Source organism: Phoca vitulina, unplaced genomic scaffold, assembly GCF_004348235.1.
Source record: "Phoca vitulina isolate PV1807 unplaced genomic scaffold, GSC_HSeal_1.0 scaffold32, whole genome shotgun sequence".
In the NCBI taxonomy this organism is placed as follows: Eukaryota; Metazoa; Chordata; class Mammalia; order Carnivora; family Phocidae; genus Phoca; species Phoca vitulina.
Window position 1 is genome coordinate 369618 of NW_022589735.1, and position 241749 is coordinate 611366.

General features: G+C 41.2%; 9 protein-coding genes and 1 pseudogene across 15 annotated transcripts; 5 read left to right on the forward strand and 5 right to left on the reverse strand.

Moving 5' to 3' along the window:
* Nucleotides 1-2250: 2250 nt before the first annotated feature.
* SLC35A4 (solute carrier family 35 member A4) lies at nucleotides 2251-5056 on the reverse strand. Its single transcript, XM_032425383.1, has one exon. It carries the CDS (start codon nucleotides 5031-5033, stop codon nucleotides 4059-4061), a length of 975 nt encoding a protein of 324 aa, XP_032281274.1. The 5' UTR covers nucleotides 5034-5056; the 3' UTR covers nucleotides 2251-4058.
* Nucleotides 5039-7931, reverse strand: LOC116645283 (SLC35A4 upstream open reading frame protein). Its single transcript, XM_032425385.1, has 3 exons — nucleotides 7561-7931; nucleotides 6272-6370; nucleotides 5039-5658 (listed from the first exon to the last, which is right to left on the reverse strand). Exons 1-3 carry the CDS (start codon nucleotides 7573-7575, stop codon nucleotides 5461-5463), a joined length of 312 nt encoding a protein of 103 aa, XP_032281276.1. The 5' UTR covers nucleotides 7576-7931; the 3' UTR covers nucleotides 5039-5460.
* On the forward strand, nucleotides 7902-14636 carry APBB3 (amyloid beta precursor protein binding family B member 3). Of its 3 annotated transcripts, none has more exons than XM_032425380.1 (13): nucleotides 7902-8229; nucleotides 8668-8831; nucleotides 8915-8991; nucleotides 9540-9600; nucleotides 9839-9991; nucleotides 10114-10241; nucleotides 10498-10503; nucleotides 10684-10798; nucleotides 10921-11005; nucleotides 11253-11336; nucleotides 11620-11735; nucleotides 11870-12061; nucleotides 14522-14636. In XM_032425380.1, exons 1-13 carry the CDS (start codon nucleotides 8181-8183, stop codon nucleotides 14555-14557), a joined length of 1266 nt encoding a protein of 421 aa, XP_032281271.1. In that variant the 5' UTR covers nucleotides 7902-8180; the 3' UTR covers nucleotides 14558-14636. The 3 variants fall into 3 exon arrangements, with proteins under 3 accessions (XP_032281271.1, XP_032281269.1, XP_032281270.1); XM_032425378.1 differs by lacking the exon at nucleotides 14522-14636 and adding an exon at nucleotides 13349-13826; XM_032425379.1 differs by lacking the exon at nucleotides 14522-14636 and adding an exon at nucleotides 12409-13442.
* SRA1 (steroid receptor RNA activator 1) lies at nucleotides 14599-20532 on the forward strand. Its single transcript, XM_032425384.1, has 5 exons — nucleotides 14599-14685; nucleotides 14815-14940; nucleotides 19336-19541; nucleotides 19855-19963; nucleotides 20117-20532. Exons 1-5 carry the CDS (start codon nucleotides 14661-14663, stop codon nucleotides 20326-20328), a joined length of 678 nt encoding a protein of 225 aa, XP_032281275.1. The 5' UTR covers nucleotides 14599-14660; the 3' UTR covers nucleotides 20329-20532.
* A 955-nt stretch (nucleotides 20533-21487) lies between these two features.
* On the reverse strand, nucleotides 21488-25393 carry EIF4EBP3 (eukaryotic translation initiation factor 4E binding protein 3). The gene is made up of 3 exons (XM_032425386.1): nucleotides 23299-25393; nucleotides 21994-22167; nucleotides 21488-21834 (listed from the first exon to the last, which is right to left on the reverse strand). The coding sequence occupies exons 1-3, from the start codon at nucleotides 23399-23401 to the stop codon at nucleotides 21806-21808; spliced, it is 306 nt and encodes a 101-aa protein (XP_032281277.1). The 5' UTR covers nucleotides 23402-25393; the 3' UTR covers nucleotides 21488-21805.
* Nucleotides 25394-26516: 1123 nt separating this feature from the next.
* LOC116645277 (ankyrin repeat and KH domain-containing protein 1) lies at nucleotides 26517-150562 on the reverse strand. 4 transcript variants are annotated; one of them, XM_032425370.1, is made up of 35 exons: nucleotides 150124-150546; nucleotides 124709-124862; nucleotides 118100-118256; nucleotides 116552-116699; nucleotides 115851-115998; nucleotides 113972-114205; nucleotides 111531-111625; nucleotides 98004-98241; nucleotides 97582-97773; nucleotides 93669-93778; nucleotides 83528-83584; nucleotides 74093-74180; nucleotides 71227-71354; nucleotides 70872-71015; nucleotides 69830-69932; nucleotides 60861-61619; nucleotides 55025-55170; nucleotides 54530-54641; nucleotides 53926-54071; nucleotides 53278-53420; nucleotides 52573-52786; nucleotides 49892-50067; nucleotides 49478-49640; nucleotides 47383-47478; nucleotides 46804-46920; nucleotides 41994-42168; nucleotides 39958-40414; nucleotides 39351-39497; nucleotides 37557-37706; nucleotides 35777-37389; nucleotides 32162-32338; nucleotides 30845-31096; nucleotides 30132-30307; nucleotides 29521-29685; nucleotides 26517-29251 (listed from the first exon to the last, which is right to left on the reverse strand). In XM_032425370.1, exons 1-35 carry the CDS (start codon nucleotides 150412-150414, stop codon nucleotides 29192-29194), a joined length of 7731 nt encoding a protein of 2576 aa, XP_032281261.1. In that variant the 5' UTR covers nucleotides 150415-150546; the 3' UTR covers nucleotides 26517-29191. The 4 variants fall into 4 exon arrangements, with proteins under 4 accessions (XP_032281261.1, XP_032281263.1, XP_032281264.1 ...); XM_032425372.1 differs by lacking the exon at nucleotides 83528-83584 and having other exon boundaries at nucleotides 30845-31045; nucleotides 150124-150562; XM_032425373.1 differs by lacking the exon at nucleotides 83528-83584.
* LOC116645345 lies at nucleotides 43191-43300 on the forward strand (annotated as a pseudogene).
* A 379-nt stretch (nucleotides 150563-150941) lies between the features above and the next one.
* On the forward strand, nucleotides 150942-164207 carry LOC116645242. 2 transcript variants are annotated; one of them, XM_032425312.1, is made up of 3 exons: nucleotides 150942-151271; nucleotides 161245-161325; nucleotides 163900-164207. In XM_032425312.1, exons 1-3 carry the CDS (start codon nucleotides 151079-151081, stop codon nucleotides 163953-163955), a joined length of 330 nt encoding a protein of 109 aa, XP_032281203.1. In that variant the 5' UTR covers nucleotides 150942-151078; the 3' UTR covers nucleotides 163956-164207. The 2 variants fall into 2 exon arrangements, 1 of the variants encoding a protein (XP_032281203.1); XR_004301929.1 differs by lacking the exon at nucleotides 150942-151271 and adding an exon at nucleotides 159299-159340.
* A 12563-nt stretch (nucleotides 164208-176770) lies between these two features.
* SLC4A9 (solute carrier family 4 member 9) lies at nucleotides 176771-188116 on the reverse strand. Its single transcript, XM_032425067.1, is given in 20 exon segments — nucleotides 176771-177064; nucleotides 177679-177852; nucleotides 178106-178174; nucleotides 179604-179676; nucleotides 180406-180584; nucleotides 180732-180893; nucleotides 182305-182418; nucleotides 182549-182737; nucleotides 182964-183022; nucleotides 183909-184171; nucleotides 184351-184484; nucleotides 184647-184821; nucleotides 184992-185108; nucleotides 185306-185460; nucleotides 185829-185916; nucleotides 186176-186333; nucleotides 186484-186539; nucleotides 186958-187071; nucleotides 187346-187578; nucleotides 187846-188116. Coding segments are annotated over 20 exon segments (3051 nt in total). The 5' UTR covers nucleotides 188091-188116.
* A 12972-nt stretch (nucleotides 188117-201088) lies between these two features.
* On the forward strand, nucleotides 201089-212839 carry HBEGF (heparin binding EGF like growth factor). Its single transcript, XM_032425367.1, has 6 exons — nucleotides 201089-201429; nucleotides 201638-201811; nucleotides 204641-204818; nucleotides 210010-210165; nucleotides 210968-211058; nucleotides 211399-212839. Exons 1-5 carry the CDS (start codon nucleotides 201384-201386, stop codon nucleotides 211038-211040), a joined length of 627 nt encoding a protein of 208 aa, XP_032281258.1. The 5' UTR covers nucleotides 201089-201383; the 3' UTR covers nucleotides 211041-211058; nucleotides 211399-212839.
* Nucleotides 212840-241749: the final 28910 nt, after the last annotated feature.

The following is a 241749-nucleotide window of genomic DNA, read 5'->3' on the forward strand; positions in this document are numbered from 1 at the left end:
TAGTCACCTGCCTGAGGTCACACAGCTGAGGACAGGAGGGGCTGGGACCCCGATCTGCCTGATTTTAAAGCCCTGAGCTCAGCTCACACTATCCTGGGAGGAAGGATATGGAATTCTCACTCCTACTATATTCTCAGCAGGTGATAGATTCAACAGCAAGCCACAGTCCAGGTTTCCAGGGAGAGCCCAAAGGTGGGTTTGGGGCTTGGGGTGGAGCTGGGTATCTTCTCCACCTTTACTGGGCTTAACTGCGTTTTCTTCCAGTGGTAGGAATAACAGCATCTCTAGGAACTGGGCTCCACCAAAATCATCCTCTTAGGGACTCTGAGGAACAGGTAATACCTCATGTGCCCCAGAACAGCGGAAGATGTTGGGGGAGTGGCGTTGCAGAGCCCAGTTAATATGTCTACCGCTTCCCTGCCCCAACATCAGGGAGAAATATGGAACTTCTGGCAAAAAGACGACCCGAAAGCCTATGTGATTCCTAAGGGAGGGGCACGGGAAGGCTATTTTGCTACTGGGTCACATTAGGGCTATAGGATCCTTCAGGCCTCCATGGCACCTATTAGCAGAGCCAATACCTCTCCTTTCTCCCTATGACCTCCAAGTCTCTGTCCAGGCTCCTGACTCTTACAGGCCAGTTAGGTCCTGGATGCGTTCTAGGAGCAGTCCTGGTAGTGGGGTTCTGTTGAAAAGTTGGACCCTGAGTCCCAAGGCTGTGAACACACATGGGCTTCTGGCTGAGCCTAGACTAATGCCACCTAGCCCTGGCAGGTCCCAGATGTGGCCCTGCAGTTCTTCTTGGCCCAGGCACGGAGGAAAAGACTGCATGAACAGCACCAAATATGGATCCAAGAGGAACTGAAGTATTTGGAACAGGAGGAGGAGGTGGCAGGTGACCAGGTCAAAGGCCTGGTGGCTGGAGAGGAGGTAAGGAGGGTCAAGTAGGGGACCTGAGGCTTCTTCTAATTGGTCCAGGCACTGTGCTGGGCGCTGGGATCCAGCCTCAGTCACAACAGAGTGGGCCATACCCTCTCTCCTGGTCCTCACAGCTTTGTGGGGGACAGATGAAGCCATTTTCAGGGCTAAAGTGCTGTGATGCAGGGAGCTAAGGGCTTGCGGGAGCAGAGAGATGTGCCGGACCCAGGCTGGAGTGGATCACAGACGATGGCATTTAGCTGAGACAAAAAACCAAATCAGCCAAAGGAATTCACGGGACTGAGCTCTGCTTGGGCCGTCTGTACTTATCACATAGAGGCAGAGTACACATAACTCGTTTGAACAAATTAAGAAAACAAAACTTGTGTCCATGGGGGTTGTGGGGATATGTTCTGAGGACAATACTGTATGAGCAAAAGTCCAGAGGGAAGCAGTGGCAAAGTCGTCTGGGTATTGCAAATTGTCCATCTGGTGGGCCCTGGCAGGTGCAGGTCAGAGGAGAGGCTAGAGACCAGTGTGTGCCATGCCTCTGATTTGGACTTTACCCTAAGAATGACAGTGAACCACTGAAAGGCATGTGTCATCTCAGTTCTGCCCCTCACTAGCCATGTGAATTTGGCAAGATTAGGTCACTTCTCTGATCCACAGTTTCCAAACCTATCTACCAGATTTGGAAAACTAAAATGGCAACTACCTCATATGGTTTTCATTTGATCAAATGAAATAACACACATGAAGTGCTTCGAACAGAGCCTGGCACACGGGTGGCACTGAACAAAGACTATGTGTTATCCCTGAAGGCCTCCAAGAAGAGGCAGAGACGGCCCCAGGAGCAGGCGGTGCTGAGGCTCCAGCTGGAGGCCCTTCAGGCAGAGCAGGACACTGCGGAGCGGGACCTCGCAGCCCTCTATGACCTGCACGTGCAGGCTGCCCGAGCTCAGACACGCCATATGCTGCAGGTCAGTGAGGTCAGAAGGCAGGCCTTGAAGTGGTTCCAAGGCTGACTGGCTGACAGGCATCTCTGAATCTGGGCATAGGTATTCCGAGCCTGGCGAAGGCTGTGGGAGGAGCAGGCCATGACCACAGAGCATCAGCACCGAAGCCTGCTGGCTGGTGTCCTGCAAGACAACATCAACCTGGCCACGCAGAACCAGGAGCTCCAAGCCCAGAACCAGCAGCTTCGGCAGGGAGTAGAGTAGGCTGAAGCCAGTCATTGCCGGATTGCTGCCCTGGGGAGAAATCTGATCGGTAATCCTGCAAGGGTGGCTTCCTTTCTCTTCATTCTTAAGGGGCCTAGAAGGGAGAGGGAGATGGGACTTAATAACCAAGCTAACCTTCGTTATGGATAATTAACAATACTACTAAACCAGGTCTCACTGTCAGTTCCTGTTAAGCGCCTAATATCCACAACTTCATTTTAGTCTCTCCCACTACCCTATACAGTGATAGGTGCCATTTGACCCCCATTTCAGACGTAAGGCAACTAAAGCTTGGAGAGGTTAAGTAACTGCTCAAGGACAGTCAGCTAATAAGTGACAGAGCCAGAATTCAAATTCAAGCCTGGTTGGCCATAGTTCTATACTGCACATAGTGGTTCACAAGATGCAGTGTGCATTGCAATCATTTAGAGAGCTTATTAAAGAACAAGAAAAAAGAAAAAAAGATTCCCAAACCCTACCCTACTTCCTGAGATTCTCCAATAGGTCTCACTTTTTTTTTCTTTTTAAAATTTTTTTAAGTTTACTAGGTACTCTCCCATGGGAGCAGGGCCTCATGTTCCTCTGGCCATGAGGAGAGATGACAGGAAGGAATATCAATGAGGGAACCAGAGGAAATGAGAATCAAAACCATACTGAACCCATGAGTTCTCTAGCCTAAAATCTAGTTTGTCCTGCCAGGCCCAGTACCTTCTATTCCCAAGAATCCCTCCAAATTCCCCAGCGCCCAAGTTTGTGCTTCAGACAAATTTGGAGAGTTCTACGATGGGAACAGTCTCCATTCCCTGGAGCCCTAAAGGAAATAATGCTCCTGGCAACAACTAGGAGAAAAGAGTCTTTCCTCCTAGTCTGTAAGTTACTCTAGCATTAAGACATTCAGGGCACTAGGGGCACAAAATTATGTTTGAGTGAAGATACGCCACACGGAAGACACAGGACTACCATAGCCAATTGTAGGAACCACCTGCACCCCAGAACACTTTATTAAGACTTTATTGCTTACATAGAGACACTGATTGAGCTACACCAAATTTCCCTATGCCTGGTTCCAGGTCACTCTGTGTAGAGCTTCCCTAAACTGTTGAGAGCTGGGACACTGCTAGGCAGGGGCAGGACCCAGAGTGAGAAGAATGGTACCTCCTAGGAGCTGTAGAGGGGGCAGTGGGCTTGGAGAGGGCCCTTGGGGTGAGCAGAGAGGTCAGGAGTGTAGCCTTAAGCCAGGGCCCAGGGGCAACATTCCCTGAGATGAGTCAAGCTCCAGCCCTCTCTGGGGTTTCCAGAACAAAGGCTGGGTGGGTGTGGAGAGCAGCACTGTGGAGGGAGCATGGGGCACCGTCTCCAGGTGCTGCTGGAGCTGGGGGAGCTTGGAAGAGTGGCCTAGGTGATTGATATAAAAGCTGTGGCAATTGGGCTTTCCTGCATTACAGTGAGGGCTGAATGTCTCTAATGGGGGAGTCATGTACCAAAGCTGGGCTGGAGTAGCCCGCACCAGGCCTGGGGGCAATGGGTCTGCTGGGGTGACCACAGGAGGCAAGGAAAAGCCAACTGGTGCCCATACCCCACTTGAAACAACTGCATTCATGCAGGATGAGGCAGGGAGCCTCCTCCATTGGGGGTGGGGTCATTTCTAAGGCCTAGGTATTGATGCTTCCCCAATTCCTTAGTGTGGATGGACTTCTGGGAAGTTAAGTTTCTTTAATCAAACCCAGTCTTCAAGTCTCCTGGGGTAACCCTTCATTCACCCACCTCCAGAGACTAACCTAGCTGCTCTCACCACCCCTTTTGTCACAAGGCACTTGTTACAGGGCTGGCGGCTGAGGAAGGGTCCGGAGGCCTGGGAGGTGGCTCTCATGGTGGTACCCAATCCACAGGGTCAGGAGTCTGGGTGGAGGTGGTCAGGGGCTAGCGGCTGCCATAATACAGGCGCACAGCCAGACCAATGAGCAGCGTGGCCAGGAAGAAGGCAGCAGTGAGCTGCAACCGCAGCAGGGCTGCCGAGAGCACGGCATTGACCACCAGTGAGCAGGACACAACAAACAGGCGTGTGATGCTGCTGCCGTGCTTCATGACGGCTGACATGAGCAGTCCATTTAGTGCCTGGCTCAGCACCACAAGTGCTGCCCATCCGGAGAAACCCTCCAGGAGGCCCGGGCCAGGGCCACCACCTGCATGCAGACCTAGATTCAGGAGCACACCAAAAGTGTAGAGGAAGAGGTTCTGAAGTGCTAGGGGCAGCCTCTGTCGCTTCATAAGCAGTTCTGTGTACACGGACGACAGGCCCGAGATGAGGCAGTACAAGATGAGAAGCAGCAGTCCCAGTGGAGTGATATGCAGGGGCATGGGGCCCGCAGCAGCTGCTGAAGGGGGTCCAGGAAGGGTGTTCCCAGGGTCCTGGAGGCCCCCAGCTGCATAGCAGGCCCCCGCTGCCATCAGCAGCAGCAGTGCTAAGCCCTGGCGTACAGAGAGGCGGTGTCGGAGACAGAGGCAGTAGAACAGGGCCGTGCTTCCAATCTTGAGATTGCTCAGCACCTGGTAGGTGCTGGGGTCCATGTAACGTTGAAGATAGATCACCAGGTTGTTGTTAGCTCCGTAGAGTAGGGCTGATAGTGCAAAGGGGGCAGCCTGGCGCCATGGTGGGGCCCCCCGGGGCCATGCTTGCCAGCCCACCAAGAGGGAGAAGGCGCACAGCAGTAGTTTGGTCAGCTCAGTCAGCAGCACGGCCGAGGAGGGCCGGAAGGGCACTCTGCCGTTCACATGGCACAGTGCCAGCAATGGGGCATGGGCGCCATACATGGCGGTGGACAGGAGCAGCATCAGGGTCCAGCGGGCCTGCCTGGGACGGCCCAGGCCTGGCGTACCCCCGTCCTCTACACTCATGCCCAAACCAGCCCCCGGGTGGCCTGTGTAGCTAGCAAGGAGGCAGCAGGAATTGTAACAAGTTTGGGGAAAATCAGTATGGAGCCAGCTCGCACGACAGAGGAGCCGTGGTACATTGCTAGAGAGAATACTGAGAATCAGAGTCAGCTGCAAACTCCACAGTCAGGGCTGGAAGACGAAGGGGCTGGTGGCCCTAGAAGCCACAGTCTCGGGGCCAGTCCCATGGGGTTAAGGAGGGGAGTCCCAACTGCTGGCTGATAAGCCACTGTTTACCCTCTGCAGGAAGGAAAGCAAGGATGAAGGCTGTGGGCAAGTTGGAGATAGCAAAAGGGTGATAGGTGGGGAAGCCAAATATGGTGTCTGTGGTTGAAAGGCCTCTCCCTGCAGGCCCGAGGTGCTCATCCTTCCTCCCCCATGGGATCCAGAGCTAGTCAGGCCCCTTTCGCAATGACCGAAGATAGTCCCTCAGTGTCTTCTCCACATTGGGCACGGCATATGCCTGAGCTGCGTAGATGCCAGTGCAGGTACCCACAGCAAAGCCCAATACTGCTGATGCCCTCAGTTTGGCCACCACATAGCCGGCTAAGAAGCCCTTGAGGAATGGGGAGGACATGAGCGAGCCATCCTGTGGAGCAAAATGGAGAAAACTCAGCCAGGGTCTCCCTTCTCTATCCAGGATCTACTCAAGGTCGCCCTAGAGCATCCCACCACCTGCTCCTCCTTACTCTAAAAAGCTGCAGTATTCTTTCCAAAGATTCTCTCAAGGTTCTAGAGGCAGAAAAAGAACCTAGAAGTCCTGATCACACAATCTCAGAACCCTGTGGTTAGAAGAGTCCAACCACAGAACCCTACGACCACAAAGCTACAGAGATGTCCCTGAGGAATCTGACCCCTGCCGGCTTTTCCAGCATCACTTCCTATCACGCTCCCCATTACTGTAGCCAAACTAAATTATTGTCACTCCCCATATTCATTATGCTATCTCCAACCATGAGAGCTTTGCATATGTTGTTCCATCTGCCTGAAATGTTCTCTTCTCTCCTCTTTACCTAGTTAACTTCTATTTAAGATGCCAGTTCAAGTGTCGTTTTCTTAGGGAAGCTTTCCTTGGGGGTCACAGAGAACTGGCCCTCAATAACCATTTGCTGAATAAATCTCTATTACCCATTCAAAAGTGTTTAGGGCAATGCAGTCCAACGGTGGGTTGCGGGGGGAGTGGTAGGCAGGTGCAACTTTACCTGGCTCACACCACTGCTGACCTCGTCTTCCACACGCTGCTGCAGGCGTTCCAGCTGGTTCTTGAGAAATGCCAGGTCCTTAAGCTTGGGCAGAGAATCCTAGAACAAGAAAGAAGCCGGCTCCAGCAGGTTAATGCAGCCCTGTTCTCTGCTCAGGTCTATCAGAGGCTGGGTGGGTGGGAGTGTGAGCATGAGAAATCTCTTATAAAAACTTCCTGCGATGATGGTGGTAACGAAAAAAAAGACATTCAAAAGTGAATTCACAGGGGCGCCTGGGTGGCTCAATCGTTAAGTGTCTGCCTTCGGCTCAGGTCATGATCCCAGCGTCCTGGGATCGAGCCCCGCATCGGGCTCCCTGCTCAGCGGGAAGCCTGCTTCTCCCTCTCTCACTCCCCCTGCTTGTATTCCCTATCTAGCTATGTCTCTCTCTGTCAAATAAATAAATATTTAAAAAAAAAAAGTGAATTCACACGGGGGTCATGGAGGGGGTGACAGATGGGATCTGCATCTGTGACAACCCTTACAGAATTTTACATAGCAAGCAGTGTGTAGGGAGGCAAAAGGAACAGCTAGGACACCTTCAATTGGATTTATCAGGCTGACTGACTCGACTCTAGGCTACATGAAAGTGGCAACCAGTCAGTCTTGCCTACTGGGTCCCTAAGCCTAACACAAAAACTGTTAAGTACTTAGTAAATGTGCGGATGGTGCTAAACTTAAGACCAATGGTGAATAATGGCCTGAGGCACTTCCCTGGACGCTCTGGGGTGAACCTGATTTCTGCCTGGGCTTCCCAAACTGAATGTGTGACTGGATGCGCTAGCTGGGGTGGGGGTGGGGTGGCTGTCTGCAGCAGTGTGGGTAAATGAACTAAGTGGCTCTGATCACCTCGAAGTATAAAATTCAGTGTGTGCGCAAGAAGAGTTTGAATGAGAACGTCCGTATCCGTGTGGCTTGGAAACATCGTGTTTCCAGGAGGGAAATTTCGGGGGAATGCAAGAGTGAGGAGTATGTCAGGGTGAGTGTGTCTGAGTGTGTGCCAGTAATTAAGGATCGTGAGGGTCCCGGGAGAGGACACCTGGGAGATGCCCGGCTCAGCTTGCCTCGTGTAGTGCTCCGCTACTCCACTCCCCAGTGTTGAGGCAGTCGACAAGAGTATAAACCCGACAAAAGTAAAAACCCCATAAAGGGCACCCCTACTCAAGAGAGGCTCCAAGTATCGCCTCTCCCAAGGACTAAAACGGTGTGAAGACCACCCCGCACTGCAGATAACCCTCACATTCACTCACCTTGTCATCCGCCATCTTCCCCGCCGAGCTTGTTGCGCAGGCGCAGCCCCGCCTCCCTCATGCTAACTGCTACGGCCATCTTTACTGAGGGCGAAGGCACTTCCGGGGCATTTTTGGAAAGGGTGGAGGTGCTCTCCCGACGGCGGAGCCCGAGTAGTCTCCTTCTCTCAGGTACTCCCACGTGACGCCTTCGGCGCGGCGCAAGCTGCGTGTCCGCGCGCGCTCACGACCTGGACGTGATGAGCTCACTCGTGCGCGTGTGCGCACTGCGCACGTTGGTCTGGCTGGACGTCCGCCCCTCGATGAGCTCACAGTTGCGCCGTGATGTCAGCGGGGGCGTTGGCGTCGGTCGGTGCGCTTTTCCCGGAGCCACGCACGGAAACGTGCACCCACTTGGGGATCTAGAGGCCTGTTTACACGCGCCACCCCTCGGCGGGCGGCGCTGCTCAGGCTCGTCCTTTCCCGCTCCTGGGACTCGGCTCTTACCCCACCTTGTATTTGTGCAGCGCCCGTTGGCCTGGCCAGAGCAGAGAGGCTGGTTTGTGAGCGCAGCCGCTCCGGAGGTCGAGCTGGGCTGAGATTGCGGGCCGGCGAAGGCCGGCGGGGACGCGGTCGGGGCTATGCTGGGCAAGGATTACATGCTGGCCATCATTCTGGTCAACTGCGATGGTGTGCACGGAGGGGCCCGATGGGAGGATGGGGAGCTGAGGGGGAACGAGGGAGTCGACGGGGTATGTCTCAGGGTGAGGACCAGGGGACAAGTGAACCCTGGATCTTTGCGCTGTAGAGGACCTCCTGGACCTCCATCCTAAGGATTGTCCCTTTAGGTTGGAAGGAGTGTTTTTTTTTTTTTCTTTAATTTATTAATTTGAGAGAGAGAGAGCACAAGCGGGAAAAGGGAGAAGCAGGCTCCCTGCTGAGCAGGGAGCCCCATATGGGGCTGATCCCAGGACCCTGAGATCATGACCTGAGCCCAAGGTAGCTGCTTAAAGGACTGAGCCACCCAGGCGCCCCTGGAGGTTGGTTCTGACAGGGTTATTCTGAACACACCAATATGCCTTCCCTCTCCAATCCCGTGATTCCTCTCCCCATCCCATGTTCCTGTAGATGACTTGTGGGGGGACCAGAGTCTTGAGGGGGAGCCAGGACTGCCCCCTGGCTGGAGGAAGATACGAGATGCTGCAGGTACTTACTATTGGCATGTACCCAGTGGCAGCACCCAGTGGCAGCGCCCAAGCTGGGAGACAGGCGATGCAGAGGATCCAGGCACGGTAGGTGGAGTGTGAGGAGGGGGGTCTGAGCCTGTGTGTGGATCTAGGCCTGCTGCCACACTGACCTAGTTCCCTCTCTACAGAGGATGGAGGGGATTTGGGGACTTCGGCCCCCCAAGGGGAGATCCTTCTCTAGCCTGGAGAGCTCACTGGATCGCAGGTAACAGGGATAGGCCAGGCAGAATGAAAGACTTGGGGTTCCATGGCATTCAGAGATGCAGCTGGACTCACATTCTGCTTTCAAGCCCAGGTTCTTGGCTCTGTCCCATATCTTGAGACTTAGTATTTTGAAGTTTGTCCCTTGTTCCATGATCTGTGTTTTTCTACATGTTCTTTCCTATTCTGGGTACTGATAAATCACATTCTAGATCTTGGCCACTGTACTAAGCTCTTTTCTGTGGGGGTTCCTGTCCTGTGTTCTAGAGAGTCTTGTCTCAATTTGGGGTTTTGGTCCAAGTTTTGGATCCTGTTCCATGTTTGCAACTTTTATTCTATGTCCTGTGTCCTGAATTTTTGTTTGAATTTTAAACCTCACTCTGTGTTACATTCATTTAATATGTCCTGGGCCCTCTCCCACTCTGGTTTTATATTTGGGGCACTATGTTCTGGGTCTTATCCCACATCTCATGCCCATCAAGCAGTCAGGGCTTCCCTACTGTCCGTTCTGTAGGAAGTGTGGTCACCTTACGAGCTCTGGCTCTCTTCCAGGAACTCTCTGCCCTGGTATGGTGAGGAGTCCTACATCCAGAGTGTGGAGCCAGGGGCTAAGGTAGTGTCTTGGGCCTGAAGGCCCAAGGAATGGTGGTGGGGGTGGTGGATATTTCCAAGGGAAAGGTCAGGGGTGGGAGTGGGCTGGGAAGAAGTGATGAAGCGTGAAGGGAGTGGGTACCAGAAGGTTTATGTGTGTGGAACCTGCAACATCTCCCATCCTACTCTGCCTCCTGTTCCACTTCCATGTCCACCTCCACTTACTCAGAGCCCTCCTGTCCTTTCCCCTAACCCGTCAGTGCTTTGCAGTCCGCTCCCTGGGTTGGGTAGAGGTACCCGAAGAGGATCTGGTACCAGGGAAGAGCAGCATTGCAGTCAATAACTGCATCCAGCAACTGGCCCAGACTCGCAGCCGTAGCCGCAGCCAGCCCCCAGATGGTGCCTGGGGTGAGGTGAGCTGGCTGGCCCTTCAAGGGATTCAGCCCAGGGCCCAGCAGAGACAGTTGTTGCTGAATTGCCTGTTCTCCGTGGCAATCACCTTCATCTGAGCTCTGGACTGACCTTTCCTTGGCAGGGCGAGAACATGCTGATGATCCTAAAGAAGGATGCCATGAGCCTGGTGAATCCTCTGGACCACAGTCTGATCCACTGCCAGCCTCTGGTGCACATCCGTGTGTGGGGTGTGGGCAGCTCCAAGGGCCGGTGAGGACCCCTACATCCCCCCCTTCAAGTGAGAGTTGCTCCTCCCTCCCTCCTGCAGGCTGTGATCCCCACTGATGCTGATCCTCTGTACTTGAACCCCTGGACACAGATTCTCTGACATGGACCCAAGCTCTGCCTCCCCTGCCTGGTCCAGCTGTGGTTGGGGAGGGTGGGCCCAGCTCAGCAGGGACGGATGGGGGAGAGCCTGAGAGGCTGGGCTGATTCTCTCCTGTGCTCCCACATGCTTCCGGAACAGTGACAGGTGAGCGACAGCCCGGTGCCTTGAGCCCCAGCCCTGACCTCCCTATTCTATCCCCACCGTGTCCCTTGCCTGACTCTCCAGTCTCCTGCAGGCACTACAGGTCCCTGTTCCTACCCAGCCTCTACCCTACCCCAATCTCCACCCCTGCCCCTGCCCCAGCCCCATCTCTCACCCTGCTAGGGACTTCGCTTTTGTGGCGGGTGACAAAGACAGCTGTATGCTCAAGTGCCATGTGTTTCGCTGTGATGTCCCTGCCAAGGCCATCGCCAGTGTCCTACATGGGCTCTGTGCCCAGGTAAGGGCCAAGAATGGGGCAGGAATTGTGGGTATGGAGCTGGTCTGAAGCTTCCAAGGTGGTTGGGTCAGGGAAGTATTGACCCTCTCCCTTTATCTCATGCTGGTTGCACTGTGTTTCAGATCTTGTCAGAGCGAGTAGGTGTCAGTGGTGATTCCCCTTGCTCCTCCCTAGACCCCATCTCCCCTGAAGACCTGCCACGGCAAGGTATGGGGAGGGAGGTCTTGCATTGCAGTAAGAGGCTACTTTAGTGAAAGTTTGGGCCGTTTAGTCATGGTTGTTTAGTACTTCCCTGGAGATGTGGGACTTCTGATGTGTGCTGGTTCCAGGGATCCCAAACTCTGAACTGGAGGAGCATCCATGGCCTTCCTTTTACTAGCTCCAGTTCTCAGAAGGGTGGGTAAGGGGGTCATTGAGAGAGTGCTCAGGCCAACTTGCTGCGTGTACATTTCAGTGGAGCTGCTGGATGCAGTGAGCCAGGCTGCTCAGAAGTACGAGGCACTGTACATGGGGACTTTGCCAGTCAACAAAGCCATGGGTGAGGACTGAGCTGGGTGAGGACTGAGCTAGCTGAGGAGGTGGGCTACATGAGGTCAGGGAAGGTGGGTATGGTAGGATCTACCACCATTTCTCAGAGTGCTCCCATGGCCCTGTCCGGCCTACAGTGTGCCATCCTTCCCAACTCAGGATTCTAAGCCCAGCCCCAGCCCTTCTATTGCCATCTCTCTGAATCCCAAGTCCGTGAGAGGGGCCTAGACACTCCCCGCAGATCCCTTTTTTCTTTACATCTGGGAGACACTATGGTGGGCATGTCCCCTCAGGCATGGACGTGCTGAATGAGGCCATTGGTACCCTCACCACCCGGGGGGACCAGGATACCTGGGTCCCTGCCATGCTCAGTGTGTCTGACTCTCTAATGACTGCACATCCCATTCAGGTACCAGAAGAAGGTGAAGGTGGGGGCTGTGGAGGGGTGGGAGGGATGCTCAGGGGCTCATTGCTTGCTATTGGAAGAGCTCACTGGGTCCAGCCAGTGCCCAGTCCTCTAGTGACCAGGCCTGGTGTGGGCAGGCAGAAGCTGGTGCAGAGGAGGAACCACTATGGCAGTGCCCTGTGCGCCTTGTGACCTTTATTGGTGTTGGCCGTGACCCTCACACCTTTGGCCTCATTGCTGACCTGGGCCGTCAGAGCTTCCAGTGTGCAGCCTTCTGGTGCCAGCCCCATGCAGGGGGACTCTCTGAAGCTGTGCAGGCTGCTTGCATGGTGAGTTACGGGTGGGAATGGGTGGGTGGGGTTGCCCTGCAGCTGCTCTGTACTGGTGACTGGGGCTCAGGATTGGCACCCTCCAGAAATCACAAACCAGTAATCCCAGGGCTGACTATAGTAAACTACTCTTTTATTTGGCCCTCATGCTGTTTTTAATAAGTTCGAGTTAGTTGCTAATATTTAAAGCCAGAATATTTCATGTTATTAATTGCTATTCCTGTTTCTCTTAAAATATCAGAACCTCTGATACTGGGTCCACACATATAAATTTCAACATTCAGCTGAATTGTGTAGGGGCTGTTCGCGGTAGGGTGGGCACTGTTTCTCCTGTTTCTCTCGTTTAGGTTATTTCCTGGCATCTGTGCGCATTGGAATGTGGGATGCTTGCACTCTATGAATTCAGCTTACTCTTTCCTTAACAAACATGAGTGCCTACAGGGTCCTGGGCACCATACTGGATCCTGGGAATTCACTGGTAGAGAAGGCACAGACTTTGCCCTCACACAACACTCAGGTTAGATCAGAGACAGACCAGAAGGGAGTTGTACACCACAGGATGATGAAGGAGATGGCCCATTCCAGAAGGCCACCTGAAAGAGGTGATAGGAAGCTGAGAATTGAAGGTTCAAGGAAGAAGTTTGGTAAAGGGGAATGGGACAGAAGGTGTGCCAAATACAAGGACGCCCAGCTGTGAAGATGAGAGCAATATTGGTGGATTAGGGTATCTAAAAGAATCTAGTGTATCTGGAGGGGTGGATGAAGTGAGAGATGGGGGCAGAAAAAACATCAGGTCACGGAAGAACTTAGAGATTGTGGTCATGAGTTTATTTTGTCCCAAGTCACTTTGAGCCATTGAAAGGTTTTGAGCAGTGAATTTAAGTTTGTGGGTCAGGAAGATCACTTAGGGTACATTGTGGGTAAGTCTGAGCTCCAGTTCTATCATTTTTTGCCTAGGTGACCTTGGGCAAGTTACGTATATTCTCTCTGAACCAAAATTTCCTCATTTGCAAAATGGTAATAACACCTGATAAATAACTTTGAATTAAGTTAAATTATGCGAAGCACTTAGCACAGTGTCCAGCCCTCCTTAAATGCTCAGTAAATGTCAAATTTTCTGTTTCTGTTATTGAGCTCCCTGGGAATGCTGTAGGGGCTCCAGATGGGGCCCACTACCAGCCTCATTCATAGCAGACTGAAGCCATGGCCAGTTGCCTGTTCTGCAGAAGCTTTCAGGGAGTCCAGGGGCAGAAAGGAGCTGGATCCTCACATTCCCCTTTTCCCTAGGTTCAGTACCAGAAGTGTCTTGTGGCCTCTGCAGCTCGAGGCAAGGCCTGGGGTGCCCAGGCCCGTGCCCGCCTGCGGCTCAAGCGGACCAGCTCCGTGGACTCCCCAGGAGGTCCCCTCCCGCTTCCCCTGCTCAAAGGAGGGGTTGGGGGTGCAGGGGCAGCCCCTCGAAAGCGGGGTGTCTTCTCTTTTCTTGATGCCTTCCGTCTGAAACCCTCTCTGCTCCATATGCCCTAAGTTAATCCAGGAGGACTGGGTAAGGAGGCTCTGGGTCCATGCCCAACTCTATACCCCTTCATTCTCCAGGGGCCTGTAGCCTCTCACTCCTTGAAGCCTTCTCTGCCTGCCCTTCCGGCTCTTGCCTACCCTCTGTTTATTGCCCGGTTTATTAAATATTTATAGGGATGACTGAGAGGCCCTGCACCACAACCCAGGCCCCTGGCTGCCCTTTCCCTGGGTCCCTGTGTTCCTTGCCCCTGTCCAGCCCTGGACAGTTGGCTCTACCTCAGCAACACTTTATAGCAAAATCAGTACAAATAAAAATCCCTCAGTGACCTCACTGGGTGTGAGTATATTGGGCCTGGGACAGGGTTGGGGGTTAACACCTGCGTGAGGTGAGTGTCTGTGTCTCTGCTTGGTGTTGGCTGCCTGTAGTCACATGAGGACATGGGTGTGGCAGAAATCTGACTTCATTCTTTCAACAAATGTATTTTCTAAGGTCTGTGCTAGGCAGTGGGGATATAAAACACGGTTCCACCTTCAGAAGGGGAGATGAACAAGCATTAAATAAGGTAGATAATACATAGTACAACTAGGAAATCTCAGCGTTGTGGAGGCTCGAGTAAGATACTTAACCTGACCTAAGTACTGAAGGAAAGTGAATACTAGTTACTGAGCCTAGGGAGTATAAATGTGCAGGGCAGTAGACAGAGGTGAGGTTCTAGAATTCCAGCTGGTTAGATCACACACGGACATTTGTGAGGCAGGAGTTTCTGGTGGTTAAAACTTACTCCTGAGAGCAACTGTGACAGAGTTTGAACCTACAGGGGATTAGGGCTCCTAGAGCGCCGCCTCTTGGAAAACAGGCCCCTTTAGTGCCTTGTGATCAGGGCCCCGATGTTTTATTAGCTGGAGATTTCGAGTTCCTTAGGGAGCTGGGCCCCGTTCCCACAGTGGCTCCCGGCATTTCTGAACAGCCATTCAACGTAGACGGCTCCTGGCAACCGGCCGGCCAGGGGGCGGCCCCGACCCGCTCGGGTGTACGGCCGCCCCGGAAGTGACGCGCTGTGCTGCCGGCCGTGCGGAAGTGGAGATGGCGGAGCTGTACGTGAAGCCGGGTGAGCGCGGCCGGCGGCCTAGGGGCGCTGGGTCGTCCCCCTACCCAAGCTGAGGGCAGCTCCTGCACGGGGAGGGGTGGAGCCGTCGTCTCTCCGGGGCTCGCTTCACATGTCCCCTCACTTCCGCAGGCAACAAGGAGCGTGGCTGGAACGACCCGCCGCAGTTCTCCTACGGGCTGCAGACACTGGCTGGGGGACCCAAGCGCACGTCGCTCACCAAGAGGGTCGCCGCTCCCCAGGATGGCTCCCCCAGAGGTGCGTGGGGGCCCTGTGCGCGGAGACCGGCCGAGAGGGCGGTGCCAGGGATAAACTTGGCCCGAGGGCCCTTTTTGTGCCCCTCTGAGGTCTGAGAGGTTGAGCTCCATAAAGGGGCACAGGGCAGGCCCTTTTCGGGGCTCCTTCTCTACTGACATTTATGTCAATAAATGGTAAGTTTCAATAGAATCTCTCTTTGCTTTCACTGTAGGTGAGCTCATCCAGACCTATGTTGTTTTTTTTTTTTTATACAGTTTTTATTCTCAAATTGTTTCCACATTTTATTTCCAACTTGAATACCATAGCGATATATTCATTTGTCTTGTGCTACATCTTCACTTGGTTCTATGATAAGCATCCAGACTTAATGTGTTCATTCATTCATTCATCCAGTGTTATCTACTGAGCATCTCTGAGCCAGGCACTGCTTGAGGACAAGCTAGACAGCAGTGAACAAGACAAAAAAGGTTTCTGTTTTCATGTCTATCTCCAAAGCTAGGCTACACTTTAGCTTTGGAGATAGACAAATTAAGTAGTGGTAAGGGCTCTGCAGAAGAAACAGGGTAATGCAAGAGTGACTTTGTAACTAAGTTAGGTGGCTGAGGAGCTAAGTTTAAGCTGAATGGTTAAGATCTAGCCTGAAAGCAAAGATCAGGTGTAAGAGCATTCCACATGCTGGAAACAGTGCAAAGGCCCTGAGAACAAGTTTGGCAAATTCAGAGACTGAGGGAATACCTAATGGCTAGAGCATAGGGCTTAGGTAGAGAAATTAAAATCTGAGAAGTAGGCAGGGGCCAGATCATAGTGGGTTTTATAAACCAGGATAAGGAGTTTGTATTTTTGTCTGGGTAAAGTTGGAAGCCACTGAGAAGTTTAAAGTAGAGGGAGGGACACCTTTACTTCTGAGCGTGTCCTGTGCGAACAGCTGGAGCTATGGCCCCCCAAAAGGGACTCAGATTTAGCTCTTTCAGCACCCTTATGTTATCCACACTCAGCACTGCAGAGAAATGACACAAACCAGGGTTTTTAAATTATTATTTTTTTAAAAGAAAGGGTGAGTGGGGGAGGGGCAGAGGGAGCGAGAGAGTCCCAAGCAGGGAGAGCCTGATGCGGGGCTCAATCTCACGACCCTGAGATCATGACATGAACCAAAATCAAGATTCGATGCTTAAATGACTGAGCCACCCAAGTGCCCCACAAACCAGGGTCTCTTAACCTTGGCACGACTGACATTTTGGGCCAGATAATTCTTTGTTGTGAGGGACTGTCCTGTACTTTGTAGGATGTTTGTAGCATTCCTGGTTTCTACCCACTGAGGCCAGTAGCATTCACTCAGTTGTGACAGCCAAAAGCACCTCCAGACATTTGCCCCTGGGGGCAAAATCTCCCCAGCTTGAGAAACACTGATGTACATCTTAAAAAAGATCACTGTGCCTGCTGTATGGAAAACAGATTTTAGCGAAGATGTGGAAAGGCAAATTAAGAGGCTATTTCGGTAACATGGGCAAGATTTAACGATTTGGACAAGAGTGAGAGTATAGCGGTAGCAGGAATTGGATAGATATGGCATATGTTACTGAGGAAGTCAGTAGGAATAGATTTAGGTGAGAGAAAGAAGAATCAATATAACTTAAACTTTTCGCTTGAGGTACTGGCTGATATTGTTCATAGATACGGGAAACCAGGGGATGGGGGGCAATAAAGGTTTGGGGGGAGGGGAAAAGCAAGCTTCGTCTTGGACGTGTTAAATTTGGGCTGCTACTATAGGGAGAGGTCTAGGCCAGAATGACAGAAATGAGTCATGATTGTATGGATGGTGTTTGGTGTGGGCTCGAATGAGCTTACTTAAAAAGAATGTGTGGATAGAGGCCTAAAGAGGGTCCAAGATGGAGCCCCAAGGCTCTCTAGCATTTCAAGGTTGAGTAGAATAGGAATTACTAGAGGGGCTTGAGAAATAGCTAAAGTAGCAAGAAGAAAAGTAAAATTTACCCAGAGTAAAATTTTGACTCAACCATTATGGATGATGCTGAGAGGTCAGGACAGATCGAGAAAAGGGACCATGGGATTTGTCAAACTAAATTAAGACACTGGTTACCACAGAAGCAGTTTGTGATGAGAGTGGAAACCCAGCTGGATGGGCTGAGGAGAGAATGTAAAAAGAAGTAGAGAGACTAACTATAGACTATAGCTCATTCAAGAAATTCTGCTGTGAGACAGAGAAATGAGGCTGTGCCTAAGGATGGAATGTGAGATAAGGGAGGATTTTTGTTTTTAAGATGGTAAACACTAGAGCATGTTTCTATGCTGATGGGATGATTCTCTAGTGGGAGAACTGGTGGGGCAGGAAAACAGGATAACTGCAGGAGAGAAACCTAGAGAAGACGAGGCTGGCATTAGTATAGCTGGAAAGATGGCCTCTGATAGGAGCAGGAAACTTTCATCTATCAGAGGAAGGAAAGTGGCCACAGGTACAGGCAGATTAGTAGAACTGGTGGTGAGAGGAGAAAGTTCCTGTTTAATGACCTCCCTTTTCTCAGTGAAATATGAGTTAGTGTTGGATGTAGAATGCAGGGAAAGGAAAAGTAGGGGAAGAAGATAGAAAAATTCAGGGAGAAAATATGGGAAGAGTTCTGAAGAATGGAAAAGTGAGGCAAAGGATAGGAATTCCAGATAGTGTTGGATACCTTTTAATATCTGTACCCATGAATTTAAAGTGTAACTCAACAGCATGGTTCTGTTTTTCCTCCTAACAAGTGCGGGCAAGTTGGGTTTACCGGGAAAGTGGGACAGTGGGAGGGGATAAAGTGAGGTAAGAGTGTCTATAAGGGAGTGATTTTAATGCATGAAATCTGATTGATTGGGCTGGAAGGATAGGAGAGGTGGTCAGGTTTTGGAGATGGCACAGTGTTGTTGAGAACAAGGCAGAGAGGAGTGAGAGGCTGAGGAAGGGTAGGAAAAATCATCATTGGAGACGAGGAGCTTAAGAAACTGAGAGGCCAGCCTATAAGATGAATTAATCATCCATGTCAGTGTTGATGCCTAGAAGTCAATTGACTTTTCTCTTCTCTTTTTCCATAGTGCTTTCGACCATCCCATTACTACAGGCAAAAACCGAGAGTCATCCTTGACTCCTCTCTCCCAATCCACAAAGTCCTGTTGCTCCCTCCTCCTAAATAAATCTCAGACCACTCCATTTCCCCTCATCTGCTCTCTAGTCCATGCCAGGATTCTCCTTCCTGGACTACTCCATTAACTTCCCAGCTGTTGTCCATGCCACCATTCTTGACCTATTCTCATCTATTTTTCACAGACCATACTGAGTGAATGTCTTAAAAAACAAGTCTAGTTACATCATCCCCTGCTTTTATAAACCTGCAGTGGCTTACCATTAACATTAGGCTCAAAGCCAAACGCCTCCAAAGCCCTATACGGTCTGGACTCCTGCTTGCTTCTCCAGAGATAGCTAATACTGCTTTCTTCAGTGTTAATAATTTCCAGCCATGCAGGGCTGGTTTGTGTAACTTGAACAAGTCAGGACTTACCTGGCTCTTAGGCACTGCCCTTACCTCTGCCCAGTACATGATTCTTTGTGGCTGCAGCTACCTCATCCATTAGCTATTAACGTTGTGAACACTTTTTGTTACACAGTAATCTAGCAGTTGCACCTATATTCTTACTTAATCATCACTGCAATCCTGTGAAGTAAGTGCTACTACCATGATATCCCCATTTTATAAAAAAGGAACCCAAGCTCAGGGGTTAAGGGTAACCTGCCAAATGCCACGTAGTGGGTAAGCAAGGATAAACTTAGAAGTCACCTCAGAAGGTCTTCCTTGAACACTCAGTCTGGGTGGTTCCCTGTACTATACCCCCCTTTTGAAAAGATTTTATTTATTTTGAGAGAGAGCAGCGCTAGAGTGTGCATGAGTGGGGGGAGGGACAGAGGGAAAGGAAGAGAGAATCTCAAGCAAGCTGCCTCCGTGCTGAGCGAGGAGCCTGACTCGGGGCTCCAGCTCACAACCATGAGATCATGACCTAAGCTGAAATCAAGAGTCCAAGGCTTAACTGAGCCACACACCCAGGCGCCCCTACTATTCCTCTTTATTACATCACGTTTTCTTTGTAGCATGCAACATAATTTGGTAATTTTCTTGTGTGTGTGTGTGTTTTCTTTCCCTAGGATTTCTGCTCTGAGGTCAGGAACCTAATCCATCTGGTTTACTACTCTGTCTCTGGTGCCTTGCACATTGTCTGGCACATGGTAGAGACTTCATAAATATACATTTTTTAGTGAACGAGCTGTCCCAGAGAGTAGCCTTCTAGAAGGGATGAAGTTAGAATTGAGCTTTTTACCTGTTTTAGCCATGTTTGCTTGATCCCACTTTACCTTTTCAGTTCCCACCTCACAGACTTCTCCTGGGCCTCCCCCAATGGGGCCTCCACCTCCTTCAAATAAGGCTTCCAGGCCCCCATCTGTGGGAAGTCATCCTGCCTCCAGTGTGGGGCCAACCAATTTCCCAGTCATTGAATCTGAAACTCTTCTGGAAGATGTGCTCAAACCTTTGGAAGAGGCACTGGAGGACTGCCGTGGCCACACAAAGGTAATAAGCCCTGGCACACCAGTGGGGGGATAAAAGGACTGCGGTCCTTCGTTTTCTTACTTGTAAAGTAGCACTCCAGAATGAGTTTCCGAGGATCTGAGAAACTCTGGAAATTGTAAAATTCTAGCCATATATGCATTTTTCTTGGGAGGCGATCCATAAGTTTTGTCAGATTCTCAGTGGGGCCTCTACCCAGAACTCTTAAGTGTTTCTCTGGGCCAGAGAAAGCAGGTCCACTTCCTATTTGGTGTTGCCTTTCCCCTGCTCCTGTTGGGCTAGCAGCACTGACTTGGAGGGGGCTTCTGTCTCTCAGAAGCAAGTATGTGATGACATCAGCCGCCGCGTGGCTCTGCTGCGGGAACAGTGGGCTGGAGGGAAGCTGTCAGTGCCTGTGAAGAAGAGGATGGCCCTGCTGGTGCAAGGTATGGGTAGGTCCTTTGTCTAGCCTAGCTCCCTCAACTTGTCATGGATGGCTCAGCTGGAAGAGATGCCGAGATTCTGGCTGGCTGGGATCAGAGGACTGAGAGCTAGGTCTTTTGCCCCAAGCTGCTTGTTTACCTCCTGTCTTTCCTCAGAGCTTTCAAGTCACCAGTGGGATACAGCAGATGACATCCACCGCTCACTCATGGTTGACCATGTGACTGAGGTCAGTCAGTGGATGGTGGGAGTTAAAAGATTAATTGCAGAAAAGAGGAATCTGTCTTCAGAGGAACAGTCCAATGAAGAGAAATCTACAGCCACAGCTGAGGAGAACCAGACGGTACCAGGCGTCCAAGAGGTTCCATAATCCCGTGGGATCCCGACTCACACCATTTCCTATGCCTTGGCCTTCTCTCACCTGGCTCCCTCTTACCATTTGGGAGACTGTCTGCCTCCTTGGGATCCTTCGCCTGATCTACCCATCTCTGGGGGAAGAGGTGTCAGCCACCTGGGCCACAGGGAAGTCACCTGTTACCCATAACATATCATTTCAATAAAAACATCTTAATAGCGGGCCCTGGGTAGGAGAGAGAAGCCTTTCTTGTGCCAAACTAGTTGCTTGTGGTGTCCTTGACTGCCTTGCTCCCTGTGTACCCTACAAACCTCTCTTCTTCCTTTCATCATGAATGGCTTTGCTAGGCATGACCAATTACTGCCTGCCACTTTCCCCCCAAATAGACGGAAACACACATTCCTTGCTGGGCTGAGTAGCTCTATTTTTGGATAATTTCGTTTCAGCATAAGAACAGAGGTTTAAATAGCAGGGGAGATTTTTCCCTCAAGAAAAGGAGACCGCCCTGTTAGCACTGTCACCTTTGAGATACACAGTGCTATAGAGATTAGAACATAGCGGTGTAAATTGAAGGAGAAAGACTAGATTGCTGAGATATGGGATCATGACTTTTTGGGGGGCTGGGGGTTGGTTAGGGGTAGGATCATGACTCTGTCTGACTCACCAAAAGAGCTGCTACCTCATTTTTGGCCCTAAAGTCTCTTCTAACCCTCTGAGGACAAGAGAGCCAGGTGGAAGGGGCCAGAGAGGTTCAAATCAAGCGGAGAGGGGAGAATATAGGTTTTCAGTGTTGGAATAGGGGATGATACTTACAGGTGGGAGGCAGCAAAGGCATGGGGAGAGAGTGGAGAAAGTTAAACTCTAAGGCAGTGCCTCTTTTTTCCTGCTTTGGAATAGACAGGGAGGGACTGCCGGAGAGGCCCAATTCCAGGAAGGCTGCTTCCTCGAAAGGCTGGAATGGCCCTTGGCAGGGCTCAGGCTACTGCTGTTTATGGTTTGGCGGCTCCTGTAGCCTGCCCCCATAGCCTGGCTTAGGCTCTAACTGCTGCTGGAGGTGGGCCCAATGACAGCTGGGAAGGGACCTGGGACCTCTGATCCTAACCAGATCTGCTGGGGCCCTTGGCTGTGTGGCTGAGATAGGAAGGTCAGTGTTGAGAACACCGGAGTCAAAGCATTCTTTGAATTTTTACTAAGCGATCAGACAGTGACATAACTCCATCCCTCAGTCCCAGCCTCAGCCCCTGATGGTGGAGGGCTGGGGGTTGGGAGGAGTACCTACAGACCAAAGGGAAAGTAGAGCTAAGGGCTTGGCAAGTTGCCCACTCCTATCCCTGGTCTAGCTGCCTCAGAACTAAGGGAGGCCCAAAACCAACAAGTCACTCCCTTCCAGATTATATGAGGCCACCTGGTGTCTGGAATACACCAGGAAGAGGTGATGGCAGCAGCGGTATGAGGGATTCCTCTAATTCCACACAGGATCATCTGCACTGGATTAGATGTCCATTTCAAATTGTGCGTCATCTGGAGAAAGAGAAGGCAGGAGGACTGGTTGCTGGGCTGGGCCACAAGCTCAGAAAGCTTAGCATCAGTGCAGAAAACCCTCTCAGCATTAAACCCCCACTCTACTTAACAGGGGAATTTGGACTCAAAGCATTTAATTTTAGGCCCTGCTTTCCTTACCGGGTATCTCTTCCTCTGTCTCCTTCTGCTCCTTCAGCTCCTCCAGCTTGGAGGGTGGGGCTGTTGGAGGAGTTGTGACCCCGGGAATCTGAGGGAGGCAGCAGGGGGGCGTCCGAGCAATGGGTGAGTTCTTGCACTCCAGCAGGAACTTTCGGTCGTAGATGATCCTGGTGCCTGTCAAGGGGTAGGGACCAGTTAAGAGGCTGGAGCCTGGGTATAGAGCTGTTAAGGGAGTGTCACACACAGGCCTGTTAGGGACCTGGGACTCACACTTCCTCATGTATTAAAGGGCTGCTGCTCTGCAGCCCAGCTGGGACCTCAGCTGACGAGCCTTCAGAGCTCTTAAAGACTTCCAGGTCCAACCAAGATGTGGCTAAGTGCCATAAAGCAAGGGGGGGCATCCCAGCTGCTCCAGGCAGGGGCTTCTGGTTTAGGGAAACTTCAGGTCTCCGTTCTAGGAGCACAAAACTTGGAGAACTCAGGTACTTCGGACTGTTCTCGTCTGGCTCTGCTGGCTCTGGGACTTCCCTACTTTGGTTGGGGGTGGGGGACGTCAGTCCTTCAGGCAGTGAGCTCAGGAAGCCAAGTAGCAGATGTAAAGAGGAGTTTCACCCCCGCTGCCCCCTGGATCCTGATACCCTGCAGGGAGAAATTGTGTTCCTCTGGACAGGGGCTTTCCCCGGGAAACACAGGGACAGACTGTTCTTATCCTGACCCCTCCCAAGTCCTATCAGGCTCAGCCTCACCCTACAGAAACTTGGCCCCAGTTCTGTCCTCAAAGGGCCCTACCCTGTTCTTGCCCCTCCCCTCTGCTCCACGTGGCAGGAAACCCTGGGTCGGGAGCCCAGCAGCTCAAGATCCCAGGCAATCAGCCCAACCAAACAGCCGCCAGCCAGCAAGCCAGCCAGCCAGCCAGCCGCAGATACCCAAAGCTCCTGGCTCCAACTGCCTGAGTCCTGCTCTAGCCGCTTTGTAAGACCTGGTGCTTCCCGCTGAGGCCACGCACTGCTGGGGCTTCGGCTCCTAATCCCAGGCGGCAAAGTCGGGAGGGGCCGGTGACCAAGGCATCCAGAACCAGGCCACAGCGAGGATTTCAGCTCACAGTCACCCGGAAGCTAGGCTTTAAGCCATCGTGCATTACTTTGAGGTTTCAGGGAACTGGGCTTCAGTTTCAAACATCCCCCGCCCCCTGCAAAAGGGCCTGCGGACAGAATCCAAGGCCTGCACCTCCCCACTCCCGCCCCGCGGCAGGACACACGCGCTGGCCTGCCCAATGCCCGCGGACCCCCAGCCCGGCCCGCTGACCTCCCGGGGTAGTGGCGTATAGCGTGCCCCCCGGCGTGGTGCTGTAGCAGTCGGGCAGCCGGTCCCTGCCCCCGGGAATCGGGCAGCTCGTGGATGTGGACATAGCGAGCGGGACGAGCAGGAAGGCAAGCGGCTGGTGCCGAGGACGCGGAGCGCAGCTAACTCTGAAGCGGACTCAGTGGACCACGTGCGGCCGCAGCAACAACACCAGGACGACGTCACGCCCGGGGCGGGCCACTAGCCGTCACTCAATCCGACGGCCCCGCCTTACTCGCGAGGGGGCAAGCCCGACTAGTCGAAAGGTAAAAGGAGTCCCGCGCCCCGCACAGGCCTCCAGTTCCTCCTGGCTCAACACTGGCCAGCCAGACTCTGAGCGCTGCAGCCGCTCAGCTATTTACTGTTTAAACCGGGCGCCGGGGCTCGGTGAGGTATGGCACACATTACTGCCATGTGTTAATTCACCCATTTCTCTCAACGGTTGTGGACAGTAAAGTACTATTATTAGCCACATTTTACAGGTGAGGAAAGGAAAGCCCAGAGAGGTTAAGTCACTGGCTCAAAGTCTTATCTTGTAGGAGGGGGAGCTGGGATTCAGACCTGAGAGTATCTGATTCCAAAGCCTGGAATCAGCACAGCTGGGGACTGCCTCCCATTAATCAATTACAGTACAGGGTAAAAAGTGGCCCTATGGCCTGGTGCACAGCAGGAAGGGGAAGGTCAGGGAGGGAGGGTGGCCTTTTTGGAAGAAGTGATACCTGGACCGAATAATGAATAGATGCTGGGGGATAAGAGAGGCCTGCTCTTTGATTGCTGCCACAGCTAACTAACCTCAGGAAACTAAGGAAGGTGGTGAAGAGGGCTTGATCTTTAGCCCCCTGGAAAGGAAGATCAGTCTGGCCTTAGGGGATTTTTTGATGTAGGCACTGTGATATGAAAGGAGGCAGGAGAGGGGTGGTGGAAGAGAAAGTATTAAGCCCAGTACCTACATATACTAGAAATCTTGATTTGATCAAGTTGTCTTCCGATTTCCTCAGAATCAGTATTACTACCCACCCCCATTAAGTGCAGACCACCAGACTTCATGCATTTAACAGTATTAATGTTACTTCAGTTCTGACTTAATCAGATTTTCCCATAGCTCTGATTTCTCCACTCATTAAAAATTGTTTTATAACTCAGTGCTTCTCAAATTTCAATGTGCACATAAATCACCTGGAGGTCTTGTAAATGAGGATTTTGATATGGTAAGTTTAGGGTGGGACCTGAGATTCTAAGTTTTTCATAAGATCCCAGATGATGCAGTCCCTTAGGTCTGCAGGTCCTTAGAGTAACAAGGATATTTATATTTTATTGTTCCAAATGTTTCTGAACCTCTTACAAAGTGGTGTATATCTAGAAGAAGGGTCCTGACAGTGCTGGAGGGTAAGGCTTGGGAGCAGATTGTGGGGAGCTGTCTATCACAACTCCGTTTTTGAGGTAAGTTTGGTTGGGGGAGTGAGGAATAAGATGGAGGACAGTGAGACTGAAGGTGAAGATTCTAGCATAGTGAAATGGGGTGGACCAAAGGGCAGTGGCTATGAGGATGGAGAGAAGTGGTCAGGATCCCCATACACAGAAGGGGAAAGAGAAGGTGACTGATGAAGGGTGGGGTGAGAGAGAGGGAGCTAAGCTAGGATAATTTCCAGTCTTCTGAAAGTCTTGGTAGAGGAAAAAAAAAAAAAAAGTCTTGGTCATAGTAGTACTCCCTAATATAACAGGGAAAACAAGAGAAGCATATCTTGTATTGGGGAATGTATAGTATCTGTGGAATGCTGAGATGGAACAGCACAGTAAGCAGCTAGATACATAGGTCTGAAGCTCAGGGGGAGAAATCTGGGCTAGTGATTCAGATCTGGGTGGAGTGAAATCCAAGAGTATGGGATGAGATCATCTGGACAGAAGATATAGCCTACGAAGAGGCCTGAGCACATCAACATTTATTTAAGAGGTAGTGGAGGAAGAGGATTCACCAAAAGAGACTGAGAAGTGTCAAAAGTTTTCAAGAAGGATCCCTGTGGAAGTGAGGTCACCTTTCTGTTAATTTCTACTACAAAATGACAGCAGGAGTTACTACTATATACTATATATTATACTACTATAATACTGTGGCCTTGTTTTTTAATAAATACTACTACTACTATAAAACTTTTCTTGAGGTGCTGTGTGCGCTAAGGGCTGGGGAACTAGAGATAGGTTGTTGGCCTTAGAAAGCCAGATACATCATGCATGCAATCCGGATGAGGGACCGAGAGTTTAAATCAGAGGCTCAACACAGATTACCCATTAGAATATGGGAGCTTAAAACAGACAAGCACACAAAAAAGAAAAAAAAAGAAAGAAAAGAAAAAGACCTATGCCCAGGCTCCAACCCCAGAGATATGATTAAGCCTATAAGGGAATATCAGGTCTTTGCTACCAGACAAGCTATTTGGACTTTTACCAATACCATGAAGATAAAACAGGAGGTGAAAGTAATCAAAACAGGTTGGCAGTCTGGTGGTGAGATTCATGATCCTGTTTTCCAAATTAGGTCTTAGATTGGAAGTGGTCTTAATACACATAAGTTCTGGATACTTAAAATCGTCTTTCTCTCACTCATTTGCTACAGAATAGAGTAGAGGTGAAGAATCTGCCTGATGGCAAGTGGTGACAAGTCTTCAAGGATGAATAGAAAATACAATGTTATCAGAGCCCCTCACCCCAGGACAGGGTCCACTGGGAAGACGTCATGACCAACAACACTTCTTGGTAGAAGCGATCTAGGGCTAGGGAACAAGATGTTCAGAAGCTGTTTTTCTACAGGCTTATTTGCCACTTCCTGGGTTTACAATGGGGTCCAAAGGTCTTGAACAGTGGGATAGAATCAAGTATACTAACTACTCCTTTTTGTTTGGCTTGAAACTATAATATGACTAGCCTTTCCCCTTCTACAAGACACCTCAAACTGAGGATAGTCCCCTCATGGGCTAACTTTGAGGATGGGAGGAGGATTTGGCCAGAACCTACAAGAAGAGATGAAAATTGTAGTTCCAAGTCCTGAGATTTCTTACCTCTGGTTAGGAGAGGCCACCATTGGCTGTCCAACTCTCTTCTTCGGTCTGGTTAGCTGAGGTGATGGGATTTCCCCTTTGAGAGCAGGGACTGAAGGAAGCAGACTGGCCTATAAAAGGGCAAGTCAGCACACTGTAGCCACAATAGGTTTAAAGGGTCTTAAAACATCAATAATTTTATTGGTGGTGGAATTTTATTACACTACTACTTGAAATAAGTGGGTCCAGAAACCTCGTTGATATAGTTTTATTCCTTGAATGAGCTGTTATTCTCATGGGGTTTGATCTATGCCTCAACAGGATGTTTCTTAATGACGTGAGGTCTCACTATGAATGTGCAAAGTTTTCTTCTGCCTCTATTAAAATCTCAAAATCAGTACTGTCCCACACAACAGTAGGCTTCTGATTCCATCTGAGAACCAATGGTAGGGGCTCTCAAACCTCAGAAATGTAAACATTCTGTTGGCTTCCAGTATTCCCATCCCGTATATTCTCATTCACAAGAAAAAGGAGAAAATCTGTGTTAGAACTAGTAGACTCTTTTGAGTTCATTTATGTTCAGTTTTATTTTCAGATGAGGAAAGTGAAGCCCAGAAATGAAAAATGACTTGCCTAAGGTCATAGAGCTTCAAGCGAAAAGAAACGAAAACAGAATTTAGGCTTGTCTTATTCCACTGTACCCATGCTGCCTCCCTCCAAATCCCTCGTATATTTTTAAAGTAATTAAGTTCTTACCTGAGCTAGGTTTAATCCAAGGTTCAGGTTGGTAAAAGAGCAGTAAAGTAATGCCAGGAAGAGGCAAGACAGAGGAAGAAGAGATTATAGCAGGAAAAATGGGTTGGGGAGGAGGGATCCAAACAGAAAGAAAAGACGGCAGTGCCGGTAAGAGGGCAAGGAGGCGGGTATCCTGAAAAACCGCCACGGACTGCACAGCTCCTGTTTCTTCCTAATCCTCCCAGGGGTTTCTCCTAATTGTCCCCTCTTCTCATGGGTTCTAGTTCCTGACCTGAGATAAAATTTCTCATTCTGTTATCCTCAAGGTGCAGAAGACAGGGTTAAGGGCTCTCCCAGATAATTCAAATGTATTGTAGACTGTTAAGACAGGAAAACATTTTTGTCCCACTGAATAATTTACTTAATATTATCTCTCACTAGTGTATGTTTCATTAAGAGTAGTTTCATTCATTTCACTAATATTAGGTGATTTTTGTTGTTGTTGTTGTTAGTGGTAAATAGAAACAGCAAGATATATAGGTGATCCAACGGGTCTCTTGAGAATACTTGATGTGGTTATCAAGCACTAAAAAAGCGGTAACTTCAACACCTGTGCTACTTTTCAAATCCATTCAAAATAGAAAACAAGAAATGAGGTTAAAGAAGTTCTCATATGTAAGATGATATGGAAGACAAAAGAACCAGGCACGTCTAAGACAGAACTTGGGTGTCTCATTTAGTGGTGGCTTTAGGAGCCAGGCAGAGAAGATTAAGAACTCCTGGTGGTAAGGAAGTTGAAAAGTGCTGCTGGTTAGGCTCTGCCGCTAGTTACTATTTTTTGTACATTCTTCTTTGCCTTGATATGTGTTTTGACTTCTCTATCGGCCTGCAGCATTTTCTTATTTTCTTTTCTAGAGTGCCTATACATAAAACCAGGAAACTCCACTATATTAAAACATGAAAAAGTTGATGACTGTTCTTTTCAGAGGGTTGTTTTTCCTTCTCTATTGCATCAGATTCTTGGCATAGCCTATAGTTTGGCCAAGGCAATCCATTCTAGTGTTCCTGTGTTTAGCTTGTTAAACATATTGGCTCTTTGTACTTGGGGCTGTGGAACTAAGCCCAGAATTAGCCACATATTTATAAAGATTACTCCGCTGATTCAACAATACCACAGTATTACAGGAGGCACTCCCACCACTCCTATGTCCCAACCCAAATAAAACATAAAACACTGTAACCAAATAAGTCTTTAGAGAAAAGTCAGGAAGCACAAAAGAACCTGAAGTTGAGGATTTGGGTGTCCCTAGGTTTGTTCAGGGTCATCTGATTGCAATCCCATGGTCCTTATTGACACTCATGATCCATAAGGAGCTAACCCCAGCAAAGGCCTATCTGCTAAAGTCACGTAAGACACATTGCAGGGGCTTGAAACTTTCCTACTTATAAAATGATATGGAAGAGAACAAGAAAATAAGGAATGTTTAACACAGAATAGGTAGATAACTAGTCTTCAAAACACTTTCTCAAGGCAGTCTAAAAATGATCTCCAAAGTGTAAAATGTGAGACGCCTGTTAGAAATAACAGTATTAACAACTTGGTTCCATAGGATTGTGGACTGGGTAATACCTGCATGACCACTGAAAGGATCACACCCCACTTCTAAACACTGTTCATCTTTTTATTGAATATTCTGGTAAATATTTCACATTAATACAGGCTACATTAAGTAGAGCCACTATATGACAAGAAATTTACTCAACTTTTTCCTTTTAAGTATGTAAACAATTGTACATGTATTTTCCACCCTAAAAGGTTGAAACATGTAATCATCTAATTCTCTTCTGCATACAAGTAGCATTCAGTATGTTTAGCCAAAAGCACTAAGTTCAAAATGGCTAAACTAACCAGAGAACATAATCAGGTGGAGAGGAAATCACTTTGTTCTTATACAATGGGCAATCAAATTTCCATTGCTAACGCCTCAGAGAAAATTTCTTAGTTAGGCACATTAAAAAAAAAAAAATCCCCAGGGTTCTTCCAAGGTCATAGGTTTCTCAAACAAGGCTAAAGAATAAGACCTTCTAACTTAGTTGACATATTTGAGATGCATGTTTCCAATATGAGGAGCCCACGTGCCAGGCCAAATCTGAAAAGGGGGAGGAAAAATTGGAATTTCTAATTAGGAATCTTCAGACATTTACAAAATGAATATATAAATGCAATGGCAATTCACTGTTTCTGCCTAGGAAGAATACATATACATGAGATAAAATGTTTAGTAGCATCGTATTGATATTGAAAAACTTAATTCAGATGAAGGTGGTCAGATGTCATGACTTGATATTCAGAATTTGCATTACCCAAAGAATTAAAAGAATGACATGACAAAATAAGAGAGCACTAAGTCTATTTTACCTGCTGGGCATCAGTGCATTCAGTAGAATTTTGAATAACTTTTATCATAGGGTTCCAAGCAGGATCTGGGTTGTGAAGTCCATTAAACAGAGGTCCACCTGGAACATCAGCAAGCTGAGGATGAGAGGGTATTATGGTGCCTCCATACATGGAAATTGGCAGACCCTATGAAAGAAAGCGAAAGAAAAGTTTAATCCTGAAGTGAAATGATGATTCCATAATACCAGCTTAGATCTCTCTAATTTCCCTTCATCCACAGAACTCCTGAGGATCCTTTAAAATACAGCATCATACAGTGTTGAAAAACCAAAAGTGGTTTACCTGCATTAGCAACACTTTTCAACAAGAAGAAAATACCCCCAACTAAATCCAGTATCAAATCATCAGGAAATTTCCCAGCTTTGATGAACACATAGAATACCCTCAACTTTTCCATATTTTAGTTTCATCAATCAGCTTGTGCTAAGAGAAGGGAAACTCTACTAAAAGATCTGGCCAAGTCATGGAAACAAACTTGTTACACCAAAAGGGAGAATTATTTCAATACAAACTATTCCTTAACATTAGCTGGCAAAGTGTTAAACAAGTTACAATGATGTTTGTTGACTCACTTTAGAAAAATCCAGAAAACTGCTTGCCATAGGTTGATGAAAAATGTTAGAGGGGGCTACCATTCCAGAATCATCTCTCTCCATTGGTTGATGCTGGGAGAATGTGCTTGGGTCTGACAATTGTTGATGCATTGGATGGTTCCCTATCACAGACTGTGACCAACCTGATAAGCCTTCTGGAAAGAAGAATTGAGGACAGGGTTTGATATTTATTTGAGTAAAATGACAAAATATTACTACTTGAACTTTTTCCATACTAAATTTTATCACACTCATTCCTCTGAAGAGCTCAGTGCATGTTCATGACCATCTTTGCAAATCGAAAAAAACAGTTCCTGGAAAACTGAGTGAAGTCCTTTGAATACCCCAAATACTCTACCTACTCCTTCAAAAGACCAAGTGCTCTCTGAAAGAACATAAATGATTATCCCATTCTGCACTGGAAAGCTTAAAAGGGAAAGGAAGTACACTTTGAATCTTCTACTTCTCATCTATATTTATTTTTATTATATATATTACATATATTATTATGTATAAACCAAACTAACATTCCAAACTCTGAGACTGGATTGAATTCTTCAAAGGTATAAACATTCCTACTGATTGTTAAGTGTAGGAACTAAGCCATTTTGTTTTAAGGAGCTCAGTTTTAATGGCAAAATCCCACAACTTACTGGAGATATCCCTCCAGAAAGAGGACAAGGTAACTATACCTGACATGGCGTTGACTCCAAACGACCAGATTCCACTGTGTCCAACGGGAGCGACAAAACTGGTCCCCACAGGGGCTTGGGCGACAGACCCTCCTTGCCGAATCCGGGCTAGCCTCTCTGTTCCAATGGGGGGAGGTATCTTCCGATCCTGACCGGCGCTGCCTCCTTTTGGTTGGCCCAAAGTTGGTGGTGCAGAGGTGGCTGAAAGAGGTGAAGATGATCCCGAAGAAACAGATGGAATAGGAGAGTCACCTGGTGGCAAAATATTTCTCTATTGTTTTATTACATTAAAAACTAATTATAAGAATATGAGAAACCTTGTTGGAAAGATCTATTCCACAACACAGGTTCTGTAAAGAAAAATTTCATTTTATAAGATCATTCAAGTGAAAACACGGAAGTTCTATGAATATTATCCTACTCTACTTCTGCACATACGAAGCATAAGCAAATAGTCTAAAAATTGTTCTCCAGATTGCTGAACAAAGCTCGAAAGGATGAAGGCCATATTAATTTTTATTCTACTTCTAAATAATCTTCTCAAAATATAACCTGTCAAATTTTAAATTAACTTAAATGAGGCAATATTTGTACAATAACTAGCATATTGTTTGGAAAAGAGCTGGTGGCCCTCTATATTTAGCTGTTCTCTTTTTTCCTCTTTCTACAGCCCTTTTTTTCCATAAGAAAGGTTAAATGTTAGCAAGTATCTTGGATTCAATTCATGGCTTTGTTTCTTAACGGGATTCTCAGGTAATGTTGGTAGTTTTTCTTGTCAGAAGGGCCAATAACTCATTGATTGCCTCACGACGCTCATTTAAAAAAATCAAATCCTGTTCAAGTACTGTGAGAACTTCATCTGTTCTAAATATTGAAAAAACAAAGAACAAAGGCATATGTTCACTTATAAATGGCAATAATATGGTTTCCTAAATTGTAAAAATAAACTAAGAATCATACCAAATTGACTAGATATATAAATCTACTTTTCAGACTTAAGAAATTATTTTGCAATACTACCCTCAAAGGGTCCTTTTATAAAACTACGTGTAGTACCTCTTTTCTTGACCCAACTCCCAGAGTAAACATTTCTGGCTTAGAAGGACAGCTTGACCCTTCTCAAATTTTCTATCCTACAAATGACTGACAATTTTTGACAGAACTGCAATACAAACTTTAAGTATCTGCATACCATCATACCATTTACTTTAGTTTACTAAACTTTAGTTTACTAGAGTTATATGCAGTGTTCCCTGAAACAAATGGTTTAATAGCTTATTCAAGACTCTTTGGGAAGAGTTCCTCCAGGATTCCTACATGAGTTTGAGGCGCTTGTCCAAGGATGGGGGGAAAAATGTTGTCTGTTGAAACTCGGAGTCCCAACAGGAGCTGGCCCTTGCAGGAAAACCCGTGTTCCTGGTATGCCGGAAAAACTTGTCAGAGGAGCAGAAGAGGAAGATGGGGAGCTGCCTGATGGGTCAATGGATGGTAAGCCTGAAAGAAAACAGGTCCAAGACATCCAATTAGCTAAGGCTTTAAAACTGAAAGTCCAAAGTTTACTTAATTCCTTTTTTAAAAAGAAAAAAGCATGCAGTTTATTTTTGTAGATCACAGCAAAAATAATCTTATGTGGCACTGTTTTATGGCCCTAACCCATTTTATTCTTGCAATCCAGAAGAATCATCACAAAACAGCACTAGATAGAAGAGTGAGCCACAGACCTGTACCTCTGAAACAAATAATACATTATATGTTAAAAAAAAAAAAAGAAGATAGTAGGAAGGGAAAAATGAAGGGGGGGAAATCGGAGGGGGAGACGAACCATGAGAGACTACGGACTCTGAGAAACAAACTGAGGGTTCTAGAGGGGAAGGGGGTGGGGGGATGGGTTAGCCCGGTGATGGGTATTAAAGAGGAAGCACTGGGTGTTATATGCAAACAATGAATCATGGAACACTACATCAAAAACTAATGATGTAATGTATGGTGATTAACATAACATGATAAAATTAAAAAAAAAAAAAAAAAAGAGTGAGCCCAATGTTTAAGAATGGCAGTCACCTGGAATAATGTTCTGGATAAATCTCAAAGCTTTCTTCATTGGAGGGGACATGAAATGCAAGTATGTTGTGATTAAGTGGTACCCATCAATAATTTCTGCTTTCCCTTTTGTGGAAAATCTCAAAGTACAGCTGTTCATCAACATAAATATAGTTATTTCCTATGGAAGATGAATAACACGATCTACCAATGTTTCCTTCCTAATGAGGGAAAGCATACTATTAAAGATAATTTCAGTATTCCACCTGATTAAAAAAAAAATCAGCAGTTGCATATGAAAGTTTCTATCTAGTTTGTGTAAATCTGAATTTAGCAGTCTTCTCAAATGCCACTGCTTTCTTTGGAGAATGTATTAGAGAAAGGGAACAAGTGGCTGGAAAAGGATTACAGGTGCTCATTTCCGGAAAAAACAGTTAGTATCAACATAAAAAAACTGTCAAAACTTCTCTCAAGCAGATCTTCACCCATTTAAAGTATGTAATTCAAAGGCTTTTAGCATATTCACAATCAATTTTAGAACATTTTTATCTGCCCTAAAAGAAACTCTGTACCGATTACCTGTAACTCCCCATCCTCCGAACAGCCAATAATATACTTTCTGTCTCTATAGATTGGTCTATTCTGGAAATTTCATATAAATGGAATTATATAGTATGTGATCTTTTTGCGACTGGTTCTTTCACTTGGCATAATGTTTTCAAGGTTTGGCCATGCTGTAGTATGCATCAGGACTTCTTTCCTTTTTACTGTTGAGTAGTAATCCCATTATGTCAATACACCACATTTTGTTTTTGCATTTATCAGCTGAGGGACAGTGGGTTGTTTCCACTTTTGGGTTATTATGCTGCCATGAACATTTGTGTACCAGTTTTTTGTGTAGACATGTTTCTCTTTCACCTAAGAGGGGAATTACTGGATCATATGGTAATTACGTGTAACTTTTTGAAGAACTGTCAAAAACTGTTTTTCTCAAGTTGCTATATCACTTTGAATTTCCACCGGCAGCATTTGAGGTTTCCAATTTCTCCACATCCTTCTCTATTGTCTTCAGTATTACTATTTCTTACCTGTGAACCAGGAGAATTAAACTATATCCATGAAAGAAGAGGATCAACAGAAGAAACCATAAAGGCAGTTAAGATAAAAGGCCAAGCTTATCAATCCTGGACCCCAGAGGGAAGGTCCAGGATTAATGCTTGCTTTTTAAAAAAATGATTATTTTTTATTAGCAGTAAATAATTTTGATGCTATAGATCTGAGTACTTAAGGTCCCCAACCTTGTTTTCTACCAAACCAGATGGATGATTTCTTTTCTTTTTTTCTAGAAATTCACAATCCATACATCTCCTGGGATGCACTATGTGGAGTGCAAAGAGCTCCAACACTGGAATATGAGAGATCTGAAGCCAAACTGGCTAAGGCATGGGGAATTCACATGTTAGTGCCAGTCAAGTCAAAGATTAATGCTTTCTACACGGATTGCCTGAGCACTGGCAATGAATTCTTCTTTCATCCTGTGGCCTTTGAAAACCTCTATTATAGTTTCCCCAAAATGAAAAGTTAAAATACATACTGATTTATAGAAAAAAAAAAAAATAGAAAAATGGAAGAAAAATATCCTAGAGAATATTTTGGACCATAGATGATCTTATGTAGGCTTATACAACTACTTGAAAGATGATATAACAGCTATGTTTTCCTGAAAAGACAAGTAAGTCTCAACATATCTGAAAAGAAAGCTAAGGCTACACCATATCCAAAAACTCCCAAATTTTCAACACCACAAATCAGTTTATAATTAGCAAAAAGGAAGGACGGGCTACAAAAGACAGTTTTCCAACTGAAAGAAAAATGCTAATTGGCCCCAGAGCTTCTTACCCCCATTCCACGTCAGCTGCGATTTCTATTTTTTTCAGAATAGTGCAGAATAGACTGAAATTTGGCTCCTAGAGTCTAGAACACAGACTGGTTTTCTAAATATCTTCAAGCCGGGGCGCCTGGGTGGCTCAGTTGGTTAAGCGACTGCCTTCGGCTCAGGTCATGATCCTGGAGTCCCAGGATCGAGTCCCGCATCGGGCTCCCTGCTGAGCAGGGAGTCTGCTTCTCCCTCTGACCTTCTCCCCTCTCATGCTCTATCTCATTCTCTCTCTCAAATAAATAAATAAAATCTTAAAAAATGTATATATAAATAAATAAATATCTTCAAGCCAACACTAGACTCCTATCTACCTATATCTTCCTTATAATGCCTCAGCAGCTAATTTGTAATTTCGAGAAACCAAAGTGCTGAATCTAAATTGGTCACTTCACAGTAAGAGCCCACAAATGACTAGATCTCTCCAGTCAGCTCCATCTAATGTCAATAGTAAAGAATACTATTAAACATCACTTAATATTCAGTCTGAGGACCCAAGACTGAGAACAGAGAATAATGTAGATTAGGGACTGATACCTAAACACCTTTGTAACACAAACTTTTTAAATCTGAGAAATGCAAACACTCACTATGATTTTAAAAATGTCTATAAATGTGGAATCCTTGAAACATCCTCTGAGTCCCTTCTTAGTAATATCATCATACCAGTTCTTAGAAAATGGACTGACGCAAGGTATAACCTCCTTGCCATGAGGGACGGAGACATCATAAAGACAATATAAAGCAGCTCACTGTATGTGAGTGATTCACCTACAGGTAGATTTCTGCCCACTCCCAACAGCAGTCATTAACAGATCTTTGGTATTTATGACACACTCTCATTTCTTTAAGATCATGCACTATTACGTACAGAAGAACTGCTTTATTATCTTGGAGGATTCAGTTATGCTGGTAGAGCCCCATATTGAGCTGCAGTAATAGTTATGATAACTTACCAACTGGACTAGTAGAAACTCGCTGGGAAGGTGGTCTGAAGCCAGGGGCCTTGGAGTTGTCAGGGTGCACGTTTTCCAAGTGTCCAAGTACAGAGTTACCCAGGAACGCTGACTGAACAGTGAAAGAGGCATCTGCAGCAACTCGTGAGGACAGTGGACCATCTCCCCAACCCTGGTTAGCTGGCACCTGACTGCTCTCAAAAAGACTACTGAAGTGATTGAAAAGTGTGGCTGGGCCGAATGTAGGTGGCAAAGATTTATTTGCTGGGTTAATGTGCATCTGAGAACCATTCATAATGTTCACGGCTGAAGAAAGCTGCACTGCAGCTGGTGGGCCTTGAGGTGGTGTTAAAGGAACTGGATTTGTAACAAAAATAGACTGGGGATCCTGGTGTATAGTTGCATTGGGTACCACTGAGTAAAAAGAACCTCTGGGCTGCATTCGATGAGAAACTCGAGGTGCTGGTACAGCTAATTGAGGTAAATTACTGGTGTCCTGATTATCAGCAGCAACCAATCTGGGTGATGCCAGAGTCAATGGAGCAGGTTCGGAGTTAGATGCAAAAGGCATTGACATAGGACTTAAATCAGATACACCGGATGGCTGCACCTCCTCCTGGGTGCTACCGGAGGGAGGAGCGGGACTACTGGATGGGTGAGTTTCTGGAGCTCCTGGGGTGTTGCTGGCAGAGCTACTGCAACTATTTGCAGTTGAAGAAGGGGTGCACAGGTTGGCCAGGGCCTGCTCCTGTGCGGACACTTTCTCTTTGGGGGGTGGCATGGCAGAGAAAGACTCCATCTTTTGAGAAGAAAGCTGGGCTTGAGGAGTACTCGCGGGCAGAAATGTGGTGGGCACTTGCCCGCTGGGGATAGGTGCAGAGGAAACAGAAGGCAGGGGACTACAAGTGCTGGTCACAGAAGAAATCACTGTTGCTGGAGGACTCGTCTTAGGCACACAGGCAAACAACTGCTTTCTGACTGACGAAGGAGTCCGGGTATTAGTCACACACAGCTGCTGACTGGCAGCCACTACAGAAGAGACAGTGATAGGACAACTGGCAGTAGCTAGTCCAGCAGACTCTGAGGCTAAGACAGTCCCGTTCTGGTTAGGTAGACGGCCTGCGTTATTATGCTTTGGAGAGCTATTTGTGTTGCCAGGATTCACAGGTCTCACTGGGAATGGTCCCCAAGTGTTAGGAGAGGGTGAAAAGGTTCCTCCAAACTGGGCCATGGGTAAGCGAGGATGCCGAATCTGTTGCATAGTTTGAGCAGCCAGCAGGGCAAAATGAGGGTGGGGGTAAGCCAAGGGTAGAGAAACTGGGAAAGAAGAACGTACATTTGCTGGAACGTTCTTGTTAAGTTTATTAGTTGGCTGGAACGTAGATAATGTTGTCGCCTGTGAAGTTACAAGAGTCGGAGCACCCAAAGGAAATGCATTTTTACTGGAAGATGCTGTGGTGCCTACTCCAGAGGAGAAGTTTGCATGGATGGATTTGGTGCTGGCAGGTGTTCTGATATGATTTTTAGGAATCAAGTCTTCCAGTTCCTTAGCAGGATCTTGAATGAGTGCATTGATAAGTTGAACTGCGTATCTTGTTGATTCTGTACCACCCCTGGGGAGAAAACAAACAAAACACAAAAACAAGATCAAAGACATAAAAAACAGGTAATCTTAACCATAAAATAAAATTCCTGATTGTACCATAACCCAAAAAAAGTTTACTTCTAAAGACATTTAATTTGCACACAGAACGAGTAATATACACTTTTCCACAAATACCTTATTGTGATCATTCTCTCGCCATTCTTATCTTTTTGTTTATCCACATCAATATGGGCGCCCGTGACATCCTGTATTGCAGTGATGTTGCATCCTCCTCTTCCCATTATCCTGGAAACCACGGAAGCTGGAACAGACAATTTCTTTGACCTAGAAAATGAAGACTACCCATGAGCTTATGAAAGCAAATGTCTTTATTTAAAAAGATGTCTCGGTGAGTATGTTCGCGGACACCTGTAGAATAATTTTTCTCAAACCTTAAAGGGGAAAGTATTACAAGGTTTTGTTTTAGAAACTGACCTCTTCTCATATTGAATTTAATTTAGTGAAAGTAAAAATTCCTTTCTCATTTAAAACAAAATTATGTTTTAAATAGCTCGTGATCTAAGCATTTAAATCTGCCCCAAACATCACACGTCAACTAAATTGCAACGACCATATGTACAGACTCTTCCTAAATTTAAATAATGCATAATGTACTGTTAAACTTCATACTGAATAACAGAGGCTAGCTTATCAGTATCAATAATTTATACTTAGCAATAAAAAAAACATAGCCTCAGATTTGAACTACATAAAAAGGAAGTCACAAGTGGAACCCAGGACTTCCACTTATATGTGAGCTGAGCAGAGCTGGAGAGAAGACCAGAGGCTGATCTTGGGACCTGATAAGATGGCCTGGCTGTCCCTAAGGACTATCAAAGAAACCCAGTGTTTGCTGGCAGAAGCAGTTCTTAAGCATTAAAGCAGAACCAGATGAGAGCAACACCCATTATTTTCAAGTTCTCAGTGCTGGGCCCCAGGATTCCCCCTTTCAGGGAGGGGACCCTCAAAAACCTGAATTATTCTGTCCAGAAGAATATCGATGGCAGCACTTAAGGTATTTTTCATGATCAAAATTTATCACACCTTAATGCTGGGAAGGACATATTCAGATATTTTGAAAGCTAAAGCATGGACTAGGCTATATGCCATGAGTAACAACACTTAAATCGATCTGATCATCAAGTGTACATCACTTCTCCTATTCTGCCAAGACTTTGTTTTGTTTGCATTTAATGGACACAATCTTTAACAGACACAAATACCAAATAAAAGCCCAGACATCTCAGTCCTTTGGTGATATAAGGCACATTAGCAAATCTGTCTTGTCCTGCTTCCCTGTTGTAAAGCATGAACAGAGGCTAAAAGTATCATCTGGACTGTACAAAACATTTGAAAGCAGTGGCCTGTCTTTCATTCATTTCCCCCTTCATGGCTTAAGTATAAAACACTGTGATTAAAGGTACTTTTCTTTCCTCTTTCTTTTTTGAGGGTGAAGGCAGTTTTATTTTAATTTTATGGGCTCCTTTCCCCCTTGTAGCAATTACATTAGTTAATATCGGCTAACCAATTCTTTAGCATATGCTCTCCAGCAAAGCCTAACTTGATTTACACACTGTATATGGACAAACTTGATTGTTTTTACCAAAATGGGACCATTAAACAAACATCATAGCCCTCACTAATAACACTGTGACTTTGCTGTAGAATAGTCAGTATAGAATCTTCACTTTAGAAGAAGCTTGTGACCATTTTGTATGGTTTGTCTGGAAATGTCTGTAAATACGTTCTGTTATTGTAAAGCCAACATTTGTTGTGTCATATAAAATGTGCCGCAAAATTTACATACTGCTTCTCATTTTACTTTAGCTGACTCTGGACTGAGTATGGCACAAATAATAACCCCATTCAAATTATTTGTTAATTAACTGGGTAACTGACAGTTAAAAAGATAAGACTAATTCTACTTACCTTCGTACAACTTCTTTCCACCCTTCTTCTCTTTTCTGTCCCCTTTTGGGGCTAGTTAGATTCAGCTTTATGTTTGGAGAACTTAATGGCAACGGCACTGACTTATAGCTTGTTGATAAGGAATTAGAATTCGTTTCACCTTCAAGTCTGAGAAGAAAGAATTATCAAGTCCAATAAAACAAATTTTCATATAGAAACTCAAGAGACCATTTATAGACAAAGTTATGCTGAAATATTTGATTTAAAATTTGGAATATCAGTTCAGAAATGCAGAAAAACAGGGCAAAGGGTTCATCATCTACTTCAGTATCTACTCAGAAGCCAGAAGTTGGACTATAATCAATAAAAATGACATAGTGAAAATAAAATCAACGTATGCTAGTATTTTCAACTTCAAAATCAAATCATAAAAATTTCTAATAATCTCACTTCAAAACTTGCACACGATTAGGACATTAGTGAATTTCAGTTTTGAATAACTGAAGACAGATAATGTGGTAGACCGAAATTGTTTAATACAATTTGTGCTAAAAAACATACTCAAATTCTTGTGCCGGTCATGAAAAAGGAAAGGTGGATGTATAGATAACAAATCAGAAAAATTTACCGTGTTTGAGTTTTGGAAGTAGCAGTACTTGTCTTTTCTTCTTGGGAATGGAGTAGCAGTGAGGGGTATCTCCTATCACTAGAGGAATTCACATCCATAGTGAAATTTAACTCTTGGCTTTTACCACCACTGCTACTCTCACTGTTGCAGTCTGTGCTGTCCAAGTTATCTGAGTCACTATTCCCACCAGTACCACCACCTCTGGGTTCTCCGTTTATTTTATTTTTATCAGCTTTTTGCTGTGCTAAGGATATATGTTGTTCTGGTAATATTAAATGTGCAGTGGGAGGGGTCTCCTTTGTTTTGTTCTTCTTATTTTTCCGATTGGTGCTAGGGGTTGTCACCACGTTGGCCCTTTTTTTTCCAAACACATTTGTAAATGTTGCAGATGTTGCAGAGATTCCAATTGTGGTGGTGGTTGTTGCACTAGGAGGTTCTATGGGAACTTCTTGCTCCACTGAAATTATCAAAAGGATAAAAGTCACATTGACAGCCACAGATCTCAAAACAAACTATGACAAGATATACATAATAATTCAGTCCTTTATTTATTTATTTTTTTAAAGATTTTATTTATTTATTCATAAGAGACAGAGAGAGAGAGAGAGAGAGGGAGAAGCAGGCTCCCCGCTGAGCAGGGAGCCCGATGTGGGACTCGATCCCAGGACCCTGGGATCATGACCTGAGCCGAAGGCAGACACTTAACCATCTGAGCCACCCAGGCGCCCAATAATTCAGTCCTTTAAGTCATCTTTTCCTTTCACCAGTATTCACTAGTAAATAAAGAAATCTTCATTGTTAGAACAAATGTTCTAGATGCTATTTTGATGTCTAAGTTGGTATAAAAACATTCACACCTTAACATTCGTAAGATCTGAGGTGCTAGTCTCATAAACTAAGCAAAAATCACAATATAGTTTAAATTCAGGGAAATTTTCGTAGTTTGGCTATTGTTGATAATGCTGATATAAACCTTGGGGTGCGTGTTCCCCTCTGAATTAGTAGCTAGAGAGTATTATGCTAAGCAAAATAAGTCAGTCAGAGAAACACAAATACCATATGATCTCACTCATATGTGGAATTGAAGAAACAAAACAAATGAGCAAAGGGGAAAAAAGAGAGAGACAAACCAAGAAACACTCTTAACTATAGAGAATATACTGATGGTTACCAGAGGGGAGGTGGGCAGGGGGATGGGTGAAATGGGTGATGGGGATTAAGGAGTGCACTTGTGATGAGCACTGGGTGTTGTATGGAAGTGCTGAGTCACTATATTATACACCTGAAACTAATATTACACTATGTTAATGAACTGGAATTTAAATAAAATTTATTTATTTATTTATTTATTTATTTTTAAAGATTTATTTATTTGAGAGAGAGAGAATGAGAGAGAGCACATGAGAGGGGGGAGGGTCAGAGGGAGAAGCAGACTCCCCGCCGAGCAGGGAGTCTGATGCGGGACTCGATCCAGGGACTCCAGGATCATGACCTGAGCCGAAGGCAGTCGCTCAACCAACTGAGCCACCCAGGCGCCCAAAAAAACAATAAATTCAGGGAAATCTTCAGATAATATTTTAGAATTAGAATTCAAATAGAGAACAATTACTTGTCTACGACAAGCACTGCTAGAATGTACAAAAAACAACTCTGAGAATAATAAACCCCAGCCCTGTATAGCTTTGAGCCTGAACCTTAGCTCAAAATTTATTGAGGAACTGGACCTCTCCCCAGTTTCCAAATGGAGGAGGAAAGGGTAGGACAGAACCTGAAGAGAAGGTGGCAAATCTCTTTACTGTATCACATTTAGGACATACATGATGTTTTACAGGGTGACTTAAATTACAACTGAACTCCCTTTCTGTTTCTCTGTATCACTTTACAATGTAAAGCATTGAGAAATATTTACTATAAAAGCCAATTGTCAATTTCAGATTAAAGTACTGAATATCTAACTAGAATTAGAGTAAAAGGTACCCAAAATGAAGTTAAATAAACACAGAATTTTATCACTAATTGGAAGGGTCATTTCTTACCATCTTCATCATTCTCCTCTTCATCTTCATCCTCTGGTAGTTCTGAATTCTCCTTAGATTTGTTTTCCTCATCTTCTTCCTGCTTTCTTTTCTGCTCCTCTTTTTTCTTCTTTCTCTTTTCTTTTCTTTTCTCTCTTTTAGCTGCAAGGGCCTGCTTTCTGCTCTCCTCTCTTGACTGCAAATTAAGTAGGCATATCATTTCACCAATAATGCAGTCATTTAAAATAAAGAATGAATACTTTTGTTTATGATAGATCAGGCTTCCCATGTGTCAGTCTCAAAACACATTTATAAAAGCACCAAAAAAAAAAAAAAAAAAAAAAAGATAAACTGGACATCAAAATTAAGTTTTGTACTTCAACAGAACCATCAACAAAGTAAAAAGACAATGCATAAAATGGGAAAAGAGTTTTTGCAAATCATACATCTGGTAAGGGATTTGTATCAAGAATATATAAATGTGCTAAAACATGACCGTTTCATTCATCTTCTTTTTGCTTATCCCTTTTCTGATTTTTGCTACATATGCATTAACTAGTAAATAAACTAACTTCTGGGGTGGCTCAGTCGGTTAGGCATCTGCCTTCGGCTCAGGTCATGATCCCAGGGTCCTGGGATCAAGCCCCACATCGGGCTCCTGGCTCAGCAGGGAGCCTGCTTCTCCCTCTCCCTCTGCCTCTCTCCCTGCTCATGCTCTCTCTCTTTCTCTCTCTCTGTATCTCTGTGTCTCAAATGAATAAATAAAAATCTTAAAAAAAAACAGAATATATAAAGTCCCATGACTCAATAATAAAAAGGCAAATAACTAAAAAAATAATTAAAAAATACACAAAGGACCTTGAGGCATTTCCTCAAAGACCATATATGAATAGCCAAAACATATGAAGACAGGTGCTCAATAACTACTAGACATCAAGGAAAAGCAAATCAAAATCACAACAAGATAACCACTCCATACCTACTAGATAGCTATAATCAAAAGACAAGATAATAGCAAATATTGGTGAGGATGTGGAAAAACTAAAAGTTCAAACACTGCTGGTAGGAACGTAAAATGGCGCAGCTGCTTTGCAAAACAATCTGACAGTTCCTCAAATGGTTAAACACAGAATTACCATTTGATCTAGCAATTCCCTTCATATATATATATATATACCCAGAGTAATGAAAACGCATTCATACAAAAATTTGTACCATGTGCTCGCTTCGGCAGCACATATACTAAAAAACCTCTAACAATAAAGAGAAGATTAGCATGGCTCCCACACAAGGATAACATGCAAATTCATAAGGCATTCCATATTAAAAAAAAAGTAAAGAAAAACTTATATACCTATGAAGCAGAAATAACCTGAATGTCCATCAACTAATGAATGGATAAATAAAGTGTATGTGTATAATGGGATATTATTTAGCAATAAAAAGAAATTAAGTATTGATACATGTGATAACATGGTTGAACCTTGAAAACACTATGAAGTGAAAGAAGCTAGTCACAGAGGAACAAATATTGTATGATTCCATTTATATGAAAGGCCCAGAATAGGCAAATCCATAAAGACAAAAAATAGTTTAGTGGTTACCGAGGATGGAGAGATTGAAGGGGGTGACACTTAAAGGGTGTAGGGTTTCTTTTTAGAATTGTGAAAATATTCTAAAATTGACTGTGGTGATAAATGCACAACTCTGTGAATATACTAAAAGCCATTGAATTATATACTTTGTTTGTTTGAAAATATATATATATTTTAAGATTGTATTTATTTGAGAAAGAGACAGAGAGAGCACAAGCAGGGGGAGGGGCAGAAGGAGAGAGACAAGCAGACCCCCTGCTGAGCGGGGAGCCCCACACAGGGCTCCATCCCAGGACCCCGAGATCACGACCTAAACCGAAGTCAGAGGCTTAACTTGACTGAGCCAGCCAGTCACCCTTGAACTGTAGACTTTAAATAGGTGAACTGTATGATATGTTAATTAAATCTTAGTAATACTGTTAAAAAATACATTTATGTAGCATCTGTTTATTGCTATATAGTCAGCTATCTGATAGCTGACTAAAATGCAGCTATCATGGTCTTTATAAACTACTAAAAAATTTCACTGTAAAAATATTGACCAGAGGCTATTATAAAAATTATTTTCCTACTTTCTAGAAGTTTTTAAAGCCACATACATAATTCTGATCACTTTTAGGTTTTGCTGTGGCTAGTACTAGAAAATGTCATTTTTTTCAGAAAGGGGAACATGGTAATAAGTTGCTAGCATCACGATGGAAGTTTGTAACAAGTAGAAAACACATCAAGTTATTTATCCTTCTATGGTAATTAAGTAAAACATTTTCCTCAAAATTATAATTTACTATTTTGAGGCATAAATTGATTATTCTTTGAAATTTTTATTTATCCAAATCAGAGGTTGGCAAACTATGGCCTGAATGCCAAATCCAGTCTACCAGCTGTGTTTATATGGCCTGAAAGCTAAGACTAGCTTTGACATTTTAAATGGTTGAAAAAAATAAAATGAGTATTTCATGACACTTGAAAATTATATAAAATTCAAATTCCAGTGTTCAAAAATAAAGTTGTATTGGAACACAGTCACGCTCATTCATTTAGCTATTGCCTATGGCTGCTTTTATGCTATAACAACAGAGCTGAGGACTTAGGACAGACACCATATGGCCTGCAAAGCCTAAAATATTTACTGTTTGGCATCTTATAGAAAAAGTTTGCCAATTCCCTATGTAAATGAGAAAGGACTGAGAGAAGAGATTGCATATTCAGCTAAAAACTGAGTTTCATCACTCTGTTGGCGTAAGAACAAATTGGCTAGCTATTTAGGGAATTGCTGACCATATCCCCGGGTAGTTACACAAAAATCAAAATTATAGACATGAAAGGTACCTTAATAGTCATCTAACTATGAACTCTGCTTTATTTTCAAATGATAAAACTTTTTTTCCCTTCTGATTTTAACTGTAATCTTAAGGTTTACACTTTTCCCCCTATTATCAGCAATGAATGTCCTTATATGTTCACATCTTTTGAGCATTTGTCTAATTATTTACCTTAGGCTAAATTTCTATAAGTGGAATGAATGGTGGGAGTAAGGGTATCCACCTTTTTAATTTATTTGTGAAAGCACACCCATTAATAGTTATAGTAATTTACACCATATATCAAAAATCATTCACTAGAGTGCTAATCTTTCCCCACCCTTGCCATCAATAGCTATTACCTAATCTTTAAATTTTAAGCTTTGCCAATGTGGTAAAAAAAATTTATTGAATATTTGTATTTCTTTTTCTGTGAACTGCCCATTCATGTGATCATTTTTTATTTTGGGCAAGTTACATTTTTCTCATTGATTTGTAAGCAACCTTTTCTTCTGTTCTTAGCTTATATGTTTTTTGTTTTTTTTGTGTTTGTTTTTAGAGAGAGGGGGGGAAGGGCAGAAGGAGAGGGAGAAAGAGAATCTCAAGTAGACTCCATGCCCAGTGTGAAGTCTGATGTGGGGCTTGATCTCACAACCCTGAGATCATGACCCAAGCCAAAGTCAAGAGTTGGACACTTAACTGACTGAGCCACCAGGCACCCCATGTTTTTTTTTTTTTTAACTAAGAAATGGTTTCAAGATTTTAGTATTTCTCAAAATAATCATATATTTTTTCTTCTTTTAATTATCAACAAAATATCTTCATGTTAAGCTATCTCTTGCATTCCTAAAAGAATTCTACTTGATCATAGTGTTTGTTCTTTTAATACGACTTGTGGATTGAACAGCAACACCCTCATTTTTCAAGTAAGCAGAATGACCCTCAGAAAAGCAATCTTGTTTTTTTAACCTTTTCCATTATACCACACAACCTAGGATATTGGACACTCTTTAAGTGAGGATCTAATAAACCACTATGGCCTGCACACATCTTATAATTTAGCACACATCTTATAATTACCAAAAGATTTCCAATGTTTTACTAAATTTTTTCTCAAACCAATGTTAAAACCATTTAAGTAGGGGCGCCTGGGTGGCTCAGTTGGTTAAGCATCTGCCTTCGACTTAGGTCATGATCTTGGGGTCCCGGGATGAAGCCCCATGTAGGGCTCCCTGCTCAGCAGAGGGTCTGCTTCTCCCTCTCTCTCTCCCCCTCCCTGCTGCTCATTCTCTCTCCCTCTCTCAAATAAACAAATAGAAAACCTTAAAAAAAAAACCCACTTAGGTAGTAATGTCATCTGGTAAACTATGATCTGCTTGAAAACTAGTCTCTTACTTATATGATTCAAAATATTTTTTTTTTTTTTTTTTTTTTTTTTAAAGATTTTATTTATTTGACAGACACAGCGAGAGAGGGAACACAAGCAGGGGGAGTGGGAGAGGGAGAAGCAGGCTTCCCATTCAGCAGGGAGCCCGATGCGGGGCTCGATCCCAGGACCCTGGGATCATGACCTGAGCTGAAGGCAGACGCTTAATGACTGAGCCGCCCAGGCGCCCCGATTCAAAATATTTTTTAAGAACAAGAGGTCACAATCAAAAAGTTGATGGTGATTTGACAATCTATTAATCATTTCCTTTGAAAGAGATTTTGTTAAGGTTATTGGTCATAAGGATGGTAAATTTATTCCAGCAAGTTTTCAAAAATTCTTTTTAAAAATTTTTAAATTTATTTATAAGTAAGTAATCTCTACTACAACCAGTGTGGGGCTCAAACTCACCACCATGAGATCAAGAGTCACATGCTTTTCCAACTGGGTCAGCCAGGTGCCCCAATTTTCAACAATTTCTAAAAAGAAAAATTATTTTTCTTACTCACCTTTTCCAGATCAAGTTCCTTCAAAAGAATACTTGCATTCTTATTTGCTTCTGCAGCCTGCTGGTCTTTAGCCTTCACAATTGTCTCAACACATTGGTGACATTTTTTCAAGAGTTCCTATAGTGGAAAATGGAATTATATAAATATAGGAACATTACATCAACAGGCCAAAAAAAACTTGGACTGATGAGCACAGTGAAGTCCAGGACTTAAAGCCCAAACAAATGAAAATTCACTAAGCCAAATATAAGCTATCCTTTGAGTCTAGTCATATATTAATCTTTCACCAAAAAAGGGTACTATTTCCTAAAAAGTTTGTGTTCTTAGAAAACTTTCTAATCAGGCTCATAGTCTAGCAATAACCTTTAGCCACACTCAGTGTGATTATAGCCCATAACAGGAAGGAAATCTCAAAATAATTTATTAAAATTATTATATCCATTCTCCATGGAGAAACTAAAGCAGAGATAGATTAGGTGATCAGTTTCATAGAAGACAAAAGGAAGGTTGCTAACTGCACCCTTTGGCATACAATTCCACAAAGAACAAAAGTGTGCTTCAACAGTATATTAAACCTACCTTATCTGTAATTGTTGCTATGTATCTCATGCATTCTATATCAGAAGGGAACTGATTGACTTCCTTCACCAAATACTGAACAACTTTTACATGACCCTGTAAAGAAGTACAACAAAAAATGCACAAAAGAACTCCTTGAAAATTTGCCCATATGCTTAACAACTTAAGAGTAAAAGGTATGGTAATACTTCCAGATAGTTTACTAAACTGAAAACTGAAATTATGAAAATAAAAACAACATGCTCACATATTTCTCCTAAATTTAATCTAGCATTTCCCCACTGAAAACAGAAAAACTTTTGTAGAAAACAAGTATTTCCTAGAGTAAATCTATTAATAAAAATTGGTGGTGTAAAAAAGGGAAATTGGTACTAAAACAGAGAGATGTTCTAGATTTCAAAGCATTATTTTAGGTCCATCTTACTAAACAAGGTAAAGGCTCATATTTATTTGAGTCTCATTGACTTGAATCTAGGTAAAATGCTTTCTAAATGCTATGATCACAGGCGAATGATGTAATTAATTCTAAGTACCATCTTTTTTCACATAACCAAACTTGCATAGTTTTCCTCCTACCAGGTTCTAAAACATCTTCAAGAATTAGTCTGATGGTGACAAAATTCAGAAAAGTCATTGCCTCTAGGGCAGGGAATTGAGAATGGGCATAATGGAGCTTTCTAGGATTATAGAAGTATTTTATATATTTATGGGGTGTGGGTTACATAGGTAATTATGCATTCATCAAAACTCATTAACCTATGCACCTTAGGTTTGTACATTTCACTATATGTACATGATCCCTCAATTAAAAGGAAAGGAAAAATTAAAAAAAGAATTAAGTCTAGAAAATATTTTAAGTTCTTTTGTTAAGATACAAAACTTATACTGTTCTCTTTCAGTAACTATTTAGTGACTACCTAGTATGTGTCAGGCACCATGCTAAACAATGTGTATAAACAATGATAGTCATGAAGCTTGGTCTTCCTGGATCTTCCAGTCTACTTGGGGAGATAAGCATTGAAAAAGTAAATACATGTTTGAATGTATAACTACAAATTGGGATAAGGAAAATAATAGGGTACTATAAAAAAGAACAAGAGGACCTTTTTCAGATGGGTATTAGGGAAGGACTCTCTAAGAAGTGACATTTAAAATGGGAGCTAAAGGATGAGCAGAAGTGAGCCACTGAAGAGCAAGGGAAAGAAAACCAGTGAGCAAAGGCCCTCCGGCAGATAAAAATTTAGTGCATTCTAGGGTAAGTACTATGGTGAGCGCTGTGTATTGTATAAGACTGATGAATCACAGATCTGTACCCCTGAAACAAACAATACATTATATGTTAATAAAAAAAAATTAAAAAAAATTTAGTGCATTCTAGACCAGCAGCTGAAGTGCAGTGAGCAAAGATGAAGGGTAGCATAAATGACTGCTTTGGGGAGGCTGGCATGAGCCATATCATGCAGGGCTTTGTAAGCCATGTTAAGTAGTTTATAGTTTATCATAATTATAATGGAAAGGCTTTTAAAAATAACAGCAGACAAGCAATATATATATATAGGAGGTATAGTGAGTTTTTATGAAAGAGTCCACTCCTTTTTGTTCCTTCTTAGGTAGAGAAGACATCATCTGCACACTTAAATCTCGTGTTTTATGTACAACATAACAAAACTAGTCAAGACACGAGTGATTATCTTTTTTTTTTTTTTTAAGATTCCATTTATTTATTTGACAGAGAGACAATGAGAGAGGGAACACAAGCAGGGGGAGTGGGAGAGGGAGAAGCAGGCTCCCCGCTGAGCAGAGAGCCTGACACGGGGCCGATCCCAGGATCCTGGACCATGACCCGAGCTGAAGGCTCAACCCACTGAGCCACCCAGGTGCTCCAAGACACAAGTGATTTAACTACCAAGTTGCTTACAAGTGAACTACCATGTAGCTCTTAAATTTGGCCACAAAGAAAGTGGAAAGATAGCAGTGATTTATGTATGGAAATTCAGTCTATTCTCCAAAAGCAATTCATTTTTCTCACACGGTTTTAACTCAGAATTAGTTAAAAATGATTACATTTTACCTTTTTCCCTCCACATCAAATTACCTTGCGAAATGCTGACATAAGAGGTGTGATTTTCCGGTTATCTGCTGCATCCACATCAGCACCTGCTTGCACTAGCAATTGTACCACATCAAAATGACCCCCATTGGATGCCAACCAAAGTGGTGTGTTTCCCTTCTTGTTTCGAACATCAATATGGGCTCCCCTATAAGATCAAAGAATGTTAATATAGTTTGTTTCCTACAAGAAAGGGCTGACTTTCTATTTCCTCTATTTGTCTTTTATCTTTTATAAGATAGCATGCAAATAGTACGTTCATTTTTTAAATAATCTGTTCTTTAAAATGTCAATAAAGTAAAACAATTTGATTAACTGTAAAGGCGCTGAAAAGTGAAAAGGATCATAAGAACTATATAATTTTTTAATATTTTTTATAAAAATATAAAATTTACCCACCTATTAATCAGGAGCTCACAAAATTTGTAGTGACCTTTGTCGGCTGCTATTGTTAAAGCAGTATCTCTTGAGGAAGGCACGGGGGGGGCATTGACATCTGCTCCTTTATCAAGGAGAACTCTTCCAACCTCTGCATATCCTCCAGAAGCAGCTTCCATCAAGGGGGTCAGACCAGTCTGTTTAAACCAAAAATTTATGCAAGTAAATTAATCAAATTTTGTTAACAGACTAAGATATTTGACTTACAAGTGGATTCTATTTCTGATTTTCTCTCATAAAAGAGCTAAGCAATATTCAATCTTCACTTTTACAAAACAAGAAACGAAAATTGTTAGATTGAATTAGACATGCATTCTAGAATGAATTCATTTATCATAACATACCACCTCATATAAAAAAAAAAATTTCAGGGGTGCCTTGGTGGCTCAGTCGTTAAGCGTCTGCCTTCGGCTCAGGTCATGATCCCAGGGTCCTGGGATCGAGCCCTGCATCAGGCTCCCTGCTCGGTGGGAATCTGCTTCTCCCTCTCCCACTCCCCCTGTTTGTGTCCCTGCTCTCACTATCTCTCTCTCTGTCAAATAAATAAATGAAATCGTAAAAAATTTCATAACTTCTATACTGTTATAAATTTACACACGAGACAATAACTTGTCTGCACAATGAATACAGATATGAAAAATGAATAAAAAGAAAATTAAATAAAGCACATTGTTAAATGGGAAAACTTTAAAATATTTATCTGAGAATGTAGTTTGCTAAATAACTCAGGATAAATTCCTTCAATCCTATTCAAACTTGGGAAAAATAGATTAAAATATCACTTCATAAATATTATGCATATGTGTCTTTTGCTCATTAATCTCTAAAACTTTTGCCAAGAGACATTTCCTACTGGTATCATTCCCAAAGTAATATGGATTTCTATAGGACTTCTAATAGATAAGTGGGCCACACTGAATATGTGTAATACAAAAAAATAAACTGAATAGCAGGAAAGATTCATTTTTCTTCGTGCTATGAAAAATCTGAGGAAATCTATACTTCCTAATTTCATAGATTACAAAAATGTAAATGTTGCATTAAATTTTACCAAAGCAGTTCGAGGAGAAAATATGAGACTTTCATTCAAACACTTAAAATTTGAAATGGCTACCAGAATTGCCACTGTCTGACTATAAAGAATTCTACATAAGCTACGTTTTTCTAGGGTTGTAAGTACCTAATAGTTCTAAGCACAGAAATTCAAAACACTGTTATACTAACTCCTTTCTAAAGGCCAGTCATGAATGTGTCAGAATCTGTTATGAGCAGATCAGATTTTAGCTATCTTTTTTTTTTTTTAAAGATTTTATTTATTTGAGAGAGAGAGAGACAGCGAGAGCAGGAACACAAGCAGGAGGAGTGGGAAAGGGAGAAGCAGGCTTCCCGCCGAGCAGGGAGCCCGATGCGGGGCTCGAACCCAGGACCCTGGGATCATGACCTGAGCCAAAGGCAGATGCTTAACGACTGAGCCACTCAGGCGCCCCTAGATTTTAGCTATCTTAATCTTATGATCTCTGTGGTAATTTTCTGATTGGGTTTTTTACCAATGGTAAGCACATGCTTCATTGAAGGAGTTCTTTAAAAATCTACATTAAAGGAACCTACAGGACACCTGGCTTAGTCGGTAGAACATGTGACTCTTGATCTCAGGGTTCTGAGTTCAAGCTCCATGTTGGGCACAGAGTTTACTTAAAAAAAAAAAAAACTCGGGCACCTGGGTGGCTCAGTTGGTTAAGCAACTGCCTTCGGCTCAGGTCATGATCCTGGAGTCCCTGGATCGAGTCCCGCATCGGGCTCCCTGCTCGGTGGGGAGCCTGCTTCTCCCTCTGACCCTCCCCCCTCTCATGTGCTCTCTCTTTCTCATTCTCTCTGTCTCAAATAAATAAATAAAATCTTTAAAAAAAAAAAAAAAAACTCTACAAAATAATCTTACTACAAAGATATTATATTCAAAGATTGCAAACTGGAGAATTAACAGAGAGCTATTCAAGGTTGAAATTGGAAAATGTACAGATTCTACTTTCTTCATTGTTCTTAATAAAAATCATGAATGACGACAGTGTGTCATTGGCCACTGTACATCACGGACCTTGCCTTGGGATGTCATTTTTAACTTAAGACAATTTAAAACAGCATATTCAATTTGAGTTGAAATGCCATGCTAGTTTTTTTTTTTTTTTAAGATTTTATTATTTATTTATTTATTTGACAGAGCATAAGCAGGGGGAGTGGCAGGCAGAGGGAGAAGCAGGCTCCTCACCGAGCAAGGAGCCCAACACGGGACTCGATCTCAGGACCCTGGGATCATGACCCGAGCAGAAGGCAGATGTCCAATTGACTGAGCCACCCAGGCATCCCTTTTAAGATTTTATTTTTAAGTAATCTCTACATCAAACATGGGGCTCAAATTCACAGCTCTGAAATCAAGAGATACACACTCTACTGATTGAGCCAGCCAGGTGCCCTTTTACAAATATATATTTTTAAGTAAACTCTACCCCTGATGTGGGGCTTAAACTCATGACCCCAAGATTAAGAGCTGGATGCTTTACCAACTGAGCCAGCCAGGCATCCCGAAATGCTATGCTCTTTACACTAGAAATACACCCTAAGTAGTTGAAAAGTTATAAAATGCTTACCTTTGCCCTATGTTCAACATTGGCTTTTCGGTCCAGAAGCAAACTCACAACTTCTGCTCGGCCTTGGAAACATGCCAAAGTGAGAGCCGTGTTCCGATTGGTCTCTATTTGGGCATTAATGTCTGAACCCATATCAAGCAGCAGTTTCACTGCAGGAACGTGTCCATTCATGGCAGCCAACATCAGGGGAGAAATACCTAGTTTACTCCCAGTCCTAAGGGGAGAAATGTGCTTAGAAAATTAAGATAATATGTTGCCTATTGTTTTTTTAAAAAGCATAGAGAATATAAAAGATGAAAATGATTCAGTAAAAAGAAAGGTTTCTAACACCAATGAATAAATTTTATTTGTGTAGTCTACTAACTAGGAATAGGAAAATCTCACAATTTAAAACATAACCCCTATTTAGAGGTTATAAATTTCCAACCATACATAACGAAGTACTTTCTGAAATGAGACATCTTTAAAAATAGCAATGTTAGCTGAAATAAGCTGTGATTGATTACCTATAAGCATATTATAGGAATAACTGTGGTCTTGTAACTTTAGTACTATCTCTAAAAAATTTTTTAATTTTTAGTTAAAGTATAGTTGACTTTAGTACTACCTTAATTAATAATGGTATCTGTACAAATATTTAGAGGAAGACACTTAACCCCAAGGTAGTAATTTACTAATCATGAGTAATAAAATGAAGATAGATACCTTGAATTAATCTCTGCCCCAGCATTAAGCAGAATCTTAATTATATTAACATATCCTCCAGATGCAGCTAGACTCAATGGTGTATAATCAGACACATTCCTATGTTCTTTATTTGCACCTCGAGCCAGCAGCAAGTCTACCACCTACAAAGTAAAATATAAACAGAGAAATCCAGTTTAAACTTGGGGTTCAACTTATAATGAAGGAAGCACAAAGAAATGGAACCTATACCTTCATTGTCTGACTATCTGACATTTTAATTATGCCCTAAATATTCAAATATTAGCACTAGAGAAATGGATTCAATTTCATATCAAGGAATTTGGAGCTTTGAAATCCCAATTATACTGAAATAACAAGATGTTACTCATTCTACTCATCAATTGTTGAGTGATGAATTAACATTTCATATGTATTAGGACCGTGGTTCATTCAGCCTCAATAAATGTAAGGATAAACAGAATTATTTTTTTGCCTAAAGGGCAAGAAACAGATTCCATAAAAGGTGATTCACTACTCCCATTAAATTTAGTGTATGGAACATGTCACAACACACGCAAGTTTTATTCATGTAGCTAAATTACTAAGCATATGCATATTTAAAATATGAGCATAATGTTTACAAAATGAAAATTAACATTAACACACCTCCTGACGTCCACCAGAACATGCTAATGAAAGTGGAGTATCCTTAGTGCGTTCAGATTGTGCTTCTATATCTCCACCTTTATCCAAAAGGATTTCAACAACTCCAACATGCCCTGCTGTTGCTGCCAGGATCAGTGGTGTGAAACCTAAAGCAGAAAATAAAAATCTCAATTTGTGTTGTTTTACTTATTGTTTTTAATTCTCTATTATTTCTATAGATGAAGATCTTTAGGGCAGATACTTATAACCATTTAACATAAAACTGCTCTAATCACTAATTTATTAGTGACAAAAACCCAAAAATACATGATAAAAAGGAAATGCTAAGTCACACAAAACTACTAAAGTTTATACTCATAATGAACTCTGATACCTCTGTATGCTCTACTTTTGGATTAAGGAGAAAGGCAACCACAACTTGCTATACTTCACTGAAGATTTCTGACTGAAATATGTTTATCCATCTTTTCACTGAGATAGTCTAGGAACTACTTACTGATAATCAAAAAACATAACTGTTTCCTAAAAAAAAAAAAAAACATAAGAAAAAACTGTTTTCTGATGTAACTACTCTCAGGCTTTACTTCTCACTGACATTCTTTACCTTTTTTGTCTCTGTGCTCAATTTTAGCATCTCGCGCAATGAGTACAGACACAAGTTCTTCGTGACCACCCGCACAAGCTAATGTTAATGCTGTGTCATGATTGCTCTCAGTCTAGAGGGAAAAAAAAAGTTTTTGTTTACAACGGGGTTATCATTTGAAGAGCAAATAATACTTATTTTCACAATGAATGTACAATGATAATTTTCTTTTCCAACAAAGAAAATCAGAATTTGCAAAATAAACAAAGCAATCTAGGGGCGCCTGGGTGGCTCAGTCGGTTAAGCATCTGACTTGATTTCCGCTCAGGTCATGATCTCAGGGTCGTGAGATCGAGCCCTGCACTGGGCTCTGTGCTCTGCGTGGAATCTGCTTGAGATTCTCGCTCTCCCTCTGCCCCTCCCCCCGCTCATGCACTCTATCGCTCTCTAAAATAATTAAGTAAAACCTTTTAAATAAATAAATAAAGCAAGCAGGCCAGCAAGCAATCTACTCACATGTGCATCAATGTCAACTGAAGGGTACACAGGGGGCATAGACTGGGAAGCCACATTGCTTGGAGACTGTGAACAGGGTTCAGGTGTAAGACATTCCGTGGTCTGAGAGGAACTGTTTGAACCACTGGGCACTCTGCTACTCACAGCTGAAAAACAATATTCATATTGCTGAATTCTACTTAAAAGAGTAAAGTCACTTATATACAGAAAAACACAGAAAACAAAATTTTATAGCAGGATTATAATGTAGTAGTTAAATCACAAGCTTTGGAATCAGATGGACCTGTGTTTGAATTCCAGTTCCACCACTTTCTGATCTCAGACAAGTAATTTAACCTCTTAGGGCCTCAATATTCTTCATGTGTAAAATGGGGATGATAACAGTACCTGCCTAGAAAGATTGTTGGAAACACCACTTGAGATAATGCAGGTGAAATACTTAGTAGCATGGTGCTTAATATTCAGTGCATACACAACAAATGACAGCCTTTTATGGTGTCAATAGGGAAAAAACAGTTTATAATAAAAAAATAAATTTTATATCTTAGTCTGTAAGAAGTAATTAGACAAAAATATCCTGAAGACAATGCACAAAAGAGGGGGGGAGGAGAACAAGTTAAAATATTTCTCACATAAATAGCACAGAGTATGTGCTTTTAAAATTCAATATTTATTTTTAAAATTTTCTAAAGTGAATCAATCTCTGAAAATAAAACTATTTTTAAAATCAACATTGGAACTTTTATTAGGGATCTCAATCTGGTGTTCAAGACTGCTGTCTGAAAACTGAGTTAATTGACATTTTATCTTTATGTCTCTACATATTTCTTATGTTTCATAAGAGCCAGAGTTTGCCCCACAGTGGGAGAAATAGGACCTATCTCAGAGGGATGTTACAAGCTGTCTGCTAAGTAAGGTACAAAAAGCATTTAAAATACACAGTGTTTGGTACATGTGAAGTGCTCATTAAATGTAATTATCAGATATTTTATAGGACTTTCAGTAATATTGCTCATTGTGTTGAAAAATAAAAACATTACTACTCACTAAAGAAAAAACTCATAAAAAAACCTATAATCATTAATAATATAAAAAAGACAAAGCTTCAGTGATGGCAATACCTCTCATCTAGACTAAAAGTAAATAAAAAACACACAGGTCTCAAAGGAAAATGTAAGCATTTCAAGGGTTGGAGAATGTTTAGTCTCTAGAATTTGGATATGATTGGATCTCAATCAAGGATACTTTTCATAAGTATAAATGACTAAGTTTAGTACACTATTTCTTTAAATAACTTCACAAATTTTAATATGTTCAGATGTTTCCACATGAACTGTCCCATCCTCCTCCCCACCAATATATATAAAATCATCTTGGCTATATAAATTTCTGTAGCTTCTATCATGGTTACAAATAGGAATTATTTTATATATTTGTTTCACCTATAAGAACATGCACAAAATGGAAACAAAGCTTTAAAAATCTTTGTCATTCAGCAAATTAAAAGCAGACAGTATTTTGTTATACCTCCTCAAAAGAGATGGTATGTTTGGAAAACAGCTCTAGAAAACAAAGACACTAAAGACCGATATGTAGCTCCTCTGTAATAGTAAGATTTTAACAGTGGTCTCATAATGATTAACAAATACCTTACTAAAGAACTACTTTTATCATTATTAATATTGTTTATCCATGTTATCTTTTTGTTATTATGAAAAACAGATACTTAAAATTTTTTCGAAGTTGATTAGAGTACTCTGCCAGATCTAATACTATAAAAGACTTCTTTACAGAGATGGCTTTTAAAAAATATTTCTGTGCATTTAACAGCTCTATTACCAAAAATGTGTTGTTACATCAACTATTGCACATTTTTGTACATTATCCTAGAAACATTTTTTTCCTCCTTGTAATAATGACAATCAGAAACGTTCCACAAAAGTGACTTTAATAGCATTAATTACACACAAAAAGTAATAAAGACTAGAAAGTAGCAAGATTTAAAAGGTACATGTGGAATAAAGGTTTTATTAATATAAAATTATACCAGGACTATTACATTTTCATAAATCCTAAAATGTTTCCTACCTCTGAATGAAATGTCTCTGAAAATGACTCTGACAGATCACTACCAGAAGTCACTATATAATTCAAATTAAATTTATGCACTATCCTAAAATGGGGTGATAGAAGAATTAACTGCAATATTCTGCTTAATTCTTTATGAAATTTAAGATGGTTTTGTAGGCAATATGGAAGATAATAATAAACCTTACCATATAAAAATCTCAGATACTAGGTGTACATAAAGTATGCTGTGAGATTTTAGGAAATTAAGTCACCATAATCTGTTTTATATAATAATAACTTTATTAAATAAATACAAATAAATAAAAATCTATAAATAAAATATTAACATCTATTAGAAGAAATTATTTAAAAAGATATTTTATTGCAAATTCCTTCAAAAATAAGAGGGTTTCCTAATTACCTTTTTATTCTTAAGCTTACATTGACTACTACAGGATTACTTAAAGCAAGATACTTTTGAATTGGAATTTGTTTTAAGAAAACCTATTAAGGTGCCAACAATAGTAACAATGTGCTAGCCACAAAATTATATTAAACCTTACATAAATACCAAATCTTAATATAAAAACAATAAGGGAAATTGTTAATTTTTTTAACAGTCTAAGGAAATAACAAATATCTTTAAGATAAATTCAGAACTTAAACATGAATCAGATGCATGCATATTACACTTAAGGTTCTTAAACATGGCTGTACTGAATTTGAGTCTTGACACTTACTAGTAACAACTGCCATAAGCCTCAGTTTTTCAACAGAAAAATTGAGGTGGGAAAAGGACCTATTTTATAAGATTATTATAAATAGCCCATGAGATAATGTATATAAAGCATTAAGCACAGAGCTTAGTACATGGTAAGTGATCGATAAATGTGAATAAATTGATATTGAGTTGATCTTTAATCAATCTTTATATATTAATAATAAAATTTTTACTAGATGTTTCTGGAACTGCTCAATGGTCAAAGCTATTTTGTATTTTTTTAGATTTCCAAATCTTAGTTCTAGACATTTGAACTGAGAATCACGTGTTATTATGATACCTTCTAAAAGCCCAGCACTTACTTTCACAAGAAAAGGACCTCAAGAACCATGCTCCCAATCAAGAGTTTACATACATTCTGTCTGGGACTATATCAAGTATGACACATATAACACTATATACTAAAATACTAAGCTAATCCAGTCATGACCTTAATAAATTATTTGTCTAACTAACTCAGTTACATGAAAATATTTTGACATAACAGCAATAAATAAAAAATACTCCTATATTTAAAGAGTGAAATTTATTGCTATTATATATGAATATTCTCTAAAACTGTAAGATATACAGTATTTTCTTCTTTATTAAATACAAGGGATGAGAACTAAATTTGGGTAAAATTAATTACATCTTTGGTGTAATCTATAATCATACTGATATATTAATACATCAGGCAATTATAGAATTAGGTATTCAGGCAATTATAGAATTAGGCATTCACCTACTCCATCCTTGTCTAATTTCTTTCACCTTTGATAAAGAAAATTAAGAGAAACTTGGTCTTAATAAAATAACTTTTTAATTTTAAGTGAGATAGTTCATCATCTTGAACAAAGAAAATCTAATTATTGCTATATATTTTAAAACAGGTAACCATAAAAATGGAAATTTTTTATGTGAACATAATTTTTAAAAAATTTTTTTATTGTTATGTTAATCCCCATACATTTGTGAACATAATTTTTTTAGTTATTGGCTGATTTATATGTTAAAGTTTGTTAATAAAAGAATATTATACAAAATGATAGGCCACCTATCATTAGACATTAATGTCTACAGAAACTAAATTTTCTTAGTTTATTAACACTATACATAATTAAATGATGTTTCTAAACAAATTTTTTGAACTTTATAAAAGACCATTTCAATGTAACAAATAGTTCGATGAAATAAATCTTGCCTCCCCTACAAGAACCATCCATAAATACTACCATAAAGTTAATATCTACAAGTTCCTTTTAGAGCGGTTTCTACATTAAAAAAAAAAAAGACAAGTTCTAAGTTACAACAAAACTAGATGAGCAGTAATCAAAACTGCAAACTGAGTATTCATTTAGGAACATTATAATGCTATTTATGTAATCCTAAATCTTAAAAATGTTATTCCCATATTATCGGTACATTATTATTATTCATAATCGTACTTGACGCTCAAATATCTGCTTTTACCCAGATTAGAAATTAGAACTATAAATGAACTCTAAGAGTTTATTCATAATTTGTAACAACTCTCAATACCAACGACACAAAGTTAATTTGAGTTAAATGCTATGGGCTGAAGATATAAAAACCCAAATTAAAGAATAAAGAATCTAACTCCTTAAAAATATTTCCCAGCATTTTTATTTTCTTTATGGGAAACTAAGTATTCTCCTCTGTACAGTGATACTTATTACATATCAGAGGAGGCTTATAGACAGTATCATAATTCTATAACCAATGCAAGTCATATAAATGCCCAATAAAATTCCTGATTTAAGTAAGCTTATTCCACATTTTTAAAGATTCAGTAAAGATTAGGAAGGCTAAAAGCTCACAAAAGAAGAAAGGAAACTGGGATAGTATAATTGGGATGGGAAGAGGGGAGGAGAATATGACAAGAGGAAACAGACAACAGTAAGGAAAAAAATGTTGCAATCAAGAGACAGAGGACTGGCCTGCCTTTGAATATCACTCCAGCTACATCTTAGTTCTTGGTCTTCATCCACTGTCAACAGCCATTCTGGCTGCATTTCTGAACTGGGCTCTCATGGAGGTGATACATTCACCAGCCATCTTTAGGAAGGTAAATGATTAATTGCACTGTTTTCCCACTGCTGCAAGGACAATGAAAGGGAAAGTAAACTTGTGCACCTCATTTCATATCTAGTTGTAATTTTCCACACAACAATAAACAGAAACATACACTTTAAGGTTATCAGGCCTTTCTTTTTTTCTTTTCCTGTGTGTATGTGTGTTGTGTCTGTGTGCTTTCATCAAGATAGTTAATATAAAAATTCCAATCTCCAAATCATCATCCAGTTGATAATAATTTCAATGTAATTTGAATCTTCTAACCACAAATACAAGAACATGGAATGCTTATAGTTTTCTCTGAACATCCCTTTTAATTAAAAATGTTTAAATTGATCTAATAAAATTATAAATAAAGAGAAAGCAATGTAATTTAGAATTATGATTTTCAGACATGAAAATCACTAGCAGGAAAATTTAATGTATAATCTTATGTGAATATCTCTAAAGCCTACAAAGAAATTCTACTTTCAGCTCTCCTACCCAAGATACAACACAGGCTGATGTTTTGCTTTGTTGTTGTTGTTGTTTTTTTTTTTAAAGTAATCTCTACACCCAATGTGGGGCTCAAACTCATGACCTGCAGAGCAACAGCTGCATGCTCAACCAACTGAGCAACCCAGGCGCCCCACAGGATGGTTTTGATACCAAAGTTCTAAAATAAAAGCTCATGGCAACTTTATTTTTTGCCTTTGCAAATAACAAAAAAGAAAAGGGGAAAACACACTTTTATGTGTTAGTGCTGTACAGCTTAGTTAAATTCACTTCCAAAACACCTCAAGGAATAAATAATTTTACAAAGATAGTTCTAAAATGGAAAATACCAAGTTGGTGTTTTTGGAGGCTCGTGTAAAGAAGTTGAGCACACAGATTAAAGAGAAATTATTACAGATATATTTCTTAACCCACCTGCTATCAGGTCATCAAGAGTGTCGGTAAGCGTCTGGGCTGGAGTTGCAACCATTAGTCCATCTGGTTCTTGAACTAACAGCCCCTGATCATGTCCAGTAATAGCAATCTGAGGCTGTCCTATAATCTGATGATTACCTGATACTTTCTGAAGTTCAACAGAATTTGTCCCATTAGAACCTAAGTCACTGGAAAAGTTACACTGTGGAGATGATAAAGGCTGGACTGGGACAAAATCAATTTGTTCTGCCGATGGTGGAGACTGCTGCTCATCATCAACATCATTATCTTTAAATAAGATTGTGTCAACCTGAGGTAACTCTGAAAAGTGATCCTCTGGGAGACTACCATCTCCTTCCCCTTCTGGGAAGACTCCTCTATGAGAGCACTGCTGGTGTAGAGATACTGTGTCTTTCTGACCTTTGGTTTCCAAGTATTCTTTGGTAAATTGCTGCTGTGTTTTCATCTGCAACTGCCTTTCCACTTTCTGTAGTTCTTTCAGTATTTTCTTCTTCTTCTGGACTTGCTCTTCTCTGTTCTTTTTAAGTTCTTCTATCTTATCTTTGTTCAGAGGTTCACCTTGAATTAACTCCAGTGACTTAAGCTGTGCTTTTTCAATAGCACTAATTCTTTGTCCCAGTTCATTCAGCTTGCCTTCAGTCTCCTCTACTATGCACTCCAAAGGCTGGTATGGGTGAAAAGGTGGCAGTACGTCCTGATCTGCTACCTGCAGGGAACTGGACTTCTGCTTGGATGTACCTAAGCACATGAAAAATGTTTGAAAAAGTGCCATGCTAAAAAAAAAAAAAAAATCAGCTCCCCCTCCCACACACACACGGACCTCCCTCCCAAAACCCTTGACTGTTCAAAGATTCACACCAGTGGGAGGTAGATTAAAGACTCATCTATTCAACACAGCACACACTGGGATGTTGTCGATTAAAAAAATGTGGATTTTTAAATTAAAAATCAAAATTTTAGGATAGGAGGATTTTGGAAGTTAAGATGAGGCAGGGAGAAAGGAGATCAAAGAGGAAAGAATCTCAAAATTCTGTTTATTAGATTGGACTTTTAAAGAACATCAAATCTAAAAGAGTGTCAAAATAGTGTTGAGGATATCATTAAAGATTTCCCAATTGTTTCTTCACAATATTAACTGCGCAAGTAAAGATTACTACAGGACACTATAACTTGTAAATCAACATAGTGAAAAGTGTTTTTCAAGTGGCCAAAACCTTTGTCTTATTATATTAAAATATAATGTGAAATTAGTTTTTTCCAGACATATCCTTCTAAAATTTTCCATTAAATAAATCTTAAACATTTCTTTACCTGAAAACTACATTAAACTTAAATCACAAAGGACAATTATTCTAAGTTTAAATAAAGTCTTCACGTAAAAGTCTACAAGAAAAACAATGAGTGTTACCTAGGAGAAAATCAGATTTCTCATATTGATGGCGTATGTTAAAAATCAAGTAAATGTATGTTATTTTAAGATTTTAGATCGCACTTAAATTAAGGTACTCCCCTCATGACAAAATAATTATCATTATTAACAATCCTACCATCTGGACATAAAATGGAGGAAATATAACAATAACTACTTTGAGGCAAACTCAAGGCTTACTCTTCCTGTTTAGGGAGAACTGGGGCTATTCAACAATGAAAAGGAACAAACTACCGATACATTCTACAAGGTGGACAAACCCTGAAAACATTATGCTAAGTGAAAGAAGCCAGACACAAAAGATGACATATTATGTAATACCATTTATATCAACTCTATAGAGAAAGGCAAATCTATAGAGACAGAAAGTAGTGGTTGCCTGGGGTTATGGTATTGAGAATGAATTACAAACTGGCATGAGTGATATTTTCAGAGTGATAGAGATATTTAAAACTAGATGGTGGTGATGGTTACATAATTAGTAAATTTACTAAAACTCACTGCATTGTACACTTAAAATGAAGGAACTTTATGGTATATAAACTAAACAACAGTAAATCCACTTTTAAAAAAGATCTGGGTAAAAAATAGTTGTTTACTCTTCTGAATTGCAATCAACATATATGAATAACATTGGTAACTTAAGATTTTTAAAAGTAAGATCATCCAATGCATTCAGCATGATTCTCAAGTCCAAAGGAAAAACGTCATCACCCATTTGATGTTAAAATACTCTGAATTACAAGAGGGCAATAAAACCACTAGAGGAAAAAAATTAGAGATTCAACTGTTTTTGTTTTGTTTTGTTTTTGCTAGAATAGGAAATCTCAAAAATGCAGGTACCTCAAACATCTGCAACATGTTATTAATGAAAAAGTCCAACAGTTTTCCCCCTAGATATTGACTTTAACAGGTTCAGGATACCACATTTCCAAAACTATTGCAATCACTTTAAGAGACTTAATTATTCTTTAAAAGCAACCTTCAGCAAAATGTATTACCCACATTCAATTTCAAATTTATATCTGAGCAAAGGGATGGGTCAAGACCTTATCCTTTCAGAGCAAAAGCCATCATATTTGTGAGATAAATGTTTTTAAAGATGTTATTTATTTACTTGAGAGAGAAAGAGAGAACACACTAGCAAGGGGAGGGACAGGATGGGGAGCAGACCCCCCCGCTGAGCAGGGAGCTCAGTGCAGGGCTCAATCCCAGGACTCTGGGATCATGACCTGAGCCAAAGGCAGACACTCAACTGACTGAGCCACCCAGGAAGCCTTGTGAGATAATTTAATAACTACTTCTATAAGATCTTACAGGAATCCATGGTTTGATTTATTTGTTCCAAGTACCTAATAACAATCAACAGGTAAGAAAAGGGAGATTTACTGTCACAAATAGCAATGTAGATATCTGCTAATCCAGCAAAGAAATTTTCAATCATGTAATAAATTCAATGACAATTCAAGCTCTGCAAAGACTGAATGCTCCTTTAAAATGTTCATTAATTTTAAAACATGCTATTTAATTTGTATTTAAGATTAAGGAAAACTAGGTAAGAGGTCAACATCAATCAGACTGGTAATTATATGACCACCCTGGACATTCTCAGATCTAAAATCTTATAAACAGTATGACCCAAAATAAGATTGGAATTTTGAGGACAGTAACAGATTGGAATAAGCCCTACCTTGTTAACAAATAAAATACAATAAGCTTAGAGCACAAGATTACTAAAATTAACTTATTTAACTTAATATAAAGACTAAGCCCAGGACATACGTAGCAGGGAAGAACAGGATGCTGAAAATAATGGACAAAAAGCAGTTCTTCCCAAAATAGCTAATGGTTGAGTATCTGTAATCATGGAGTTAGTGGGATTGCATAGATACACATTAAAGCATTAATACAAGTTATAAATCAAGAATAAAACAAGTTGGTAAAAACAAATAATGTCACCTAATTATTCCTAGAAGCTAAAGCAACACCTTCAGTGTTCGGGAAAAGTAGAGAATGGGACATGCATCCCTTTAGCAACAAAATTTTTAGTAGGTAGGAAGGCTATAGTATAAGATGCCAGAATATAAGAGTTCTAGCTTTTTAAAACATCTCCCACTGTCAGATACAAATAAATTAAATCTATTCACTAGTAGCATTGAGTGACATCATAAAGTACTATTTAGGAATACAGGTAAAGCCAACATCTTACACTTTGGTCTGGTGTTTCCCTACTTTCTCAGCTTTCCCTTTTCCTCCATTAATAAAACTAAAAAAGTTTGTAATAGGAAACCATGATATACAGACAGCTTAGAATATAGCCTTTATTTTATGCACAGTGAGGGAATGAAGTGGACATATACTTGCCAAAATTGAGTTTACTATTAAAATGAGTTTAATTCCATCAATCATTTTTGTGTCTAAATTAGTACTTTGTACAATAAAAAATAATGGCCAAAGGGAAAAATACCTGATATACAGATGGATCTAGGTTTGGTTTCATATTTCCTTACTTGTTTTTTGTCTAAGGAAATTTAAACATTGTCCCGCAATTCCCTTGCTTTCTTATATTACCACACAGCACCTGACTAGAATGATTTTTAAACAACACTCCCAACTGGGTCTTAAGTGGAAAAAAAGACTGATGAAATACAGTTGAAAATAACATAATTACGTCAAGTGTGGTAGCATATATATCGTCTAATGGAATTTGTATTTGGATAAATAGATGTATATTGTGTTCTAAGTTTCAATATAAAATATTTCTTTTTTTTTAAGATTTTTTATTTGTTCATTTGAAACACAGAGATACAGAGAGAAAGAGAGCATGAGCAGGGGGAGAGGCAGAAGTAGACTCCCCGCTGAGCCAGGAGCCCGATGTGGGGCTTGACCCCAGGACCCTGGGATCATGACCTGAACCGAAGGCAGACGCTCAACCATCTGAGCCACCCAGGCGCCCCAATAAAATATTTCTTATTATGGTCACAGTAAAAAGTGAAAGCCACTGGCCTAGAAATAACTCATTTTTCCTTTATGCCTAAATTTCTGTCTCAAAATTTCCCAAAGTAACAGGGCATCCTATACATCTTTAACACAGAAGGATAACCAAGAATGTCCAAAGAGAGAGCATCTGTGTAACATGCTAAAAGATTAACTGAACCTCTTGCCTTTTACTGTAAATCTCAGATATTAAAAGACATTAAATTTGGACATATGTAAATTCACATAAGCATGATTACAAAATGGAAATCTGCTAAATTAGAGAATATTAGCAGTAAAATCTCCAGAGGAACACTCAATTTCATTCACTGTACATATAATTTCTATACAATTTTAATGATTTGATATGAAAATGGGAACTTTTCATGTTACCTACTCCAATAAACAATTCTGGGATATAAAGTAGCATATTAATTTAATTCTTAGTTTATATTCAAATTTGTTTTCGATCTTTTCCCAACCATTCTAGAATACTATTTCTTCATTAATTTTTTAAACATCCTCTTTAATTACAATGTCTCTCTTCTTAAAAAAAAATTCTTAATAATTTTCTTTGTCTTCAGAATAATCTAAATTCTTAGCCTGGCACTCATTATTTAACAAATATTTGAACATCTAGTACAAGCAAGGCATAGTGGACCATACAAAGACAAGCAACATAAACCCTGCCCTTGAGGAGCTTACAGTCTAAAAGGGGAGATAAAGATGTACAAAACCAAATACAAAGATAAAGCCAAGGGCTGGCAGGCTTGGAAATGGGACAGAGGGTGTATAATATGGGTAATATGGGAACCCTTATGCATTGCTAGTGGGAGTGTAAACTGCTGTAGCCATTCTAGAGAGCAATTTGTGGCACTGGTCAGATAAACATTATGGAGTCCTATGACAGGTAATTCTTTTTTTTTTTTTTTTAAGAGTTATTTTTTATTTGAGAGAGAGCGAGCACATACATGGTGGGGGGAGGGGCAGAGGGAGAGGTAGAGAGAAAATCTCAAGCCGACTCCCCACTAAGCTCGGAGCCCCAGACCACAGTGCTCGATCTCACCACCCTGAGATCATGACCTGGGCCAAAATCAAGAGGCAGATGCTTAACTGACTGAGTCACCTAGGCACCTCCTATGACAGTAATTCTGTTCCTGATTTTATCCCAAAGAGATTCTCAAACAGATCCTTAAGAGGACTGTAGCAGGATTCTCATCACAGCATTGTCTGTGGTGGTGGGGGATGAGAGGCAATTTGGATACCCATCACTGGAAAAAGACAAGTGAAAAATGGAAGATGTAAAGGATGAAGCACTATGCTGCCAGCAGAAACAGTATAGAGGTAGACACATGGATAGATCTGTAAAACAGTGTTGAGTGAAAAAAGTAAAAAACAAAACATGATCTAGAGCATAATACCATTCATGTAAATTAAAAATACACACAAAGTAGTAAACATTTTATAAAAACTTATAAAAACAAAAGAATTCGCATCAAACACAACAGAATGATTGTCTACAGGGGAAGTATGATTAACTCAACCCTCTACACTTGAAGTCCAAGGGGATGGGAAGGGGCAGGTGTGACCAGAGTCAGAAGGAAGATCCAATAAAGAGCTGTAGTACTCCAGAAGAAAGAAATTACTCCTTAAGAGGGCTTGAGGTGCACACAAAAGATGTGTTTTGTTTATCCTGACATCATTTTAATGTTTTGTGGTAGATTAGTTCTAAGTTGTACAACCTGCAGAGGATAATCACGAGTCCTATCTTTTTTTTTTTTTTAATATATATTTTTAAAGATTTTATTTATTTATTTGAGAGAGAGAGAATGAGAGACAGAGAGCACGAGAGGGAAGAGGGTCAGAGGGAGAAGCAGACCCCCCGTTGAGCAGGGAGCCCGACGTGGGACTCGATCCCGGGACTCCAGGATCATGACCTGAGCCGAAGGCAGTCGCTTAACCAACTGAGCCACCCAGGCGCCCATCACGAGTCCTATCTTTTAGAATCTCTGTAGAACCAGTTACAACAAATAAGTTAGATGTAACAGTAGCTTTAATCAACAAATTTATTTACAAAACTGATTTGGAAAGGCATAAGGTTGATATTACTTATGCATCCTTTCCCAATTGAACATTCAAAGCTATAGTTAATAAAGCTAAAGAATACTAGAAAACTGAGCATATCACTATCACTTGGTTTCACATTTTGTTTATAGAGGTGATCTTGAGGCCTTTGTCAGACGCCACCTAGAATGTCAAATCCTTTGAAAACCAACAAAGGGTAAGTGAGATTAGCTGCCTAAATCAGGAGAATATGGGTCAATATGGATGGAACAAATGGTACAAATATCATGAAAGAAAAGAATATCTGGGTAGTATATATATATAATACCTAGGTAAGTTTTAAGGGCATGAAAATATTTTAGGAGGATGCAGATACAAATAATAAAAAGACTTCAGGCAGAAGTAAAATGTTCTAAGAACTTAAAAGATGATTGCTACGAAAGGAAGAAAGTCCTAGAGAATAAGAACTCTCCCTTCATCCCTAATCACATTTGCAATACAGATATAATCTATGGACTTAGAAGAAACAAAAACAACAGGGTCAAAGAGAGATTTCATCACTCGAAGGAACTTCTTTAGAGACGTAAATGAGAAGTTTTAAGGAGAAAAAGCCACTTTAAGGAGGAAAAAGTAATAATATATCTTTTATGATTTAAGATACGTTTTCCTATCTACCTGGGTAATTCAGTGTGTACATTTACATCATCAACTAATTTTTCCTGAGTCATAGTGATACAATATTCTATGATGCACATGATTTATACTAAAATAACATCTGAATACAGTGCATCACCAGTTTGATCCTACATAAAGAAATACTAGGTTGGCGATGCCACGTGGCATCTGGCAACAGCAAGTACCCAAGTGTCTAAATACAACTGTTAATTTTTTCCTTCTCTTATAATTTAGTAAAATGAAAGATTACTCAAAAGGTTAGTTCATTTTTATGCTATTTGGTAAGTAATAAAACATCAAAGTGAAGAAAATTAAGTAGATACCCAGTATCAGATGGTATTTCAGTAATTAAAAAATATGATTATTCACTTGACCATCAACTTGAAGAAACCCTACCCAAACATTTCTGTTGACTTACATATTAAACCTAAATTTAAAATGTTTTACTTCTCTGCACAGACTCCATGTCCTTCCCAGATTATTTCATTATTTTGTGGCTCTGTTATTAATATATTTTTTGAATCATTTCTTATTTAGTATTGAATTTCCCCAACCAAAGTTACTAGAGTCCTCTACAATGTATAGCCAAACAAAAAACAAAAACAGAGACATTTATGTTTAAATATTTTACTAACAGTAAAGTCAATTAGGATGCTTAGATTCCTTAACAAGTACATGCTTAATTTGCTTTTTATTTGTTAAAATTAAAAACAGCAGTCTTCATTTTCTGAAGAGTCTGAATAGCTAGGTGTCCAACGGAAAACTCCATTATTAGCTTAAGTCAGAGAGATTACAGATATTTTATCTCTGAAATTAATAGTTTAGAAATGAAGTAACCCTTGGTCAAGGCCCTCAATACTCTAAATTACTCAAATTGACATAATTTAAAAGAAGCTTCTGCTTGGTGCTGTAACAGTCAACTCTAACCAACTTTTCTTAAATCAAAGAGAAACTAACATATACGCCTCAATGTGATTTCAAAAATCTAGAGCTTGGTTATCATATACTGAATGAAATATGCTCATAAATTTGTTTTTATGTAATTTTTAATACCTTACACATTACCTATTTTATTTCAGGGAACTCATATAAGACAACTATACATGAGTATCAAGGGAAGGTACTTTATATCTACAAGTGAAAAAGCAGGAAAATATCAGAGTTCATAAACTTGAGTCCTTTAAATAGTATATGCTTCTTAATATTTACTTGGATATTATTTATATACTTCCCCCCCCAATGTTTATAGCAGCAATGTCCACAATAGCCAAACTATGGAAAAAGCCAAGATGTCTATATACTTTCTGATAGTTACTTGTCTAGGTTCACATAATGACAGATGTTAGCCCACCATATTCAGCATTACATGAAAGAAACTAAATGTAATTCTTAAACTTCTAACTCCTTCAGTTGCATCAATGCTACAAAGACTTAACTAGACAGCAAACACACATTTCCATTCCTCATATTGTACTATTTAACAAAAGAACTGTCAAATGGAAAATGAATGTCTGATAAATTTTTGTTACTGTAATATAATCAACAACCTGATATGCTTTTTAAGTATTTTTATCTGTGCCAGAAAACTAACCTAGCAGTATGTTAACAAGATAATTAGAAGTCATTTTTCCTAGTATTTATCTTCTTTCTTTTATAAACAGTCTGTGAGACTTAGCATTTGTCAGAATTACCTACCTCAATTAATCCTGGGTACACATTAACTGTATACCATTAAAGTACTTTTATGAATTCATTAATTAGGTGATAAAATACCCATTTTAAGGAAAATAATTCAATAACTAACCTTTTTGTACTCCTAAAAGGGCAGGAGAGTTCTCCTGTGATGTTCTGTCAGGTTCTTGGGGAGGTACAACCATGGCGAGTGTATGCATTGGTACACGTGGAACCTAAAAAGTTAACTCAGAAAAAATATCATCTCAGACCAAAGAATAAAACAAGGGCCCATAAATCAAATGGAAATTTAGATGTTCTTCATATACTACCAAATTCATTGTTTTGTTTCTAAAAAAAAAAAAAAAAACCAACCAACCAAACAAAAAAAGCCTTCACCAAGGAATAATTTCTGAGAATATTGAATTGGACAAACTCAGGCTATCGGCAGTGAATGATTTAAGCTAAACAGAATTAGTATTACTCTCTTATTAGAGAGAAAGCCTTGTTGGGCCTTGGTTGTTCTGATTATAGCCAGGAGTACACGTCACATATTGACTGGCCAATTTACCCTTGTTCAAATTCTGTATGGGTCAAAAAAAGAAAATCCAACATAGTCCCTAACTGGGGTATTTTAGCAGTTCTCAGGATAACTTTGTAGAAAAGAACTTAAGATTTCACTGAACTTTGTATACTTAGTATACTCTCTATATTCTCTCCATATTTTTAGGTAGGTTTAAAAATTTATCAATTTTTGGTGCATATTTCCTGGTTAATTATACTTTCCTGGTTAACAAAATTAACTATCTCTAGAATAACTAATACTGTCTTGGGAGGTACTAAGGAAGAAGTTGTCCCTTGGTTTAAGGTTATGCTTAATGTATTCATTAAAAACAAATAACCCTAAAGACCTAGCTATAGTAGGTTGGCAACTTGGAAAATTTATATTTATATTTGGTATTAAGTGTTTTTAAAAAAGAAATTTTTTTCAGTAAATAAGGCAATAGGTAATTTTCATGTACTTTTGAAGGAAATAAATCTTAAAGAATTTAGGATCATGTTTATCTCAGTATGTAATAGAAAAGAGAAACAAATCCATTTTCCTTAAAACTAATTTTAAACAAAAACTCCCAATTTGGAGGCTTTATATTTATAAATCAGCTGTTTTATTTTACCTGAGATTGATCTTGAGAAGGTGAGGTGAGCTGAGACACATCTGTAGTAGGAACTGACAGAACATTGTTTGGATAATCCAACAGATAAGAAACAACATTAGTATGGCCACCTTTTGCAGCTTCGATGAGCATCGTCGAGCCATCCTGAGAAAGATGGACAAAACCATTAATCAATTATTTGTAAATTTCTTCTTACAATTGCTATAAACATTTAGTTTCTTAGCAGCCTGTCTAGAATCAAAACTCATTTATAAACAGTAATGAATATGAAGCACTGAGACCAGGCAAACACATCTTCAGTATCTTTTAATAACAATGTATATATTATTCATTTACTTATTTTTAGGTAGAATACCTTGAGTCGATGAGTAGGGTCAGCTCCATGAGCCAAGAGTAGCTCAACAACTGCCAGGTGACCTCCTGCACATGCCAGTGACACTACTGTATGATCATTATTGGCTGTAGCCCTATTCACATTGGCACCTTCAAAGAAATATAAACAGCAGTCTTAGAAAAAGGTGGAATCAAGCAAGTTCACAAATAATAGCACTTTAGAGATTTTTTTTTGAAGTATGATGTAGATACAAAAAAGTGCACAAATCATAAGTATATTGTTGAAAACTTTTCACAAAGTGAACACACCTGTGTAACTAGCACCCAGGTCAAGAAACAGAACATTATCCACATACCACAAGTCCCACACCTTGTGCCGTCTTTCAGTCACTACCCACCCTTCCAATAGTACTACTATTCTGACTTCCAAACTGGTTTTAGTTTTTGAACTTTATATGAATGAAATCATACAGTGTACTCTTTTGTGTCTGGCTTCCTTCGCTCAATATAATATTTGTGAGATTCATCCACAATGTTGCGTGTAGCTGTAATTCGTTCATTCAATATCACTTTTAAAATCGAAAATCTAGAAGACTAAGATTAATAAATATATACAGGTTAATGTAAGCATCAAATAATATCATTGTATCTAACTGTCAAAATGTTGTAAAGACATTTTTTATCTACTTCTAGAATGTGGCAATATAGCCAGGTCACAAAGTAGAGAAAACAGATTTTTTAAACAATATTTAAGAGATGTTTAATTCTTCATATTGTATATTTTAAGTTTCAGAGGGACCTGGATATGGAGAGAAGACAAGAATATCCAAAAATGTTATCTGAAAGGCTATTTAGTAAGTTGTTCAATAGCTTTGTTCAACGTGACCTGAAGAAAGTCTAAATGCAAAACCCTTTCTTGGCCTCCTTTTTGATAAATTGCTTTTGACCCCTAAAAAAAATTACAATGTGCCAAAGTCTCAACTAGATAGTTATTCCTTCTTCCTTAATTCCAGACTTAGTTTCTGAAGAGAAAAAAACCCATGGGCAAAACCAATATAATTAATTTAATTTGCAGAAATATCCAGCTGAACCTAATCCTAATTCACATAAAGGCACCTTTTGGGAAGGGCAAGCAAGACACACCAATAAACATTCTTACATTACCAACATGAGATTATTTTTAAAGTTGTTAATAATAAATTTAGATGGCAGGATTGTTTAGCAGTTACTACAGTCTAGAAAGGCTATATAATCGATGTGTTCCTCCTCCTGACAAGTCTGATTACATGCTTAGCAGGGTTGGTGTTGGCTATGATTAGATAACCCCCTTAGTCAAGGAGCCTGAGAGAATTCCAAAGGTTACCCATCTGTTTATTATTACTTCAGTATGCTTGAGGTGAATAGCTTTTACAGACTATGTTATAACACTATGAAAAGATATGCCTTATTTGGTAGCACAAATGTGCTATTAAGAAAATCAACCTAGTTTGAATCCAATTAAAGAAGAAAAGAAGTATTTTTTTTTTAATTTTATTTATTTATTCAACAGAGAGAAACACAGCGAGAGAGGGGAAAGCAGTGGCAGAGGGAGAGGGAGAACCGGACTCCCCGCTGAGCAAGGAGCCTGATGTGGGACTCGATCCCAGGACCCTGGGATCATGACCTGAGTCGAAGGCAGACACTTAATGACTAAGCCACCCAAGTACCCAAGAAAAGAAGTATATTTAAAAGGATAAAATTTTATACTGCTTTCGTAGTGGCACAAAATATCTGAGTTCTATTGGAATGTAGGTATAAAATTTTATTTATTTATTTATTTTAATAAAATTCTTTTTTTTAGGGGCTCAGTTGGTTAAGTGCCTGCTTTCAGCCTGCTTCTCCCTCTCCTCCCTTGCTCGTGCCCTCTCTTGCTATCTCTGTCACTGTCTCTGTCTCTCTCTCAAATAAATAAATAAATAGAATCTTAAAAAAATACATTTTATAATTCTTATTTTAACAACATGACATCACCCGAGCAGACTTCCCTTGCATTTTACCATCCTACCCCAGGGTCTTTCATCAAATGCTAGAGTACCTCTAACACTAAACACAGAGTTAGGCTGAACCAAATGAAATCGCTGATATTACCATTTTTGATGTATAAAATGACAGTTTTGTGGTTCAACCTAACATGGGTTTAGCAGTATTTCACTCTTCGTTAGTGAACAGTCTTGAACTATCTCTTCACCCATCATGCAAACTTCTTTGCCTAAATATATACATATATTTTTTTAAAGATTTTATTTATTTGACAGAGAGAGACACAGCGAGAGAGGGAGCACGAGCAGGGGGAGTGGGAGAGGGAGAAGCAGGCTTCCCACGGTGCAGGGAGCCCGATGTGGGGCTCGATCCCAGGACCCTGGGACCATGACCTGAGCCGAAGGCAGACGCTTAACGACTGAGCCACCCAGGCACCCCTGCCTATATATATTCTAATAATAGAACCTCTGGAGGAATATAAAAATTATACATAACACCTTGTATATGTGGTTATTTCAACTGTACAATAAACAGTAGTGCCTCCCCACCCCACCTCCCAGCAGAACTGCCTTATCATTAAGTGCTGAACAATAATCTATCTACTAAATATAGCTGGATGTTTTACATTTGGCTTTTCCAACTTTGGGTAGCAATAATATGCTGCTTAGTTGCCAAAATTCAAATTCAAAACTAATATAGAAAAATCCCAATAAGTACCTCATGAACTCTACACTTACTAAATAAAATATAGCAACAAAAGACTAGGATACAATACTTGTGCTGTAGGAAAAATAGCTCTAACATAAATTGCGCCAGTTTAGGATTTTCTTTTTTCAGATATGATAGCCTCTTACTTGTGCTTCCCTTACCTTTGCTAATAAGAAACTGCACGGTGCACAAATGACCAGCTCTTGCAGCTTTCATCAAAGGTGTTCTTCCACCCTCAGATTCGTGTTCCTATTAAAGAAACAAAAAAACAATCCATCAGTGCCAATTCATTAACCATCTATTTTAAACACAGTACAAATGACACGAGAAATAAGATTTAATACTTACTGTAGCCACTTATAATACCTATCTCAATTCCTTCAAAATGTAGGATTAATTTCAGTCCACAGTAGATGGTATAACTTTTTAAGGGCAAGTTCACTTTTGCATACCAAACAACAGCATTTAAAGATATTACTTATGTTTAGGTTGAGCCTCAAAGAGAAATAGCTACATTTTTCTAATCCTAAAGTAAAAAAGATGTTTTCCTAACTATTCACATCAATTGTAAAAAAAGAACCTTAGTCTTACACGTGATTAAGAAGAACCTGATCTTACCATATTAGAAACCGATAAGAACACTATCATAGGACAGAAACCAGTTCTCTCTTTTTTAAAATTTTATTTATCCAGAAACCAGTCTCTAAAGAAGAACACTAAACACTATGGTATTTCAAGAGTAAAGAGAAAAGAAAAAAGGAGAAAACATACCAACAAGCAGACATTTTTTTAGACTAGAAATTAAATATGTGAATAGTGAAAGGCAAAAGAAGCAGTTTTATAATAGCAGAAAGATTGTTATTCCTTCTAGGAAGTTTGCCAGCAAGAGAAGTGAATGATAAAACAGCTTGCTACCATCCTAATATCAAATGCCCCTAAAATGAGCTTGCTAATATGCTAAGTAGTACTGCTGGGAGAACTGTGAACTCTTATTACATTCATCTAAGTATTAAAATGTAGCTGACTGATGAGCACTGGGTGTCGTATATAAGTGATGAACCACTGAATTCTACCCCAGAAACCAATCTTGCACTGTATGTTGAGTATAAACAAATAGGGAGCCTGGGTGGCTCAGTCGGTTGGGCATCTGCCTTCAGCTCAGGTCATGATCCCAGGGTCCTGGGATCAAGTCCCGCATCAGGCTCCCTGCTCAGCCGGGAGTCTGTTTCTCCCTCTGCCTCTTCCCTCTGCTTGTGCTCTCTCTCTCTCAAATAAATAATAAATAAAAATAAATAAATAAAATAAAATGTAGCTGATATACTGCTTCTATGAAAAGTTCGCTCACTTATCCCGTTTCATTATGTATGTAAACATTAATTTCTGTTGTTCTGGTCCTCTTTTGTTACTAAGAAAAACTTGATAAAGGGGCGCCTGGGTGGTTCAGTCTCTGCCTTTGGCTCAGGTCATGATCCCAGACTCCTGGGACTGAGCCCCACGCAGGGCTCCCTGCTCAGCGGGGAGTCTGCTTCTCCCTCCCCCTCTGCCCCTCCACCCCACTAGTGTGTATGCTCTCTCTCTCAAATAAATAAATAAAATCTTAAAAAAAAAAACTTGATAAAGAACAGTGCTTAAGTCAAGCTTTACTTCAGCTCTATTCTAGTTAACTCTGAGAATCCTTTAGCTACCATAGTCAACTTAAAAATAGTGTGCTCAGGGCACCTGGCTGGCTCAGCCAGTGGACTATGCAACTCTTGATCTCTGGGGTTGAGTTCGAGTCCCACATTGGGTGTGGAAATTACTTAAAAAATAAAAATTTTTAAAAATATTTATTTATTTATTTATTTATTTGAGAGAGAGAGAGAGAGAGAATAAGCAGGAGGGGCAAAGAGAGAGAGAGAAAAATCTCAAGCAGACTCCACGCTGAGTGTGGAGCCCAATATGGGGGGGCTTGATCACATGACCCTGGGATCATGAACTGAGATGCAATCAATAGTCAGAGGCTTAACCAGCTAAGCCACCCAGGTGCCCCTAAAAAATAAAATCTTAAAAAAGTATATAGTGTGCTCTGCCAATAGCATACTTTTCAGTCTGTTTATACAACTATACCTAATCTACAACTTAGGCAAACTAACAATGAGAAATAAGTAGATTGTCAACCCAGTGGAAACTTTAAACTGGCCTGCAGTGACAAGAATTGCACTCTAAAAGAGATTTAAAAATTTTTATCTTGATAGTATAGAATCTCTCAACCTCTTATAAAAATTAATTTATGTTTTGACTTCTTGTTATATATATTGATGAGATGACAATCTTTACTAACTTTAAAATATAGAAGATGGTTAATACAGGTGATGCCAAAATCATTTGGCTTTAGAATGGATTTTGAATTTACATTCAAATGTAGGCAAATCTAACATTCTGGCAATTTACTTAAAACAAAATGCAATATACATATGAAGATCTTATTCAGAAAGACCTTGAAAGTTGTTCAGTTTTTCCATTTCACTTTTTTTCTGAATTATCAATGCAATCAATTACATACTGGAAATAAATTGCTCCTTTGGCAATTTGTTATTTCCACTCCTAACTCAAGGCCTTTCTGCTCAAGCTGTTCTTTCTTCCCTGTAACACTTCTCTATTAGCTCGTTTTCATCCTTCACATCTCAAGCCAAGTGTTATTTCCTCAAGGTAGACCTCCCTGAACTTCCTGACCCAATTATGCTTTCTATTACAAATTTTCCTTGACTTATGATGGGGTTATGTACAGATAAACCCATTTTAAGTTGAAAATATCTTAAGTTGGAAGTGCATTTTATACACCTAACCTACTGAATATCATAGCTTAGCTAAGCCTACCTTAAACATGCTCAGAGCATTTGCCCACAGCTGGGACAAAATCACCAAGCACAAAGTCTACTTCATAATAAAGTACTTAAAATCTCATGTTATGAATGAATTCTGTACTGAAAGTGAAAAACAGAATGGTTTTATGAGTTCATAATGGTTGCGAGTGCATTGGTTGTTATCCTTGGCTCACCGTAGCTGCTGCTCATTGCTGTTGCCCAGCATCCTGAGAGTATCTTACCATATATCGCCAGCCCAGGAAAATTTCAAAATTCAAAATTCGAAGTATGGTTTCTACTGACTGCGTATCACTTTTGCACCATCATAAAGTCGAAAAATCGTAAGTGAACCATCGTAAGTCCGGGACCATCTGTATGGACATAGCTATATGAACCACTCCTTCATAAGTTTCAATCATATATTAGTTTGTATAACTATTTGGCTAACATGTCTCTGCCACTAAACTGTAAGCTCCATGAGAACACCAATCGTGTCCATTTTTGCTTACCATTACATACCTAATGTCTAAAACAATAAAGTGAGTGAATACGGTTTACCAAGAAGGAACCTACGTGTAACTGACCTCTCAAATCTTCCCTCTTAGTACTGAGGTTTGAAGTTTTAATTTTCTACTAGGTAAATAAGAGAAAGAAAAGTTAATTTAACAAGAAATTAAGGGTAGTAGCTAAACTCAGAGTTAGACATTCATTATCTGCGTTTGATAATACACTGTTACTAGAACATGGGTGGGCAATATTAACGTCACTTTTTTTTTCCTTTTTCTTTCTTTCTTATCTCTTAGGCCTAGCAGTGGCACCCGGCAGCATATCTAGGTCCTGTGAGTAATGACAAAGACAAAAGACTGTGAAAGCCCTCCTTTAGAATAAACTTTTAAAATAACTGTTAGTTCTGCATATATAAAATATTACTATAGCTCTTATAAGAAAAAACATCATATAGTCCCAAGATCCTCACCCCAAGTTAAATTTCAAAATTCAATATACTAATAAAATTTCTGAAATAAAAGGTGTGAAAAGCTGTCTATTTTCCTTGCATTCTTTGGTTTTGAAAAACATAATTTGAGAAAATGGTAGGTAAAATAATGCCCCAACTTTATAATGTATTTATATTTCATGTCCTAAAATCAATAATGTAAATCCTACAACATATGTAATTTGCCCCAAAATATCTGACCACTAAATCCTTCTCTTAAAATAGGAAATCAGGGGCACCTGGGTGGCTCAGTCGGTTGAGTGGCCAACTCCTGATTTTGGCGTGGGTCATGATCTTGGGGTCTGGGGATAGAGCCCCGCATTGGGCTCTGCACTCAGCGGTGAGTCTGCTTGAGCCTCTCTCTCTCTCTGCCCCCCCACCCCTGCTCTTTTGTACGCACGTGCATGCGCTCTCTCTCACTGTAAATAAATAAATCTCTAAAATAGGAATCAAATTTGTATATACTACTTACTTATGAATGTTGGGTTTGTTAGCAAAGCCAATATTTGTTCAGATCAATCAAATTTTAGGATATAATTTATGGTATTTTTCCTTCATAAACACAGAAAGTTATTTTTCAAAGTTATGAACTTAAATATTGCACATTGTAACACTTCTTCTTTCTCTGTTCTTGGAAACAGCTAGAACAATATAGGGTTTATTTATTCCTTGAACATTTGGTAAAACTCACCTATAAATTCATCTGAGCTTCTTCCTTTCACTGGATGGATGACTTTAAACTACAGATTCAATGTGTAATATACTTATTGTTCTACTGAGGTTTCCTATTCATGAGTCAATTTTGATAAATTTATATATTCACAGAAAAAAATCAGCATTTATTTCATGTATTGATTGTTCATATGATTACCTTATAAATTTTAAAGATCTCTACTGTATCATATAGTTATAACTCCCTTTAAATTTCTACCATTTACCTGTGCCTTTCCCCCTTTTAAATAAAAGTCTGCCTTATTTTATCTATTTCAGTAGTTGTGTTTTGTTGTTGTTGTTAAACCAGCTTTTAAGTTTGCTTTTCTTCCCTATTTTTTATCCCTATTTTTTGTTGTTTTCTATTCTATTAACTTTGTTTTTATCTTTATTAGTTCCTTACTTCGTGGTGCTATTTGTTGTTCTTTTATTAGCTTCATTTACTTTCATTTTACATATATAAAAAAACCTTTCCTTCTAAGGTCCACTTTAGCTGTATCCTCCCACCTAAGTTTTGATGTGTAGTTTTTGTGATAATTTCTTTGTAATTTTTACTATGATTCCCTCATTAACCCATGAATTATGTACAAGTGTTTTCATTTTCTAGGTGAATGGGATTTTTAAAAAAGGTTTTATTGTTAATTTGTAATTTTAAAGCAATAGAGATCAAAGAATTTAGTCCATGTGACTAAGGAGTTTGTTTTAAAGACTTTGTAGCCTAAAACATGGACAATTTTTAAACATGTTCCATGTATTGGAAAAGAATACATAGTATATATAGTGGAAACAGAATGTTAGCTATTTACAAGAGCAAATCTGATTTTTCTATTCTTAACAATTGTTTTATCTGTTTGATCAGCTTCATACAGAAGTCTGTGGAAAAAATCTATCACCACAAATGCAGACCTATCTTTCTTGTAACTTTGTAATTTTCTATTTTTTTTAGAAGGTAGATTATTAGTTACTATTAATAACTGACTGTTATTATCAGTTGAAGGAACATTTATCTCTAAAAATGCTTTTGGCTTAAAATCTCATTTCATTGGATATTAATGTTGCCTTACAGAACTTTTTCCATCACTTTGTCAACCTTCCCCTATCAGTTGCTTTAGATTTATCCCTTGAAGACAGAATTTGCTAGATTTTGATTTTTAATCTAATTCAAAAGTCTTTCCCTTTAACAGCTGTGTTCAATAGATTTATATTTGTTCTGATTACTGATATATTTTGCTAAAAAGAAATCTTTAAAGTTATTCAGTACCTGATCCTCCTCTCCTGAACAACACAGGGACCCTAGCATGGCTTTTCAACCTTCTAACACATCCTTCTGAATTTCATGCTATTGCTGTCTAGAATTTTAGTATTACTTTGGTTTTAAGCATAAAAATCTAGGTTTTGTATTAAAAAATTTATATTTATAATATGTTTTACTAATTTCTTTGCTTACCGTAGCTTCCTGCATCCCACGCCTTCCTCCAGGATATATCTGTCTCCTTATTGATGTACATATCTTTTAGTAGTTCTTTTGGCAAGGATCTGAGGTGGTAAGCTCTTTCATTCTTTGTAGATCTGAAAATAAGCTTATTTTTCCTTCTCTGGAAGAGTAGTCGAGTACAGAATTCTATTTTTTTTTTCTTGGTATTTGGAGGGTATTACTTCCCACTGTCTTCTGTGATTATTATTGTTGATGAGAATCTGTCAAAAATTTGATTGTTGTTCCTTTGAAGTAATGCATTTTTTCCCCTCTAGTAGCTTCTAAGATATTGTTCTTTATCTTTCAAATTCTACAGTTTCATTTGTTTTACTTATTAATTTTTCAATCAAGTATTTATGTCTGGCTTCAATTTCAGAAAATTCTCTATCATTATCTCTTCAAACATTGCCTCTACTTTGTATTTCTATCCTCTCATTCAGGAACTTCAAATGTGTGGTAGAGCTTCTCAATCTACCCTCTTTTTCTCAATTTCTCTTTCATAAAATCTTCCATTTCTTTATCTTTACGCTTTATTGTGGTATTTCTTGTTTAATCACCTGAGTCACTAATTTTTTATTCAACTGTGTCCAATATACTATTTATCCCATATATTTTTTATTTCCACAACTTTCCTCTCACAAAGTTTAAATTTTTTATTTCATACCCATCTGTTCTTAATTCATAATTATTGGCTTTTGTCTCATGTTGTTTTATGGCTACTGGTTATAGTTTAAAATAAGCATGTTTAAAGTCTTTTATTTCAATTGCCTGGGCTTGTATTCTCCAGTTTTGCTGTTTTGTTTGTTTGCTTACATTTTGACTATCTCTCCATGTAGATTTGCTCTTGAGCTTCATAATTTTTTTTTGAAAAGCTCATTTTGCATGAGAGCTTTTTCTTTTATTTCTATCCACAAATTTATCCCTTCTCATCAAATGGTCTGAAAACTGCCTGAATCTGGCCCTAAAAGTCCATTTCAGCAGATCTTTCATTGGCAACTTAAACTTCTGGTCTCCTGGAGTTATTTCAGTTCTGCTCACTAAATCAAAAAATAGTGTATTCCAAGTTCTTAGTTACACTGTTGTCTTTGCATCTTCATTCTACCAAGAACAAATCATTTCTAACTGGAACTGTAGGAAGTTGCTTGCAGCTTTTTTTCCGTTTTTGTTCACAGGTGGGGCAATAAGGTCCCAGTTCCTTGCTTCAGTCAAGTAGACTAGATTTACTAGCCTGCTCCATTTGCGATGCTTTCAGTCCCTATTGCCCTACAGAAATTGAAATCCCATCCCCCATAGCCCCCCTTTTTAAAAATTTTAATTCTCCTTGGGCCTATAGCTTCAGCTGTGGATCCATGCTCCATTTCTAGTCCAGTGTTCTTTAATCTTGTTTCTGACTATAGCTACATAATTTTAGCTTAGTTTGTTTTTCTCCCCTATTTTATTTATTATATCTACATACTTGAAACAATAGAGAGCAGAGAGCTTTCAAAATATACTAACACTGACTTTACCTTCTTGACTGGATGTCATTTGTACTTATATTTAACAAACTTGAGATAGCTGAAAAGGACTCATTCAACATACAATAACCTAGAAAGAGAGAACTTGGTCTTCAAAAAGAAAAGGTATTAGGAGTTTTGTGTATTCACAAATAGCTTTAGATCAAGAAAAAATAGATAAGTTTTCTAGCTTTGAATAGTAAAACTAAAAAAATATGTATATATGTTATTCCTTAATAAAAAGTTAACATATAAAAAGTGGGAGGTCATATTTAAAGTTAATTAAGGTAAGCTAATCAATAATGGTTGAAATATATTGATAAATGGATAATTAGAACTTTATAAGTCCCCTAAAATCTTATCCATGAAAAATACACTGCAAAGTTCTGGTTCTGATGAATAAGCACCTAGGAGGAAATAGATGCGTTTTTTTCCCAATTGGACTTAGATAACAAAATTTAATTTAAAATTAGGTTTATTTTTTAAAAAGTAAGTTGATTTCCTTTAAAATCACAGCCATGGACACCCAAGTTATACATCTAAGGATTTTAACTATATCAGAGGCAGTACTTCTTTGAGTTGGAGGAGGAGATTGTCAAGGGAAAGACCAGAATCACAGGAGAGGGAGGGAGACTGTTTTATACTATATAGGTACTAGAGGAGTCTGATGGTCTCCCCTGGGGGTATGTTCTTCCAATCCACCACTGTATTTTAATTATTACCTTAGTGATCTGCTGTTACTGATCTTATTCATATCTCTTAGGACAACTGAGATGGAAAAAAGATTGAGGTACTACTCTAGGGCTTGTGTTTAGCTCAGTTTCTAAAAATCGCAAGTAACAAAGAGAAAAACCAAACTTACTCGGTTTGGCGGGAGGAAGAATGATGGATTATTGAGCAAAGATGGAAAAGGAAGAGAACTCAACACTGATGCAGAATAATCTACGGACTCTAGCAATGTCTCAAAGTGTGGAATATGGAAAACTTGCCATCAGAATCTCCTGGATATCATTTAAAATGCAGATTCCCCACTTCAGATCTGCTGAATCTGAACCTCTAATAAAAGTGGGCCACAAAAGTCATTTAAAAAAGGTATCCCAAGTTTTTGAGACTTACAGCTTAGAGAGAGAGATTTATAATCATGTTTCCTTTAACCAATCTGAGGAGAGAGAAATATTTTATTTGAAATAACACTCAGCTTTACATTTTTGATAGGAGCCTGAGATACTATACAACTGAGTAAAAATTCATATTTTCACATAATGTTTTGTGAAATATATTTAGAATGAATATAGCAACTTCTCATTCAACAAGCCAATAATGAAGATGCTTAATAAGCATTATGATTAAGAGTGGCTTGATACTGAAAAATTTATTTTAGAAGGCCTAAGCTAATTGTGATACAATCACAATTTATTCCTGATTTTAAAATTAAGCACTGCTTGCTGAGTTTAAACAAATCTCTCTGGATTAAAATGGACACTAAATTTGATTGATTCTTAAAACCACATGAGGCAGAAATTCAAAACATTTTCTAAAAAGAAATGTTTGCTTATGAATAAGCATTTACCTTCTTAAAAACCAGTTTCAAAATTAAATTACAGGGGATAATTTTAACTTTATAGAAATTAATGGTATGAATAATAGAGTAAATGTTTCACTTATTTTTTTGTTTATTTGAGGATTATATAAAAAACAATCCAATATAACTCCCTAAGTCTGAGTTTCAGATATTTGATAAACAAAGTTGAATGCAAAGGACTAGAATTTCTCTCTGTAGTATGTTGAATCTCCCAGTAAGGAAGAATGCAAAAGAACTATCTGAATAAGAAAATCTATTTTCACCTAAGAAATTTTTTAGGAATACCACATAAAAAGAATACTAAGGAAGCAAACTACTAGTAACATAAATCTCTTTTTATTGGAACTTCATAATCTTTTTCAATTGAAGAAGATTTCCTTTGTCACCCAGCAAGGTCCTGGAACTTCTTGGCTGGAATTCAGATATCCAGAGTTCTGGTTACCTACAACATCTATTCCTTATGTAGTAGCTTACAAGCATCAAAGGCCTCCCTCACCTGATGCTTGGCCGGATCTATGCCCTCCAAAATAGTCTTCATGTCCTCCTGCTTGTCCTGTGAAAGGAAAAAGAAGAACTCACGGATCTTATTCCAAAAATAAAAATCACAGTTGGCCATGAAGACCTTGTGACTGGTATTTCAGGTGCTGGGCTTTGTAAACTCAGGATCTCCAACTAAAAAGATTCTCATCTATGGAGACCATAATCTCAGAAGCAGACTATGATTTTTTTTTTTAAGGGTCTGATAATGTTGTTCTCTACAATATAACTTCAATATAAACTTTAACACACAGAAAAATTCTGCTGAATTACTTGAACTCATGCCTTTGTCTTTAAATACAACTAGAGCCACAGAATCAAGAGCAGTGTCTTAATATCTAACCAAGGAAAATAATTAAATCAAAGAATTTGGGAATATCGGAAGTTGGGAGAAAAAGTAAGGAAAATACTATAAAGTGTTTAAATAGTTATATAGTTTTCTCCCTGATTATAAATGTCCTTAGTACTCATACTTTTCAACTAAAACAGGAACTTCCAAAGAACCTGATATATGGAAGAGATCTATTTTCTCTCAATCTAGACCTGTGACAGAGAGAAAGTACTTGAAGGTGAGACAGGGATACAGTAGAAGAAACAGCAATAAGCTTTTCAGTCACTAACCAGGATCAACTAAGTCTCCAAATAAAAGAAACATGGCCTAGAAAAGCTTCACTCTTTCTTCTTTTTTTAAAAAAAAGATTTATGTATTTTAGAGAGAGAAAAAGAGCAAATGCACGCCCGAGCACTTGTGCAAACGCAGCATGCACAAGGGGAGGGGCAGAGGAAGGGGGAGAGAATCTCAAGTGGACTGCCCGCTGAGTAGGGAGCTCACAGGTGCGGGGGCAGGGCTCATCTCATGACCCTTGAGATCACGACCGGAGCTGAAATCTAAGTCTGGCGCTTAACCACCTGAGCCACCCAGGCGCTCCAAGAAAACTTCACTCCTAAGTCACTGCTACCTCTTACTTGGGTGATGTGCTTATTACGGGGATGTATGCTCCTATGGTAGAGATTTGGTGAGAAAGTATGCTGAGACAACTATATAATTTGAAGAAGCTATTCGGATTTACTTCCTCTCCCTGTCCCATCCCCACATGATGTTCAACAAATAGCAAGCCTCATTCCAATACAAATAATAAGCACAGAGTATCCAACAGAGAACCTACTAAGAAATTCCTACAAAAATGGAAACAATAAAATTTTAGTCAAATATCCCCTATACTTCCAAATAAATTAAAGAGAACCTGAACTCTTTAAATAACCGAACAAAGTGATATAACAACAAGAAGAGATCTAAAAGTAAGTTGGAAGAAAGAACAGAAGAAACTAAGTAATAATGAAATAATGAAACTACGAAAACCACATAGAAGCAGAAATGTACAGAAAAATAGTGACCTGGAGGATGGGCTTAAGAAAAACAATTCAGAGGAAAAAAGAAATGCAAAGAATTAGACATAAAGATAAAAGAAACAAGAAAAATCCAATATACGAACAATAAATAACCCAGAAGAAAACAGAATAGAAAAAGAAGCATTCAAGGATATAATACAAGAAAACTGAAGGAGAGGGAGAAGACCTAAGAGGATGACCTAAACTTCTTACTAGTTTCCAGGAAAAATTAATATATAATAATAAACACCAAGACATATTCTGATGAAATCACAGAGGTTTAAAAGTATAATGAAAGACTCTTATGATAATCCAGGCAAAAAAGGGAAGTTACTTACACATAATGGGGAATATTCTAGCAAGCTTTGGAAATACTCAGTACCAGAAGACAGTAGAATAGAGGGTTTAAAACTTTGAGGAGAAAAAAGAAGTAATTCAATAATTCTCTATATAGCTACATTCATTTATAAATACAACATATAGTAGTCTCAAAAATGCGAGCACCTGTGAATTCATTTTTTGGGAGAGGAAAGTAAATTCAAATCAAAATACCAACATCAACCAGCCAAAAGGTGAGTCAGGTTTAGGAACTTAGGAATTATGAGGCTATATACTACAAAACAGTAGTATGATAAACACTGAATCCCCTAAATATACAGTTAAACAACTGTGAGAAATACTGTCAAAAAACAGACTGCAAATATAAATGTTATAAAATCATGACAATGCAAAAATAAAATATGCAAATACTATGGTGGAAGATACATTATTCTCCTCTTTCAGAATGAAGTCAATAGATATTGTCTGAATATCTGATTTTTTTGAAAAAGTCAATGTTAAGGAAATTAAAAAATATTTCAAAATTTGCATTTGTAGATGATGTCTGAATACTCTTTCAGAAAGTAACTTTACACTTGTGTTTTATGTAGTTCACAAAAGCTTTGAGAGCAATTAATAAGCAGCTCAGAGAGCTAGTTGGAACACAGAAAGATTTTTTAGATAAAACAAACACGGGGACTATGATCAAAGATTAGAAAATTAAACCATCCTGAAAGAAAGAAACAAACAAACAAAGAAAAAGAAAGAACTCTAATTCATGTTAATAAAAATGTGGGGAATCAGGTCTCAACTGTTAATAGAGATGCAGACTGGTTCAGCATTTTTGAACAATTTGGCAGCAGCTATCAAAATTTTAGATGTGGATCCTCTGATAACCAGTAATTTCATTTCTAGGAATTTATCCCTACAGATATATTCACAAAAGTAGCAAAGATACATAAATATGTTTAACAATACTTAGTGTAGCACATTTATAATATTTAAGAACTGTAATAACCCAGAAGTTTATGAATAAATAAATGGTCAATAAATTACAGAGAACCCTGGGTACCTGTGAAAAAGAATGAGAAATCTATAGGAACTAACACAGAAAAATATTATAAGAAAAAAGTTAGAGAAGAGTATATGTGATAACAAATCCATTCATATAAAACAAGACATACGCTCATATACATGGACTATATATATGCTTGGGGTATAGAAACGTCTAGAAGGACAAATAACATATCGCTGAAATTCAAAAAGAAAATTTATGAAAGAGGACCTGGTCCACATTTCTATTTCATAAGATTTAATATAGATAAATTAATCTTTTAAAACCTTTTCTTTTGAGGGAAGTCCATATCAATTCTCATTTCAAAGGAAATAAATTCCACGAATAAGAACCAGAGAGTGTTAACACATCCATGTCCAAGTCACTTAGTTTCAATTTCAACTATTCTAAAAAAATGCTCAAAAAAGTTCATTTGGCTGGTAGAATACAATCCAAGGAAAGCAAAAAGAGTCAGAGAGCCTACTATATGGTTAGGATGCAAATCAGTGATAGACCATTATGACATATTCAAAGCGCCCAATTTCCTCATCAGTGCCAAAGTGCTTCAACTTTAATAAAATATTAAAAATGTAAAAAAAAATCCTTAAAAGCTATGGTCAACACTATGGAGAAAATCAGTATAGTAAAAAACCAAAATTCTATCTCAGTAAGGAATTATACAAAGCAGTGAACATTGATAACTGTTTCTATCAACATATGTGACTTTTCATCATACACACAGAAAATATCTCTGGAAGGATACCGGAAATGAACATTATTAACAACGGAGAGGGAAAGTAGGTGCCCACAGGACACTTTTATTTTGAATTTTGAACCATGTAAAGATATCACCTATTTAAAACTAAGAAAAAAATTTTCAATTATAAACTTTTTTAAAAAACAACAATTTAGCCACAATAACATGGAAAATAAGAATTGGTACAAGACCAACTTCTACTCAATATGGCAAAGACACCATAATTAGCAATGCTGTGTACCTACCACATTTCTTTAGGCTGGTTCTATTTATTTACTCTGATCCATTTCATCTAAAACAGATTCATTGTGAACATAAAGAAAAAAACATGCTCTATCTCATGTCCTTGGTATCCTCTCCCTCTTCCACCCCTACTTTCAAGGTGGCAAACATCTTAAAGTAAAATGGCATTCTAAATTCCTTGTGTCTCATTGAACACTGCCTGTGTATACTTGAAAGCCAAAGCTGTAAAAATAATCCTACATAAAGGACATTTTGAAAAGTTTTAAGGTATGTAAGATGCGAAGATGTAACACAAGTTTATCCCGCTACTTGATATAAACTTTAACTGCAAGGAAAAAAAAGAATGTATTCATAACTGAATAATTCCAAAGATAACTGAGAGACTTATAATCTTGAGGAAATAGTTCATTTAAAATAAAAATCCATGTCAAGGAAACTCTTCCTCCTTCTTTAGCAGTATTTAAGTAGAATAAAATATTAATAGATGACTTAGGAGCAACGAGGTAATGATTTAGCATTATAATGCCAGATTATTCTTTATTGGGGTAGCCTTACTAAGTCAATTGTGTATTTTAGGGATTAATAATTTTTTTTTTTAAGTAGACTCCCAAACTCATGACCCTGAGATCAAGACCTGAGCTGAGATCAAGAATCGAATGCTTAAAAAAAGAGTCAAATGCTTAACTGACTGAGCCACCCAGGTGCCCCAGGGATAACTTTTATCTATTAAGATAATCTATAAAATATTTTATGACAAGTTAAATCTGCTATTAATTATAATCAACACCGAAAATAATGTTTGGGGTAATTAAAATAGATCTAAAATATATAAATACTTTAAGAGAGAGAATAATTTATATAATACTTAGGACCATTATTAGTAATGATGGTTTATAATCTTTTTTTTTTTTTTAAAGATTTTATTTATTTATTTGAGAGAGAGAATGAGAGAGAGAGAGAGCGAGAGAGAGCACATGAGAGGGGGGAGGGTCAGAGGGAGAAGCAGACTCCCTGCTGAGCAGGGAGCCCGATGTGGGACTCGATCCGGGGACTCCAGGATCATGACCTGAGCCGAAGGCAGTTGCTTAACCAACTGAGCCACCCAGGCGCCCCTGATGGTTTATAATCTTAAAAATTCATTTTCTTTAAGATCTCATAGCACTTTACACATTCTTGGACTATCAAAACACTCAAGATCATCTAGTCCATCTAGTACCTCCAAATAGGCAATTCACTTGTTCTTCAGAAATCACAAAATTAGATTTCTTAAGTCAGGTAGTTAAAGATCATCTGGTCTAAACCCCTCATAAAAAAAGGAAAAGGAAGAAGAGGAGGAGGTGAGGAAGAAGAGAAGGAAAAGAAACAAAGAAGCCTGGACAATTTAAAAGTCATTTTGCCCAAGGATACCCAGCAGAGCCAAAGAAAGAATATTTACATGACTTGGTAAAATAGCTCAGAAAATAATACTAAATTTCATTTTACAGATGGGAAGATTGAAGCAAATGTTTGCTTATTGTATTAATCAGTGATTTGATGGCTATACTGAAAACTTAGATGTCCTGTCTAATGTTCCATAGCATTGGTTCTTTTTATTTATTTTTTAAAAAGATTTTATTTATTTTCTTGACAGAGAGAGGCACAGCGAGAGAGGGAACATAAGCAGGGAGAGTGGGAGAAGGAGAAGCAGGTTTCCCGCCAAGCAGGGAGCCCAATGCAGGGCTTGATCCCAGGACCCTGGGATCATGACTGGAGCCGAAGGCAGACGCCTAACAGACTGAGCCACCCAGGCGCCCCCTTTTTTTTAGTTCTTTTTAAACAACTAAGTGTAGCCTTTGCCACTCATTAGACTTCCATTCAGATACAGGATTATAGGATATCTTACATAAGCCTTTCTTCCTATAGTAAGTTCTACTTTCAAGTAGCAATGCTGGCCTATAAAATGCTAAGTTGGGTCACTAAATCTCTCTATATAAACATAACCAGAATGTACTTACATTCCCTAATACCTATGTTAGTTGTTTATCATAGGAAGTACTCCTTGAGTTCGGAACTTATTGATCAGTTATACTACAATTACCTCTTCTAGAAATGAAAGGCCAAGGAGTTGGGAGACTTATTTAACTGATTTATATATCACTCTTTCTCTCATTTCAAATTGAGCTTTGCTGGTAAATATATGTGAAGGAAATTCTACAGATGACAATTATTTCTTTTATCTTAACAAAGGTACCAAAGTTTTAGTACTAAAATTAACATGTCATGATGAAAAGAGTAAGATTCTATCTTCTTCACAAATGGTTTGGAAAACATAAACACCAAATCAAAACACCTCTGACATGTTAGTCAACACAAAGTCAAAATTAAAAGCAAGCAAGAGAAAAAAAGCAGAGTTTTACAATCAAATCAAACTGCTGAATAGTTAACAATGCAAATTCTCCACCTTGAACTTGAAAAGTAATAGTATTAAGACTGTGGTAAAAGAAATCAAGCCATAAGTGCTTTAGCTAAAGCTAGCTAGCTACAGAGACGAGAATAAGTATGAAATACTAAAACTTTGCCTTCTGGTCTAAAGACTAGTAATTGGGGAAAATAACCTAGAGTAATAAAGAACACCAGAGTAGTGTCTAAAAGACTATAGGAGTTAGGTCAATTTCAGTTATGAAAAGGTGTTATTAGTAATTTCTGATCAAAGAGTTCAGTATCAAATGTGTGAGGACACAAATAATATGAAAATTTCTTTACAGAAAAAAAAGATTAAGTAGTTTCCAAAGGAAGTTTTTTTAAAAAAATATTTCTTTTAGATTTTAAGTAATGCTAATGCATTTTAATACAAATTTTCTTACAGTGGGTTTACATCATATACCTATAATCGTATCAAATACTAAAAATAAACCTGGGCCCAATAAACAAAGATGCTATGCAGAGAAAGAAAACACATAAAGGAATAATCTTTATTTCAATATACAATGATTTCCATTACTGTGGTAATAAAAGATGCCAACATCAGGAAGATATGAATTAGGTTATCTGCTCAAGGTTTTCTACTCATAGAGTAGTTAAAGTGATTCTGCACGCTAAACAGGGAGAATTTTCAAAAAATTCTGGAATTAATGGACAATTTTTAATTTAATTTTTTATTTTCAAAAAGAACATTTTAAGTGGCCCATTTAAGGATACTAATCAAGTCCAAAAGTTTTAAATAGATTATTCAAATTTATTCACTTATTAAAAAGTTAGATAAGCTACATATCAATTACAACCTCTAAATATGATATTCAGTATAATATCTATATGTAAATTTATTTTAAAATATTTTTAAAACTAGAAAAAGTGACATTTTTAAATAACTAAGTTTCAAATTAGAACATGCAGATATTTTGAGGATCTACCTGAAAATGCTCAAGTATGCCACCAGTTCTAGCTGAGAATTTTTTTTTTTTTTTTTTAAAGATTTTATTTATTTATTCATGAGAGACAGAGAGAGAGATGCAGAGGGAGAAGCAGGCTCCCAAGGAGCAGAGAGCCCGATGCGGGACTCGATCCCAGGACCCTGGGATCATGACCTGAGCCGAAGGCAGATGCTTAACCATCTGAGCCACCCAGGCGCCCTCTAGCTGAGAATTTTTTAAAAGCAATCAATAAGAAAATTTCTAGATTTCCCTTAAAACTAAGTCCTCCAATTATACCTACTATACATTTAGATGAAAAGCCATAAAAGTTTTCAGTTTCATCTCAGGCAACAATACAAGAAAACCAAATTGTTGCATTAAAAGTTTTTTAAACCATAATCTGGTACAAGATATTTTAAAGAATGAGAAACAATAGCTTTTAAGCTCCTTTTTACAAACTATAATACCAAAACCTTGAACTGTGGCCAAAGTTAGGCTCTAAAATCTAACAAAGCATAGGGGTTGGTTCAGACTGTGTCCCAAAGGTTGACTTGTAAATTCTTATTTAAAACTGAAGGTAAAAATAGTTCCCCCCAAAATGAAGGTTCTCGGCCAGCCCACACTCACAAAAAATTCAGTTAACTTAAACAACTAACAAATGCAGGTATCAGAACACACCAATGGGATGCCAGGGATAGAATGGGAGTGGAGAGTCTTCTATCTGCAAAGCAATGGAGGAAATTAGTACAGCCCAAAACAGATACTCGGAGGTGGCAGCAAAGAATGGAGGACAAGAAAGATGCTACTGCCTTGTAAGGTCCAGCTAGTAACAGTCACTTTTTCTCAGGATTCAGATTGATCTGCCTACTTTACTCACTTATTTTTGATTATGTCTTGTTTCCCCCACTGGCTTACACACCAAGTTTATTTATAGGTTTTAAATACCAACTTATTATACTTTCCCATATTTGTCACATTTTATATAAAGAACGAGTACTGCTTATTAATCAGGAAAAGAACTAATATGAAAATTGAAATGTCTCTCTCCACAGATAGCAAAAGCATGGAACAAGCAATATATTTTTAAAATTAAAATATATGAAGTTATTCAAAAGAAAAAAAAAGCTATGCACATGAAGTTACTAAATCTAACAGTATAACAGTGAAAAATGTAAAGCAAGTCAAAAGTTCAATAATAAGTGAATGATTATGGTTCATTAACTTAACAGAAGAGCTATAAATATAGAGACTATGTAGCAATATGGAAAAGATTATGATAGAATGCACAGTGGAAAAAATAGAAAACAACTATATTACACTATGGTTACAATTACACATAAATATGAATGCAAAGATAGACTGCAAAATAGAATAAACAATTATATTAGAATAACAATACTACCCTTCTACTTAATTAAGATATATATTTATCTGAGCCACTTTTTTAACCATACATTTGGAATGTAAAATAGTATGATAAATTCAAATCTTTCTATCTGCTCATTTAAAGTAATTCTTCTGAGGAACTCTAATCACATTCTGTTTATGTAATTCCAGAAGACTACAGAAATAAAACATTTAAAAATATTTCATAATACATTTTTAACTCAAAATCAGTAAGGTTTTGCTATATATTAGATTCTCAAAATCTCTGCTATAAATACATTCTCTTAGGTTAGTCAAAATCATTAAGGTTTTGCTATATATTAGATTCTATTTAACAGATAGTTCCTCTTTTTACTATTTAATATTTTTAGAATAATTCTCAACAGATTAAGAAAATGACTCTGCCATAGAAAAATGGAAAGAAGAGAGAATCAGATAAGAATTCAGAGGATAAGAGTATTAAACTCTGCATACAGCTTTTATGCTATATCCTATTTCTTTATTTTAAGTGATCAAATACTTCAATTCTTAATTTTTATGGATGACCCAAAGCAAGTCTAAAAAAGGAAAGAAGGCAGAAGGTTAAGATCTACTTAATATATCATTCTGCATAATTTTCAAGCAAAAAAGTACACCTCTCAGAAATTCTAACTGATGGGGCAGATCCTGATTGATGAGAATGAATCCTATTGTTATCATTATAATATTTAGTATCAATAGAAATAATGATAAATAGCATAATCATACTATACATTTATGTTAACCAATAATTATTTTCCAACAATGTTCTCAGGTATCTGTAGGAATGTCTATTACTTGAAATGGTTTAAAAGGCAATATTTGCACAGTTTTTTCTAAATAACTTTAATATATTGGTTCTCTACAACTGACATGTGCATGTCTCACATAGATTTTTAAGAAATATATATAAGAAAATTTGGAGACAAACTCTAAAAAGCAGTTTAAAGTACCCTCACAAAATAAAAATTAGTCAAAGCACACATTTCATCAAGAAGCATGAACCTTTCAAGTGAAAAACTATTTACAATTCCCCACAGTTGTGAAGATTATTACACATATGAACCTGCCATCTAATTTGAAATTTTGAAAAGCCAAAATAGAAAACACTAAAAGAAGAGAAAAAGAATAGAATGCTGTAATAATGTTGTTAGGAAGAGGACAGTAGCTTTGTTTTCGAAAGTCAAACAAATTAAAGAAACAAAAGAAATCAAAGTGATTTGATAGGTTATTCTATTTTGTAAACATATCACTGAAATCATGATATGTCTAATAAAGAGCAGTTTAAAAAGTTCAGGAAAGTCAAATGGGACTGAGGTGAGTAGAAGAAACCAACTAATAGTTTTACCTAGGAAAGAAACAGTATGCCCTATTAAAAACTCAGTACTTTCATATATATTCAATGAACGCAACTATAATAACTTTTTTAAAAGTTATTTTCTACAAAATATGCAAACTATTGATCTGCTTTACAAGTGTTTTCTGAATGTTAAAAATAAATGAATATCAACATTCACAAAATAAATAAATAATAAAAATATCTTACTAAATCGGCCCCTGCTTGAAGTAAAACATCTGCAACATCCGTATGTCCATTTTCGCAAGCATAGGTTAAGGCTGTGTCTCCTGTTGCTGTTGTAGCATGAACATTAGCACCTAGCCAGCAAAAAAACCAAACATTTACTTTGTAAACTGTAAAACTATATTAAATAGTCCAATTTTGCAATTTGATGAAATTGACAAATTCAAATATTAAAATATCATAAAGTATTTTAAGTATCCTATTTTTCTTTTATGCATTTAGGCACACAGAAAGGAACCATACTAGGGGTGCCTGGGTGGCTCAGTCGGTTAAGCGTCTGCCTTCAGCTCAGGTCATGATCCTAGGAGTCCCAGGATCAAGCCCCACATCAGGCTCCCTGCTCAGTAGGGAGGAAATCCAAGAGACAAAAAAAACAAGTAAAAGAAAATAATGGAGATGGAATTGGCAAAATCCACACTGTGGGAAGCCTAAAGGATAAACATTCCATTTCTTCAGTCAAAGCTTGCAAGGAAATAGAAAGATGGGAGGGGAGCCCACAGGCAAAAGACACTTAAGAGACATTGATCAACAGTTGTTGTATAAATCTTATTTGAATCTTGATTCAAAAAAGTCATTAAACACACACATACATATTTGTAAGAAAAATAGGAAAACTGCTTAGACATTTAATAATACTAAGGAATTATTGGGGCGCCTGGGTGGCTCAGTCATTAAGCGTCTGCCTTCGGCTCAGGTCATGATCTCAGGGTCCTGGGATCGAGCCCCGCATCGGGCTCCCTGTTTGGCGGGGAGCCTGCTTCTCCCTCTCCCTCTACTGTTCTCCCTGCTTGTGCTCTCTCGCTCTCTCTGTCAAATAAATAAATAAAATCTTTAAAAAAAAAAAATAATACTAAGGAACTATTATTTTAAAAATTTTAGGTAGGAAAATGATATTGTGGTGATTTTTTAAAGATTATCTTTCAGAGATACATATTAAAACATTTATTGATCATTTATAGAAATAAATTTATTTTTTTAATAATTTATTTTCAAATTAAAAAAATTAAATTTTAAATTTAAAAATGTTTCTCTAAACATATATGGTGGCAGATGTCCACTAGACTTAAGTGTTGATCATTTCACAATATATACAAATAACAAATCATTAGGTTGTACACCTGAAACTCATGTTAGATATATCAATTACATCTCAATAAAAAACAATTGTATAAAGATAAATGGGGGATATGAAAGAGTATAGATGAAATGAGACGGGCCATAAATTAAAAATTGGTAAAGCTGGGGGATGGTTTCTTAGGGTTCATTATACTATTTTCTTTTTTTTTTTTTTAAAGATTTTATTTACTTATTTGACAGAGAGAGACACAGCAAGAGAAGGAACACAAGCAGGGGGAGTGGCAGACAGAGGGAGAAGCAGGCTTCCCGCTGAGCGGGGAGCCCGATGCGATGCTCGATCCCAGGACCCTGGGATCATGACCTGAGCTGAAGGCAGACGCTTAATGACTGAGCCACCCAGGCGCCCCTATACTATTTTCTATGTTTGAAAAAATGCCATAACAAAAAGGTTCTTCAATTTTTAAAAATGTAGAGGCAATATATTAAAAAACCTATTTTTTTTTTTTTTAGTGCTACACTCTAAGAAGAACTTCATGTAAATTAAGCACACTCTTTAAACTGGAAAAAAAAATGTATAGATAGTGATCGTATAAAAAAGTGATTCTCAAACCCCTGAGATAGCTCTGGAAACTATATACTTCAAATTAGCATAAGTAGCTAAATGAGACTCCATGGTGGTACAACAGAAAAAACAAAGTCCAGAGTTCTAAGTATGAACATAAGCTCTGTCACTTACTAGCTTGGTTGTCTTAGGGTAATATGATTGTGTGTTGTTTCCATATCTGTAAGAATGTGTTTAATATTTCTTACTATACAGGGACCAGTGGTAATTAATAGAGATAACATAAGAGCTGAGCAGAATGTCTTGGTATTCAATAATTTCTTTTTTTTTTTAAAGATTTTATTTATTTATTTGACAGAGAGAGAGAGACAGTGAGAGAGGGAACACAAGCAGGGGGAGTGGGAGAGGGAGAAGCAGGCCTCCAGCGGAGCAGGGAGCCCGATGCGGGGCTCGATCCCAGGACCCTGGGATCATGACCTGAGCCAAAGGCAGACGCTTAACGACTGAGCCACCCAGGCACCCCGGTATTCAATAATTTCTTATTAAACATTTATCCCTTCTTTTAAAAGCCTCTTACAATAAGACTTTATGTAGAGGGTCGTGGGAAGACTGTGGAAAGGTAACCACTGGTAGAGGTCTCCTGAAGCGGACAAAGACAGTTGCTGAAAACGATGGAGGTACAATGACTGAATAATGCATACATTAACTGCAGTGATTGATAATATTTGAGTCAGGGGAGAGGCCAGCTTGTATGATTGGTCTATGCTTTTGTTCAAAAACTACACAATCATCTGAACCATTAACAATCCTAAGAAATTATTTCAATAATAAATCAAAGGAAAAATTGAGGGTGGGCTATAATGAAATTAATGTTAACAGTAAAAGCTTAAAAATGTTGAATAAAGTTTTGCTAAATATTTTATTTTCCTTTACATATTTATTTCTTCATATATCTTTTTTTTTTTTTTTTAAGATTTTATTTATTTATTTGACAGAGAGAGACACAGTGAGAGAGGGAACACAGGCAGGGGGAGTAGGAGAGGGAGAAGCAGGCCTCCCGCAGAGCAGGGAGCCCAATGCGAGGCTTGATCCCAGGACTCCGGGATCATGACCTGAGCCGAAGGCAAACACTTAACGACTGAGCCACCCAGGTGCCCCTTCATATATCAAGTTTTAAACAATGTTAGACATGGATAAAAAGAAAAATTTTATATTATTTCTTTTTTTTTTTTTTTTTAAGATTTTATTTATTTATTTATTTGACAGAGAGAGAGAAATAGCGAGAGAGGGAACACAAGCAGGGGGAGTGGGAGAGGGAGAAGCAGGCTTCCCGCAGAGCAGGGAACCTGATGCGGGGCTCGATCCCAGGACCCTGGGATCATGACCTGAGCTGAAGGCAGATGCTTAACAACTGAGCCACCCAGGCGCCCCAAAAAATTTTATATTATTTCTAAAATACATATAAAGGTATATTTCTATCTGGATCAGTTTTTTCCTGGTATATTCTTTTTTTTTTTTTTTTTTAAGATTTTTATTTATTTATTTGTCAGAGAGAGAGTGTGAGCACAAGCAGGGGGAGAAGCAGGCAGAGGAAGCAGCAGGCTCCCTGCTGAGCAAGGAGCCCGGTGCAAGACTCGATCCCAGGACCCTGGGATCATGACCTGAGCCGAAGGCAGATGCTTAACCAACTGAGCCACCCAGGTGTCCCTCTGGTATATTCTTTAAATGCTATAAAACTACAAATATTTTATGTAAAACTACTTATTTCTTCCTATTGCTTACCAATGCATAAAGCACAAATTATTTTAAAACTAAGTAATTCTGCCAAAAATTAAATTCCCACTTGTTCTTTTTTCTTTTTTTTCTCTTAAGAAGACTGAAAAATGTCAAGAAATGAACAGGCTTAAAAGTATCAAACTATAACCTCTATAATGTTCATCCCCACCTCCACTTACTAACAGAGACTAAGAGGAACTAACTTCTCCCTTCCAGAAGCCACAAACTATTCAATGGAGAGAGAAGGTCGATGAGAAGGTTATGGTCATGAAGCAAAAATTAGTAACAATAAGAAAATGTTTTAAAGATGACATTTTTAGGGATTTAGGAGCCTAAGAAGAGCAGTCAAATTGTGGAGCTGGCTTTCAACTTTTGTAGATATGAAAAAGTTAAGGTTAATTGATAAAGTTATGAAAGCAATATAAAAGCCTTTTTCTAAAAGGCATTTTTAAATCCACATACCAGCAGCCAATAAATATTTAACCAACTCGAGGTGTCCCTCCTGTGAAGCCTCCATCAGAGGTGTGGAGCAGCCGAGTTCTATATCAGCCCCTGCCTTAATCAAGAAGTCTGCAACTTCAGAAAATCCTCCACAGCAAGCCAAGGTCAGAGCAGTTTCTTGGGTTTCTTCCGTCTGGGCATTTATATTTGCTCCTAAGAGGAAAGCATAAAAATTGATAAACTAGCTGCAACACTTAATGATAAAAATGTTGTTCTAAATTGTGTTAATCATCTCTCCCTACTTCTGGGATTCCTTCTAGAGTACTAATAATTTTATCATCAATGCAAAAAAATATTTTAGTTGTAGTAAACTTCACTGATACTCAATACAAAATATCCAAAGGAAATGTATTTTTTTAATTAAAGAAGTAAAACTACTTTACCTTGTGCTAAGAGTAGTGCCACCATCTCTTCATGTCCTTCCCGAGCAGCTTCCATCAAGGGAGTATATCCTTCATCATTAACTTCTTCTAGATTTGCCCCCCTTTCAATAAGTAGAGCTGCCAATTCAACATGTCCTCCACAGGCAGCTAGCGTTAACGGAGACTCGAATGAATCTGCAGGCATGTTCACTTGAGCACCACTATCCAAAAGCAAACGTGCTACCTCTACGTGTCCATCCTGCAGATTTTTAGAAGTAAAGCAAGAAGGAAGGAATTTTTTTTGTTGTTTTGAGATTTTTAAATTGGGAGAAAAGAAGTAAGAGATTGAGGAAAGATGGAAAGGGAGAAAGAAAAGGAGATGCACCTTAGATATATACATATTATCATGCCCATCTGAGAAACCTGAGATGTCTTATCAAAAACTCCAATAAAATTACTTTACCTTACTTTTGAACAAACCCAAAATTTTCCACAAGAATCAGACTTGCGACATATATTAACAGTTCCAAATAATTACAAATTTTCACATTCTCTGAAGTTCAAAAAACTGTTAAATCCATACACAATAGTACCTCAAAATAATTCCTATTTATACTACTGCCAAGTCAAATATAACTATACCCTCAAACCTAGGTGTCATATTTAAGTGCAGAAACTGTATTAGATCTATTTAAGAAACAAAGGCTTGACAAAAAAATAACAACAAATTCTATGAAGTCATTCCCACTTGGGATTATGTCACCAAGGAAAACCCCTGTGGGCTGATAGTACCCTATATTTTTCTTCATCACTAGCTTGTTGCAATGAAAGAAAGAATTTTACAAAGATATAAAAATAAATATCTATTCACTTGTAAATAATATTACCATGGGTCCATCTGCACAGACAGTAAGGCAATTAATAAAACAATCTCATGGAGGGTAATTCATTCTATCCTTCTATCACCATAAGTATTCTTCTTTAGTTTCAAATTCTTTTTTTTTTTTTTAATTTTTTTATTGAGAGAGTGCGAGCAAGAGAGCACAAGCAGGGGGAGCAGCAGAGGGAGAGGGAGAAGCAGACTCCCCACTGAGCAGGGAGCCCATCGTGGGGCTCGATCTCAGGAACTTGAAATCATGACCTGAGCCCAAGGTAGCCACTTAACCGACTGAGCCACCCAGGCACACCTTTAGTTTTAAATTCTTTACTTCAAAATTTTATATAGGCCTTAACTATTGTTGTTGCATATAAAGTCAAATGCTGTGTTGTTCTGTACTTCAAAAAGGACCAAAACACTGCTAATGAAAGGTAAAGACTGAGTATAAAAATAAGGTTTTATATTGGGCAACTCTTCTATTAAAGAATTAATTAAAGAAACCTTAATTAAATGTTAGATTTCAGTATCCATCACGAGTTTCATTATATTTAACTAAATGACTAGCTCAGCTTTGATCACTTTTGACATGATGCCAAAAACAAATGACTTGCCATTAAACTTTCAGTTTTACTAAAACTGAAATAAAATTCTAGCTTTACTATTAAACACCAATACTTCAAATATATGTAAAATAAAGTATATTTTAACCAAATTACTGTGTTAAGTTATTTGGTGTTTGAAATACGTTTCTAATTGAAAAGAAAATAGAATTTATAAGTATTAACAGATCAAGGAACTACTGCTATGCTCCTCTAGGCTCCCAATACTTTTGTGTGAATTTACTTCAATTTCTTTATTGATTTCTGCTACCATATCTTGAGTACATATATTAAAATAGAAATTATACTAAGCACTTTTTGCTTTAATAAAAAAATATTAATTTTGTCAAAGGAAAAAAATAAAGAAGTAAAAACAGAATAATCCAATCTTAAAGGCCTAATACAATTATTAGAATTTTTTAAAATTCCAAGACTAGTCAGTAGCCAGTACTGGACTCACTCTCCTATAATAAACAACTGTAAAATTTGGGAAACAGAGATAAAGCAACTGTAGACACTGAACAGCAACCAACTTAAGGCTAAGCACCAAAAAAAGGTGCTACATAAGATGAACGCTACATTCACTCCAGCTTTCTCTTTAGGCATCTTCCAAACCGTTGTCTAAGGAAACTGAGGCTAAACAAAGAGTGTAAGATCTCTTTCAACAAAGAAAACAAAGATCAGAACACAAAGCAGCCAAAATAGTTAGGACTTGAGGAGTATGGGCAGGATACCTGAGAAAAAGAAAATACAGAGTAATCTCCAAATCTATATAAAACTATCTTCAGATACTTGGGCAACTCCTGAGTTGAACACACTAAGGATGACACTCTAGGAGGCTAGGAGAAATGGCTGCTGGAAGGTTGGAGAGCTTGGGAGTTCAGACTCAGCCAGAATAGAAAGACCAATGGCGAATATCCTGGCTTTCAAATGAGATGGTAGAGAGCCATACCTAAGGAATACCCAAAGATCAAGGTGCAAGGAAGTAGGAGTGTAAGAATAAAGCTGAAATTAAGCCTCAGTATGATCAGAGTGATCCACTGGTTAATTTAACTGCCTGCTAGAACAAAACATAACAGTTTTATAAGAAGGACAGGATAATCAAGATACTTGAAAAGGGATCATCTATAGCATATGGCTTATAATTAAAAATACCAGACATATTAAAAGGCAGGAAACTGTGATGATTGTCAAGATATACAATAACCAATAAAAGCAGACCTAGAACTAAATCAAATATAAGAGATGGAAGAAAAGGACTATTAATGATATATTAAAGGGGCGCCTGGGTGGCTCAGTCGTTAAGCATCTGCCTTCGACTGAGGTCATGATCTCAGGGTCCTGGGATCGAGCCCCGCATCGGGCTCCCTGCTCGGAAGGGGGCCTGCTTCTTCCTCTCCCTCTGCCTGCCGCTCCCCCTGCTTGTGCTCTCTCTCTCTCTCATAAAAAAAACAAAAACAAAAACAAAACAAAACAAAAGATATATTAAAGAAAATAAAGGGGGAAAATGGAAAAAATGAACAAAACAATAAATTTCAACATAGAATCAGAATATAAGAACATCATATCAATAATTATATTTAGCAAATGACACTACAGATAAAGGGCTGGTATCCAAGATCTATAAAGAACTTCTCAAACTCAACACCCAAAAAACAAATAATCAAGTCAAAAAATGGGCAGAAGATATGAAAAGATACTTCTCGGAAGAAGACATACAAATGGCTAACAGACACATGAAAAAATGTTCATCATCATTAGCCATCAGGGAAATTAAATCAAAACCACATTGAGATACCACCTTATACCAGTTAGAATGGCAAAAATGGACAGGGAAAGAAACAACAAATGTTGGAGAGGTTGTGGAGAAAGGGGAACCCTCTTACACTGTTGGTGGGAATGCAAGTTGGTACAGCCACTTTGGAAAACAGTGTGAAGGTTCCTCAAAAGTTTAAAAATAGAGCTACCCTATGACCCAGCAACTGCACTCCTGGGTATTTACCCCAAAGACACAGATGTAGGGAAAAGAAGGGCCATATGCACCCCAATGTTCATAGCAGCAATGTCTGCAATAGTCAAACTGTGGAAGAGCCGAGATGCCCCTCAACAGATGAATGGATAAAGAAGATGTGGTCCATATATACAATGGAATATTATTCAGCCATCAGAAATGATGAATACCCAACTTTTACATCAACATGGATGGGACTGGAGGAGATTATGCTAAGTGAAATAAGTCAAGCAGAGAAAGTCAATTATCATATGGTTTCACTTATTTGTGGAACATAAGGAATAGCATGGAGGACATTAGGAGAGGGAAGGGAAAAATGAAGGGGGTGGAAATCGGAGTGAGAGATGAACCATGAGAGACTATGGACTCTTGAGAAACAAACAGGGTTTTAGAGGGGAGGGGAGAGGGGGGATTGGTTAGCCCAGTGAAGGGTATTAAGGAGGGCACGTACTGCATGGAGCACTGGGTGTTATATGAAAACAATGGATCGTGGATCACCACATCAAAAGCTAATGATGTATTGAATGGTGACTAACATAACATAATAAAATTTAAAAAATAATAATTATTATATTTAAATGTAAATGGTCTAACCAAACCAATTAAAAAACAAAGACTTAAAGAGTGGATTATAAAACATGACCTAAAAATATGCTGTCTGCAAAAGACTCACTTCAGTATAACAATATAGGCATAGCAAACATATCAAAGATTGAAAAGAAAGGATAAAAACATTTATCAGGGAAACAATTACTGGAAAACAAGAGTAGCTATATTAATATCAGGAGCTATGTTAACAAAAGAGACCTCAGAACAAAGATTACCAGACAAAGAGAAATGTCACATAATGATAAAAGGGTCAATCACGAAGAAGACATAGCAATTCTAAAAATGTATAGGTACCAAACAACAGAGCTCCAGCATGTGAAAAAATGTGAAAAAAATGAAAAGCAACTAAAAGAAGAACTACACAAATCCACAAGTACAACTGAAGATTTTAACACAACTCTCTCAATAACTGTTAGAAAAACTAGACAGAAAATCAGAAAGAATGTAGAAGAATTCTACCATTAATCAACAGGATCTAATTTACTTTTACAAAACACTCTACCACAACCAGCAGAATATACATTCTCCACAAATGCACAGGGAATATATGTCCACATCATGACTATAAAACAAACTTCAAAAATTTAAAAAAACTGAAATCATATGAAATGTATTCTCTGACCACAATGGAACCAAACTAGAAATCCTTAACAGAAAGATCACAGGAAAATCTTCAAATGTTTGGAAACTAAACACACAACAAAATAACCCATGGGTCAAAGAGGAAGTCTAAAGTGAAATAAAAGATAATACATGGAACTGAATGAAAATGAAATATAACATATAAAATTTTTTTTAAAGATTTTATTTATTTGAGAGAGAGAAAAAGAGAGAGAAAACATGAGGAGGGGGAGGGGCAAAGGGAGAGGAAGAAGCAGACTCCCTGCTGAGCAGGGAGCCTGACATGGGGTTGAGCAGGGAGCCCGACATGGGGCTCAATCCCAGGACCCTGAGATCAGGACCTGAGCCAAAGGCAGATGCTTACCCAACTGAGTTACCCAGGCACCCCCAACACAACAAAATTTGTAAGACACAGCTAAAGTAGTACTGAGAGGGAAATTGATAGCACTAAGTGCATACAATTAGAAGAGAGAAAAATCAATAATCTAAGCTCACATTTCAAAAGCTTAGAAAAAGAAGTACAAAACACACCTAAAGAAGGAGAAGGAAGGAAACTCTAAAGAACAGAGTGGAATGATCATACTCGACGGTGAAAAACTGAAAGCTTTCCCCTAAGATCAGGAACAAGACAAGGGTGTCCACTCTCACCACTTTTTTTTTTTTAAAGATTTTATTTATTTGACAGAGAGACACAGCGAGAGAGGGAACACAAGCAGGGGGAGTGGGAGAGGGAGAAGCAGGCTTCCCGCTAAGCAGGGAGCCCGATGCTGGGCTCATTCCCAGGACCCTGGGATCATGACCTGAGCCGAAGGCAGACGCTTAACAACTGAGCCACCCAGGCGCCCCTACTCTCACCACTTTTATTCAACACAGTACTGGCAGTCCTAGCCACAGTAATCAGACAAGAAAAAGGAATAAAAGGCATCCAAACTGGTAAGGAAGGAGTAAAACTTTCACTATTTGCAGATGACACAATACTACATATACAAAACCCTAAAGACTCTACCAAAAAACTACTAGAACTGATAAATGAATTCAGTAAGGTCATAGGATACAAAATCACTGTACAGAAATCCACTGCATTTTTATACACTAATAATGAAGCAAGAGAAAGAGAAATTAAGAAAGCAATCCTAGGGTGCCTAGGTGGCTCAGTCAGTTTAGTGTGTGTGTCTTCGGCTCAGGTCATGATCCCAGGAGTCCCACATCACATCAAGCTCCCTGCTCAGTGGGGAGTCTGCTTCTCCCTCTACCCCTCACCCCTGCTTGTGATATCTCTCCTTCACGCTCTCTCTCTCAAATAAATAAATAAATAAATATGGGTGCCTGGGTGGCTCATCGTTAAGCGTCTGCCTTCGGCTCAGGTCATGATCCCAGGGTCCTGGAATCGAGCCCCGTATCGGGCTCCCTGCTCCACGGGAAGCCTGCTTCTCCCTCTCCCACTCCCCCTGCTTGTGGTTCCTCCTTCTCTGTGTCTCTCTCTGTCAAATAAATAAATAAATAAAATCTTTAAAAAAAAAAAATTAAAAATAAATAAATAAAATCTTTAAAAAATAAAAAAAGCTATCCTATTTACAATTGCACCAAAAATAAAAAACCTAGGAACAAACTTAACCAAGGAGGTGAAAGACTTATACTCAAAAAAATAAAACACTGATTAAAGAAACTGAAGACAACACAAAGAAATAGACATTCCATGCTCGAGGACTGCAAGAACAAGTATTGTTAAAATGTCCATACTACCCAAAGCAATCTACAGATTTAGTGCAATCCTTATCAAAATACCAACAGCATTTTTTACAACACTAAAATACATAATCCTAAAATTTGCATAGAACCACAAAAGACCCTGAAGAGTCAAAACAATCTTGAAAAAGGAAAACAAAACTGGAGGTATCACTATTCTAGATTTCAAGTTATATTAGAAAGCTATAGTAATCATAACAGTATGGTACTGACACAAAAAGAGACAAAGATCAATGGAATAGGATAGAAAGCCCAGAAACAAACCCACAATTATACAGTCAATAAATCTTCAACAAAAGAGGCAAGAATATGCAATGGGAAAAAGATAGTGTTTTCAACAAATGGTGTTAGGAAAACTGGACAGCTATATGCAAAAGAATGAAACAGGACCAGTTTCTTACACCATGCATAAAAATAAACTCATTGGGGGCACCTAGGTGATTCACTAGGTTAAGCGTCTGCCTTTGGCTCAGGTCATGATCCCAGAGTCCTAGGATCAAGCCAGACGTTGGGCTCCCTGCTCAGTGGGGACTCTGCTTCTCCCTCTCCCTCTGCCCCTCCCCCTGCTCACGCACATGCTTGCGTGCACGCACGTGCATGCGTTCTTTTGAATAAAAAATAAATAAAATCTTAAAAAAAAATAAAACAAAAAAATAAATTCAATGTATAAAAGACCTAAATGTGAAACCTGAAACCATAAAAATCCTAGAAGAGAGCACAAGTGGTAATTTCTCTGACATTGGCCATAGCAACATTTTTCTAGATTTCTCCTGAGGTAAGGGAAATAAAAGCAAAAATAAACTATTGCAACTACCTCAAAATAAAAAGCTTCTGCACAGCAAAGGAAACAATCATCAAAACTAAAAGACAACCTATTGAATAGGAGAAGGTATCTGCAAGTGACCTATCTGATAAAGTGTTAGTATCAAAACACATTAAGAACTTATACAACTCAATACCCAAAAACAAATAATACAATTTAAAATGGGCAGAAGACATGAACAGACATTTCTCCAAAGAAGACATTACCAATGGCTAACAGACACATGAAAATCAACATCACTCATCATCAGGGAAATGTAAATCAAAACTACAATGAAATATCACCTCACATGAGTCAGAATGGCTAAAATTAACAACACAAGAAATGGCAAGTGTTGGCGAAGATATAGAGAAAAAGGAACCCTCGTGCACTATTGGTGGGAACACAAACTGGTGCAACCACTGTGGAAAACAGTACAGAGGTTCCTCAAAAAATTAAAAATAGAACTACCATACAATCCAGTAATTGTACTACTGGGCATTTACCCAAAGAATACAAAAACACTAATTCAAAAGGATATATGCACCCGTATTTTTACTGCAGCATTATTTACAATAGCCAAATTATGGAAGTGGCCCAAGTGTCCATCGATAGATGAATGGATAAAGATGTGGTGTGTGCCCTGCAGAACAGGAAATGACATGGTCGACAGGAAATGCATAAAAAATGAGAGATGGAAAAGCTCTAATAGCAGTTCATATTTTCATAATGGCTGTTTTGCCTCATTTATTAAATATTTGAGAAATCTTTATATACAGTTTTATTTTTAAAAAAAAATTTTTTGTTATGTTAATCCCCATACATTACATCATTAATTTTAGATGTAGTGTTCCATGATTCATTGTTTGTGCATAACACCCAGTGCTCCATGCAGAACGTGCCCTCCTCAATACCCATCACCAGGCTAATCCATCCTCCCACCCCCCTCCCCTCTAGAACCCTCAGTTTGTTTTTCAGAGTCCATTGTCTCTCATGGTTCGTCTACCCCTCCGATTTCCCCCCTTCATTCTTCCCCTCCTGCTATCTTCTTCTTTTTTTTTTTTTCCTTAACATATATTGCATTAATTGTTTCAGAGGTACAGATCTGAGATTCAAGTCTTGCACAATTCACAGCGCTTACCAGAGCACATACCCTCCCCAGTGTCTATCACCCAGTCACCCCATCCCTCCCACCCCACCCCCCACTCCAGCAACCCTCAGTTTGTTTCCTGAGATTAAGAATTCCTCATATCAGTGAGGTCATATGATACATGTCTTTCTCTGACTTATTTCGCTCAGCATAATACCCTCCAGTTCCATCCACGTCGTTGCAAATGGCAAGATCTCATTCCTTTTGATGGCTGCCTAATATTCCATTGTGTATATATACCACATCTTCTTTATCCATTCATCTGTCGATGGACATCTTGGCTCTTTCCACAGTTTGGCTATTGTGGACATTGCTGCTATAAACACTGGGGTGCACGTACCCTTTCGGATCCCTACTTTTGTATCTTTGGGGTAAATACCCAGTAGTGCAATTGCTGGATCATATGGTAGCTCTATTTTCAACTTTTTGAGGAACCTCCATACTGTTTTCCAGAGTGGCTGCACCAGCTTGCATTCCCACCAACAGTGTAGGAGGGTTCCCCTTTCTCCGCATCCCCGCCAACATCTGTCATTTCCTGACTTGTTAATTTTAGCCATTCTGACTGGTGTGAGGTGGTATCTCATTGAGGTTTTGATTTGGATTTCCCTGATGCCGAGCGATATTGAGCACTTTTTCATGTGTCTGTTGGCCATTTGGATGTCTTCTTTGGAAAAATGTCTGTTCATGTCTTCTGCCCATTTCTTGATTGGATTCTTTGTTCTTTGGGTGTTGAGTTTGATAAGTTCTTTATAGATTTTGGATACTAGCCCTTTATCTGATATGTCATTTGCAAATATCTTCTCCCATTCTGTCGGTTGTCTTTTGGTTTTGTTGACTGTTTCCTTTGCTTTGCAGAAGCTTTTTATCTTGATGAAGTCCCAATAGTTCATTTTTGCCCTTGCTTCCCTTGCCTTTGGCGATGTTTCTAGGAAGAAGTTGCTGCGGCTGAGGTCGAAGAGGTTGCTGCCTGTGTTCTCCTTTAGGATTTTGATGGACTCCTGTCTCACATTGAGGTCTTTCAACCATTTGGAGTCTATTTTTGTGTGTGGTGTAAGGAAATGGTCCAGTTTCATTCTTCTGCATGTGGCTATCCAGTTTTCCCAACACCATTTGTTGAAGAGACTGTCTTTTTTCCATTGGACATTCTTTCCTGCTTTGTCAAAGATTAGTTGACCATAGAGTTGAGGGTCCATTTCTGGGCTCTCTATTCTGTTCCATTGATCTATGTGTCTGTTTTTGTGCCAGTACCATACTGTCTTGATGATGACAGCTTTGTAATAGAGCTGGAAGTCCGGAATTGGGATGCCGCCAGCTTTGCTTTTCTTTTTCAACATTCCTCTGGCTATTCGGGGTCTTTTCTGGTTCCATACAAATTTTAGGATTATTTGTTCCATTTCTTTGAAAAAAGTGGATGGTATTTTGATGGGGATTGCATTGAATGTGTAGATTGCTCTAGGTAGCACTGACATCTTCACAATATTTGTTCTTCCAATCCATGAGCATGGAACGTTTTTCTATTTTTTTGTGTCTTCCTCAATTTCTTTCATGAGTATTTTATAGTTTTTTGAGTACAGATCCTTTGCCTCTTTGGTTAGATTTATGCCTAGGTATCTTATGGTTTTGGGTGCAATTGTAAATGGGATCAACTCCTTAATTTCTCTTTCTTCTGTCTTGTTGTTGGTGTATAGGAATGCCACTGACTTCTGTGCATTGATTTTATATCCTGCCACTTTACTGAATTCCTGTATGAGTTCTAGCAGTTTTGGGGTGGAGTCTTTGGGGTTTTCCACATAAAGGATATACAGTTTTATTGAAAGCTAAAAATAGGCTCTAAAGTAATGTAAACGTACAAAGCACAAATCTACTTGAATGTTGCTTAAAGGAATATATGAATAACAAGGATGTGTATTATGGATATATATGATTAATTTGTAATATTTTAAAAATAACTTTTAAAGAATGTATAGGCTGCATATATAACTCAGGAGATTCCATATCTTTCTTCTATTTCAAAGGAAAGATTATAAAATATAAAATTTCTTAGAGAAAGAAGCTCCTCTTCAGACATGAACAAGAAAAAACAATTAAAATTGTGTCAACAGTTTTGAGTTTATGAATTCTAGAGATTAAAATATTTTACTCTAGTGGGAAAAAATGAAAGTAACACTGTTACTTCTGCATTTCTGTGTCTGATCGGGAGGCTGTGCTTTGTTAAAAAGAATAGATGTCATTGCATAGTGTATATATAACTATTCAGGTATCAGCTGAGATTAAATATAGGTCCATTTTTGTTATAGACTTTTAATATTGAAGTTAATAGTTTTGGGTGTTAACTTCACTGGAAAACAAACCATTTTTAATTTCAGTTAACTTTAAAAACAAGCATTCTGAACAAATAAAAAATGTCATTTTACTTTAAAAAAAAAGATGTGGTGTGTGTGTGTATAGATACACATATATATACACATATAGATACACACATACACACACGATGGAATATTATTCAGCTTAATTAAAAAAGAATGAAATCTTGACATTTGCAACAACATGGATGGAGCTAGAGTATAAAACTAAGTAAAGTAAGTCAGAAAAAGACAAATACCACATGATTGCACTCATGCAGAATTTAAGAAACAAAACAAATGAACTAAGGGGAAAAAAAAGAGAGAGAAACAAACCAAGAAACAGACTCTTAATTACAGAGAACAAACTGATAGTTACCAGAGGGGAGGTGGGTAGGGGCATGGGCAAAATACACAATGGGTATTAAAAAGTACACTTATCATGATGAGCACTAGGAATGTATAGAATTGTTGAATAAGAATATAGTACACCCAAAACTAATATAAAACTGTATGTTAACTATACTGAAATAAAATAAAATAAAATAACTTAATAAAAATTGTAAAAAATTACACAAACTAGACACCAATTAAAAGAACTGAAAAAAGACTAAACTCAAAACTGGCAGAAGGAAATAAAGGTTAGAACAGAGATGAACGCAATAGAGAGAGAAAAATCAATGAAATCAAAAGCTGGTTCTTTGAAAAGATCAATAAAATTGAGAAACCTTTAGCTAGATGGACAAAGAAAAAGAAATTTAAATTAGTGAAATCAGAAATGAAAGTGGGGACAGTACTACCAATTCTACAGAAATAAAAAGCATTATAAGATAGCACATTGAACAACTGTATGCTGACAAACTGAATAACCTAGATGAAATGGACAAATTCCTAGAAACACAAAACCTATCAAGACTAAATCACAAAGAAATAGAAAATCTGAATAGAACTTTAACTAGTAAAGAGACTGAATCAGTAATAAAAAAAAAAATCTCTCAACAAAGAAAACTTATGGACTTGATGGTTTCTCTGGTGAATTCTACCAATTCTACCAAACATTTAAAAAAGAATTAACACCAATCCTTCTCAAACTTCTTCAAAAAATTGAAGGTGAGGGAACACTTCTTAACTCATTCTATGAGACTAGCATTATCCTGATACCAAAGTCAGCCACAGACACTACAAGGAAAGTACAGACCAATGTCTTTTATGAATACTGAATGCTAAAATCCTCAAGAAAATACTAGCAAAGTGAACTCAGCAGCATATTAAAAGGTTTATACACCATGATCAAGGAGGATTTATTCCTGGAATTCAAGGATGGCTCAACATAAGAAAATAAAACAATGTAATACACCACATTAACAGAATAAAGAGGAAAAAAAATCACAGTATCTTCTCCAATGATACAAAAAAGGCATCTGACAAAATTCAAAATCTTTTCATGATGAAAACTCTCAACAAATTAGGACTAGAAGAAAACTACCACAACATAATAAAAGCTAAATATGAAAAACCCACAGTAAACATCTACTCAATGGTGAAGACAGAAAGCTTTTCTTCTAAGATCAGGAACAAGGCAAGGATGCCCACTTTCACCGCTTCTATTCAAATAGTACTGGAAGTTCTGGCCAGAGCAATTAGGCAAGAAAAGGGGTGGGGGGGGGGGAAAGGCAACCAAATAAGAAAGGAAGAAGTAAAATTATCTCTGTTCACAGATGATGTGTAGGAAACCCTAAAGACTACACACACAAAGAAGAGAAGAAGGAGTGATTGTTGACATGGGCTGAGAAGAAAGCTCTTGGCAAAGGAATGTCCCCACTAAGAGGCTGCCTATCCTTCAAGGTGGGCTTAATAATGTCACCACCTTAGGAGAAAATAAGAAGGCTTAGCTGGTAGTGACTGCACATGATGTGGATCCCACTGAGTTGGTTATCTTTCTGCCTGCCCTATGTGATAAGATGGGGGTTTCCTACTTCATTATCAAGGGGAAGGCCAGGCTAGGGCGTCTGGTCCACAGGAAGGCCTGCACCACTGTAGCCTTCACACAGGTTAACTCAGAAAACAGAGGAGCTCTGGCTAAGCTGGCAGAAGCTATCAGGACCAATTATAATGACAGATATGATGAGATCTGCTGTCACTGGGGAGGCAAGGTCCTGGGTCCAAACTCAGTGATTCACATTGCCAAGATGGAAAAAACAAAGGCTAAAGGACTGGCCACCCAGTGTATGCTGGGCTAAGTGTATGCTGTTGAATTTTCTGTACATAAAAGCAATAACAAGTTTTCTTTAAAAAAAAAAAAAAAGGGCGCCTGGGTGGCTCAGTTGGTTAAGCGACTGCCTTCGGCTCAGGTCATGATCCTGGAGTCCCGGGATCGAGTCCCACGTCGGGCTCCCTGCTCAGCAGGGAGTCTGCTTCTCTCTCTGACCCTCCCCCCTCTCATGCTCTCTCTCTCTATCTCATTCTCTCTCTCAAATAAATAAATAAATAAAATCTTTAAAAAAAAAAAAAAAAAAAAAAACAGGGACGCCTGGCTGGTTCAGTCAGTTAAGCGTCTGCCTTTGGCTCAGGTCATGATCCCAGGGTCCTGGGATCGAGTCTCGTATCAGGCTCCCCGCACAGAGGGGATCCTGCTTCTCCCTCTGCCTGCCGCTCCTCCTGATTGTGCTCACTCGCTCTCTCTCTCTCCCCCTCTCTTTGACAATAAAATCTTTAAAAACAAAACAAAAACAAAGGTTAAACACAGCATTGCTTTTCAATGTCATCTCAAATGAGTACAATTTAAAATTACCATGCAAGCCTCCATTAAGGCAGTGTGCATCTCATCTGTTTTGTGCTCTTGATCTGCACCAGCATCAAGTAGAAAGCGAACCATATCCAAATGGCCTTAAAAAAAAAAGAAAAGAACATGAATTTTCAAACCGTATTTCTGAAGAATTGAGTTATTAATTTAATACAAATGGGGAATCATTTTCTTTCAGGTATCTATACAAAAATTTATGAGAACTGATTTTTCATTCAATAAAGGAATGACAGTTTTACAAAGCCAATCCAAAATAATAAGCACGCTCTCATCAAGGTATCTAGGTTTTAAAGACTGAATTAGTAGAAAGCACATAACTCAAGTTAAGTAAAGCAATAATACTATTCTTTGATTTAATCTATATAAACTATCAAACTATCAAATCAAAACACTGAAATCAAATAGAATGCCAGGTAAAATATGTTTGGATCATATTTTTCATAAAAACAGCATTAAAATAATGACCATAAACTCACTGTGGCAATGAACAGGTACAGAAAACTCCATTCAAAATAATTTCAACCCTCTGGATACATTTAATATATAAAAAGCCTTAATAGTCAGTAAGAAAAAGACAAACACTCCAGTAGAAAAATGGATGAAGGACATGAAATGGTTATTAAAAAAGAAATGTAAATGAATACTAAACTGAAAAAAAAAATTAAACCTTCCTATTAAACAAATGCAAATTAAAATAAGACACCATTTTTTACTATCAAAATGGCAAATATTAAAAAGAATGATAATACCCAGTGTTGGTGAGGGTGTAGGGTGGGATAAAGGGCACTCTCAAACACTGCTGGTGGGAGTGTAAATTGTTTCAACCTTTCTAGAAGGCAATTTGGCAATATGTATCAAAAGCCTTAAAAATGTCCATACCCTTTGACCCAGCAATTCCACTTCCAGGAATTTATCCTAAGGAAATAATCAGAGATTAGGCAAAGATGTCTGCACAAGGATGTTATTACAGTGTTTTTAATAATAGTGAAAACTGGGAACAATTCAAGTGTCCAACAATAGGTAATTATGGTACATCCATTTGATGTATTTGCAGAGACTACTAGTTCCCTACTCAATACCCACTCTTTCAGTCTTCCATAGTAACAGAACTCTGATTTTTATCTGAGTGGCAACATGCCTGACTAAAAGACTACATTTCCCAGCTTCCCTTGCTATGTGTAGCCAATGAAATGTAAGTGGGAGCTATAAGGCAGAACTTCTAAGAAGATTCCTTAAAGGTAGCTTACTGATTTGGAAAGCACTCCCCATTTTGCCCTTAGCCTCTTTGTCCTACAACATAGATTGCTGGGGCTTTAGCTACCATCTTGGATTACAGGTAACTTTGAGAATAGAAATCAAATAGTAGGAAGATAGAACAGAAAAACAGAATTCTGAGATCTTGATAGCAGTAGAACAGCTATACTAGTTCTAGACAGCCTATACCCTTGGACTTGATTTATGTAAAAAAAAAAAAAAAAAACCAAGCTTCTCTTTTGTTTAAATCATTATTAATTTAGGTTTCATGACACATGCAGCCATACCCACTCCTAGCTGAAATAGTGAAATACTATGTGGTCATCAAAAGTTGTGTTACAAAAATATTTATTGAGATGGGAAATGTACATGATATATTGCTAAATATAATAAGCAGACTATAAAACAAGTATGGTTGTTTAGTTTAAATATATATATGTATATATATTTGTTTATATATATATGCTTAAAAAACACACTGGAGGGCGCCTGGGTGGCTCAGTTGGTTAAGCGACTGCCTTCAGCTCAGGTCATGATCCTGGAGTCCCGGGATCGAGTCCCGCATCGGGCTCCCTGCTCAGCAGGGAGTCTGCTTCTCCCTCTGACCCTCCCCCCTCTCATGTGCTCTCTCTCTCCTCTCATCCTCTCTCAAATAAATAAATAAAATCTTTAAAAAAAAAAAAACAAAAAAAAACACACTGGAAATAAGTATACTAAAATACTGCTTACATGCTTTAATCTTTACGTGGTAACAATACATGTCATTGTAAAATTTCTTTTCCTTATGCTTTTCTGTGTTTTTGAGGTTTTCTGGATCAACTGTGATTATTACTATTATTTGAGTGTGTATTATTTTTGAAATAAAGGTTGGAAAAATCATATAAAACAAAAATTATTAAAAAATGGAAACCCTCTAAATCTGTGCTACAAGTTTTCGTTGACTTCATAGCTACCTGAATAAATTTGAATTAAAATAATAAACATACACTGTGAAATTATACTTTATGAAATACAGGCTAAAATGGACTTTCTATATAATCTCTTACAAGTTACATAATTTGACAGCACAGGGAAAACATAAATATAAAATTAATTCAAATACTCAATACTCAAATATTTAAATATTCAAAGCTGTTATGAAAAAAATTGTAAATATTCATATATAGAGAGAGTACCTTTGTAGCATGCAAGGGTAAGAGCACTTTCTTTGAATTCATTAGAATGAGTGTTGATGCCTGCCCCATGATCCAGAAGAACTCTTGCAACTTCCACATGACCTGCACTGGCAGCTTCCATTAAGGGGGTATGTCCATTTTCATTATGATCTTCTATATTTGCACCTTCATTAAGTAGCACTTTCACAATGTCAACAAATCCTCCAGCACAGGCATATGTTAGTGCAGTATTTCCTAACAAAGAAAAAAAGATATACAGAATTATGATAAAATGGATATAATTATAACTATGCTATGCTCTAGTTCTACCCCTTCAATTCCCTTACATAAACCGCTAGAACTATCATCTCGCCTTTTTTTGTTCTATTGGTTAAAAGCATCATCTTAATTTTCTCACTAATTAAAAGATTTATTATAGGGGCACCTGGGTGGCTCAGTTGGTTAAGTGTCTGCCTTTGGCTCAGGTCATGATCTCCAGGTCCTGGGATGGAGCCCCATGTTGGGCTTCCTGCTCAGCGGGGAGTCTGCTTCTCTCTTTCTCTCTCCCTCTGCCCCTCCCCCTGGCTCATTCTCTCCCTTTCTCTGTCTCAAATAAATAAATAAATAAAATCTTTAAAAATAAATAAATAAAAGATTTGTTATAAACAGGCCAATTTACTTATTTTCCTACTAGATTAAAGATATGTGTCAGAAGGAAAATGTACCTAAAACAATGAACAGTCTAATGAATAAATCTGCATAGATAAAGGAAAGGTAAAAGAAAATTAAGAAATGAATATACATAGAAAGAAAATGTTAAGGATTTCTAGGCTGTACAGTATCAAAAGAAAAAGGAGTAATTTTGAATGATACACTAGAATATTTTAAATAAAAACATATTGAAAGGGATTTTTCAAGATGACACTTCATCTTACTTGACAAGCTAATAAAGTAGGAAGATATAACCCCTCAGCATAACTCCTTCAAAAGAAAAATTTCTTTAAAAGGTCATTATCCCATTATTGGTTTGCCACTTATTTCTTTCATGACTTTGTTCTGAGGATTTTTATTTATTAGAGGAGGTACGGGAGATGGTTTAACTATCTATTAGTATGGCATTGAAGAAGACGGTTTTAAAAATTCAGCAAGAAAAAGAAAAGTAACATTCCAGAATCCAATGTGTTCAGAATTCAACTGTTCAACCATTTTACACATTATGCATGTTACTATCATTACAACTAAGACAAAGCGGTCAGCAAAAGAGTCTACAATCCCTTCTAGGAAGTCTTGCTCATCTACATTTAATATTTACTTAATGGTATGGAACAATGATACACTTTCATTATATGTTGCTGCCTCACCAAATCCAAGTAATCTTACTCCTAAAACTGTATCTGTAACTCAAGACACATGACCAACGTTCCTCCTATCTATGCGTCTGGCAAGTATAAATAACTAAAAGAATACCTCTTACTAGAATAGAATTCATTCTGCCACAAGAGTATCTTAGTAGTAAATACATTCAGTATGCCTGACATGAAAAACCCCACAGGGTAAATACCCTCAGGTTAATCTATAATCTAAAGTCAAGGCAGTAGGATTTAAATGAGATAAAGAATTATAAGACATACAGTTCATAATTTTGCCTCTTTATGTTACATATCATTATGGCAAAAAAGAAACTGTCTCCAGCAGAAAAACTGTCAATCTTAGGCAAAGAGAATCTCAGTCTTTTGAAGATACCAAATTAATTTATATTTTACTCAAGAGTTTCTAGACAACGGCTAAGATTTTTCTGTAGTGTGATTTTCCAGTTGTAAAGATCAAATTTTTATCTCTTAGGTTACAATTAATTACATCAATTTATTTTCCTCAAATTAACACATAATTTTCTACTTACCTGTTGCTGACTGGGAGTTGACATCTGCATCATGAAGAAGTAATAATTTCACAATATCTAAATAACCTCCACTGGATGCTGCCATTAGGGGAGTTATGTCTCCTTTATTCCCTCTATCTTCAACATTAGCATGCATAGCAAGCAATACCTTTAAAACACATTACACAGAGAGAGAAACTGTCAGTTCTTACTGTTAATAGTATTTCTTGAGAAATAAATGCATAAATGCAACATAAAATGTTAACTGCTCTTGTCAAAGAATTTGTGTTATACTTGGGATTACTTAGCAATAGAACAGCAAAACTATACTCCCAAGACAGAAACTAACTGGTAAATACATGGTTATTTCCCAATATTGCTATAACAGACAAAAAATTAAAAGAATTGAGATAATCTGGATGAAATGACAATAAATCACTACTTTCCATTATAGCTGTATAATAAATTATTTTTAAAGACAAGTTGAAAATATCACTATTACTTTTATATGTTTCTTATTCATTAGGAACAGTTTTGAGTAAATGGCAGAAAAATGCACCATGCCCAGTTACATGTGTAGGCAACAAAATTACTAGTTTCTATTTTACCTACTGCCCAAAAGGAAGGAATTTGGCCTCTAATAATAATTTCTTTGATTAGTAATAAAAACAAAACATCAAAATCCTTCCACAATTTCAATACTCAAGATAATTTCTGCTTACTTGTGCTAATTCATAATACCCTGCTGAACAAGCCAGACACAGCAGACTTTCTCCTTCTTCTGTATGTTCATTTACACTTCTGCCTTCATCTAGCAATTTACGAACAGCATTCACATCCCCATCTGAACAAGCTTCTGCCAGACTACGACTGAAAACAACACCATCAACAATTAACCAACAAAGAAAGACTCAGAAACCTATGATAATAAATTATATTAAATACAAAGAGTCATACACAGAAAAATGTTTATACAGTTAAGGAGAAAAATTGTACGAACATTTTGTGTGTTTGTAATACTAATTATTCATGTAGGCCAACCAAGCCAGAAAGGCAGTAAATTGAATATGAAAACAGCTATCATTTTTATTTTCAAAATGTTCTAACATATTGTCATATTAATTTTTATTTTTTTTATTTTTTTATTATGTTAATCACCATACATTACATCATTAGTTTTTGATGTAGTGTTCCATGATTCATTGTTTGCATATAACACCCAGGGCTCCATGCAGAACGTGCCCTCTTTAATACCCATCACCAGGCTAACCCATCCCCCTCCCCCCTCCCCTCTAGAACCCTCAGTTTGTTTTTCAGAGTCCATAGTCTCTCATGGTTCGTCTCCCCCTCCGATTTCCCCCCCCTTCATTCTTCCCCTCCTGCTAATTTTTTCTTCCTTTTTTTTTTTTAAACATATAATGTATTACTTGTTTCAGAGGTACAGGTCTGTGATTCAACAGTCTTACACAATTCACAGTGCTCACCATAGCACATACCCTCCCCAATGTCTATCACCCAGCCACCCCATCCCTCCCACCCATCATACTAATTTTTAAATAAAGTTTTAAAAAGTATTAGATGCACAAGTTTTTAAACTCTACCAATACAATAATCCCCAAAGATATTGGGATATAATTCTATGGCTTAAAATTTTATTTGGTAACAGAAGATGTAATTTATGTAAATATTTTACTGCACAATGGTTAACAAAATCAATAAATCTCAAACTTTAATGTGCATACAAATCACCCCTGTTTCTTGTTAAAATGCGGAATCTGATTCAGTAGTTCCGAGGTGAGGTCTGGGACTCTGCATTTCAAACAAGCTCTAAGGTGATGCTGATGCTGCTAGTTATGGACCATATCTGAGTAGCACGCACCTGGATTACTGAATTAACAACCCATTTCGTTTATTATTTACTCAAGCAGTCAGCTTAGAGTTTACCACTATAATCTTTAGAACAAGTAATTTCCTTAGAAAGAGAAGTAAGATCTTACTTTAGATTTCTTACAGAGTCTAGTATAGTATAGTACATGCCACGAGAATGCTCAATGAATATGAGTAGAATGCAAGAATAAAAATATAGTATCCAATTTCATATCTATGTAACATATATATATTTATACATCTACTTAAAATATAATATCCATTCTAATATCCGTTTAAAGTTATAATCCCCTCCAAAAGACAGAATTAACCAAAAGTTGCTACTTCCCCAAATTCCACTTAAGAAAATGTTTGATACCCAGAAAAAGTCATTATACACATACGTGTCTACTTGTCCTGCATTGTGGCTGTTTTCTGCTCTCATCCGTGTCAGTGCAGCAGCAGCTTCGTCTAATGCACAACTTACTGAGGAGGTCAGTCTCCGGAGTACCTCAGGATCTGCAAAAGCTTTACCATCAGCAGTTGACAATTTGCCAATTCCTTCAGTGTGCGTCAATCAATCAGGTAGCGCAGGGGAAGAAAAAGCAAAAAAGTGCAAATTGTAATTACATTGCTAAACACTGTTATCTAGGGCAAAAACGGCATAGTCTCCATAGATAAAGCTGACAATCAGAATATAAGGTTGGTATCAATTTTGCCACTAATGTCAAAAGGCCATCACATAACCACATCTTTACAAGGCATATAATATTAATTTGTCCCGTACCTAACTGCAAATGTAACTTAACATGATGCTCACTGACGTAAATGAATGAAAGTTCTTTCAAAATATATAGTCATACAAAAAGATCTCTAGTAGAAGATCATATTTATACTATTTTCAGTAGTAATGAAGTGGGTATTCAGCACTAATACAACAAACAATCCAACAGTTTCTCCCTTTGGTTGAATAGCCACCTAGAACCATCTTCTAGGGTAACAGTGTGAATTAAAATAAATTCATTCTAATATTTATTATGTGCTTATGATGTGCATGGCACTACAGACAAAAAGGGATAAGGCATAGTTCCTGTCCTTACAGAGCTCAGTCTAGTAGGACTATTAGATGTCTAAGTTGCGAATGAAACTTTTTCTCTAGATTCAGTGAGGAATCAGTGACAACTGTAACAGAAAATTTCAATGATAATATCACTGCCTGATCACTGTTGAAAATGAGAGAAAAATAGTCAATAAAGGTTTGGAGAACAACAAGAAAAACAAGAAGGGAAAACCTGCCCATTAAGATATAAAATGTATTATGATGCCAGGCAAATTGTAACAGTATGATACTTACACAGAAACAGATAATTATATCAAGGATATATAATAGAGACCAAAAAAAGCCCCTAGATCATTTGTGAATTCAATGTGTATAGACATGCAATTTCAAATTAAAGGAGATGGGAGGGCTTATTTCAAAAACACTGTACAGAAATTGGTTACCAATTGAAAATTAAGATCTCTAATTCACAGCATTCACAAAAATATACAGGTAGACTGAAGATTTAAATGTAAAAACAAAAAACAAAAAACAAAAACAAAACCCTGGAAAGTACTATTATACTATGTAGTGTTTTTCTAATGCAGATGTAGGGGAGACTTTTCTTTTAAGATTTTTTATTTTATGTATTTGACAGAGACAGAGAGAGAGAGCACAGATAGGCAGAGCAGCAGGCAGAGGGAGGGGGAGAAGCAGGCTCCCCGCTGAGCAGAGAGGCTGAGGCAGCGCTCGACCCCAGGACCCTGGGATCGTAACCTGAGCTGAAGGCAGCCGCCTAACTGACTAGGCCACCCGAGTGCCCCTAGGGGAGACTTTTCTAAGCATGAGACAAATTCCAAAAGCCACAAAATAAAAGATTAATACATGTGATATGAAACATTTCTAATTTCAGTAAAAATTTCTATATAATTAAGCACAACATAAAATTAAGGCAAAATAAAAACTGAAAATAATCAATACCCAATAAATTTATTATCATTTATAAAGAGTATGATGCAACTTACTGATATTAAAGGAACACAAACTATGAAACTGACAAAAAAACTGAAGAGTAAGGCCTTCTGAAACTGCTGATAGGAATGTATACTGGTACAAAGTTGGCAGGGTCAGGGCAAATTTGACAAGTTATCAAAATTTTGTATGTAAACATCCTATGACACAGTGATACCACTTTCTAATAATTTGTCCTATAAAGATACTTGCACAAATAAGAAAAGCTACACATGAATATAAACTACAGCATTATTTGTGATATTGGAAAATAGGAAATAATCTAAATATCTCTCAATAAGGAACTGGTAAAATAAATTATGGTACATCTAAGTAAGAGAATATTATCTTATCCTTTAAAAGAAGGAGAAAGATAGGGCTGCTTGGGTGGCTCAGTCGGTTAAGTGTCCAACTCTTGGTTTCGGCTTGGGTCGTGAACTCCAGGGCCCCATGCTGGGCTCTGTGCTGGGTATGGAGCCTGCCTGAGATTATTTCTCTTCCTCTCCCTGTGCCCCCTGCATCCCCCACTCTAAAAAAATAAATTAAAATAAATAAATAAATAAATGAAGGAGAAAGATAGACATACCATATTATAGAAGGATGCTCATAATAAAGTAAAAAAAAGGAAGTTATATTATGTGTAATAGGACCCTACTTCATTATTTTAAAAATTATGTATATTTAAACATATACATGTATTTATAAAGCTACAAAGGAACAAGTCTGGAAGTATATGTAAACTTTAACAATGGGAAGGTTTTATTATCTACTTAATACATTTTATATTGCTTTAGCTATTTCTAATTGTATTACATTTATAATTTAGAAAATAATTTTGGGGCGCCTGGGTGGCTCAGATGGTTAAGCGTCTGCCTTCGGCTTGGGTCCTGATCCCCGGGTCCTGGGATCGAGCCCCACGTCTGGCTCCTGGCTCAGCGGGGAGCCTGCTTCTCCCTCTGCCTCTCCCCCTGCTCGTGCTCTCTCTCTGTATCTCTGTGTCTCGAATGAATAAATAAAATCTTTAAAAAAGAAAATAATTTTAAAATTCTTCTTTAAATAGCTTTAATTTTTTTTCTAAAGTTTACTTACTTAAATATCTCTACACCCAACATGAGCTGAAACTCACAATCCTGAAATCAAGAGTCACACTTTCTTCTAACTGAGCCAGTGAGGCACCCCTGAAATAATTTTAGTTCTTAATTTTCTCTAAGAATATCAAAGAATTTTAAAGAAAAATTTTTTTCACATTCCTTTTTTCAGTTAAAATAGTGTCAAGAATTCTATCTTCCTTAAGAAGCCTAGTAATCCCTAATATGTTCTTATAATTAAAAACACAGAGTCTAGGGGCACCTAGCTGGCTCAGTTGGAAGAGCGTGTGACTCTGGATCTCAAGGTCATGAGTTCGAGCCCCTCTACACCCATGGGTATAGAGATTACTTTAAAAACAAAAAAAAAACAAAGAATCTAAAAATTCCTCAACAAAACGTCCAAAAAGCAAATGAAAATACTGAAGCACAAAAAGAAAATATTCATCCAACAGTCAACTTGCACAGGTCTTAGAAAGGACCACATCAGGGCGCCTGGGTGGCCCAGTTGGTTAAGCATCTGCCTTTGGCTCAGGTCGTGATCCCAGGGTCCTGGGATCAAGTCCCACATTTGGCTCCCTGCTCAGCGGGGGGCCTGCTTCTCCCTCTCCCTCTGCCTGCCCCTCTGCCTATTTGTGCTCTCTCTGTCAAATAAATAAATAAAATCTTAAAAAAAAACAAAAAAAACAAAAGGACCACATCATTTTAAAATACATCTGACTGGGGCCCTGGGTGCCTCAGTTGGTTAAGCAACCAACTGGTGATTTCAGCTCAGGTCATGATCTCATGGATTCTGAAATCAAGCCCTGCCATTGGGCTCTGTGTTCAGCGGGGAGTCTGCTTGACAATCTCTCCCTCTGCTCCTCCCCCAACTCATGCTCTCTCCTCTATCCATCTCTCTCTCTCTCTGAAATAAATAAATCTTAAAATAATCTGACAATTTCTTTAGACAGAACACTCTATCCAACTATGTATGGAGTTTAAATTGTCAAAATACACAAAACTGAAAAATTCAATAGTTTTTCACACCTCCTGGAAGGCAGATAATCATTATTTTTAAGGTTTATTGTCTATCAATATAGGTATGAAAAACAAGCAATTCTAAGGTATCTTGCTACTTATCCCAACTTACTAAGAACAAAAGGAGAAAACAGGGAAAGAAAAATGCTTAATGTACCAGAAAACAGCCCTGAATGAGAATCATGAGGTGCCCAGAAAAAAAGAAAAATGAGTTTAAAACCCTTAATTAGGGATTAAGGAGTAATACTTACATGTGTGAAGCACAAGCCTAAACCAGAGAGTAAAAATGTACTACCACCAGTAAACAAAACTTGATCTGGGGAAGAAAAGGAAAGCAGAGAAGACCCGGAAAAGAGAGATGTCTTTTCTACACATTTCTCTCTGCTCTAAGCAAAATAATTTAAGGTTCCAAAACAAAACAAAAACAAAACAAAGCAAAACAAACAAACAAAGAACCCAAAATTAGAGGGTGATCATGGCACTGCCAGTTCAGGAATCTTATACAGTATATCCCTATATCACAAGTAGGAGACACACTAGAAATCCAGACTCTAAGGGAGGGACATTCAGTGTTATTACTAATGTGATCTTTATACCTTTCTTAAAAAAACTACTAGTTCTGCCTTAGTTTAAAGAGTCTTATTTTGTTGTGTTTAATTTTAAGTTACTATCAGTTCCAAAAAGACACAGTAAGTAGACTAAAAGTCAATCTGCTACAAACTATACCTATATTTTTCTATAACAGGACAAAGTTAAAGAAATAACAAAATGATATCAAGTAAGCTCATTCTTAATATAACATCTATGTCTTTCCAAGAATAATATAAAAATGCTCAATTTATTTTAGCTCTTATTTGTCCTAGTCATTATTTGGTGAAACGTAATACTGTTTTTCTTCAGTCAATATGAAATGTGCTAAAAGGCTGCTGTGATTTTTCTGAACACCATTCTTTAATATCATATTTATTAAAGTACTCAGAAACTGGGGACACCCAGCTGGCTCAGTCAGAAGAGCATGTGACTCTTGATCTCCATATTTTGAGTTGGAGCCCCATGCTGGGTGTAGAGAATACTTAAATAAATAAACATTAAAAAAAATTAAAAATTAAAAAAAGTACTCAGAAACCGAATGAAATTTTCTATACTTTTTTTAAGATTTTATTTATTTATTTGTCAGAGAGAGAGAGCACAGCAGGGGGAGCGACAGGCAGAAGGAGAAGCAGGCTCCCCGCTGAGCAGGGAGCCCAATGCGGGACTCAATCCCAGGACCCCAAGATCATGACCTGAGCAAAGGCAGATGCTTAACTGACTGAGCCACCCAGGCCTCTTGAAATTTTCTATACTTTTAAAACCTTTCTATGGGGCACCTGGGTGGCTCAGTTGGTTGAACGTCCAACTCTTGGTTTTGGCTCAGGTCATAATTTTACAAGTTGTGGGACTGAGCCTCACATCGGGCTCAGATTCTTTCTCCCTCTCCTTTTGCCTGTCCCCATTCATGCACTCTCTCTCACTCTCTCAAACAAATAAATAAAATCTTAAAAAAAAACCCAAAACTTTTTATTTTGAATTTTCTGCATTTTAATGGTTTTAACATGGGTAAGGTATGTATATGGCACTCTAACAAGCTTTTAGGCACTACTTTATTTTTTATTTTTGGGGCACTATTTTCAAAAATAACCTACATATTCTTCTAGGTTAAATTCTTACATGTAGGGTACCTGGGTGGCCCAGTCAGTTAAGCAGCTGCCTTTGGCTCAGGTCATGATCATGTGGTCCTGGGATCCAGCCCTGAGCAGGGCTCCCTGCTCAGCGGGTGTCTGCTTCTCCCTCTCCCTCTGCCCCTCCCCCTGCTTGTGCTCTCTCTCAAACAAACAAATTAATAAATCTTAAAAAAATTTTAAATACATTCTTACGTGTATTTAATATGCACATATATTTATGCTAGATAAGTAACTAAAAGGAGTGTCATACAAAGTGAACATATCTCAAAAGCAATATACAGAAAAAAAGAAAAGCAATATACAAAGATTAGAAAAAGTTAACTTCCTTCTTAAAACAATTTTAGCTGATAAAAGGCTTTCATTATAGTGGAGTGGAAACTTGGTACAGGAAATAATATGCAGGTTGTACAATATAAAACAGTGATGAGTATATATTATTTAGAAAGCATGCTTATCACAGATTTTTCTCTTATGCTACCATAGAATGAGAAGTTGATTGGTATATTTCAGTCTAATTTTGTGTTCAATTTTTATTTAACTGTCTTCTAAGAAAAAAATAGCAATTTATTATTAAGTTACCCCTAGATGAAAGTGAGTAAGTAAATAATCACATGCTGAATACCCTAAATCAGTTAAGATCAAAGATTCATAATTTGATGAACCAAATTTATCTCCCACATTTATAATGTAATTAGTAATAGGTAAGTTTTCCTTGATAACTAGCTGATTATCTTAGACCTTAAAAACAGTGTTGAGCCCTAGAATCATCCACTGAAAACGTTCAACTGGGTGGGGGGATGGGTTAGCCCGGTGATGGGTATTAAGGAGGGCATGTACTGCATGGAGCACTGGGTGTTATACGAAAACAATGAAGCGTGCATCACTACATCAAAAACTAATGATGTATTGTATGGTGACTAACATAACATAATAAAACAAAATTTAAAAAAAAATGTTCAACTAAAAATTTTTAAAATATAAAATGTGAACATTTTCTTTAGGAAATAAAAAATATAATACATTTTAAGAGTTCAAATTTCATATAATGTCACATAATTTTGGGGTGATCTTATACAGCTTTGTGTAGAGATCTTGACTTTTAAAGAGATGAAAATAAGAAAACAAAAAATAAATTACCTGCTGCTTCCAGCAATGCTTCTAATCGTGCCTGTGTCTCTGGATCCACAGTACGTAAGTCTGCTCCTTCTGCAGTACTTGATAAGAATATCTCTGATGTTGTTTTAAGTACTGGGTTATCCAGATCTTCTTGGTCCAAAATAAATGATTCGACCTGTTTATGAATTAAAAATGCAATACCCATGAAACTGATCTCAATATTGTTAGAATAACTGCAATTTAAGATAATATGATTTCTGGTTTGAAATTTAAGTATAAGCAGATAAATTACTGTAGAAACATGGGGCTGTGGGAAGGGACTTTGAGGGAGACTCCTACCTGCTTATCTTCAGACATGACTACAGTATAACTCAGACACACCAGATTCAAGTTTCCTGAAGAACATTGTACATTCTGTGCTTAGCACAGAGCTTGAAAAGCAGCTTTTGTTTTTGTTTTTGTTTTTAATGAAATAAGTACATGACCATAGTCCCTGGGAAGATGTAAACAGGACTAGATAGTAAAAAGACTAGATAGCATGGATAGGTCATTAAGGCTCACTTTTTCCTCTCTTTTAATCAATTTATTAAATTCTGATTCTTAAAAGAAAATAAGATTTAATACACTATCAAATATCTGGAGCCCTATAGACAAGAAAGCTCCATGAAGTTAGGAACCACACCTGTTTGTTCACTGCTCTGTCCCCTGGGCCTAAGAATATCTCATGTACAGTAGGTACTGAATCCGTATTTGTTGAAATGAATGAATGGTATAAACAAAAGCAACTTATAAAAATAAACATGTAACCCTCTAATTTCAAATCAACTTAATTCTAAATGAATTTTCTTAAATAAAATATGTACAATCTTTCTGGGAAGTAATTTGGAAATGTGTATCAAAATGCTTTAAAAGGCTCATGCCCTTTGATTGTGTAATTTCATTTTAAGGAATCTATCCTTTAAAAAGCATCTGAAAGCAAGACAAAAATAATCAAGGATGGTCACTGCACATTAACTCAAATTCCAAAAATCAGAGAAAAAAACTACAACTGGTAATTTGGTAAACACATTCTGTCCATTCACAGGATGGACTACCATGCAGTCATTAAAAACAATGTTTCTGAAGCAAATTTGGTGACATGAGAAAATATTCATAAAGTGAAGTGAAAATCATAAGATTCAAAACAGTATGATCTTTATTTTGCTAAAAGTATATATATATGTATATAAACATGAACATGGCTATCATGCATATAATCATGAGTATATATTTATGTACCTAGCTATGTCTACAATATGTAAATACATAGAACCAGGGAGGTTAACATATTTGTAGACAGATAGAAAAAAAGAAACAGAAAGGTTAAGTACTTCTCCAAGGTCACACAGTTAATAAATGACAAAGACAGGTTTCAAACCCCGCCACATAGCTATATAGTCTATGCTCTTAACTACTAGGCAATGCTACTTCAGGGAGCCAGAGTATTCGGACTACATTATTTGGCGTATTTGGTAGTTTGTCATCAGTTTTATAATGGCCACCAAATAAAAATCCTAAGACTGTAAAGTTACAATGATTTGGATACATTTTATCACCTAGTGATAAAATTTTACAAAATACCCCTTTAACTTCACATCTAATAACACTGAACCACATTACTATGCTGCAATACAGCTTTTTTTTAAGATTTTATTTATTTATTTGAAAGAGAGAGAGAGAGAGCATGAGCAGGGGAAGAGGGAGAAGCAGGCTCCCCACCGAGCAGGGAGCTCGATGTGGGGCTCGATCCCAGGACCCTGGGATCATGACCTGAGCCTAAGGCAGATGTTTAACCGACTGAGACACCCTGCAATACAGCTTCTTTAATATGTAATTACAGACAAAGATGCCATTCTAGATCCATGCCAGTAGATAAATGTATCCTATCAGTTGTTAAATGATATGAAAAGATAACTGCTTGTACAATAAAAATTTCACAGGCCCAAGAAATTATTAGGTATTTGCAAATATATATACTTGCCAATTGTGAGGATAGATAAAACCATCATGCCAAATTCTGAATTTTTTATTACAGATAGTATTTAGAAGCTTGGGTGGCTCAGTCAGTTAAGCATCTACCTTCGGCTCAGGTCATGATCCCAGGGTCCTGGGATTGAGTCCCACATCGGGCTCCCTGCTCAGCGGGGAGCCTGCTTCTCCCTCTCCCTCTGCCTGCAGCTCTCCCTGCTTGTTCTCTCTCTCTGACAAATAAATAAAAAAATCTTTAAAAAAAGTTAACATTTCTATTTTATAAAAAGCAATGGTCTAATGGGTATTACACATATTTTGGAGACAAATACAGATTTGTACTGTGTAACGTTTTAAAAATCCAAGTTAAGGATTCTATATTCTCTCTTACTCATTTTCCCAATATTTACTGAAGTCCTGTTTTTTTTTTTTTTTAAGATTTTCTTTATTTATTTGAGAGAGATAACATGACAGAAAGAGTGTGCGCATGAGCAGCGGGGAGAGGCAGGGGGAGAGGGAGAAGCAGACTTCCCGCTGAGCAGGGAGCCCGATTCGGGGCTCGATGCCAGGACTCTGGGATCATGACCTGAGCTGATGGCAGACGCTTAACGGACTGAGCCACCCAGGCGCCCTGACAGTACAAAAATGTGGTAGAAGATACTAGTCAAAGGCAACATGACTATCACAAAAGGCCTCAAAGAGAAATAAATGGTACAACTACATGCATTAAAGAGAGAGAACTTGCTTCCAGCCCCAGTAATCCAAGACTTTGCACAAGAAGCAGCATATGGGTTAGGCTTTGAAGGATGCATAGAATTTCACTAGACAGTCAGACATGGGGATAGAAGTCAAAGGGAATGAAATAAAAAAGGGGTTTGAAGATGCATTTGGAAAGTGATGAGTGGTCCACTCTCAAAAAATATAAGGTCCTTCATATACTGCTGGTGGGAATATAAATGACACAGCCACTGTAGGACAGTTTTGCAGTTCTCCAAAAATTAAACACAGAATAAACATATGACCCAGAAATTTCACTTCTATGTACATAAAAGGATTTAAAACATGTCCATACAAAAATTTGTATACAGAAGTTCATAACTCTATTATGCATAATGGACAAAAAGTATGAAAAAAAACCCCACAAATGTCCATCAACTGGTAAATGGATAAACAAAATGTGGTATATCCAAATAGTGGAACATTATTCTACCATTAAAAGGAGTAAGTACTGACACATGCCATAGCATAAACGAACCATGCAAATATTATGCTTAGTGCAAGAAGCCAGAAACAAGAAGTCAATTATTGCATGATTCTACTTTTATGAAATGTCTAGCATAGAAATTCATAGAGACAAAAAGTAACTTAGTGGTTAAGTGGAGAAACACAGAGGGAGGGATGGGAGTAGCTATTCATGGGTCTAAAGTTTCTGGAATGATGAAAATGTCTGGAATTAGTGATGAATGCTGTACAATCTTGTAAATATACTAAAAACCAATGAATTGTACACTTTAAAGTGCTAAATTTTATGGTACGTAAATTTTATCTCAAATTTTTAAAAAACAATAAAGAGCCTAGAGTACAACTACGGCTTTAGGCTAGAAAGAACAACTAGGGATAGATTTAAATAAGACCATGCAAAAGGTGACAGACTGCTCATGGCCTACCTGGTCACCTCCACTAGAAAGAGAGAGAGAACCAGCAGCAATGTTATCCTGGATGTCAGTAATATTAGTATCACATACACAAGACAGCACATTCCCAAGTGCTTGGGAAGAAACAAGTTAGGAAAAAAACACAAAATAGAGATGTGTCCCTAGCCTTCAAAAGGCTTATAACTTCTCTCTAAAATTTAAATTCATGGGGCTCCTGGGTGGCTCAGTCGTTAAGTGTCTGCCTTCGGCTCAGGTCATGTTCCCAGGGTCCTGGAATCAAGCCCCACCTCGGGCTCCCTGCTCAGCGGGAAGCCTGCTTCTCCCACTCCCCCTGCTTGTGTTCCCTCTCTTGCTGTCTCTCTCTCTCTCTGTCAAATAAATAAATAAAAAATCTTTTAAAAAAATTAAAATTCATAAGACAATTTATTCACTTTAATTCTCCTACCTCTTAAAATGCATGTAAATTCAAGTTTCAGTTAGGCAACACGACATAATGGAAAGAATACTGTGCTACAGATCAGAATCAGGTTGAAGTATCAGTTTCATGAGGCACTATGTGTGACGACGTTAGGCATGTCACTTTCTGCCTTTCCAATGTTCCATTTCTTCCTCAATAAATAAAATACCTGCCCCATCTATCTTACAGTGCTATTGAAATGATGAAATAAGGTAAAATAATTTGAAAATAATAAAACAGTATATAAATGTAATTTTTAGGATATTAATTCTGTGTAATTACAACTCTTTTGTCCTGTCCCTCGCCACAGTGTCTATCTTCTATGCCCTTTCAAACTGGAAGAATGATATTCACTGAGAATCTCACATGATACATTTTCATCAGAATTTACTTGAATTCTTTTTTTTTTTCATTTTATTTATTTTTTCCAGTTTCATTAAGATATAATTGACATACAACATTGTATGAGCTTAAGGGGTACAACATAATGATTTCACATATGTATGTACTGTGAAATGATCTCCACAGAAAGTTTAATTAACATCCATCACTTCACAGTTATAATTTTTTTTCTTGTGATGATCACTTCAATTTTCAAGTGTTGTTTTAGGCATTTTATATTTAAGTTCTGACCCAAAAGATCAAATTTTAGGGGCGCCTGGCTGGCTCAGTCAGAGGAATGTGCAACTCTTGATCTCAGGGTCATGAGTTTAAGCTCCACATGGGATGCAGAGATTACTTAAATAAATAAAACTTAAAAATAAATAAATGAATAATAAAGGATCAAATTTTAAATATCTGTAACACTTGTGGGAAAAAACTTAAGTTTCCCAGAATGAGTTGTAATTATGCATAACTATACACACAGATGATTTGAATACAATTAGATATGCCAAAAAGCACTCAACTCTAATATATCCTTTGTCCCACTCTCTCTAAAATTTTAAAAGCCTGACTCAATGTGGAATCAATAAAAGGACAAAATATCCAGTTATGCCTATTACTTTGGGACTATCTGGGGGGTTGCTTTTGGCAGTTAATAAATATCTCACCTGGTAAACCTGTTGAAATACATACTTTTGTAATTCAGATTGCAATAGCATTACCTCAACCAGCCAACATGGAAACCATTTATAGCGACATGAAAATACTAAATTAGACCAATTCTGTATATTTAACATAAAAGGCTTGTTAAACACATCTAGAAAATGGGTAAGTCCAAAATAATGTTATACCTAATTAAATTTGTCTTTATCATATAAATGAATAGAGAAGCCCCCGAGTGTCTTACATAAAGCTAAAGGATCACAGAAATGTCCCTACTGCCCAATGATAATTACATAACTCTCGATCCAGGAGCTACACTGAGCAGCAAACATAAAACATCCACCTATAGGGGTACTGTTTTTGCCAATGACAAGAAAGTTTATTTCAAGTCTTTGAGATTGCAGATTTTTTTTTCTATCTCCTGATTAGGTACAAAAACAAAAGGTGGAAGCAAAAAGATGAGAGGGAATCTGGCCCCAAGAAACTATTTTTCTTTTATAGCTAATCTTTTCTAAATGCTACAGGCAAAACACTTTATGTCTTCCTTCTGAAAAGTCTTTTCTCACCCTCTCTTCTTTAAAAAAACATGAGTATAGTAGCTTCAACTAGAATTTAAACAAAGGGGGGGGCAGGGTGGAAAAGGGGAATAAGCATTTTATCCTCTTTTTTATCCCATTTGACATTTCAGAAATGAACAACTGGATGGCAACAGTTACTAGGAAGATTAACCACAGACTCAACCACTATCACCTTAAAAAAACAAAGTCACCTGGCCAAAATCTAGTTAGAAAAATCACTTATTAACCAACCTATGCTTTGGCCAAAACTCAATTCCACTAAAAAACAACAACAATAACAAAAACCGCACACAATTTCTATCAAGTGTAAGTAAGCAGTGTTATAATTAAAACGTTAACAATATTAATACGTTTTAAGTCTTAAAAAAGTAAAACAATAAAACCTCACCTATACATTTGTCAATAACCAACTGATACCTTCTATAAGGTATAATTCTGGAAATAGCAATTGCTAGTTAGAGAAAATAAGTTAGTAAAAAAGGAACATTTGATTATAAAACATATACATTATATATACTTGTTTATATATTCTCCAGTCACTTGGTCATATCATGCAACAAGCAAATAAAGACTACCAACCTCTCAAATATAAGTTGAAAATACATTGTTTTATATAGAACACCTTTTAACCTAACAATGAATTATGAAACTTTTATTTTAAACATGTTAAATAAGTTTGTATTTTGAGTTGGGGACTAAAATATTAGTAGCCACAAATTGTGTGTCTGCTAACCTTTAAGACTAATCATCACTCCCATGAATTCCAACTGGAGCTATGAGAAGGGTAAATGTTTTACAGTACCTCTTCTCACAAACTTTCAAAAATAAAGCTCCCTTAAGAGATTCAGATTTGAGGAGCGCCTGGCTGGCTCTGTTGGGAGTGTGCAGCTCTTGATCTCGGGGTTGTGAGTTCAAGTCCCACGTTGGGTGTAGAGATTACTAAAAAATAAATAAATTTATAAAAAATTCTCTTTAAAAAGAGATTCAGATTTGATAATTTAAAATGAAAAGCTAAATAAAACATTGTAAACATCTGAAACATTTTTTAAAATGTATTTGCTATATCTCTTCTCTTTTGTACAGTTGATATTTGGATAGACCAGTATGTCTTACTTTTCCCACTCAAAGTTAAGTCCTCTACTTTAAGTCAGAATCAGCATTTACACCATTTTAGAATGCAGGTGGTTTACTACTGATCTTTACTTGGAAGAGCAAAAAGTATGGATCAGTAATAATAATAATAATAATAATAATAATAATAATAATAATTACTGACATACAGAGCAATTCTTTTTTGCAAAAAACACAGTATTCAAAAGTTTTGACAGTAGTATCACCACAAAAGTGCCCCAAGATGCATTCAAAGCGAGAAAGTAATACAGTTGCAATTTAGGACCAAATCTGATAAATTTAGGAATGAGTTTTGCTGATACTGTAAAACCCAATAAAATCAGCAAAAACATCTTGGAATACTGGAATGAAAAGGCTATATTCCTTAACATAAAAACTTTTCAAGCTTCTTTCTAAAAGGAAAATTGTATTCCCAATTTCAGACCCACAATCCTCAAAAAACAGTAATGGTACCTTGGGCTTTCTGAAGTTGATTAGTTTCACACAGTACAAGAGAGAACAAGTGTGCTTTTCCTAATTCTAAGTTAAAGCTAGAGAAAATTAACTTCACTTTGCTCAACTACAAAAACTTAATTTATAATGTATAGTTTTAATACAGAATCTATTTTTTTTATTTTTCTAATTAAAGATGGGAGAAAGGAAGGTCTTCTTAAAAGTAATTGCTACTTAGGGTGTCTGGCTGGCTGAGTTGGTAGAGCATGCGACTCTTAATCTCAGGGTCATGAGTTCAGGCCCCACTTGGGCAAAGAATTTGCTTAACAAAATAATAATAAAAAAATTAAAACTGCTGTTTAAAAAAAAATAGCTACCATGAATTCAGTTCATTAAAAAAAATAGGCTACCATTAATAAAATGCCTCATATCTGCCAGCATTTTCTATATATTATTCCAATCAATCATCTTTTTAAAAAAAAGATTTATTTATTTATTTTAGAGAGAGCAGGGGAGGGGGAGAGGGAGAGGGAGAGAGAGAGAGAGAGAATCTTAAGCGCAGAGCCCAACTAGGAGCTCAATCTCACAACCCTGAGACCATGACCTAAGCAGAAAACAAGAGTTGGAAGCTTAACTGAGCCACCCAAGTGCCCCCCATTCAATCATCTTAACTACTCGATGAAGTAGATTAACTGACTTTCATTTTAAGTAACTGAAACTCAGAAAAGTTAAGTGACTTGCCCAATATCCCATAATCATACAGGATCTCAAGCCATATATTTTGGACACCAAAGCTCATATTCTTTGTATTAAGTGAATCTTCTCAATAATGGAGTATAACTAAAACACATACTAGCAAAGTAAGCAGAAAAACTACAAGTACGGTAATGCTTCAGTTTAACAGTAGCAATGTCAGGAAAAACCCTTTTTTTTTTAAAGATTTTATTTATTTATTTGACAGAGAGAGAGTACAAGCAGGGGGAGCAGCAGGGACAGGGAGAAGCAGGCTTCCCGCTGAGCAGAGAGCCTGACGTGGGGCTCAATCCCAGGACCCTGGGATCATGACCTGAGGGAAAGGCAGATGCTTAACCAACTAAGCCACCTAGCATCCCAGGAAAAAACTTCTTTAAATAAAATTAAATGTAATCAAGATTATCAAACCCACTAACAACTCTCTGGCAGAGTTCTTAAAAAGACAGACAAATCATGTTTTCATTTAGTAATTTCTGGCACCCACATTTACATTATTTCTAATGTACACTTACAACAAATATAAAACAAAATTTGCGCCACAATAGGTTTTTTAAAAAGAAGACTGCTCACATACTCATTAGAAAAGTCACAAGGAATGAAGTATCTGGCAATTAAAGCCAAGAAAATCTTAATGTTGAAAGGATAAACTTCATATTTTCTCTATCATAATAAATGGGTAAAGGAGTCCTGGCTTCTACTCATTATCCCAAACAGAAAATAAGCATTCAACACTCCAAAGTAATACTTGATTTTAATAAGTTAAAAAGAGCATCAAAAACCCATAAACCTCCAATTAATACCAATAAGGAGAGGAAAGCATAATGACTAAGAGCAAAGACTCTTATAATACTAGCTCATCTCTCACAGTGTGATCTTAGCTAACTTGTTTTACCTCTTTAATCTCATTTACCTCAGCTATAAAATAAGGACAGCAGTAACCATATCACAGGGTTACTGATGAGTAAGCTAGATACTATATCTAAAACTGCACAACAGTACTTAACACATGGTAATTGCTCAACAAATATTAGTTGCTATTATTCTTATTAATATCACCACTACTACTATCATTAAGGCCAGTTTGCCCTGCCTTCGTATACTCTTACTCCCCACTCCACAAAAATAATATAGAATCCATACATACATTTTAGGCTAACAAGTAACATGAGCATATTAAGCACTACAGATATATTCACTCAACGTTTATTAGGCACCTACTATATGCCTAACATTCTATTATATACTGGAAGCACAAAAATAAGTAAGACATGACTCTTGCTAATTAAGATAGACAATAAATGCAATAAAGTATTACAGATGTTATAATAGTTATATACAGACAACATGAGAACACAGAAGAAGGAACAGTCAATTCCAATTCAAGTAATAATAAAGGACATGAGTTAAAGGACACTCTGGAACAAGAAGGTATCCAACAGGATGGGTAAGAGGGGACATCAGTGACAGAAGCAGCAGTGTATAGTGGTAATTACAAACATGAGCTTCAGAGTCCAAGATACCTGAATTAAAATACCAACTCCAGGGCACTTGGGTGGCTCAGTCAGTTAGGCATCCAACTCTTGATTTTGGCTCAGGTCATGATCTTGGTGTCATGAGATCTGGCCCCACCCCAGGCTCCACGCTTAGTAGGGAGTCTGCTTGGGATTCTCTCCCTCTCCCTCTGCCCCTTCCCTCCCCAATAAATAAATAAATCTTTAAAAAATAAAATAAAGTAAAATCCCAACTCCATCATTACTAGATATACGACTTTGTGTACGTCACACAATGTCTCTAAGCTTCAGTTTCCTCATCTGTAATTTGGGACCAACTGTTTTTGCAATTAAAAAAAAAAATTATTTAAGAGAGAGAAAGTGAGAGAGAGAGAGAGAGAGAGCACGAGCTGGGTGAGTGGCAGAGGGAGAGGCAAACTCCCTGGTGAGCACAGAGCTGGATTTGGGGCTCCATCCCAGGACTCCAGAATCATGACCTGAGTCAAAGGCAGACACTTAACCAACTGAGCCACACAGGTGCCCTGTTTTTGCAATTTTGATTTTTGATTAAAATCAAAATCTTCATATGGTACTGGTAAAGTTTATTTGAGAATATACAGGTAAGTACTTAACCCAGTGGACAATAAGCACTCAACATACAGTAGCTATTATTATGATTCTAGAAGCCAAAGCAGCAGAAGCAAATTAAACCAGGGCCTTTAACAGCCTGATATGTTCAGAGAACGACAACAATTAGGCATGACTAGAAACAAAAAGCAAATAAAGTAGGGTAAAAAAAAGGACAGAGTTTAAAAAATAGAAACCAGATCCTAAATAGCCTGTACGCCACATCAAGGAATTTGCTTTATCCTTTATCTAAGATATGAGAAGGCTTTTTGTCAAAAGAGTGATATGACTGGACTGACATTAGAGAATCTACTCTGATAGCAAGGTAGAGTAAGAATTAGAGGGGTATAATCTTGAAGGTACACAGAGCCAGGCATTACTGAAATAAGTGCCAGTAAAAGATGATGGTTTTATTTATGGCAGAACCATCAAGGAAACAGGGAAAGGGACAAATAAACAAGATGTTAAGAAAGAACCTACAGGATTTAATGCCTGCTTAGATGTGTATGGTGAGAAGAAATAGCAGATATGAGATGTGAGGTTTCCGACTACAGTAAGTAACTTTAGGACAATGTAATTTACAAAGGTGGAAGTAAAAAAAAATTGGTGTGGAGGGGGAAATGATGAGTTCAGAATTAAAACTGGTGACCCTGAGGTGTTTATACAATAAACATATAGTAGGCAGTTGGAAGGCATCTTGGCAGACCGCTAAAAGTAGGAGATGGAAGCCACGTGGATATTTAAGAGAAGAATGCTCCTGAGAGAACAAACTGCAAATGCCAAAGGCTCTGAAGCAGGACATGCTTGGAAAGTTTACAGAACATAATGTGGTTTTGCTTAAATATGAACACAAGACAAGCTTATGCTGATGGACTTTGTATCCTTTCATTTTTAATCATTGCCCCTTTAAACTTGCCACTTAAAACCCATCAAACTCCTGAAGTAAGACATCCAAACATCAACCTTTATAATGATCATCCAACTTACACAGGACAATGATCCATACATTTGTGTTCAGGATCTTGGATTGTCACAAGACCACGAAAATATTAAAAGAGGTAATGCAATTAAAGTACACAATGACTTGAACACACTCAAATAAAATTTGTTAATATGTGAGGAGTTTGGAAGGACAAATATAATTTGAATAAATAATTTATCTTATTTTAGGAAGTTCCCTGAAATGTTCATGCTTGTGAAAAGACTGATATCTTTTTTTTTTTTTTTTTTTTTTTTTTTTTTTTTTTTAAAGATTTTTATTTATTTTTTGACAGAGAGAGACACAGCGAGAGAGGGAACACAAGCTGGGGGAGTGGGAGAGGGAGAGGGAGAGGGAGAAGCAGGCTTCCCGCGGAGCAGGGAGTCTGATGCGGGGCTCGATCCCAGGACCCTGGGATCATGACCTGAGCCGAAGGCAGACGCTTAACGACTGAGCCACCCAGGCGCCCCAAAAGACTGATATCTTTAAGGGCAGGGACCACAATTTTTCATCTTTGTCATTCCAAAACCTAGCACAAAGTTTATCAAATAGTAGGCTCTATATAAATTATTGTCAAATAAACAAATCCACTCTACAATACCTATCAGAATCAAACAAACTGCCAAGGACTCTAATTTCTGAAAGACATAACTTTATTTTGTATGACGTGAATTCATGAAGAAGAGGTATTACCCAAAACTAAACTCTGACTTTCTTTTCTAGAGAATGAATGAATGATTGTAACAGATTAGCAACAAGGAAATAATAATATACAATAGCAAAGTACCTTTGATACTGTATTATCATATTATTCTAAATTTTGTTGGGGGAGGAATAATAGATCAAATCCATGCACCTGATTTAAGTATAGCCTTAATTAATGCTCTCTTCAAACTAAAAGAAAACAAACTTTTGTTTATCAAATCCTAAGTAAAACAGGTACTAAAGTATAGTACAGACTCTCACTGTTCATAGAGTGAAAATAATAATTTAATATAATTGCAACCATTTGAGCAGTGACATCTAAGATTTGTTTTTGCAATTTAATCACATAGGTGATAACACTAGCTTGAGTGTCAAGCAAATTGTATGTTACTTAAACATTGGATTCACACCTCTTAAGTAGTTGTTAGAAGATACCAAATGCAAAAACTCTAATTACTATGGTTTATATTTTATTCCACTTATTCATTTGTCTATTACCCTGAAAAAAAAGAAATTCCATTCACAATCTTCATGCAGACTATAGGCCACATCAGATGCATTCATCCTACAACTATGGAAACTAACCATCTCCTCCCACCTCAGTTTTATCTCCTCTCAAACATATACCCATAGTTTGTCAAGGAGAGGATACATGAAAAAAAACACAAATACTAATATTGTGACAACTTGCTCTTCTCATAGCATGATAAACACAGGTTTAAATCACATGAGTTATCTCCCTAGTCCAACAAGAGTGTATAAGAGGGGTAGAAATTTCGAGAGTTAGAATATTACTAATGGCAGGGGAGGGTCTTTTATGTGTGACCACAAATTCTGCAGCATATTAAATACTCCCTATTAAACTCTTCTGAAGGCCAGATCAAGAGAAGGAGAACATATCCAATAACCTAGAAAAGCTAAAACAATCTTGAAAAAGAACAAAGTTGAAGGACTTACACTTCCCAATTTCAAAACTTACCGCAAAAAGCTACAGTAATCAAGATGGTATGGAATGAGCATAAGACATCTAGATAAACTGAATTTAACAGAAATAAAACCTCCAGAAATAAACCCTCACATTTACAGTCAATTGACTTTTGACAAGGGTGCCAAGACAGTTCAATGGAGAAAAAAAATAGTCTTTTCAACAAATGGTGTTGGGACAATTGGTTATTCACATTCAAAAGAATGAGGTGGGATCTCTACCTCACACCTTACATAAAAATTACCTCAAAATGCATCTAAGACATAAATGTAAGAGTTAAAACAACAAAACTCTTAGAAGAAAGCAGGCATAAATCTTCATGACCTCGGATTACACAACAGTTTCTTAGACATGACACCAAAGGCACAAGCAACAAAAGAAATAGGTTAAATATAAAAATTAAGCTTCCCCCAAATTTTAAAATGTTAAGGACATGATCGAGTGAAAAGACAATCAATAGAATGAGAGAAAATATTTGCAAATCATGTACCTGATATGGGACTAGTACCCAGAATATATAAAAAACACAATTCAACAAGAAAACAACCCAATCAAGAAATGGGAAAAAGATCTGAATAGGCATTTCTCCAAAGATATATAAATAAGCACATGAAAAGATGCTCAACTTCATTAGTTATTGAGGAAATGCAAATCAAAACCATAATGAGATACCATTCCATACCCACTAGGATGGCTATATTTAAAAAAAAAAAAAAAAAGTTACCAAGGTTGTAAAGAAATTGGAACCCCCATACATTGCTGATGGGAATGTAAAACGGTGCAGTTGCATTGAAAACAGTTTGGCAGTTCTTCAGAAAGTCAAACATGGAGTTAGTTATCATAGGGCCTAGCAATTACACTCCTTAGGTAGACACCCAAGAGAACTGACAAGAAATGTTCATGCAAAACTTGTACACAAATGTTCACAGCATCTTTATTGATAGTGGCCAAAATGTAGAAATAACCCATGAACAAAATGTGGTAAATCCACAAAATAGAATATTTTTCCAATGGAGTACTGATACAAGATACAACATGTAGAAACCTTGGCAACAATATGCTAAGTGAAAGAAGTGAGGTACAAAAGACCTCGTATCATGATTCCATTTATATGAAATGCCCAAACTAGGCAAATCCAGAGACACAGGCATATTAGTGATTATCAGGGAATGCAGGATGGGGGCAGGAAGATGGATAGAAAATCACTGCTATGGGTAAGGTTTTGTTTGGGGGGGGCGGGGGATGATGAAAATGTTTTCAAAAGATAGTGGTGGTAGTTGTAAAACTTTGTAAATTTTTAAAAACCACTGAATTGTATATAAAGAATGAACCTATGATATGTGGATTATATTTCAATTTTTAAAACTTTGGGAATTTGAGGGATGCCTGGGTAGCTCAGTTGGTTAAGTGACTGCCTTCGGCTCAGGTCATGATCCCAGAACCCTGGGATCGAGTCCCAGATCGGGCTCCCTGCTCAGCGGGGAGCCTGCTTCTCCCTCTGCCTGTTCTGCCTGTTCTGCCTGCCGCTCCCTCTGCTTGGGCTCTCTCTCTCTCTCTGACAAATAAATAAAATCTTTAAAAAATAAATAAATAAAAAATAAAACTTTGGGAATTTGAATTTGAAAAATACTTTGGAAATCTGTTCAATTTCCTATTTTGATAAATGCACTGTGGTTATGTAAGAGAATGTTTAGGGAACGTACACTGAAGAATTTAAGGGTAAAGAGGCATGATGTATGCAACCTATTTTCAAATTATTCAGAAAATAAATTATTCATTTATTTGTTTATGGAGAGAGAGAATAGGACAGTATGAACACAATTGTTGAGTCTGGGTAAAGGATATACGGGGGGAGTTCCTTGTACTATTCTTGCAACTTTCCAGTAAATTTGAAATTACATCAAAATAAAAAGTAACAAAGAAAGATAATGTATCCAATACAATTGGACTATTGCCCCTTTTGGGATTGCTCTTTGATAATGATAATTTGTTTCACCTATGTTACTGAATTTAGGGACTGTACAATTTTTAAAACGCAAAAATAAAAATGTAGAGATATAGCAGAATAAGTAAACAGAGAAAAAAATCAATTAGAAGCTGGTAAGAGCTGAAAGTCCTTCCAAAGTGTACCACTGAAGGTATCAACTGACAGGGACGCCTGGGTGGCTCAGTCGGTTAAGCGTCCGTATCAACTGACAAGGTCAAACCTTTACTTTCTGAGATTTCATAAAATGCTTACATGAAAAAATTTTCAATTATACATCATTAAAGAAAATACTAAGGTTCATTTATCTAGCTTTAATACCATACTGAGATAACGTTTTTAAAACTGAACTCAACCGCTACTGATATAAAGGATAAAACATATTCTTCCTAGCATTTAATCAATATATGAAGCATTGTGATCAATCACAAGTTAGTCAATATGAGAATGAATCAGGAAAAAATGAGGATTATATTTCAGAAACATCTCATCTACACTACCCTATGTTAACTGGGTTCAATGCCTTTAGGGAAGACACTACTGAGTGCTCATACAGCCTCTCCTATTATATATGATTTTTATTATTTTGTCAAACTCAAACCTTTTGATTTGTTAATATCTAATGTGATAAAACAATTACATTAAGATTTCTTTAAAGATTTTATTTATTTTGAGAGGGGGTGAGGGACAGAGGCAGAGGGAAAGAGAGAAACCCAAGCAGACTCCACGCCAAACAAAGAACCCAAAGCGGGGCTCGATCCCACAACCCTGAGATCATGCCTCAAACTGAAATCAAGAATTGGACCTTAACCAACTGAGTCACCCAGGTGCCCCAAAACAATTACATTAAGATTTGCATTAAAACAGGGGCACCTGGGTGGCTCAGACGCTTAAACGTCTGCCTTCGGCTCAGGTCATGATCCCAAGGTCCTGGGATCGAACCGACATCGGGCTCCCTGCTCAGTGGCGAGTCTGCTTCTCCCTCTCCCTCTGATGCTCCCCCTGCTTGTGTGCTCTCTTGCTCTCTCTCTCTCAGTCTGTCAAATAAATAAATAAAATCTTAAAAAAAAAGAGAGAGAGATTTGCATTAAAACTTGTTCTCACTCAAAGTGATCTACAGATTCAATGCAATCCCTACCAAAAGCCCAGGGCAACTTTGGCAGAAATACAAAGATTCATCCTAAAATTCATGTGGAATTTCAAGGGACCCTAAATAACCAGAACAATCTTGAAAAAGAAGAACAAATTTGAAGGACCAACACTGCCTGATTTCAAACTTACTAGAAAAGTTACAGTAATCAAAACAGAGTGATACCAGCATAAAACAGACATATAGACCAATGGAACAGGACAGACAAGCCAGAAATAAACCCTCCAGGGGCGCCTGGGTGGCTCAGGTCATGATCCCAGGGTCCTGGGATCAAGCCCCACATTGGGCTCCCTGCTCCACGGGAAGCCTGCTTCTCCCTCTCCCACTCCCCCTGCTTGTGTTCCCTCTCTCGCTGTGTCTCTCTCTGTCAAATAAATAAATAAAATCTTTACATAAATAAATAAACCCTCCAATATGTGGCCCAGTGATTTTCAACAAGGATGTCAAGACCAATCAATTGGAAGATGATAGTCTTTTCAATAAATCATGCTGGAAAAAATGATATCCACATGCAAAAGAATGAAGTTGGACACTGACCTTACATTGTATACAAAAATTAACTCAAAATGGATCCAAGACCTAAATTAAGAGCTAAAACTATAAAATTCATAGAAGAAAACATTGGAGAAAAGCTTCATGACACTGGATTTGGCAACAACTTCATGCATATGACACCAAAAGTACAAACAAAAGAAAAAATAGGTAAATTGGACTTCATCAAAATTAAAAACTTTGAGGAATGAAAGGACACTATCAACAGAGTAAAAAGGCAACCTATGGAATGGGAAAAAAAAATAGGTGCAAATTATATATGTGATAAGGGATTAATACCCAAAGAACATCTACAATTAAACAACGAAAAAACAACCCAGCTAAAAATGGGGATAGGATTTGAACAGACATTTCTCCAAAGAAGATACACAAATTGCCAAAGGCACATAAAAAGATGCTCAATATCACTAATCATTAGGGAAATACGAATTAATACCACAATGAGATACCACTTCACACACATTAGGATGGCTATTATCAAAAACAAAAAGAAAAAACAAGTATTGGCTAAAATGTGTGGCAACTGGAAACCTTGTGCAATTCTGGTGGGAATGTAAAATATTATAGGTGCTATGGAAAACAGTATGGTAATTCCTCAAAAAATTAAAAATAGGATTACTATATGATCCCACAATCTCACTACCAGGTACATACCCAGAAGAACTGAAAGCAGGGACTTGAACAGGTATTTGTACACCCATGTTCATAGAAACATACACATAATAGCCAAAAGGTAAAAGCAACCCAAGTGTCCATCAACAGATGAATGGATAAACAAAATGTGGTATATACATATAATGGTATAGTATTCAGCCTTCAAAAGGAATGAAATTCTGACACATGCTATAACATGGATGAACCTTGAAGACATAATGCTAAGCGAAACAAGCCAGTCACAAAAAGAGAAACACCATATGATTCCACTTATTTGATGTACCCAGAGTAGTTAAATTTACAGAAAAAGAAAGTAGAATTTTGGTTGTTAGGGGATGGGGAAGGGTAGATAGGGATGGATACAGAATCTGGGAAGATGAACATATTCTGGAGGTGGCTGCTGGTGATGGTTGCACAACAATGTGAATGTACTTAATGCCACTGAACTGAACCCTTTAAAATGGTTAAAATGGTAAATTTTATGTTATGTATATTCTAAGACAACTAAAAAAATGGTTAAAATGGTTGTCTCTGTATACTTTACCACACACACAAAAACAAAAACAAAACATTCTCAATCTAACTGTCCTCATTACAAACTGTTAAATCAAACTTACCTTGGCAACTTAATAAACTGCTCTCCTGTACAATTCTTTGGCTCTTTTTATTTTTTTAAGATTTTATTTGTCAGAAAGAGAGAGAGCACAAGCAGGGGGAGCAGCAGGCAGAGGGAGAAGCAGGCTCCCCACCGGGCAGGGAGTCCGAGGCGGGGCTCGATCCCAGGACCCTGGGATCATGACCTGAGCCAAAGGCAGTCGCTTAACCAACTGAGCCACCCAGGCGTCCCCAATTCTTTGGTTCTTAAGGCTAATCCCTGGGGGTATACTTGCCTTTCTCTTTTCAAAATTGCACACTAACGCAGGTAAATCAAACAGCCAGGATACACTGGGATATCTACTTACAAAAACAAAAACAAACACCCTTTCTACTACTGAAAACATCCATTAAGGGAAAAACTTCATGAGAACAGAAGTGTATGTAAAGAAGGAAGATCAAATGTGCTCTTTGACAAACAGCAGCTAAATTTCAGTCTAGGAGGTAAAATAGAGCTTTATATACAACTTTACTTTCTTCCTGGTTTAGGTAAAATTGGCCAGGAAAAGGTAAGCCAGTCAATCATCACAAGACAAATGATCTTCATTCATAGGAACTACACACCATAATTAACTACCAATAGAACAGCACATAGATTTTAATTTCTACAAATTAATTAGAGTGTAACAATATACAAAATCAACGTTTTCCATATTGGCAAAGGTGCAAAGTTGGGTATATGCCTTTCTATATCAGTAAGGTTAATATTTATTTAATTCTTTTAAGATGAATGATGACAAGAACTGAACTTTTCAAATAGGTTCAATTACAAAATTATCTTAGAATAGTGCTCCTCCTGTACTCAATGGTATACTTTTAACTGCCTTCTTAATATACTGATCTACACAGCAGTCACCAATTTCATTAAATAATAGAAAACTTCCCCAACAAGGTCAACTATGGATTACGTGCTAGTTTGAGACAGGCATGTCTTAAGCAACTAATTAAATTCATTGGTACAATGCACCAGAAAAGAAACAGTCAGCAGGACAAGTAAGATAACTTTTGGAATGGGAGTCAGATGACCTATTTTCTACTACAAATTAGCTGTGTTATCCTGGGCAAGTCAATTAGCTCAACTGTTTCCAGACTTGTAAGGCTTTGCCCAGGGTCCTGACATGAAGTTTCTAATTTGATATTTTGTCAAATGTGGATATTTTTAAAAATTTATTTCATAACAGTAAGAAGAGCATTATCTCAATATAGAAAAAATTATGGAAAAAATAGCTTTATAAGAAGTTCACTACACTGTCCTTACTTTTCTCATTTCACTTTAATGAAAACTTCTACAGGGACTAAGCAAGCATTTATTGGAGAAACAGTATTTTATAACCAAAACCTGACTATTTCTTAATCTGAAGAAGCAAAATAATAGCATAGGTTTTGGATTCAGTACTAGATTCAAATCCTAGCTTTACCACTTACTGGCTATGTAACATTTTAAACATTTTTTAATTTTTTGTTTTATGGATTCGTCACTTCCCTGAGCCTACATTTATTCATCTATAAAAATGCAGGTATCTACTTCAAAGGGGTGTTGAAACAATTAAATAATGAAAGTATCTAGTATAGAACTGGCATATAATATGCATTCAATAAATGGTAGCAGTTACCTAAAAATGAGATGAGACAGGATTATCACCAAGATTCTATGACTTTATAGACAAGCAACAGAAAAGGAAAACTATAAATAATAAAGTCGAAGAAGACAGATATATTGAAATAGTTAGGGGCACCTGGGTGGCTCAGTTGGATAAGCATCTGCCTTCTGCACAGGTCATGATCTCAGGGTCCTGGGATTGAGCCCCACATCAGGCTCCCCGCTCAGGGGGGAGTCTGCTTGTCTCTCTCCTGCTGCCCCTCCCCCCGCTCATGCTCTCTTTCTCAAATAAATAAATAAAAAATCTTTAAAAAAAAGAAATAGTTAATTTATAATGGGTAAAAAAAAGGAACTGATTTTTTTTTCTAAACTTAAAGATTTTTTTTTTAAAGATTTTATTTATTTATTTGACAGAGAGAGACACAGCGAGAGAGGGAACACAAGCAGGGGGAAAGGGAGAGGGAGAAGCAGGCTTCCCGTGGAGCAGGGAGCCCGATGCGGGGCTCAATCCCAGGACCCTGGGATCATGACCTGAGCTGAAGGCAGACGCTTAACGACTGAGACACCCAGGAACCCCTGATTTTATTTCTTATACTTCTGGTTATGTAGGAAGGTAAATTTGGCTAAACACAAACAAAAAAAAGGTAGACTCTTCATTTCTTTTCTTTTTACTTGCCAATTCAAGACTAATACTTTTTAAAAACTGCTTTGCATTCTCTTTAAAGCAAAATATTTTATTTACCTAACCTATCATTGAATCAGAAGGCCAGAATTGGTTTTCAGAGGTTATCTAGTCCACTATCACATTACTACCAGATAGACTCAGGAAGGAATGTGCTTAAACTCATCTCCAATGCTTCATTCTTAACATGTTTCATCATTCTAATTAGAAAAAGTCTAAATCCTTCTCAAATTTACCACTTAGAAATCTCACATATACAGTATGTTATCTTTTGTATAATAATAGGGAAAATAAAAATACATATTTGTATTTCCATAAATTCTGAAAGGAAAAAAAGACATTAGAAGTGTAGAGGGCAGGATACTTGGGAGGGGTTAGTTCAAGATTTTTCACTGTATTTGCCTTTATGTCACTGTGACTCATAAATTGTACGCATGTAATCAGCTATTGAAATGTACTAAGTAATAACCATAAGAAAACCCTACATCCTTCAAGTTTCACAGTAAGGTAAAATCTAATCTAATCCAAATCTAATCAACTCTGGTTTGACCCACCATTCATATAACCATACTTATCAACACATCATTTTAAATTTTTTTTTTTTTTAATTAATTAATTTATTTATTTGACAGAGAGAGACACAGCGAGAGAGGGGAACACAAGCAGGGGGAGCAGGAGAGGGAGAAGCAGGCTTCCCGCTGAGCAGGGTGCCCGATGTGGGGCTCGATCCCAGGACCCTGGGATCATGACCTGAGCTGAAGGCAGACGCTTAACGACTGAGCCACCCAGGCGCCCCAACACATCATTTTATATGTAAAGTCTTAAGGCTTTACAGAATGAAATTGTATAAGGTTGATACTCATGCAATATAACAAATTGTTACAATAATAACATGTAGCTTTTCCTTCTGTAATCATTTCCGATGTCTCCAAAATTTGCTCGAGTACCAAGTTCTATTTCCTATTTTATCACTAGTATTGATAATTTATGGAATAAAGCACTTTCTCCCTTGAACAAAGTCCCAATAAAAGTTTTTTAGAAATTTATTTTCATGGACAATAAATGAATTTTTCAAAAATAATATAGTATTTTAAGTTAAAGTTACTCAAAATGATAAATTTACCACAGAAAATTTACAGCATTAAACCTTTCAGTACCCTCCTTCAATTTCTCTCTTGTCCAGATTATGAACATAAACCTTGAGATGCTACTAAAAGCAGTGACTCACCTGTTTACCTAACGTTTGAATACAGAGTATTCATGACAAAATTGCCATCCCTGCCGATAAGAATGGACTCTAGACCAGTGGTTCTCAACCAGGGGTGATTGTGTCCCCAGGAGACATTTAGCAATGTCTGGAGACATTCATGGCTCTCACAACTGGAGGGGTTCTAGTGGCATCTAGTGGGTAAAGGCCAGGGATGTTGCTAATGCACAGGACAGACAGCCTCTAACAACGAGAATTATCTGGACTAAAATGTCAATATGTTGCTGTTGAGAAACCTTGTTCTAGATTATAGATTATAAGTAACTCTAAAGCAAATGATACATCTCCTCTTCAATGAGAGAAAATCAAAATGGAAATTCTGTATGGCTGTACTTTTGCTTCTAAAAATAATTTTCACGGAAAAAAAATTCCCTACAAAGCTTTTGCTATAATTTCCTATAAACTGCTGTATACAGTTTGTGTGTTTCTACTTATTTATAAATAAGGCACCTGCCTCAAGATAAGAAAAAAAAAACCTCAATATGATACAAAGCTATGCTGTCTAATTGGGTATCCGTCTTTAAAGTGTGTGTATATATATATAAACAAATACACACACATACATAGGCTTATATAGGCCTAGAAAATTTACTGAAAAAATTATAATATTGGTTATCACTGAAGAATGGGATTTGAAGGGTCAGTGGGGGTGAGAAGGACTTCTACTTTGCACCTTATATCTACTACCTACACTGTTCAATTTTTCAACATGAGACTATATGACTTTTATAATTTTAAAAGGAGGGGGCACCTGGGTGGCTCAGTTGGCTGAGCATCTGCCATCCACTCAGGTCATGATCCTGGGGTCCTGGGATCGAGCTCCGTCTTGGGCTCCCTGCTCTGTGGGGAGCCTGCTTCTCCCTCTCCCTCTGCCTCCACCCCACCCCCGCTCGTGCTCTCTCTCTGTCTCTCTCACCCTCTCGCTCTCTCAAAGAAATAAAATCTTTAAAAAAAAAATTAAAAGGAGAATATCACGCATATATACGCGTATACTCTTATAACAGAAAATTAAGTCATAAGCCTCACAAAAGTCTTTTCTTTAGGTATTTTCTTCTTTTTTACTTGCTTAAAAAAGACTACAAATCTAAAATCAACATTTAAAAATTGTTTTTTTAAAGAATTTTCAACCTGATCGCTATTCTAAACAATGGTACATTTCAATAGGATCCAATGCAAGTTCTGATTTCTATTCAAGGCCTTGGACAGCTAAGGAATATTCTTGCTATGCCTGAAGAAATACAAAACAGATATTTACCAATGTTTAAAACAAGAACCAAAGATCCCAAATGGTGGCATTCTCTAAGCTACTATAATTCTAATAAAAAATTTACAAAAAGACCCAAACCCATTCCTTAAACTAAAAGGTGTTTTAACTTAGCCAGCAAGGGAAAACAGCTTGGTTTTTCTTAGCTATTGGCTCTCATAATGAACAAAAGAGAGGTCCCTAGAGTATCTATGCCTCTGTACACCAAATGTATAAGACTTCAACTAATTCCAGAGCAAATAAACTAGGCCTCCACATTTCTTACTTATTTCTCACCGAGTCCTGCCCCATTTGGGGAACAAGACAGATTTTGCTCTCAAACTATAAAATAACTCGTTATCTTTCTGGATTTCTAGATTCTAAATACTTGGTTCTAAAACATCTAGGGAAGACAAAAATAAAGATTTTAGTATTATTCATCAAATGCCAATTGGGTGAGTGTTTTTTGAACATTATGATCTCTTCATAATGGAAATTCAAAGGCAATGATATGGGAGAAAATGGCTAATCCTTTGAAAGAGAAAAGAAAAAAGAAAGAAATCTGCTTGGGCAAAATAGGTCATTTCACTCACAAACATATAGACTATACTCTACCACACATACTGTACAGCAAAGACTAGATACTCCAGGAATTTCTTCTCTACGTGATATGGAAGAAAGAAGACATAAAAACAAAATTTCCTTTTTCTACAGGTTAAGAAAGAATCTATGTGCACCCTGAGCATCATCTTAGACTATGATAAAGTCTCTGGGTATCCCAGACACATCCATTCCAAAAATGAGGCCCACCCATATACACTTAATATCTAAATCCTGGCACAGAAAACTTAACAGGAAACTAAGGAGTTCTACCATTAGCCTAAATGAGTACAAGAATCATCAATAAATAACTTACACAGTAAACATCAAAAAAACAAAAAGGTGTGGATTCTGCTCACAGCTTTAATCACAGGGTATGGGGAATCCAAATGAAATACAGTAAGCTTTAGGAGAGACTGTGTGTGCGTGCATGTGTGCGTGTGTGTGTGTGTGTGTACAAGCCTCACAGAAATGGTTACTTCAAAAGCTCATTTCCCAGATACAACACATGAGCCAAAAGAGTTAGAAATTTATGACTTTGGAAGCTCACTATCACTCTACCTCCGAAAAAATGTAAGAATACTATTTATGTAAAAGTGAATTAGTGATCTTTCACTTTACCTATGATAATTATGTAAAAATGGTCCAGAAAAATCAAGGACATTACATTTAGACCAAAGCAAACCTTTTCAGGCTCTCTTACAAGTTAAAACAAAAAAAGACTCTAATCTTTAAAATCTAAAGGTATTCCCACTTAATTCTGTAGGTAAAAAGTACATGTGTTTTAGGTTCCTCTCTCATCAATTTTCATTGAAAGGATGAAAGAAAGTCTTCCATAAGCACAAGAGTGGAGGTGCTCCAGAGACTCTCCCTATAACTGCCTACTCAAATAAAATCCTGTCCCACTTTGACTTAGAAGTTACTTCTCTTAAAGTGAAATTCAAAGATACAGACATTCAAGGGACTAGCTTCCTTACATCCCACACACTATTTTTTCCAAAGCAAAACACTGGAGTTAAAATGTACTAACATTTTAAATCTAAATGAACCCCTGTTCAGACATGGTAAGACAATGGTAGAATGGTAAGACAATGCACTAACTGTATTCTGCAACCCATAAATAGTTTCTTATTCCTCTCAACTACAACAGCCAAGATAGTTGTACACAGAGAAATCTCTGTACTTTAACAGCAAGATCAGAGGCTAAAATAATTGGTCATAGGGGAATGAACCAGGCACCTTAGAACCAAAATAGAATACTCGGGGCACTTAGAACAATAGCCATCAAGGAACAGTACTATATCCAAGCCATAGTCAAGAGATAAAAGTATATATATAATATATATATGACATATATATATTATATATCTCCCTATTCCCTAGGGCCCAAAAGATGACGATGCCGTCCATCCCAGGTTGCTCGGACCTAAAAAGCCAGAGTTAAGAGTTAAAGAGTTACAAGAAATGAAGGATCTGATCATTATTTGCCGCAAAAGCTGTTCAGTGTTTCACCTTCTCCAAGCCTAAAAAATACAAACTTCAGCTATCCAGCTATTTTGAAGTTCAGAGATGCACTGGAATTTCCTTTTCCTGCGTAACTTCACAAAACGTCCCAGGTGCAAGACTCACGTGCTTTCTTAGGGTAAAAGCAGACAGCTTCTTCATACTAACCTGTCTCAAACTAAAAAAGGAAATTAAGAACACTTTTTTCATACACAGGTAAGGCACAGGGCAAATAAATGACAGACAACTCAACTCTGGGAACATGCATATAGTGGAAATGCTCTTTCAGCTAGCAAGCTCTGTCTCGGTCTCTCTCTCTCTCTCTCTCTCCCTCTCCATGTCTCGCTCGCTCTCTCAGTACCAAGGGCAGGGACTCTGGCAAGACCCCGCCCCCCCATCTCCAAAGCGGGGTGGGCGGGAGGTAGCCAGAGGAGTCCTTGTTCCCGCGCGAAGCTTAGAGACCAGAGGACTCCCCATTGTGGGTCTACGGATGGTGACGGGAACCGGTCCGGCTCGAGCCGCCGGCTGAAGAGTAAGCTGAGGGCGCACTAGGCCCGCACCGCTGCCACTGCCGCCATGGAGCCGATCACTGTCAGAGAACGGCTCCGCCCGGGGAGCCAGAGGGTGGCCCGGGCCCTGTGCCGACCCAAAGAGAATTCATGCCTCACACTGTATGGGACGCGGGGGTCCTGGAAGCGTACCTCGGACACCTCGTCCTCGTCGCTGCCAGAGGCACCACCTCCACCCCCGGTCCTCAGCACGGCAGCCGCCAACTTGAAATCCAGCGCCGCGTCCCCTCCGGCCGCACCGCTGCCGCCGCCACCGACTCCCGGCGCGGGCCCGGCCTCCCCAAAGAGTCTCACGGTGCGAATCCCCAGCCCGACCCCTCCCGGCGGAGGCGGCTCCGAGGCCCCGGCTGGGGCGGATCGCGGAGCCACCGAGTCCAGATCCTCCTCAAAGGAGGTGCCGCCGCCTCCGCCATCGGTCAGCATGGTTCGCACGCGGAGCCGGAGACGCTGCCGAGTCACTCGCAGCCACCGCCGCCGCCGATCCCGGGAACGAGAGGAACAGCAGGAGGAAGAAGCTTCTCCTTCCCCCCGTCCCAGCAGCGCCACTAACTTCTCACTGCCTAACCTGCTGCCTCCCGCCCCCCACACTCGCCACTGGCTGCAGCTCCCCAGCGGCTGCAGATCATTGGCCAAGGTAACCCGTCGCTCAGGCTCTTCGTCACGCGCGGCTTGCTGGCTCGCGGCCCCCAAGCTGCGTTGACCCGCGTAGGCCTAGGCGGTTGCGAACACCCGCCTCCTAGTCCCCACGCGCCGACTTCCGGTCTTTTTCTACGTCTATTGGTCAACCTCTCTAACTGTTGCGTCACGACCTTAAAGTGGATTAGTTCGCCTTGTGGTCAGTCATAGTGACCCCTGACAATGGGAGGCTTCATTGGCGCCATAAAGTGTCGATCACTTTGTCACAGGACGTCGCGTGGTACAATTGGCCCGCAATAGTACCATTCATCCCGCCCCCTTCTGAGGTGACGGGAAAGGGTTGGGGAATTTCCACTTCTGATTAAAATGACGGCAGAGGTGACGACCCTCAAGGATTGGTAAGATTTGGAGTAGAATTCACCCTGAGTTTAGTGGGGCTTATCTGTCAAGGATGCAAGAGGTACGGAGATTACGAAGCTCCCACCTGTCGCTCTCCGCCAGACGCCGAGACTGCGGCCGGAGAGTTGCTGCACGGGGATTGGAGGAAAGAAGCAATCAGTCTCATCTAGTCTCCACCTTCCTGACAGCCCCTGGTTGGAGGAGCGGAGCGTCAGTCACTAGAGCGGTCGCCACCTCTGGGACAGGTGAGATTGTGTAACCTACGCCTCTGGCTCTTTGCGGGGGTGTAGGGGGCTGGGACAGGGGAGGAGGCAGAGCTGTTCTTGCTTGGCGCCTCCAGCCTTTCCGAGTGGAGCCCAGCGCGCGAAGCTGAGGGGACCAGGGGGGGCTGCTTGGGATGGCCGCCCCGAGGCGATTCGGCCAGCCCGCGTGCCGGGACGTGGCTGGGCGCGGCAGTTCTACAACCTGCAGGCGGGATGGCCTCGCGGCGCCGCGTTCTCTTGCTTGTGGAAGGCGGCGGGCCTGAGGGCTGGACAGCGCCATGCCTCAGTACTGGGAACTGTCCCACCAGGGAAGGTGGGAAGGCCGCGAACAGCTCGAGGAAATCGGACCGGAGGGCTGAAAGCGGTGTGAAGAGTGCGTGCTCTGGAGCTGTTAGGAATTCTGGTGCCGCCACTTATTTGCTGTGTGACCTACGGGCGTTTTGTGTTGAATCTCTGACTTTCAGTCCGTTCATCTGTAAAATGGGGCTAATATTAGTACGTCCCTCATTGCGTTGTTGTTATGAATACATCAGATAACCAACATAAGGCGGTTAGCAAAGTGCCAAACTTAAAGACCCATTTTGGTTAGTTACTCTTCCTTCAGGAGTTTTCCACCTGCTCCTGAGTCCTGCCAACCAAACTAATTCTTGTCAGATCTCGGTGATGCAAAACAAGCTAGCTAAGGCAGGGGGCCGCAGTTGGGGGGGAGGGAGGGGAGCGGCGTGCGGAGGTGTCTTTCCCCCTTCTAAGGATCTATCTCTACTTCTATTATCCCTATCTCTATCCCTCTATCTCCTTTGTCAATAAAGAGGGGCTTTAAAATACTCATGCTTCAACTAATCCTATGATCAAAGATCAACAGAAAGGCGTTTGGTGAAGTTTGTCTGGCAAATGTCCTTTGACCCAGAGAATGTCCATATGACTTAGATTGGCTAAAAGCAAGAGATTTGGCACATCTCCTCTCTTGCAACTCTAACAAAGGTCTTTGTATATCTTGATTTGCAATTTTTAATATTTCACCTACCTTGAACTGTAATCTGAAAATTCTGTAAAGAATACAACGATTTGGGGGCGCCTGGGTGGCTCAGTCGGTAAGGCGACCGGCTGGTGATTTTGGTCCAGGTCATGATCTCATCGGTGGTGAGATCCAGCCGCGGTCAGGCTCCCGCTCTGCTTGAGATTCTCTCTCTCCTTCTTCCTCTGCCCCTCCCCCCACTCGCTGGCGATCCCTCTCTCTAAAATAAATAAATATTAAATGTATATACATAACAATTTTTTAAAATTTGATTCTGCCAAGCTTAAAGAACATTTTGGAGATTGTGAACATTTCTTTGGCATGGTAATTTCTAATTTTGGCATTTCACATACAAAAAAAGAAGTCTTTTCTATAAGCAGAATATGTTAGGTGAATGTTCTTTCTAGATAATAAGTTATAGGAAATGGAAAAAATTCTTGTACCTTTTCTACAAAACTATTTTGATATAAATGCCCTGTGTACTGTCTTTAGTTAGAATCTATGGAATTTAATTAGCCTGTATTCTCAGTGATGTTTAAATTTTGAAGGCATGTGTGAGAGGTCACAACCCAAACTAATAGCACCAACAAAAAACTCAGCTCTGCCCAACCCACTTCAAAGCTGGATTATCCAGAATTGGTATGGATACATCCCTAGGCAAAAACAGGTATTGACTGGTGCAACATTACAAAGGAACTGCTTGTCATTCCTACCATTAATACAAAATAATTTCTGATGCAACTCCCTGAACAAACTCATTAAATTCTTTGAACAAATGTAACGAATCTCAAGAACAGAGAGAAAGGAAATCTGGGCATATGCATTTTTCCCAATATATTTGAAAGAGAAATACATACTCTTTACTCAGTGCCTAGCAATCAACCCTGCGTGTAGCCAGGAAAATATGATTGAGCAATAATCTTTGTTTCACCTGGATCTTTACCTGAGACACTTGTTGCCAGGAGTTTGACAACAATTGAGTAATCATTTTAGGATTTAGTAACTCCCAATCTTCTAGATTTTGGTGACTGCTATTGTTGAGACTGCATTAAACATGAATTTAATATTTCTATGCGTACCACATCATGTGGTGTTACAAAAGTGAAAACTAACTGAGAAATCATTTAGTCAATTACTATATCAAGTAATACATTTGGTGAATATATCAAATCACACTCAAAGTATTCAGTGTAAAATATCAGTAAGTTTAGTGTGATTTATTGGGTAATGTTGCTTTTGATACATCATATCTTAAGATGGTATTTGCTACTAAAGAAAATACACTGATTTTTCAAATGCTAAATAAGCAGTAGAGAGCAAAATCCCTCTTTTAGGAAATTCGTTTTTCCTCCAAAAAACCAGCAGGAGTATTGTTTAAGGTGTAGTTGTAGTGTATTTCAAAGCACTCTTCCTTTTGACCATCTTTCAGACATAAAAGGAAAAGGTAAAAGGAGAAACTGTATATCTCAAGGATTTTTAAAACTTTTGAAGTAATAAAAATCTTCATTTTTTTATAAGAAATACGAGATTGGGGGCACCTGGGTGGCTCAGTCGTTAAGCGTCTGCCTCCGGCTCAGGTCATGATCCCAAGGTCCTGGGATCGGGGAGCCCCGCGTCGGGCTCCCTGCTCCGCAGGAAGCCTGCTTCTCCCTCTCCCGCTCCCCCTGCTTGTGTTCCCTCTCTTGCTGTGTCTCTCTCTGTCAAATAAATAAATAAATAAATCTTAAAAAAAAAAAGCAATATGAGATTGACAAATTGTAGATACGGGGACTTAAGCTACTTTAACTACTTTAACTGTAGTTCTTTCATGTGCAACTTGTTTTTTCTCAGGACACTTAATTTCTGCATGTCAGTGCATCTCAGTTCAGCCTGTCTATGTAAGGAAGGAAGTAAACCAAAAAATATGTTGCACTTGGATGTTGTGTCATTTAACCTTTATAATAAACTTACTAAGATTTCACCCATTTTCTGATGAGGAAGTTGAAACTCCAAAAAGTTTAAATAACTTACCCAAGCTTATAAGACCAATATATGGAAAGACTAGGATTTGAATTTATTTCTGCCTGATCTCAAAACCCATGCTCTTTCCACTATATCACATTGATTCCTTGGTACCCTTAAAGGCAGAGGAACTTCATCAGTCAGATAAACTGATATAATAATCCAATCATTATATCTTTCTTATAGACCTGCTAATTAGCACTCTAGTGGAGTTATCCCTGACTGCCACCAAATTTAGTATCTTTCTCTTTTATAACAACTGGAAACACTTAATTTAAAACATTTTCTGGTTTTTCCAACTATATTGTTAATTTCTTAGACCATGTAATTTCACATTAAGAAATCTGAATAGTTAATATATTCACGTGGTTCAAATTTCAGAAAGAATTTTAAAAATACAATGAAAGGAGTCATTTTACTTTGCCCATTATATACTCAGATCCCCTCTCATAAGCAAACCATCTTATTAGGTCTTATTTATTTATTTATTTACTTACTTACTTACTTAGAATGGTTTTACTGAAGCATGGGGACAGGACCTGTGGGCAGAAAGAGTTGCCCAAACCATCTTATTAGGTTTTAAAGTATTCTTCTAGAGGGGCACCTGGATGGCTCCATTGATTAAGCATCCAACTCTTGATTTTGGCTCAGGTCACAAGCTCAGGGTTGTTGGATTGAGCCCCACATCAGGCTTTGTGCTGGGCATGGAGTCTGCTTAAGATTCTCTCTCTCCCTCTCCCCCTCCCCACCTACCCACCTCTTCCTATGCCTCTCCTCCCCCTTCCTGTCTTTCATGCACCAGTTCTCTGTCTTTCCAAGAAAAAAAAAAGAAAATAGCCTTCTAGAGATTTTTAAATATATAAGCAATTTCGTACGTGTCAATTCATTTTTTCCCTTTAAATACAAATGGCAGCATATTACTCTACACACTTCTGTACCTTGCTTTTCTCACCTGATTGATTCTAGAGATATTTCATATTAGCATACAAAGAGCTCTGTCATTCTTGTTTACTACTTCATAGTATTCTGTTTACATGATTTATCCAGTCTTTAGTGTTGAATATTTAGATTGTTTCCTCCCTCCCCCCCCACCCCCCACTTAACAGTGTTACAGATGTGTAGCTTTCTAATCTACTGTCTGTCCTCAAGGAGGTGCTGGGAACATACTAATTTAATTGAGAAATCATAAACTGAAGGCTACTATTTATTTGAGCTATAGTTGAATACACCTGCAAGATGTCTGGCAACATCTAGGAAGTGGGCATATTTTAAAAAATAAGGAGTTACGCCTGCAGCTAGACTACCACATTACACAGCCTAAGAAAATTATTCAGAAAGTTTCCTACAGTTTCTTCTGCTATTGAGCTTACCCTTCCTGAAAAGGGGATATATATATACACAAAATGTCTGCTTCCCTCCTAAAAGCTCTATCCTTACTGCCTGCCCAACAAGAATGAGCCCAGTAGGGGTGCCTAGATGGTTCAGTCGGTTAAGCATCGACCCTTGATCTTAGCTCAGGTCATGATCTTAGGATTGTGAGATCAAGCCCTGCATCCAGCTCTGTGCTGGGCATGGAGCCTGCTTAAGATTCTCTCTCTCCCTCTACCCCTCCCCCCCACCCAAAAAAGAGAATGAGGTCAGTAAGTGATGTTGCTCCATTTGATTATACGCTTTTACTGCGAGGAATAGTTTTTTGGTTTTTTTTTTTTTCCAAACTTCTAAAACTAATGAGTATATAAATACCTCTTGTGGTGGAATCACCCAGGTTCTGAACAAAGGAGAGACAATAATTAATACCCACCTTCTTCCTTGGGGCTCTGTCAGAATTTCTTAATCCTTGAATTGTTATGTAAAGGACAGCATGTCAAGGAGAATATGCATTAGGGTTATCGAGAAGAAGTAGGATTTGGTGGGAGGATCTCTGAGCTGGGAATCAGAAACAGCAAGTCTACTTCAGGTGACCAGTATACTTCTGTATGTGACGCTCTTAGACCTAGATAGTTTGTACATTTGACCTTTAAAGGTATACTTTAAAGGTACATAACTTAAGCATTTCATGTTATAAAACATAGTCATCACTTCAAATATCATGCATACATAGAAAAAGTATGGTCGGTTACATGTAAAACTGAGATTAATAGTAATTATCTCCAGTGGGGGAGGTGCCTGGCTGGCTCAGTTGGTAGAGCATGCCACTCTTGATCTTAGGGTTGTAAGTTTGAGCCCCACGTTGGGTGCAGAGATTACTTAATAAATAACATATTTAAAAAAAAAAAAAACAGTAAAAAGGGGTTCCTGGGTGGCTCATTCAGTTAAGCAGCTGACTCTTGGTTTCGGCTCAGGTCATGATCTTAGGGTCCTGGGATCAAGCCCCATGTCGTGCTCCACACTCAGCAGTGAGTCTGCTTGAGGATTCTCTCTCTCCAATTCCCTCTGCCCCTCCTCCCACTCACGTGTGCACTCTCTCTAAAATAAAAAATCTTTTTAAAAAAACAGTAAAAAAAATACTAATTATCTCGGGGTAATGGAATTATACAGAGATTTATAAAATTATTTTTCTTTTTTGAAGATTTGTATTTTCTAGGCTTTTCTTTTCTAGATTTCTCCATAGTTAACATATTTTGTGTAATAAAAATTAAGTATTTAAATTAAGTAAACTGATTTCAAATAAGTTTTGCAATTTCTTCATCTGTTCATTCAACCAACATTCATTCAATTCCTGCTATGTGCATGGCAGTGTGCCAACTGCTTTAGAGAAAACAAAAGAAACAGAAGAGTTAATGTACTTTCTTTCAACTCTACTGATATATATATGTATATATATATATGTGTATATATATATGCTTATTGGTTGATGATTAGGTAGATAAAATGCACAGGGAATAATAGAAAACAGACAAATTCAAGACAGTATGACAAACTATTTTACAGCACTGATAGGAAATAAAAGATAAATTAAAATGGAGTAAGTTTATTTAGGGAAAAGCTTGATTATGACCATTTTGAGCTAGGATAATGACTGAGGGAAACAGAAGAGGTAAAGCATTCCAAATGGAAAGAAATGATAAGAATGTTGACAAAGAAGTGAAAGTCTTCAAATTGTATGTCAGGATGGTAAAAAGACTAACTTGGTCAATACGGAGAAGTCAAAATGGGAATTCAAGAGAAATTTGGTTTAAAGAAATATTAAATACTGGACCGAGGGCTTTAAATTTGGTTCAATAGGCCACCCACCATAGTTCTTGAAGAGCAAAGTTACCAAGATAAAAATTGTTAAGGGATGATTACAATTTTGTTTTGTTTTGGCTGTATTGCATGAGTTTTGTTAGAACAAGGAAATACTGGAGTCTGGGAAATAAGCAGTCTTGCTGTTACACTCAGTCCAGGTGTGAGGTAGGGAAGCCAGATCAGAGGAGTGACTATCAGATGGAGTAAAATTTACTGTCAGCAATCATAAAGAAACTGCATGACTTGGTACCTGATTAAATGTAGGGAACAAGGAGTATAGGAACAAAAGTTACTCCAGAAAAACGGATACAAAATTTCTGAGGAGAAATGTGGCATTATGTATCAAGATCCTTTCTTTACAGGAGTCTGGCTGGCTCACTCTGTAGAGCATGTGACTCTTGATCTCAGGGTTATGAGTTTGCACCCCACCTTGGGCATAGAGTTGATTAAAAAATCCTTTCATTAAGTTTTTATTTCCATCTACTAGAATGGCTAAAATCCAAATAACTGATAATACCCATTGCTGGTGAGGATGCAAAGCAACAAGAACTCACTCACTGCTAGTATGGTATAACCACTTTGGAAGAGAGTTTGGAAGTTTCTTACAAAGCTAAACATAGTCTTACCATACAATCCACAGTTGCACTCCTAGGTATTTACCCACTGAGAGGAAAACATATCCACATAAAATTCTGCATGTGATTGTTTATAACAGCTTTATTCATAATCACCAGAACATGGAAGCAACCAAGGCCTCCTTCGAAAAGTGAATAAATAAACGTGTTATCACCATGCATGGAATACTATTCAGAAATAAAAAAGAATGAGCTACCAAGCCATGCAAAGACATAGATGAATTTTAAATGCATATTGCTAAGTAAAGGAAGCCTGTCTGAAAAGGCTGCATACTGTATGATTCTATTTATATGTGACATTCTGGAAAAGTCAAAACTGTGGAGATGGTAAACAGATCAACGACTGCCGGGGGTTGGAATGGGGGAAGGGTTGAAAGATGAAGCACAGGGACTTTTCAGACTGGTAAAATTCTGTATGATACTAGACCTAGAAATGCCATTCCAGTAGCAACATGCATACCTTGTACCCACATCTTGTTTTTTAATAACATTCTCCAATAAGAGGAACCATGGCTCCTTGGAGAAATGGCTGAGTCTAGGATTGGGGCAAGAAATATACAAGATGAACCTGGAGCATCTTACAGTGCCAGAAAGTAAGAAAATAGTAAACATGCATACACAGACACACAGACACACACACACTAATGAGGACATCTGAGAGAGAGAATATGAGCTAACTGAAAGAGCTCCCAATGGCCAAAGCTGGAATAATTTGAACAAATAAATAGTATTGAATGATGGCCCAAAGTATAAAATAAATACCCTTGAATCCATATGGGTATAAATAAATGTTTGAATAAATAAATAAAGGGGGAAAATAGGTAAGTCTTCCAAGCAGAAGAATTTCAAATTTATGTAGAAACCCTGCCCTTAAGGAGGTGAAGTTCCCTCTCCTTAAGTTTGGGCTGTGCATAGTGATACCCTTCCATAGAGTAAAATATGGAAAGGGGAAGAGTAACCTGATACTGGAGAAACCTGACAAACACTACCTCAGCCAGGTTATCAGGGTTAACATCAACAAGTGATAACTCATATTGATAGTATATACCTTTGATATTACATGCAGGAAAAGTCTGAGAAACTGTCACAGTCAAGAGGAGCCTAAGGAGACATGATGACAAAATGTAATATAGTATCCTGGATGGGATACTGGAACAGAAAAAGGACATGAGGTAAACATGAAGTAAATTTAAATAAAGCATGGATCTCCGTTAGTAATAATGGATCAGTTAGCTAATAATATGTCAATGTTGGTTTATTAATTGTGACACATGTACTGTGCTAATGTGAGATATTAGTAATAGAGGAAATTGGATATAGGCTGGGTGGAAACTGTACTATCTTCCCAACTTTTTTTTAAATCTAAAACTACTCTATGGGACGCATGGGTGGCTCAGTCGGTTAAGCATCGGACTCTTGATTTCGAGTCAGGTCATGATCTCAGGGTTGTGAGATTGAGCCCTATGTTGGGCTCCATGCTGAGCCTGCTTAAGATTCTCTCTCCCTCCACCCCCCCCCAAAAATGTTAAATCTAAAACTATTCTAAAATTTAAATTGTTTTATTTTGATTTTTTTCAGTTTTGTTGAGATATAATTTATCTATAACATTGTATTAATTTAAAGTGTACAACCTTTTTTTTTTTTAAAGGTTTTATTTATTTATTTGACACAGAGAGAGAAAGAAAGCATGAGAAGGGGGAAAGAGCAAGGGGAGAGGGAGAAGCAGGCTCCCCACTGAGCAGGGAGCCCCATGCGGGACTTGATCCCGGGACCCCGGGATCATGACCTGAGCTGAAGGCAGATGCTTAATTGACTCAGCGACCCAGGCACCCTAAAGTGTACAACCTTAAATTTGATTTGATATACATATATATTGCAAAATGATTGCCACAATAAGTTTAATTAACATACATTACCTCACATAGTTACAAATTTTTCCTTGTAACTTAAAAGTTATAAAGATCTACCTTCTTGTGAAAGATAATTTTTTTAAATGCTTATTCCTTTGGGGGGGTACCTGGGTGGCTCAGTCAGTTAAGCATCTGCCTTTGGCTCAGGTCATGATCCCAGGGTCCTGGGATGGAGCCCCGCATCAGGTTCCCTGCTCAGTGGGGAGTCTGTTTCTCCCTCTCCCTCTGTCCCTACCCCTGCTCATGCTCTCCCCCTCTCTCTTTGTCTCTCTCTCTCTTGCAAATAAATAAATGAAATATTTTTAAAATAAATAAATAAATAATGCTTATTCCTTTGGACTTCTAGGAATTTATGTGTAAGAGTTGGTGTGGCAGCACCTGGGTGGTGCAGTCGGTTGAGCATCCGACTCTTGGTTTAGGCTCAGGTCATGACCTCATGGTCAAGGGATCAAGCCCTACAGGGGGCTCCATGCTCAGCATGGAGTCTGCTTGAAATTCTCTCTCTCCCTCTGCACCTCCCGCTTGTGCTCTGTCTCTCTCTGAAATGAAAAAATAAATCTTTAAAAAGAAAAAAAGAGTTGGGGTGCCTGACCAGCTCAGTTGTTGGAGCATGCAATTCTTGGATCTCAGGGTTGTGAGTTCAAGCCCAACATTAGGGTATAGAGATAACTTAAAAAAAAAAATCTTAAAAAAAAAAAAGTTAATCAGACATAGGTATATAATATTCTAAATACACTACAATAAATAGAGTATTTCCATACATCAAAATGACAAACATCAGGGGGCGCCTGGCCGGCTCAGTCAGAAGAGCATGTGACTCTTGATCCTGGGGTCATGAGTTCAAGCCCCACGGTGGCTGTAGAGATTACTTAAATACAGAAAAAAACACTAAAAAACAAAACAAAAAAAATAACAAACATCGGACAGAGATAGATTATCTCTGGATGGTGGGATAGTGGGTTTTATTTATTTATTTATTTATCTATTTACTTATTTACATTTCTAATTTTTCTATAAGTAATGTATTACTCTGGTAATCAGAAAAAAATGTAATAAAGGTTTTAAGAAAAAATCACTATAGGTGTAAAATCAGAGGATTGATCAAATGGGATACTTATTGGCAGGATTGGGAAAATTAAGCAGGAACGATTCTTTTTCTTTTTCAGGTAAAGAAGATGGTAATGGGTTCACTTTATGTGTTTGGTTTCAGACTGCAATGGGAAGAACTTACATATGTACATTATATGGTAAGTCCTCCAGAAACCCCCAAGAGAAACATATTCAACAGAAACACAGATAAATATCTTTACTGTAACTGGAAACAATTTTTTTTGAAGATTTTATTTATTTTTGAGAGAGAGAGAGAGAACACAAGCAGTGGGGAGGGGCAGGGGGAGAGGGAGAAGCAGACTCTCCACTGAGCAGGGAGCCCAGTGCTCCCAGGACCCCGGGATCACGACCCCAGCCAAAGGCAGATGTTCAACTGACTGAGCCACCCAGGCGGCCCTGAAAACAAATTTTTAAAAGATGTCAAGTCATAGATTTGGTTTTCATAAAAGAAAACATCTCGCTGCAGAAAGGTCATGTGGTTAGCAATGAAGATTAAGCCACTTTTCCCCCAAGTGAGTCCTTGGTGAATATATTTTGGGTATTGCCTCCACAGAAAGATGCATACTGAAAATATACTTTCCTCCAACCCTCAGTAGTAATTAAAAGGGAAGCCCAAGAATCACACTGATGAATAAGTGTCAGCCATCAGCCCAGATACCTTGATCTGCATGTATAAGCTCATTGACAAGAACAGGGTTCTAAGAGCCTGTAATCAATAGATCCTTTGAAGAAACCTGGAACTTTACCATGTGCATCACAATGAAGCCCCTACCTCTCCTATTCCACAGATGTGGGAAACTTGAGGCTAAATACTCCAAACATCCTGTTTCCTTATGTCCTCTTATACCCTGCAACTTGGGCAGCCACACCTACCCCCTCTAGAACTCTCCTTGCAAGGTACAGGGCATTCTGCCACAGACTCTAGAAGGTCCCAGGACTGGCGAAAGTTTAGAATCTCATTTTCTGAGCACTTTCCTGATGAGAGAACAGTTAGGTAGAAAACCCCACAGCAAGACTCAACTTATCTTCCAGGTGGTCCAGCTCATAGTGAATGAGTACTTTTGAATCAGAAGGACCCTTAAGGAGTCCTCTAGGTCTCATACTACCCCTTTAATAAAGAAGAAACTGGAGGACTGGGCATTAGGGTCAATACCTCCTGCAAAAATCTCTAAGGTGATGTTTCCATCCATCACCCTCTGATGTTTCCTGTAAGAATCAGAAGTACATCATTGCTTACCAAAGTGAGAAGAGAGCAAGCCCCAGATTCCAACTCAAAGAGTAATTTTGGCTTATAAGTGAGAAATGAGTCACTCTGAGGACTGTTCTTAGAGACTCTTGTGGAGTGTTTGAACTCAACTTTGTTTACCACACCCCTTGCTCATCAAGGCAGGCCTATAAAACAAGAGACGCAGCATGGCGTTCACCTGCAGGGCAGGTAACAGTGCCACCTCCCAGATGTTCTTCCCCAAGGAAGTGGCATGGTGTTTGCTGTGGCTCCAAGAGGACACCTATAGACAGTTTAGTTGAAACACGAGTCTGGTATCAGCTCACAGAAGCTATAAGAAAAATTGTGGCCAAGACTCTACTCTGAAGCTTTTCACCTAGAGGGACCTCTTAAACCCTGGCATTGGCACCACTGGTGACAAGGAAGAAAAAAACAGCCAGGGTTGGACTTCTCCAGCATAGATCTAGTAGATGAAAAAGGTTTGTCATTTGAAGAGGATTGCTTCACCATTACAAGAGTTATGTAGGACAAAAGTCTGAGAAATGGGCAAGCTGGGGTTTGGTTAAAGCCCTAGTCTGTCCCAATGTCTCTGCTCATAAGCTGGCAAGGTTTTTAACCAAGATTGAGCCATAATAGCGAGTCCAAAGAAAGCAATACTGTTCTGTGTACTAGGGGTTTCATATAAATATTAGAATTCCTAGGGGCACCTGGGTGGGTCAGTCGTTAAGCGTCTGCCTTCGGCTCAGGTCATGATCCCAGGGTCCTGGGATTGAGCCCCGCATCAGGCTTCTTACTTAGCGGGGAGCCTGCTTCTCCCTCTCCACTCCCCCTGCTTGTGTTCCCTCTCTCGCTATATCTCTCTCTGTCAAATAAATAAATAAAAAATATTGAATTCCTAGAGAGTAACTGAAGTACTCAAAAATATATTTTTTTAAAGATTTTATTTATTTATTTGACACAGAGAGAGAGTTAGCGAGAGCAGGAACACAAGCAGGGGAGTGGGAGAGGGAGAAGCAGGCTTCCCGCCGAGCAGGGAGCCTGATGCGGGGCTCGATCCCAGGACCCTGGGATCATGACCTGAGCTGAAGGCAGACGCTTAATGACTGAGCCGCCCAGGTGCCCCTCAAAAATATTTTAAAACCCTCAAAAGCACTGGTGAGACCACTATTCAGAGCCTGATCATCTCATTCTCAACAATTATTTTCACAAGTTCCTTGTTGTACTCTCATATGCCATTAGCAGGAGTGTAAATTGATAAAATCTTTAGGGAAATCTGTTTGGAGTTGCCTTCACATTTTTAAATGCATTCACCCTTTGATCTAGCAAAATCCACTTCCGATTCTGGGGGAATTGGCACAGAGACACTCACACATGAGTTCAAAAATAGTGTATGAAGGTGTTCACTGAAACCTTGCTTGTCCATCAATAAGTGGTTAAATAAGTAGTGGTGCAACTATAAAATGCTAACCATCATCTCAACTTCTAGGAAGTCATCATCTTTTTGCTGGTGGAGGGTCTTGCCTCAATGTTGATGTCTTCTGACTGATCAGGGTGGTGATTGCTGAAGATTGGGGTAGCTGTGGCCATTTCTTAAAATAAGACAACAATGAAGTTTGCCTCATTAAAGGACTCTTCTTCTCATGAATGATTTTTCTGTAGCATGTAATGCTGTCAAACAGTAGAGCTTCCTTCAAAATTGGAAAAATCCTGCGGTGCCTGTCTGGCTCGGTAGAGCATGAGACTCTTGTGAGTTCAAGCCCCATGTTGGGTGGAGAGATTACTTAAAAATAAAATCTTAAAAAAAAAACAAAACTGGAGTCAATCCTTTCAAACCCTGCTGCTGCTTTATCAACTAAGTTTATATAATATTCTTAATCCTTTATTGTCATTGCAACAATCTTTACAACATCTTCATTGGGAGTAGATTCCATCTTTTTTTTTTTTTCAAGATTTTATTTATCTGAGAGGGAGAGAGAGCACGAGCAGGGGGAGGGGCAGACGGAGAAGCAGACTCCCTGCTGAGCAGGGAGCTGGATTCAGGGCTCCATCTCAGGACCCTGAGATCATGACCTGAGCCAAAGGCAGATGCTTTACCAACTGAGCCACCCAGGTGCCCCAGGAGTAGATTCCATCTTAAGAAACTGCTTTCTTTGCTCACTTGTAAGAAGCAAATTCTCATCTGTTAAAGTTTTACCATGAAATTGTGGCAATTCAGTCACATCTTCAGGCTCCACTTCTATTCCTCTCGCTGTTGCCATCACATCTACAGTTACTTCTTCCACTGAAGTCTGGAGCCCCTCAAAGTCATCCATGAGGGTTGGAATCAACTTTTTCCAAACTCCCGTTAATGTTGGTAGTTTAAATCCCAAACATTCTTAATGGCATCTAGAATGGTGAATCCTTTACAGAAGGTTTTCAATTTACTTTGCCTATCTTGATTTTCAACATGCCTTCCTCACTAAGCTTAATCATTTCTAGCTTTTGATTTAAAGTGAAAGACATGCCATTTTTCCTTTCATTTGAACACTTAGAGGCCTCTATAGGGTTATTAATCAGCCTAATGTCAATATTGTTGTGTCTCAGGGATTAGGGAGACTGAGGAGAGGGAGAGAGATAGGGGAATAGGTGGTGGGTGAAGCAGTCAGAACACAACATTTATTAAGTTTGCCGTCTGTGGGCACAGTTCATGCATGGCACCCCAAAACAATTACAATAGCAACATCACTGGTCACTAATCACCATAACAAATACAATAATGAAAAAGTTTGAAATATTGCAAGAATTACCAAAATATGACAAAGAGACATGAAGTGAGCAAATGCTGTTGCAAGAATGGGACCTATAGGGGCAGCTGGGTGGCTCAGTCGGTTAAGCATCTGAATCTTGATCTCCACTCAGATCTTGATCTCAGGGTCCTGAGTTCAAGCCCCTCATTGGGCTCCACACTGGGCATGGAGCCTACTTAAAAAAAAAAAAAAAAGTTGTACATGTGGAAAGTGAGAGATGGATTTCTCACCCAGGTGTGCAAAATCCAAGTGCTAAGCTCTCAACAGAGAAATAATAGAAAAGTTTCACTTAAGGGGCACCTGGGTTGCTCAGTCAGTTGAGCTTCCAACTCTTGATTTTGGCTTGGGTCATGATTTCAGATTCATGGGATCCAGCTGGCTTAGGGCTCAGGTCTCAGAGGGGACTGTGCTTCTCTCTCTCTCCTTCTGCCCCTCCCTTGGCTCCTACATGCTCTCTCTCTCTCTCCTCTTTTTTTAAATAAATAAGTCTTTTAAAAAATGCCTTAATGGGGGCGCCTAGGTGGCTCAGTCAGTTGAGCGTCAGACTCTTGGTTTCTGGGGTTGTGATCTCAGGGTCATGGGATCAGGCCCCACATAGGGCTCCACGCTCAGCACGGAGTCTGCTTGTCCCTCTCCCTCTGCTCCTTCCCCCGACTCATGCTCACTCTCTCTCCCTGAAATAAATAAATAAAATCGTTTTTTTTTTAATGTCCTAATAATGGGATCCTGGGTGGCTCAGTTGGTTAAGTGTTTGCCTTCGGCTCAGGTCATGATCCCAGGGTCCTGGGATCAAGTCCCACATTTGGCTCCCTGCTCAGCAGGGAGTCTCCTTCTCCCTCTGCCCCTCCCCCTGCTAGTGCTCTCTCTCTCAAAAATAAATAAATAAAATTTTTAAAAAGTTTAAAAAAATAAATATGTTCTGATAAAGCAGTAAAGATTAATTTTATTCATTAAATCTCAACCTTTGAGTACATATATTTTTAATATTCTATGTGAAGAAATGGGAAGTATACATAGAGCACTTCTGCTGAACATTGGTTGTCTCAAGGAAAAACATTCATACAACTATTTTTGTTGTGAATTGAACTAACCATTTTTTCATGGAACATCATTTTTACTTGAAAGTATGACTGACATAAATTTTGGTAATTCAGACGTGTATTTGGCAGACATTTTCTGGACTCCCACTTGAAGGAAAACAGCTGACAGTATTTGTTTCCAAATATAAAATTCAAGCTTTGGGGCAAAAATGAGGATTTTTGGAAAATTGTATCCACTGTCATTGGTTAACAGTTCCCCAAACTTTAAGACTTTTTTGATGAGATAAGTGACGATATTGCCAAATGTATTTTTTACAGTATATAATAAAATGTGTCAGTATTTGCAAGAGCTGTATAACTCAGTAAACCGTATTTCCCAAATGACCAATACATGATGTTATAAAACCATGGATAAATAAAAGAACATGCAAAGATAGACCAGTGGATTTTAATGTAACAGAGTATGAAAAATTTATAGTTACGGTTTCAACCTTTAGAAGACTAACAGTTATTGAATTTTGGTGTGATATTAAAGATAATAATGAGGGGCACCTGGGCGGCTCAGTCAGTTAAGCGTCCGGCTCATGATTTTGACTCAGGTCATGATCTCATGGGTCACGAGATAGAGCACTGCAATTGCGCTCCATGCTCCGAGCTCAGCAGGGAGTCTGCTTGAGATTCTCTCTCTCTGTGCCCCTCCCCCTGCTCTCTCTCTCTTTAAAATAAATAAATAAATCTTTTTTTAAAAAGATGATAACCACAATTATCTAAAAAAAAACATTAAAATATCCCTCCCTTTTCAACTACATATCCATGTGAGTCCAGATTTTCTTCATATTCTTCAATGAAAATACTATATTGCAATTAACTGAATGTTGAAGCAGATAGGAAAATCTGTCTTTTATTAAGCCAAACATTAAAAATTCACTCTTACTAAATTTTGCTTTGAAAAAATATATGTTTGGGGCGCCTGGGTGGCTCAGTTGTTAAGTGTCTGCCTTCGGCTCAGGTCGTAATCCCAGGGTCCTGGGATCAAGCCCCACGTTGGGCTCCCTGCTCCGCAGGAAGCCTGCTTCTCCCTCTCCTACTCCCCCTGCTTGTGTTCCCTCTCTCACTGTCTCTCTCACTGTCAAATAAATAAAAAATAAAAAAGTCTTTAAAAATATATATATATTTTTTTTTTCTCAAAAATATGTTACTTATGTTCACATTTATGAACTGAAGATTTTTGTAAATTCCTCAGTTTTAATTTCTGATACACTGAATACCAATAGATAAAACCCATATATATAAACAAGAGCTCTTTGGGTTTTAATAATAAATAAAAGGACTTTGGGTCTTTAATAATTTTTAAGAGTGTACAGGGGTTCTGAGACCAGAAAGTCTCCGAACTGCTGGGGTACTATATAGCAGTTGCAGGGGAGGCAGAAGGATGGAAGAGATGACCTATGAAGACTCTGCTGGGTTTTCAGTCTTTCCTTACTCAGCCAACACTCATCTTTAACCCAACAGTCGAAGCTTGGAAGCAAGAGCTCTGAACTAGGACATCTCTAGTGTGAATCTATGAAAGGGAAAAGGCACTCCTTTCCTTCTTTCTCCCTCTCTAAGTCTCCAGACAAGACTTGGCAGTTGCACAGGGTGAAGAGAGAGACTAGAAAGGTCAGGGAGGGAACTTCCCAGCCATTAAGGAGTTTATTTAGACACCCTGAAATTAAATGGTAAGGACAAGCTATAAGGGGCCACTGCTGGTCCACTTGGGCTCAATATCAGGAACTGGGAGGAGCCAGGGACGACTCCTAGAGCAGTGATACTTGTATTTCTTTCCTCCTGTTCTGGCCCATTTCTTAAAATGGCCTAAAGTCTTCAATGACTTTTAAGAACCAATAATTCTTGGGGCGCCTGGGTGGCTCAGTCATTAAGCGTCTGCCTTCGCCTCAGGTCATGGTCCTAGGGTCCTGGGATCAAGCCCCACATCGGGCTCCCTGCTCGGCAGGAAGCCTGCTTCTCCCTCTCCCACTCCCCCTGCTTGTGTTCCCTCTCTCGCTGTGTCTCTCTCTGTCAAATAAATAAATAAACTCTTTAAAAAAAAAAAAACCAATAATTCTTCTAGGCCACAGTCCCATATGGTTAATTAGAATAGGCTGACATGAAATAAATCAAACTTAAAGAGAAAAAAAACATAAACCAACACAGTAACAACTACTACTTTGCCACATACACTGCATCTACCTCCACATACACCTCCACCTTGGCCTGAGTCCTGTCCTTCTTTAGGCTATTACTGAGTCATTAGGGATTTAGTCAGTAGGAGGGGGAATTTAGGGGTAAGTCATTATACCATGGTTTGAGTCCCCTCAATGCCATTTACTGACTGTGTGATCAAGCAGGTAACTCTCCTTCTCTGGACCCTCAGTTTCTGCATCTTTAAGATGAGATGATCTTCCAGCTCTGTGATCCTGTGGTTATTAATAAACAAAAGATAGGTCAGGCTGGAGCTAAGGACTCTGTCATAAATGTATTCTCATTGAAAAGAGCAGAGGAGGGGCGCCTGGGTGGTTCAGTCAGTTGGACATCTGCCTTTGGCTCAGGTCATGATCCCAGGGTTTGGGATCGAGCCCCGCATCGGGCTCCCTGCTCGGTGGGAAGCCTGCTTCTTCCTCTCCCACTCCCCCTCCTTGTGTTCCCTCTCTCACTGTCTCTCTCTCTCTCTGTCAAATAAATAAATAAAATCTTTAAAAAAGAAGACAAAGAAAAGAGCAGAGGATCTGGAAAGGGAACACAGCTCTAGTTTGCATCACTATACATTATCACCTTTGGACATGGATATAGTCACAGGAGATGAACAAACACAGGTCTCTGAAAACAACCTGGAGAAACCTCTCAAGACTGTGGCTCTTCCCTTGGGTTCACTTAGCTGTAAGGTTCCCGGAGTCAGTATTGGAGAATTCCCTCAGTTCTTGCCCAGCAGTTGTAATTCCTTTGGTGTTGGAGGCCGTAGAGGTTTTTGACCTCCCTGTTGTGACCCTGCTAATTAGATAACCAGGCTCTGCCCCACCAATGTTTTTATTTTTTTAATAGATTTATTGAAATATGATTCACAGACCACACAATTTACCCAAAGAGTACAATTCAGTGGCTTTTATTATATTCTCAGATGGTTGTACAACCATCATATCTATTTTGGAATATTTTCATCAGCCCTAAAAAGAAATCTTATACTCCTTGGCTATTATCTCTCAACACCCTCCCCCCACCCCGCCAAGTCCCCAAGCCTTTGGCAACCAAAAGTCTAATTTCTGTCTTTATAGATTTGTCCATTCTGGATAGTTCACATAATGGAATCATACAATATGTGGTCCTTTGTGACCAGCTTCTTTCACCTAGAATGATGTTTTCAAAGTTCATCAATGTTGTAGCATGTATCAGTGTTTCATTCCATTTTATTGCTGAATAATATTCCACTGAATGGATATAACACATTTTGTTTATTCAGAACTTTGGGTTGTTGAGTCATCTGAGTTGTTTTCACCTTTTGACTATTGTGAATAATGCTGCTATGAACATTGGTGTAAGGTATCTGTTTTCATCCCTGTTTTCAGTTCTTTGGGGGCATATACCTATGAGTGGGATTGCTGGATCATATGATAATTCTGTATTTAGCTTTTTGAAGAACAGAAACTGTTTTCAATGTTGCTGCATCATTTTACATTCCCCCCCAGTGATGTGTGAGGGTTCCAACTTCTCTGCATCCTTACCAATATTCATTATTTATAGCCATCCTCATGAGTGTGAACGGTATCTCACTGTGGTTTTGATTTGTGTTTTCTTGATGGCTAATGATGTCGAGTATCTTTTCAGGTGCTTATTGTCCATTTAATATATCTTCTTTATTTTTTTAAGCTTATTTATTTATTTTTAAGTAATCTCTACACCCAACATGGGACTCAAACTCATGACCACAAGATCAAGAGTCGCTGGCTTCTCCAACTAAGCCAGCCAGGTGCCTCCCATTAATATATATTCTTTAGGTAAAGGTCTATTTGGATCCCCCCACTTTTTTTTCAGTAAGCTCTGCACCTAACAGGGGACTCAAACTCACGACCCTGAGATCAAGAATTGCATGCTCCACCGACTGAGCCAGCCAGCTACCCCTTCTCTTGTATATTTTTAAATTGAGTTATTTGGGGGTGCCTGGTTGCTGGTCAGCTGGTTGAGCAGCCAACTTTTGGTTTTGGTTGGGGTTGTGATCTTAGGGTCATGAGATAGAGCCCCAAGTTAGGTTCCATGCCAGCAGAGTCTGCTTGTCCCTCTCCCTCTGCCCCACCCCCTCAAGTAAATAAATAAATAATTTTTAAAGTTTTTTTTTTTAAGATTTTATTTATTTATTTGATAGAGAGAGACACAGCAAGAGAGGGAACACAGCAGGGGGGAGTGAGAGAGGGAGAAGCAGGTTTCCCGCTGATCAGGGAGCCCAACGTGGGGCTTGATCCCAGGACCCTGGGATTATGACCTGAGCCGAAGGCAGAGCCTTAACTGACTGAACCACCCAAGCCCCCTGTCTTCTTTTTTTTAAGATCTATTTATTTAGAGAGAGAGCACAAGCAAGGGAGGGGAAGGGCAGAGGGGGAGAGACAGTCTTAAGCAGACTCCACGCTGAGTGCAGAGCTCCACATGGGGTTTGACACAGGGCTCCACATGGGGCTTGATCTCACGACCCTGAAATCATGACCCTGAGATCATGACTCCGGCTGAAATCAAGAGTTGGATGCTTAACCGACTGAGCCACCCAGGCACCCTTTCTTATTATGGAGTTGTAAGAGTTCTTAATATATTCTAGATACAAGTCCCTTATCAGATATATGATTACATGTATTTTCTCCCATTCTGCAGGTTGTCTTTTCTCTTTGTAGATAGTGCCATTTGGAGGACAGAAGTTTTAAATTTTTGATGAGGTCTAATCTATTTTTTTATTTTGTTCCTTGTGTTTTTGTATCATATCTAAGAAACTATTGCCAAATCCAAGGTCATGAGGATTAACATCTATTTTCTTCTGAGATGGTTTGGCTCTTACATTTAGGTTTTTGATGCATTTTGAGTTAATTTTTGTATGTGATATGAGGTAGGGGTCCAACTTCATTCTTTTGCATGAAGATACCCAGTTTTCCCAGAACCGTTTGTTGAAAAGACTATTCTTCACCATTGAATTGTCTTGGCACTCTCTTCAAAAAATTTATTGACCATAAGTGTGAGTGTGTGTTCCTAGACTGTCAATCCTGTATGTATTTCCAAATGCAAGTACCACACTGTCTTGATTATAATAGCTTGGAAGTAAATTTTGAAATGAGAGACTATGAGTCCTACAACTTGGATCTTCATTTTCAATATTGCTTTGGCTATTCTAGGTTGGCCCCTACTATTCTTACCCCAAGGGACAAGGCCTCATCCACACTGCCTCTTCCAAGGTGTTCATTATGTAGCCTACCATACTGATCCTCATTTTTTCCAACCTCACCTTGCAGTGTTCTTTCCCTCACTTTTCCACTGTAGCTGTATGGGCCTTCTCAAACATTCTGAAGTCCTTCCTGCCTGAGGGCCTTTGCACTGATATTCCCTTGGCCAAAAATGCTTTCCTTCCACTCCCTCTGTCCCCCTCTCCCCTATTCCCAAGGCTGACTTCTTGTCATTCAGGTCTCCACTCAAATGTTATCCTCTCAGAGAGGCCCTTATTAACCCTGTCTAAGGTAGTCACCCACCAAACCCTCCCTCTTTATTGCATTATGCTGTATTATATAACAAATAGTCATATTTATATCATTGTATTTATTTATTTATTTTCTGTCTCCCCCTACTAGAGTGGAAACTTCAGGAAAGCAGAGACCTTGTCTTATTTCACATTGAATTCCTCCTACACATAGGAATATAATAGACTATACTACCTGGCGTATAATAGACATTTAATATGTATTTATCTATTGAATGAATGAGTAAATTGATCAGTCAAGCCCTGGACAGCCCCTATAGTGGGATTCAGCACCAGGAAAAGTGGTAAGAAGCAGTGAACTGACCCTCACACCAGGGTTATTTTCCTTGTACTCACCTTCTTCTCTCATTTTCTACCAATCAGCAATTCCTCCCTTCTTTTGTTCAAAGTTTTCCCCTAGATCCTCTTCCTAACGTCTGTCTACATTTGAGAAGTAGATACAGACACATTCCTGCCTTCCCCAGTCTCTGCTCTGGGTTGCTCTTAGGAAAAATGACCAAAGTTGTCTCCAATCATAGTATATATGGACAAGTGCATACTCAGGTCCATTTGCAAAGATAAAAATTTATAATGTTGGAAAGCATGAGGCACTGGACAAGGAGACAGAAGAACACAACTAGGAAGATAAGAGCCCAGAACCTCAGGCCAAGAGTCCAAGAATTCATACTATGACAAAATTTGATTCTGATACCCACAAAAGTTTGAAAACCATTGTCCCGCATCTACAGACTGGAAAAGAGAAGACCTACATTACTGATAGGGAGAGATTTTCCCTGGGGCTTGGGAGGCTCTAATAACCCACTATACAGCCCTAGGTTTTTCATCTAAACATCTTAAAGAATGTTATAGGCATCAATTAACCCTTATAGCACCCTAGAATCTGGGCTCTTGGCCCCATTTTACTGACAGAAAACTGAAGCCTATGGGTTAGAGCCAGGAAAGGCATGCTGCAGGCTCATATGGCCTGGACTGAGCAAGCTAAGGACTAAGATTTAAGCCAGAGCTGACCTCAGTCTTTCCCTTATGACAGTGGTTCCCTGTGGGGAACTGTAGAGCATTTAAATTCATGTGTATGTTTACCATGTCTTGGCTGCAGGCAGATGGTAATTTAGTTGGTTCCTTGTCACTCAGGTCCCAGCTTAAAGGTCACCTACTCAGAGAGGCCTCCCCTGAACATCCACCTCAAGCAATCTTCTCCCAGTCCCTGTCATATTACCCTGTTTGATTTTCTTCAGGGTACTTGTCATTATCTCAGATAATCATATTTTTTTCTTTGTTATTTCTGTCCTTTAGTATAAACTCCATGAAGTTAGAAACTTTATTTGATGGGACATTGTTGATATTCACTAAGTATTTGTTCAATGTTAAAGTAAGACTAAATGAAGATGTTTTCAACAATATGTAGATGCTGCTGAAATGGGCAAAATATATAATTATCTAAGTTTAAATTATACTTTTGGCATATATTTCTCTCAATCAGTAGATACTTAGATATAATTTTTTTTTTTTTTTTTTTTTTAAAGATTTTATTTATTTATTTAAGACAGAGAGAATGAGAGAGAGAGAGCACATGAGAGGGGGGAGGGTCAGAGGGTGAAGCAGGCTCCCTGCCGAGCAGGGAGCCCGACGCGGGACTCGATCCAGGGACTCCAGGATCATGACCTGAGCCGAAGGCAGTCGCTTAACCAACTGAGCCACCCAGGCGCCCAATACTTAGATATAATTTTAGGAGCCTTCTTTAAAGATTTATTTATTTATGAGAGAGAGAGGGAGTGCAAGTGGGAGTGGGGGAGGGGCAGAGGGAGAGGGAGAGAGAGAATCTCCAGCAGACTCCCTGCTGAGTGTGGAGCCTGATTTGGGGCTCTCACAACCCTGAGATCATGACCTGAGCCAAAATCAAGAATCAGATGCTTAACCAACCGAGCCACCCAGGCACCCCTAGGAGCCTTCTTTAAAACATTAAAAAAAACCATCAGAATTTCCACTTCTGGGGCACCTGGCTGGCTCAATTGGTGGAGCAAACAGCTGTTGATCTCAGGGTCCTGAGTTTGAGCCCCACCTTGTGTGTAGAGATCACCTAAAAATAAAATGTAATAAAATAAAAAAGAATTTCCACTTCTGGCATTGTATAGATTAAAATTTCTGAACAACCTTCCTAACTAAAAAACTAAAATGCTAGATTAAATATAATTTTTAACTTTAGAATTCATAGATGAACTGACATACACAAGTGTTCTCTTTTTGCTCTTTAATTTCACTTCTAGGTATATGCTCTGAAGAAATTCTTGTACTTCCAGAAGACATTTTATATACTTTTTTTTTTAATGATTTTATTTATTTATACATGAGAGACAGAGGCAGAGGGAGAAGCAGGCTCCCCACGGAGCAGAGAGCCTGATGTGGGACTCGATCCCAGGGCCTGGGATCATGACCTGACCGAAGGCAGACGCTTAACCGACTGAGCCACCCAGGTGTCCCTTATATACTCTTTTGTATATATGGTATCTTTTTCAGATTATTAGGTTGTTCATTCTATGCAGGTTACAAAAAGAGAGGTAGATATGTATGTACTGGCATGGGGAAAATATTCAGTGCATATCAAGTGACAAGCATGTTGTAGAACTCAACGTATAATCTCACTTTAATGAAAATATTAATGTGTCCCTTGAAATAAATTTGAACAATATACACTAAAATTTGGACACTGATCATCACTGGTATGGTTTTCATTTCAAAACTATATATTTCTATAGTGTTTTAATATTTTGCACTAATCTCATTCACTTTTGTGATAAAAAAACAGTAAGCATTATTTTCATATGTATAAAAAACTATTTTAAATAGATGAATAATTTTTCTAGAAAGATATTTTCCCCTTTTGCAAACTGAAAAGAGTTCGCTAAAGACCCCTAATTCTGTAAAAGAGAATTTGTGAGGACAGAAAGTTCAAATTGAGAAGGGTTTCCAGGTCCCTTTAATGGGGTAGAGAATGAATGGGGCCTGGTCAGTCCCCCAGGCTTACCAGCAAACCTGCTTCTTCCCTGCCACTCTCTCTGTCTTTTTTTTTTTTTTTAAGATTGTATTTATTTATTTATTTGACAGAGAGAGAGCACAAGTAGGCAGAGCGGCAGGCAGAGGGAGAGGGAGAAGCAGGCTCCCCATTGAGCAGAGAGCCCGATGCGAGGCTCAATTCCAGGACCCTGGGATCATGACCTGAGCCGAAGGCAGACGCTTAACCAACTGAGCCACCAAGGCGCCCCATCACTGCCACTCTCTACCCCCTGCTCAGGAGGGTAATGGAAATATTGGCCAGCTGCCCTCCAGTTCTGCCCCACTGGTTCCAGTCGACTGAGAATATGGCAGTTAAGCCAAAGGCTAACAATATCCTGACTTCCGAGTAACACCTGTGAACTGAGAGAAGACATAGTGGGGTCAGAACAAGTGCACAGGGGCACAGTAGGGCAAAGAATACTGCAAAGGAGCTATGGGGGATATGGAAAGCCCAGGAGATCTTGTTCTGGGATAGCTGCTGAATTGCCCTCTAGAATTTTCCACTGCAAATGGTGGGGCTTCTTGGGCTCTTGAGCTTGGAAAGCATGGATAGAAGGGTTTCTGCGGCAAGAAGAGAATTTAGCTTATCAAGGGGGAAAAAAATGCCAGGCTTTTGCACATGCTGCACCCTCTGCCTAGAACATGTCCCTCCACCTTATTCTGGCCATTCTTCATTATTCAAATTTCAAGTTATGGACCATTTCCTCTTCTCCAACTCCCACCACCCCACCTTCACCATCCTCCAAGAAGGGCTTAGAGGTCTCTCTGCTCCCACAGTTGATGCTTGCCTTAGCCAACACTATCCCACTCCAACAACTCCCTATTGGTCTTTCCCAGTGGATTTTAAGCTGATGAGGTCAGGGACCATAATTATCTTACTTACCACTGTATCTCTGGTATCTAGATACTCCTTAAGTATAGTATTCATAAACTGTTTTGATAAATGGATGAATAAAAATGGAAGGAATGGCAAAGTGGGCAAGTGACAGAGAATCCCTCCACTTGTCTGGAGTGTGGTTCTCAGCAGCCTAAGGGAGTGGCCTCCAGGGCAAAGGAAAGCAGCAGGGAGCTTTATCCTCCCTCCCTCTCCTCCCCACTCCCTACCATTCTTTTGTCGTTATACCCCTTCCTCCCCAGCCCTGCATCTCTACATCCAATTTGGTGTGAGCTTGAGCTCCCTCTACTGGCCAGACTTCCGTGCCATGGGGAGCCAAGCCCAGGTACCCTCCCTTATTTCATTCTTCCCTCTGGAGAGACCTTTCTATTCCTTCCCCTACTTTGGAGTTTGTGAGGAACTGGAACATGAAGGGAAATCAGGGGTAGCCAGCACACCGGAGGTTTCCCAGGTCTGAGCCCCCACCTCCCCATCCTCGACCCCAGGGGCACTTCCCTCACATCCTCACCTCATGCTCAGTTTCCTGGAGTCTCTATTCCTAAACTCCTACTCCAGCTAATTCACAGAGATATTGATTTCTGGAGCCCTTGGCTGATACATCAGCTCTGACTGCAAAAGAAAGATCCCAAGATGAGTTGGGAATAGACAGAGACAGAGCAGAGAGAAAGGGGCCCAGAAAATGAAAGGATATAAACCCACACTGAGACAAAGATTATGGTTGAAAAAGACCACCAGAGCTGTCCCCAGACCTTTCTACCCCCCATGGATTCATAAACCAGGGCCCTGCCCTCTAAAGAAAGATTTCCCTCACCCCTTCAGTGTACCTATGTCCCCCTAAGGGGAATTATTGTGTTAATCAGATCTTCAGGCTTAATAGAAATATTAGACTTTAGGGATAACTCCTGGACAAAAGGGCTCTCCCCACCCCTGCCCCCTTCTCCTGAGAGGGCCCATCTGGGGCTCACATCTTCACTGTCACCACTGAGTGAATATTCTGGCTCCAGCCCCTTCTCAGGGATGCTCCTTTCCTTCTCTGGCATCAGCTCATCCAGCCAAAGTAGTTCCTGTGGTGAGAAGACCCTCTCCAGTGCCTTTCGGACCCCCACCAGGCCCAGCAACTGCAGGGATAGAAACAAGACCCAGGGCTGTCAGCAATAGCAGCAGAAACATGAGCAGCAGTAGCACTTATTGAGCACTTCCTGTGTTCTAGGCATTGTGTATTGTTTCATTTAATGCTAACACATTCCTACAAGATAAATATAATTGTTCCCATTGTATAGAGAAAGAAACTGAAGCCCTGAGAGTTTAGAAACTTCCCAGAAGTTACACAGCTGGGATCCGGTAATCAGATTGGTGCTACTAGAAAGCCCGGGGCTCTTAACTTCCTCAGGGACTAAGGATAAGGCCAGAAACCACCAGTGTCATCGCCTCACTGAGTAACAAAAGTGCCAGTATTGCCTCTCCCAGGGCCTCGGTTTTCTTTTGGACTTTATATCTCTGTCTGTGGTTGGTCAGCCAAAGAGGTTGTAAATGGAGTTGAATCAGGTATCCCAGGATTAGCCTATCTGTGGGCATCTCTCAGCCATCTTTCTCTGTCCCAAGATTCCCAACCAGGCAGAGTCAGGGCAAGTGAGAGGGGGAGAGTCTTCCTCCTGTGGAGGCTTTGGCCACCCTCCCAGGCTCAGAGTCTCCCAGGTTCCCTGGGACACTACCCAACCCTGCCCCAAGTCACCATGAGGGGGAAGATGATGGCTGCAGGGGTAGACTTGATTATCCAAAGCAAACCCAGGCAGGCAAGCTGGATGGCTGTGAAGAGGTGGACCCTGCTCAGAGGTACATGGCGCAAGAGCAGGAGGTCTGGCTGATGTTTTGCTGGCATCAATAATAGCTGTACCCTCTTTGTGAACTAGGGGAACAAGAGGAGGAGGAAAGCAGGGTATTCAGCCTGGAGGGTGTCACTGTTAGCTATCGAAGCCTAGCGTGAGGGGGAGGCCAGAAGTCTCCCTTGGCACCCTCCCCATTCAGAGCATGGCAGCAGAGTCCTATTCCCAAGAGAGTCAGAAAAAGAGGATAGGAGAGGACTCGGCAAGTATAGGCAGGAGGTACCAGCAGGAAAGAATAGGAGGAGTGGGACTGCATGGTAAATATAATGGGCTCACCTGAATGCTGCTCATCGCTGCCACCCCCATGTACAGGAAGATGCCATAGAGCACAGGCATTGGGATGAACTGGTAGGAAGAAGTGGAGAGGTGGCAAAGGAGTTCACTTGTGCCAGCTGCCCGGATGCCCCCCACCCCCCACTTAGGCTCCAGCCCCAGCCTCCAGCATCTACATCTAAGCCTACCCAGCTCTTTCTGTTCCTTTCCAACTGCATGCCTGATACTGAATCCTCAAGACAGTCAGAAGAGGTAAATTCTATAATTGTTTCCATTTTACAGAAGGGGGATTGGATTGGCCTACTTCTCCAATCTTACCTATCACGTTCTTCTTTGCTCTCTCTGTTCCTGCTATATGGCTTCCTTTCCTTCCCCCAACATGCCCAAGTTTATTTCTACCCCCTTGCAAGCCCTTTGCTTTGCTTTGCTATGTCCCTCCACCTAAAATGTCCTTGCTTGACTTTCTTCTCACTACTCAGGCTTCTCACTACTCATCTCTTGACATCCCAGAAGGGTGTGAGCTTTCAATCTAAAGTAGAGCTCTTGCACTCTTAATCACCTTACCCTCTTATATTTTTCATTAGAAGTAATCACTATCTGAAATTATCCTATTTTATTAATTTTTTTCATCTGTCTCTTCTCACCAGAGACTATAAGCAGTGGATGGTCTCTTTTGACACTACTATATCCCCAGTCTTTGGAACAATGCCTAGCATATGGTTTATGCGCAGTAAATATCTGCTGAATGAGAGTCACCTAGTTAGTAAGCAGCTGATCCGGTCCATCTGGCTCTTTCAACTACTCTACTCTCACCCAGCTCCATGACCTTTCCCTCCCCAAACTTCTCCTCACTGGTGACTGTTGTATGCCATTCTCCATGCCCTCCTCGATTGCTTTGCTGCTTTGGCTTGTTGAAACTTTCTGTGATTACCTGTTACTTAATTTTTGTTCATGTGTGTATGTTGCTGATAGGGACTTGGCTCCATATCTCTTTTCAATACTCCTGCCCCTTCCTGCTCCCCACCTGCTTCTCCCAAGTGCCTAACAGAGCCTTGCGCATGGCAGGTATTCTACAAACATCTGGTAAGGGAGCAGTGAAGGGGTTTTGCCTCAAGGTTTTTCTGGGGCGTGATGATCACACTTTGTTGGGAGGCTGGAGCAAGGGTACCATACCACTTGGCCCATAGGGGAAGGTGGCATGCCCACACCCTGCTCCACTGGGTAGAAAGCCCTCTGGGTAAGAGGTTGGGTTTTCAGATGGACCTGAGAAACTAGCTCTCTTGGTGATCTTTTGTAAGCTGCTTAACCTCTTTAACCTTCAGCTTCCTCATTTGTGAAGTACGGATGCCTTCAGGGTTCATGGGAGAATCAAATGAGACCAAGTGTGGAGAAAACAGCACAGTGCCTGGTGCACAGTAAGTATTTAGCCAGTGTCAGTTCTTGCTTGCTTTATTATTAGTACTGCCCTGCCCGGCCCCTGATGCCAGCCTAACAGAGGTACCTTGAGTACAGGTGCCAGGAAGATGGAAGTTCCTGTGAGGATGAACACCACCAGGCCTGTCAGCCTCTGCTCCCTGTGGTGCGGGGAGGGAAGAGTTAGCCAGGGTCTGGGAGAGCCCCCAGGGTGCCGGACTGGAGATGCGGACCACATACTACTACAGGCACTGGCAGGAGGGAAGTGGAGGGATCCCCCACTAGTCACCTGGCAAGGAGGGGGCCTTAGCATGGTGTGCAAAATTGGGGGAGAGGAAGGGGCACGGCACTTCAGTTTGGGTGTCCCAGGCCTCACCATCAGCTCAAGCTCATAGGTTTTTATTTTGATTTTGAAGGAAAGTTAGCAATTTTTACACTGCCATAAAAACTTTTATTTCAGTTTCAAAGTTAATTTCACATACTTTCCACAGATTGTGTTTCCAATAGTTACAAAATTGTTTTTGTGATGGTAACTCTGTAACATCAGTGAGGTACTCCTACACTGAGCGGTGGGTGGGGGGCGGGGGGGCAGGGGGTAATTAGCTGGCACCTCACCCTCGCTCAGCCCTGGCTGCCTCTGCCTTTACATCCATGAGGCTCCTCTTGAGGGCCCGCCCAATCCCACGGCCGAAGGAGAATGGGGGAAGATCTGACACACCCATCTCAGCCCAGGACCCATCCATTCACCCCACTGCAGTGCTCATGGAGCAGTGAGAGAGCCCTCTGGAGTCACCAGCTTAGAATTTAAGCTGTCCAAATAAGTGCTTTGTATCCCACCATACCACCTCACTGACCACCTCTCACTCTAGCCTCCTGAATACTGGCCTCACCTGATCCCCAGGAAGCTGCGGGGCTCCCCCAGGGCACAGGCTCTGCTTTCTCTCCGAAGACTGTCCATGTGGGCCAGGGAGATGACTGTGGCTGAGACGTACCAGGGTAGCCCCAGCACTGATGTGAGCAGCATCAGCATAGCCACACAGAAGAGGTCCAGGTGGAAGCCAGCTCCCTTCTGCAGGTAGTGGTGGAGTATTGAGGGTGAAACTAAACCAGACCTGGACTTTCTCTCCTTTGGAGTGGGAGAGGGAGGTCCTGGACCCCATCCTGGAGTTTCTGTCCCTTGGTCTAGGGACCTAGGGTCTTACCCGGCAGGCCTTACCCGCAGTTTATATTCAGCACGGTTGAGGATGACTGCTGTGATCTGCTGGTCCATGAAGATGAGGATAGATAGCAGCAGGGCAGGTAAGGCTGCTGCCACACTTAGCCACCAGGGGTTGGCTCCAAAAGGTGACACCAGCCAGCCACGCCCAGGGAGTGTGGGCTGGGAGAGGGTGTTCCATGGACAAGTTAGAGAGGGTCTCCCAAGAGTACCTCACCTGCACACCCCAGCATTGGCATTCTTCTATAATCCCTTACCCCCGTTCCAAGACCCTAGATGGTAGGTAGGAGCAGTATGTGTGCATGCATAGCTGGTTCAAAGCATCCCAGTGTCTTAAAAGAGGGCAGAAGGGGGGGGACCACCCTGGGGGTTGGGCTGGAGCCAGGGGCTCTGGACTTTGGTTCTCAGGGGCCCTCCCGCCCTCCAAGAGGAGATGGAAGGAGAGGCCAGCCTATACTTCTTGATGTACAGAGCCCTCTCCCCTAGGCAAACCCCCCCTCCCCCCAACCAGGGTGGAGCGACTCAGGCTCAGACCTGCCTTGATCTGGGGCAGGCGCAGGGCTGGGTGTGTCTGCGTCTGCTCTGATTATAAGCGTCTTTGTGGGGGAGGGGACCCCAGTTGCCGTCTCAGATTCTGAGCCACTGAGGCTACCCAACTGGAGTCCCCCTCCTCTCCTGTCCTGGGGGAAGCTGGAGAGAAGGTCTCCAAATGCCCAGGCAAAGTCTAAGTGCTAAGTCAGTGCTAAGCCTTGTCCTGTGCACTGTCATGCCCTTGGTAGGGAGCTCCAGCTTTACCAGATCAGAGCCGGCAACTGGGGGTTCAAAAAAGAGAGTGGGGGGGCACCTGGGTGGCTCAGTCGTTAAGTGTCTGCCTTCGGCTCAGGTCATGATCCCAGGATCCTGGGATCAAGCCCCGCATCGGGCTCCCTGCTCGGCGGGAAGCCTGCTTCTCCCTCTTCCCTCTCCCCCTGCTTGTGTTCCCTCTCTTGCTCTCTCTCTCTCTCTCTGTCAAATAAATAAATAAATCTTTAAAAAAAAAAAAAAGGGAGAGTGGGGAATAGTGGAGTGGGTAGGGCCAACCTATGACAATAAGTAACATTTATTAAGGTCTTGGTATGTGCCAGTCCCTGCACTGTGGTAAAATGCTTTACATTCATCTTCTGTGAACCTCAAGACAACTTATAGAGTAGGAACCATTGTTATTTATTATTTCCATTTTATAGATGCATAAATTGAGGCTCATTGATGAGAGATGTGGGTTAATTTGCCTAAGGTTTTACGGCTAGGAAGTGGCAGAACAGGATCTCAAACCCAGGGCTGGCTGAGCAGAACTCATCCTCTTAACCCCTAATTTATAATAATAGCTGCCATGTATTCTGTACCACTGTGTCAGCAGCAGTACCTCATTAATCCTCACAGCAGCTCTGTGAGGTCATTATTATTATCCTTTCTATTTTATAAGCAAGGAAATGGAAGCTCAGAGGAAGAGAAGCATGGGATCTGTGCACTTCTTCCTCCAAGGTCCTGTGTGCTGGCCCTGCTCTCCCCTCTGTCCTATACTCCCAGCTCTCACCTTGAACTCACTGGGCACCGTGAGCTTTGGCGTGGCCAGACCCAGGAAGGAATCAAGGCCACAGCCCAGCAGCATGGCCAGGACTGAGGAGAAGTCACCGAGCACTTTGCGCACCTGGCCACACAGTGGACACTCAGTCAGATTCAGGCCCGCCAGCCCCCTCCTTCTTCACCCTTTCCCATGCACAGACAGGGCCCAAGGCCAAGAGCCAGTACTCTCCCACAGAAAGAGAGGTAACACTCACCACAGAGGGAAAGAAGCGGCTTGTCTTCACATGCTTGAGGGCCGTGGCTAAGAGGAAGGAGGTAAGGAAGAGGAGGAGGGAGAAGAAGGCGGTGTCTGGGACTGTATGGCAGCTGGGGCCACGAGGCTGGCCTCCCCTCCGGGCACACTCAGGTGGGGGCAGCAAGGAGGCATTGACCAGGCCAAGGTCCTGTGTGGAGGGGGTCATCAGGGATGGGGGTGGCGGAATAAACACTGGCTGACACTCACTGGGACAGCAAGGGCCCAGGATAAGAGGTCTCCAGCCGCAGCACAGGTCTGGGCCTCTGTGACCAATGAGGGTTTCCCTAGCCTATGGGGTGGGAAAAGCCGGGCACCACTGACTTCTTTGGCTCCCAGCCTTTCTTTCCCAGACCCTCCCAGGAACAGGCCCTCACCATACTTGAGATGTCATCTCTGTCTTTTGGTTCTGTCCTCGTCCACTGAGACTCATTTCCTGGGAAGCAGAGAACAATTTGGGTATATGCCCCTCCCCTGGGAACCTTCTCCAACCCCTCAGAAGTCTAACCTCATGGGTCCAAGTAAACCAGAGAGTTCTTAGTTCTGACTCATCTGTCTGCTGACTCCAATCGCTACCAAGTCTGCGCTCCTCAGAACATTGCCTGGTCCCTTCACATTCCTTACCTATCTGTATCCCTGGTGCCAGAGACAGGACTGGCCAGAGCAGATGCCTAACAAATGTTTGCTTAATGGATGAGTACACCAATCTATGGGTTTCTACCAGGACCAGAACTGGTTTTGTTCATGTCCAGCAGAGTCTGGCACTCTTGAGAGGACATCTCTTCCCCATTCCTGCTGCTTCCTTCCACATGGAGGTATTTGTGCAAAAGTAATATGCTGAGTGGCTCTCCCCCTGAGTCGTCACTCAGACTAGGGAAAGAGCAGCAATTTATTTGATTGGTGAGTTTGAGAGAAGGCACTGGGCATGCCTCTCCCTGTCCCCTCCTCTCCTCACTCTTGGGAATAAGCTGCCTGCACTGTGTATACATTTAGCTTTGCTCCTCTGGGGCAAGACAGTCCCTGTCCAGTGCAGCCATGACTGGGTGCGTAAATCTATCTAATTTAGGTTTCATTGTTAGGAAGCCCATTCCCCCACAGATATAAGCATGTTCTTCGATCAGCATTGTCAGAAATAAAGACAATATTGGGCCTGCTCTGTTACTTCTCAATTGATCCAAAACCAGAGGGGAAAAGTGCTGCTGGTTTTTGGGTAAGTATTCAGGATTCTGCTGAATTTAACAAGGGGGGGATAGCAAGGGGACAACCCCTCCCCCTCCTGCATCCTTCCCCATCTTGCCAAACTCCCTGTTTCCCTCACCCACCTCCCAGGTCTGGGTACTGGCAAAAGCAGCCATAAGCAGGATAGCCAGGGCTCTGGATGGGATAGGCACTGGTCAAGCTCAGCATTTTGCCCACAGCATCGTAGATGAAGATGAGGCTGATGAGGGCACAGAAGCCTTCTTCGGTGAAGCGGGTAAAGTAGCGTACCAGCACGCTGGCCTCTGTGGCCACCAGTGCCAGGCAAAATGTGGCCACCCAGATGCCCACCCACAGGCGGAAGGGTAGGTAGTCCAGGCTGTAATCTCTGCGGGGTGGGGGTGGGGTGAGACAGACAGGAATTGGCAGAGCTGTTCTGCTCTCCACTTAATCCAGGTTAGGTGCCCCTGGAGCCAGACAGTTTCCACTCTCCCCTACTGACCCAGCCAGGACCAGGCTGAGAGTGTGGCTAGTGAGGGTCTGGTGACAGTCAGGGTATTCTCCTACCTACTAAAGGAGAAGAGCAGGCGCTCGAAGACCAGCACTGGCCCCGTACTGCTGAGGATGGTGAGGGGTTGGCCAGCCATCAGGCAGAAGGCAGCTCCAGCCACTGCAGTGCCCAGGAAACTCTCCAGCACCCCCTAGAAGCCAGCAGGGAACCCTGTCCGCACAGGACACTGGAGTCCTCAGCACAGCAACCCAAGCTTCCAGGGAAGCCCACCCATTGTCCCAGGGAAGGGTAAAGGGCATGGCGGGCAGAATACCAAAACTTGTGCCTGCCCCCCTCATGCCTCCCCACTCACCTGAGCACCATTGGTCGCTTCCCCCAGCAGACCCCCAAAAGTGATGGCATTAGTGACGGTGGCCAAGTAAATGTAGAGCACGGCTGAGAAGCACTGGGGATGTAGCGCGTCCAAGAAGTCGCTGGGGTACCATGAGGCCTTCCGGCGCACATCCTGGACAAGGCCCCCAAACAGCCTCCCACCCATGGTTTGTCAGTGATCCAGGTGACCCCACCCATGCCCCTATCCCTGCTACTTTCCCTGGGACTGGGTGATCCCCTCCACAGTGAGCATACGCCTCTGTGCCCCTGTGACCCCTGCCCCTCCCTGTACCCTTACCCTTGCTCTCACCCCATCTCACCTCACCTGCCTGTCTGCTGTAACTCTGGGCTGGGTGCCTGCGGCCAGTGGCCATACCTGTCCTCAGCCAGGGCCCCATGCCGGGCAGAGGAGCCCTGGACCTCCCTCCGTTGTGAGAGGAGCCTGAAGAGAATGGGAACCCAGGTTGCCTGAGGATCTCCAACCAGAACAGGACTGGGCACCCTGCCCCCTGGTGGCTGCTCGTGTCTCTGCCAGCAGGCTGGGAATCCAAAGATAAGGTTCTATCCCTTTCCTGGAATCCCCTACCCTCTTCAACAGTGGGAGTGGACCCAAGGTCTGTGGAGAAGGCCCCCGTATACCTTTTGTGCTGGGAGGGCAGACATTTAGGTGGGGCAATCCGGGCTGTCGGGTCCCACCGACCTGGAGGGAGCACTGTCACCTCCTCTAGGAAGGCATCCAAGGCTGCCAGAAGGTCTTGAAGGTTGCTGGCCCGACGAACTGACCACTGGAATTGCTAGGGATAGGGGCACAAAGGGGCAGTAAATGCAGATCTGGACCCTTACGTGCATTTTCGCAGTCTCAAAGCTAGACACAAGTCAGGCAGACAAGTCATTCAAGTATTCACTCATTAACGCACGCATGCGATGAGTATTGGCTGCCTACTATGTGCCAGCACGGTGCTAGGTAAGGGGGCTCCAGTGGCAGCCAAGGAAACCTCAGTCCTCATGCTCACGGACACAAAGCCACACTCTGCCTCATCGCTGTATTCTGTCACACATGGAGAGTCCGCACGTGCATACTCACTGACACAAGTCTATGTGTGGGCATGTGCACGTGCGCGCGCACACACACACACACACACACACACCCTGCCCAGCTCACCGGGTCACTGAGGAGGATGGCCACTGCCCGGCCCATCTCATGGTAGCCCTTTCCCAGTGTGGAAGGACCAAGGAGGAGGCAGAAAAATCTGAAGAAGGAACCAGGCCCCAGAAATATGAGAGGCTGCTATCCCATAAGGCAGCCCTGACCTCTGACCTCCCCACCAGCCCCCATGCATTTTCTCGTGTGCACACCTACTTTGCAGCCCTGACCACTAGCCCCCCCCCCCCGACCCCTTAGCACTATCCTGCACTCACCCCCAAAAGAACTGGACCAGAGACCTCCCAATCCCCTCCCTACTAAAGATCCTTCTGGTTTCCAGAACCCTCAACTCTCAGCAGCCTTACCTGCTGGGAAGGGGAACCTCAGTGAGGGGTCCCAGCACCACTGGATCCCGCAGGCGCACAAAGGCCCCCAGGGGCTGCGCGAGGAAGCCCAACTCTCCTGCCAGCACAATTCCTGCCTCAGCCCCTGGAGGCAGCTTCCGTCTCAGGGGGTTCTGACGCTGGATGGGTTCAAGGAGACACAAAAGATGAGAGCTTATTTGGGGAGGCGGATGTCGGCAGAATACTGATGGATAATGAGGCCAGTGGAGGGTGAACCTCTGTTAATCCCTGACCCCTCTCCCAGCCCTGCCCAAGGAAGGGCCACAAACCTGTTCCTTCAGTGGGGCTTCCTCACTGTGAGAAGCCTCTCTTGGATGGGCAGACCCTTCAAAACAGGATTAGGCAGTGACTAAGAGCACGGGCTTTGGAGGTGGATGCACCAGGGCTTCCTGACCAGGTTTACCTCTGACAGACTATGAAAACTGGAGCTTCCCCTCTCTGAGCCTCAGTTTTCTTATCACTAAAATGGGGCTAATTGTGGTACTACCTCACAGGATGGTTGTGAAGATTAAATGAGATACTACATGTAAAACTTCTGGCACAATGCCTACCAAAAACATCCCTTCCCAGAACTCTAGCCCCTCCACTCTTCTCCCCTCACCATTACTTCCACTTCTCACCCATGAGACCTGAGTTGAGCTATGAGCCAAGGCTAGGCTGGTCTAGGTCCGGAAGGGGGCAAGGGGATCTGGGACCCTCCCACCTCGGGCTTTTGGTCCTGGGCCCAAGCACAGGCCTCTCACCCTGGCAGGGCCTGGTGCCTGTGGGCTGGATGAGGTGCTGGGGTCTCTGCAGCAGCAAGGCCTGCAGCTGCCCTCTCAGCTCTGGGCTCAGCGACTCCACTCTGGTCACCTGTTCTGAAGAACAGAGGTGGGGCTCTAACCCTTTCCTGAGAGCTCCCTGCCCCAAAACTTCCCCTTGCCCCTCTGCCCAGGTCCCTTTCCATTCTGGGGGCCTCAGGGAACTTGCTCCTCTACTCTAGTCTTCCATCTCCCCCCGCACTGTGACAGGTAAGGATAATCCCTAGGGTGGGGTGGGGTCAGCTCTGGAAAGTTCTAAGATTTGGGGGGGGGAAGTCCTGGGGAAATGGCAGGGCTGCCCAGGCCCTCCCTGCAAAGGCTCCCAGCGTACCCACGAGCTCCAGGAAGCTCTGAGCTGGACAGTCCAGCAGCACAAGGCCCTCGGCCAGTAGGCTGCGGAGCTTCTGAAGGCTGGGCAGTGCCAGGGTGGGCACGTGAGGAACACTCCACCGGCCCGCACCCACCTCCAGCTTCTCCTCAAACAGCACCCACCTGTGGTGGAGAGGAGTGGACTATGTTATTGGGGCCATCTCTCCCAGGCCCAGGAGTGGGGACACAGGAGAGGCAGGGAAGGTAGGGCAATGGGGGAGTCCTGGGCCCAGTGGCCTCTTCCTGGGCATTAACCCCTCAACTGGGGTCTTGGGGAACTCAAAAGTAGATTGCATAGAAAGCTGAGCATCATGGAGGGTGAGGGTCTGAACTGGAGAACACAGAGAGGAACTCCTGTGGGGGTTAGAGTACCTCCTCACACAGGAGGAGCTACGGGTCATAGAGGAGTCCCCAGCTGGGGAAAGGGAAAGACCCCATAAAACTGCCCTGGGTCCCACTCACCTGCCCGTCTCTCTCCACTCCAGTGCCTGGGGCCAGCCCAGTAGCTCATTCAGCTGAATGAAGAGCAGAGGGTCCTTGGGTACCCCCAGTTCCCCTCTGTCTGTGTCTGAGGGTCCGTCAGGGCTGGGGCCAGAGCCAGGGCCACTGTCCAGCTCTCCTGTGGGCACATTTTCACAAGCACTGGAGACCTCAAACTCCTCCTGGCCTGGTAGCTTCATCTTGGGGAGGCTTGCACAGACTTTCATGGACTGGTACAGTCCTAGGTTTTGAGTCCAGGGGCCCTCTGGCTGGCTACATTTATAATGCAACCCCCCTCCCCCCGCCCGGCACTGCCCCAGCAAGCAGCGCAACACAAACAAGCAAGGCCTGCTGACTCCAGAGCCAACCGGGTCATTCCCTTTCCCACTTGCTTTCCCCAGCCCTTGCTGCCTGAGAGTGTTTGTTAAGACTAACCTGATCTTTCCCAGGCTCTCCAGAAATGCCCAGCCTGGAGCCAAAATGTTGTGTGCATTTTCTGTGGGATCAGGTCTGACCCCGCTGTGTTTTGTGTAAATTAACAGGAGTAAGTCACTGGCCTGGGTCTGAGGACTGAGACCCTCAGATTATCCTGCCCACTACTCTGTATCAAATACAAACACCAGCCCCCACCCAGGACTGTTTTGGGTGTCACCAACACACCCTAAGGGCACCCATTTGGATAAACAGAGACCTAATAGGTAACTGGATCTGTGGAAGCCAGGCTACTGTAAGGGAGACACCAGGCAGAGTCCCAGCTCATTAAAGGGCAAAGGAGGCATTGCAAGGAGAACACAGGGCCTGAAGCTTAAATTCCTTTGTCCAAGCACACCTGGAAACTTTCCAATTTAGCTGTGTCCCTGGGGTCTGCCCTTCTAACTCAGCCGGGCAGTCAGGGCGGAGGAGCCAACTAGAGCGTGTGTATGAAGGAGTTCCTGGAGCCAAAAGAACAAAGGAGAATGTGGTCTATTAGCAAGTCCTGTTGGCTCTACCTTCAAAGTAAACCCAGCATCCAACCACATCTCCCCACCTCCCACACTTCTACCCTGTTCCAAGCCTCCGTCCTGTCTCACCTGAATTATTTCAAGGGCTTTCTAATCTCTTGCAATCATCTCCCTGCTTCCACTCTTCCTTCCTTGCCCAAAGTTCTTAATCTGCATAGCAGCCATAGGGATCCTTTTAAAAGGTAGTCAAGCTACATTACTCTTCTCAAAACTCACCCGATACATTCCCCTTACTCCTAGAAGAAAAATCAAACTCTGTTATGACCTATAAGATCTACAGTCTGGCCCTAGCCTATGTCCCAGGCCACATCTCATACCATTCTCCCTTGCTCACTCCTTTCCAGGGGCATTGGTCTTTGTTAGGCAAAGCCTGTTCCTGCCTGGGGTCTTTGCTGTAGCTCTTCTCTTTGTAAGGAAAGCTCTTCCCCCAGATCGTCACATGACTGGATCCCAGTAATCTAAGCGTCATCTTAGACGTTACCTACTCAAGGAGACCTTGTTTTTTCCGCCCAGCCCTGTGTCTCCATCACTGTTCTCGGTTTTATTTTCTTCCCAGCAGTTATCACTACTACTATCTGCCTCATTTATTTGCCGTTTATTGCCTGCCCCGCCACACACACACATACTGGAATGTACCGTTCACGGAGCAGGTATTTTACCTATCTTCTTCAACGGCTGCCCTTAGCGCACCTAGTGGCCCTCAATAAATACTTGTTCAATGAGCGCATAGAAAGGGAGGGGCTGGGAAATAAATGCACTTCTCCCGGAGGTCACACGAGGGCGCTGCTCCACGCGGACAGGATCGCCTGGTCCACTCACCAGCCGCGTTTGCTTCCCCAGTGGACCCGCCAGGGCGCGAAGATGACAAAAAGGCAGGGAGGGGTCCTTAATCCTCCAATTTTCCCTGGATTGGCCCAGCGGGATGGGATGTGGGGGGAGCGCAACAAGGATGGAGAGAGAGGGCTAATCGTGCTCTTTGGTCAAACCCTCCACTAGATACGTGGGACCCCTCTCCTCCCTCGGAAATGGGACTTGGGCTGATTTCTCCCCACTAACCCCAGGTATGGACTTGGAGCGCAGGGATTTGCCCCAAGTCCAAGGAGGTCCCAGGATAGGAATGAAAGGAGTGAGTCACTCTATTACCACTTGGAGAGGTGGTGCTGAGTCTGAGCGGGGAGTTGGTTTCAGCCCCAGGAGGAACAGAAACTGGCCTAGGACCTAACAGGGCCTGGAATCCCTGTGACCACCCACTTCAAGAATGTGCCCCAACCTCAGGGCAAGTGATTCAAGAGAGCCTGAGGGGGGCAGGAACAGGCACTTGGCATGAATAACTCCCCTCACATACACAGCCTCCCTTCCCATCCCCACTCCTGCCAAAGTTCAGAGGGTCTTACCTTGCCTTCTCTATGGCTCCAAATACTCTGCCTCCCAAGGATGCCTGCCATTGAGGGCCACCATGCCTCCACTCTCCCCAGGCTCCCTTCCTACCTCTTGGGTCCTCAGTGCCCTGAGCTGGGCAGGTTGGTGAGAAACGTGAGTGAGAACCCTCAGGTTTGTCTGTGGGCCCCAGCTGTCTCCCAGGCAGGGCTCAGTGAAGGTAGGCTATATGGGCAAGTAGCCTTGGGTGTTGCCACTGGAAAATACCCTGACCCAGGAATCCAAAAACTGGGTTCTTATCCCGGCTCAGTCATAGATTTATTAGGTGTTCTTGACCAAAGTCCTTCCCCTCTCTGAGCCTGTTTTCTTTGTATAAATTAAAACAGTTGGGGTAGATGATTTCCAAAGTTCAAAGCATACCTTTATGCAATACTCTGAGCTGAACTCTGAGTGAAAGGGAGTGGTGTCATGAACAGACTGCCTTGGTGTAAATCCAGGCTTGGTCCCTTTCTAACAAGTGGAGAAGAGATTTATCTTTGCAGAACCTGAGTTTTCTTAGCAACAAAAGGGGAATAATAAAAGTATCCACAACATAAGCATTATTAAATGAAACAATGCATGTAAATTAAGCCTATCACATAGTATACACAATATGGAGGCTATTATTACTATATAACTGAAAATAGTCACTTGTAGAGTGGGGAAGAAAGAAAATATATACTGATATGTCAATTGTATCTAATCCTGTGCTAGGCACATTATCTCACGTAATCCTTGCAACAACTTTAAAAAATAACAAACACCTTTTACTTCTTGGGGCATCTGGTTGGTGCAGTTGGTTAAGTGGTTGGCTCAGGTGGAGATGCTGGGGTCGTGAGATAGAGCCCCATGTCGGGCTCTGCGCTCAGAGTGGAGTCTGCTTAAGACTCTCTCTCCCTCTCCTCTGCCCCTCCCCCCTCAAATAAATAAATCTTTAAAAATAAAATAAAACTTTTACTTTTAAAAAACTCTTTAATTTTTTGACTAGTTATTTATGAGAGTCCCTAATTATAAAAGAAGAAATGAAGAAGTTGCAAAAAAGATACAGAGAGATCTCCAGCTGGTACCTTTCATCCATCTTCCCCCAATGGTAACATCTTACATAAAGATAGCACAATATTAAAACCAGGAAAATGACAGAGGCACAATACTGTTAGCTAGACTACAGGCCTTATTCAGATTTCATTTGTTTCTACATGCACTTGTTTGTCTATGTATGTGTCCGTGTGTGTATAGTTTTATGAAAGTGCATCACATGCAAGCTGGGCAAGTTGCTCAACTTCCTTAAGCACTGGTTTTCTCATCTATAAACTGGGGGTGAAAATACTATCTTCTTCAGAGGACTGTTGTGAGAATTAAATGAGATAATGTATATAAAGTACTCAGAGCAATGTCTAAAATGTAGTGAACATTCAAAAAATTTAAGTATGTTTTAATTTTTTTTAAGATTTTATTTTTTTATTCGTTTGAAAGAGAGAGAGAGAAGGGAGAGGGGAAGAAGGAGAGAGAGACAGAATCTCAAACAGACCCCGTATTGAGCAGGAAGCCTGAGGCAGGGCTGGATCCGATGACCCTGGGATCATGACCTGAGCCAAAACCAAGAGTCCAAACCTTAGCTGACTGAGCCACCCAGGTGCCCCAGTATTTTTTTTGAAAAATCATGTTTTGAAAAGTGACTTGAAATACATAAATCATTCATATTTGTTTTTTAAAATTCATATTCGTTATAGAAGAAAAATAGAGGGGTGCCTGGGTGGCTCAGTCATTGGGCGTCTGCCTTCGGCTCAGGTCATGATCCCAGGGTCCTGGGATCGAGCCCTGCATCGGGCTCCTGCTCTGTGGGAAGCCTGCTTCTCCTTCTCCCAATCCCCCTGCTTATGTTCCCTCTCTCGCTGTTTCTCTCTGTCAAATAAATAAATACAATCCTTAAAAAAAAAAAAATAGAAAATGCCCCTAAGAGTAAAAATAACAAAATAAAATTTCACAATGCCCTTACTGTAAAATAACCACTATTAATCATTTTACTCACACCACAAATATGAGGCCCATTTCATTATTCCCACTTTACTATAAAAACACTGAGACTCAGAAAGGTTAAGCACTTTGCCATAGCTACTGAGTTTACGAGTGAGGAGCTGAAATTTAATGCACAGTCTTGCCTCCATTGCTCCCAGCTGGGGGCAGCAGACTGGCGCAAAAGTAACACTGATCTAGGGCTGACTGGGATGAGCAGCATCTGCTGGCTTCTGAGTGCTTGCTAGGTTCCAAGCACTGCCTTAGCACCTCGCGGGTCATCTCCATGAGTCTTCACGATAGCCCTTGGAGGTGGGTATCGGTCCCATTTCTGAATGAGGAAACTGAGCCTCAGAGGTACCTTGGCCAAAGTCATAGCTAGCAGCTAGTGGACCCAGGGTTCAGGAAGGGGTCAGTTGCATGCCTCAGCCTGAGCTTCAAAGCCTCTGCTCTGAGGGATTCATTCAGACAAGATGCTAGTGGAATGTGTGTGCAGGGAGTCTCTCCAGTTGGAGGTCTGGGCTTCTCTGACCCTGGAGCTGGGGTACCCTTCCCTGGTGCCCACCTTGACGCCAGACCACCCAGATGCAGCCAACACTTGGAGCGGGCCCTGACAGTTGGAGCCTGCTTCTACTCACAATGCCCACACTCCATCCGGAGTAGAGGGGTCTGGGCATTTGAAGGGGAGAAGGACGAAGTATCAGAGAGCCTGAGTCTGCAGCACAAAACCACCTGCACGTGCCATAAACTGCTTTGCCTCAGGCTTTCTGAGCCCCCGAGACCGAGCCTTCCACATTCAGGTCACGTGGGGAAGGCAGCTACAGGTCTGTGATTTTTGAGTCTCACATTAATTATGTATGCTCCGCTTACTTCCAGAAAAGATTTAAAGACAATAAAAGACATGGATACAAGTAAATATTTCAAAAATGAGCACTCATAATGAAACCAAAGTGGAGAAGAAAGAAATAATTGTCCTCAAAATTCTGGGCTAGGGATAATCATTGTAACTGTGTATCAAAACTTTTTTTTTTTTTTAAGATTTTATTTATTTGACAGAGAGAGAGAGTGAGAGAGCACAAGCAAGGGGAGCGGCAGAGGGAGAGGGAGAAGCAGGCCCCCCGCTGAGCAGGGAGCCCGATGCAGGACTCGATCCCAGGACCCCAGGATCATGACCTGAGCCAAAGGCAGACGCTTAATGACTGAGCCACCCAGGCGTCCCAAGCATCAAAATTTAATTGTGATTTTCCTGACAGTGGATGCAAAAAGAGAACATATGAATTCGACATTTTGTCATTATCCAATAAAAGGAAATAGCTATGCCAGATAGTCACGAGAGCCAAACTTTCTAACACTGAACTAACTATAAGAGGAATTTGTTACGCCTTATTCAGGCACTGGCCAGGGACCTTATATGTAATAGTATCTAGAACAGCACTTTTACAAAGGATACAGAAAGACTTCTCATGTGACTATCTCTGGTGTTAGTGGTCCTCAGCCCTGTCAGAATATTTTCTTTTTATAGCAAATACGTTAATATTCCTTTACTATCCTGAAATAAAGTTCACAGGGAATATCCTATCTGTACGTTTACTTTTTTCTCTTTTGTAGAAATCTGTCCATGTTAATATTTTGATGTATTTTTCCAGTTTTTTTCCCTATACATAGGTTTCAAAAGTATTTTAAAATAATCATAGAGAGGGGTACTCAGTCTGGCTGGGTCAGTCAGAAGAGCATGTGAATCTTAATCGCAGAGTCATGAGTTCAAGGCCCATGTTGGATGTAGAGATTACTTAAATAAATAAACTTTTAAAAATGTGAATGTTTTTTATTTTTTAATTTTTATTTATTTATTTATTTTTAAAGATTTTATTTATTTTTCTGAGAGAGAGAATGAGAGAGAGAGAGCACATGAGAGGGGGGAGGGTCAGAGGGAGAAGCAGACTCCCCGCTGAGCAGGGAGCCCGATGCGGGACTCTATCCTGGAGTCCCAGGATCATGACCTGAGCCGAAGGCAGTCGCTTAAACAACTGAGCCACCCAGGTGCCCGTGAATGTTTTTAAAAATAAAATAATTATAGAGATACAATTCTATATACTTTATTTTTACCTTTTTTTTTTTTTTTAGTAGGCTTCACACCCAATGTGGGACTTGAACTCATGACCCTCAGATCAAGAGTCGCATGCTCCACCAACTGAGCCAGCCAGACACTCCTAATTTTACTTTTTTAAATTGAGGTATAATTAACATATAACATTATACTAGTTTCAGGTATACAACATAATGATTTAATATTTGTGTATATTGTAAAATGATCACCATAATTGCACATTTACTCTTTAAAGAAAATCAATACCCTAATTAATAGAAAAGAGAAAGTTATTAAAAATAAAATAAAGGCACCTTGGGGCACCTGAGTGGCACAGTAGGTTAGGCGTCAGATTCTTGGTATCGGCTCAGGTAAAGATCTCAGGGTCATGAGATCAAGCCCCGTGTGGGGCTCTGCCCTGGGCGTGGAACCTGCTTCAGATTCTCTCTCTCTCTCTCTGCCCCTCCTCTGCTCTCTCTCTCTGTCTCTCTCAAACAAATAAATAAATCTTAAAAAAAAATAAGGGTACCTGGCTGACTCAGTTGGAAGGGCATGTGACTCTCAATCTTGGTGTCATGAGTTCGGGCCCCACACTGGTTGCAAAGATTACTTAAATTAAAAAAAATCTTTAAATAAATAAAATAACATTATTTGAATATGCAAATGCTTCCTCAGAACGACTCTAGAAATCTCAATGAAGAAGCCCATTGCTTGCACCTACACAGACTTACTTTGAATGGGACAGCTACAAATACTAACTGACACAAAGTGTGTTGTTTGAGAACTCAGATACCACCAAAATGAACAATTCATGCTAATTTCATTCCTGGAAAAGTCAGTGTAAAAACTCTTTTTATATTTTAATGTTAATTAGAGATGATTCTAGGCTCAAGTGATTATAATCAAGCTTCTCACCCATATGAATGTCTGGCAAGACACTCAAAAGCATGTACAATATGGGACAATTGGGGGGGCAATTTTTAAATGTGTGAGCCTGACATCTTTTCCTCCAAATGTCTGAGGACTCCCTAGTTTTTGGACAACCAAAAACTCCCCACAGATTCCCAAAATGACCCCTAGGGGGCAGTATCTCTTACTTTGTGAACCATTGTCCTAGATCAACCCTCTGCTATAAAAAAAGCAAATGGATAAGGTTAAATTTTTAAATTGCAGCTCTGTGATTGCATTTCTAAGGGGAACCCAACTTACACATTCCTGGTACAGGATGTGATGTGACCTCATTCCAAGGTTGAGCCCTAGAGAAGTTAGTAACAATAGTACTGACCTATTTATGTAGGGCTCTCCATTTTGCCAAGCGCTTTCAGAGGTGCTATCTCCTTAGTCACAAGAACCCCCTAAGCAGATTGTTATTCTCCATACTGAGAGACGAAGAGGCACGGAGAGAGAGATTATCATGCCCCACAGATCAGGGCTGTTGGTTGTCATGGAACTGTCTCAGCAGGACTTTGAATAGCAGCATGCCTGCAAACGATTCATGATGGGCATTTACTGGCCAGTGCCTGAATACAGAACAGTTGCTTCAACCTGTCATTTTACACGTGAGGAACCTGAGGCTTAAAGAGGGAGATGGGTTGTGTGATGGATGAGTGAGGAATCACTTGCCCCCTCCCTGATGACAGACAGCCATCTGTGCGAGGGGATGGCCAAAGTGGTAAAGTCCTGCTAATCCCTCAAAGTCACAGAAATGGGCCCAGAAATGGAGAAGGATGGCTTGGAATCCAGGCCTGAACCAAGGACATTATAAATATTCCCTCCTCAACATCTGGGAATGCCAGGGACTCCTGATTCCTCCAAACCCCCTCCCTGCCTCATCCATTCCTAGTCTTCATCCTATTCAAATGGATCCTGAGCCCAGGCAATCAGACGAGAGGTCCTGTTCATCCCTGGGTGTGCATGAAGTGTTACCTGGCACGACCTTCAGGAGCCCCCAGGCAACATAGGAGGTACAAGGGGGTTCCAAATGGCAGATCTGAGTACAGATCCAGCTGCACCCCCAAAACTGCCTGATCATCGGGCTCAGCTGGGGACAGAGAGCAGGGATGAAAGCAGCCTGGGGCAAGGAACGATGACTCCTTAACTCTCAGCTTTCAAGTTTGGGTAACTCTGGGCTCATGGTACCCTATAAGAGGAGTACCTTCAAGGGAGGTGCCCTTTCCCCAGCCAGCAGAGCTTTGGGTCCCCTTAAGACTCACTTCTCCTGGTCACAGTGGAAGGAGAAGGTGGCTGAATCCCCTCTCCCAGGGGACACATGCTACTCCCTGAGCTCTGAGCCAGGGTTGCTATCTTGGGTAAAGGTTTTCAAAACTCCAGGAGGCCTTGGAGATCCACCATCTCATCATAAGCATGACAATCTCTCAGCAGAGAGATGAGGGAGGATGGCTGCCCCATGATAAAGCAGTACGTTTTTAAATTTCCCACTTAAAGGAAGGAAGGGAGGGAGGGAGAGAGAAAAAAACATGAAAGAGAGAGAGAGGAAGGAAGGAAGGAGGGTAGGAAGGAAGGTAGCCGCATTTGGGGATTGCGTGTGTGTGCGTGTGCGTGCGCGTGCGTGTGTGCGTGTGTATTTTTTTTTTGACGCATTTGTTCTTAGTAGCAGCTGTCACCAAGTAAGCACCTACCATGTGCCAGGCATCGTATTCTGCTTTACACACAGGATCTGATTTAACCATCACAAATCCCTTTAGTAATAGCTACTATTACTATTCCCGTCTTGCAGGTTAGCAAACTGTAGGTCAGAGAAGTTGAATAACTCGTCCTAACCTAGAAAGCAAAAAAATAGCATATTGAAAATTTGAACCCTTGGCTGTCTGGCTCCCAAGGGTATACCCATTTCACTAGCTGCTCTGCTGTCCTACCTAGTCCTCCTTCCAGCCTTGCGGCAGATTCTTATCACTGTCCCCCGCAGGACAGATGGAGCTCTGAGCCTCAGTAAAGCTGATGATGTTACTGTCTGTAGAAGCAGGGAGAAGGCAGCCATTGTCTCATCCATTTGTTAAGGGGCAGTGTTGAGCTTAAGAACAGAGGCCCAGGAAGAAGGAAGGAATTCAAATCGAGGCTTGGATTCTCGCTAGCTGGGTGACCTGGGACCGCTACTCACCTGTTTTAGCTTCAACCCCTTAAAATGGGGAGGAATATCTAGTCTGAGGGCAATTGTGAGGAGCGTACAAGATAATGTGTGTGAGGTGTTGAGCACAGGACAAGCGTCATTACCAAATCTCCTCTGCCTCTGGCTCAGAGGTTCACATTTTGTTCAGATGCGCAATAAATTATTCTAGCTAATTATGCAGACCAGTGCTTCTGAACCTGGTTGATGTCAGAATTACCAACAAAAGTATAACAGCTTGGGCCCCACCGCAGGAGGTTTTGAATTCGGAGGACTGAGTGGGGCTTGGACCTTTGTATCTTTAATAAATTCTCAGGTAATGTGGATGTACAGCCAGGTTTGGGGGAACCAATCTACTGGCATAGACATCTCAGCCACATTGGGGAAGGGATTCAGGTTGCTTCCCTCTCCAAATCCCTTTCTCCCCTGTCTTCTCCTGACCAATGCCCCATTCCCCCACCTCCTCCCCACTGGCTTCTCTCCCCAAATCAAGGTCTGTATGGCCTGGTAGTGAGTCAGTGACACTCAGTGTCCCATGGAGCCTGTCTTTCCAGAGGCTAGGGAACCCAGGATGGGGCTGGAGAACAGGATGCCAGGGTTTCTGCTCTGGATTTGCCCCCTTGTTACTCACTGGTGGCCCAGGGCCAGTGAGTCTTCAAGCCTCAGTTTGCTCATGGCCCATAGACAGTTGGGGAAATTGGAGTGGCCTGTTTGGACTCTGATTCCTTAGGGGTATATCCCTGGCACTTGACAGCCAGAGAGCAGGGGGGTGGTTACATGAAAAAATCCTGCATAATTGTGCTTTCCCATCACCATCTCACAGTGATAGGAAATAAACTCCAGCATCTACTTCAGCCTGTAATGTCCTCTGTTCTCGGTCCCTAGCCTTTGCTTCACGGTTATCTTATATGCCACCTTGCTTTCTGGCCTTCTTGCTGTTCCCCGAATGCTCCAAGTTTGTTCCCACTTCAGTTTTTACACTTATGTGCATGGCTTGGAATGTTTTTGCAGTGGATGACCACAAGTCTGTTTCCTTCTTTTTATTCAGGGCTCAGCTTACATGTCACCTGCTCAGAGACGAGTTTGCGGATCAGTCACTAAACCTAAAGTATCATCCCAAGCACTGGAACACACCACCCTACAGAATATCATTGCATTTGAGCATTCACTGTAGCTGTCTTTCCTTTTTTAAAATTTACTTAATATGTTGCCTGTTTCCCTTTCAGTAGAATGGAAGCGTCATGAAAGCACATTCTTGGTTGCCTTGTTTACTGCTGTGTCCCTTGTGCCTGAAAAGCATTCATTGTATGTTTGTGGAGTAAATAAGCTAATGAAATGACCCCAGCCTAAATTGTGATTTATTTTCTTGGTCAGAGGACACCCCAGATTCTGAGAGGGGGAAGTGACTGTCCCAAAAGCATTCCAGGCCTTTTGTCTTCTTTTTCCAGGCCCTTCCCGTAAAACCTGGCTGACACACAAACTGAGGTGGGGTGGGGCTCCTAGGTGTGATGAAAGCTTGGAGTTGCCCCATGAATGGTGCGGCTAAGGCTGATGTGGAGGTGAGAAGGCGGAAAGACGGATCACACAAAGGGAGAGGCAGGTTGGGACAGGAAAGCAGGGTGTGAACCTGGCGGCAGGTAGGGGAAAGGGGTGACTTGGCTGTGTGTCAGGAAGTGTTCCCTCCACCCTCCCCTGGGGAGAGCCCTGACCTCAAAGTCGTTTTGTTTGGGGGAAGGAGGTGGTCAGGCAGTTGTTGAGGGAGAACAAAGGTGTGGCCTGGGTGGTCACCATCCACTGAGGTACTAGTGATCACCCAAAAGAATAATCTCACGGTGGCACTTGGCCAAATAGGTGACAGGTGAGCTTCCGCCCGAAACCAGTCCAACTGACAACATATAGCCTCAGACCTGGCAGGAAGGGAAAGAAGAGAAGCCTCAAGGAATGGAGTAGTCAAGGTAGAATGCTTAGTGATAATAAGATAATAGGTCACATTTATTGAGAGCTTATAATATGCCTGGCACTGTACTAATTGCTTTCTTATATGAGTTTCCTCATTCAATCTTCAAAAAGCTCTCTACAGAGGAAGCCCTATTATTACTGTTATTTCCATTTGAGAGATTTGGAAACTGAGGCTCAGTGAAATTAAATATCTTGTTCAAGGTCACTCAATATGTAGCAAGGTCTGGGGCGCCTGGGTGGCTCAGTCGGTTAAGCGACTGCCTTCAGCTCAGGTCATGATCCCAGGCTCCTGGGATCAAGTCCCACATCGGGCTCCTTGCTCCGCGGGAAGCCTGCTTCTCCCTCTCCAACTCCCCCTGCTTGTGTTCCCTCTCTCGCTGTCTCTCTCTCTGTCAAATAAATAAATAAAATCTTAAAAAAAAAAATATGTAGCAAGGTCTGGATTCCAACTTAGATATGTAGTAACCTAGGCCTGGGAAGGGTTGCTAGGAGCAAGTCAAGAGGGCAGACCCCTGCAAAAGTGGGGATGGAGAGAGACAGTGGGATAGCCTGTGTATAAATAGGAGGCCTGTTTTTATCTCTACACATGGGCTGAATCAGGCAAGCAACTCTATTTGGCACAATTTGAGGGCTCTGAATGCCAACCCAGCCCTGTGTCATATAACTCCCTCCCCAGAACGTCTCTGGGAGCTGAAATATCTACTGGGAGAGTCATTTCTTTGGGTCAGGACATTGACAGCAGAAGAGTCCTGTAAAAATACATAGGTTGGAGGAGAAACACATCAATCTCCTGGCACCTGTTGAACATAGCAACCTAGGCTAGCCAGCTGGCTCCCATGGGAGAGGATCTCAGTTTCCACGTTGGGGAAGAAGGTGGGGTTCCAAGACAAGGAATAGTATGAGGCTTGTTGCACAACCATTGTCTCTCCGATCCCAGAAGCCTGGGAATTATAATCCATAGTTCAAAAATCTTAATGAAGACTATGTCCCCTGGGAGAAAGATGGAGGGAAGCCACTCCAGCAGCTGGAAGAATACTAACTTCCTTTGCTTTTGCTGGATTGATACCAAGTGCCTGCAACTGCAACTCTGGTTACTTTGGGCTCATGAAACCTGCTGGAATTCATGTGTCTAATTTTTTTTTATGTGTCTAATTTTTAAATGATATATGAATTAATTATGATTTACTATTTGCTGTATTGCTAGGCGAAGAAGCGAGTGTTACCCTTCAGAAGGTGACATGGGTGCAGATCCCTGGTGTGGAGCAGGGATGGCTGGAGGGACCAGGCCTGGAACAGGGGAAGGAGCGAGGGGTGTCCAAGGGCAGAGCTCAGCTCAGCAGTCGCAAGGCTGCAGCGCGACAAGCGTTCGGGGAAAGGTAGGAACTGGTCCCCGCCACCTGCCGGTCAGCAGCCCTTCCCACAGTCAGGCGGCGGCGGCCCTGGCCTGGTCCCAAAATATGTGAGCGCCGCCCCCTACTCCCGCCCCCTTCCCCCGCCGCGCCCGCGGAGTGGGGGGCTGCGGGGGCTGCGCGGCCGGCGCCGGGAGCCGGGCGAGCGGCCCAGCGCGGGAGGGGGGAGGGGGCGGGGGCGGGGCGGGGCTTCGGCGCCTCCCGGAGCCTTATTCCCAGCCGCGCGCCCGGGAGCCTTCAGTCGACCGAGGGACTTGCGGGCGGCGTGCGGCTGGCGGGCCTGACCGAGACGCCAGGGGCTTGGGCGGGCGGACGGACAGAGTGAGCAGACAGACGCCCAGCGGCCGCCGGCTCCACGCAGGTCCCAGCTAGGCTTAGCACCCAGAGGCCGGCAGCAGACCGAAAGCGGCCGAATCTCCTGCGCTCCGCCCGCCCCGGCTTCCGTGCCAGCGCCCGGTGGCCGCCGCCTCCGAAGTGATTGCTGCCTCGCCGCCTCCGCCGGGTCCAGGACCATGAAGCTGCTGCCGTCGGTGGTGCTGAAGCTTTTTCTGGCTGCAGGTGAGAAAGCTGCCGACGCCCCCGGAGGTCGGGGGGGGGGGTTGGGGACACTGTGCTGGGGGGCACAGGGGAAGGTCGCTGCAGCGACCCCAGCGCGGGCCACTTGGTGGGGCCCGTGCTCACTGGGTGCGGGCGGGCGCCAGCACTGGTGCGTGGCGACCGAGGGTCTGGAGAGGGGGTCTGATGCGGCCTCGCCCCTCACCCGCAGCGCTCTCGGCGTTGGTGACTGGCGACAGCCTGGAGCGGCTTCGGAGAGGGCTGGCAGCTGGAACCGGCAACCTGGACTCTCCCACCGAATCTACAGACCAGCTACTGGCCTCGGAAGGCGGCCGGGGCAGGGAAGTCCTGAACTTAGAAGAGACAGACCTGGATCTTTTAAGAGGTGGGTGTGAGGGCTGCCCATCCTCGACCCCGCGGTGGGCAATTGAAGAATAAGTGGATTGAGGATTCATGCCGTTTGGGCACACTTGCGGGTTGGGCGTACTCGTGGAGGACTTCAAGGAAAAGCTGCTGAGACTGACAAGCTTACTCGGGGATCCTGAAATGTGGGTCCCACTGTCTTTCTTGCTGTTGAGTCTCACATGCCGAGCTGCTGCCCTTCTGGGTGGTTTAGAGCCTAGGGAGAAGGCAAGGTGTCTGGGGTCTGGTACATTCCCCTGGGGTAAGCTGGAGTAAGGAACAAGGAATGGTTAGGATGCTTTCCGTATTGTTTCTGTATAACAATGGGTGCAAGTCTTAATTCCTCTATCAAATGACATTATGTATAAAATGACAGATGTGGAGAGCCTAGGAACATAGTAGGTGTGCAGTCTTCTCCATCCACCTGTCTCCAGGTTGGAGAAACAGGGGAATGAGGAACTCTTGGTTCCCCAGGTGAGGCCAGCACCTCCTGGGGAGCCTATGAGCGGTGGGCACAGTGTCCCTAGGGAGGTATAATGAAATGCCATGTGTCTACACATCCCACCCAAAGCCTAGAGACTTCTGAGCACCCTGAGTCCCTGAGAGAGACTCCGAGCGATGAAGGGCCAGGTGGGATCCTCCAACCAGCAGATGTGGCTGTGGCTGAGTACAGGCACAGGGCAGAGTCCAGAGCCTCCAGCAGTGCCCACTTGCCTGCCTCCGGCCACCTGCCGTGATTCTTGAGGGTGGAGCAGGGACTGAGCCTTGGAGGGCCAGAATGACTAATTTCATTGGAAAGATACCCACCTGTTCTAGCCCTGCCTGCTCCTCAGCCACGTTCCCCCTCCTTACGCAGAGCTTCCCTTAGGTGCTGTCTCTGCTTCGTATAAATCAAAGGTCTGCTCCCAAGCCGAGCCTGCGCTGCCACCCTTCATCCTCTCCCCGTAGCCTCCTTGGGTCACCCCTGGCCGGAACAACCTGGATTCTCGTAGCCCTCTCCTCCTAGGCTGGGCAGAGCTGGGCTGTGACTCACCCTCCACCCACACGGCTGTTCCTCATACCTCTGCAGACCTGACTCACTACTCCCTGTCCCTGGCAGGAGCCTTGCTGTCACCCTGTCACTCTCTTCCTCCCCTCTCTGGTTGGCTTGCCTCTCCGGCCACAGTTTCGCTACAGCTCTGGTCACTCCGAGCATTGGCCTCACCTGAGTTCTGAAGGGACTTGCGTCTACACCAGAGGAAATGGGACTCTGGGACTACTGGCACCTGCCTGTCTTCCCTTCTCTTGGCTTTGCTGGGTGAAAGCTATTTTTCAGATCTGGGGATCCTATCATCTAAAATGAATAACCATTACCATTTATTAAGTACCTACTGCGTTCTAGGCACTCATTATGCTATTGTGGATTGATTAATCCTGTAACAACCTCTGAGATTGAACTTCTGCTAGCTACTACTTATTGAGAACCCCAAGGTTCAGAGAGATTAAGCTACTTGCCCAAAATCAGAGGGCTAAAGTTGGAGCACAGGTCTGCTAACTTCAGAGCCCATTCATTGTCTCATTCCTGGTTCAACATCCTGGGTGCTCTAGACTTGTCCAGGGGAAGGGACAGGGGTGCGTGAGCAGTTTGGTATATTGGGAAAGCACTGGATATGGAATCCAGAGACCACATTTCTGACCTCAACCCTGCATGACCTTTACCAAATCACTGCCTTTCGGGACCTCAAGTTTTTTATCTGAAAATGAAAAGCCATGATATTCTTTCAAGTCACTTCCTGCTTGAGGATGCTGGGTCTCCAGTCCAATGTATGATGCTCACCCTTGCACTAGACACATGGCTACAGCCATGGGCAGCAGGCATGTTTTTTCTGCTGGGAGCAGGGGAGAGAAGACTGGCGTCAGACCCCTGATGGGCTAATGGGCGTAGCCCACGGTCAGTCCCAGCTGGATGTCTATGTGAGGCTGTTTTTCCCCCCTTTGAAGTGTGGAAAGAATGGGGGGAGTCATCATTGTTCCAGTTCCTTCTGGATAGTTCCTTACTTTCCATCTTTCGCCCCCTTGTACACACTATACTCATCCATCCTAGAGAGCTATAAACAGGACATTTGGGGGGTAAATGTAATAGACCTTTGAGAGAAATGGTGAGCTGCTAAGGATACAGAGCCAGGTAAATATTCTGCTTGAAGTCAAAAAAGCAAGGACTTGACCGGGGATGGCCTGCTTGCGGTCCCCAAGCCTGGCTCTGGCCTGGGCTCATGGTACCCTGGTGCTAACGGGTGTGTCAGAGGGGGCCATCTGGACGTGGACACTGTTGTTATTTTAGGAGCCCTCCCCCCCCCCAAGAAAAACCCTCCAAGTACCTTCTCCAGAAGCAATTTTTATCTCTGACACTGTCTTCCTGCAAGTGGGTCACTGAGTGCAGCATCAGGAAATGAGGTTGATTTAAGGCCAAAATAGCACCAAGTGGGCGTGGGGGAGTAGATGGGGATGGACAGTGGGGTGGGGGCGAGGTTGGTAGAACTGCCCAGTCAGCGGCAGTTACTCAACAGAAGCTAGCATTGTTTGAATGGAGTTCTTAAATGGAGTCTGAGAAATGCTTTCCTTGGGACCCCTCTAGCCTCTGTTTCCTCCACTGCTTTCTGGTGGTTCGGCCCAGTCTTCCTTTAGCCCCAGGGAAGCACTGAGCCTGGGGGCCTTCCCGAGTCCTCTGACTTCAGGTGGGATCAAAGAGGATGTATTCCTTCCAAACATGATGCTGTTCTGAGTCTTTCCCCCAGGAGAGTCAAAGACTTAACAGAGTCTTTCTCTCCTGCAGCTGCTTTCTCCTCCAAGCCACAGGCTCTGGCCACACCCGGCAAGGAGGAGCGTGGGAAAAAAAAGAAGAAAGGCAAGGGGTTAGGGAGGAAGAGAGACCCATGTCTTCGGAAATACAAGGACTTCTGCATCCACGGAGAATGCAAATATGTGAAGGAGCTCCGGGCTCCATCCTGCATGTAAGTGTCCCTTCCCTGGGCTGACTCTGCTCAGCACACTCTTTGTCAGTCACGTGGCTGTTCCTCGTTGTCACTGTTCCTTGAATTCATAATTCTACCCAGTTTCTTCTCAATCTTTAGGCGGAAGTTGGGAGGAGGGGAAATATTTTTAGTCAGCGGAAGGGGCTCTCCCCCGCATGGGATGTAATTTCCTGTGGTGTAGGTTTGTGACGCTCTTTCATCCTTGGGGACATTTCCTGCTTGCTCAGACATGAACATGTGGCTAGGAGAGCTGTTACCTGCAGGCAGGTCCTTCAGTCCTACCTCATGCCCTACTCCAGATGGGAGAAGCCGGTAGGACACGTGGCAGAGTAGGCTTCCGGGGTGGAGCAGAACTCCTGGGGCCTCCTTACCCAAGCCCTGCAGGCAGGTATGAGGTGCATTTGGACTCACACTGTGCAAGTGTGTGTGCTCGGACATATGTGTGCTCGTATGAGAGCACATTGCGGGTTGATTCAAAGGCATGGCAGGACTAACCAGAAAGGAATCATCATGGAAGCAGGGAGAAGCCCCTTTGTCTCTTCTTCCTCATCCCAGCAAGGGCCAGGACGTGGGGGAACATAGTGGGTATTGGCCTTTGGCCATGGGATTGGGAGAACACTTCCTTTGTGCAAGATTAACAGGAAATGGAACCCAACCCAGTAGGCTTCAGCCCCTGGTCAGCACCCTTGCCCCGGGTGGAGGGGCCGTGGGCTCCCCAGCTACTCTGCTAGGCCAAGCCCAGCAGACGGCTGCCTGGGCACCCCCTCGGGGATGATGGCACCGCCATGCTCTCTGGCAGGCATAATGTCGCCACTGTGCCTGAGGCCAACACCCACATTCGACCACAAACATCTACTCTCTTCCTCTGGGCACAAGGTCCCTATAGAGAGACAGGCTTTGTGACCTGGGAGACTCTGGACAGGGCCAGGAGACTATTAGGTGGGCACCTCTCAACCTGTCCAGAAGGCTGGCTGCCTGGCATCTCTTCTACTGTGATTGGTACCGATCCCTTAGCTTTTTAAAGCTTCCTTGTCCTGACTGATCTGACATAGCAAAGCTGCCCTGTACTTGGCAATTGGCAGACAGACCCATCACTCTCTACCATGTCCAAGATCACTTGTGTGTCCTCCCCTATAACATCCTTGTCAGGAGCTTGGTATTAGAGCGAGTTGCTTTAGAATAACATAGACAGTCCCCATATTATTCTTCCCAAGGTCTTGGGATAGGGTGGGAAATGTTTGTCTTAAATTTGTAAAAGGCCATCTTTGGCACAGGATGGAGGCAGTGACTCCAAGGGTGGTCAAGATGGATTGAGGCCAGGAATCTGTCTGGTCCAGGGCTTTGGTGGATGGACTTCGACTGCGTAGCTGAGAACCTCTGTAAGGGTGCTATCCTGGAGAGCTGGGCCTGACCCACCAGCGAAAGCCGGTAGATAAGGGTGCATAGGGCCAAGATGGTCCTAGGGATAGTGATGATAACCATGATGATGCCTTCTCTCCTTTGCCCCATAACTTCACAATTAACTTCTAATATGAGCTGAGCCCCGCAGGTACGGGTTCAGTACCTACCTGGTGCCAACTATTCTAGGGAATGGGGAATTATAGTCATGTCCTGGGATTCTCAAAAGCCCTAGGTGGGGGTTGGCAGGGCTTGTTATCTCTAGTTGAAAGGTGAGGAAACTAGAGCCAGGAAGTAGGAAGTGATTTGCCTGAGATCAACAGCTAAATAAATGGATGGAAACAGAACAAGGATTCAGGTGTCTGGCTTCCAGTCCAGCATGCTTGTCATGCCCCGAGGCTGTACTGGGTGTTGGCTTGTGTCCTCCTTCCCTATCTGTCCTTACAGAGTTTGAATAGGATTTTATAGAGGACAGCCGTTAGGTTCGAGGTCTCTTAAGGCTTTTCGTAGCATAGCAATCTGATTTGAAGACTTCGTCTCTGCTTCCTAGGCAGATTTGCTAGGGGCTGGATTCTGTGTCCGCTTTGGCTACCTCCTGCCTCTGGCCTTTGGAACTTGGGGCAGAAAGCAGCAAGAAGACACAGAGCTCCCGGTGTGGGGAAATGTGATATCTGGTCACCTGCATTTGAGGTCCTTTGTTGCTCCTCCTTCCTCTAGACCCAGGAACCGCCAGCCGGAGTGTGTCCAGGCTGCCCTGAGGAGCTTGAGGCTAGCTGGCTTCCTAAACCAGTCCTTCTCAGCCACCATAGCCAGGAAAACCCTTCTGTGTCACCAGCCAAAAGTTGCCCTCAAAGAGCAGTTTCCTGGGGCTCCTGACTGGCTGCTGACCTAGAAACTGGCTGCAAAGTTTCCTGTGGTCGGAGGAAACCTGGAGGCAGTCAGGCTGAGGAGAACTCAGCTGGAAGACAGACAGGCGTGGGACCTTCCCTTGGCCTCACTGGCCAGATGCTGAGAAGGAACAGCGAGCCCCCTTCTCTTTGGCTCCATCTGACTTCGGTGCCCCATTCCTCAGGGCAGTACCCTCTGGAGTCCTATTATATAATCACTCACACATACGTGGGACTTGGCCTTTTGTTAAGGGCTGTTAAGTGTAGTATCTCATTTGATCTTCAAAGTACTCTCGTGAAATAGGTATTTATTATTCCTGTGTTTTACATGAGTAAACCCAAGCTTGGAAAGGTAAAAGTAACTTGCTCAAGATCACCTGGCTAGAAATAGCAGCAAGACATGAGGTAGGGGTGGAGAAACCCAGTTTGGAAGATGTCTCTGGACCCTAGAGGGTTCTTCCTTCCATTGTAATACTAATACAAGTTCTGAAATGGGTCACAAACATCAGTAGGAGGAGCATGTTCCAGTTTGGTGGGTTGCTGGCTCTGGGCAAGATACATGATCTTGCCCCCACCCGGGATGCTTGGAATGGAGTCATCCACCCTCCTTCCCTGGGGAAGCCAGGAGTCATCTGCAAAGGGAGGGGGAGGTGGGTAATATTAGGATGTTTACATTATTATCCTTTTGACTCAGGGTGGGGGTGGAGGGATTATGTAACTGAATTGCGGGACTCTGAGACCAAGCTTTATTTCTATCATCTGAGTAACTACCTGTGGGGTTTGAGTGATGGCTGGAAGTGAAAAACAGCCTCAGCTTCACTTCCCTTCTCCGCCCCCCCCCCCCCCCCCCCCCGGAGAACATAGTCTCTGAAGTCATCTAGACTGCTGGGTTGAATCCTGGCTCTACCTCTCACTAGCTGCATAACCTTGGGCGAATTAGCTAAGAACTTAAGCCTCAGTCTCTCCATCTTTGAAATGGGGATAGTAACTCCTACTCCACAGAGATGTTTTTAAGATTAATTGAAATGATTCTTGTAAAGCAATTAGCACAGAGTACTTGGCTCACAGTAAGCCTTTAATGTTTGCTATTTATTGTTCAAATTAATAATAATAAGTCAAAGAGCAGGGTCAGACAACCCCAGGAACCTATCACTTCATCAGGTACATGTTTCCTGGGGGTAATCTGTGCTGTTCCGAGTGGAAAGAATCATGAATTTGGAATCTGCTTGGACTGGTTTCTAGTCTTAGCCTTGCTGCTTCTTAGTTATGCTACTTTTGGTAAATCACACCCTCTGATCATTAATCTTAGTCTTTCAATCTGTAAAATGGGGCTGTACCTGCCTACCAGATGTTATGAGCCTCAGTTGAGCTAGCAGATAAGGATAGTACCTTATAAACTGTTAACTGCTGTGCATAAGTGATTTTCCAGGGGCGCTCCTGAGAGCTTCCTCTATAGCCTGCCGGGATGGGGGTCGTTGTTTTGCCCACCTTGGCCAATGGGTTCATGGAGAGGCTGGGCATGGAGCCGTGTGCCCTGCTGTGTATCTACGGGATTGACCCACATTTATCCTACAGTGAGGTGGTTCCCCAAAGCACCCAGGAGGAGCTGAGGCAGGGAGAGGCGCTCGGCACTCAGCAGGGGCGGCCTGGCCCCCCTGCTGCTGCCCGGTCCGGATAGGTCCACTTCCGGGGTGCCTCTCGGCAAGAAGAAGGGATTCCTTGCTCTGAGGTACCTACCACATGCACAACCTGCTTCCCAGAGGAGGCACAGCTCCGAATAGAGGGCCGCCAGGTTCTCGGTGCTTCCGTCAGCAAGCTAGTGGCCCAAAGTCCCCAGGCAGACGGTGCCAGTGTGCTTGTGTGTGTGATTGGGGAGCACACTGAGCTCAGAGTCAGATAAACCGAGACCACGCTTCTGCTCTGCTGAGTGACCATGGGGAGGATAGCTCTGCCTTTCTGTAACGTGGGGGGCTGCCACCTACATCAAAGGGCCTCTCCGGCGCTCAGATACAGGAAGGGACATGAATGTGCTTGTTCAACTGAAAGGGCTTCCCAGTCTTCCTAAGAGCTTCGAGGAAATGCTTTATGTTAGAAGAGGCATTTGCCGTCTGATTGATTTCTTGGGTGTGAAAAGCCGGAGTGTTGTTTCTGACATTTTTCCATGCTCTGGCAAGACAGCTGGGCAAGAAGTTACCTTGGTTTTTTTTGCTTTGTCTTATGATGGAGGAGGCCAGATAGCCCAGGGTTCAGAGGCCAAAAGTTGATGTGAAGCTCTCAAATTGGGCCCTGCACCCAGAGGGAGCTGGGAGTTAAATGAAAGGAACTTGAGAAAAATGACTCCTGGCAAAGGAACAGGACCTATTAATAGGATGGGCCGTGGCTGAGAGGGACTGAGGGCTGGAAGCCGTGGTGGAGAAGGCTGGGTTTATTTCTGGGTCAGAGTTAAGGGGCCTCACCAGAGGGAAGGATACTCGGTCCCCTCAACTCAACCCACCAACTCATGGACCTAAGTCTTCTGAGGGGCTTAAACAACATGTCTTAATACACATGTAATAAATCACCCACACATGGAACATATGTAGCTTGGACCTTGAAGTCCTCCCTCACTTTTTCCCCGCCTGGAGCGGGAATCTTGAGCCAGAGAACCAGAGGGAATGGAGAGGGGGGCGAAGGGTGGGGAGGAAAGCCACAGAGCCTTCAGAGCGGCTTCTCAGGAGTCTTCTCCTAGACCCCTTCTAGAAGGATAGAGGAAGGGTGGGGATCAAGGCCAGGACTGATAGGCTGAGGCTGTGAGGACTGCAATCTGGCTTAGGCAGGAGGACCATTGCCTGTAGAGAGAGGACAGACCACTAAGCTCATCTTTGCTTTGTCCTGTCTGGAACCAGCTGCGAGCCCGGTTACCACGGAGAGAGGTGCCATGGGCTGAGCCTCCCAGTGGAAAATCGCTTATATACTTATGACCATACAACCATCCTGGCTGTGGTAGCCGTGGTGCTGTCGTCTGTCTGTCTGCTTGTCATCGCGGGGCTTCTCATGTTTCGGTGAGTATTGGGGCCCCCTGCAGGCTGTTTCTGCAAATCACTCCCATTCCTCCTCCGGCTGGGTCTTCTGCCTGTGATTCTATGAGCCCTTCAGCCTCCCAAATTCCAGGCTAGGAATCTGACCGACATTCCTGAGTCCAGGTTCTCTATGAACCTAGCTTCTCTGGCCTGACATGAGTCCAGTGGTCCAGAGCCCAGGGCAAAGATTGCCAGGTCATAGCAGGTCCTGCTTTCCACAGCAGGCCTAGTAACCCACGCATGGGTCTACCTCTTCTCACAGTTCTTTCCCTTTGCTCTGTTCTTTGACGGCATTAGTGTGTGGTTTGATAGACAAAGCATGGCTGGTGTATGGCTATTGGGATATCCTTTCAATTCTGAGGCATCTCACCCTCAGGCCGGGCTTCCAGTCCAGGTTATGTTCTAGACTGGGGGAGACCTACCAAACACTCTGCCCATTTCCAAGCCGTGCAATTCGTCTGTTGTGAGATCTGGGCCAAGTTACCTGTCTCTCTGAGGGCTATCATCTTACAGTGATTGTAATCTGTCTACCTACCTCCTAAGGATATTATGAGGATATGTAAACAAGGTCAAAGTCCTCAGCAAATTATAGCCTGCTGTTAGAGACAGGCATTCCTTGGGGCAGTTGGGCCTTTGACCAGAGGTCTGTTGGGCTGCCATACCATCTTGGCTTTTCCAAGTAACGGAGGGAACCATCATGGCAGTGTCCTTTAGAAAGACCTTCTCTGAGACCTGCACCCTATCATATCAGGCAGAGCTTGCTCACAAAACTTGTCTCCTTCAGGTACCATAGGAGAGGAGGTTATGATGTGGAAAGTGAAGAGAAAGTGAAGTTGGGCATGACTACTTCCCACTGAGAGAGACCTGTGCTCAAGGTAATGGTCCGTCCTTTGCCCCATGACACCATCACCATCTTCCCTTCAAGGCATTCTGAATTCTTCTCTCGACCTAGGGGTTGGGGACAGGCTACTATGGAGTCAGGGTCCCATTGCAGAATGGTTTTCAAAAAGGTTTTCAGTGGGCCATCTCCACTAGGGGTGACAGTTGCTAGAGAAACACCTGAGAGAGATGCCTAAGACAACAGCTTCTCCCATCCTTGTCCCCTCTTCTGCCCATTCCCAGATGACCTTCCTACTTCATAAGACTGGACCTGGGAAACTCTTAAGACCTCTTAAGACTGGATCCAGCTTTAAATGCCTTCCTTTTGTGCTTTAGGAATCTGCGGGGGGACTGCTACCTCTGAGAAGGCACAGCTGATCGTAGACTCTGCAGAGGGAAAGAACGTCACAGCTAGTCAGGAAGACTCCTTCATTCCCAGTTGCTATCTAGATTGGGCCTCCCATAATCTGGTATTTTTGCCAAAATACCAGAGCCTTCAAGTGCCAAACGGAATATGTCAAAATGGGATCTTGGTGAGAAGAAAGCAAAAGTGAGAGACCTTCATGCCCTTCTGATTCCCCTCCTCCAAACCCCACGTATCCTCATAAGTGTGTTTAAACGATTAACTTCTGGATTCGGATGCCAGTTGTATTCCATATGCTCCAGGATCTTTGACTGATAAAAAAGAAGAAGGAGAGGAAGAAGGAAAGCTTTGTGGATTGGAAGAAAGTTACAAAGATTGAGAAGCCATGTACTCAAGTAGCCACCAAGGGATCTGCCATTTGGACCCTCGAGCGCTGGATTTGATGAGCTAACTGTGAAATAAATACCACAAGCCCGAGAACTCTGAATTTTGGGACTTCTACCCAGACGGAAGAATAACAACTATTTTTTGTTTGTTTGTTTGTAAAATGCCTCTTAAATTATATATTTATTTTATTCTATGTATGTTAATTTATTTAGTTTTTAACAATCTAACAATAATATTTCAAGTGCCTAGTCTGTTACTTTGGCGATTTCCTGGCCCTCGACCTTGTACGCCCCACCGTCTGGCTCAGTGTCGCACCCCTCTGCCACAACTCTGAGATGGTTCTGTGACCCATCCGTAGTAATCTGTTCTCTGTCCACATTTCTGAAGATCTTTCACAATCACAGTGCCACAGCGGGAGGTCAGTAGAGTCAGGATATAGGAGTTAACTTTGTCAGATCCACTCTATGAGTTGGACTGCGGTCTTGCCTAGGCGATTTTGTCTACCGTTTGTGTTTTGAAAGCCCACAGTGCTGATGTCCAAGCGTAACAGATATTGGTGTTTGCCTATGTCCTCTCCCTGCGAAATCTCGTAAGAGGTTGGGCTTCCATGCCGGCAGCTTTCCTGGCTCCTCAACCCCCATGGCCCCAGGCCCACAGAGTGGGAACTCCCTCTTCCCTGTGTCATTACATTTCTCTTACTCCTGCCATTCTTCTGGTGCTACTCCATGCAGGGGTCAGTGCAGCAGAGGATAGTCTAGAGAAGGTATTAGCAAAGAAAAAGGCTGAGGAAGAGCACGAAACATTGGAGCCGACTGTTCTTGTTAACTGATGACCTACCAATTACTACAGAGTTCGGAGGTGAGGAGGGCTTTTGTGGAAACCCACCCACCTCACCGAAAACTAAAAAGGTATGCTATCATGGTCCCTTCTGGAAGTTTCTGGTGCCATTTCTGAACTGTTACAACCTGTATTTCCAAACCTGGTTCATATTTATATTTTGCAACTCAAATAAAGATAACCCTTACTCCACAGACTTCTGTCTGCTTGTTTTATCTGGGAACTGGTTTAACATAGTTCCTAAGCCCTGAGTCGATATTAGGTTCTATGCCAGGCCTCTTTATGGACACTATCTCCATATCCCTGACAACAGTGTGATGGAGGTACTATCATCATCCCATTTTTCCAGAGGAGAAAGCTGAGGCTCAGAGAGGTTATGTAACTTACCTGAAGATACACAGTTGGTAAGTGACAGAGCTGGGACTGGCAGTCTGACTGCAATTATTTGTCTTAATATTTATATCATACCATCTCTGAGACACCAGAAAATAAACCTCTCACATAGGAATTTTGGCTGGCTATAATCAGGGAAGACGTCCACCCATTCAGTCAATAGACTCTGGACTCGGGGCCTGGTCCTGCACTATATACCCAATGAGGCATTGCCCCTGGCGGGAACAGGGCACCTTTGACTTCCCTTTCATGCTCCACAACCAATCTGTCAGCAAACCTTGTCACTCCTACCTTTGGAATATATGCTGAATGCAGCCACTTCTGATCACTGCCCCTACCATCACCCCGGTCCAATTCACCATCATCTCTGGCTCGAACTCTTCCAACGGCCGCCTGTCTCCTTTCTTTCTCCTTGCTCTCGTATAGCCAGTTTCTAACATAGTAGCCAGAGCGATCATGTAAAACGTAATCCAGCTCTTGTGTGCCTTGCAGGCTTTCCCTGACCAACCTATTAGATGACAGCACATTCCTCACCCCCACCCCGTTCTTCTTACTCTCCCTACATTGCTTTCTTTTCCACCAGACCCCTATCACCACTAACATATTCTTCGTTGATTGTCTAGCTCTTCCTGCTAGAATGTTAGCTTCATGAAGGTAGGGTTGTGTATGTTACTCCAATCCCAGATTGTAGGCATTCGATATTTGTCACATGGATGAATGAATATAAGAAATGACTAAAATCTAGTCAAAGGCCAGCAAGGTATGTGATCCAGTGCTGCCATGGAAATGTGGTTGGGTTTAAAGAAGGGCCTCTATTGGGGAGGGTGGGGGGGGGATGACAGGATAAAAGTGGAATTTGGGACAGATCATCTGGCCATGGTGTCCTTGGTAGATTGGAAGCAGAGAGATCCATTGGGAGGTCATTGGACAAGTGTCATTGGACTGCCCTCTCCTCATCCTCTTCTCTTAGAGAGTTGTGATACTCTAAAATTTCTCCAGGAGTCCCCTTATATATACTTTTTTTTGAAAGATTTTATTTATTTGATAGAGAGAGCACAAGCAGGGGGAGCAACAGAGGGAGAGGGAGAAGCAGGCTCTCCGCTGAGCAGGAGCCCGATGCGGGGTTCGATCCCAGGACCCTGGGATCATGACCTGAGCCGAAGGCAGATGCTTAACCACTGAGCCACCCAGGCACCCCAAAAGGGTACATTCTCTGTGTTTCTATTTATTTAAAATTTTAAAACTGGGGGCTCCTGGGTGGCTCAGGCAGCTAATCATCCAATTCTTTGCGGCTCAGGTCATGATCTCAGGGTCGCAGGATGGAGCCCAGCCTTGGTTCTGTGCTCCCCAGAGTCTGCTTGAGATTCTCTCTCTCTCCTTCTCCCTGGGCCCCTCCCTCCCCACTTGTGCACTTTCTCTTTCTCTCTAAAATAAATAAAATCTTTAAAAGTTTTCTTAAAATAAAATTTTAAAACAGGTAAAACTTATCAAGGGCGAAAGAAATCAGGAAAAAAGTCCCTGTTGGGATCAGTAGTGACTGGAAGGGGGCAAAACAGGGTGACTTCCAGTGCGCTGATGAACGTTATGTTCCACAATCTGGGTGCTGGCTACCTGGGAGTATTCACTTTGAGAAAATTCTTCGAGAATGGTTTGTGCATTTCTCTGTATGTATTCAACTACAGTAAGAAGATTTTTCAAAACTTGGATCGGGGACTCTTTTGCTATTTGCATTATATAAAGCTCTATGAAGTACCAGTATATTACTTTGGTAATCAGAGAAAACAGAACAGATGTCAGTGAGGTACTTACACTTGATCTTAGCCAAAAGGCCGAGAAGCGGTCAGTGAGGTACTTAGAACTCTTCGCGGGGCTCTCTCTCCTGCTCCTATCTTGCACCAGGCTCAGCTTTTCAAACACACTTTGTTTCTCCAGCTAATGTTTCCTGCGGCCTCTGGGCTTCCTGCCTTTCAGGGGCTCTCTCCTGACACTGCGGCTGTTGGGAGCCTCCCCCCCACCCCCCACACCCGGGGCATCTCCTTGGCTGATATAGTGGCTCTGGGAGCCTCTGAACTTGCAGCCACTTGTCAAGACCGTCCTTCCTGTGCACTGACAAGCACCTACCTCTTCTCCGATGGGCTTCCCCTTTGGCCCCTTTTCCATACTTTCTTTTATAATGTTCATCGTAATCATTATTAGGCTAATAATCAAATAACTATCTGATAGTCATGGAGTGCTCACTAAGCCGGTCCCCACATTCTACAGGCATCACCTCGGTTGTGTCTCGTGATGACCTAGGAGGTAGGTGCTCTGGCTACCCAAGTTGTGGATGCCTTAGATGAGTGGTGAAGTCCAGATGTTAACTTGAAAACTTAACTCCCAAGCCTTCACTCTAACCACTAAGTTACATTCCCAAATGAGTTCTTCGGGCCAGACTTGTTTTCTCTTCCTCTCGTATTCATCCAGAAAAAACGCTACAGTGAGGCGCTCATATGAAAGGGACCTTAGAAAGCAACTCCTTAGAGCCCAAGAGTTTCCTCCCCAGGCAGCCCCCACACACACCGTTTACAAACTCATGGGAGAAGATGTGAGGTGCCTTATCAGGGTACAGGGGAAGGTACAGGGGGCAGGCTGACAGGATCCTGGGTCCGCTGTTTATCAGGGAGTGCCCTCATGCCTGATACCTGACCTCTCTGACCTTGTCTCCCTGCCTATAAAAAAGATACTAAATATATCCACCTGAGAAGTTGCAAAAATGGTATCTGCGAAGAAAGTGCCGCTCAGGGCCAGGCACATGCTAGATACTCAGTAAATGTTGGTGATCTTTAGCAACTTGTCCAAGGAACTAATTAGAGGCACACTGGGCATTGAAACCCAGCCTTCCACTTCCCAGTCCATAGTTTTTTTCCTCAGACACAAACAATGCTTCTCAATCGGTGTTTTACATTTTAATGTCAACTGTGGTTTCAAAGGAGCTTTAAAGGGTCTTAATAAATACTTGTGGGTTTAAGAAGTCCGGGAACAGCAACTCTGTCCAAATATATCACTTCAACTTGGCTGGCCTGAAATTCTTCCCTTTGTCAACAATGCCTGAAATTCAAGCTTCCTGTTTGAGAATGCTAATACTTCTGGGAATAGCTAAGCATCAAGAGGCTGGGATTCTTTGTTGATGTAATTCATTTTAGCTTCATTCATTCAGCAAATATTTGTGGAGGCCTCCCTATCACCTTCCAAATGAAATTCATGCTCTGAAGGAGAGGGCATTTTGATGGAGCGAGAGTGGGGGAAGAAAAGAAAGAGAAGTACTTTGGAGTAAGGGCATTCATTCACTCATCCACAAAATTGAGTGAGCACTTATAATGTGCCAAGTATTATTCTTATCACTGGAGAACAGCGGTGAGACTGACACATGGACCAACAATACATGTATAAATAAAGAAATAGGATAACTTCAGAAATAAGTAACACACACAAAAGGGTGATGTGCTGAAGAGTCACTGGGGGCAGAATTTATATAGGCAGCTCAAGGAAGGTCCCTCTGAGGAGGTAACACCTGAACAGAGACAAGATGAGATCAGGGATATGAAGGCCCTAAGACAAAAATAAGCATAGTTTGTATGAAGGACAGAAAGGGACCCCTGAGCTGCAGCGTAGTCATTGAAAGTTGAAGAGAGAGGCAAGGACCAGATCATGTAGGGCGTTGTAGACCATGGTGAACAATTTGGAAGCCAATGGAGTCTTTTGAACAGAAGAGTGATATGATTTGATTTGTTTTGCAAATATGACTCTGATATCAGAGGGGCTTCTAGGGGGCAAAAGTGGAAGAAACAAGACCAGTTAGGAGGCCTTTGCAGTCATCCAGGCAAGACATGCTGGTGGCCAGGAATACAGTGGTAGGAGAGGTGGTGGTGAGAAATGGGCAGATCCAGGATATGTTTTGGAGGAATCACCTGTAAGACACACTGATGGTTGGAATGTGGGCTTTATGAGAAAAAAGGAATCAAAGATCACTTCTTGGATTTTAACCTGAGAAACTGGGTAAACGATGGTTCTATTCATCAAAATGGGAAGGAATACGGGAGGAGTTCATGGGGGCCATATAAATAAACATTCTTTTGTGGACGTATTAAGTCTATATGGCGCGAAGGAGGGCACCAGAGAGAGGGCAATGAGAGGAAGGGGGAGGCAAGGAGGGAAAAAAAAAGAGGCAAAAGTGTAACTAAGAAGGACCTGAAGACAGAAACAAATGAGGGCACCTGACATTTATATGGTGTTTTACACCTCTAAAGTGTACTCCTATTATAGAATATTATTTAATCCTCATAGTGCCCCAGGTAGTATTCTTATCCCCAGTTTCACAATCGAGGGCCCTGAGGCTCAGAGGGGTAGAGTATGTTGCACAAGACTTCTGCCAGCTAATGCAATTTTGCCTCTGACCCCTGCAGAGGGCCCAGGCTCTTCGCTGACCATGAACTCCTGTCTTGGCCACCATTCTCCAAAAAGAGAAGAGAGGAGAAGGCTCTGTATTCTCCTCCTTGCTGTGATAAGGTGCCCTGACCAGGCCAGGCCTCCAGGGAACAGAGCAATAGACAGTGAAGCTTCATGAAGACCAACCCTAGAGGAAAAAAAAAAAAAAAAGCTCACCTCATCCAAGAGCAGGAGGAGGAAGTTAGAATTGCCCCGTCCATGATTGGTTTCTGGAGCATGAGGCCACCACCAAATTAATATAATTTGGAGGTTGTTGTGGCTTGGATTTTCTTTTTGAACTTTTATTTTTTTATTTATTTTTAAAGGTTTTATTTATATATTTGACACACACACAGAGAGAGAGAGAGAACACAAGCAGGGGGAGATGCAGGCAGAGAGAGAGGGAGAAGCAGACTCCCCGCTGAGCTGAGCAGGGAGCCCGACATGGGGCTCGATCCCAGGACCCTGAGATCATTGAAATCTGAGCCGAAGGCAGACGCTTAACCAACTGAGCCAGTCAGGCGCCCCCTTTTTGAACTTTTCAAATTGCACATTTGTTCTTGATTGCCCCTTGATTGATGGAGAAGAGATCAGGGACCTCTTAGCTCACTACCACCCACACAGCTGTGAAGGAAGTCAGCTGCCCTCTCGCTCTTCAGAGAACATCGCTCCTCCCTCCCTCCATTCTTCCCTCCCAGCATCTTGGCCATTACTAACCAACAGGGCATCTAAGGAAAAGGGCTCCTTTCAGGGCTGGATTGCTGTAGTTAATGGATCATAGCCTGTGTGGGAGGCTTCCCCAAAGACACATGTGGGTGTAGGAACCAGACAGATGGGAGGAATTAAGTCACACTTTTCCCTAACCCTTATTTTCTTGCCTAACCTAGAAGTCACCGGATTGGCTTCCTTTTAATGAGGGACTACTTTTGTTTCTGCCGACCCTAGCTTTTGACAGCAGGCCAGCTTCGATGGGACCATGACAGAAAGAAGAAGCTACCAGTTAGTTCTTCTTTTATGCTCCTAGTGTCTGGGCTAAGGCTGGCCATGTAAACCATGACCTCAACCCACGGCTCTCTAGGAAGTCTTGACTTCTATTTCTTCGGTGATACTGAGTGGGTTGGGTGGCCCTGAGAAGCGCTAGGCTTGGGAAGGAGGGCCTGATCAGGTCCACTGGGGAGTAAGTATTCTCTTCTGCCCAGTGGCTAGAACTCTGGATCCCGAGACTCCAGGCCTGGGAAGTCTGACCGAAGTTCAACCCTGCAGGTACAAACATCCTCTTCCAGGTGTGTGTTTGGGCACCTTCTGGAGAAAGTCTGCCACCCACACTCAGTCCTGGTGTGTTAGTCACTCCTCCTCTGCACATCACAGCACTGGGCCTTGGACAATGCAAGGAAACTCAGTCCTCTTCCCATAGCAGCTTCCGTGTTCCTCTCCCATGGCTTTCATCACCGCACGTATTGTCATTGTGTGCTCACCTGCTTCACCCACTGTGAGCTGTTGGAGCCGTGGAGCGTGTCCTTTTGCAGCTCTGTGTGCCTGCACCCAGTATGTCAGAGGCTCTCACTAAATGTTTGATGCATGCACGAGTGAATGGACAGTGGAATAAATGAATGAATGCATGAATAAATGAATGAGTGAAGGTAGAGTAGAGGTTAAGAGTTTAGACTCTGGGGAGACAAACCATAAGATTATTTTTTTAAGATTTTATTTATTTATTTGACAGACACAGAGAGAGAGAGCACAAGCAGGGGGAGTGGCAGAGGGAGAGGGAGAAGCAGACCCCCCGCTGAGCAGGGAGCCCCGTAAGGGTCTCGATCCCAGAACTCCGAGATCATGACCTGAGCCAAGGCAGACGCTTAACCGACTGAGCCACCCAGGTGTCCCAAGACTCTTAATCATAAGAACCAAACTGAGGATTGCTGGAGGGGAGGTGGGTGGGGGGATGGGGTAACTGGGTGATGGACATTAAGGAGGACACGTGATGGAATGAGCACTGGGTGTTACACGCAACTGATGAATCACTGACCTCTACCGCTGAAACTACTAATACGCTATATGTTAATCAATTGAATTTAAATAAAAAAATTTTCAAAAAAGAGTTTAGACTCTGGATCAGACAAAGCTGGGTTCAAACCCTAACCATGCCATTTTCTGGTCATATAATAATCTTGAACAAGTTATTTAACCTTGCAAAGCTTCACTTTTCTTAGGGTTTTTGTAAGTATTTTAATGCATATAAAGCATTTATCACAGTGCCTGGTGTGGAGTAAGTACTCAATCCATGATAGCTATTAACAAGCTCTGACTTCTAGCCCTCTGCTAGTTTTTATACTTGTGGGTCTTGTGGGCACCTCCTTTTCCAGATTTTTGGCCCACCCGGGTCCTTGCCAGACTCATGGCTCAGCCTGCAGGATAGTCCCAGTGGGTGCAGGTTGGAGTCAGGCTGGGTAAGCGGTTACAGCCGTGGGCTTTGCTGAGGAGGGGAAACTGTGATAGGGACCTGCCTAAAGCCAGCCAACAGGTCAGCGGCCACCCCCATTGTCTCAGGGCTTCATAGCCGGCGGGTGCCTCAGGAAAACAGGAACAGTGCTGCATTTAAGGTGCCCGGATGACAGCCACATCAAATATGTGACCTTTTCCTAGGAGGCCTAGTTTCCATGGTGAGTGGGGCCTCACGCTCTTTCTCAAAAGCCACACTCTGTGGTGCTGGGCCTGCTCTGGAATGTGATGGCAGTGGCCCCAACAGCTGGGTGGGGACATCTGCCCAGGGGCTGCCCCTCCAATATGTCCAGGCTGGGTGAGGGGCTATCAGATGCCCACACCAGCTCTCCAACCTGGAACGAGTTTGCACTGAGGCCCTGACACTACTCCTCCCCCCCCAACCCCCACCCCATACGCACACACTTAATGGTTCATGGCCAACTGGCTGCCAGGCCAGGCAGAAAGAAGGCGACTCTTTCTGTGATTCCCCCATGTTAGGCCAAGGCCTTGACCTCCTCCACCTCATCTTGGCAGCTGGAGCCGGGAGAGAGAGCCTGCCTCCCTGGCCTTGGCAGAGCGTGTGTTGGGGCTCAGCCTCTGCAGCTGCCAGAACAGGAGCTGAATGCCCAGTGCTTCTGCCAAAGCTTGCTAACTTCTTTCTTCTTTCTCCGAGCTATGCAAACGGGGGCCGCTGAGGAATGCGGCGGGACCCTCCCCACCACCCGCCTCCCTCCTCCCTTAGCCTGTGCTCCCCCAAGCTCCCAGGCCGGAGTCACATCAGAAAAATGCAATGGGAGAAAGAAATCCCCCAATGTGTCATGACATTACATTTCCGCCTGGTGCTCAGAAACAAGAAAAGTAGGAGGGGGAGGTGGAAGCAGTTTGGTCATAGCTGGAGCCCTGTGACTACCTCACCTCGCTGCCTCCCTGGGGCAGATCACCTGCTCCCCTGGGGCTCTGTTTCCTCATTAATAAGCCGGGCTAATCACTCTGACTCAGACTGCAGAGAAACTCTGAGAATTAACTGTTTGCTATCATAAGAGAGCACTGATATTCCTAAGAGGCTGTTGAGAGGGTCTGTATTGCAAGTTTCAGTTGTCAATGATTGAACTAGTTCACTGCTTTCACATGCATTCATGTAACAGACATACAGTGATTCCTACTTTGTTCTAGAAGCTAAAAATGCAAGAGTGAGCAGAACCCAGGCCTTGCCCTCCAGGAGCTTGCACTCTAACAGGGAAGATAGACAAACAGATCACAATAATCAAGTGTCAAGACAGTTATGATGGGCAGTAGGAGGTGCCAGGTGAGTGAGCCTGCTCCAGGGGTCAAGGGGGCCACTTCCTTGAAGGAGTAAAATTCAAGGTAAGGCAGGATGAGCAGCTGTGGTCCAAGGGAACAGGGGAGGTTATTAAGAATATTCTAGGGGCGCCTGGGTGGTTCAGTCCATTAAGTGTCTGCCTTCAGCTCAGGTCATGATCCTGGAGTCCTGGGATGGAGACCCTTGTCAGGCTCCCTGCTCAGCGGGGAGCCTGCTCCTCCCTTTCCCTCTGCTGCTCCCCCTGCTTGTGCTCTCTCTCCCTCTGTCAAATAAATAAATAAAATCTTTATTTTAAAAAAAAAGAGTATTCTTGGGGCGCCTGGGTGGCTCAGTCATTAAGCGTCTGCCTTCAGCTCAGGTCATGATCCCAGGGTCCTGGGATCGAGCCCCGCATCGAGCTCCCTGCTTGGCGGAAGCCTGCTTCTCCCTCTCCCATTTCCCCTGCTTGTGTTCCCTCTCTCACTGTGTCTCTCTCTGTCAAATAAATAAATAAAATCTTAAAAAAAAAAAAGTATTCTAGGCAGAGGTAACAGAACAGAGAGGGAGGATGATGTGAATGAGGAACTGAAATGAGTTTGGTGTGACAGGAGTGTAGACAGCTGGGTTGGGGTCAGTAGAAGAGATGAAGAGACTGCAGAGGGAGACCAGGCCAGATTATAGAGGGACCTTCAAAACTGTGCCAGGGAGTTTGGCCTGGTTTTTCGGAGTGATGCGGAGCCAGTGCAGGGGTTTAACAGGAGTGTAGGTAGGAGGTGGCATGATCAGATCTACTTTTGGGTAGATGCCTCAGGCTGCAGGGTTGAGAACGGGCCAGAAGCGTAGCCGTAGTAGTGGAGGGAGACCAGTTGGTTGGCGGCTGTCACAGTACCCAGGTCGTAGTGTCTGATGGTAGTAGCAGTGGATGAGAAGAGAAGTGTATGAATTCAAGAGGTACGTAGAGGATGAGAGAAAGGGAAAGGGAGTTAAAGATGACTGAGATTTAGGCTTGTACGCCTGAGTGAAAAGTGGTGCCGTCCACTGAGATTGGCCACTCCGGAGAAGGAGGAGCTGGTTGGGAGGTGAAGATAGCAAGCCCAGTTTTGGTCACATTAAGTCTAAGGTAGTGACCACCTTGTCAGTAGAAATGTTCGGTGCACAGTTAGAGAGCCAAGTCTTGAGCCCAGGGATGGGCTCTGGGCTGGAGCGGTGTCATTGGCCCAGAGAGAGTGAGGAACTGCACAGTTACGATAGCGCTAGCTAATCTAACAGGCAAACTCCTATCCCTAGGGGCCCATCACAGTAGCTTATTTCTCACTCAGGTTAGTCCAAAATGAGTGGCCCTAATACATGGCAGACGCTATTCCAAGGGGCAGTGCAGGGACCCAGGTCCTTCCATCTTGTGTCTCTGCCATCTTTAACACACAGTTTCCAAGGTCACTGTGATGGAAAAAGAGCATGAAGGATGGTGCATGGGAGAGTCTATCGCTTCCATCCACACTCCACTGGCTAAAGCTCATCACATGGTCATACCTAACTACAAGAAGGGTGGGAAGATGTAATCTAGGTAGGTGTCCGTGAGAAAGAGGAAATGAGTTTGGCAACCAGCTAGCCAGTCTCTGGCACAGGAATGCACAGGAGTGGATAAGATCACTTGGCAAGTCTGGGGCTTTTCCCCATTCATTGGTTCCCATTTTTCCATGCCTACACACACACACACACACAGGGTAGATAGAAATGAAGATAAGCCACTGCTTCCCCTCCCTAGACTCATGTTCTTGGAGACCAACAGGGAGGGTAGGCTCCAACCCATTTTGGTCCCCCCTGTAAGTTGGGCACATCTTCGGGGTGAAATGATCCTGTGGGGGTTAGTCATGTTAGCTCTTAAGCTGGCCACTCCTCTCTCTTCCCTGAGGCTAGCTGCCATTCTCCCTCACCTCTTTTCCTTCACCTCTATGAGTATTTATGGAGTATCTGCTATGTGTTGGGTACAATGTTCATTTCTGGAAATGCAACCGTAAATAAGGCAGAAATCCCTATATTACTTTGTCAATTTGTTTATTGTCTGTCTCTCTCGCTAGAATATTAGCATCATGAACAGGGTCTGTGGCTTATCTTGCTTATCTTGCCTATCACTACGTCCCCAGCTGCCCGAATAATGCCTAGCACATAGTAGGAAGTCTAGAAATAACTGTTGCATAAATACATGGTTGAATGAAGGCCTTCTGGAAAGTATGCTTGGAGGAACAAAGGAGGCTCCGTGTGGCTGGAGCCTGGAGGAGAAGGAGGGAGTCTCACCTGCAAGATGAGACAGACTGCATATGGCCCTGAGGGACCTCTTGAATCTCTGTATTCCCTGAGGATTCATCACTCAGCAGCTTCTTTGACCTGCAACCATTGTATTTCAAGTCAATGTTCAAAGAGAGCAGTTTTGTTTTCTGGTTTTTGTGAGGGTTTTTTGTTTTTGTTTTTGTTTTACTTTATTAGTGATTCTCATCTCATTGTCTCGATAATATTTGAACAGGTTGGAATTAAAATTCCTGTCTGCCAGACCCTACTTCCCCTGCCGAGACTTCTCCTTTTTAGGAAAATAGGCACAGAGACTCTTCTTCTTGCTGACAGTGAGTGGGGAAATGAACAACTGCCTTGATGTGTTTGATGTTTTCACAGAAGACCTCATTTAATTTTCACAACAATCCTGGAAGGCTGGCATGATTATCCCCATTTTAAGATGAGAAAACTGAGTCCTTAAAGAAATGAGAATCTGCAGTAAAGCCCAAGGGAAGAGCATCTCTCTAGAGATTCTGAAGAAGACACTAGTCTTCGCCGGAAAAATAACAACACCTAACCACTCTGACAGACTGCAAAGTGGAAGTTTGAGAACAGAAATGCAAAGGAGCCAGCAGTCCAGTGAGTCAGGTTAGACAAGCAGCCAGTTAGAAAGTGTTCATTAACTTCTGGGTCGCTTAGCACAGCTTGAATGTGGTCTCTGACCTCTAGGAGCTCACAGTCTACTGGGAGAGACAGGCGGACAAGAGAAGTCTAATTTCACCACCACGTGAGAAGTTGCTCCCACAGAGGTGTAAACCGGAAGTTAGGGGAGCACGGAGCATCAGTAGGGTTTACTGTGAGCTCAGTGCTGAGTGGAGGTACGGATGACGTACATGAGCTGGCAGTTTAGATACTGACTCCTTCTCTCTGTTCTTTTAACATCCTTACATTCATTCCACCAACACCTAAGGCGCTGATTATGGGCCAAGTACTAGGGAAAAGGCAACGAACAAATAGACAGAGTACCTGCCCTCAGCCTGGTACAGGAGGTAGCTAGCTAATAAATAATTACACGGACCCACAAGACTCCAGAAAATATCTAGAGAATGTAAGTGCTAATAGCATGTACCTATGCGAAAAAGAATCGAGAATCAGGGGGTCAGGAGCAGGAAGCTAAGTTTCTTTTCCTGGTATATGATTTACGTTTTCATTTAATATGTAGTTACTGTATGAATTACTTTTTTAAAAAAGATTTATTTATTTATTTTGGAGAGAGAGACAGAGAGCATGAGCGGGAGGGACAGAGGGAGAGAGAATCTCGAGAAGACTCCTGGCAGAGCACGGAACCTGGTGTGAGATTCGATCTCATGACCCTGACACCAGGACCTGAGCTGAAACCATGCTTAACCGACTGCACTACCCAGGTGCTCCTGAATTACTTTTTATTTAAGTGAAGTTTAACAATAATCATGTGAATAAATATACTACTAAAAACTGTGATAAATGCCATGAAGGAAAAGTGTAAGTTGCTCTGAGAGAGGATAACAGGGGGAACTACTTTAAATGGAGGAGTGGAAGGGTGTTTATGAAAAGGCCATTGAAGCTGAGCCCCACAGGTTTCATTGCAGAGGACTGGGCAGAGTGCAGGTAAGAATGTTCTGGAGAACAGGCACATAGAAGGCCTAGAAAGAAGAAAATGCATGGTGTGTTCTAGAAACAGAAGAGAAACTAGTGTGATGGAGCTGATAAAAAAAAGGGGGGGGGCGGAAGATCTCTTTATGACCCCAGTGCTCAGTCTATGAAATGAATCCCATACCCATGCCAGACTGAAGATCCTGAGGCCTGGGAGGGTGTCCGATTCGTTCACTGCTAGAACAGAACCCATCATCCTGTAGGCATTTAAATATTTGTTTCATGCATAAATGAACAAAATATGCATAGTATTTTGTTCAGAAACTATACAAATGCCAAGAAATGGTGGATTTGCCCTAATGCTCAACTGTCCTGAGCCCTGGGGATTCACAGTATCTGACAGTCCCTGGAGGGTAGTCAGAGAGACAAAATATGAGCTAAGAGCTGATTTCCCTAGGTGTAACCGGTGGTCACAATGTGCTATCACAGAACCTTAGCCTTTTTCTGAATTCCATTATCTCTATGGCTTCTTGAGTCCCAATTCTCCCTTCTTTCCAGGAATTCTAATTTTTCTCTGTCATAAACACCATTTACATCAGAATGGCTTTGAAGTGATAAGTCCTGAGGTAATTTTTTCTTCTTCATTCCAGGAAAGCATTTCCAGTAGTATTTTCTTCTAGAGCTACAGCTGCTAAGCCTGTGAGCGTCTAAAAGATGCAGATTCTTTGCGCCCCAGCACAGATCTGCTGAGTCCGCCGCTCCAGGAGGAGGGGCCCCCATATCAGTGCTTTTAAAGCTTCCTTGGTAATTCTGATGACAAACCACATCTGGAAAAAATCACTTTAGTGTGGTGGTTCTTAACGTTTTGAGGGTGATTAGCCCCTTTGAGATGCTGAGGAGATTATGTTCATCCTGACCCAGAAAAAACACCTCACAGGCACGACACTTAGTATAAGGATATCCTAGACATCTTAGTGTATTTATGGAGTACCCCAAATTCCCAGAGCATAGTCCACATCTGAAAGAACACCAGGTTCATCCTGCTTCTCCGGAGCAGAGCCCTGAAGCTTTTTCTATCTCATCTCTTTGTGCTCTGGAATTGAGGCCTTTTTCGAGATCTGAATGTTTAAGTGCATTTGAGGGTAAGTGGCTACAAAAAGGAGTTCCATATTCCCAAGACAAATGGAGCCTTCTATCTGAAACTCAATAGTCTTGCTGGAATCTACCCAAGAGAGGCCACAGGGTAGAATGGAAGGAACTCTGGAAGGGACTCCAAGACTCCTGGGCTCCAGTCTGAGCTTGGACACCAATTTACTGTGTCCTTGCCAAGTCAATTCTCCTTTGTGAGACTCATTTTCCTCAACTGTGAAGTGAGGTGGTAGACTGGAAGAACTCAAAGATCCCTTCCAGCTCTTTGAGCCTAGGATTCTTTTCAGGAAATTGCATACAGGATCCACTTCAGATGGCAGAGCACAATGGAGATATGTGACAAGTGGATGGATTAATAAGGGTCCCTCAGAGAGTTTGCTTCCTAATTCTATATGGCCTTCTGTCTTCAGATTCCAGTATTCCAGGGTAAGTTCTTTTGCTAGTGACCTCTTAGGTATTCTACTAATCACTGTAGTTAGAAAGGCAAAGACCTGTGAGGTCACAGAGGCTACTCACCCACAGCCAACCACACCTTCCCATCTTCTCAAACCAGGCTGAGGCATTTGACCTTAGCTGAGGGGACAAAAGGAAGTGGTAACTTCCACATCCCTATCCATGGCTACAATTTGCCTTTAATGAAACAGACAGATAGTCTTACTGTCTCTGAGCAACATTTTTTTTTTTTTTTTTTTGGTGGGCAGAAAAGTTTACTGAGCGATAGTATAAAGCTCCCAAAGAGGGAGGGGACCCTAGAGGGTTACCAATCTCTGAGCAACTTTAGGTCTTAGATTCAGTCCCCTAGGACGGTACTGTCCATGTCGAGTGGATCCAAGGCCTCCAGTGCAAAGCAGGACTCTTTCCTTGAGGTCCCTGACCATCACCATCTGGGAAGAATCATGAAGCCCATTGAAATGGAATTGACCTATTCATTAGGAGAGAGGATTAAAATAGTGGACATCCGTGTTTTGTTTTGTTTTTTCTTTTTGTGACATCCAATACTTTTTCCTTGGATAGTTATACTTTATTCTTTTGTAAAGAAGATACTTTCCACTCACCTTCAGTCCATGTGCTTTTTGGGTGAGGGTGACACCCCGAGCCTTCCAGAAATGGCTAAATGACCTGTACCTGGTGAATCAGAGCGTTCTGTATCTCGGGCTATTGTGATTGTTTTAAAGATGGACAATTACCCAAGCTGGTCAGGAAACCCAATCCTGGGACTCTTTCTGGAGCTATGAAGGAAAAAGGCATGGACTCTACTGTGGAAGCTAACCTAAAAGTAAGCCTGGATTTCTTGTGGATGTTTATGAGAGTTAGTAACAAGGTGGAGGATGTGGGGCTTCCTATTTCAACTAAGTTTCTTGCTTACTAGGTGCTACACTCACTTATGTTCTTCTAATTTACAAAAGAAAAATATTAAAATTTTTAGCTTCTCATAATGAAAAGAAATATTTATTTAAAAACTTTTAGAGGAGGGGGGCTCAGTCGGTTAAGTGTCTGCCTTTGGCTTGGGTCATGATCCCAGGGTCCTGGGATTGAGCCCCGGTTCAGGCTCCCTGTTCAGCGGGGAGCCTGCTTCTCCCTCTCTTGCTCTCCCTGCTTGTGCGCTCTCTCTCTCTCTCTCTTGTTCTGTCAAATAAATAAATAAATCTTTAAAAAAAAGACCTTTTGGAGGAGGGGCACCTGGGTGGCTCATTGGTTGAGCGTCTCTTGATTCTGACTCATGTCGTGACCTCAGGGTTATTAGGTCGAGCCCCCCATCAGGCTCCGTGCTCAGTGGGGAGTCTGCTTGAGATTCTCTCCCTCTCCCTCTGCCCCCCAACCCCCACCCCCCACCACTCGCACACATGCTCTCTCTCTTTCTCTGAAATAAAAAATACATCTTAAAAAAAAAAAAAAACTTTGGGAGAGGCTCCTGGGTGGCTTAGTCAGTTAAGTGACCAACCCTTGATCTCAGCTCAGGTCTTGATCTCAGGGTTGTGAGTTCAAGCCCTGCTTTGGGCTCCATGCTGGGTGTGGAGGCTACTTAAAATAAAAACTTTTGGAGCTTCTAAGTGTGGGTGCTCTGGGGTAAAGCATTAGTCACCTCCAATGGACTCTGAAAAACAAACTGAGGGTTCTAGAGGGGAGGGGGTTGGGAGGATGGGTTAGCCTGGTGATGGGTATTGAGGAGGGCACGTTCTGCATGGAGCACTGGGTGTTATGCACAAACAATGAATCATGGAACACTATATCTAAAACTAATGATGTAATGTATGGGGATTAACATAACAATAAAAAATTAAAAAAAAAAAAAGGCATTAGTCACCTCATCTTAGGTAGCTCTGAGGGTGGAAAAACATTCCTCTGTACTGGTACTTTTTGGAACCTATTTATAAAATGCATGCGCAGTTTTGTCCAGATTTCGACTCGACCCCATTGTATTCCTCTTCCTGTTCTAAAGGACCATGAACTTTTTCTGCTTGGGGCGAGCCAGTGTGATGGAGCATGGATTCTCCACTAAATTTGATTCCCTGATTTTATTCCTTTTCTATTCTTGGGCAGTTTCCCGATCTTGGATTTCCCCTCTGGCAGGCCCCACACCTTTACTTTCTCTGGTGAGCTGTGGGATAAACACCCCAGATTTTGTTATGCTCTGTTACCCAGCCTCATCTCTTACACAGGTTTAAGTCATCTGGTTGATTGAAAACATTCACTTTCTTTGGACTTTTCATAAACATTGAATCAGATGTGGCAGGGTGCCTGAGAAAAGCCACCACCGGTTCCTGCTTACGACAAGTCACTTCCTCTCCTTGCAGTTTCCAATGACTATTTCATTTGGTAGGCACAGCTAAGGTTCTCCTTCCTCTACGAGAAAGGTCCCTGCTCCAAACCTTCCTTACTTTGTCAGCTAGAAGAGCTACCTTAGAGTTTCTTGGCAAATGTGTCCCTTGGGAAGGATCACTTCCCATCTCTGTCCCTGAGGCCTCACAGAACTACCATACAAGCCTCACAAATGCCCCACCCAGTCCCATCCTACTCCTAGGCAGATCTATTGTGCAGAATTCACTTTCAAAGGTAACAGGGAAGACTTACCCATTCTTGAGGATATCAGGAGGTAGCCTACTTGGGAAAGAGTTTTAAAAGCCTTCAATTCTTTTTAATTCCATTTAATATTCTCAGAGCTTACCCACAGGTCAAAGAGTCTCCAGGGTCACAGAACTACTTTTCTAACCACTCTTAGGTTGGATGACTGAGAGGTTGAAGTGAAGGGTTTGGAGACCTCCAAGAAAGGATCACAGAGCAAGGGTATATGTGGGACAGAAGTGAAATAAACCAGAAGGTGGTAGGTTTGTAACAGCTGTAATTTCAAAATGCTCATAACAAATAGAATCCTCTAGGCACCATTCTAAATACTCAGTGCATATTTATGTAGTCCTCAGGATGACCCTGTTATGTGGGTACTACACTGCATCCTCTCATTTTTCATGTGGGGAAACTGGGCTACAGAGAAGTGAATTAAGTTGCTCAAGGTCCTGTACTTGATACAAGATAGGGCTAAGAATTGAATCCAGCTTATTTGGAAAATAAATTACGCATTAATGTATGTATTGTATGTGTGTATGTAATGTAACGTACGTATGTATTCTAGTAACATATTACCCTGAATATCTAGCCCAGTCTCCATGTCCATTGGCATTGTAACTTCTCTATTGATATTTACAGTGAAATTACATCATACTATCAGTTATGTGTGAGGAGTGAATTGAGATTAAAACATGCATCTAAGTTTCTAAAAATTTAGTTTTCAATAGCAAAAGTGAAGGGAAAATCATTCAGCCTCAAAGGTTCTAGATTATTTTTTATGATTGCAGACCAAAGTAAAACAAGTTGGTTAACAACAACAACAACAATGGAATTGAATCTAGGCAATCTACTTCCGGAATTTGCTTTTAACCCTTATACCACACTGCGTCTCCATAAATCTCTAAAGGTTGGGCTACCAACTATCCTGGCCTGCCCAGGACTGAGGGGTTTCCCAGAACAAAGGACTTTAAGTGCAAAAACTGGTACAGTGTTGGGCCAACCATGAAGGTTGGTCACCCTTATATAGAAATGTTATCAGGGGCGCCTGGGTGGCTCAGTCGTTGGGCGTCTGCCTTCGGCTCAGGTCATGGTCCCGGGGTCCTGGGATCGAGCCCCACATCGGGATCCCTGCCCGTCAGGAAGCCTGCTTCTCCCTCTCCCGCTCCCCCGCTTGTGTTCCCTCTCTCGCTGTGTCTCTCTCTGTCCAATTCATAAATAAAAAAAAAATCTTTAGAAAAAGAAATGTTATCAAAGAAGATGTTTCTCTTGTAATCTGATACAAAAGCAGCTGCTATAAAGCAGAGTTGAGAGAGAACTTGCTCAAGACAGGACAGAAATTTTGAAGAGCAGATGAACTTTGGGGCTCTCCTCTTCTTCCACTACCTTAGTTGTGGCCCCTTGACCAGATGTGGATGGCTGCTTCAGTTCTGATCTGGTTTCTCATCTTCTGCCTTCTGGGAATCACTCCACATGAAGTAGCCATGGTAATCTTCTGGAGCATAAATATGACCAGTCACTCCCATGCTTATAACACTCCACTGAACTCAGTGACCAGAGGGTAAATCCTAAGCTCTTGAGCTTGACTCGGAAGGCCCTCTGCCATTGGTCCTCATCGATCTCTCTGGCCCTTTCTTCATGGCTAACAAGCTACTATAGTCCAGCCACCCCAAACAACTCCTATTTCCCTGAAGACACCAGCCTCTCACCTTGGTGTCTTTTTGTAAACTTCTAGAAATATCAGCAATATCCTTTCTCCCTTCTTTGCCAGGAACTTTCTTTTATATATATGTTTATCTATATCTATATTTGATGTTGTACTTTACATCTCTGTGAATTATTTCTTTTATAACTGCAAGTTTGCACCTCTTAATCCCCTTCACTTTGTTGGCTCATCCCCCTCTCTCCTCCCCAACTTGGCAACCAACCAAGGCTCCAACCAGCAAGACTCCTGGGTTAGGAGGCTCTCCTTTGTGTTTTCCAGCTCCTGGGGTCACTTCCTCTACAGCAGAGTTTTCATATTCTTTTATAACTCTCTTTTATCTGTGAACCCCACTGTACTATGAACTGCCCTTTATTTATCTGTAGTTTTGCAGTACCCGACACTTAATAATAGTAACTGTTAATTAGGTGCAACTATATACCAGAAACCTTGTGTGCATTACCTCATTTAATTCACATGATAACTCATAAGTATTATTACCTCTATTTCATAGTTAAAGAGATGGAAGCCCTGAGAAGTTAAGTAATTTTCCTTAGATCATACAGCTAGTAAATATTTTGAAACTGCTAAAGTTCTTCTCCAACTAAATGAACCCTTGGGGGTCTATCTATCTTACAAAGTTGCAAAGATCAAATGAAGTGATGAATAGGATATGGCTAAGTAAGCTGAAAAACTCTGATGTCAGAAACTGCAGATTTCCACCCCCCATCTTTGTCTTCTATTTTCCTTTCATAATAATAGAATCCCTGGTGTTTAAGTAGACACATAGCTGCCCATAATAATAGCTATATTTCCCAACGTCTCCTACAACCAGGAATGGCCATATGATTCTGTTCGGGCCAACGTGATATGAACAGAACCATACCTACCACTTCTAGGACTTTGCTTTAAAGAGAATGAATGAGTCTCCTCCTTCCATTCCCCCTTCCTTCTAGCTAGGCCATGGACCTGGTGGTGATGAGTCATCTTGGATCATATGGATAAGATAGAAGGAGCCCGGGAACTCTGGCCTTGTGGAATTCACATACTTACCCTACACTGCATCTGTCTGGATGATTGTGACAGAGATAAATAAGCTTCTCTCTTGTTTCAGCCAATTTGGATCTCTGTTGTAACACCTAAACCTATACTCTAACTAATATAGTCTATTCACAAGGGGGAAGGATTATTCTTATTATTTCTACACAGATGCTTTGAAACTGCATGTAGGCTATATCATAAGAATTAATTTTCTCTTCTCAGTAAAAGACATTACCATTCAACTAGTTGTTCAGGTCGAAAACCTAGAAGGCTTTATTTTCCTCTTAAAACAGCTTTCTTGGGGCGCCTGGGTGGCTCAGATGGTTAAGCATCCGACTCGTGATCTCAGCTCAGGTCATGATCTCAGGGTCATGAGATCAAGCTCGGCATCGGGGCTCCGCGCCCAGCATGGAGTCTGCTTGGGATTCTCTCTCTCCCTCTGGCCTGCCCCCACTAGGGCTCTCTCTCTCTCTCTCTAAAATAAATAAATAAATCTTTAAAACAAAACAAAACATCTTTCTTGAAGTATGATTGATACGCAATAAACTGAGTATGTTAAAGTGTACAATTTGGTAAGTTTCCAGCCAGGAAACTATCTCCGCAATCAAGATAATAAACATATCCATCACCACAAAGGTTACCTAATGCTCCTTTGTAATCCCTTTCTTCTTCTTCCTCCTCTTCCTCTTCTTCTCCTCCTCCTCCTCCTCTTTCTTTCTTCTTCTCCTCCTCCTCCTCCTCCTTCTTCTTCTTGTAATCCCTTTCTTCTAACTCCCCTCATTCCCAGTACTCTCTGGCAACTACTGATCTTCTTTCTGCCATTGCAGATCTGTTAGTATTTTCTAGACTTGCATATACATGGAATTGGATAGTATGTTACTCTTTTTTTGTCTGGCTTCGTCCACTCAGCATACTTATTTGGAGATTAGGAATGATCTTTGGTTCCTCTCTTTCTTTCATTGGCACCCTCCTGATCTCAATCCATTCCTTCATCAAGTTCAGTAACCTCTACCTGAGTCCATCGACTTCTACCTTCGTCGCTATCATCCTCACCAACACCACCATCATCTCGCTCGTACCACTTTTATTGTCTCCTAACTGGTCTCTTTGTTTCCACTCTTGTTTCTTCCGATCCATTCTCCACCTAGCACCTACAATGATCTCTTTAAAATGGGATCATATCAATCTCTTCAGATCAGATCAGTAACTGGTTTGAATTTATTCAGTGCCTTCCAATCACACTCAGAATAATAGTCTACCCTGACAGTAGCTTGCAAAGGCCTTTCATGGTCTGTGCACCCCTCTCCCGCACCTTGCCACCAACTCTCTGACCAGGGAGTTTGTCTCTTGTTATTGGTATATCCCAAAGGCCTAGGTCAGGGTCTAAAAGATGTTTGATAAATAATTGTTGAATGAATAAATGTTTTGAGTATGTGTAAGTAGAGCTGAGGGATAATCAATCACCTTTTTAAGTTCCACAACTGTGGACAGATTCAACCTTGGAAGGAGTACATCTCTGTACTAGTGAAGCCTTCAGCATGAAGTCTATTCTGTAAAAATAATAGGAGCAACCACATCTTGGTTAGACACTGTGGCAAGTGTCTAAGGACTGTAAACCTTTCAGGACTTTCATAGTCTCTTCCTGCCATTTTAGAAGTTCCACAGAGAGGGGTGCCTGGGTGGCGCAATGGGTTAAGCGTCTGCCTTCAGCTCAGGTCATGATCCCCAGGGTCCTGGGATCAAGCCCCGCCTCCAACCTGGACTAGAGCTCCCCGCTCAGCGGGGAGTCTGCTTCTATCTTCTATCTTGCATAAAATCTTTAAAAAAAAAAAAAAAGAAGAAGAAGAAGTTGCAGGGGACCTGGGTGGCTCAGTTATTAAGCGTCTGCCTTCGGCTAGGGTCATGGTCCCAGGGTCCTGGGATCTAGTCCCGCATCAGGCTCCCTGCTCCGCGGGAAGCCTGCTTCTCCCTCTCCCACTCCCCCTGCTTGTGTTTCCTCTCTCGCTGTGTCTCTCTCTGTCAAATAAATAATAAATAAAATATATTAAATAAATAAATTAATTAATTAAAATAAATTAAAAAAATAATTAAGGGGCGTCTGGGTGGCTCAGTCGTTAAGCGTCTGCCTTTGGCTCGGGTCATGATCCCAGGGTGCTGGGATCGAGCCCCGCATCAGGCTCCCTGCTCAGCGGGGAGCCTGCTTCTCCCTCTCCCACTCCCCCTGCTTGTGTTCCCTCTCTTGCTGTGTCTCTCTCTGTCAAATAAATAAATAAAATCTTAAAAAAAGAAAAGAAAAGAATTAAAAAAAGAACTTGCAGAGAAAGAAAAATAATTTATTTTGAAGACCCAAATGAAAGGGAGAAACATACTATAATGGTTTCCAGTCCATAAATGTATATCACATTCTGCCAACTCTATGCCCAGGGCAAGTGTGATTTTTCTCCAGATTTGCTTGCTCATGTGGTGTCAAGAATTAACACAAAACTGGTCTGGAACCCATGAATCTCTTAGGGCTTTGGTAGAAGTGAATGTGAGGCCATGCTTACAGATGTTTCTACAGCCCAGGACATGCTACACTGAAGACAGATTCTTAGTCAAAAACTCATGAGTCACAGGAGAAATCAACTGTCATAAAAAAGATCAGCAGATGCCCCCAATGAAAGAACTCAGAAGCCACAAATCTCAGGTGATAATACATTGTAAAGAAATTTTTAAATAATTATATTCATGATGTTCTATTAGTCAAGAATATAACATTACTTATCATTACGAAAAAGAAAAGAGCATGTGGATTTGAAAAAGGACCAAATTAAAAAAAAGGAAAAAGAAAAAGGAATAATTTTTTTTTCATTTTTTTATGTGGTAAAATACACATAGAATAAAATTCACCATCTTAACCATTTTTAAGTGTACAGTTCAGTGGTATTAAATAAATTTATAATATTCTGCTACCATCACCAACATCCATCTCCTGAAGTCCTTTCATCTTGTAAGACTGAAATCTGTACAGTACTTCTTAAACAATAACTTTCCATTCCTCCCCTTTGCCTCATCTCCTGGCAACCACCATTTTACTTTGTGTCTTTATGATTTTGACTGCTCTACACCCCTCATATAAGTGAAATCATATAGTATTTCTCTTTCTGTGACTGGCTTATTTCACTTAGCATTATGCCCTCAAAGTTCGTCCATGTTGTAGCATGTGTTAGAATTTCATTCCTCTTCAAAGGCTGAATACTATTCCATTGTACATATATGCCACATATTGTTTATCCATTTATCTGTTCACAGACACTTGGGTTGCTTCCACATTTTGGCTTTTGTGAATTTGCTGCTATAAACATAGGTGTGCACATATCTGCTTGAGTACTCACTTAGGATTTTTTTGGGTATACACCTAGAAGTAAGATTGCTAGGTCATATGGTAACTCTACTTTTAATTTTTTGAGGAACTACTGTACTGTTTTCCAGAGCAGATGCACCATTTTACATTCCCACCAGCAATACACAGGGTTCCAGTTTCTCCACATCCAGCCAATACTTGTTATTTTCTATATTGTTTTTGTTTTTTGTTAGTAGCCATCCTAATGGGTATGCAGTGGTATCTCATTGTTTTGATTTGCTTTTCCCTAATGATTAGTGATGTTGAGGGTCCTTCCATGTGTTCATCTTCCTTGGAGAAATGTCTATTCAAATCTTTGCCCATTTTTAATTGGGTTGTTTGCTTTTTCATTGCTTAATTGTAGCAGTTCTTTATATAACGTGGATACTAATTCCTTACTATATATATAATTTGCACATATTTTCTCCCATTCCATGGGTGGCCTTTTCTCTCTTGATAGTGTCCTTTCATGCTTAAAAGTTTTTAATTTTGATGAAGTCCAATTAATCTACTTTTTTGTTGTTGTTGTCAGTGCCTTTCCATTTCATGGAAATCATTAAATCCAATGTCAGATTTCTCCAATGCTTTCTTCTTTTTTTTTTTTTTTAAAGATTTTATTTATTTATTTGAGAGAGAGAGAATGAGAGACAGAGAGCACATGAGAGGGGGGAGGGTCAGAGGGAGAAGCAGACTCCCTGCCGAGCAGGGAGCCTGATGCGGGACTCCATCCCGGGACTCCAGGATCATGACCTGAGCCGAAGGCAGTCGCTTAACCAACGGAGCCACCCAGGCGCCCTCCAATGCTTTCTTCTAAGAATTTTATAGTTTAGCTCCTACATTTAGGTCTTTTTTTAAATTTATCTGAGAGAGAGTGAGAGAGAGAGCATGAGTGGGGGGGAGGGGTAGAGGGAGAGGGAGAAGAAGGCTTCCCACTGAGCAGGGAGTCCAACGCGGGGCTTGATCCCAGGACCCTGGGATCATAATCTGAGCCAAAGGCAGATGCTTAATGGACTGAGCCATCCAGGTGCCCCTCCTACATTTAGGTCTTTGATCCATTTTGAGTTAATTTTTGTACATGGTGCTTAGTAAGGGTTCAACTTCATCCTTCTGCATGTGGATATCAATTTTTCCCAGTATCTTTTATAGAAAATTATGATTAAAAAAAGATATAAAATATGACAGCATATACATAGACACATGGAAGAAGGGGAGGAAAAAAAGAGAAAGAATGCATTTGGAGCCTTTCTCTTCTATTTTTGGGGATAGTTTGAAGAGAATAGGTATTAACTTCTTTAAATATTTGGTAAAATTCACCTCTGAATGCATCTGGTCCTGGACTTTTATTTTTTGGTAGTTTTTTTCTTACTGATTCAACTTTATTCATAGTCATTAGTCTGTTCAGATTTTACATTTCTTTCTGATTCAATTTTGGAAGGCTGTATGTTTTTAGGAATTTATCCATTTCTTATAGATTTGTCCAATTTATTGGCATATAATTTTTCATTGTACTTTCTTTTTTGTTTTCTAAATTTAAATTCAGTTGATTAACATATAATGTATTATTAGTTTCAGAGGTAGAGTTCAGTGGTTCATCAGTTTTATATAATACCCAGTGCTCAATTTGAGAAACAAGGCAGAGGATTACAGCGGAAGGGAGGGAAAAATGAAACAAGATGAAACCAGAGAGGGAGACAAACCATAAGAGACTCGTAATCTCAGGAAACAAACCGAGGGTTGCTGGAGTGGAGGGGGGTGGAGGGATGAGATGGCTGGGTGATGAACATTGGGGAGGGTATGTGCTATGGTGAGTGCTGTGAAATGTGTAAGACTGATGAATCACAGACCTGTACCCCTGAAACAAATAATACATTATATGTTAATAAAAAAAATATTTAAAAAAGGAAAAAAAAAAGAAAAATACCCAGTGCTCATTACATCATGTGCCCTCTTTAATGTCCATCACCCAGTTACCCCATTCCCCAACATCCCCTCCCCTCCAGCAACCCTCAGTCTTCTTCCCATGGTGAAGAGTCTCTTATGGTTTGCTTCCTCTCTGATTTCATCTTGTTTTATTTTTCCCTCCCTTCCCCTATGCTCTTCTGTTTTGTTTCTTAAATTCCATATATGAGTGAAATCATATGATAATTGTCATTCTCTGATTGACTTATTTCGCTTGGCATAATACCTTCTAGTTCCATCCACATTGTTCCAAATGGCAAGATTTCATTTTTTTTTTTTTTAATGGCTGAGTAGTATTCCATTGGATATATATACCACAACTTCTTTGTTCATTTATCAGTCAGTGGACATCTGGGCTCTTTCCATAGTTTGGCTATTGTGGACATTGCTGCTATAAACATTGGGGTGTAGATGCCCCTTCTGATTAGTACATTTGTATCTTTGGGGTGAATACCCAGTATTGCAATTGCTGGGTTGTAGGGTAGCTCTATTTTCAACTTTTTGAGGAACCTCCATACTGTTTTCCAGAGTGGCTGCACCAGCTTGCATTCCCACCAATGGTGTAAGAGGGATCCCCTTTCTCCACATCCTCGCCAACATCTGTCGTTTCCTGATTTGTTAATTTTAGCCCTTCTGACCTGTGTGAGGTGATATCCCATTGTGGTTTGATTTGTATTTCCTTGATGCCCAGTGATGTGGAGTATTTTTTCATGTGTCTGTTGGCCATTTGGATGTCTTCTTTGGACAAATGTCTGTTCATGTCTTCTGCCCATTTCTTGATTAGATTATTTGTTCTTTGGGTGTTGAGTTTGATCAGTGCTTTATAGATTCTGGATACTAGCCCTTTATCTGATAAGACATTTGCAAATATCTTCTCCCATTCTGTTGGTTGTCTTTTGGTTTTGTTGACTGTTTCCCTTGCTGTGCAAAAGCTTTTTATCTTGATGGTCTCAATAGTTCATTTCTGCCTTTGTTTCCCTTGCCTTTGGCGATATGCTTAGCAAGAAGTTGCTGCGGTCGAGGTCACAGAGGTTGCTGCCTATTCTCCTCTAGGATTTTGATGGATTTCTTTCATCCATTTTGAGACTATTTTTGTGTATGGTGTAAGGAAATGGTCCAGTTTCACTCTTCTGTATGTGGCTATTTTTCATTGTACTTTCTTATGATCCTTTGTATTTCTGTGGTGTCGGTTGTTACTTCTCTTTTGTTCCTGATTTTATTTATTTGGGTCCTTTCTCTTTTTTTCCTTGATGAGTCTGGCTAAGGGTTTATCAAGTTTGTTTATCTTTTGAAAGAACCAACTCTTGATTTCATTAATTAGTTCTTTTTTTATTTTTTTGGTCTCTGTCATTTATTTCTTTTAAAAAATCTATTTATTGGGGCGCCTGGGTGGCTCAGTCATTAGGCGTCTGCCTTCGGCTCGGGTCATGATCCTGGGGTCCTGGGGTTGAGTCCCGCATCGGGCTCCCTGCTCAGCGGGAAGCCTGCTTCTCCCTCTCACACTCCCCCTGCTTGTGTTCCCTCTCTTACTGTCTCTCTCCCTGTCAAATAAATAAATAAAATCTTTTTTAAAAATCTATTTATTATTATTATTATCATTTTAAAGTAAACTCTACGCCTACCATGGGGCTTGAACTCATGACCCCAAGATCAAGAGTTGCATGCTGTTCCAACTGAGCCAGCCAGATGCCCCTCTGTCATTTATTTCTGCTCTGACCTAATTATTTCCTTCCTTCTGTTATTTCCTTCCATCTTGGGCTTTCTTTGTTCTTTTTCTAGTTCCTTTAGGTGTAAGGTTAGGTTGTTTATTTGAGTTTTTTCTTATTTCTTTAGTTTGTATCATTATGACCTTTCCCCCACTGAATGGTCTTGGCACACTTGGGACCAAAAAAAAAAAATCGTTTGACTATATATTGAGGGTTTATTTCTGGGCTCTCTATTTTTTTCTAAGATTGATTGAGAGAGGGAGAGAGTGAGCAAGAGCACAGGGGGAGAGTCTGCAAGAGAGGGGAGAGGGAATCCTAAGCAGACTCTGAGCTGAGTGTGGAGCTCAACTTGGGGCTCGATGGGGGCTCAATCCCACGACCCTGAGATTACAACCCTGAGATCAGGACCTGAGCTGAAACCAAGAGTTGGACCCTAAATTGACTGAACCACCTAGGCACCCCACTGGGCTCTCTATTGTATTCCATTTGTACATTTGTCTGTCTTTATGCCAGCATCAGACTGTTTTGATTACTGTAGTTTTATAATAAAGTTTGAACTCAGGAAGTGTGAATCCTCAGTTTGCTCTGCTTTTTCTAGATTGTTTTGGCTATACAGGGTTCCTTGAGATTTCATATGGATTTCAGGATAGGTTTATCTATTTTTGCAAAAAAAGTCATTGGGACTTTGATAGGGAGGGCATTAAATCTGTAAATCATTTTGGGTAGGATTGACATTTTAACAATATTAATTAAATCCTCTAATCCATGAACACAGAATGTCTTTCCATTTATTTGTGTATTCTTTAATTTCCATCTGCAACATTTTGTAGTTTTCATTGTACAAATCTTTCACTTCTTTTGTTATGTTCTTTTTTTTTAAGATTTTATTTTTTTATTTGACAGAGAGAGACATAGCGAGAGAGGGAACACAAGCAGGGGGAGTGGGAGAGGGAGAAGCAGGCTTCCCGCGGAGCAGGGAGCCCGATGTGGGGCTCGATCCCAGGACCCTGGGATCATGACCTGAGCCGAAGGCAGACACTTAGTGACTGAGCCACCCAGGTACCCCTGTTATGTTATTTCTGAGTATGTTATTCTTTCCGATGCTATTGTGAATGCAATTATTTTCTTAATTTCCTTTTCAGATTGCTTATTGTTAGTGGATAGAAATGCAACTGATTTTTGCATGCTGACTTTGTATCCTTATACTTTTTGAGTACATTTATTAGCTCTAATAATTTTTGTGTGGAATCGTTAGGATTTTCTAATTATAAGGTTTGATCATCTGTGAACAGGGATAGTTTTATTACTTCTTTTCCAATTTGGATGCCTTTTATTTCTTTTCTTGCTTAACTGCATTGGCTAGGACATCCACTACTATGTTGAGTAGAAGTGGAGAAAGTGGGCACCCTTGCCTTGTTCCTTGTCTTACTGGAAAAGCTTTCAGTCTTTTACAAATGAGTATGATGTTCACTACGGGTTTTTTATATGTGGCTTTTATTATGTTAAAGTTGTTTTATTCTATTCCTAGTTTGTTAAGTGTTTTTGTCATGAAAGGGTCAAATAGAATTTTAAGAATTAAAGTTTATAATTATTCAAATAAAAACCCAAGGAATGACTTAAATAGTAAACTAGATATAGTTGAAAAAAGTTAGTAAATTAGTGAGGAAAATTGAATAAATCATTCAGGATTCAGCATGGGGAAATAGTAAGTATAAAATAGAGGCAAAGAGATATGGATGATTCAACATATTTTTAATAGGGGTTCTAATAAGGAATAATGACAAAAAATGGTGGGACGCCAATATTCCATGAGCTACTGGTTGAACATTTTTCAGAATTAGCATAAAACCTCAGATTAAAGAAGTGTACTATGTCCCAAACAGGAAAAATAAAGAAAACACACACACACACACACACACACACACACACGTAAAAGGGCAGAACCTAGAACAATGTGAATGTCTTAAAAGACACGAGAGATAAGACAGGTTTCTGGGGCACCTGGGTGGCTCAGATGGTTAAGCGTCTGCCTTCGGCTCAGGTCATGATCCCAGGGTCCCGGGATCCAGCCCGGCCAGCTCCTGGCTCAGTGGGGAGCCTGCTTCTCCCTCTCCCTCTGCCTCTCCCCCTGCTCATGCTCTCTCTCTCTCTCTATCTCTGTGTCTCAAATGAATAAATAAAATCTTTTTTTTTTAAAAAAAAGACAGGTTTCTAACAAAATCATGAAAAGCAGCCTGACAGAACTTTTTATCAGTATATGAAAGCCAGAAGACTATGGAAAAATGTCTAATAATTGTCAATCTGTAATTCTATACACAGCTAATCTGTCATTTCAAACTAAGGGTGAAATTAAGACAATTTTACATATACAAAGTGTCTTACTTTCATAAGGCTACCATAACAAAGTACTATAAACTGGGTAGCTTAGAACAACAGAAATTTATTTTCTCACAGTTTTAGAGGCTAGAAGACCAAAATCAAGATGTTGACATTGTCATTGTCCCTCTAAAAGCTAGAGAAGGTTTCTTGCCTTTTTCAGTTTCTGATAGCCAGAAGGATAAC

What these genes read in the sequence shown, in the direction of transcription:
- HBEGF (XM_032425367.1), top strand. Translation starts at nt 201,384, where the DNA reads ATGAAGCTGCTGCCGTCGGTGGTGCTGAAGCTTTTTCTGGCTGCAG. An exon ending in AGACCTGGATCTTTTAAGAG is followed by an intron (nt 201,812 to 204,640) that starts GTGGGTGTGAGG and finishes TCTCTCCTGCAG; the next exon opens with CTGCTTTCTCCTCCAAGCCA. An exon ending in CTCCGGGCTCCATCCTGCAT is followed by an intron (nt 204,819 to 210,009) that starts GTAAGTGTCCCT and finishes GTCTGGAACCAG; the next exon opens with CTGCGAGCCCGGTTACCACG.
- EIF4EBP3 (XM_032425386.1), bottom strand. Translation starts at nt 23,401, where the DNA reads ATGTCCACATCCACGAGCTGCCCGATTCCCGGGGGCAGGGACCGGCTG. An exon ending in ATACGCCACTACCCCGGGAG is followed by an intron (nt 22,168 to 23,298) that starts GTCAGCGGGCCG and finishes ACCCCTTGACAG; the next exon opens with GCACCAGGATCATCTACGAC. An exon ending in GACAGAGGAAGAGATACCCG is followed by an intron (nt 21,835 to 21,993) that starts GTAAGGAAAGCA and finishes CTCTTTCTCCAG; the next exon opens with ATGACGCACAATTTGAAATG.
- LOC116645242 (XM_032425312.1), top strand. Translation starts at nt 151,079, where the DNA reads ATGCAAGAGGTACGGAGATTACGAAGCTCCCACCTGTCGCTCTCCGCC. An exon ending in GGTCGCCACCTCTGGGACAG is followed by an intron (nt 151,272 to 161,244) that starts GTGAGATTGTGT and finishes TTTCTTTTTCAG; the next exon opens with GTAAAGAAGATGGTAATGGG. An exon ending in TTACATATGTACATTATATG is followed by an intron (nt 161,326 to 163,899) that starts GTAAGTCCTCCA and finishes CTCAACTTCTAG; the next exon opens with GAAGTCATCATCTTTTTGCT.
- SLC35A4 (XM_032425383.1), bottom strand. Translation starts at nt 5,033, where the DNA reads ATGAGTGTAGAGGACGGGGGTACGCCAGGCCTGGGCCGTCCCAGGCAG.
- APBB3 (XM_032425378.1), top strand. Translation starts at nt 8,181, where the DNA reads ATGCTGGGCAAGGATTACATGCTGGCCATCATTCTGGTCAACTGCGAT. An exon ending in CAGATGGTGCCTGGGGTGAG is followed by an intron (nt 9,992 to 10,113) that starts GTGAGCTGGCTG and finishes TTTCCTTGGCAG; the next exon opens with GGCGAGAACATGCTGATGAT. An exon ending in GCCAGTCAACAAAGCCATGG is followed by an intron (nt 11,337 to 11,619) that starts GTGAGGACTGAG and finishes ATGTCCCCTCAG; the next exon opens with GCATGGACGTGCTGAATGAG.
- SRA1 (XM_032425384.1), top strand. Translation starts at nt 14,661, where the DNA reads ATGGCGGAGCTGTACGTGAAGCCGG. An exon ending in GGAGCTGTACGTGAAGCCGG is followed by an intron (nt 14,686 to 14,814) that starts GTGAGCGCGGCC and finishes TCACTTCCGCAG; the next exon opens with GCAACAAGGAGCGTGGCTGG. An exon ending in CCAGGATGGCTCCCCCAGAG is followed by an intron (nt 14,941 to 19,335) that starts GTGCGTGGGGGC and finishes TTACCTTTTCAG; the next exon opens with TTCCCACCTCACAGACTTCT.
- LOC116645283 (XM_032425385.1), bottom strand. An exon ending in TCAGCAGTGGTGTGAGCCAG is followed by an intron (nt 5,659 to 6,271) that starts GTAAAGTTGCAC and finishes TTTGCTCCACAG; the next exon opens with GATGGCTCGCTCATGTCCTC.
- LOC116645277 (XM_032425370.1), bottom strand. Translation starts at nt 150,414, where the DNA reads ATGCTGACCGATGGCGGAGGCGGCGGCACCTCCTTTGAGGAGGATCTG. An exon ending in ACCCTACTCATCGACTCAAG is followed by an intron (nt 71,016 to 71,226) that starts GTATTCTACCTA and finishes CATCTTTCTCAG; the next exon opens with GATGGCTCGACGATGCTCAT. An exon ending in CCTTTTAGGAGTACAAAAAG is followed by an intron (nt 61,620 to 69,829) that starts GTTAGTTATTGA and finishes TCATGTGCTTAG; the next exon opens with GTACATCCAAGCAGAAGTCC.